Here is a 259,849-nt window from a genome sequence, read left to right on the forward strand (position 1 = left end):
ACCAAGTGTGCTCCATTAATAACCACCATTTGTTTCCTATCCCTGAGCCAGCTCTTAACCCACTTACACATATTTTCCACTATCCCCATTGTTCTCATTTTATGTATCAACCTTTTGTGTTGTACCGTATCAAAAGTTTTTGAAAAGTCCATATACACCATGTCCACTGCATTTCCTTGTTCCAGTCCAGAACTTACTTCTTCATAGAAGCTTATCAGATTAGTCTGACAGGAACAGTTCCTCATAAACCCATGTTGATATAGGGTCATAAGGTTATTCTTCTTCAGATACTCCAGTATAGCTTCTCTTAGAAAACCCTTCAGGATTTTACCCACGGTAGAGGTTAAGCTTACTGGCCTATAATTTCCAAGTTCAGTTTTTGTCCTCTTTTTAAATATTGGCATCACATTTGCTATACACCAGTCCTGTGGTACAGACTCTGTTATTATGGAATCTTTAAAGATTAAAAATAATGGTCTATCTTTAACTGTACTTAATCCCTGCAGTACTCGGGGGTGTATCCCATATGGGCCCGGGGATTTGTCAATTTAAGTGATTTTTAGACACCGCTGTACCTCCTGCTAGGTTAAGTAGGTGACATTTAATGGAGAAATTTTTTTATCACTTATCATGTTGTCTGCCATGGGAATTTCTTGTGTAAATACTGTTGAAAAAAAGTAATTTAGCATATTGGCTTTTTCCTCATCCTCATCCACCATTTCACCCAGACTATTTTTAAGGGGACCAACACTATCATTTTTTAGTCTCTGACTATTTTATTTAGTTAAAGAATATTTTGGGATTATTTTTACTTTCTCTGGCAATGAGTCTTTCTGTCTCAATCTTTGCTGCCTTGATTTGCATTTTACAGAATTTATTTAATTTTCTGTATTTATTTAATGCCTCATCACTACCTACTTGCTTTAATTCTTTAAATACTTTCTTTTTGTCACTTATTGCTCCTCTTAGCTCTATTTAGCCATAGTGGTTCCTCCTATTTCTAGCATATTTATTCCCATACGGCATATACTGTGCACAGGTCCTATTCAGGATGCTAATAAACGTCTCCCATTTTCTTTGTGTATTTTATGTCTCAGGATATTGTCCCAGTTTATTGCACCAAGATCATCTCTCATCTGTTGGAAATTTGCCTTCCTGAAGTTTAGTGTCCTTGTAGCCCCTCTACTGCACATTCTATTAAAGGATTATTTCTGGTTAGCCAATAAAGGTATCACTCTGAGAATACTTTTGTCATCATTGGGCGGAAAATTAACCACATCGATTTTTCTGGCTAACACGGTACCACAATATAATTTATTATTGTACATCATAAAGGATACATGAAAACTTATTATTTTGTGATCACTATTACCCAAGTGACCCCCAACCCTTACATTTGATATGCGGTCTGGCCTGTTGGTTAATATTAGGTCTAGCAGTGCCCCCCCTCTTGTTGGGTCCTGAACCAGTTGTGAAAGGTAATTGTCTCTCTTAGTTGTCAAAAACCTATTACCTTTGTTTGCTGGAACTGCAGGTTTCTGTTCCCCAATGTATTTCAGGGTAGTTGAGGTCCCCCATAATAATGACTTCTCCTTGAGTCGCTACTTCATCTATTTGCTTTACGAGTATATTCTCTGTTTTTTCCATTATTTTTGGAGACATACAACAAACCCCTATCAGTAATTTATTATTTTTTCCCCCTCCCCTTATCTCCACCCACAGGGACTCTACATTTTCATTAGATTCACATATATTATCACGCAGGATGGGTTTTAAGTCTGATTTTACATATAGACACCCCCCCCCGCTTATTTGTACGGTCATTTCTGAACAAATTATATCCCTAAATCAACAGCCCAGTCATGGCTCTCATCCAGCCATGTCTCAGCTATCCCCACCATGTCATATTTATGTTCCAACAAGGTTAATTCTAATTCCTCCATTTTGTTGGTGGGGCTTCTGGCATTAGTATACATGCACTTTATGTAACTCTCTATACCTCTATTCTTTCTTAAATTATTAACTGTTCTAACCCCATCCCCATGCCACCCCGAATCTCATAATTTGTGCACAGGTCTCTATCTGCACTGTCTTTCCCTCCTATAAAATGAATACCCTCCCACCCAATCCCTAGTTTAAACACTCCTCCAACTTTCTAGCCATTTTCTCCCCCAGCACAGCTGCACCTTCCCCATTGAGGTGCAGCCTGTCCCTAGCGTAGAACCTGTAGCAAACTGAGAAGTTGGCCCAGTTCTCCAGGAACCCAAATCCCTCCTTCCTACACCAATTCTTGAGTCACTTATTAACTTCCCTAATCTCCCGTTGCCTCTCTGGCGTGGCACGTGTTACAGACAGTATTTCAGAAAATACCACCTTGGAAGTCCTTGCTTTAAGCTTGCAGCCTAATTCCCTGAAATCATCTTTAAGGACCTTCCACCTACTTCTAACTTTGTCATTTATGCCAATGTGCAATATGACCACTGGGTCCTCACCAGCCCCTCGCAGTAATCTGTCAACCCATAAAGCGATGTTTCGGACTCAAGTGCCAGGTAGGCAGCACACCATTCAACGATCTCTGTCTTTGTGAAAGATTGCCTAATTGAGTCCCCCACTAGCAGCACCTGTCTGGCCTGCCCTACACTCCTATTTCCCCCCTTACTGGAGCAGACACTCCTCCAGCTTTCAAAGGACATGCCTTGCTAGAGCAGTGCTACCCCTGTACTGACACTCCTCTCAGCTGCCAACTTAGCAAACTTATTGGGGTGTTCCAGACCAGGACTAGCCTCCCTAGCACCCTTCCCTCTACCCCGCTTTCTGTCACCCAGCTAGCTGCCTTACTGTCCTGCAGCTCCATACTTCCATCCTCCCCCTCATCTATCCCATTGAGCGTCTGCTCAGTGAGCTGAAGACTCCTTTCCCTATTGTCTATGCATCTCTGTTGCCAGCTGCACACATAGATCCAGTATCTGGGCTTATAAATGCACAAAGTGCTCACATCTCGCACAGCAGTGTGCACCTTCGTCCGGCTGTTCAAGGATTGCATATATGTGGCTAGATGTACACTGGATGGCATTGTCAATAGTGGAGAACATTTCCTAATGGGGATTGCACCAGACAGAAAAGTTAAATAAAAATAATGCAAAGTATTAATAAAATATAAACAGCAATTCAGTAATTCCTCCCTTGGAAATTAGCTGAATCCAAAGTCACTGAATCACAAGTCACACACTTACCACCATTCGCACTTACGCTGGAGCAATAATTAGAAAATGGAAGACCACTGATAATCTCCCTCGATCTGGGGCTCCACACAAGATCTCACCCCATGGGGTCAAAATGATCACAAGAACAAGAATGAGCAAAAATCCCAAAACCACACGAGCGGACCTAGTGAATGACCGGCATAGAGCTGGGACCACAGTAACAAAACTATCAGTAACACTACTCCGCCAGGGACTCAGATCATGCGGTGCCAGACATGTCCCCTGCTTAAGCCAGTACATGTCTGGGCCTGTTTGAAGTTTGCTAGAGAGCATTTGGATTATCCATAAGAGTATTGGGAGATTGTCATATGGGCTGATGAAACCAAAGTAGAACTGTTTGGTAGAAACAAAACTTGTCATGTTTGGAGGAGACAGAATGCTGAGTTGCAGCCAAAGAACACCATACCTACTGTGAAGCATGGGGGTGGAAACATGCTTTGAGGCTGTTTCTCTGCAAAGGGACCAGGATGACCGATCCGTGTACATGAAAGAATGAATGGGGCCATGTGAGATTTTGAGTGCAAACCTCCTTCCATCAGCATGGGTTTTGAAGATGAAACATGGATGGGTTTTTCAGCATGATAATGATCCCAAGCACACTGCCAGGGCAATGGAGTGGCTTCGTGAGAAGCATATGAAGGTCCTGGAGTGGCATAGCCAGTCTCCAGATCTCAACCCCATAGAAAACCTTTGGAGGGATTTGAAAGTCTGTGCTGCCCAGCGACAGGCCCAAAACATCACTGCTCTAGAGGATATCTGCATGGAGGAATGGGTCAACATATCACCAACAGTATGTGCCAACCTTGTGAGGACTTACAGAAAACGTTTGACCACTGTCATTGCCAACAAAGGATATATAACAAAATATTGAGATGAACTTTTGTTAATGACCGAATACTTATTTTCCACCAAAATTTGCAAAATAAATCTTGCAAAATCAGACAAGCTGATTTTCTGGATTTGTTTTCTAATTTTGACTCTCATAGTTGTGGTCTGCCTATGATGTCAATTACAGGCCTCTCTCATCTTTTTAAGTGGGAGAACTTGCATAATTGGTGCCTGACTAAATACTTTTTTTTTCCCCACTGTATGACAAAAATATACCCTAGACCACAGAACAGTGTATAGGTAAGAAATGTAACAATCCACATTTTTAAAGATTTTTTGTAATGTTATATGCCACCAAAATGTGTCAGCTAGCACATAATAATCTATAAATGAGTAATCTAATCCAGAAACATTTTACAAAGCTTTTTGTGAGTTTTACACACCAGCATTATGCATCAATTATCATGTTAAAGTGTATGGGTGACTCATTGAATCCATATAAAGATTTAGAACGTAAACATTATGAAAGTGTAGTCGATGTTCTTATACAGTCCTAAACGCTTTTCAGAAAGTGCAAAGCTAGGCAAAAATTATAGTGTCATCCATAGACCCCTGAAAGGCAACAACTGTCAGGCCTCATTCAAATATTGAATATTAAAAACAGTGTGCTGCTGTCATCTGGTGGTGTTGGAAAAGTGTGGGCTAATCCAGGTTTTGTTCATTTTTATGAGAGTGAGCCTGTCAGCATTTCCAGTTGACATGGGAAAACGCCTATATATTATGACCCCCGACGGCACTAAAAACCCGCTCAGACAAGACACTAGTGGCAGAGCAGCACAACACCTGCGAGGCATAGAGGGACAGTTCATACCAGGTGTCCAGCTTTTAGATCCAATAGTTGAAAGTCGCAGAGCAAGTAAGGAGAACACTGGTTTGGTTGGCCAGCTACTGCTTGACCATCTTGAAAACTTTTCCCTCCTTGTCAAAAGTACCTGGTCATCAGGCCCTAGACGCTGGTCTGGTGTCATGAAACTGTTCCATGCCTTTGACAGTGCACCCCTGCCTCTGTGTGTCTCCCTGGCCTCTCCTCCTTGGTTGGGCAAGGAAGCTTGCCCCCTTGCGTTGTCTGATGTGAATTTTTTCAACATATTTTCCACTACGGCCTTCTGGTATAGCATCATTTTAGAAGACCTCTCCACCTCAGGAAGAAGAGATGCAAAGTTCTCCTTGCAGCATGGGTCTAGCAAGGTGAACGAGTACTCTTTTTTTGGCTAAGATGAATGTAACATGAGGGTCACAGGAAGGCAGAGGTACATAAAGTCGGCCATATGTGCCAAGCTCCATACAGCCAATACTATCCTGTCTCCACCATGATGACTCTCCATCTCCTCGTCATTCCCATCCTTAGCCCATCCACATAGGAGAGACGGGACCAAGTTTGTGTGGCTCCTAGCCTCTGTTGCGCTAGCCATCAGCTCCTGTTCTTCCTCCTCAGCGTCCACCTCCTCATTGTTACTCAATCCACACTGAGCAGATGAGATGAGGCTGTGCTGGCTAGAATCGCTCAGTGTTATGTCTACCTCCATTCCCACCTGGTTGGCTTGCAAAGCTTCATGTTTAATTGTGAGCCACTCACCATCTTTGTGAAGTCCTCAAAGTCTTGGAGAACCACACAGGGAAATGTAGCGTCCCTGGCTACAAGCGCTTGTCCACGTGTCGGTGATTATTTGGAGAATACCAGTAAGTGCATTGGCAGGGCATGGATGATATTACTGAACACGTGGTGATACAAGGCGGGGACGCCACACTGGGAGAAAATGTTGACGCTGCAGACCGAGTACTGAGGGACACCTGCCGCCATGAATCGGCAAAAATCCACCGTGTCAACAAGCCGAAACAGCAACATTTCCACGGCAAGTAGTCTGGAATGTGTCAGTTTAGCCTTTGGACCTGTGGGTGGTTGGCTGCATACTTTCTCTTTCGTTCCAAGGCTTGGGGTAAGGACAGCCGAACACTGTGCTAGGTCAAGGATTTGGAATTGTTTGATGAAGCTAAGTCAGAATGTGCAAGGATAGATGCAGGCCCAGTGTTTTGGCCAGGGGATTGGGAATCACCTAGCACAGAAGAGGCAGTGTTGTCACCCGTGGGCACCAATCGAAGACCCAGGCGTTCGGCCTGAGTTGGGTGCTTAGATGACATGTGCCTGATCATGCTGGTGGTGGTTACATTCCTAGTAGACAAACCCTTACTGATCTTGGCATGACACAGATTGCAAATGGCCATTTTCTTTGTCTCAGAACTCTCTCTAAAAAATGTCCTATACTGGGAACACCTCACTCTTTGACGGAGATATTAAGAAGTATGTGGAAGACTGGATAATACTCCCAAGTCTGCTGAAAGCTTTATCTGCTATCCAACCGACCGACATGTCTCGGCTTTGAAGTGGGCTCACCGCCGGAGCCCACCTCAAAGCAGAGGATCCTTACCGATGACGTACTATTCCATCATCGGTAAGGAAGGGGTTAAAGGAATGATGAATGGACAAATCATTCTTTATAAAGATCTGCTGCCATCTGCCAGGATGATGAAGTTGAAACGAGGGTGGACATTTCAAGACAATAATCCCAACCACAACATACAGACAAGTAAACTCTCAATTGGTTTCAGAGAGAGAAAATAAAGCTGCTAGAATGGCCCCACCAATGTACTGACCTTAACCCAATAGAAAATGTATGGAAGGAACTAAAGATCAGAGTTCAAAGAACACGCCCACTGAACCTTCAAGATTTGAAGAGTGTTTATGTGGAAGAATAAGCCAAAATCACACCTGAGCAATACATGAGACTAGTTTCTCTATACAGGAGGTCTCTTGAAGTTGTCATCACCAACTTTTGTACGAAGAGTTAATTAAATTTCAGCATGCGTATACTTTTTCCCTGTGTCATTTTTCATTATTACACATATTTTAATTAATTTATGGACATCTATGGTTTGATTTCTTTGCCTGTGTGGATTGAATGGTTTGTTACAAACATCTGGTGAGAATTTTTCTACACAGCCTTGTTGAAGGACAGAAAAGTGTTAAAGGGAACCTGTGACCAGGTTTTTTTCCCATGTAAAGTAGGACCAGCACCTGTAAGCAATCTGTTACAGTTTACTGGAATGCTTTAGATCTGTCCCCCTAACACTCTGAATAACACAAAAGATAGCTTTTATTATACTCGCCTACGGCACAGTCCGGTCTAATGGTCTTGATCCGGCACCTCTTCTCTTCAATCATCGTCCTCCTTCTTGCTTTGTGTGAGTGACACATGCTACGTAATCCAGTTTTCTCTATCACGCTCTGCAAAGGCGTACTTCTCTTCCCGTCGAAGGCAGAGCAAATTACTGTAATGTACATGCGGGGGGAAAGGCCAAAAAACGCCTTCGCATGTACACTACAATACTTTGCTGTGCCCTCGGCAGGTGAGAGGGAAGTACGCCTGTACTGGAGTGCAGAGAGAAGCGCTGGATCAAGACCAGCTAAGCAAATAGGACTAGACCCCGCCGTAGGTTGACTTAACCACTTAATGAACGCCAATACGTCTTTTTACTGACCTGAGATTTAACAGAATAGCATCCCCACACAGGTGATAATCCAGCAGCTGTTGGCTGTACACTATAGCTGACAACTTGCTGCATCAGCACTATCAGTGTTGTCACCATCCATATCTGTTTAACCCCTTAGATGCTGCTGTCAATAGTGACTACGTCATATAAATGGTTAACAGAGTGTGGGGCTCCCTCTTTAACCCCATCGGCACACTGAGATCTTTATTGTGTGGTCCTGATGTTTGCCATGGCAATTCACAGCCAAATAGTGGCCTTAGTGCATGCCGGCTACAATGGCCTGTTCAGAAGTCAGCAACATTTAAGTAGTAAAAATACATTTTTTCATTCCTGCTATACCACTTTGCATTCATTCCTTAACATTACCTGAAGGGTTAATAAAATACCTGACATCAGTTTTCAATATGTCAGGGGGTGCTGTTTTTAAAATGGTATCACTTTTGGAGGTTTTCCAATATCTAGGACCCCAAAAGTCACTTCAAACCTGAATAGGTCCTTCATTAAAATAAGTTTTGGAAATTTCCTTAAAAAAATGAAAAATTACTGTTACATTTTTAAACCTCCTAAAAGGCTAACAAAATAAAATAACATTTTACAAATGGACTTGATGTAAAGCCGACATGTGGGAAATGTTATTTATTAATGCTTTTGTGTGGTATGGCCATCTGGATTAAAGTGATAATCATTCAAAGTTTGAACATTGCAAATTTTGTTTACATTTGTCAAATTTCTGATATTTTTTATAAACACAAAACATATAGGCATACATTTACCACTAACAAAGTATAATGTGTCACGAAAAAAAACAATCTAAAAATCATTAGGATCTATTGAAGCATTCCAGAGTTATACTACATATAGGGATTTCAGATGTCAGATTTCAAAAATTTGGCCCCGTCACTAAGGGGTTAATAAGAACTATTTTTTGTGTCATGCAGAGCATTCCAGTATGCTGTAAAATTTTCCAAATTTCTTCCAAATTTCCGATATTTTCACAAATACAAGCAAGTCATATATAACAAAAGTTATCACTATCATAAAGTTCAATATGTCAAGAGAAAAAAAAATCTCAGAATCAGTGGGATCCGTTGAAGCGTTCCAGAGTTATTACCACATAAATTGACACTGGTCACAATTGTAAAACTTGGCCTGGTCAGGGAGGTGATAACAGGCTTCGGGGGTGAAGGGGTTAAACAGCTGGTTTCACACAAAGCATCCTGGCTGTTGCAGAGTGAACCCAGCTGTATGTCACAGTCCGCTGTGGATGGCACCGGCACAGCTCCTGCGCCTGTTCCAGTCTCGTGATGTACAGTGAGCTGTGGTAACACTTCACCACGATATTCATGTACAGCAGATTGCATAAAGGGGTTATTGGAAAAGTTAAACTATTTTTACTTTATGACCCAATGGCCTGAAATAAAGATTTCACGTGTATATAGGAATATTCTATAAAGGTTGTTAGTCGTATTGAGACAGCTTTTTTTTATGAAGAAACATAATTATGATTGTAAATAAATACACCAGATACATACAATGAACAATTTTTTTTTTTATTTTCATGCATATTCCAGTATTTATCTAATCAAACGTGAGATGAAATGTGAGTGTAATTGGTGAGAACGACGGACAAACACTCGCTCCTGAGCATGCAGGATGCACAGCAGTACAATACAGTGACAACCACAAACACAAGGTCACAAGTTAGATTCTGCTGTTAGTTTTACCATTTATTTTTCTAATTATTCTCATCAATGTTTTGATATTGGTCCCAAGATATCAAATCTAAAGGCAAAGAACAGAGACCTCTATATAAGAGTGGATAAGATGACAATTTAGCCTAAAAAATGCTGGTGTGCTGTTCTAATCCTAATCTAATGGAATCCAAACGCAAGCTAATATCAAACAGATGAACATCAGACATGGCCCACCTCTTCTCGGTCATTTTTGCATTAATGTATGCTTCTCTTCCAAGTCCAGTGTCACTGAATAGGCGGCGGACTACCAAAACGTAAGAAAATAAAGTTGCACAGAGCACTATGTCCCATCTGCCACATACACAAAATTCTCTTACTTCACTATTAATGCAACTCTCAGCATGCACTCTCACCTGTAAGAAAAATATACCTTTAGTATAAAGTGGCCGTATTGCCATTGAAATCGTGGACACACAGTGTATAAAATGTCTATGGCGATTCATTGTGACTTTGTGGTATGTAGCATACATTTTGAATGCCTTAGTTTCCTTCTTCCTAAGATTTCTCCCCATGATCTAGGTATCTCGGCTGCTCCACACTTCAGAGTACAGCATTGACCTCACGCCTTTTTTCCCTTAGGAAACTTATTTTCTCTTACCCTTTCTCACTGCCATGGGTTTTATTGTTGTGTCAGGAGATACAGAAGCTGAGTAACATTTACAGCACAATGATCTGCACATTATCACAGTATCATCCTTGTCCTAGCATCTCATGTAACCCAACAACCTAAGCAGCTTCACATTTTACTAATAATGATCTGGCTTTTTCTTTTTTTGGTGTTTTTATTTAAGGCTTTTTTTCTTGTTGACATTTATCGATCTTATAATGAACCCCATGCACTCCGTCATCTCTTTCATATGGTGAACCCAATGCACTCTGTCCCTTCCCCCTTCAGTCTCCTCCGTCCTATTAGGGCTTCTTCTTCTCATCTCCGATGCTTCCAGTGTCTTTGGGATTCCGGTTCAGTCCTTCTCCCATACACAGCATTTCTTCGGGGATGGTCTCCAGCTCTTCACTTTGCAGAGCCTGTGTGATTAGCATCAACTCTTCACTTAGCGTCTCATATCGATACCCAACCCGTATGTCAGGCACATTTGTTCTGCGAATATCATTTGCATCTGGACCTTCTTGCACATAATTAGGCCCCAGCCAATAACTTTTCACCTGTCATCACATAATGTAACATTAGAAAGCAAGTAATTCATGTTGTAGGCATAACTGTAACAACTATTTCTATTTCGTGGTGAAATCGACAGACAAAGGCCTTGCTTCAGTAAAGAAATCTACATCGCACGCATTGGGAAATCTACATTGGGCATTGCATCTGCAGAATTTCTGCTACAGATAGGACATGTGAATGAGTTGAAAAGTTTGGAAGGGCTTCAGAAAAAAAAAAGAAAAACTTACGAAGGCCTAACAGTTTAATAGGAGTAAGGGTAAAATTGTGTGCATGAATGTGCCTATGGGCATATTCACACGGGGCGTATACACAGAATTTCCATCTACATTTTCAAGATGGATAAAATCTCCATCACATGCTGCATAGAAAAATCACATACTAAACTGACCATTAATGAGAAGCTGATATGCAAGCATGTCAATTTATGCTGTGGACATTGCCAGCGAGTATACCCTTTGAAATACAAAGGGTGAAATGTATGGAAATTTCACCGCAGACACATCCTATAGGAACACACAATAATAATAGAAAATCCTCCACACAAATTCCAAGTCACACAGATAAAAAAATCCATGTCCATACAGTTCTGAAGGTTTGGTTGGAGGATGAAATAGGCCTTGGTTTGAGGGGGGCTTAAAGGGGTTGTCTCACAAAGACCATTGTAGACATCACAGAGGGTGCTACTATGCACAGAATTCCCTTCTGTGACCCAAAATTGACAGCTACATTCCCCAAGACGTTCCCATTCTATTGGATGTGAGAATGCCATCCAGTTAATACCACATATGAGCTGGCAGGCATAATGACCTTGCCAGAATTAGTCACCTTCCCCATCTGGCTTTAGACAATAAAGTCCCTACTTCTTTTCCTTGCAGAAGGCATCTAGCTCTACACTGCAATGCTAAGACGATGCCTCGCCTGACGAGATAAGCAGCTATTTCTACTTTCCCTTATCATCAAAGCTGCGTTCACACGTTCCAGCCATGGTGAGTTTCCCTGCTGGAATTGTGGCAATGCCGCACCTTTTTCTCACGGCTTTCAAAGATCGTGTAAAAAACAATGCGGTTTTATAGCAATTCTGGCAAAAAAACACACTGGATGTGCAGCCGCCATCAGCGGATCTAGATGATTTTTGTGCTCAAGTGCATTCAGCGTGGCAGACAATTCCTCACACTACTATTAATAACCTCACTGATAGCAGCCAAGGATTGGAAGTGTGTGTATGTGGCTCTCTTACTCCATACTCAATAAATTGAAGTTTTGAAAATATTGTTTCCATTTCTTCATCATTTGCATATCAGTAATAGGTTTATCCATCCTGTGACTTCTATAATTCCACTTTTCGTTCTTGGTGTTGCAATTTCAATGTGTATGAGTGTACCTCATTATATAAATTGTTTTCTATATATTTACAGTTGTTAATCTTGCCTTCTATCATTTGTTTTATGTAGATTTCTTTGATTATATACAGGTGCTTCTCACAATATTAGAATATCATCAAAAAGTTAATTTATTTCATTTCTTCAATACAAACAGTGAAACTCATATTATGTAGAGTCATTACAAAGTGATCTATTTCACGTGTTTATTTCTGTTAATGTTGATGATTGTGGCTTACAGCCAATGAAAACCCAAAAGTCATTATCTCAGTAATTTAGAATACTTTATAACACCAGCTTGAAAAATGATTTTAAAATTTGAAATGTTGGCCTACTGAAATGTATGTTCAGTAAATGCACTCAATACTTGGCCGGGGCTCCTTTTGCATTAATTACTGCATCAATGTGGCGTGGCATGTAGGCGATCAGCCTGTGGCACTGCTGAGGTGTTATGGAGGCCCAGGTTGCTTTGCTAGCAGCCTTCAGCTCGTCTGCATTGTTGGGTATGGTGTCTCTCGTTTTCCTCTTGACAATACCCCATAGATTATGAAGTTAAGGTCAGGTGAGTTTGCTGGCCAATCAAACACAGTTATACTGTTGTTTTTAAACAGTGGCGTAGCGTGGGGGGGTGCGGTCCGCCCCAGGCGGCACGTGTGTGGGGGCGGCGCGGCAGCAATTCCTCTCCTCTGGGGGGGAAGCGTGGAGGAACAGTGCAGACCACACCACTCACTAACTGGAAAGTAACCACCATTATCGGTCCTAACGTACCTCGGGCTACAGGGCCGTCGTTGGCTGCAAACTGCTCCGGTAATTCGGAGGCAGAAATCCTCACCCTCTCTAACGTCCCAGCCATCTTCCCAGCGACCGCCAGGAATCAAAACAAGACCCGAAGAGTACAACAACGGCGAGCGAGCAGGGCCAAGCCCGGGCACGGCAGACCAGGTCCCCCGGGTGAAGTACAGCGGCATGTTCTGGAATGTGGAGGGCGCCTATGAGAGTAAGACTATAGACTTTGACTCTCTCACTGTCGGAGAAAGAGCAACTCTGCCCCCCCAAGGGGCAAACAGCCCGACTCCGGAGAAGACCCCCGGCAACAAGGAGGTGGAGAACCAGGGAGTGCAGATCACGACTTGTGCAGGGAAGGAGCTGCTGCAGAACCTCCCCGAGAACAAGGTAGGTGCAGACTCGCTGTGTCCGGCAGTGTCAGCGGGTGATCTGCCGGGAGATCCGCTATCCCGTGTACAGGGTCCGTGCCAGCCTGGTGTGCAAGAGCCGCCAGCAAGGGCTGATGGGCCGGGGATGGAGAGAAACTTTCTAGGGCTGAGTATTCCTCTGTGCTGCAGCTAAGGTGTCTGCTGCTCTGCATGCCATGCCATAGTCCGCTATTACTGTACCTACTGTACCCACTGGTCTAGCTGGAAACCCCACTCATGCCCAGATAATGCCATAGTCCACTATTACTGTGCCCACTGGCTGGGGACCCCATTCATGCCCAGATCATGCCATAGTCCGCTATTACTGTGCCCACTGGGCTAGCTGGAGACCCCACTCATGCCCAGATCATGTCATAGTCCGCTATTAGTGTGCCCACTGGCTGGAGACCCCACTCATGTCCAGATCATGCCATAGTCTGCTATTACTGTGCCCACTTGCTGGAGACCCCACTCATGCCCAGATCATGCCATAGTCCGCTATTACTGTGCCCACTGGCTGGAGACCCCACTCATGCCCAGATCATGCCATAGTCCGCTATTACTGTGCCCACTGGCTGGAGACCCCACTCATGTCCAGATCATGCCATAGTCCGCTATTACTATGCCCACTGGCTGGGGACCCCACTCATGTCCAGATCATGCCATAGTCCGCCATTACTGTGCCCACTGGCTGGGGAACCCACTCATGTCCAGATCATGCCATAGTCTGCTATTACTGTGCCCACTGGCTGGAGGCCCCACTCATGTCCAGATCATACCATAGTTCGCTATTACTGTGCTCCCTGGCTGGGGACCCCATGCCCAAATCATGCCACATACCACTATTACTGTGCCCACTGGGCTAGCTGGAGATCCCATTCATGCCTAGATTAGATTATGCCACATACAGTGGCGTAGCGTGGGGGGGGGCGAGCGAGCAGGGCCAAGCCAGAGCTGGCTTCCGCTGTACGGTACGATCGGCAGACGTCACTGTACGGACTGTCATACAGGCATCAACGAGTCGGCCATCATGCTGTACGGAAAGCGTCAAAGGTCGCTAGAAAATGGCATGCACAGTTGTTGCTGCTCGCTGCATTTGCATTAGTTCTACTGGAGTTGTGAGGTGAGACTGTAGAGTTGTGCACACGTTATATTGTACTGTCCCAGTTATCACTGGTTTTTAGGCAATATAGAGTTTCTTCTGACTAGTTTACTTTCTATACATAAGTATATGTGCAGCAGGGTGACAACCAATATGGCTGCATCTCAGCTCTACACTGGTTGTCACATAATGTTGCCAGATTTTGTAATAGTAAATGCACTTAGTTGTGCAGCCGTACACCGCTGGCTAACCGGACATTGCAGCACTGGGTGGGTTTGCACCGGGGCAGAGAGCTGGAAGGGGTTGCTTCGGGGCAGAGCACTGGAGGGGGTTGCGCCATTGCAGAGCGCTGGAGGGGGTTGCACCGTTGCAGAGCGCTGGAGGGGGTTTGCGCCGGGGCAGAGCGCTGGAAGAAGGTTTGCGCTGGGGCAGAGCACTGGAGGGGGTTTGCGCCAGGGCAGAGAGCTGGAGGGGTTGCGCCGGGGCAGAGCGCTGGAGGGGGTTGCTTCGGGCAGAGCTCTGGAGGGGTTTGATCTTTGAGTGTAGTGTGGGCTCTTGGGATGCTTCCGGATTATCAACGACCAAAGGGGCGGCAAATTTTTCAACCGCCCCGGGCGCCACAAACAGTTGCTACGCCACTGTTTTTAAACCAGGTATTGGTACTTTTGGCAGTGTGGACAGGTACCAAGTCCTGCTGGAGAATGAAATTTCCATTTCCAAAAAGCTTGTCGGCAGAGGGAAGCATGAAGTGCTCTAAAATTTCCTGGTAGATGACTGCGCTGACTTTGGCCTTGATAAAACACAGTGGTCCTACAACAGCAGATGACATGACTCCCCAAAACCACACTGATTGTAATGGTAGGCAGCCTTTGCAGGTGTTTTTTGTTAATTATACTAAGGCCACGTTCACACGCTGCGGATTCCGCTGCGGATTAATCCGCACGGATTTTGCAAAAACCGCAGATAATCCGCAGGTCCAAAGACCTGCGGATTATCTGCGGTTTTGCCTGCGGTTTGGTCCTGCGGATTCACTATCTCCACAATGGTGGAGATAGGAACCCGCAGCGGTTTCCGCAGAAAGAATTGACATGCAATTCTTTCTGCGGATTCAAAACCGCAGCAAATCCGCGCGTTTTTTTCCGCAGCGTCGGCACAGCGTTTTTTGTTTTTCCATTCAAATGAATGGTACTGTACACCGCAGCTAAAACTGCTGCGTGTCCGCAGCGGCCAAAACCGCTGCGGAAACGCAGCGGAATCCGCAGCGTGTGCACACAGCCTAACTTACTGAGATAATGACTTTTGGGTTTTCATTGGCTGTAAGCCATAATCATCAACATTAACAGATATAAACACTTGAAATAGATCACTCTGTAATGACTCTATATAATATATGAGTTTCACTTTTTGTAGTGAAGAACTGAAATAAATTAACTTTTTGATAATATTCTAATTTTGTGAGAAGCCCCTGTACAGTGTCGAACTGGGGTACCAGTAACATTGACTTTGGTTGCCCACTTTTCACCTGCATACAAATATTACACTACCCACATTCACAAATGTACCTATATCTCTATATAATAATAAACTGGGTAGTTTGATTAAAGAATGTTGAGATGCTGCTTTTTTCTGTACAGCATCAATTGAATTATGCCAAGTACTGCCCATACAGTGGGGTTGGTGGCTGCACCGGGGGATTCCCCTGTTCCCCTATGGGCCAGTCGGAGCCTGCCCCTGTATATTTTGGGACCATCAATGATATACGGTATACTTTTCCATGTCTTTTTGAATATTTAGTAGACCCTGCCATCTTGTGGTCATTTTCAGAACATTACACTATGCTTCTGTATTAGGGCTCTTTATTATCATCTTTTCCCATATAGATCTTACTTATATATTTCCAGCTGTACTTTTGTTGGATAGTTTCTGGTTATTTAAGTGATCAGTCTTTCATACCGCTAAGTCTGCCATTGCTTTTGCGACTAAGGCCTTTTTTGCTGCCCTTTATCTTACGATGATCTATATAAATGCAGCTATTTTGAATTAATTCATGCGGGAGGTCTTGTTTTCAAAGGCATAAGGGACAATTTCCCAGATGACTTTCCTGCACCTACCTCACAATAAAAAATGCGCTAAGGCCTGTTTCACACTTCCGTTTTTGTGTCCGCCAAACGGATCCGTTTCCGTTTTTTTGACGGAAACTGATGCAAACGGATCCGTTTTTAAAAAAACGGATCCGTTTTTTGACGGATCCGCGGTAACCACTAATGGAAGTCTATGGGACAAAAAAAACGGATCCTGCAAAAAAATGGCGGATCCGTTTTTTTACGGAAACCAACGGATTTTGACGGATTTGAAAAAACGGAAGTGTGAAACAGGCCTAATGCAAGTCAATGGGGAAAAACTGGATCCGGCATTGCATTTCGCCGGATCCGGTTTTACAGAAAAAAGCCGGATCGCGCCTGACGGCAAAAAACTGATGTGTGAAAGAGGCCTTAGGCCTCAGTCAGACGTCCGGGTGGTCTGAATATGGACTGCAATGCACGGACTAGTCGCAGGGCTGCTGACTCAAACGTGACAGGCCCATATGTGCTGAATTTGGCCTTGCTGATCAAGGGAACCTGGAGCCTATATTCAACTGACCACATTTCTCAAGAACATTTTCCAATACAGTACTATTATGTGCTATATTGTGATATAAAGGACTGAACTGTTCACCTGAGGAAAAATAGATTGGCACAAATCTTCTACTTAAGACGTTTACTGCTATCTGTCAATCAAGGCCTATGGATTCAGGAATTATGACACAGGTGCGGAGCCACGCTTTAAGGGTATGGGCACATGACATCTTTTTCAGGCTGGTCTTCCTGAAGAAGCGCTCAATAAATTATGAAAAGAATGATACAAAACTGGTTGGAAACCATGTGCCAGAAAATCAATAAAGTTTTATTATAAACAAATTAAAATGCATTACAGTACAATGTGATACATATGGGAGCAATAAATGCAAAAGAAAAAAGGCCCATAAACCAGGTACAATAGGGTCCAGAAAAAAGCATATATCTATGATTCTTGTAGTCAATTTATCAAGTATATAATATATGATAATGGTAAACCAGAGTAATTAGTGAAGCTCAATGCATAAAAGCTTCCAGGAAAAAAATACCTGAATAGAATATATATCTCTAGGATAAATGACAAAAATTCTATTCAAGACCCCATCACATAAAAAGCCAGCAAAGGCCTTAATCTCTAAGTGGCAACAGTATGTATATACCAATTAGATGCATATTGCAAAGGGCAAAATTGCCATGCTAAAGAATGCTTAGTGCAAAAATATAAAAGCATAATAACTACCTACAAAGGATACGGCATACAGTAACTAAATCCTAATCTCTGAATGGCAGAAGTATGTCTATACCAACTAGATGCATAGTGCAGTAAACAGACATGCTAGAAAGTATTGCATAGTGCAGTGTATAAAAGCATGCAAGCCGCTCACAAAGCATATGGCATGAAGTAAGCCAGAGAGGGAGAGGAAAGGGTTACTGCTGCTAGGCAGATACTGCACCTGGAAGGTCGAGGCACCCCTGAGGCGCGTTTCCCGATTAGGCTTTTTCTCAGGGGAATGTGTGTCAGGGGTGCCTCGGCCTTCCAGGTACAGTATCTGCCTAGCAGCAGTAACCCTTTCCTCTCCCTCTCTGGCTTACTTACATACTACTGACACTTAGAGATTAAGGCCTTTGCCTTAATGTGATGGGGTCTTGAATAGAATTTTTGTCATTTATCCTAGAGATATATATCTATTCAGGTCATTTTTTTCTGGAAGCTTTTATGCATTGAGCTCCACTAATTACTCTGGTTTACCATTATCATATACTTGATAAATTGACTACAAAAATCATAGATCTATGCTTTTTTCTGGACCCTATTGTACCTGGTTTATCGGCCTTTTTTCTTTTGCATTTACTGCTCCCATATGTATCACATTGTACTGCAATGCATTTTAATTTGTTTTTAATAAAACTTTATTGATTTTATGGCACATGGTTTCCAACCCCCTTTTTGTATGATTTATGTATAATTGGAAATACCACTTTACTAGGCAAAATATAATATTGTGATGCTATGAAAAGAATGAACCTATGCATATAGCAATGTAAAATGACTTGCTTTACATATTTTCAGGCTTTTAAGCTTCATATTTGTAAAGATGCAAAGAGGTTAAAAGAAGTGATCTGATCGTTCTTCAAGCAGCTTCTGCTCACTAAATTGTACACAGAAATAAGAATAAAAAACATCAACAGTGAAGCCGCAAAAAACAGAGGAGAATGCACCAGAAAAAGAAATTTGCCAGTTTTTCTGGAGTGCTCCCCGGCATCTATAAGACATCGTGTGCACATACCCTTATGGAAAATGCTGACATTGATTAGTACTTGTAGTTCGGTATGTCATTATTAAGTGCAGATACTTAGTGATGTTACCTTGTGGGGAAAGCCGCTCATCAGGACGCTGTTTCTAGCGAGCTCACACATGTCACAAGAGCTCAGCTTCCACACTTGAGTTGCAATGCTGTATTCTTCCATTAAAGGCTCCTACAAAACAAGCTACAAATTAGCAAGTATTTACACAAAAAGAATAAAAATAAAACTTTTAGCTTTCTTGCAGCTATTTCTCTTAAATTACATGTTTAATAGCCATTTTTTGCTGGCGTTTTTCTTCAGCAATAAACCCCAATTCATCACGACAGGAGTTTTGCACACCAGTCGTGGTAAACAGTGCGCTTGCCTACATGTATCCCAGTCAGCCTTTTGTGGCAGATTCTTTGCTGCTTTTGATGGTCTGCAGGGTGCTTTGGCCACACCTCCCCAGCTAAGCCCCACCTACTTTCCAGAGCGTTGGCAGAGTTGGCCTGGGCTGGCATAACTATGCCAAAAGTTGCACAATTTCTGCACAACTGGCAAAACAATCTTTAATGAATCAGGACTATAGGCCTTCATGAAATTTTCTCATCCTATACAGAAGCATATAGGAACACATCTGAAAAAAAACCATTCTATTTTAAAAAAATGACTATGAGGGAAAAAATAACCAAAAGGTTAAGTTCACACGAGTGCATAAAAAAATAGTTTGATTTTCTTAAAAAAAACACCATAGACTTTTTGTCATCTGAATGTCAGTTTTTATATATCAGCAGTTAATAGAATTACAAGACCCAAAGCAGATTCCTATATTAATAATTGCAATGCACTTGTAAAAACTGGATGTTATACAGTTGATCCCTATGGGATCCAATCCTTTTCTGCACACCCATAGACTTGAGTCTCAACCAAAATCTGGCTGATTAGTGAATGCTGTGATTTTTATATGCCCATGTAACAAACACTGAATTGGATAACATTGGCCCTTGTGCTGTCCATGTGATGGCAGCTTTCCCAGAAAGCACTTGGACAGAAAATACTATTGTGTTCATGTTGGCAGGCTGTGAAACATTAGAGTACACTGCGCAGTACTTTCAGTGCTTCACTACTAACTTACAGCTGACATCTGCATGCAGAACACACAAGGAAAAATAGCAGAAATAACATGGTAGGAAACCATCGGACGTCCTCCTAGGATACCTTTGTGAAGTGAAACTGCAGAGGATCATCTGTGGACAATGATACCATAAGGCCCCGAGACAGAAAATCTGGGAGTGGGTTCCGGTGATAGCTTAGGAAGAGACTATTATTGCTCAGTGGGGACATGGCGATGCCAATTTGTGCCAGGTAGTAGAGATACTGCAACACTGGAGCCTGCAATAGCATGAAAGGGGGCAACAATTATTGAAGAAAGACATAGAAAAAAAAATAATATTAGTCAACAATTATTAGTTTGTAAGCCCGTGCACCCACGATGAGTTTTTGACACATGCGCATCTTCTGTGTGTCAACCATGCAGCAATACGGTCCCAGCAAAGTAGATGGGATTTATAGAAATCTCCTGCCCCCTGGTTCTTTCTGCTCAGTGTAAACTGACCTGCGGCGCATGTTTCACGTTCACAACATGTCAATTTCTTTTGAGTTTTATGTGCAGATTTTTCGCATGGACTTGCATTAGGTGCAAAAAAATCAGGAGATAAAGAAGTACATACGTTTTAAGTACATATCCATGGTGCAAACGCATAAAAAAAGCATGTAATCCGCACATGACTTTATAAATAAAATGTTATCAAAACCAAATACCAGGAAGTATCAAAAATAAGGAAGCTTTAACGTATCACATGATATACCAACAAGAGACAAAACCTAATTAAAACACACAATACTGCGTGTAAACTAATTTTCATAGAAGATGCCGACATGGAGCAGAAAATCTGCAATATCAAAAACTCGCCCAAAGATCGTGGGCACGTAGTCTAAGGGCGCAGTCAGACAGCTGTATAACACGGACAACAGTCGCATCAGACTGGCCATCAGCTCTCCTGACCCGAGAATGACAGTAGTGTAGAAATTCAGGCTGTCACGTTCCTCTGACTGCTCCCTAACATTTACACTAAAAGGGGTTTCTGATTTTGGATTGTAAAATTTTATAAAATTCAAAAAAAATTACAGTTCTTACAAAAAAACAAAGGCAACTTGCCAAAAAGACAAAAAAACTGTAGTGCTAAAAACACATGGAAAAGACGCACTCAAAAAACGTAATGAAATAATGCAAGTAACCTAATTGACATAATAGTTGCCAAAATTCTGCAACATCAAAACCTCATCCAAAAGCTCTTCAGGGGAACGAAGCCTAAGGTTTTTTGCATTTGTTAACAACTCCAATATTTATGAATTACACTCATGTGTAGCCATCATGTGACCTACAGGGATTAAAGGGTCTTCAAGTGAAAGCTCCATTCTTAAATACCGTAGTTAGCTACCTCGACCTTTTAGTTTCATAGAATTTTATGAAAGATTTTGTGCGCACACCATAACAGAAAACTAAAGTTGATTTTCAACTTTAAAAATAAAAACTATGTATAGCATTGTGTTACAGTAGCCACAAAATCCTCTAAAACATGATATTAAATTGTTCCTTTTGAAATGGTGTTCAGTGATACAAAAGGAAAAAATATGACTCTCAGTCCCGATGGGGTTTATATTAGAGTGTCAGTGACTCAATCCTGGTCTATCCTCATTCATTTGTAACTGACTCTAAGGGAACTGAAGAACTTTTACTGCTCTTGGCAATGACTCTTTTGTCCACTATTAAAATACTGTCTATCACTTTTTTGGATTTCATAGAGATGTCTGGAATAGGTGCAGTTAGTAAAACCTGTTATAGGATAGGATAGTTCATCTCGTCCCATTGGGCATTTACTACCAGGGGATAAGCTACTTTTCAGAATTCAGTTTCTATCAACTATATAGAGCACTTTGTAACATCACCTTGCGCAGCAGAAGTCCATGTGAGATGTTCTGTGACAGCATGAATGCAGAAACGAGATGGTGAATAGGTCCGGCTTCTCCACAATGAGGGCGCAAAACAAAAGTATGAAATCCACGCTGCCTGAGAGCAGAAGGAATAAGAGACATAGGAAAGCACACTATTAATGTCCCTCACCTCTCATACTCGGATTAGCTCTGTAATGTTTGGTGTCAGACGGCCTCACTTTCAACAAGAACCATGGAAAAATCTCAAATTAGCTTTCAACGATGATTCCATGTATTCAACCACATCTCTATATATTAACAGAGTGCAAGTAGCAACCAATGAAAACAACTACTTTCATATATAAAGTATCGTTGGCAGACAGGATTTTTGGCTAACCATTATGTCATGTATGGCTAGTTCTTGATGTCAACTGGCAGAACGCTAATTACAACAACTAATGTCAACCTACTACTAGGACATCAAAGGAAACAGCACAGGGCACATATATAAGAGCACTAATAAATTTGCCATTTGCAACTAATACCAGTTTTGCAATCTACTACCTCTAAAATAACATTAATTTTACAGTAATTGCCATCACAAAAGAAAATACATGAAAGAAAAAAAACATGTTATTACCCTTGCACCCCCGTGTCATAGCGAAATATGTTGTGGGGATGGGGAATTTGTTTCATGTTTTAATACAAAAGTTATGCAAATATTTGTATATATATAAAAAAACAAAAGCATTATACAAGCTGGGCTGGGGAACCTTTTTTCTGCTAAGGGTCATTTGGATATTTAATACCATCACTCGGGGCCATACAAAATTATTAACTGCTATATTTGGTCAAACTTATACATGGTTATTAGATCGCCCCTCAGTCGTCTTTTTTCTAGACTAAATAATCCTAATTTTGCTAATTTCTCTGCGTATTGTAGTTCCTCCATCCCCTTTATTAATTTTGTGGCCCTCTTTTGTACTCGCTCTAGTTCCATTATATCCTTCCTGGGCACCGGTGCCCAAAACTGTACACAGTACTCCATGTGCGGTCTAACCAGGAATTTGTACAGAGGCAGTATAATGCTCTCATCATGTGTATCCAGACCTCTTTTAATGCACCCCATGATGCTGTTTGCCTTGGCAGCCGCTGCCTGGCACTGGCTGCTCCAGGTAAGTTTATCATTAACTGGAATCCCCAAGTCCTTCTCCATGTCAGCATTACCCAGTGGTTTCCCATTCAGTGTGTAATGGTGATATTGATTCCTTCTTCCCATGTGTATAACCTTACATTTATCATTGTTAAACCGCATCTGCCACCTTTTGGCCCAATTCATCACTGTTCATGTAACATTTATAGAACTAAAGCAGTAGGAGGTCTCCAGCATATGCATCACATAGGAGACATCAAGACTGCTGTATACATCACATAGGAGACACAAAGAATGCTCTATATACATCACATAGGAGACACTGGGGCTGGAGAATATAAATTACACAGGAGACGATGGGACTGAAGCACATACATTACACAGAAGACTCTGGGACTGGAGCATATATATCACATAAGATATACCAAAACTGCTCTATATACACCACACAGACGTCTGTAAACAACACATAGGAGATAGCGAGACTGCTATATTATATATATCATAGGATACACTGAGGCATATACAGTGCCTTGCGAAACTATTCGGCCCCTTGGAACTTTTCAACCTTTTCCCACATATTATGCTTCAAACATAAAGATACCAAATGTAAATTTTTGGTGAAGAATCGACAACAACTGGAACACAACTGTGAAGTTGAACGAAATTTATTGATTATTTTAAATTTTGTGGAAATTAAAATACTGAAAAGTGGGATGTGCAATATTATTCGGCCCCTTTACTTTCAGTGCACCAAACTCACTCCAGGAGTTCATTATGGATATCTGAATGATCCAATATTGTCCTAAATGACTAATGATGATAAATATAATCCACCTGTGTGTAATCAAGTCTCCGTATAAATGCACCTGCTCTGTGATAGTCTCAGGTTTCTGTTTTAAGCACGGAGAGCATCATGAAGACTAAGGAACACAACAGGCAGGTCTGTAATACTGTTGTGGAGAAGTTTAAAGACGAATTTGGATACAAAATAATTTCCAAAACATCCCAAGGAGCACTGTGCAAGCGATCATTTTGAAATGGAAGGAGTATCATACCACTGCAAATCTACCAAGACCCAGCCGTCCCTGTAAACTTTCATCTCAAACAAGGAGAAGACTGATCAGAGAGGCAGCCAAGAGGCCCATGATCACTCTGGATGAACTGCAGAGATCTACAGCTGAGGTGGGACAGTCTGTCCATAGGACAACAATCAGTCGTATACTGCACAAATCTGGCTTTTATGGAAGAGTGGCAAGAAGAAAGCCATTTCTCAAAGATATCCATAAAAAGTGTTGTTCAAAGTTTGCAACAAGCCACCTGGGAGACACACCAAACATGTGGAAGAAGGTGCTCTGGCCAGATGAAACCAAAATCGAACTTTTTGGCAACAATGCCAAACGATATGTTTGGCGTAAAGGCAACACAACTCATCACCTTGAACACACCATCCCCACTTTCAAACATGGTGGTGCCAGCATCATAGTTTGGGCCTGCTTTTCTTTAGCAGGAACAGGGAAGATGGTTAAAATTGATGGGAAGATGGATGGAGCCAAATACAGGACCATTCTTGAAGAAAAGCTGTTGAAGTCTGCAAAAGCCCCGAGACTGGGACGAAGATTTATCTTCCAACAAGACAATGATCCCAAACATAAAGCAAATTCTACAATGGAATGGTTCACAAATAAATGTATCCAGGTGTTAGAAGGCCAAGTCAAAGTCCAGACATGAATCCAATCAAGAATCTGTGGAAAGAGCTGAAAACTGCTGTTCACAAATGATCTCCATCAAACCTCACTGAGCTCAAGCTGTTTGCCAAGGAAGAATGGGCAAGAATTTCAGTCTCTCGATGTACAAAACTGATAGAGACATACCCCAAGTGACTTGCAGCTGTAATCGCAGCAAAAGGTGGCGCAGCAAAGCATTAAGTTAAAGGGGCCGAATAATATTGCATGCCCCACTTTTCAGTTTTTGTATTTCCACAAAAATTTAAAATAACCAATAAATTTCGTTCAACTTCACAATTATGTCCCACTTGTTGTTGATTCTTCACCAAAAATTTACATTTGGTATCTTTATGTTTGAAGCATGATATGTGGGAAAAGGCTGAAAAGTTCCAGGGGGCCGAATACTTTCGCAAGGCACTGTACATCACAGGATACACTGAGGCATATACATCACAGGAGACGCTGACGGATATACATCACAGGAGGGGCTGGGGCACATAGATCACAGGAGGGGCTGGGGCACATTCATCACAGGAGGAGCTGAGGGCATATACATTACAGGAGGGGCTGAGGGCATATACATCACAAGAGTGGCTGGGGGCACATACATCACAGGAAGGGCTGTGGGTATATAGATCATAGCAGGGGCTGTAGGCATATACATCACAGGAGACGATAGGGTATATCACAGCAAAGGCTGGGGCATGTACATCACAGGAGATGCCGGGGCATACACATCATAGGAGACGCTGAGGCATATACATCACAGGAGGGGCTGTGGACATACAGGGGTTGGACAAAATAATGGTAACACCTAACGTTTTGGCATCATAATCTTCGAACATGTTATAAACATGCAAACCGTGACATATGGTAATGTTTTGTAGTTGATTATTTGTGTTATGTGATATGTGTATGTAAATTAACTGTTTGTTTTGCAGAATTGTAAGAACATTGATGAGAACCTGATACCAATGGCAGACCTCTCGGATTTTCAAAGAGGCCAAATTGTTGGTGCTGGTATGGCAGGCGCTAGTGTAACAGAAAGTGCCCGAATGCTTGGCGTGTCAAGAGGTACTGTCTCCAAAGTAATGACAGGTTCGGACGAAAGTCGAAGTTGACTGAGAGACACTGTTGGACTCTAAAGCGAATTGTGAGAGAGGATCGCAAGACCACGGCTCCGAAAATCACTGCTGAGCTCAATGAACACCTACAGAACCCAGTTTCCACGAAAACTATTCGTCGGGAGCTGCACAAATCTGGATTCCACGGAAGAGCTGCAATTAGAAAACCGCTGCTCTCAATGACAAATGTTGGTCCCTCGAGCAGTGGAAACATGTGATATTCTAAGACGAATCATTGTTTACCCTATTTTCGACCTCCGGCCGAGTGTACGTTTGGAGACAGCCGAAAGAAGCATTCCATCCAGACTGCCTTCTGCCAACCGTAAAACATGGCGGAGGTTCTGTGATGATCTGGGGTGCTATTTCGTGGAGATCCGCCGGGCCAATGATAACCCTTCATGGAAGAATTAACAGCCGCGATTATTTAGGCATTTTGGGCGACCAAGTGCATCCTATGGTTCAAGCACTGTCCCCGGAGGGGAACGCCATCTTTCAGGATGATAATGCACCAATTCATACAGCTAGAATCGTTAAAGCATGGCACGAGGAACAGTCTAGTGAAGTTGAGCATCTCATCTGGCCCCACAATCCCCAGACCTCAACATTATTGAGCATTTATGGTCGATTTTAGAGATTCAAGTTGGACGTCGATTTCCACCGCCATCGTCGCTCAAAGAACTGGAGGGTGTTTTAACTGAAGAATGGGCTACAATTCCTTTGGAAATAATTCACACCTTGCATGAATCCATACCTCGGAGAATTGAGGCTGTAATCGCCGCAAAAGGTGGACCTACACCATATTAAACTAACTTTTGTTGATGTTTCCAGATGTTTCCATTATTTTGTCCAACCCCTGTATAAACAATGCAGGAGGAGCTCAGGCTGGCGCTGCTGTTGTTATTGGTGGGACTGAAGTGCATAAACTCCGCCCACAAAGTACATCCTGACGCTGGCAAACGTCACAACGTAATCCTTCACTCCACACGCCACAGCATTCAGTAATGAACGCTGCACGCATGCACGATTAAAGGGTCGTAAAAAAGACGTTGCGGTTCCCCACCTCTGTAATAATATAATACCGAAATCTACCCTAGTAGCTAGACTACACAGGCGGCAGCCTCGTTATCAAAAATTGATCCATAAGGATATCCATCAGGATAATTATAGGGGTTTTGCCACGAAAGGTATGTTAAAGGTATGATCTTGGAATAACTAGCTCCACAATTGGATGCATTAAAAAAATGTTCCCGTGCTGAGATAATCTTATACATGTGCCCTGCTGTGTTCTGTGTAACGGCTGTGTCTGACAGTATACAGATAGAATCCTTTGCATTCACATGTTGCGCTTTCATTGAGGTAAAACATTGCTTTAAAACAAACAGGGAAATTTACACCACAAAATAATCAGCTGTGTTTCCATACTGTCCTGTAGACTCTATTTTGCTTCCTCACCTGCCCAGGAGCTGTGGTAAGATCAGACCATGTCCCTGTACAGTCAGCCACAGCCATTACACAGTACACAGCAGGGGCACATTTATTAGATTATCTGAGCGCAGGAACATTTTTTTAGCATTCAATTGTGGAAGTTATTAATATTCCAAGATCTACTGATTAAAATGTACTTTGAGGGTGGGAAAACCTCAAGAAAGTAAGATGTATACTCAGCTTCAATATTCCAGCAGTGTAATTTGTCCCATCCCAGCTTAGTTACATCAAAATATTCCTCCCCTCCTTCATTATGATCAGCTATATCATGTGTTCTCCAGTCTAGCTACATGCTCTCCTACATAGAAAGGAGGTCAATTTCTGACTTCCTAGAACTACAGAAGGACAAAATTACTTATCAGACACCTGACAGTTTTCAAACACATCCGCTTCACTCTCTAATTTTTCTGTATATAACACTAAGGCTGGGGTCAGACTTGCGAGAAACTCAGACGAGTCTCGCACGTCAATACCTAGCACTGCCACCAGCACTCGGGAGCGGAGAGTGCAGCTACATGTATTTCTATGCAGCTGAGCTCTCCGCTCCCAAGTGCCGGCGGCAGTGCCGGGTGTTAAGATGCGAGGCTCGTCGGAGTTTCTCGCATGTGTGATCCCAGCCTTATATATAGTCTATGCCTATGTGATCTGTGTGTGCGCAGGTTCTCAAGTGCATTTCTAAGATACAGCGTCAAATTGCTCTCTCCTGACTCTTGCTTGTAAGAGATGACAGGGGGACCTTATAGACAGGAGGAACATGAAACAGGCTGAAGATGAGACTGATGAGCTTTGGGAAGAGTCGAAAATGATGGGACTCTGGTCCCTCTGCAAAACCAGAAGCCTCATGGGAAATTTAGGAGGTTTCAGAGATTGGACAATATATACATTGAGGAGCAGGCTGTCACAGTAATTACAGCTCTTGCTGTCTGTCCTTGATAGTCTACTCTCTGCAGCCAGCTTATGTGCTGAGCGGTATTTTATCTATTACTGGACTATTACTTATGGGAGAGTGGCGAGTGCTGTGCAATACTATTTCCATACAATTATTATTTTTAAAATGAGAAGGTATACGTTTATTATTTAACTATAAGAAGGTGTAAAAGATATGGAGGTAGAAGGGGGTCCACAATTTGGTTTGCACAGGGGGCTTTAGTTGACTACTCTTCATTATTCTTTAATTATAGCCTATGATGAACTATGTAGGCAAATAAAATTTCTGGAGTGCATCTTTAACACTGGCACTATGCACAGAATCCTGTGCACATTCATGGTAGGGAGCATACGCAGCATATTAATAGGAAGAGATGTTATTGAAGAATGGAAAAAAGGTATTAATTACAAACATGGAAAATTGACATTACCGTACCTTATTATCTATTGGGGTCCATAATTAAAAATAATTGTTGCTAAAATAAATAAAAAGTTAACATTCAGTGAGTGCCAAGAGGAAAAAGCATCTCATCAATACAGAAAATACTTTCCCATACCATCCAATCACATTGATATATATTGTAAGACAGCGCTTACTGCATGTGTTGGGGGAGACTCGCTTGGCAACGGGATGAAGGCACACAGGCGCATTTTTCTCACAAAACAGTCTATTTGGTTTATTTAGGCATCTGTGAGGCAGTGACCAGTGTCATATGTGAGTTTTGCTATGTGTCCCCCAGGATATGCTCTGAAATATATTATATCCGCTGGAGTGCCTTGTGATCACAGCAATGGACCTGTGACTCACAAGGCAGAACAAAAGTAAGTTTGAACCTGGTCAAGCTATTTGGACCAAGGAGTTTGTTTAGGAAAACCCGGTATGGGCTTTTAATTTTGAAACGGACCGCAGGAAGGTAGTGGGGTCCGGTCCGTTTCCTCCAGCCCAGGTCTTATGAGTGGGCGGCAAATTGGTAATCATGGACCATTATGTCTACCTGGGAATGTGTAAATCACTATTATTAGAACCAGGGACATATGAGAAATTAAAAGGAGACTGTTATGAATGGGAAACCGAGGAAAGAAAAAGACAACAAGCTAAGTCTCAGAAAACCAGAGAAGTTGGTAACTATGCAGATTGCAGATCCCTGATCTTACCCGCACAACTAGTAGCAGTCGTGGAGCGTTCCTACGTTGGTCCTAGATGCCTCGTCACAACCGGAGAACTACATAAGCCTAAAGCAGGAAAAGAGGAAAACTAACTGCCCCGAGCAGACCCCAAAGGAAACACAGCCCCCCACATGTATTGACGGTGAAACAAGATGAAAGCACAAACACAGGCAGGAAAATAGGCTGAGCAAACGATGGGGCCCGGCTAACTAAGAAGGACAGAAAAGGAAAGACACTGTCTGCAATCTGCCAAAAAAACCTACAAAAATATTGTCCAACACTTCTGATAGCAAAATTGACCCTGAAGTCACTAGACTTCTAAACCTATATCAGCACTCTGAAATATTCTGATGCAGAGCAAAAAAAGAGGCCAATCTAATAAGGGACAAAAAGCAGATTGGCAAATACTGATTATTAGGAGTGGAATTTCAGCATAGCCCCAGCAGGGGCAGGCTGATTACACAAAAAACTGAATTGACCAACAAGCGCAAGTGTGAAAATTAGCAAAAAACAAACTTAACTTGAGAAGACTGGAAGAGAGCTGAAGTCCAGGACCTGAGAAGCAGACTGAATCACCAGCACCCGGATAGGGCGTCAGCTGTCTTATATGCAATCTGATACTCCAGAGATCCAATCGTTATCTTCCTCATCAGGTGGCAGATCACTACCACTTAAACCAACCGCACTACCTCCTGTCACCACCAGAGGGAGAACGGAAGGGGAACTCTCAACTGGTGGAGCAGAAAATGAGTTCATGACAGGAGACCCAACCTTAATATATCAAGAGGACCTTGTGAACATTTTTACAAAAGCTAGGGAGGAGGGTTTGTTGTCTAAAAATGAATGGAAATTTTTGGTACCAAATAAATCCATTATACCAACCTTTTATGCACTCCCTAAAGTTCACAAGGGTTTGGTGCCACTAAAGGGACGCCCGATTGTAGCCGGGATTGGTTCATTGACACAAAATAGTGGCATATACCTGGATAAAGTACTTAGGTCGTTTGTGACATCACTTCCCTCATATGTTCGTGATACTCTACACCTCCTGAGTCTGTTAGAGGGAATTACTGTGAGTGCCGACACATGGGTGGCTTCCATCGTTGTGGAAGCGCTGTACAGTAGTATACCCCATACATATGGGATGAGAGCCATTAATCATTTTTTACAAACCAAAGCAATTGACTGCCGGAGACATAATTCTTTTATTGAAGAACTTCTGTTTTTTTGTCTTACACATAACTACTTTCTTTTTGATGGGGAGTACTTCCACCAGCTCAGGGGTACTGCGATGGGGAGCCCCTGTGCCCCCACGTATGCTAACATCTTCCTGGGCTGGTGGGAGGAAACCCACATTTTTGGAGAGAGAGATGAGTGGTGGAACCAGTATATCAGCCTCTGGGCCAGATACATCGACGATACATTGGTCTTTTGGTCTGGCCCAGAGGTTGAGTTCCGTCACTTTGTGGAGACTATTAATATTAACCAGATTGGACTTAGATTTACCTCTGAGCATCATGACAGAAGTATAAATTTGCTTGACTTTACAATCTCTAAAGAACCTGATGGGAGCATCAGGACCTGTACATATCGTAAGCCCACGTCTACTAATAATCTTTTGAGATGGACGAGCCATCATCCAGTTCCCCTTAAAAAGGGTATACCAAAGGGGCAGTTCATGCGTATTAGAAGGAACTGCAGTGACTCTGGTACCTTTAGAAGGCAGGCGGACGATCTGTATGACAGATTTAGAGCTCGAGACTACCACTGTGAGGTTTTGGATGGTCCTTATAATGAGGCCCTCTTTGCCGACAGGCAATCTCTTTTGAGAAAAAGAGACAATAGGGACTGTGGATTCAATGTAGTTAGGTTGATTGGAACATATGATGGTCAATCTGAGAGAGTTTATCAAACCCTTAAGAAACACTGGGGTGTTTTGTTGGCGGATCCGAATCTTAAAAAATGTGTGCCCCTAAACCCAGTGTGACGTATAGAAGGGGGAGGTCAATAGGAGACCAGCTGGTCCACAGTTTATACCAAAGACCAAAAAAAACAGGGACCTGGTTAGATAGGAAACCCTTGGGTTTTTTTTAAGTGTGGGAATTGTTCAAGATGTGACAGGATGTGTCAAGGAAAAACCTTTAGTAGTGCGGCGAGTGGCAGGGTTTTTACTGTCAGGGACTTTGGCAATTGTAGATCTTCGGGCCTCGTTTATAAAGCTACCTGTACCTGCCCCATGGATTATGCTGGTAAAACCATAAAAGAGCTGAGCGTCAGGGTGGGTGAGCATATATGTGATATAAAAAATAAACGAGATACACCGGTGGCCCGTCAAATGAATGAAGTACATGATGGACGCTTGAGTGAGATCATATTTAGTATGATAGAACTGGTCAAACCCAAAATAAGAGGAGGGGATTTGGATAAGACCATACAGAGACGAGAGGCTGAATGGATATTCAGGCTACAGTCCCTTACCCCGAAGGGTTTGAATGAGTGTCTATCATATACTTGCTTTATTTAAACATTGGACTGTACTGTTGTTTTGGACCCCTGGTTTGGGTGCTACCTGCACTTGTTGATGGATTTGTGTTGAGAAGCTACATATTCTGCATGTATTTGGATTTCTCTAACATGTGTTCGATTGTGGGATTTTGTATTTTATTAATAATTTTTGGTTCTCTAAATTTTATCTGTTTGGAAGAAAATTAGGCATGCTCTACTCCCTGAAGATGAATTATGTCGGCTAAACAAATGATATACAGTCATGGCCAAAAGTATTGACACCCCTGAAATTCTGTCAGATAATATTCAGTTTCTTCCTGAAAATGATTGCAAACACAAATTCTTTGGTATTATTATCTTCATTTAATTTGTCTTAAATGAAAAAACACAAAAGAGAATGAAGCAAAAAGCAAAACATTGATCATTTCACACAAAACTCCAAAAATGGGCCGGACAAAAGTATTGGCACCCTCAGCCTAATACTTGGTTGCACAACCTTTAGCCAAAATAACTGCGACCAACCGCTTCCGGTAACCATCAATGAGTTTCTTACAATGCTCTGCTGGAATTTTAGACCATTCTTCTTTGGCAAACTACTCCAGGTCCCTGATATTCTCCAAAGTGCCATTTTTAGATCTCTCCACAGGTGTTCTATGGGATTCAGGTCTGGACTCATTGCTGGCCACCTTAGAAGTCTCCAGTGCTTTCTCTCAAACCATTTTCTAGTGCTTTTTGAAGTGTGTTTTGGGTTATTGTCCTGCTGGAAGACCCATGACCTCTGAGGTAGACCCAGCTTTCTCACACTGGGCCCTAAATTATGCTGCAAAATTTGTTGATAGTCTTCTGACTTCATAATGCCATGCACACGGTCAAGCAGTCCAGTGCCAGAGGCAGCAAAGCAACCCCAAAACATCAGGGAACCTCCGCCATGTTTGACTGTAGGGACCGTGTACTTTTCTTTGAATGCCTCTTTTTTCTCCTGTAAACTCTATGTTGATGCTTTTGCCCTAAAAGCTTTACTTTTGTCTCATCTGACCAAAGAACATTCTTCCAAAATGTTTTAGGCATTTTCAGGTAAGTTTTGGCAAACTCCAGCCTGGCTTTTTTATGTCTCAGGGTAAGAAGTGGAGTCTTCCTGGGTCTCCTACCATACAGTCCATTTTCATTCAGATGCCGACGGATAGTACGGGTTGACACCGTTGTACCCTCGGACTGCAGGGCAGCTTGAACTTGTTTGGATGTTAGTGGAGGTTCTTTATCCAACATCCGCACAATCTTGCGTTGAAATCTCTTGTCAATTTTCCTTTTCCGTCCACATCTAGGGAGGTTAGCCACAGTGCCATGGGCTTTAAACTTCTTGATGACACTGCGCACGGTAGACACAGGAACATTCAGGTCTTTGGAGATGGACTTGTAGCCTTGAGATTGCTCATGCTTCCTCACAATTTGGTTTCTCAAGTCCTCAGACAGTTCTTTGGTCTTCTTTCTTTTCTCCATGCTCAATGTGGTACACACAAGGACACAGGACAGAGGTTGAGTCAACTTTAATCCATGTCAACTGGCTGCAAGTGTGATTTAGTTATTGCCAACACCTGTTAGGTGCCACAGGTAAGTTACAGGTGCTGTTAATTACACAAATTAGAGAAGCATCACATGATTTTTCGCACAGTGCCAATACTTTTGTCCACCATCTTTTTTATGTTTGGTGTGGAATTATATCCAATTTGGCTTTAGGACAATTCTTTTTGTGTTTTTTCATTTAAGACAAATTAAATGAAGATAATAATACCAAAGAATTTGTGTTTGCAATCATTTTCAGGAAGAAACTGAGTATTATCTGACAGAATTGCAGGGGTGTCAATACTTTTGGCCATGACTGTATATATATATATATATATATATATATATATATATATTTATTATGGTTACCTAACCTTCTCTTTTTAGCTATAACTAAAGTGAATAGTAACCCTTAAAGGAGATGTTTATCTAAATATGGTTAATATCTGTCATGATCCAAGGTGGATCTGACAAGTAAATGGACAAAGTGAACTTTTTCTTCCTTTGGCTTAGTGCCAAAGTGGGTTCATTGCCCCCGGTGGCCATTAGAATTATTACACGTGGTGTCGTTTGTTCTAAGTTGCCCCGGTGGTGGTGAGTGGTATTGCACTTTAGTTTTAATGTGCACGTATTACAAATCAGGTGTGAGGCTCTATAAAAGAGTTTCAGGTGTGTTTGATGATCGTTGGTGATATTGATAGTTCGTCATTTGGGAAGCAAGCCTGGGTGATGAAGGAGCTGAATGAGAGTCCTGGGCAGCCCAGCCAGAGGGGTTGAGTCAGCTATGGAGTCTGCAGGGAGTGCTGGCATGGATTAGTGGAGTCCAACGATGTGGTCTGCAAGAAGGGCTGGCATGGCGTGGTGGACTCGCAGTTTATGGTGTCAGCAGGAAGTGCTTGCATGGCTTGGTGGAGTGGTGACTATGGTGAGAGTTGCACTCAGCATGCTGGACTTGGTTGCTGAAAACTGGACTCAAGCATGCTGGACTTATTGGCAGAAAAGTTGGACTCAAGCAGGCTGGACTTTTTGGCAGAAGCTGGACTCATCTTTGGGACTCTGTTTACTGGGCAGCTGCAACTGGTGGTGGACTCTGCTCCAAGGCTGTACTATGGTTATGGATCCGGTTATGGTGACGGATCCGGTTGAAGGAGAAGATGCACGCAGGTGGTGGGCTCTGTTGCGGGGAGCATAAGCAACAGGGCAAAGCTAAGTGGTGTTCCCCCTGCGTTCTGTGACTCTTTGGAGTGTTTGGGGCTGAGGTGTGGAACGCAGGCCAGCATGGACCGCAGGTGGAGGGGAAGTGGAGCATGTGATAACAGCATGACCCAAATGTGATACCGCCGATTATAGGTAGGCGGAGCCTGATAACGGAGTTGATTGAACGGGGGTTATTTAAATCCCCTGTGTATGAGTGCCGGCTATGCCTTACATCATCATGGCATCCGGCATCGATACTATCCATTCCTCCTGATGAACCGTGCAAACGGGGAAACGCGTCGGGGTGGCCTGAACATATGCTAAGTTCCAATCATTTACATCATTGTATTTTGTCCTATTTCTAAGGCTTTGGTGTCCCTATGATTGAGGGGCTATTTCATTGGCATTATCAAATATAAGCAAGTCTTTGATCAATGGGGAGATTGTTGCCCATAGGATATGAATATGCTGCTGTGTTTTTAATATCTTTTTTGGATTTGTGTCATTGTGGCAAATAGTGGCCTTAATTGATGTTTGGGCTTTTTGTTTTGTTGCCTGTTAATCCTGAGTGATGAACCTACCAAATGAAATGTTTTATATTGCTAAGGATCTATTCCTTTCATTTCTTTTCTTTGCTATATTGTTTTCCCCCCTATATTGATAGGGTGAGATTTGGGGAAAGAGGGACAGTCTACGTTGAGTGGGGGCGCCAAAAAATCGTCTCTTAGGGTGCCAACCTCCACGGCAAGGAAGGAGTGAGGTGTATTGCAGGGTTATTGGCAATTTTGTGTATTATTGTGGACTATATAGGGTTTTTGTATTACCCTATACACTGGGTTAGGTGCTTTTTTAACAAAATGAGGAATTAAAATATTGCTTTTTAAGGGAAATATATGTTCACTACAGGATCCCCAGCCACCACATACCGATCGGAAGCCTGGTACAAGGTCCGTTCAGCGCTGAGGAAAATGGCACCTGAGGACGACATGGATGCTTTTCTTACCATTTTTGAACGCACTGCAGAGCGGGAGAACTTGCGGGTGGCTCAGTGGGCTGAGGTGGTCTCCAACTTCTTGACGGGAGATGCACAAAAGGCCTACCTAGACCTCAGTCGGGACGATGCCCTGGACTATGGGAAGCTGAAAGTTGAGATCCTTGCTCGACTGGGGGTTAATACATATGTGCGGGCCCAACGGGTGTTCCAGTGGTCCTTTTCTGAGACTCGCCCGGCTCGGTCTCAAGCTTAAGACTTACTGCAAGTGGTAAAAAAATGGCTACAGCCTGAGACTTTAACCCCGATCCAGATGGTAGAGGGTGGTGGTCGATCGGCTGGTGAGGGCCCTGCTAGCCGCCATACAGCGTTGGGTGGGGCAAAGGGACCCGGGCACTCTGGACCAGGTGGTAGGACTGGTTGAGCGGTATACAGCCACTCAAGACTTTATACGAGACACTGCCCCACTTCGGCTGTCACGTAAGGCCCCATCAGCTCAGGAGCCTGGGAAAAGTCTACAACCCTCCACCAAGGCCAATACGGATCGTGCCCATACTGAGGGGATATCTCTGAAGGAGTGTCAACCGCCCCGTGTCCCCTAGCGTAGCCCCAAGGTTCCCTTGGGCCCCAGTCCTTAAGTGTTGGCAGTGCCAAGAGCCTGGACATGTGATTGCTAACTGCCCCCTAACAACCGAACCCATGGACAGCGGGTATACCCGCCGGGTATCTATGTATGCCCAGCCAGTCTGCACTGCCACTACAGACTCTGCCGGTACCGAACCTCAGCGGTGCGAGATACTCATCAATTGCTACCAGACGGACGCTCTCTTCGACTCAGGGAGTTTGGTGACCCTGATACACGGGTCCCTGGTTGCCCGGGATAGACCTAATGGACAGAAGGTGGGGGTAGTGTGCATACATGGGGACCTCCGTGAGTACCCGACTGAGGTACCGTGAGTACCCGACTGGGGAGATAAAACATGTGGAGGGAGTGGTAAAGACTCTTCCGTATGCGACTGTATTAGAAAGAGACTTTCCCCTGTTCTGGTCCCTATAGGAGACCACGGTTAACCATCTCCGGGTAAAAAGTATTCCGGGCGCTGATCCTGAAGATCCTGAAACCCTTCCTGCCGTAGGGGTCACCAATATAGGGACAGAGTGTAACCCCGATAGGTTTCCCCTAGAGGTGTTGGCAGGAGAAGTTGAGGAGAACTCACCGATTCCTGAACTAGAGTTGTCCTCTGGTAAGTTCGGGACAGCTCAGCTCCAGGATCCCACTTTGGCACGGGCACGGGAAAGAGTAATTGAGATAAATGGGGTGGCTCAGCAACCGGGTGCGGAGATGGAGTTCCCATGGATGGTAATCAACCAGGAGCTACTGTACAGGGTGGATAAAATCAGGGGTGAGGTGGTAGAACAGCTGGTAGTGCTCCAGCCCTACCGCCGGGTGGTGCTCGACATGGCTCACACTCACATGCTGGGAGGGCATTTGGGAGCCAAAAAGACTCAGGAGCGCATACTGCAGCGGTTCTTCTGGTCAGGCGTCTACGCTGAGGTCCAAAGGTATTGTGAGACGTGTCCAGAGTGCCAACTGACCTCACCCACCACGAACTACCAGAGCCCATTGGTGCCTCTGCCCATCATAGAGGTACCGTTTGAGAGGATTGCGATGGATCTCGTAGGGCCGGTAGTAAAATCTGCCCAGGGTCACCAACACATATTGGTAGTCGTAGACTACGCTACCCGGTATCCAGAGGCGATACCACTCCGCCACACCTCGGCTAAATTAATAGCCAGGGAACTGTTTGCCATGTTTTGTCGCCTTGGGCTACCCAAGAAGATCTTGACAGATCAGGGAACCCCTTTTATGTCTAAGGTGAACAAGGAGCTGTGCAAGCTGCTCCAAATTAAACAGCTACGTACATCGGTGTATCATCCACAAAACAACGGGTTGGTGGAGAGGTTTAATTAGACCCTCAAAGCCATGCTAAAAAAGGTGGTCGCCAAAGATGGAAGGGATTGGGACATTTTACTGCCATATCTCATTTTCGCCATCTGCGAGGTACCGCAGGCGTCCATGGGGTTCTCCGCATTTGAGCTACTGTATGGCAGGCACCCGAGGGGACTGCTGGATGTAGCCAAAGAGATGGGGGAACAGGAGCCCACTCCCCATAAGAGTGTCATCAAATATGTGGCAAAAATGCAGGATCGGATTGCGGTCATGCGGCCCATAGTAAAGGAGTATCTGTTGGATGCGCAGGCCGCTCAGAGCCGTACGTATAATAAAAGGGCAACAGTCAGGATCTTTAAAGAAGGGGATGGGTGTTGGTACTAGTACCCAACCCAGAGAGTAAACTCATGGCCAAGTGGCAAGGGCCTTATGAGATACAGGGGAAAGTGGGGGAAGTGAACTATAAAGTTTACCAACCCGGAAAAAGGAAACCCGAGCAGCTGTACCATGTAAACTTGCTAAAGGCATGGAAGGACCGGGAATGTCTTGTCATGGAGGCAACTCCGGTCGTACCAACAGAGGGCCCTCTGGCACTGGCCAAGGACACAGCCGGGGGACATGTTAAAATAAATGACTCTCTCACCAAACAGCAGCGGCGGGAGGCTCGGGCCCTCGTGCAGAGGAATACGGATGTATTCTCAGAGCTGCCTCGGTGATACAACATGACATTATCACTGAGCCCCAGGTAAGGGTGCGGATGAAACCATACCGAGTGCCAAAAGCCAGGAGGCAAGCGAAACAGGCTGAAGTGAAGCAAATGCTTCAATTGGGAGTCATTGAAGAGTCCCGAAGTAAGTGGGCGAGCCCCATTGTGCTAATACCGAAACCGGACGGGTCGTTACGCTTCTGTAATGACTTCAGGAAGTTAAATGAGGTGTCAAAATTTGACCTCTACCCAAAGCCTCCGGTGGACGAGCTAATTGAAAGACTGGGAAAGGCCCAGTACTTCACCACACTCGACCTCACTAAAGGGTACTGGCAGGTTCCCCTGACAGAATCGGCTAAAGAGAAGACCGCATTTATCACGCCAGAGGGTCTGTTTCACTATGTTGTCTTACCCTTTGGGTTACATGAGGCTCCGGCCACATTCCAGAGGCTGATGGACATAGTATTAGAACCACATCGGAAGTACGCAACGGCCTATTTAGATGACATAATCATCTTTAGTACCAACTGGGAGACCCACCTGTCCCAGGTACAAGCCGTGTTAGACTCGCTCCGAGTCGCGGGGTTAACAGCATCCCAAAGAAATGTGCGATAGGGCTCACGGAAGCTCAGTACTTGGGTTACGTGATTGGTCGCTGGGTGATCAAACCCCAAGTAAACAAGATTGAGGCCATCCAAAACTGGCCCAAGCCCTTAAGTACTAAGCAGGTGAGGGCATTCCTTGGCATCATTGGTTACTACCGCCAGTTTATACAAAATTTTGCGGGGGAATCAGCACCCCTAACGGACCGCTTAAAAGGTAAAAGGACAGTGATGGTTCGATGGAAACCTCAGGCAGAAAAAGCATTCGAGTCCCTGAAGTTGGCGTTGTGTGGACAGCCGGTCCTCATCAGCCCCAACTTCAAAAAGACCTTTATTGTACAAACCGATGCCTCGGAGGTAGGTCTAGGAGTGGTGCTGTCGCAAGAGGTGAACGGGGATGCGCATCCAGTCACCTACTTGAGCAGGAAACTGACCCCAGCAGAGAAAAATTATACCGTAGTGGAGTGCTTGGCGATTAAATAGGCCTTGGAGTCCCTACGCTATTATTTGCTCGGGCGTCAGTTTCGTTTGGTAACAGACCATTCCCCCCTCGTCTGGATGAGAAACGCAAAAGAGAGGAATGCCCGAGTCACCAGATGGTTCCTGTCCCTACAAAACTTCAGTTTCTCAGTGGAACATAGGGCGGGGAAGGCACAGGGAAATGTGGATGCCCTGTCACGGGCCCCCTGTATGGTGACAAATGTTCAACCCCACAAGCTTGAACGGGGGGTATGTGGGCAGTGACCGGTGTCATATGTGAGGGTCGCTATGTGTCCCCCAGGATGTGCTCTGAAATGTATTAGATCCGCTGGAGTGCCTTGTGATCACAGCAATGGACCTGTGACTCACAGGGAAGAATAAAAGTGAGTTTGAACATGGTCAAGCTATTTGGACCAAGGAGTTTGTTTAGGAAAACCCGGTATGGGCTTTTATTTTTGAAACGGACTGCAGGAAGGTAGTGGGGTCTGGTCCGTTTCCTCCAGCCCAGGTCTTATGAGTGGCCTATGGCCACAGGTTGGAAAAGGAAAAAAAAAACCTGCTGGGAGTGTTGATTTGTTCAGTGTTGCTCTGGTGAGGAAACAGAGCAGGTGATCTGCAGGTAACGCCCTGTGTGAGTTAACACAGGGCCAGCGGAGCCAAAGGGACTGGCAACCCTCACTGCATGCCCGGCAGTACGTCGCTCACGGCAACTGCACTGGACTAGCGTTTTGTTTACCCGGCTGCGATCCGGAAGATACAGCGTGCGGTGCACTGAGTGAGTTTTTGTTGGACATTAAAAACCTTTTTGTTTTGAACTTGCTTGGGTCACTGCCTCATAACTGCACAGCGTGGACACCGCTGCTTTACACTTCACAAACCACACTGTAGGCCATGTTACACTTCACAGACGTAACACATAGTCCATAGCACTTCACAGTTCACGGCTTTAACTCGCAGTCACTAAACATGCTGGACTTCGAACTTCATCCAGTTACCGTGGGTGACCGCATGCCGAACAGTTCGTTAACAGCCATCAACGGAACATAATAAACACCAACAGTCTGTTCCAATGGTAGATACTTCTCTGCCATTATTATAACCCCCTTTCTGGAGTTACCTACCTGGAGTTCCTTCTCCACACGCTGACTCCTGTCAGTTCTCTCTCCTGGGGAAGCTGACTTACTGGGATCACCGTGCTTGTGACCAGGGGACTCCCGACAGTCCACTCTCAGAAGGACGGTAGCTTCTCCCATGCAGTGCCATCACAGACTCTGCACATACACGGCCTCTCCATGTGCTCTTCAGGAAGTCCAATCCTTGGAGCTTCCAACACAGAGGCCTGTCCTGTCTTCCAGGACCTTACATCACAGACCTTGTGACCCAAACCCTGGTCACATTATGTAGCTGTAACCACCCCCATAGGTGGGCGGTGTATGTGTGGTTAGTCAGTCCCGCCCAGCTCTCCGACTAACCCTGTAAGCCCCCCATATATAAGTAAACAAACACTTGTGGAACTACAAGTCCCAGTGCAACAACATTTTGGGCTTACAGCGCAGAGGACCTCCTCTGCGACACATATCTACCACTTACAATAATGCCGGTCACTGTCTCACCATCACAGTTATGCCTCCATGGGTATACTGAGGAGCACATACAGCATCCCCTAGCTGTAACAGGGGTCACTCACTGCCTCAAAATATATACTTTTTTTTTCAGTGACATTATATTTTTCATTTAATTAACAGCAATGTAATATTTGCACTAATAATTATAATACTTTAATATACCTGCGCAGGTGATTGAGGACGGTCATATTGGCAAACATATAGTATAAATAGTAGGAATATGGGGGATTTTCATCCTCCCTCCAGTTCTCTGGCAGTGGACTCTCCATATTAAAAATATGATGTTCTGGCTTAGACTCATCATCCACACTGTCAAATCCATCCACCTAAAAAGCAAATGAAGTGAAAACAACAGTTAAATACAATGAACATTTTTTTTTACCATCTCTTACCCTTTAAGGCTATGTATGAGCTTTTGATGTTGCAGATTTTCTTCACCTATTAAGTAAATTAGGTTATTTGTGTGTTTTTATTGCTGTTTTTCAGTGTGTTTTTACATGCGTTTTTATTGCATTTTTTACTTTGCTTTCTTTGTCTCTTGTTGCTATGTCATATTTTAAAAGGAATTTGTCACCAGGTTTTTGCTACCTAACCTGAGAGAAAATAATGTAGGGACAGAGACCCTGATTCCAGCGATGTATCACTTAGTTTCAGCAGTAGTAATAAAAATAGGCTATGTTCCCACAATGAGCTTTTGGTCAGTTTTTGATGTTGCAAATTCTCTGTACCACTTCTGCACTCATCAAGTAAATATTTTTGGTACTCACCGAAAAATCTTTCTCAATAGTCTTCTTTGGCAGACAGCGAAAACCATGCGATAGACTGCCGCCATGGGAGGCTGACACTATTACATTCTAAATGAAAATTGTCTCCTCCCCAGTGGGTGCTATGTCCCCCAATGAAGACTATCGCAAAACATTTTACGGAAAATACCAAAAAATCTTTATTTATCGATTGCTTCAATGGGGGACCCAGAGTACCATGGGATGTCCTAAAGCTGTCCCTGGGGTGGGAAAATAATATACTGTTACCACCAAACTCTCCACTCTTGATAAAGCCGAAGACTGAGCAACTGCCAGATCCAAAATCTTCCTGCCAAGACTTGCATCCATAGATGCAAAGGTATGAATCCTGTAAAATTTGGAGAAGGTATATATTGAAGACCAAGTGTCTGCTTTACAGAGTTGCAAAACCAATGTCTTGTGACGAGCAGCCCAGGAAGTCACCACCGCCCGCACACAGCGCATCATAATCCTAAAATGCCTCCGCCTTATAGGCCTAAATGATGGCTGATCTAATCCAACAAACAATAGTTGCCTTAGAAGTGGCAAAGCCCCTGCAAGGGCCATTTGGTATGACAAACAAGGAGTCAGACCGTCTGAATGGGTCAACAGCTGATAAATAGCACCCTACAGCCCTGACAACATCTAATTTGTGCAGAGCTTTCTTGGTAGCACGAGAAGGCGCAGGGCACATGGAAGTCAAGACAATGGTTTAGTTAAGGCGTAAAGACGAAACCACCTAAGGGAGGAAGGATGGGGAAAAGTCTCAACAGTACCATTTCCTTTTGCAGGATGAGGTAAGGAACACGGCAAAAGAGGGCCGCAAGCTCTAATACCCTCCTGGACAGATGTGATGGCAATAAGGAAAGTTAACTTATAAGCAAGATGAAGCGCAAAAACCTCTCTAAGGGGATCAAAAGGAAGAGACTAAATAGCCTCCAATAATAGATTAAAGTTCCATAGATCAATGGGAGGTCGATAGCACACGCTAGACCAAAACTATCCTCTGGTGATAAGACTTGACAATTCTAGTCAAATCCCTCTAGAATAAAATAGTCAATGCGGACACCTGTCCTTGAGAGAATTCAGCGCCAACCTTGACTGCAAGACGGAGAGAAGCACAGGCAGAGAAAAGGACATTTGAGAAATTCCAGAAGACTCACATCAATGAAAGTGCCCCAATCATGGTTTGGATGACTGGTTCTGACAACCCCGCTGCACTCAGAAACACAGCTTTAACAGCCAAGCTGTTAAACTGAGCGACTGTAAATCCTGATGGAAGAATGGACCCTGAAACAGAAGATCTGGACGGAGAGGAAGAGTCCAAGGGATATCTGTCAAAAAGTTGATCACTTTCACGTACCAGGCCCTAACGAGGCCAGTCTGTTATAATAAGAATAACTGGAATCCCCTCTGCCTTGACCTTCTTGAGGAGTCTGGGCAGCAGAGGTCCAGGTGGAGATAGGTAAGGTGGAGAGAATTGAGACCAGGGAATTGCCAATGCATTGGCTGTAACTGCCTGAAGATCCCAAGTTCTTGCAACAAATCTTGATACCTTGTAGTTTTAGGCTGCATGCTAAGAAATCAACATCTGGTGTGCCCATTTATGGCAAATCTGATCGAACACCTCTGGGTGAAGAGCACATTCTCCTGCTGCTACTTGCTGGCGGCTCTAAAAGTCTGTGGCCCAGTTATCCACTCCGTGTATACGAGGCACCAAGATCAGAGGAACTTTGTGCTCTGCCTATTTCAGCATCTCCACTACCTCTATTACAGTTGTGGCCAAAAGTATTGACACCCCTGCAATTCTGTCAGATAATACTCAGTTTCTTCCTGAAAATGATTGCAAACACAAATTCTTTGGTATTATTATCTTCATTTAATTTGTCTTAAATGAAAAAACACAAACGAGAATGACGCAAAAAGCAAAACATTGATTATTTCACACAAAACTCCAAAAATGGGCCAGACAAAAGTATTGGCACCCTCAGCCTAATACTTGGTTGCACAACCTTTAGCCAAAATAACTGCGACCAACCGCTATCGGTAACCATCAATGAGTTTCTTACAATGCTCTGCTGGAATTTTAGACCATTCTTCTTTGGCAAATTGCTCCAGGTCCCTGATATTTGAAGGGTGCCTTCTCCAAACTGCCATTTTTAGATCTCTCCACAGGTGTTCTATGGGATTCAGGTCTGGACTCATTGCTGGCCACCATAGAAGTCTCCAGTGCTTTCTCTCAAACTATTTTCTAGTGCTTTTTGAAGTGTGTTTTGGGTCATTGTCCTGCTGGAAGATCCATGACCTCTGAGGGAGACCCAGCTTTCCCACACTGGGCCCTACATTATGCTGCAAAATATGTAGGTAGTCTTCTGACTTCATAAGCCATGCACATGGTCAAGCAGTCCAGTGCCAGAGGCAGCAAAGCAACCCCAAAACATCAGGGAACCTCCGCCATGTTTGACTGTAGGGACCGTGTTCTTTTCTTTGAATGCCTTTTTTTCTCCTGTAAACTCTATGTTGATGCCTTTGCCCAAAAAGCTCTACTTTTGTCTCATCTGACCAGAGAACATTCTTCCAAAACGTTTTAGGCTTTTTCAGGTAAGTTTTGGCAAACTCCAGCCTGGCTTTTTTATCATAGAATCATAGAATCGTAGAGTTGGAAGGGACCTCCTGGGCCATCTGGTCCAACCCCCTGCTCAAAGCAGGATTCGCTAAATCATCCCAGTCAGATGTCTGTCCAGCCTCTGTTTGAAGACTTCCATTGAAGGAGAACTCACCACTTCTCGTGGCAGCCTGTTCCACTCATTGATCACTCTAACTGTCAAAAAGTTTTTTCTAATATCTAATCTGTGTCTCCTCCCATTCAGTTTCATCCCATTGCTTCTAGTCTTTCCTTGTGCAAATGAGAATAAAGTTGATCCTTCTACAATGTGACAGCCCTTTAGATATTTGTAGACAGCTATTAAGTCTCCTCTCAGTCTTCTCTTTTGCAAACTAAACATTCCCAAATCCTGCAACCTTTCCTCATAAGACAGGGTTTGCAGACCGGTCACCATTCTGGTCGCTCTTTTCTGAACTTGCTCCAGTTTGTTGATGTCTTTTTTAAAATGTGGTGCCCAAAACTGGACACAATATTCCAGATGAGGTCTGACCAAAGAGGAGTAGAGGGAAATAATGACTTCACGTGATCTAGACTGTATGCTTCTGTTAATACATCCTAGAATTGCATTTGCCTTTTTTGCTGCTGCATCACACTGTTGACTCATATTCAGTCTGTGATCTATTAGTATACCCAAGTCTTTTTCACATGTGCTGTCACTTAGCCCTATTCCTCCCATTCTATATATGCTTTTTCCATTTTTATTGCCCAGATGTAGTACTTTGCATTTTTCCCTGTTAAAAACCATTCTGTTAGTTGCTGCCCACTTCTCCAGTTTATTTAAATCTTTTTGAATCCTCTCTCTCTCTTCTCTAGTATTAGCTATCCCTCCTAGCTTTGTGTCATCAGCAAATTTAATCAGTTTACCCTCAATTCCTTCATCTAAATCGTTGATAAAGATGTTGAACAATACAGGGCCCAGGACAGAGCCCTGTGGTACCCCACTTGAGACATTCTTCCAACTGGATGTGCAGCCATTTACGACCACTCTTTGGGTCCGATCACTAAGCCAGTTATGAATCCACCTAACAGTTGCCTTGTCCATTCCATACTTAATCATTTTTTCAATAAGGATTGTATGAGAGACTTTGTCAAATGCTTTGCTGAAGTCAAGATATACTATATCTACAGCATTTCCTTGATCCACCCAATCAGTGATACCGTCATAGAAGGAAATTAAGTTAGTCTGACATGACTTATTAGTTACAAACCCATGCTGACTCTGTTTAATCACTTCATTCTTATCCAGGTATTGACATACATGTTGTTTAATAATTTGTTCAAAGATCTTTCCTGGTATAGAAGTCAGACTCACTGGCCTATAGTTACCTGGGTCCACCTTCTTCCCCTTTTTGAAGATAGGAACAACATTTGCTCTTCTCCAGTCTTCTGGCACTTCTCCTGTTCTCCAAGAATTTTCAAAGATTATAGAGAGGGGTTCAAAAATTTCTTCTGCTATCTCCTTCAGCACTCTGGGGTGTAATTCCTCTGGACCTGGAGACTTGAATTCATTTAGGCTAGCTAAGTGTTTCCTCACTATCTTTCTGTTTATAGATATCCTGGATTCTTCTATTCCCCTAATAGGACAGTGAATAACAGTTGATGTTACATTTCCTTTCTGAGAGAAAACAGATGCAAAATAGGAATTTAAAAGTTCAGCCTTCTCAACATCCTGTCTTACCATTTCATCATTTTCATCCTGTAAAAATCCTATAGCATCTTTGACTTTTCTTTTACTTTTGACATATCCCCAAAATCCTTTATTATTGCTTTTGACATCTCTTGCAAGCCTCAATTCATTTTCAGCTTTAGATAATCTGATTTGTGCCCTGCAGGTTCTGCAGACAGCATTATATTCTTCTTTAGATATGCCTCCCTCTTTCCATTTTATAAACATTTTTTTTCTTCCTTTTTAGCATGTGCTTAAGTTCTGTGTTCATCCATCCTGGTTTCCTTAACTGCTTCCTATTCTTCCCTCTTTTCGGAATTGTTAACAACTGTGCTTTGAGAATTTCATTTTTCAAGATTTCCCATCCTTCCTGGACATTTTTGTCTTTAAGGATATCCAGCCATTGGATCCCTCCAATTCTCTTTCTGAATCCCTTAAAATCTGCCTTTCTGAAATCTAACCTTGATGTCTGAGTCTTCACAGGTCTTCCGCCTCTAGTTATCCAAAATTCTAAAATAGCATGGTCGCTACCTCCTAGGGTCCCAGCCACTTTTACCTCCTCAACCATTTCCTCCCTGTTTATAAGGATTAGATCCAAGGTAGCAGTTCCCCTTGTTTTCTCCCTTACCTTTTGGAAGATAAAGTTGTCAGCAAGAGAGGATAAGAATTTCCTTGACCTGTTAGTTTTGCCTGAGAGAGATTCCCAACAAATGTCTGGATAGTTGAAATCTCCCATGACAACTATGTCATATTTTTTGGAGAACTTGGCCATTTGATGCATAAAGAGTTCATCCATAGCTTCAGCTTGCACAGGCGGCCTGTAGTAAATGCCTACAATGGTGTCCTTTCCATTGTTCTGTCCTTGTATTCTTACCCAAACAGTTTCCACAGAACTCCCAGTCTCTGAAGCTTCAATCTCTGTGCAGATATACGCGTTTCTAACATACAATGCGACACCCCCTCCTCGTTTATCAAGTCTGTTTCTTGCAAATAAGTTGTATCCTTCTAGTCTTGTATTCCAATCATGTGTATTGTCCCACCAAGTTTCAGTGATTCCAATGACATCATATTTCTTTTCCTGTGTTAGTAGTTCCAATTCTCCTTGTTTGTTGCCCATGCTTTGTGCATTAGTATAGAAACATTTTAGTTTGTGATTGGTTTCTCTTTCTCCAATATTTTTATTAATTAGATTCTTTCGTCTTTGTTCTTCCTTTCCACTTCTAATAGCAGAGTTCTCAATAGCATTTGTCAGGTGTATGGCTTTTTCTGGTCTTTTGCTTCCCTTCCCATGTTGTTCTAGTTTAAAGCTCTCCTTACAAGTGTAGCAAGGCGACTTCCAAATACATGCTTACCAGTCTTCGTAAGGTGCACCCCATCTCTAGCAAGTAGTCCATCGTATAAGTAGTTCACTCCGTGATCCAGGAATCCAAATCGTTGCTGACGGCACCATCGACGTAGCCAGTTGTTCACCTGCAGAATCTTATTCCACCTCCTTGTTCCATGGCCATCCACTGGGAGGATGGAAGAGAAGACCACCTGCGCTCCCAGTTCTTTCACTTTCTTGCCTAAGTCTTCAAAGTCTCTGCAGATGGTTTCCAGGTCGTTTCTTGCAGTGTCATTTGTCCCCACATGTAGTAGCAGGAATGGGTAGTCATCTGTAGGTCTGAAGAGTCCTGATATCCTGTCAGACACATCTTTAATTTTTGCACCTGGAAGACAACACATTTCTCTTGAAGTTATATCCGGTCTGCAGATAGCGGCCTCAGTTCCTCTCAACAGGGAATCCCCCATGAGCACCACTCTCCGTTTCTTCTTCACAACATTTTTCTTTCTCCATCCAGGAGGACTCTGAAGGCGTACAAGGTTGCTGCTTGTTGGCAAAGTCTTATCCTGATGTATTTCTTCATTGTTTTCCTGCGTGAGAGCCTGGTACTGGTTTCTGAGCAGTATGGGTGCTGACTGCCTCCTGATCCTCCTGCTTCTCTGGGTCACATGTCTCCATTCCTCTGTTTCTTCAGGTGCACTTCGAATTTCTTCTCTTTCTGTAACATGAAGAGATAATTCTGCTCTGTCCAAGAACTCTTCACCTTCCTTAATGATCTTCAACGTAGCTAACCTCTCTTCGAGATTTTGCAACTTTTCCTCCAACAGGGACACAAGCTTGCATTTGTGGCATGTGAAGTTTGGCTTTTCCACTGGTAAGTCTGTGAACATGTAGCAAGAAATGCAGCTCACCAAATGGCTCCTGGCCTCTTCCATCTTGAGATTTCTTAAAAACGATGAAAGATGAGCCCACAGAGACTCTTCACTTATCCCAGAAGGCACTGGGAATATGCAAATGATCTCCTCAAGACTCTTCCCCTGGTTATGTCTCGGGGTAAGAAGTGGGGTCTTTCTGGGTCTCCTACCATACAGTCCCTTTTCATTCAGACGCTGACAGATAGTACAGGTTGACACTGTTGTAGCCTCGGAATGCAGGGCAGCTTGAACTTGTTTGGATGTTAGTCGAGGTTCTTTATCCAACATCCGCACAATCTTGCGTTGAAATCTCTTGTCAATTTTTCTTTTCCGTCCACATCTAGGGAGGTTAGCCACAGTGCCATGGGCTTTAAACTTCTTGATGACACTGCGCACGGTAGACAAAGGAACATTCAGGTCTTTGGAGATGGACTTGTAGCCTTGAGATTGCTCATGCTTCCTCACAATTTGGTTTCTCAAGTCCTCAGACAGTTCTTTGGTCTTCTTTCTTTTCTCCATGCTCAATGTGGTACACACAAGGACACAGGACAGAGGTTGAGTCAACTTTAATCCATGTCAACTGGCTGCAAGTGTGATTTAGTTATTGCCAACACCTGTTAGGTGCCACAGGTAAGTTACAGGTGCTGTTAATTACACAAATTAGAGAAGCATCACATGATTTTTCGAACAGTGCCAATACTTTTTTCCACCCTCTTTTTTATGTTTGGTGTGGAATTATATCCAATTTGGCTTTAGGACAATTCTTTTTGTGTTTTTTCATTTAAGACAAATTAAATGAAGATAATAATACCAAAGAATTTGCATTTGCAATCATTTTCAGGAATAAACTGAGTATTATCTGACAGAATTGCAGGGGTGTCAATACTTTTGGCCACAACTGTATGGCGGACACACTCCGCGTTCCTCCTCGATGGTTGATATAGGTCACGGTTGCAGAGTTACATGATCCCTGAACTGACAAGTGGCAGAACATTGCCCCCTATCCATGGTCAGAAACTGGCAATGGACAGAACACATTAACAGTGGCGATGTCAACCACCAACTGAGGGACTAGCGACAGTGAAGTGGAAGGACTGGACGGTCTAGAAACTGTATTGATTTGTCCCAAAACGCCAAAAGTGTGTTCTGAAGAGGTCTGTGACTGGCTTAATCATTGCTACCAAACTAACCACTTCTCCTCTTGAAGGAAGATTGATGCCTGAACAGTGTTGAATATCATCCCTAAAAACAGATGCCACTGTATTGGAATTAACTCGGACTTTGCCCTGCTGACAATCAGTACGAATTGTGCCAGGGAATCTAGAACAATCTGCAAACTCTACAGATTCTGATAAAAGGAAGGTGCCTTGACTAGAATATTGTCCAGATAGAGAATTACCACACCACCACCCCCCTTGGTCCGGAGCAAAACCATAACAGGGACCAGAACCTTTGTTAAATCTCTGGGTACGGTTGCCAAATCAAAGGGAAGGGCCGGGAACTGAAAGTGATTCTGGATGTCTGCAAAGTGAAGAAATCAGTGATGGAACGGAAAGATAGGCAGAATAAGATAGGCGTTCTGAATGTCTATTGAGGACAGAAATTCCCCGACCTCCAAGGATGCCAAGATTGACCGGAGGGGACTCCAGCCTGAAGTGACGCAGCTGCACCCATTTGTTCAGTCACCATAGATCCAGAATAGGTCGTACTGAGCCATCCTTCTTGGGGAAGACAAATAGGTTTGAGTTGAACTCTCGGAAGTGTTTTGAAGGAGGAACCCTAATGATCACTCCTGCTTGAAGTAGGCAAGCTATTGCTTGATCTAAACTGGCCTTATACTGGGGGAACTGGGGGGACAGTGTTGTGAACTACCTTGCTCGGAATTCTGAGCCGAAGCTCCCTCTGCTCCCTGTGGTGGTTACTGAGAGTAGTGGAGCTGGCCAGGTGGATGGAGGTTCTCCACCTGACAATGATAATTGTGAATCCGGGATTGCTGGCTGGGAGCATATAATGGAGCTGGCTGCTCTTGAAGGTTGCTGGTGAGTTTTTCCTCTGTCCCTGACCAGTGGAGGAAAAGAGTAATGTCTGAAATTCATTGCTCCGTATTGGCTGGTCATCCAGGTATCTTTGGTACCAGAGATTTGGTGAGTGGGTCTTTTTGGTAGCCTGCCTTATCTCGTGATGTCAGGAATTTTGTGCAGTCCTGTGGGACTTGTTCTCGGTCTAAGCCCTGTTCTCGTGCTAGTGGTTTGTTGATGCCCCTGCCGGTGCCTAGGTGGCCTTGGACCCATATCTCAATGGATTTTATCTCTGATCTCCCTGTCTCTCAGAAAATGACTTATTTGGGTGATCTGTGATAGATTTTCTAAGATGGTCCATCTTGTACCACTCCCAAAGTTGCCATTTTCTTTTGAGTCGGTGCCCTTGTTTTTTACAACAAGTACTTCGTTTGCACGGGATTCCTGAGAACATTGTGTCGGACAGAGGCGTCCAGTTTGTTTCCAAATTTTGGAGGCATTTTTGTTCCAAACTGGGAATTCAGTTGTCTTTCTCCTCTGCATTTCATCCTCAGAACAATGGGCAGACTGATAGAACAAACCAGACGTTGGAGTCCTATTTGGGATGTTTCATATCTGCTGATCAGGATGATTGGGTCTCATTTTTGCCCTTGGCCGAATTCGCGCTAAACAATAGGGCTAGCTCTGCCACTTTGATGTCTCCTCTCTTTTGTAACTTTGGGTTTCATCCTCGATTTTCTTCGGGGCAGGTAGAAGCTTCTGCCTGCCCAGATGTGGATTCTGTGGTAGAGAGAATGCAGCAGATTTGGGACCAAGTAGTGGATAAGTTGTCCCACTCTCAGGAAAAGGCCCAACGGTTTTCCAACCGGCATAGGACCATTGGTCCCCGGTTTAAAGTGGGTGATATGGTTTGGTTGTCCTCAAAAAATATTCCCATGAAGGTTGCATCTCCAAAATTCAAGCCAAGGTTTATTGGACCTTATAAGATTTTGAAAATCCTTAACCCCGTTTCTTTTCGTTTGGCTCTTCCAGTTACGTTTAAGATTCATAACGTCTTTCATAAATCTTTATTGGAAAGGTTTGTGGAGCCAGTCGTTCCCATGGCAGCGCCCCCTGACCCCGTACTGGTTAAGAGTAATTTGGAGTATGAGGTAGAGAAGATATTGGATTCTCATCTGGCTAGACGGAGGCTTTAGTACTTGGTCAAGTGGAAGGGTTATGGCCAGGAGGATAATTCTTGGGTCTCTCCTTCTGACATCCATGCCAAGAGCTTGATTCGTGCCTTTCACCGAGCCCATCCTGATCAGCCTGGTGGCGTGGATGAGGGTTCAGTGACCCCTCCTCAAGGGGGGTAATGTTGTGAACTCCCTTGCTTGGATTTCTGAGTCGAAGGTCCCTCTGCTCCCTCTGGTGGTTACTGAGAGTAGTGGAGCTGGCCAGGTGGATGGAGGTTCTCCACCTGACGATAATAATTGGGAATCTGGGATTGCTGGCTGGGAGCATATAATGGAGCTGGCTGCTCTTGAAGGTTGCTGGTGATTTTTTCCTCTGTGTGCATTTGGAGCTCTTTTGTCCCCTGCCTGATCTGCATGTTCAACTAAGTGATTCTTTTGCTAATCCTTTGCATTTAATCTGGTTGTGTATTTTTTTTGCTTTGCTGCTAGGGTTCAGTGTGCTCCCTGCTGGGGGCAGCGCTGAGCCTTGCTTCATATGTTGCAGGTTGTTCAGTCCCCTGTTATGTTGGTGTCTTTTTGCTTGCTGAAAGTTTATACCAGAGTGCTGATCTAGCGGGGGTGAGATCGTGTGAGCTCAGGTTTTTTGTATATCAGGACTTTTTCAGGGTTTGTGCGTGATTGCAGACAGTATCTTTTTCTGTCCTGTCTAGACAGATTGGGCCCCACCGTTTGCTCAGTTTGTTCTCTGCTTGTGTTTGTGTCTCATCTTGTCTCACCGACAATATATGTTTGGGGGCTGTCTATTTCTTTGGGGATCTGCTCCGGGGCAGTTTAGATTTCATCTTTTTGTCTTTAGGCTGTTAGTCCTCCGGCTGTGACGAAGCTTCTAGGGCATCGTTGGAACGCTCCACGGCTACTGCTAGTTGTGCGGATAGGATCAGGGGTCTGCAATCCGCTTAGTTACCAACCTCTCTGGTCTTCTGGTGGCTTAGCCTGTTCCTGCCAGCCTCCTTGGTGAACCAATCATAACAGGACAGGTTGCGAAAAAACGATTTTGCGGGAAAGCAACAAAAGTCTATTCTGTAGCCTGAAGAGATGACCTCTCTGATCCACAGATCGCTGACTGCCCCCATCCATGCCTCCTTGAAGAGAAGGTGGCCACCCACCCATGAAGATTCAATGAGTGGGAGCCGCCCGTCAGATGTTAACTCCTCTACTGGCCACCTGATAGGAGAAAACGCCTGGCAGATGTGGGTTTAATGGGTTATCTCCTTGACCTCTAGGATACTCTAGGTCAGACCTGATGGCAATAATCCTTCGGTGCTGGAAACTGATGAAAAGAGTGGAACTGCAAAAGCCTCACCCCCCTTCCTGAAATGGACAACAGGTCCTGGCCTGGGGAACCATGATGTTTCTGCCGCCCATGGCGTCAGCAATGATCTTGCCCAATTTCAACCCGTATGAGACTTCATCTAAGCCAAAATCTGCTCTCCATAGTTTGAGCCATAGAATACAACAAATGGCCACACAATTGCTTACCACCTGGGCAGAGCATTCAGGTGCATCTAATGATGCCTAACATAAATATCTGCCTGCGCGATGTTATCTGAGAGGGGGAAAAAGATCTTGAACATCTAACACGGGAGGGAGATCTGGAAGATGAGGGAAAAGCGAGCTGCTTGGATCTTGGCCGAGACCAGCCATACTAGTGAAGCAGGGCAAGAGGACCGCCGCACCAGGACAGAGTCAGTGCCACCAAGCAACGGCTGTCACACGGCCATCCCTACCGGACCCAGGAAATCGAGCAACCCCAACACAGTGACAACAGGGGGGGCAATTCCCGAAGACAAGCAGGGCGGTCCGAAACGTAAAGCAGCAAAAGCCCAAGCAGCCAGCAGGACCTGGCAGCAGGACACCAAAGGCCTGAGCTTCTCCTCCATGCCACCAGGCCCCAGTAATAGACATCCCCTCCCTCCCCTACAGGGAGCGGGGAGGTGTGGAAAACAAAGAAGGATGTGGGGGGAAAAGTAGTGGAGGGAGGTCACACAGAGGGGGAAAAACCAGGGGAAGAGTCTTGAGGAGATCATTTGCATATTCCCAGTGCCTTCTGGGATAAGTGAAGAGTCTCCGCGAGCTCAACGATCATTGGGTTTTGGCGGTTGCAGCTGAAAAGAGGAAATCGGAAAACCAGGGGAAGAGTCTTGAGGAGATCATTTGCATATTCCCAGTGCCTTCTGGGATAAGTGAAGAGTCTCCGCGAGCTCAACGATCACTGGGTTTTGGCGGTTGCAGCTGAAAAGAGGAAATCGGAAAACCAGGGGAAGAGTCTTGAGGAGATCATTTGCATATTCCCAGTGCCTTCTGGGATAAGTGAAGAGTCTCCGCGAGCTCAACGATCACTGGGTTTTGGCGGTTGCAGCTGAAAAGAGGAAATCGGAAAACCAGGGGAAGAGTCTTGAGGAGATCATTTGCATATTCCCAGTGCCTTCTGGGATAAGTGAAGAGTCTCCGCGAGCTCAACGATCACTGGGTTTTGGCGGTTGCAGCTGAAAAGAGGAAATCGGAAAACCAGGGGAAGAGTCTTGAGGAGATCATTTGCATATTCCCAGTGCCTTCTGGGATAAGTGAAGAGTCTCCGCGAGCTCAACGATCACTGGGTTTTGGCGGTTGCAGCTGAAAAGAGGAAATCGGAAAACCAGGGGAAGAGTCTTGAGGAGATCATTTGCATATTCCCAGTGCCTTCTGGGATAAGTGAAGAGTCTCCGCGAGCTCAACGATCACTGGGTTTTGGCGGTTGCAGCTGAAAAGAGGAAATCGGAAAACCAGGGGAAGAGCCACTTTGATGTCTCCTCTCTTTTGTAACTTTGGGTTTCATCCTCGATTTTCTTCGGGGCAGGTAGAAGCTTCTGCCTGCCCAGATGTGGATTCTGTGGTAGAGAGAATGCAGCAGATTTGGGACCAAGTAGTGGATAAGTTGTCCCACTCTCAGGAAAAGGCCCAACGGTTTTCCAACCGGCATAGGACCATTGGTCCCCGGTTTAAAGTGGGTGATATGGTTTGGTTGTCCTCAAAAAATATTCCCATGAAGGTTGCATCTCCAAAATTCAAGCCAAGGTTTATTGGACCTTATAAGATTTTGAAAATCCTTAACCCCGTTTCTTTTCGTTTGGCTCTTCCAGTTACGTTTAAGATTCATAACGTCTTTCATAAATCTTTATTGGAAAGGTTTGTGGAGCCAGTCGTTCCCATGGCAGCGCCCCCTGACCCCGTACTGGTTAAGAGTAATTTGGAGTATGAGGTAGAGAAGATATTGGATTCTCATCTGGCTAGACGGAGGCTTTAGTACTTGGTCAAGTGGAAGGGTTATGGCCAGGAGGATAATTCTTGGGTCTCTCCTTCTGACATCCATGCCAAGAGCTTGATTCGTGCCTTTCACCGAGCCCATCCTGATCAGCCTGGTGGCGTGGATGAGGGTTCAGTGACCCCTCCTCAAGGGGGGTAATGTTGTGAACTCCCTTGCTTGGATTTCTGAGTCGAAGGTCCCTCTGCTCCCTCTGGTGGTTACTGAGAGTAGTGGAGCTGGCCAGGTGGATGGAGGTTCTCCACCTGACGATAATAATTGGGAATCTGGGATTGCTGGCTGGGAGCATATAATGGAGCTGGCTGCTCTTGAAGGTTGCTGGTGATTTTTTCCTCTGTGTGCATTTGGAGCTCTTTTGTCCCCTGCCTGATCTGCATGTTCAACTAAGTGATTCTTTTGCTAATCCTTTGCATTTAATCTGGTTGTGTATTTTTTTTGCTTTGCTGCTAGGGTTCAGTGTGCTCCCTGCTGGGGGCAGCGCTGAGCCTTGCTTCATATGTTGCAGGTTGTTCAGTCCCCTGTTATGTTGGTGTCTTTTTGCTTGCTGAAAGTTTATACCAGAGTGCTGATCTAGCGGGGGTGAGATCGTGTGAGCTCAGGTTTTTTGTATATCAGGACTTTTTCAGGGTTTGTGCGTGATTGCAGACAGTATCTTTTTCTGTCCTGTCTAGACAGATTGGGCCCCACCGTTTGCTCAGTTTGTTCTCTGCTTGTGTTTGTGTCTCATCTTGTCTCACCGACAATATATGTTTGGGGGCTGTCTATTTCTTTGGGGATCTGCTCCGGGGCAGTTTAGATTTCATCTTTTTGTCTTTAGGCTTAGTTAGTCCTCCGGCTGTGACGAAGCTTCTAGGGCATCGTAGGAACGCTCCACGGCTACTGCTAGTTGTGCGGATAGGATCAGGGGTCTGCAATCCGCTTAGTTACCAACCTCTCTGGTCTTCTGGTGGCTTAGCCTGTTCCTGCCAGCCTCCTTGGTGAACCAATCATAACAGGACAGGTTGCGAAAAAACGATTTTGCGGGAAAGCAACAAAAGTCTATTCTGTAGCCTGAAGAGATGACCTCTCTGATCCACAGATCGCTGACTGCCCCCATCCATGCCTCCTTGAAGAGAAGGTGGCCACCCACCCATGAAGATTCAATGAGTGGGAGCCGCCCGTCAGATGTTAACTCCTCTACTGGCCACCTGATAGGAGAAAACGCCTGGCAGATGTGGGTTTAATGGGTTATCTCCTTGACCTCTAGGATACTCTAGGTCAGACCTGATGGCAATAATCCTTCGGTGCTGGAAACTGATGAAAAGAGTGGAACTGCAAAAGCCTCACCCCCCTTCCTGAAATGGACAACAGGTCCTGGCCTGGGGAACCATGATGTTTCTGCCGCCCATGGCGTCAGCAATGATCTTGCCCAATTTCAACCCGTATGAGACTTCATCTAAGCCAAAATCTGCTCTCCATAGTTTGAGCCATAGAATACAACAAATGGCCACACAATTGCTTACCACCTGGGCAGAGCATTCAGGTGCATCTAATGATGCCTAACATAAATATCTGCCTGCGCGATGTTATCTGAGAGGGGGAAAAAGATCTTGAACATCTAACACGGGAGGGAGATCTGGAAGATGAGGGAAAAGCGAGCTGCTTGGATCTTGGCCGAGACCAGCCATACTAGTGAAGCAGGGCAAGAGGACCGCCGCACCAGGACAGAGTCAGTGCCACCAAGCAACGGCTGTCACACGGCCATCCCTACCGGACCCAGGAAATCGAGCAACCCCAACACAGTGACAACAGGGGGGGCAATTCCCGAAGACAAGCAGGGCGGTCCGAAACGTAAAGCAGCAAAAGCCCAAGCAGCCAGCAGGACCTGGCAGCAGGACACCAAAGGCCTGAGCTTCTCCTCCATGCCACCAGGCCCCAGTAATAGACATCCCCTCCCTCCCCTACAGGGAGCGGGGAGGTGTGGAAAACAAAGAAGGATGTGGGGGGAAAAGTAGTGGAGGGAGGTCACACAGAGGGGGAAAAACCAGGGGAAGAGTCTTGAGGAGATCATTTGCATATTCCCAGTGCCTTCTGGGATAAGTGAAGAGTCTCCGCGAGCTCAACGATCACTGGGTTTTGGCGGTTGCAGCTGAAAAGAGGAAATCGGAAAACCAGGGGAAGAGTCTTGAGGAGATCATTTGCATATTCCCAGTGCCTTCTGGGATAAGTGAAGAGTCTCCGCGAGCTCAACGATCACTGGGTTTTGGCGGTTGCAGCTGAAAAGAGGAAATCGGAAAACCAGGGGAAGAGTCTTGAGGAGATCATTTGCATATTCCCAGTGCCTTCTGGGATAAGTGAAGAGTCTCCGCGAGCTCAACGATCACTGGGTTTTGGCGGTTGCAGCTGAAAAGAGGAAATCGGAAAACCAGGGGAAGAGTCTTGAGGAGATCATTTGCATATTCCCAGTGCCTTCTGGGATAAGTGAAGAGTCTCCGCGAGCTCAACGATCACTGGGTTTTGGCGGTTGCAGCTGAAAAGAGGAAATCGGAAAACCAGGGGAAGAGTCTTGAGGAGATCATTTGCATATTCCCAGTGCCTTCTGGGATAAGTGAAGAGTCTCCGCGAGCTCAACGATCACTGGGTTTTGGCGGTTGCAGCTGAAAAGAGGAAATCGGAAAACCAGGGGAAGAGTCTTGAGGAGATCATTTGCATATTCCCAGTGCCTTCTGGGATAAGTGAAGAGTCTCCGCGAGCTCAACGATCACTGGGTTTTGGCGGTTGCAGCTGAAAAGAGGAAATCGGAAAACCAGGGGAAGAGTCTTGAGGAGATCATTTGCATATTCCCAGTGCCTTCTGGGATAAGTGAAGAGTCTCCGCGAGCTCAACGATCACTGGGTTTTGGCGGTTGCAGCTGAAAAGAGGAAATCGGAAAACCAGGGGAAGAGTCTTGAGGAGATCATTTGCATATTCCCAGTGCCTTCTGGGATAAGTGAAGAGTCTCCGCGAGCTCAACGATCACTGGGTTTTGGCGGTTGCAGCTGAAAAGAGGAAATCGGAAAACCAGGGGAAGAGTCTTGAGGAGATCATTTGCATATTCCCAGTGCCTTCTGGGATAAGTGAAGAGTCTCCGCGAGCTCAACGATCACTGGGTTTTGGCGGTTGCAGCTGAAAAGAGGAAATCGGAAAACCAGGGGAAGAGTCTTGAGGAGATCATTTGCATATTCCCAGTGCCTTCTGGGATAAGTGAAGAGTCTCCGCGAGCTCAACGATCACTGGGTTTTGGCGGTTGCAGCTGAAAAGAGGAAATCGGAAAACCAGGGGAAGAGTCTTGAGGAGATCATTTGCATATTCCCAGTGCCTTCTGGGATAAGTGAAGAGTCTCCGCGAGCTCAACGATCACTGGGTTTTGGCGGTTGCAGCTGAAAAGAGGAAATCGGAAAACCAGGGGAAGAGTCTTGAGGAGATCATTTGCATATTCCCAGTGCCTTCTGGGATAAGTGAAGAGTCTCCGCGAGCTCAACGATCACTGGGTTTTGGCGGTTGCAGCTGAAAAGAGGAAATCGGAAAACCAGGGGAAGAGTCTTGAGGAGATCATTTGCATATTCCCAGTGCCTTCTGGGATAAGTGAAGAGTCTCCGCGAGCTCAACGATCACTGGGTTTTGGCGGTTGCAGCTGAAAAGAGGAAATCGGAAAACCAGGGGAAGAGTCTTGAGGAGATCATTTGCATATTCCCAGTGCCTTCTGGGATAAGTGAAGAGTCTCCGCGAGCTCAACGATCACTGGGTTTTGGCGGTTGCAGCTGAAAAGAGGAAATCGGAAAACCAGGGGAAGAGTCTTGAGGAGATCATTTGCATATTCCCAGTGCCTTCTGGGATAAGTGAAGAGTCTCCGCGAGCTCAACGATCACTGGGTTTTGGCGGTTGCAGCTGAAAAGAGGAAATCGGAAAACCAGGGGAAGAGTCTTGAGGAGATCATTTGCATATTCCCAGTGCCTTCTGGGATAAGTGAAGAGTCTCCGCGAGCTCAACGATCACTGGGTTTTGGCGGTTGCAGCTGAAAAGAGGAAATCGGAAAACCAGGGGAAGAGTCTTGAGGAGATCATTTGCATATTCCCAGTGCCTTCTGGGATAAGTGAAGAGTCTCCGCGAGCTCAACGATCACTGGGTTTTGGCGGTTGCAGCTGAAAAGAGGAAATCGGAAAAACCGCGCGCCTATCGGCGCGCGAAATTTGGCTCATCTTTAATCGTTTTTAAGAAATCTCAAAATGGAAGAGGCCAGGAGCCATTTGGTGAGCTGCATTTCTTGCTACATGTTCACAGATTTACCAGTGGAAAAGCCAAACTTCACATGCCACAAATGCAAGCTTGTGTCCCTGTTGGAGGAAAAGTTGCAAAATCTCGAAGAGAGGTTAGCTACGTTGAAGATCATTAAGGAAGGTGAAGAGTTCTTGGACAGAGCAGAATTATCTCTTCATGTTACAGAAAGAGAAGAAATTCGAAGTGCACCTGAAGAAACAGAGGAATGGAGACATGTGACCCAGAGAAGCAGGAGGATCAGGAGGCAGTCAGCACCCATACTGCTCAGAAACCAGTACCAGGCTCTCACGCAGGAAAACGAAGAAATACATCAGGATAAGACTTTGCCAACAAACAGCAACCTTGTACGCCCTCAGAGTCCTCCTGGATGGAGAAAGAAAAATGTTGTGAAGAAGAAACGGAGAGTGGTGGTCATGGGGGATTCCCTGCTGAGAGGAACAGAGGCCGCTATCTGCAGACCGGATATAACTACAAGAGAAATGTGCTGTCTTCCAGGTGCAAAAATTAAAGATGTGTCTGACAGGATATCAGGACTCTTCAGACCTACAGATGACTACCCATTCCTGCTACTACATGTGGGGACAAATGACACCGCAAGAAACGACCTGGAAACCATCTGCAGAGACTTTGAAGACTTAGGCAAGAAAGTGAAAGAACTGGGAGCGCAGGTGGTCTTCTCTTCCATCCTCCCAGTGGATGGCCATGGAACAAGGAGGTGGAATAAGATTCTGCAGGTGAACAACTGGCTACGTCGATGGTGCCGTCAGCAACGATTTGGATTTCTGGATCACGGAGTGAACTACTTATACGATGGACTACTTGCTAGAGATGGGGTGCACCTTACGAAGACTGGAAAGCATGTATTTGGAAGTCGCCTTGCTACACTTGTAAGGAGAGCTTTAAACTAGAACAACATGGGAAGGGAAGCAAAAGACCAGAAAAAGCCATACACCTGACAAATGCTATTGAGAACTCTGCTATTAGAAGTGGAAAGGAAGAACAAAGACGAAAGAATCTAATTAATAAAAATATTGGAGAAAGAGAAACCAATCACAAACTAAAATGTTTCTATACTAATGCACAAAGCATGGGCAACAAACAAGGAGAATTGGAACTACTAACACAGGAAAATAAATATGATGTAATTGGAATCACTGAAACTTGGTGGGACAATACACATGATTGGAATACAAGACTAGAAGGATACAACTTATTTGCAAGAAACAGACTTGATAAACGAGGAGGGGGTGTCGCATTGTATGTTCGAAACGCGTATATCTGCACAGAGATTGAAGCTTCAGAGTCTGGGAGTTCTGTGGAAACTGTTTGGGTAAGAATACAAGGACAGAACAATGGAAAGGACACCATTGTAGGCATTTACTACAGGCCGCCTGTGCAAGCCGAAGATATAGATGAACTCTTTATGCATCAGATGGCCAAGTTCTCCAAAAAATATGACATAGTTGTCATGGGAGATTTCAACTATCCAGACATTTGTTGGGAATCTCTCTCAGGCAAAACTAACAGGTCAAGGAAATTCTTATCCTCTCTTGCTGACAACTTTATCTTCCAAAAGGTAGGGGAGAAAACAAGGGGAACTGCTACCTTGGATCTAATCCTTATAAACAGGGAGGAAATGGTTGAGGAGGTAAAAGTGGCTGGGACCCTAGGAGGTAGCGACCATGCTATTTTAGAATTTTGGATAACTAGAGGTGGAAGACCTGTGAAGACTCAGACGTCAAGGTTAGATTTCAGAAAGGCAGATTTTAAGGGATTCAGAAAGAGAATTGGAGGGATCCAATGGCTGGATATCCTTAAAGACAAAAATGTCCAGGAAGGATGGGAAATCTTGAAAAATGAAATTCTCAAAGCACAGTTGTTAACAATTCCGAAAAGAGGGAAGAATAGGAAGCATTTAAGGAAACCAGGATGGATGAACACAGAACTTAAGCACATGCTAAAAAGGAAGAAAAAAATGTTTATAAAATGGAAAGAGGGAGGCATATCTAAAGAAGAATATAATGCTGTCTGCAGAACCTGCAGGGCACAAATCAGATTAGCTAAAGCTGAAAATGAACTGAGGCTTGCAAGAGATGTCAAAAGCAATAATAAAGGATTTTGGGGATATGTCAAAAGTAAAAGAAAAGTCAAAGATGCTATAGGATTTTTACAGGATGAAAATGATGAAATGGTAAGACAGGATGTTGAGAAGGCTGAACTTTTAAATTCCTATTTTGCATCTGTTTTCTCTCAGAAAGGAAATGCAACATCAACTGTTATTCACTGTCCTATTAAGGGAATAGAAGAATCCAGGATATCTATAAACAGAAAGATAGTGAGGAAACACTTAGCTAACCTAAATGAATTCAAGTCTCCAGGTCCAGATGAATTACACCCCAGAGTACTGAAGGAGATAGCAGAAGAAATTTTTGAACCCCTCTCCATAATCTTTGAAAATTCTTGGAGAACAGGAGAAGTGCCAGAAGACTGGAGAAGAGCAAATGTTGTTCCTATCTTCAAAAAGGGGAAGAAGGTGGACCCAGGCAACTATAGGCCGGTGAGTCTGACTTCTATACCAGGAAAGATCTTTGAACAAATTATTAAACAACATGTATGTCAATACCTGGATAAGAATGAAGTGATTAAACAGAGTCAGCATGGGTTTCTAACTAATAAGTCATGTCAGACTAACTTAATTTCCTTCTATGACGGTATCACTGATTGGGTGGATCAAGGAAATGCTGTAGATATAGTATATCTTGACTTCAGCAAAGCATTTGACAAAGTCTCTCATACAATCCTTATTGAAAAAATGACTAAGTATGGAATGGACAAGGCAACTGTTAGGTGGATTCATAACTGGCTTAGTGATCGGACCCAAAGAGTGGTCGTAAATGGCTGCACATCCAGTTGGAAGAATGTCTCAAGTGGGGTACCACAGGGCTCTGTCCTGGGCCCTGTATTGTTCAACATCTTTATCAACGATTTAGATGAAGGAATTGAGGGTAAACTGATTAAATTTGCTGATGACACAAAGCTAGGAGGGATAGCTAATACTAGAGAAGAGAGAGAGAGGATTCAAAAAGATTTAAATAAACTGGAGAAGTGGGCAGCAACTAACAGAATGGTTTTTAACAGGGAGAAATGCAAAGTACTACATCTGGGCAATAAAAATGAAAAAAGCATATATAGAATGGGAGGAATAGGGCTAAGTGACAGCACATGTGAAAAAGACTTGGGTATACTAATAGATCACAGACTGAATATGAGTCAACAGTGTGATGCAGCAGCAAAAAAGGCAAATGCAATTCTAGGATGTATTAACAGAAGCATACAGTCTAGATCACGTGAAGTCATTATTTCCCTCTACTCCTCTTTGGTCAGACCTCATCTGGAATATTGTGTCCAGTTTTGGGCACCACATTTTAAAAAAGACATCAACAAACTGGAGCAAGTTCAGAAAAGAGCGACCAGAATGGTGACCGGTCTGCAAACCCTGTCTTATGAGGAAAGGTTGCAGGATTTGGGAATGTTTAGTTTGCAAAAGAGAAGACTGAGAGGAGACTTAATAGCTGTCTACAAATATCTAAAGGGCTGTCACATTGTAGAAGGATCAACTTTATTCTCATTTGCACAAGGAAAGACTAGAAGCAATGGGATGAAACTGAATGGGAAGAGACACAGATTAGATATTAGAAAAAACTTTTTGACAGTTAGAGTGATCAATGAGTGGAACAGGCTGCCACGAGAAGTGGTGAGTTCTCCTTCAATGGAAGTCTTCAAACAGAGGCTGGACAGACATCTGACTGGGATGATTTAGCGAATCCTGCTTTGAGCAGGGGGTTGGACCAGATGGCCCAGGAGGTCCCTTCCAACTCTACGATTCTATGATTCTATTCTATGATTCTAGAGTCATCAAAACAGGGTAATACTCACCTGTCCTGAAGACCCCAAATCCTATCTTCTGCTTCATGCAACATGTGCGCTATGTGGGGTGGGCGGGCAGGAGTTGGCTGACGTATGGACTGCTGATCCAGTACCTAACTACTGACTGTGTCAAGATGCTCTAGTCCGACCATACTGATGCGAGAGGATATGGACTGCACAATTACAGCCTGTACTCTCCATCACTGCGTGGGTGAGATCAATTGTGCAAAATTAAACCCTGCTACCCTGAACACAATCCAGCTGAAAAACAATATGGTTAATGGCTAACATGACGACTAAGACAGGTCTGAGACAGATCACGTCTCCAACTTACACTACAAAAAACTGAGGGAGCCTTAGGGTCCCGTTTCACATAGCGACGCACCAGCGATCCCGACAACGATACGACCTGGTAAGGATCGCTGGTGCATCGCTACATGATCGCTAGTAAGCTGCCAAACATGCAGATCTCTTCAACGACGCAGAAATCCGATGGCGATCCGTATAACGACCTCGGCAGTCGTTAGTACCTTGTCACACAGCAGCTTTTATGACGACTCACGTCTGCGTCCCTGAGTTCTGCGTCGCCAACGAGGTCGCTCGTCAGCGTTAAACACAGCGATGCGCGCTGGCCAGCGGGACACCAACGATGAAAAAATGGCCCAGGACATTCAAGCACGTTCAGCGATATCTAGCGGGGGGGCCGGTTGCTGCTATGTGTCACATGTAGCGAGATCGCTGGCGAGATCGTTGTTGCATCACAAAATCAGTGACGCTTCAGCGATCTCGCTAGCGAACTCGCTATGTGAGACTGGGCCTTTAGGCTAGCAGGTGAGGTATAGTCTGCTGAGGAGGAGCCAATTTTGATTTAAAATGTAATAATAGTGTCATCCTACAGGTAGCAGCAGACTATCCCATGGTTCTCTGTGTCCCCCAATAAAGTGACCAAGAAAATTGGTTTACTTGCATTATTTAGAAAATACAGTGTCAAAAACTTACCAAAAACTCATTATGAACACACAGCCTTAAAGTTTTAGATGTTGCATGTAGCAGAGTTAATAAAGCTCTAACCGTACCCACATTGTTGATTAGCAGCTTTCTATGTACATTGTACACTGACAGTAAGCTGCTAATCAATGCTGGGAGCATGGTTAGACGAAGAGGCAAGCGGGCAGCTAGTCTTGCCATGATTATCTGCTAATAAAACACTCATTGTATTCAAATAACAGTACACAGCTTAGTAAGTAACATATCCCTGAAATCAATGTCTCGGCTCCTTCCTCATGCTGCCCTCTGATTTCATAGAAAAACCTGCTGTCAGATTCCCTTTAAACAAAGCTGCTTTGTTTTCGATACTTCGTGGCATTTGACTAAAAAAAAACAACTTTATTTATACAGTCTACATGCTTTTTTATGCGCTTCTGCTGCAGAAATGCACTTAAACGCAATTGCATTTTTTACCTGTGGATTTTTCGTAATTAAAGCAATTATATCAAAAAAATCTGCACATAGAACTCGGCGTACCCGCAAGAGAAACGACCATGTTGCGGATCTGAAACACGCACCACAGGTCAGTTTATGCTGAGAAAAAATAAAGCACATTGGGAGTGAGATTTCTAGAAATGCCATCCACTTTGATGGAATTGTAAGGCACTGTGTTTTTGCTGCAGAAAAAATATGTAGCGTCGAAAACTCCCCAAATTGTAGGAACACAGCCAAAAAGATACGTCATTTTTATGGAAGAAGGCAGATAAACAAGCCTAAATGATTATAATTTACTTTTTTCTGTGTACCTCTCGTTAAGGGCTCATATCCATATGCGAGAAAAAAAAGATCCGATTTACGGACCGAAAAAACATGAAAATGCCATGTGAGTGTCATGCGATTTCTGTGCAATTTTTAACAGCTTCGTGACCGCCGACGGTAGATAAACATCGGCGCTTGCTGGGCTTTGTGCAGACCCAACGTTTCTCTACGGTTAGCGGTTTTGTGGCCACCAGGACCCCCACGTACAATATAACGAGGGGATCCCAGCACACAATGCTTTCTGTGACCCCAGTCCTCATCGAGACCTGATTGGTTCAGGTCCTGATGACATCAGCGTCACACCAGCCAATGAGAGAGATCACTGGGAAAGTTTGTTGTAGCAACGAATTCTCCCAGCGATCTGCCTCATAGTAACGCTGTTTCTCCTCTGATCTCCTGTCAGTGAGAGATTGAAGGAGAAACATTGCGACAAGTGCTGCTGGCAACCGCTGTGCCAGTCGGCAATCTTGTCAGAAAGCAAGAAAAAGCAGATACAGCAGGTTAGGGCTAGTGATATAGTTAGGGTTACTGCTAGGGTTATGGTTAGGATGAGTGCTATAGTTAGGGTTAGTACTATAGTTAGGGCTAGTGCTATAGTTAGGGTTACTGTTAGGGTTAGTGCTATAGTTATGGTTAGCGCTATAGCTAGAGTTAGTGCTATAGCTAGGGTTAGTGCTATAGCTAGGGGTAGTGCTATTTTAGGATTAGGGTTAGGGTTACTGTTCGGGTTTGTGCTATAGTTAGGGTTAGTGTTAGGCTAAAGTTAGGGTTAGTGCTATAGTTAAGGTTCGTGCTAGGCTAAAGTTAGGGTTACTGTTAGGCTAAAGTTAGGGTTACTGTTAGTTTGGGTTAGTTTTACTGTTAGGCTAAAGTTAGGGTTAACTGTTAGGGTTATTGTTAGGCTAAAGTTAGGGTTATTGTTAGGCTAAAGTTAGGGCAAGTGTTAGGCTAAAGTTAGGGTTGGGGGGCTAAAGATAGGGTTAGGGTTGGAGCTGAAACTTGGGTTAGGATTGAGGCTAAAATTAGGGTTAGGCTTGGGATTAGGGTTAGGGGTGTGTTGGGGTTAGGGTAGTGGTTAGGGTTATAGTTGGGATTAGGGTTAAGGGTGTGTTGGTGTTAGGGTTGTGGTTAGGGTTATGGTTAAGATTAGGGTTAGAGGTGTGTTGGAATTAGAATTGGGGGGTTTCCACTGTTTAGGCACATCAGCGGCTCTGCAAACGCAACATGACGCCCGCAGACCATTCAATCAAAGTCTACATTCCAAAAAGTCACTACTTCCCTTCCAAGCCCCACCGTGTGCCCAAACAGTGGTTCCTCCCCCACATATGGGGTATCAGCATACTCAGGACAAATTGGACAACAACCTTTGGGGTCCAATTTCTCCTGTTACCGTTGTAAAAAAAAATTGGGGGCTAAAAGATCATTTTTGTGGAAAAAAATGATTTTTTATTTTCATGACTCTACATTATAAACTTTAGTGAAACAATTGGGGGTTCAAAGTGCTCACCAAACATCTAGATAAGTTCCTTAGGGGTCTAGTTTCCAAAATGGGGTCACTTGTGGGAGGTTTCTACTGTTTAGGCACATCAGGGGCTCTCCAAACATGACATGGAGTTTTATCTCAATTCCAGCCAATTCTGCTTTGAAAAAGGCAAATGGCGCTCCTTCCCTTCCGACCTCTGATGTGTGTCCAAACAGTGGTTTACCCCAACATATGGGGTATTGGTATATTCAGGAGAAATTGCACAAAAAATTTTGAGGTTCATTTTCTGTTTTTACACTTGTGTACTTAAAAAAATTTGGTTCTGAAGTAAAATATTTGTGAAAAAAAGTTAAATGTTTATTTTATCCTTCCACATTCTTTTCATTCATGTCAAGCACCTGAAGGGTTAATAAACTTCTTGAATGTGGTTTAGATAAGGCTGCACCCAGTTGTCTAATGGACAACTCTCTACTGTCATGTTATCAGATATCAATTTCTCCTGATGAACCCGACCATGGGGGAAACGCGTCTAGAGTCTGCTGATTTCACCTGAGAATTTAATATCAACTTTGTTTACAGTCACCTATGTGGAATACCACATGTGGACAGATAAGTACAACTAGATCTTCAGGATGCTTTTGTCCTTATGATTTATCCATTATGATTTATATCTGTCTGTATTAATGTGGTACCCAGGTGTGCATATCCTCAGATTGAATAACAATTTTTTGTGGAAGTTTGCTGTTCCCCATTAGCACCATATATGGTCCCTATGTGATAAATCCCGTTTATCATTGTTGTTTGGGGGTGTTGATATGATTATACGGTGTTTTGCTGTGATCTGGATACCAACAGTTTGCATCCCTTACTATTACTGGTGGCCACTGCATGTATATTGATTTATTTTGGATATTTATGCTGTGAGTAGTTATGTGTGCAGTTGTTTGGACTATATATAAACTGCTCATGCATGCTACCCATGTGAAAATAATTTGCTCTCACCCATGACTATTGAACACTTATTTTACCGTGTATACAGGCCATCTGGCTTTCTGTTTCTAACTATCATCTTATAGCGTGAGATAGGAGAGGAAGGACAGCCGTCGGACGAGCAAGGGCGCCATTCTCGTCATCTTAGGGTGCCAACCTCCGCATCTAGGTAGGCGATAAGGTAGTTGTGCATCTAGGGTCAGAACACTTATCTATGCACGATGGCTAACTGAGACTGATGTATTTGTTGAGCACCTTTATATCACTGGTTTAGGGATTAGAGTTGCTAAGGTTTTTTTTTATATTTTTTGAGGTATTGAATCTTAAGGGCTAATCTCTGCGTTTGTATAATCTTTTAAGCAGAGGTGGTAATCTAGCCAGATGGCTTTTCACTGGCAACTGTATTAGGCTAGTGGGTGTAATATCTTTTACCCCTAGTAATAATTTCTATAGCCCTCTGGTATACATATCTTTCATGTATTTAGGCATTTCTAGTCATGGGCCATCTATTATTTAGTTTTATTAAACTTAATAAAAGTTATATTTTAATAGGGTTTTTTGGTGTAAACCTTGATTTTTCACCCTTTATATTCGATACTGTGTAAGAAGTTCTATAGACAGATAGATAGATAGAAGAAAAACCAGTAATACATCTGCCGGCTTCTATAAAATCACTGCAGGAGCTGACAGAATAGGAGAGATGGATTACATATAATAAATCCATATAGAATAGGTAGATATATAGATTTCAGTGACAAATACAATTAGTAAAGTGTGTGCAAAATACTGGACATGTATTTAATTAATAAAAGATTATTTTCTGAAAAAAAATGGCATGGAGTCCCCCTATAATTAATAGCCAGCAATGGCTATACAGACAGCTGAGGGCTGATATTAATAGCCTTGGAAGGGGCCATGGATACTGCCCCCCCTCCCCCCGGCTAAAAACATTAACTCTCAGTCACTCCAGAAAAGGCGCATCTCTAAGATGAGCCAATTCTGGCACATAGCCTTGCTCTTCCCACTGCCCAGTAGCGATGGCATACAGGGTAATAGTTGGGAGGGTTGATGTCACCTTTGGGACATCAAGCCCTGAGGTTAGTAATGGAAAGGCGTCAATAAGACACCCCTATTACTAATCCCATAGTCAAATTGAAAATAAAACACAAACACCCTGAAAAAGTCCTTTAATTGAAATAAAGACACAGAAGACTCATTTATTATTCTTAATTAAACCATACTTACAACCACACCTAATCCATGCAAAACCCTCGATCTCCTTTAATAAAGATAAAATAAAAAGCAGCAATATACCATACCTGTCTGTCGTTGTGTTCCACACCGTAATCCATATCTGGGGGATATACATTTTTCAACCTAGACAGTGCTAAGAGGCGACCGTCCCGGCTGAAAAACACTGGTGAATGAGGAGATGATGCCAGCGCAGCCTCAGTGACATGCGCTGACTTCACCGACGCTCCCTCACAGCCTGAACTGGGGTGACCTATATAAGGTATAAGAGACCACTTCCAAATGTTCAGTTTGTCGGATTTTTCTCTTTATAGGTATATTTTTGAGTAAAATGTAAATTGTTCTTTCAGTCTACAAACTTCTGACAACATGTCTCCAGATTTACGAGCAATAAATTTTGTTTTTTTTCTGAAAAGGAGAAATGGTCAAAATTAAACAAAAAAAAAACAACAACAACTCAGTGCTTTCAGACCTCAAATAATGCAAAGAAAACAAGTTCATAATCATTTAGAAACAACGATACTAATGTTGTAACTCGGGAGGAGTTCAGAAATCAATATTTTGTGGAATAACCATAATATTTAATCATAGCTTTCATGTGTCTTGACTTGCTTTCCACCAGTCTTTCACACTGCTTCTGGCGCAATAATTTAAGCAGTTCTTTTTTGTTTGATGGCTTGTGACTATCCATCATCCTCTTGATTAAATTCCAGAGGTTTTCAATGGGGTTCAGGACTGGAGAATGGGCTGCCCATGACAGGGTTTTGATGTGGTGGTCTCTTAATTTTTGAAAGAGCTGTATATACTGCGTGTGTGTGTATATATATATATATATATATATATATATATATATTCATTCCAAATAAAGGCAGTACTCCATAGTAACTCTTTTCAGGTGGTAGTGAGTTTTATTCAGCCCACATATCATGGCAACGTTTCGGCTCAACTGAGCTTTTCTCAAGCAGTGGGTGTTACAAAAACGTGTCTTTTTATAGACCATATAACAATTAATAGTGTCAATCATTTTACATTACAAAAATACATTTAAGTGCACACAATTTCTTTCATTATAGTCAATAGGATCCATATGTGCAAATAGTGCAAAAAGTGCTATGCGCTTGTCACAATCTTTATGCTTTATATTAAGCTCCATCTCAATAGTGTTTACACCAAGTTAATTTAAGAAAGAAGGGTGATTTTCTTCCTCCTAGTAATTCGGCTGTTATAGAAGCTTTTGAGAAAGCAGTCAGGGATGATGTTGAAAAATTGAGAAATTCAATGACTGAGAGTTTTAGACATCCGAATGTTACAAAGGATGAATATAAGGCATTACAGGAACTTGTCCATGACGACGACATAGTCATCAAGCCCGCCGATAAGGGGGTGCGGTCGTCGTCATGGACAAGGATAATTATTTAAATGAAATAAGGAGACAACTTTTGGATGATGAAGTGTATTTAAAAATGGATAGTGATCCAAAATTTAAAATAATGAAAGAAATAAGGGAGTGTTTAAAAGAAGCTTTGGATTTCCATATTACTGATCTGGATTTATTTGATTTTTTGTTAGTTAAAAACCCTCGTACTCCTGTACTATATACAATTCCAAAAATCCACAAAACGTTAAAAAATCCCCCGGGTCGACCGATAGTATCAGGGGTCGACTCATTGTTTAGCAAAATGGGGATATTTTTGGATAAAATATTAAATCCAATTGCAAGGAGTTGTAAATTGTATATATTAGATATGATGGATTTTTTAAAAAAACTGGAAACAATTAAATTACAAGGGGAAGTGATATTGGCGTCTTTTGATGTTGTGTCACTTTATACTTCAATAGACCACAAGCATGGTCTTAGTTCAGTTGATGAGATGTTGAAACAGGCCGGATACATGGAAGAGGGGAAGAATTTTTTATTAAAAATGTTGGAAATGACTTTGACCCGAAATTATTTTTTATTTGGTGATGTTTTTTATACTCAAAGACGTGGCACAGCAATGGGGGCCAATATAGCCCCTGCTTATGCAAATATTGCTATGGGGGTCCTTGAGGAGAACATCGTCTATGTGTCTCCCCACTTTCAACATAAGTTGGTGTGGTGGAGATACATCGACGATGTTTTTCTCCTCTGGACTGGCACAGAGGATGCTTTGGATGAGTTTCATCGGTTCTTAAACACAATTGATGAAACAATCAAATTCATTTTGGTTTCTTCAAGAACAGTTACAGTTTTTGGATGTTTTAATAAAACAAATGGGAGGTGAACTTGTCACCACATTGTTTGTCAAGGAAACGGACAAAAATAGTTTATTGGTATATGACAGCCAACACCCACGCAGTATGATAAGATCAATACCACTAAGTCAACTGTTGAGAGTGAGGAGGATTGTTAAAATAGATAATGAGGTTGATACGGTTATGGATACTATGATCAAAAAGTTTATGAATAGGGGTTATCCTCAATGTATGTTGGAGAATGTAAAAAGGAAAATTTTGAAAAAAGATAGGAAAGAAATAATTGGTGGTAAGTTGGATATCAGGAAGAGAAAAGGTTTAAAAAGAATCCCAATTATAACTACATATAATGAGGAAAGTAAAGATATATCTATTATAATAAAAAAACATTGGGGTATATTGGGTAAGTGTTTACCACATGTTTAGGAACTAACTGTACCACCAATTTGCATATAAAAGGAATAAGAATATTGGAGATTTTCTAGTTAAATCTGATATTGGATCTTTGAAAAGAAACCTACAAGTTACACTGACGGGTAATAAAAGAACAGGTTGCTACCCATGTTTGTCATGTGTAAATTGTCCACTAATGTTAAAGGGTTCTACCTTTCAACATCATGAAACCTCTAAAATCTATCAAATAAATCAATTTCTAACATGTAACTCTGATTACGTGATATATCTCTTGGAATGCCCCTGTAAATTGTGGTATATTGGGGAAACCACATGGGACTTTAAAACCAGAATAAACCAACATCGGTATACTATTAGAACGAAGAAACTTGATTTGCCGGTCCCGAAACACTTTGTTGAGTGTAATCATACTGAGAGGGACTTGAGATTTAGAATAATTGATGTGGTCCCTATACAGAGAAAGGGTGGGGATCTCTATACTCATACTTAAGAAAAAGGAACTGAAGTGGATCTATGAGCTGAATACACTAAAACCGAAAGGATTAAATGCTGAATTTAAAATACATACTGTTATGTGAAAGAGTTCCTCTGTATGTGCTATATTGTAGACCTATGGAAGCATAGGGAATAATTTTTTGTGATTATCCCTGATTTTAATTCTTTTTCATTCTTTTTTAGATATATGACTATTTGTAACAGTGTTGAGATTACCCTGGTGAAGATATTAAGAACATGGAGGACGAATGGACATTTGTTAAAAAAATGTTTTATATATAAAGAAAACTTTTCTTGTGAAGTGACTTTTTGACTAAAAGGTTTTTTCTAGGAATAAGGTTTTTTATAATAGTTCTGTCATGAGGCAGGCCAATTATTTATTAATTTGATGACTAGTGATTATAGCTGCGGGGATAACTGATATATTTCCCTTTAGTTACTGGGGTGAATCAGGTGGCCTGATGAAGGTCATGTGGCGCACGTGAGCGGCTATTTGGATAAAACGGAGGCAACCCGGTAAGGGTGTTGTCCGGGGTTCCAGGGCAAACTAATAATATTAAAATCCCTTTATAAAACCAGCTATATAGATTCACTTATATGTATAAAAAATATTCTAAGAAATACCAGCGGTTAAAAATGTTTGCAGCGATATTGTGACAAAAGGTGCTATAAGAATAGTATGTTAATGGTGCTGCATGGTTTAAGCAAAACGCTGGATTTAATATATAATATTAATAATTATGAAGGACTAGTAGCGTTATTTGACCTTCTGCCACACCTAATATGGCGTTTTTGAAGTGATGAATACACCAAAGCGCCTGTGCAGAGAAGGAAAATGCCACACACGCTCTCCTATTGGCTGGCTGAACATGACAGAGCTGATGACTCATAGCACATGCGCAGTAGAGTTATGGGAACGCCAGAACCATCGTTTTCAGTGTTCATGGCGTCCTCCATGTGGTGGTATGTAAACTAAAGGGATTATATGAGACACTGTAGTACTGTATAATGAATATGAGTGATGAGCAATCACATAAACACTATTGAGATGGAGCTTAATATAAAGCATAAAGATTGTGACAAGCGCATAGCACTTTTTGCACTATTTGCGCATATGGATCCTATTGACTATAATGAAAGAAATTGTATGCACTTAAATGTATTTTTGTACTGTAAAATGATTGACACTATTAAAAGATTGATATATGGTCTATAAAAAGACACGTTTTTGTAACACCCACTGCTTGAGAAAGGCTCAGTTGAGCTGAAACGTTGCCTTGATATGAGGGCTGAATAAAACTCATTACCACTTGAAAAGAGTTACTATGGAGTGCTGCCTTTATTTGGAATGTTTGGAATGAATATTGGATATTGTGGCTGAAAACGGGACTTTCTGCCAGGGGCCGGGCACCCGAAGCTAAGTACTGTGCTGTTTCCCCCTTTTTTTCAATATATATATATATATAGATATATATATAGTGACAGAGTCACTGTTGACGTGATGGAGGAGGGATACGTGTCACTGCACGTGATCGCGTCAGTGATGTAAAACTAGAATAGTTTCCTCCAGCACACTGTGTGTTGGCGCGGTTTATATAAAATTATATGATGGGCTGGTTTTAGTGGACATTCATAGAGCGGGAGGGAGAATGTCCACGTATCTCCCCCTGCAGAGCTGCCAGGACCTGTGTGATGTCAGAATCATGTGATCAGTAATATGATGGAGGGAGTCACAAGGTCTGGGCTTAAATGGCTGACTGCCAGAGCTTTCACTGTTCAGGAGAAGTCTGGAGAGAAAGCACTCCAGGAAAGTCTGTGCTAATCTGAACCACGGACATTGCTGCCTGTGAGCGGGCTGATCCTTGCTAGGAAGAGGACTGTGTTTCTTTGTTTTGCCTGGAGGGCTGTGTTTACTCTCCAAAAGCTTGGTTTATGCTGTCTTCAATAAACCAAGCATCTTCTTAAAGAGACAGTGTTCCGGTTATACCTCTGTGACCTGCCGAGTGAGCCGCTCTACCACAATATAATAGATCTCACACATACATCTCCTTAGATGCCATGATAAACAGCAACTTGAGAATGAACTGGTCATCTGCTCGTCATACAAAGGAAAAGTGGTCTCCTCTGTAACCTCACAGGGTGTCATTGAGGTTATTATGGCAGCCAGGAGACAACTGGAAACATAATTATCCGCCACTTCACTACTCCTATCATATGAGATTACAAAAATGACAATACACTACAATACAGATAAATTGCAAGGTTCATTGCACCAATATCATGTGATCACAGGTAAAAATAAACAGCCATTCATGATCAAATATGGAACATTGTGTAAGAAATTGTGGGGTTCTTTTTCTCCTGTAGCTTTTATTAAAATGAAATTATTTATGCTAAAATGACATTACTGTAAAACAAGCTAAATTAACTTATTTACTGCGTCAGCTTGCCAGTGTAAAATGAAGAATCTGAGCTGTAGTCACTACCAGCTATTCCCCCTTACTGCCTCCTGTATTTGGTGACAGGCTTCAGAGATGACATCACACCTACATAACATGATCATTCCAGCCAATTACTGGGCTCGGTTGAGGCTGATGCACATGACATGAGACCATTGAGCCCAGTGATTGGCTACATCGGTTATATGCTGTACATGTGCGGTCACTGCTGCCGCCTGCTGGAGAGACAGTGCAGCAGTGGCTGAGTAATGTTCATTTTCTACACTAGGCAATCCTTATAGGCTAAAATAGTAAACCCTGAAAAATGCATTTATTATTCATTTTCCTGGCCCAATTTTAATACATTTTATGACACATGAGGGGGTGAAAATGCTCAATGAACCTCTAGATAATTCCTTAAGGGTGTAGTTTCCAAAGGAGGGTCTTTTGGGGTGCCTTTGGTACCTCAAGGCTCCTGTGAACCTATAGTAAAATGAAGCGTGGAAAATATTCTAATTAAATAGTCACCCTCAAGTCCACAAGGTGCTGCTTCATTTCTGAAACCTGGATTTGAGTAAAGTAGGACACTAGGACCACTTAATCTGACATCACCTTTTACAGGAGATCTATTGACTTCTCTCCCAATGCTTAGCACTCTGATTATAAGGCTACTTACATGCTCCAAGAACAGGTGCAGCTCTGGGTGACTGGCCGGGTTCACAGTGACCTCAAACAGAGGCAAGAAAATGTTCTCAAGGATTTCCTGAAAATTATTAACCTGCTTCTTGCTACGGAACACATCACTGAAAAGTAGAAAGAATTAGAGGAACAGTCAGCATAGAGATGAAAAAGAGAAAAGGAACGAGGTACAGGACAAAGTGACATATACTGTGAATCGTGAAATACACTCATTATGGAATCTGAACCTTCATATTACAGACCGTGTGGGCACCAAATAACAATGGCAAGTAACATTTTCATACCAAATTTTTACAACTTTTTCAATTATGTGCCAGTCTTGGTGGTGCCCAAAGATGTGCAAATCATAATAAATATATATATACACTCACTGGCCACTTTATTAGGTACACCTGTCCAACTGTGTGTTAAGACTTAATTTCTAATCAGCCAATCACATGGCGGCAACTCAGTGCATTTAGGCATGTAGACATGGTCAAGACAATCTCCTGCAGTTCAAACCGAGCATCAGTATGGGGAAGAAAGGTGATTTGAGTGCCTTTGAACGTGGCATGATTGTTGGTGCCAGAAGGGCTGGTCTGAGTATTTCAGAAACTGCTGATCTACTGGGATTTTCACGCACAACCATCTCTAGGGTTTACAGAGAATGGTCCGAAAAAGAAAAAAAATCCAGTGAGCGGCAGTTCTGTGGCCGGAAATGCCTTGTTGATGCCAGAGGTCAGAGGAGAATGGGCAGACTGGTTCGAGCTGATAGAAAGGCAACAGTGACTCAAATTGCCACCCGTTACAACCAAGGTAGGCAGAAGAGCATCTCTGAACGCACAGTGCGTCGAACTTTGAGGCAGATGGGCTACAGCAGCAGAAGACCACACCGGGTACCACTCCTCTCAGCTAAGAACAGGAAACTGAGGCTACAATTTGCACAAGCTCATCGAAATTGGACAGTAGAAGATTGGAAAAACGTTGCCTGGTCTGATGAGTCTCGATTTCTGCTGCGACATTCGGATGGTAGGGTCAGAATTTGGCGTAAACAACATGAAAGCATGGATCCATCCAGCCTTGTATCAACGGTTCAGGCTGGTGGTGGTGGTGTCATGGTGTGGGGAATTTTTTCTTGGCACTCTTTGGGCCCCTTGGTACCAATTGAGCATCGTTGCAACGCCACAGCCTACCTGAGTATTGTTGCTGACCATGTCCATCCCTTTATGACCACAATGTACCCAACATCTGATGGCTACTTTCAGCAGGATAATGCGCCATGTCATAAAGCTCGAATCATCTCGGATTGGTTTCTTGAACATGACAATGAGTTCACTGTACTCAAATGGCCTCCTCAGTCACCAGATCTCAATCCAATAGAGCATCTTTGGGATGTGGTGGAACGGGAGATTCGCATCAGGGATGTGCAGCCGACAAATCTGCGCCAACTGTGTGATGCCATCATGTCAATATGGTCCAAAATCTCTGAGGAATGCTTCCAGCACCTTGTTGAATCTCTGCCACGAAGAATTGAGGCAGTTCTGAAGGCAAAAGGGGGTCCAACCCGTTACTAGCATGGTGTACCTAATAAAGTGGCCAGTGAGTGTATATATATATATATATATATATACAGTCATATGTAAAAGTTTGGGCACCCCTATTAATGTTAACCTTTTTTCTTTATAACAATTTTGGTTTTTGCAACAGGTATTTCAGTTTCATATATCTAATAACTGATGGACTCAGTTATATTTCTGGATTCAAATGAGGTTTATTGTACTAACAGAAAATGTGCAATCTGCATTTAAACAAAATTTGACCGGTGCAAAAGTATGGGCACCCTTATCATTTTCTTGATTTGAACACTCCTAACTACTTTTTACTGACTTCCTGAAGCACTAAATTGGTTTTGTAACCTCATTGAGCTTTGAACTTCATAGCCAGGTGTATCAAATCATGAGAAAAGGTATTTAAAGTGGCCACTTGCAAGTAGTTCTCCTATTTGATTCTCCTATGAAGAGTGGCATCATGGGCTCCTCAAAACAACTCTCAAATGATCTGAAAACAAAGATTATTCAACATAGCTTTTCAGGGGAAGGATACAAAAAGTTATCTCAGAGATTTAACCTGTCAGTTTCCACTGTGAGGAACATAGTAAGGAAATGGAAGAACACAGGTACAGTTCTTGTTAAGCCCAGAAGTGGCAGGCCAAGAAAAATATCAGAAAGGCAGAGAAGAAGAATGGTGAGAACAGTCAAGGACAATCCACAGACCACCTCCAAAGACCTGCAGCATCATCTTGCTGCAGATGGTGTCACTGTGCATCGGTCAACAATACAGCGCATGCATAACGCCTTTTTGTATGACCAAACAACTCAATCTTTGTTTCATCAGTTCACAGGACCTTCTTCCAAAATGTAACTGGCTTTTCCAAATGTGCTTTTGCATACCTCAGGCGACTCTGTTTGTGGCGTGCTTGCAGAAACGGCTTCTTTCGCATCACTCTCCCATACAGCTTCTCCTTGTGCAAAGTGGGCTGTATTGTTCACCGATGCACAGTGACACCATCTGCAGCAAGATGATGCTGCAGGTCTTTGGAGGTGGTCTGTGGATTGTCCTTGACTGTTCTCACCATTCTTCTTCTCTGCCTTTCTGATATTTTTCTTGGCCTGCCACTTCTGGGCTTAACAAGAACTGTACCTGTGTTCTTCCATTTCCTTACTATGTTCCTCACAGTGGAAACTGACAGGTTAAATCTCTGAGACAACTTTTTGTATCCTTCCCCTGAAAAGCTATGTTGAATAATCTTTGTTTTCAGATCATTTGAGAGTTGTTTTGAGGAGCCCAAGATGCCACTCTTCATAGGAGAATCAAATAGGAGAACTACTTGCAAGTGGCCACTTTAAATACCTTTTCTCATGATTTGATACACCTGGCTATGAAGTTCAAAGCTCAATGAGGTTACAAAACCAATTTAGTGCTTCAGGAAGTCAGTAAAAAGTAGCTAGGAGTGTTCAAATCAAGAAAATGATAAGGGTGCCCATACTTTTGCACCGGTCAAATTTTGTTTAAATGCAGATTGCACATTTTCTGTTAGTACAATAAACCTCATTTGAATCCAGAAATATAACTGAGTCCATCAGTTATTAGATATATGAAACTGAAATACCTGTTGCAAAAACCAAAATTGTTATAAAGAAAAAAGGTTAACATTAATAGGGGTGCCCAAACTTTTACATATGACTGTATATATATATATATAGTTAACCTAGAATGAACTTGCGCTAATTAAATGCGCCCTGGTTAGAAAAACAAAAATGAAAAGAGATATCATATTAAAAGAGATCTATTACCTTCAACGGTGCTGAAAACTGACAGGAACGGAGAAGAGTCTTCAGAAGAGAAATAAATGCCCAGGTCCTTCCCAGATATTCCCCGGCATAAAAATATATGAGGTCACTGAAGCTAAAGGGTGCTACCTCCTAGCATGCCGCCGTCCCGACCGGTGACTGGCGTGCAGCTGGAGGTATAACACGGCAGGCTGTGGAGGTAACAGTCACCGCGTGACTTTTAAAAGTCTGTTCACATTAGTGAACTATCGGGCGTTTCCCACTGCACTCCTATTCAGAGGTAATAGTCACAGTGGGGTTTGATCCATCAATATACTCAGTATCCTCTAACATCTAATGCTTATGAGTTTATTGCCTTGATCCTACAGGTAAATATATATATATATATATATATATATATATATATATATATATTTATTCTCCATTGATTCATAGCGCGAGTATCATTTTGTTTAAATTGTTTATTTTCACCCCTGGTGGTGTGGGGGTTCCTTACTCGCTGCTGAATCAACCCTGCACACTAGCGCCGTTGGTATATTGTATATATATTTTATCCAATCATAATAAATGTCATGCATCTTACTTTAATGAGCATTTCTCATTAAGCCAAAGTGTGACCTGGGATATTTCCTATGTAAAGCTTTATGCAGACATCAGTGTTTGTCAGCCATGTGCTGTCCGTTTTGTTCCAGATTACACTGGTCAACAGCATTTTTGGTGCCAAAGATATTTCATCGAATTTAGGGTATTTTTGGGGTGCTGATTCTGAATATGTCATCAGTTTTGCCAGATTGGCTCAAGTTTTTGAGATTTTTGGTATCTTATTTATAGCACTTGTTGGTAAATGCGACGCATCATCTCATTAATTTCTTTGGATTAGTACTTGAACTGAGCAGTTCTCAATATAGTTTTGTGTTAATTAGTGTTCTAAAAGTTTGTTCATAGCTTGATTTTTGCACTAACTTTATGTTGTTGTCTGTTTTCCAGTGAAAAGCATGAACTCATCAAGAAGAAGTTGTCTTAACGATCCAGACTCATTCTGTTACATTTGTGGTGAATACACACTGCCAAAACATAGAAGAAACATAACAGACTTCGTAAAAAAAGTGTATTTTGCCTATTTTGGGGTTATGCTTGGGGACCAAGACAAGTTTTGGGCACCACACATAGTGTGCAAAGCATGTATCGAATTATTACGAAAATGGAGCAAAGGACAAAGAAAAAGCTTCAAATTTGGTGTTCCAATGGTGTGGAGAGAGCCAAAAAATCATCATGATGACTGTTATTTATGGTAAACACAGGTACAGGCACATCTTCACAATGAGGGACAGGCCTTCTTGCAGATTCCATGTTACTCCCATTTTCGTTTCTTATGCTTATTGAATCCTTGCACTTGCACTGCACAGAAATAACAGTCATCATGATGATTTTTTGGCTCTCTCCACACCATTGGAACACCAAATTTGAAGCTTTTTCTTTGTCCTTTGCTCCATTTTCGTAATAATTCGATACATGCTTTGCACACTATGTGTGGTGCCCAAAACTTGTCTTGGTCCCCAAGCATAACCCCAAAATAGGCAAAATACACTTTTTTTACGAAGTCTGTTATGTTTCTTCTATGTTTTGGCAGTGTATATTCACCACAAATGTAACAGAATGAGTCTGGATCGTTAAGACAACTTCTTCATGATGAGTTCATGCTTTTCACTGGAAAACAGACAACAACATAAAGTTAGTGCAAAAATCAAGCTATGAACAAACTTTTAGAACACTAATTAACACAAAACTATATTGAGAACTGCTCAGTTCAAGTACTAATCCAAAGAAATTAATGAGATGATGCGTCGCATTTACCAACAAGTGCTATAAATAAGATACCAAAAATCTCAAAAACTTGAGCCAATCTGGCAAAACTGATGACATATTCAGAATCAGCACCCCAAAAATACCCCAAATTCATTAAAATATTTTGGACACCAGAAAAAAAAATTTTTTTCGTTGACCTGTGTTATAGGTTATGGAGCTATTCACACATCCAATACTCTGTGCATACCGATAGTAAGCATGAATCGGCATAGACTTGGCCTACTTTGGTCCGATTTCAGGCTAAACTTTCCAATTCAAGCACTTAGTTCTGCAGGAACTACGGACAGCACACAGATGCCATACAAGTGTTCATTTTCCACTGATTACTAGAAGACTTCTATTTTCTCAACAAACCTGAAAAATGGAGTACGTGCAAATGGTAACAAATGGACAGACGGAAATCGATGAAGAACCATTCATCACACAGATGAATGCAGTCTGCCTTCTAAGGGCGTAGAATTATTTTGGAATTGATTTTGATCATTGACACAGATGTTCGAGAAGCTCCAAATAAACAAACAGATAAGTCATTATGTAATAAATAAAAAATATTCACTAGAGTCGTGGGATTTGGATCAGCCAGCGGACATTGTTGGAATGCACTTTATGACTGACAGCCCAATGCGCCAATCTGTCCCATTCCTTTCGAGATCGGCCATATATTGACAGACGTAGCTCAGCATTCTGATATTTACTCTCCTCCAAATCTGACATCACTTCCTGCAATGGAGTAAACGGATATGTTCACAATCATTTTTTATTTATTTTACTCATTGATATAGCGCCATTAATTCCACAGCGCTTTACAGACATTATCATCACTCTTCCAGATGGGGCTCACAATCTAAATTCCCTATCTGTATGTCTTTGGAATGTGGGTAGGAAACCGGAGAACCCGGAATAAATTCATGCAAACACGGGGAGAACATACAAACTGTTTGCAGATGTTGTCCTTGGTGGGATTTGAATCCAGGACCCCGGCTCTGCAAGGCTGCAGTGCTATCCACTGAGCCATCGTGCCGCCCATCAATCATAGAACTATATGTGGAATTAAATGAACATGTAACACTTTAGTACAATGCCCCACTTCACGGCACCTTGTTGAGAAAGGCCGAAGCGGAGCGGTCTCATATCCCACTTCATGCTTTGAAAGTTTTTATAATGCAACGCCGTCAGAGCCCTCTCACCCAGCCAAATCAGACCTCCTGAATTACATTGTCTGCAAACGGAGTTAATGGTTTCTTATCCTGAGTCATGTGGTAAGGTTTGTTAAAGGGTCGATGTTGGTTTTAAGATTGTTACACCCAATAGATCACACTAGAGTTTCATTCGTCTTCCTTTCTGAAGTGGCCATTGGCAAATTATAATTCCGAAAGGAGCATTGTATGGCCTATAAAAGTCTACTCATGCCAACTTGGCACTCTTAACAAGAAGAAAGGTTACCACTCAGACCGTTGGTCAGAGGCCTCGCACTCAGTAAAATCAGACCACCCGCTTTGCACTAATGAAGGGCAAACATCCCAAAACACAAGTCTACAAATGGAGTTTTTCTAGTTTGACTTATTATTTCCCAACTCATGTGGCAATTCTCATTAAAGGGTTGATATTGACTTTTCGGATTGCTAAATCCAATATGCGGTACTAGAATTTAAGTCGTCTTCCTCTCTGAAGAGGATTTTTGCATAAATCCTTCTAGAGAACTGATGTCCATGTAATGCACTATCCAGAGTTATAATACAGGAGCACATTCACACTGTGTACACATGTAACATCACATTCTCAATGTTATAAGGCAGCAGCACATAACAGATTAAAAGCAGATAATAATGTGTGAATTTATTAAACTATCATTTTTAGACAGCGTAAATGTTTAAACAGTGTAAGGGTGTGTGCACACACTGCGGATTGTACTGCAGAATTTTCCACGCGGATTTGTCCAAAACCACAGGTAAATCCGCAGGTCAAAAGACCTGCGGTTTATCTGCAGTTTTTCTGCGGTTTAGCCTGCGGTTTTCCCAAAATGGCGACGGAGGCTTTCGGGGGCCTGCAGGGAGCCGGCTTCCTCAGTGCCTGCAAAGCGCAGGCATGAGGAAGTCTTCAGCAGTGCCTGTGACAGATCGTTGATCTGTCACAGCGATCTGTGATGTGACAGATCAGCGATCTGTCACAGGACAGTGATGTCCCACCTGGGACAATGTAATAAAGTTAGAAAAAAAAAAAAGTGTTAAAATAATTTTAAAAAAATTGCCAAATAAATTAGAAAAAAAAATATTCCCCCAATAAATTCATTTTTTGGAAGTAAAAAAAAAAAATAAAAGTACACATATTTGGTATTACTGCGTTCGTAACGACCTGCCCTATAAAACTGTCCCATTAGTTAACCCCTTTAGCGAACCCCTTAAAAAATAAAAATAAAAAACGAAGCAAAAAATAATGATTTATTATCACACCACCGAACAAAAAGTGCAATGACGCGCGATCAAAAAGACGCATATAAATATCCATGGTACCGCTGAAAACGTCATCTTGTCCCGCAAAAAACGAGCCGCCATACAGCATCATCAGCAAAAAAATAAAAAAGTTATAGCTCGCAGAATAAAGCGATGCAAAAATAATTATTTTTTATATAAAATAGTTTTCATTGCATAAAACCGACAAAACATACAAAAACGACATAAATGAGGTATCGCTGTAACCGTACTGACCCGAAGAATAAAGCCGCTTTATCAATTTTATCGCACTCGGAACGGTGTAAACGCACCCCCCTAAAAGAAATTCATGAAACGCTGGTTTTTGTTCATTCTGCGTCCCAAAAATCAGAATAAAAAGCGATCGAAACAGGTCACGTGCCCGAACATGATACCAATAAAAGCGTCAACTCGTCTCGCAAAAAATAAGACCTCACATGACTCGGTGGGTCAAAATACGGAAAAATTATAGCTCTCAATATGTGGTGATGCAAAAACTATTTTTACAATTAAAAGCGTCTTTTAGCGTGCGACAGCTGCCAAACATAAAAACCGCCATAAATAGTAAATCAAACCCCCCGTTATCACCTCCTTAGTTAGGGAAAAATAATAAAATTAAAAGAAAATGTATTTATTTCCATTTTCCCATTAGGGTTAGGGTCAGGGCTAGGGTTAGGGTTAGGGCTAAGATTAGGGTTAGGTGTGTGTTGGGGTTAGAGTTGGAGTTAGAATTGGGGGTTTCCACTGTTTGGGCACATCAGGTGCTCTCCAAATGCAACATGGCGTCTGATCTCAATTCCAGCCAATTCTGAGTTGAAAAAGTCAAATGGTGCTCCTTCCCTTCCAAGCTCTGCCATGCGCCCAAACGGTGTTTTACCCCCACATATGGGGTATCAGCCTACTCAGGACAAATTGCAAAACAACTTTTGGGGTCCAATTTCTCCTGTTACCCTTAGGAAAATAAAAAATTGGGGGCAAAAATATCATTTTTGTGGAAAAAAAATGATCTTTTTATTTTCACGCCCGGGCGTTATAAACTTCTGTGAAGCACTTGGGGGTTCAAAGTGCTCACCACACATCTAGATAAGTTCCGTGGGGGGTCTAGTTTCCAAAATGGGGTCACTTGTGGGGAGTTTCAATAGTTTAGGTACATCAGGGGCTCTCCAAACGCACATGACACCCGCAGACCATTCCATCAAAGTCTGCATTCCAAAACGTCACTACTTCCCTTCCGAGACCCGACGTGTGCCCATACAGTAGTTTTCTCCCACATATGGGGTATCAGCGTACTCAGGACAAATTGGACAACAACTTTTGGGGTCCAATTTGTCCTGTTACCCTTGGGAAAATAAAAAAAATTGGTGACTAGAAGATCATGTTTGTGGAAAACATACGATTTTTTTATTTTCATGCCCGGGCATTATAAACTTCTGTGAAGCCCTTGGGGGTTCAAAGTGCTCACCACACATCTAGATAAGTTCCTTAGGGGGTCTAGTTTCCAAAATGGGGTCATTTGTGGGGGGTTTCCACTGTTTAGGTACATTAGGGGCTCTCCAAAGACAACATGACACCCGCAGACCATTCCATCAAAGTCTGCATTCCAAGACGTCACTACTTCCCTTTCAAGCCCCGACATGTGCCCATACAGTAGTTTTCTCCCACCATTGGGGTGTCAGCGTACTCAGGACAAATTGGACAACAACTTTTGGGGTCCGATTTCTCCTGTTACCCTTGGGAAAATAAAAAAATTGGTGACTAGAAGATCATGTTTGTGGAAAAAATACGATTTTTTTATTTTCACGCCCGGGCGTTATAAACTTCTGTGAAGCACTGGAGGGGTCAAAGTGCTCACCACACATCTAGATAAGTTCCTTGGGGGGTCTAGTTTCCAAAATGGTGTCATTTGTGGGGGGTTTCCACTGTTTTGCTACATCAGGGGTTTTCCAATCGCGACAGTGTCCGATCTCAATTCCAGCCAAAAAAGTCAAATGGCGCTGCTTCCCTTCCGAGCTCTGCCATGCGCCCAAATAGTGGTTTACCCCCACATGTGGGGTATCAGCGTACTCAGGACAAATTGCACAATAACTTTTATGGTCCTGTTACCATTGGGAAAATAAAAATTGGGGGTGAAAAGATCATTTTTGTGGAAAAAATATGATTTTTTAATTGTACCGCTGTACGTTATAAACTTCTATGAAGCCCTTGTGGGTTCAAAGTTCTCACCACATATCTAGATAAGTTCCTTGGGGGGTCTAGTTTCCAAAATGGGGTCACTTGTGGGGGGTTTCCACTGTTTAGGTACATCAGGGGCTCTCCAAACATGACATGGCGTCCGATCAGAATTCCATCCAATTTTGCATTGAAAAAGTCAAACGGCGCTCCTTCCTTTCTGAGCTCAGCCATGCGCCGAAGCAGTGGTTCCCCCCCACATATCAGGTATCAGCGTACTCAGGACAAATTGCACAATAAATTTTGCAGTCCAATATCTCCTGCTACCCTTGGTACAATAAAAAAAATTGAACCTGAAGTATTTTTTTTGTGAAAAAAAGTTACATGTTCATTTTTTTTTAAATATTCAAAAAATTCCTGTGACGCACCTAAAGGGTTAATAAACTTTTTAAATGTGGTTTTGAGCACCTTAAGGGGTGCAGTTTTTAGAATGGTGTCACTTTTGGGTATTTTCTATCATATAGACCCCTCAAAGTGGCTTCAAATGTGATGTGGTCCGTAAAAATAAAATGGTGTTGCAAAAATGAGAAATCGCTGGTCAAATTTTAACCCTTATAACTTCCTAACAAAAAAAAATTTTGGTTCCAAAATAGTGCTGATGTAAAGTAAACATGTGGGAAATGTTACTTATCAAGTTTTTTGTGTGCCGTATCTCTGTGATTTAAGGGCATAAAAATTCAAAGTTGGAAAATCGCGAAATTTTCAAAATTTTCGCCAAATTTCCATTTTTTTCACAAATAAACGCAAGTTATTTGAATGAAATTTTACCACTAACATGAAGTACAATATGTCACAAGAAAACAATGTCAGAATCACCGGGATCCATGGAAGCGTTTCAGAGTTATTACCTCATAAAGGGACAGTGGTCAGAATTGTAAAAAATGGACCGTCATGAACATGCAAACCACCCTTGGGGCTAAAGGGGTTAAATTCTCAGAGCCCCATTACAAGGGGCAGCTATTGTACTGTTAACACTAACCTGAAGTGATCTATTGTTTTCTGACCTGCCTGTATTCTCGGTTAACCCCTAAATGCTCTTTTGATCCACACATAATCTCTTCTCTCTTTGCTGGTTATTATTAACTGACTGCCTTATTTGTGAAAAACTTTAAGGGGTTATCTGGGACAATTTTTTTTACAATGTGCCTAAGAACTGACAGACAGGTAGTTGCTAACTACCTTCCTGTTGTGCCTGGTGCCATTGTCTGCCAGCATAGACAGTTGCTACAGTCACATTGGCAGAGCAAGTGCTTCTCTTCACTCTGCTCTGTTAATCGAGCGTGACTGCTGATGTAAAGCTGACTGACAACAGACTCAACGCTGCCTAACTATGGGAAGCCTGCTGTTGATCAGCCCAACGTCGGAAGTCGCTCCCCGTCGACAGATCAGCCTGGAAGAAGACAAGCTGCTCTGTTGAAGGTAAATACCGATATGTCCTCTATGTAGTCATTATCATAAGGATATATTCAGTGGCTTGTTAAATTACAAGCACATTTCGAGGATCGGCATGTACGATTTGTTTTGACTATATAGATTATATCCCTTATTGTAAGCTACCAGCTCATTGTCTATCAGGTCATGTGTAATAGAACCTTAGGGTACTGTTACACATAACGATGTCCCAGCGATCCCACCCACGATCCGACGTGGATGGGATCGCTGGGACATTGTTAGCTGATTGCTGGTGAGCTGTCACATAGACAGCCCCTTCAGCGATCAGGACCAGCGAGCACGCTGGCTACCAACGTAAACATCAGGTTTCTTAGGGTATGTGCACACACTGCGGATTCCGCTGCGTTTCCGCAGCGTTTTTGGCCGCTGCGCACCCGCAGCAGTTTTAGCTGCGGTGTACAGTACCATTCAAATGAATGGTAAAAAAAAAATGCTGTGTAGACGTTGCGGAAAAATCCGCGCGGATTTGCTGCGGTTTTGAAACCACAGAAAGAAGTGACATGTCAATTCTTTCTGCGGAATCCGCAGCGGGTTCCTATCTCCACCATTGTGGAGATGGTGAATCCGCAGGACCAAACCGCAGTCAAAACCGCAGATAATCCGCAGGTCTTTTGACCTGCGGTTTATCTGCGGTTTTTGCAAAATCCGTGCGGATTAATCCGCAGCGGATTCCGCAGCGTCTGCACACACCCTTAGGGCTGCGGGGCTCTTAGAAACCCGATGTTTACCCTAGATACCAGCGTGCACTGCAGGCAGGATGGAAGGTGAAGGCAGAGTGGCGCACAGACAGACCGGCGTAGCTCTGCTATCTGCTACTCCGGTCTGACAGACTGGAGTAGCAGATAGCAGAGCTACGCCGCTCTGTCCGTGCGCCGCTCTGCCTCCACCTCCCGCCCTGCCTGCAGTGCACGCTGGTATCTAGGGTAAACATCGGGTTTCTAAGGGCCCCGCAGCCTTTAGAAACCCGATGTTTACATTGGTAACCAGCATGCGTCGCTCATCGCTGGCTCCCGCTGCCGCACGCAGCAATGCGCGCAGGCCAGTGGGAGACCAGCAATGAAAAAATGGCCCAGGACGATCCATCACGATCAGCGATACCCGGCAGGGGGGCCGATCTCTGCTGGATGTCACACACAGCGATCTCGCTGGAGAGATCGCTGATGTGTCACAAAATCAGCGATCTCGCCAGCGAGATCGCTGTGTGTAACGGGCCCTTTAGACACTGTCAGTATTTCATAATATCATTCCATTCCCATCATGTCTTGTTTGTTGGTTTAGAGTCCCGTTCCTTGTTTGTACATTTCAATGTATTTTTAATAATACCTAATAAAGGTTAAGTTTTAATATATCCACTTTATACCCATATTATATATCTGTTGATGAGGAGCAGCTGAATCACTGGCAGGAGAGAGGTCGCTGACCGCTCTGAGTTTGTGCCGGGTGACAACTATCTACGTATTAGTTTTGAGGTCCATAATTTAAAAAAAAGGATTGGACAACTTCTTTAACTGCTCTTCTGAAGGCTATTGATCTCTCCGTGCTAGCTATTCGCAGAAGGTCTTATATACAATTTAAAGCTTTACTTTGCGATATTGGTAAAGCTGGTGTTATGGCACTGATTGACTAGCAGTATACCACAGGGATAATACAATCTTGTAGTAAAGTTAATTATTTGGTGTATTCAGTGCGCTCCAAGAGGCTAATCAAACTGTGACCATCTACAACTGAAGCTGGGTAGAGGTCTTGGACTGGTAAAATAATCTCCTGGAATCGGTTGTAAGGAGTAAATGGGTTCCCCAAGAATGTGACAAAATGGCCCCAGCCACGTAATTCAAACTGAAAAAAAAACTTCTTAAGATCTGTGTCTGAACTGACAGAAGAGCGCAGTATATACACAAGTGTTTCTCACTAAATAAGAATATCAGGACTTGGCACCTGTCCACACTGTCAAAAGTACCAATACCTGGTTTAAAAACAACAGCATCGCTGTGCTTGATTGGCCAGCAAACTCATCTGACCGTAACCCCATAAAGAATCTATGGAGTACTGTCAAGAGGAAGATGAGACACTGGACCCAACAATGCAGACGAGCTGAAGGCTGCTATCAAAGCAACCTGGGCTTCCATAACACCTCAGCAGCGCCACAGGCTGATCGCCTACATGCCACGCTGCATTGATACAGTAACTGAAGCAAAAGGAGCCCCAATCAAGTATTGAGTGCATTTACTGAACATACATTTTTCAGTAGGCCAACATTTCGGATTTTGACTTTTGGGTTTTCATTGGCTGTAAGCCATAATCATCAACATTAACAGAAATAAACACTTGAAATAGATCACTCTATTTGTAATGACTCTATATAATATATGAGTTTCACTTTTTGTATTGAAGAACTGAAATAAATTAACGTTTTGATGATATTCTAATTTAGTGAGAAGCACTTGCTGTCGGAGCTGGGCTGTGACATAAGAACAGAATCTTTTCACTAACTGACTGCACATGGAGGACCACAACTGGAGCTTTGTGCTCAGTCAGTGAGCAAATGTATTTACTGTCATGTCACGTTCCTGCTCCGGCAGCTCACAGAGGTATGTATGCTTATGATACAGTTCTTCTATCTGGTGAGATACAGGTCCGAGCAGTGTTTCATCAGACTGCTACCAGTCCTGGCACATGATTCGGAAGTCTTCCGTTTGAATTTTGTGACAGGGTCCATTTTACTTTCTTGGAGAACCCCTTTAGGTAGCTGGCCTGCCAAGTATTTCAGATAAAATTTAGATAAGGCTGCCATTCCAACATTCATTTTCAATTTGTTACGTGTGAACTGTGAAGATTTCAAGCTCTAGATAAATGTAGTGAAAAGCGAGTTAAGATAATGAAAAAACCGGCGGCGGTCGTTACTTACCTGTCACACGCAGATCTGATGACTTCTTCCGCCCGCGTCCATGCGTCGCTCGTCGGCGCCAGCAGGAAGACGGCGATGCGAAATGGACAAGGACGATCTCGCGCGATCAGCGATATCCAGCGGGGGGGGCAGTCGGAGGTAAGTGTCACATGTAGCGAGATCGCTAGCGATATCACTGTTGCGTCACAAAATCGGTGACGCTTTAGCGATATCGCTATGTGTAAAAGGCCCTTTAGGCTGTACCACCATCTTGATTACATTCACACTCCCTACCACTGATCCCTAACCATGGTAATACCCAGTTACCTAAACTTCATGACATCGGACAAGCCACAATGAGATAGTAAGGAGTCAGGGGCTGGATTATCTTCAGTGTACATAATAACAAACTTTTGCCAATTAAAACAAGTACCCAAGAAAATGTACTAAATTTTCTAGTTGGTGAAGGTATAGGAGCATATCGTCAATATTATCAGAAGAGAAATGTCTTAGCCGATTAGCCATTGCCTCTGCAGCTAGAGCAAGAAGAACTAGGAAAAGGGGGTCGCTCTTCGTGACATCCTCGGACAGAATATAACATTTATATAAATTTTAGCCATTGATAATTTATAAATAAGGCCATTAGAAAAAGAGTGAGTCAGTCAAATGTTTTTATACATTTAAGAAGGCCAGAGCCCAAGGCATATTTCAGGACCTCCCTGATTGGAAAGCTGACTGTACTCTTATAAAATGTTTAGCTGTCGACTTTCCAGGTGTCACGACTCCTCCGCTCAGTGGATGATTGCTATGCTGTTCTATGGAGACTGTCTTGCTGAGCTGTCTGTGTCTTGATTGATAGTTTGGCTGTCCAATGCTGAGAGGGGCTTGCTGGGCTTTTGGTGCTTTGATTGACAGCTCTGCTGTACAATCTGTGACTGGGGCATGCAGGACATTCTGCAGGTGTTCATTTTTCTGGTAATCACATACCTATTTAACTGTCAGACGTAGTTTGTGCTTACTGGTGAGTGTTAGCCTGATTCTGTTACTCTGAGTTCTGATCTTCTGCTGCCTGACCCTTTGGACCGGGTTCTGACTACCCCTTTGTCTTGTCCTTCGGCTTTTGCTCTGCTATCTCTTATTGATCCTGGACTGTTACCTAACTTACGCCTTTGTCTTTTCCCTTATTTATCAACGTACTCTCTCGGTATTGACCCCGGAACTGCTGACTCTTCTGCATCACGGTCTGTCTGTGAGTAATGACTAGCATCACACCAGGTAAAAAGCTTGATATTTGGGGTAATAATAAAGGGAATGGCTCAAATGAGTTAGCATTTTAATAATACTATGGCACTGTAAAAAGAAGAGGGAGGGGCTGACTCTGCAGCCTTCTGAGGAGGCATGAAATAGTGGAATTACTTGGTCTGCATACCTTCTTTAAATTTCTAAAGGAAGGTAATCTATCCCAGATTTATAAGCTAAAAAGCCTCCTAAACCCCGACTAGAGTAATAGGTGCTTCCAAAAACCAAACCTTTTTGTCAGCTGGGACTGGAGTCAACCATTGCAAATTACATCTAATACACATTATGGGGACAAGACCCAGGCTGCATAGTACAATACCTTGATGATGTGGGCAAAGTATTTTCCTGACACCTTGTTATCTGTCTTGATGAAGATCTCCCTTAGAACAGATTCACCAATTGGATTGTATTTGGCATTGAATTTATCAAAGCGATGGAAAGTATTTCTGTCCTAAGGGAATGAGAAGAAACAAACTTCAGTAGAGTAAATCTCAATTTTCAGTCGCAATCAGAGGTATCAACCACTGAGGACTCTCAATTCTAAATATTCTTCAGTCGCATTCAATAACTTATACAAATGTAAAGGGGTTTTCCAGTACTTAGATATTGATGAGCTATACTTAGGTCATCACCATGTATATGTATACATTAATTGGTCATCAATATCATTTGGTGGAAGTTGTAGAACAGGCACCTCCATTTATCAGTTATCTGCAGAGCCAGCAGTGGCGAGAAGAAACAAGAGCTGAAGCAGCATAGCACCCATTCACTAGAGACCGGCCACTACAGAGTCATGCTGTTTTGACTCTGTATACTGCACAATTGGCAGACAACTGTGCTGATCAGTGGGAGTTCCGCGTGTTGGACCCTCATTATTCTGATATTGATGATCTATCCAGTGAATAGGGCATCAATATCTAAGAAGCAGACAACCCCTTTATTTCATATATCACTATATTTGTGCTTTATAGACACTGCACTGCCACCTGATGACCACACATACTTATGTATTTACATTTTATTATACGACATAAGTAGACTCAATTTACATATTGGACTTTCTATAAAGAGTTGAATATTTAACTATAATTTTTATTAATATTCCAAATTATGCAAAATAGTCACTAATGAAGTTAAGCAACATTGTTGGCTAGCACTTTTTCATTCAAGATAACAAGATAAAACAATAGAAAGATTTATTTTAGCAGCTCGGTAGATCTTGGTGACTTAGTTTACAAAAAAAGCAGATTAAAAAGGCACTGCATGTGGCTTATTTATAGGAATATACACAGTTTTGGTCTGTGTTTCAAAATAACAGCTAGTTGAAAGTGTGGGGTAATAATGACATAATAGGTGGAATTATTGTAGCAGCGTTGTTTTTTTACAATAGATCTTGGTGATTCATACAGTAAAAGAACAGTGCTTACAAGGCTTGTTATGTGGCTGATTTAAGTTTTTAGGTAATTAAAACCACAATGACTGATAAGTGTGTGCAAAATAAGAATTTCCACATTATTTGATTTATATTTAAAGGGTAACATTGATATAAAGTGACTATTCAGAATAAGGTGTCAAGTGTATGTATATAATGGATAACACTAGATCGGGCCATTATATCATTTCTATCCTGTATTCTCACTGGTTTTCCCCTCTGCATGCTCCATTACTTGCAATCCACTAATAGCTGAGGGGAGTAGCTGAGCTGCAGGGGTTTCTCCCACAAGACAGCACAGCCCAGAGATGGGGGTTCCTGCTTTTCATTCTCAACAAGAGACAACCTGCAGCAAGATGGAGGACATTATCCAAACCAATCTCTGATTTGAGGCAAAACACTTGTCACAAGTCAGCAAGATGGTTTTCTGTCTGGCTCCTCGCCTCTCTAGAGGACAATGGACTGTGTCAAACGACACCTGCAGACCATCTCCTGAGACTCCTCTGGACTTTTTCGCAGTAGATGGTAAGTTCAGGAGGAAGATGAAGTGGCAGGAGAAGTGTCTGATAAGTGGGGAAAAAGCTGATTTCCCTGATAAGATACATTACAAAGTTTCTAATATTTGCCTGAACTATAGATCTTTACAAGGTTTGTTGAAAGCACAGTTACGTTTGAAAAAATGACAGCATATGGAAAGTGTGGCGTATGAATGCCATTTTCCCTATTACCGTCAATATAAAAAAAACAAAAACTTTCCCTTATAAAAAAGTTCCATTCACTTAACCATGTTTGCTATGGATTCAGTACTAGAAAGGTTTTCGAGAACTGTCCACCTTAAAATCACTGTCACTATCAAGTACTTCGGATTTTCACGTGACCAGAACAAGTTAAGAACAGTGGACTTCTTCCAAACAGCCACACAGGAGTCCTATTCGTAATCTGAACCGTGAATAAAGGCGTTTTCTTGCCCAGACTTATTGTCCCCAGGACTTTTCATGTGTAAATGTGATTCTCACCGCATGCACATCCAGAGTGTCCACGCTCAGATCATACGCTGTTAGGTTCATGTTCTCGAAGACCTGACGCAGAGTCTGTTCCTTCCCTCCCTCTTCATGAACTATCTCTTCCCAATTCTTTTTCATGGCCCGTTTGATAAATCGGAGTAGATGCTTCTGATTCATACAAGACGCTGCATGAATATGTGTGTCCACCTTTAAAAGTAAAGCTTAAAGTCAGTGTTATCCATATAGTCAGTTTCATTGGCTAAAGATCAAATTGGAAAAGAACGCACCTTACGTATGTTGTAAAAGTCTCTGTGTGGCACCTTTTTTTGAGCTGCTAACTCTTTCATCTCATTCAATAAAACGTGCATCTGGAATCGAGAGCTGAGGTACTGCAGCCGCCGGTAACAGAATGACTTACTGCCGAGAAATGAAAAACATGGGACTCCATAAACGATAAGCTCATAAGGACTGATACATTCACAACTTCAGGTCATCACACTTTTGATTTCGACAATCCAAAAACTGTTAGCTCGTCAGTGCTGTTTTCTATCATTGGAGGAGGAGAGCTGCTGAGCTCAGTAATAGGGAGAGCAACAGCAGGAGAGTGGAGAAGAAGCTGTTAGTACAGTGGGAAGCTCAGGAATGCAGTAGAGGAGAACTAGCAGCAGATGAGATGTGCTGGAGCTGCTATACTGTCCACGTCACACAAACACTGCCTCCATGAAAACCCTAACATCCAGATCACTGCTCAGAAAGCTGCTTAATTGCAGAGAGAGTAGCAAATAAGTAGTTGCCACAGTCCCCCTGCAACTTCCCTTATCAAGGAGATAAAACAGAAGAATATAGCGCTCAGGGAAAGTATTCCTAACAAATACTGGGCTAGTTAGGCACTCTGCTTCTGCACTACATGAAGCCCTCCAACACAAAATCTTCTCTGGCCCCAGTCTCCTATGCTCCTCAGTGCTACAGTGTGATGTCAGTAACTCTGGTTCATCTATCCATGCACCCCCTATAATAATAATACAATGTTGTGTGATCTGTTTCTTTACAGGATTCAGCATGTAAAAGGGTTAACCCCCTACTTCCCTTTCTGCATCCAGCTTGCATATTTTCTGTGATGTCTGTGCTGTCCAGAAGGGGAGGTAACGGTTAACCCCCTCACCTGTGCTCCCTTCTGTATTGGATTCTGTGTGGCTTCTCACCTCTGCTCTCCATAAACTGCCATAAAGATGGTCTCTGATCACTCGCCTGTCACCTCCATCCCCTCTTTCCCAGTATGACCAGTGGTAACAACCCTCAAAAGAAAAATAAAGTTGAATGGCATCAACTATAAGGTGAAGCAGATTTCTGACATCATTTACTTCACTTTCTGGCATGAATGATAGAGAATTTGTTGGCAGTCCGTTGACCACTCCCTCCCACAAAACCCCACCCACGGAAAAGAGTAAATCGAGACTAAAGTCAAAAATTATCCTTAAGCTTGGAAAAAAAAGAAAAATCAAGATTTTAGGGCTGATTCCTGAAAGTTTGTACAGCAGAAAACTGTAAAAGATTCAAAAGTTGCAACATTTTTGTGCAAAGGGAAGATGCGCTAAATTTTGGCAACTTTTTGCATTTTTTCGCTAGTTTGACTGAGCTATGCCAAAATGGACAGAACCGGCATGGGCTACAGGTCATCAAATATAGTAGCATTTCTGGCCCAGCGCACAGAGATGCATGTCACTATGAAAAGGCGCCAAATCCATTAAGTGGCATGCGTCTCTTAATAAATTTGGCATATCTTCTATTTCAACAAGACAAAACTGGTATAGCGTGATTGTGAACTCAGCCAGTCTTGATGAATAGGCCCATAATTAGTTTTACAAAATTACCCAAACTCATAAGGAAAAGACTAAAAAAGACTTAATGGAAAGACAACATGGCAAATAAGAGCACAGTAATATATGTACAAGGACATTTATAGTTGTGCTCAAAAGTTTACATACCCCGGCAGAATTTTTGCTTTGGGTTGTCATTATGATTTCAAAAAAGAAAACACAGCAGTTTGACAATAAATGGCTTCACCCAACCACTAACAATGGGTGGAGAAAAGGTTTTGGTGTTATCATTCATATTCTCTGAAAAAAGGCCAAGAAAGCAAACATTCTGCTGGTGTACGTAAACTTTTGTGCACAACTGTACTTACACTGGCATTTTATACACAAGTTTACACTATGGGCAGAAGTATTAGGTAAATTCTATGAAATCTGATCCTACCCCATTTGTTGCCACTGAAGGATAAAATGTCACAAGTGTTTGCACAAAATGATGTGTCCCAAAATATATTCTTTTTTTATGACATAGAAGTGACATAAAGCCCTTGATTGGATTTGTACTCTGAGAACATAATACCACGCTGGATAACCACACATTTCTTAATAATTACATTTCCTAATAACATAGGACCAAGTCCCCATACAAAAGAACATTGTATAAAAACTGAGCCATATGCCATCTCCTGCATTTTACTACTCACATGGGGCCATTGATAATAAGGGCCATCAATACATTCATGTCAGCCACAAATTCTGAAAGATCCAGATATGGGAGGTCCAACTCTGTATTTCTGAAAGAAAAAGCATTATCAATAATGCGGCATTCACACTGCCGGTATAACAGATCAAAATAACCTTTACAGGGAATCTGTCAGAAATATCAACCATCCTAAGGCGTCTATATGGTCATGTACATCACAAGAAGATGAATAAATTATACATTGATTGATGTCTGAGATACAATATAGTAACTAGAGAAATCCACGTTTTTATTAATATGTAAATGAGCTGTTAAAATCTATGGGCTTAGGCACTTATATGTATGAGAATCTCCCTCTAGAGCTTATTTTAAATGAACAGGAGCATTGCCAGTGCAAGACATGAGAGTCTGGTCTCCTGATCTCATTGCAGAGCTGTGCGTGATTAGAACAAACACTTTTTCATCTTCCATCTCATAGGCAGTCATTGTGGAGGAAGTGGAATACAGCTGAGCTGTCAGCACTATGAGAAGAGAGTTGCAGATTTGTTTGTAATTATACAAAGCTCAGCTCTGCTGTACTGTGTCATTAATAATCATACACAGCCCACAGTCAGGTCTGGACAGCACATGTCTCACTCTGGTAACACTACCTTCCATTTGAAATAAGCTCTGGAGGTAGATTGTCAGGGAGATTCTCAAGACGTAAGGTTTTCTTTATAGTTAGAATACAGTTCACAAATTTCAACAGCAAGTTGAACTTCCATTTGGGGATGCAATACTGATTCTCTTTTTAGAAAAGTCCTATCAATTTTTTTTACTTCATAATCCATCTTATTTACCTATGGAATGACCCCTGTGTGAGCCACTTAGCCTGTTTGCAGATCACGAGGTTAAGAAGACAGTGGCAGCGCTGGATAGCAAAGAAGATGGTGATCAGTACGTAATTTAATACAATTACACATCGTAACACAGGTAATTAGCACGGATTATGACATAAGAATTTTGATAGGACTTCTTTAAATAAAATCTATTCAACATTTGAAAAAAAAATGTGCAGTATTAATGTTTTAATTCTTTTAAATATGTACATTTTTAAATGGCACAAAATCTGAAAAATTATTTTAAAAGTTTTGATGTATTGAATATTTATACCCTAGGGTAAGCAGCTGCTGAAAATAACTAGTTTAGTGCTAGCTCATAAATTGCAAAGTGATATTGAAGCACCATTTTCTGAGACCCTATATGTTTTTATGGAAATGTTAGGGCTTGTTGTTTTGCTTGATGAGCTGACATTTTTGTCAGCATAAAAGTATCAAGGCTCAAATTGTGAAGAAAACTAACATGTCAGTGATGATGTTATATGTATACAGAAATGCTTACGTGTCCAAGACATCACGCTTTGTGAAGACATGTATCACACCATCTACCATTTTTAGCCCAAATCCTAAGTCAGGAGGCATAGTGCTGGTGTCACACACTTCATATGGATGCTGGTCGGAAAAGGGAGGATGCACAGGAGCATCTGTGGGGAAAAAAGTGACGTCTATGAAATGTAATTCCAAAAATTCTCGACATGAATGATAAAAATTACAGCAAACAAAACAATAGCAGTTGCTCATAGCAGTAGGTAAAGTCTTTGATTTTCTTATCCGCACCAAGATGTTAGGACATGACCAGGTAATGTAGGTAATACTTGATGCAGGTTTTTTGTGGTCCTGAAAGCTGCACCATATAACTTTTTTAGAAAGGCTGTGGCAGCTTCAATTATCTTGCTTCCCTTCGTGGTAACGTCCCTCCATAAAGCCCTCTATGAACATTACCTGCAGCGACAGGGGTATCAGCACTTTCCTCCTGCAGTGGACTGTCTAAAGCTTCATCACTGAGCTTCTTCAGGTGCTGAGCAGTAGTTCGACAAAAGCTTTGCATGGACATATTCATATACTTTTGCCTTATAAATAAGGCCCGTACCACGCTCTTGGCTGCGTCTAAAAGGTCAGTGAAAGGTACCTGAAAGCAAAAACAGGACTGAGAAGCAAGAAAGAAAAACTGCTAAACTAATAAAACAGCACACTTGAAATACATGATGGAAATGTTGCACAGAAATTAGTACTAAAATAACCAAAAATAAAACAGATTATTGTTCCATAATAGCCCTATAGCTCTTTGATAGTTAAGAAGTATGAAAGGTGGGATTCTAACCTTAAGAATGAAGTAACAGAGAACAGGGACTAAAAGCCCATCATTCTCTGCAATGCTATAGACGAGCGTCTGACATACCCACCAAACTGTCTATTATACACTCCTCAAAAAATAAAATTGCAACAGCAAGAAGGAATAGTAATGGAATTAAGGAAATCAAAGGACCATTGCATGGTAATGATAAACAAATATGGAAACATTTTCAAAACATCTTGAATTATTCAGCATTGCGTATGAGCGTCATGCAGAAATAAATGCACTTACATGCCTTGGCATGTTATCAAGAGTTGTCTGAGAAAAGCTCTGTGACACTGAATGTACTCGGGACACGAACATCATCAAGATCAACTACTGGCAGCTGCATTAAGGCTGGTTTTACACTTACCGTATTTTTGCGGCCCCAATAGATTCCTATGGGGCCGCAAAACTCGGCACGCAAAAATTTCACGGTGCGCAGTGTGCCGTGAGGGCTGTATTTGCAGCCGTAATAAAAGATCAAGCTTGCTCAATCTTTTATACGACCTACAGACATGGCCCCATTGAAAAACAATGGGGCCGCAAAAACGGAAGTTTGTTTTTTGCCGCAGCGTGACTTCTGGTTTTGCGGTCCGTTATTGCGGAAGACCACCTTTTTTGCGGCGATACGGCCGGCAAAAACGGGCCGCAATAACGGACTGCAAAAACAGCGGCAAGTGTAAAAGTAGCATATAACTGCAGACCAATGATGTCCCAGATGTGCTCCATGGGAGACAAGTCTGGAGATGCTGCAGGCCATGGTAGCATGTTTAGGTAAAACTTGCTGCTCACAGCAGCGCGAGCAACATGTGACCTGGTGTTGTAATGTTGAAAAATTGCTTCTGGGACACGTTGGCACCTCAACAAAATAATGTAACGATGAGTTGTTAGTGTACATGGAATTAAGACTAGAAGGATCCAGCTTCTTTATATTATGCCACCCACGGAGGACTAGTGGGACGTTTACTTGTGAAGGAATCTATATGGTGTTGACATGTGCTCGCCAGACAGAGACGGGAGTTGGAATGGAGCAATGGAGGCAGGAATGCAGGTCTATCCTCTTCAGCAAAGAGGTCTGCCGTTGTGTTATATGCATTGGAGATTGGACTAGAGAACATTACTCAGACAACCATTAATAACCTCATTGATAGAATGCCAGGGCGTTTAAGTGTGTTTTTTTTTTTAACTCTTTTATTAAAGGATTCCACAACATAGTATATCAAACATAGAACATTACAATATAGAGTTATTCATAATGACATAACCATGATATCATACTCTAGTAATAAGAAACAAACAAAACAGTTACAACGCAATATTCTTACTCAGTACAGTATACCATTCGTTGCATCTTTTAGCTTACAAGGTCTATTTAGGATCCTTCAGCTCGTATCAGGTCGGATTACAGAAGATACACATTCTAAAATTCACATAAATCAAAGCTTGCATGGTCTAGAAGGGACACACATCATGGACCATATCTCGAAATCGAAGAGACCATATCATTAGGAGCCAAGTGTGTCAAAGGGGAGTCACACCACCTTTCCCAAATCCTATGGAACTTCTGGGGACATTTTCTGTTTTTATATAATATGTTCTCGTAAGGAATTATGTCATTTACCAATTTCGTCCATTGATTAATCGAAGGGGATCTCCCTCCCATCCATCTCAACACCACTGCCTTCCTAGCCATAAATGAAACCTCTCGAAGAAATATTCTATCATAATAAACCCACATCTCTTCATCCACAACACCCAGGAGACATAATTCAGGAGTGCATTCAATCGGTATTCTCAATATTCGTTCCAACGTACACATGACATCACTCCAATACCCCCGTATACTGCCACAGCTCCAGATAAAAATGCCAAAAATCCGCCCCTGATTCCCCACATCTATGGCATTCATCCATTGCTCTTCTACCGAATTTATGAAGTCTACTTGGGGTCAAGTACGACTGGTGAAGGATATACAATTGGATGAATTTATTTTTTGCAGCTGGTGACACCATCGTATGTGCCTCCAGGGCGTCATTCCACTGTTCTTCAGTGATAGAAGGTATCAAGCGGTGCCACGATATCAACGTGTCAGGATCGCTGGTGAGTCGCTACATGATCGCTGGTGAGCTGTCAAACAGACAGCTTCACCAGCGATCAGCACCAGCGACGCCGAGCGCGTGGCGTCGCTGTGCACTTTAGTTACCAGCGCGCTGATGCAGGGAGCTGGTAACTAAGGTACACATCGGGTTTCTAAGGGGCGTGCGTGACTTAGAAACCCGATGTGTACCTTGGTTACCAGCTCCCTGCATCAGCGCGCTGTAACTAAGGTACACCTCGGGTTTCTAAGCACCGCCCCATGCTTAGAAACCCTGCGTATACCTTAGTTACCAGCACGCTGATCGCTGGTCTCCCGCCTGTCACATGCAGCGATGCGTGCTGGCCAGTGGGAGACCAGCGACCAAAAAAATGTCCAGGGCTTTCCATCAACGATCAGCGATACCGGCAAGGGGGCCGGTCGCTGATAGGTGTCACACACAGCAATCTCGCTGGTGAGATCGCTGTGTGTGACGGGGCCTTTAGAGTTCAATAAAAAGGTGTAGAGAGAGGAAATCATCCCCGTAGGTCCCTGAGTTGAAAATATTCCTATCAATGGGTATTTAGATATTCTCATTCTAGGATACAGGAATTGATACATTATGGCGTGCCTCAGCTGCAGATATCTATAAAATTCTCTATAGGAAACTCCAAATCTCACATGCATTTGTTCAAACGATAATAAGTGTTGTTATTCCATTCTGTTTCCAAAATTTTGGATCTTGTAAGTTCTGAAGGTGTGGGTATTCGGGACTATCCCATATCTGAACATCCCCAATCTGATCAGTGAATTTCACAATACACTTAAGGCCCCTTTACATTTAGCGATGCACCAGCGATCCTGACAACGATACGACCTGGTCAGGATCGCTGGTGCATCGCTAAATGGTCGCTAGTGAGCTGCCACACAGGCAGATCTCACAGCGATGCAGCAGCGATCTAGTGGTCGTTACTTACCTTTCAGACGCGGCGATCCTGACGTCCTCCCGCCCGTGTCCACGCATCGCTCGCTGGCGCCAGCAGGAAGCCCAGCAGGAAGCGCCCGACGAGAAAAGGAGCTGCGCAATCTCGCGCGATCAGCGATGGTCAGCGGGGGAGCCGGTCGGAGGTAAGTAACACACATAGCGATATCGCTAGCGGTATCGCTGCTGCGTCACCAAATCGATGATGCTTTAGTGATATTGTTAGCGATATCGCTATGTGTAAAACCCCCTTTACTTTCTTGCCAAATTTGTATTGCTAATTTATGTGCAAATACAATCCCTGGGGGGTCTATATGAGCCTTCCAATATTGCCCACGGTGTATGTCCATTCAGAAAGTGCACGAGATGTGCCTCTGCATTACTGAATCCTGCTCCAAATAACCAGTGTTTTAGATGACGTAATTGACCAGCTAAATAGTATAAGTACAGGTCTAGGAGAGCATAACCACCCTGATTTTTGGGCCTCTGCAGGGATCCAATACTCAATCTAGATCACCATACAAACGTTGCCATCATACTATTTATTTGTTTAAAGAAACCCTAAGGGTGTGTGCACATGCTGCGGATTCTGCAGTTTTTGCTGCGGTGTACAGTACCATTATTCCCTATGGGAATAAAAAACCGCAGTGCAGACGGTGCGGATTTTTCAGTGCGGTTTTCCTGCGGTTTTGAAACCGCAGAAAGAATTGACATGTCAATTCTTTCTGCGGATTCCGCTGCGGTTTGCCATCTCCTCCATTGTGGAGATGAAGAACCGCAGGGCAAAACCGCAGAGCAATCCGCAGGTAAAACCGCAGGTCTTTTGACCTGCAGATTTACCTGCGGATTTTACAAAATCCAAGCGGCCAAATCCGCACCCCATTCCGCAGCGTGTGCACGTAGCCTTAGGGACCCTTATTGATATGTGTTCCAGCATATATAAACATTTGGGAAGGATTATCATTTTGATTAATCAAATTCTACCCGCAACAGATAGGGGAAGTCGGGACCATGTCTCAAATTTTTTCTTGATCATATCTCCCAGGGGGTAGATATTATCTTTAAGGTTGTTGATTGGGTTCTGATTTATTATGATACCTAAGTATTTCAATTTTTGTACTACCTGTAGGCCGCATAGCATAGACACAGGTATGTTATCCACCAGCAGCATAATCACCGACTTGCCCCAGTTGATTTTAAGAACGGATAGTTTCCCAAATCGATTAATGAGGTCAGTTACCCTTGGCAAGGATTGGTCTATTTTATCCAGAAAAAGTACTAGATCATCAGCATATAATCCTACCTTATCCATCCTGGAGTTTATATTAATTCCTTCCACCCCAGTATCCTGTCTGATCCTCAATGCAATTGGCTCAATTACAAGAGCAAAGAGCATTGGGGACAGTGGGCAGCCCTGTCTAGTTCCCCTGCCCAACTCAAAATAATCCGATAATAGGCCATTAACAAGGATATTGGCTCTAGGTCTATGGTAGAGTAATTTAATCCACCACGAAACTTATCCGAGAAGCCAAATTTCCAAAGCACTCTCTGTAGGAAATCCCACTCCATTGAATCAAAAGCCTTTGCAGTGTCCAAGGAGGCTATCGTTCAAGGTTTCTCATATTTATTTCCTTTTTGTGTTAATACTTGCACCCTTCTAATAGAGGAGGTGGATCTTCCTGGCATAAAGCCGGACTGATCTTCATGTATTATGTTAAGAATTACTGCTTTAAGCCTATTGGCGATAAGCTTGGTGAGTATTTTATAGTCAGTATTGAGTAGAGATATAGGACGCTATGAGCCACACTCCTCAGTAGGCTTATCTGGTTTTGGAATTACCACTATAGTGGCATCATAACAAAATTGGGGGCGCGAGTGTCCAGCCAATGCTTCGGAAAGGGTCTGCAATAAAACCGGACCTATCTGATCAATATATCTTTTATAGAGTTCTATGGGCATTCTATCAAGGCCTGGGGTTTTCCCATTAGAGAGGGACATAGTGGCTTCCCGGATCTCCTCGGGCGTGACATCTTATCTAAAAACATCCGATCCTCATCCGACAGTGTGGGGAACATTATATGGTCTAAATACTCATCGATTTCTTCTATAGTATGATTCAATTGTGAATCATACAGATCTTTAAAATATTCTTCAAATCTATTTGCAATTTGGTCAGATTTAAGTAGCGGGGTTCCTTCCTTAGTATTAATGGCTAGTACAGGTGGGGACAATTTATATTGCTGGACTATATATGCTAAGAATTTACTCAACTGGTTACCCAATTCGAAGTAAATCTGTAAAAGGAAAAAAAGTTTTCTCTGAGCTTTTTCCTGCAGATGCAACAGATATTCCCTCCCTTTCCCAAGCCATCTATGTAAAGAATCGTCAGAGGGGTCACTAATATATTCACCCTCCAAAAGTTTACACTCCCCAGCTAGTCTCTGCTCCCTGATACAGGATTCTCTTTTCATATATGAGATCGTGGATCTAACACAAACCCTTAGATATGCCTTGAGTGTATCCCATACCACCAATCAGGGAAGTCACCGTGGTCCATTATAAACACCTCCAGCTGGTCCGTTATTCTGTCCTGTTCTCCTATGAGGGAAAGCCAAAATGGGTGTATGCGGAATCTCTTGGGTGTATCAGGGCCACCCAAACAGAAGCAGATCACTAGTGGAGCATGGTCAGATATCATCCTGGGGAGGTACTCTATTTCACTTAAATCAGATAATATAGCATTATTTCCAAATGCATGATCAACTCTGGACAAACAACGGGCAGCCGGCGTGAAGCAGGAAAATTCTTTCTTAAAGGGATGTCGTTGCCTCCACAAATCCACCCATCTCATTTCTGTTATAAAAGCCTCCAGTATAGTAGTGTTTTGGTGACCAGACCTAGACCCTGTAGGACCTAGTCTATCTAAATGGGCTTTAAGAATCATATTAAAATCTCCTATGCATACCATTTTAGCCTCAGGGTATTGTTCAACAAAGATCGTAGCCTGTTGGAGCATATCCATCTTAGCTGGTGGCGGATTATAAATATTAAGCAGTACATAAGGCACCATATCCTATGGCTGCATAAATGAAGATAAATCTATCTTCCGGATCTCTTTTCACTACTTGTGCCGACCACCCACCGCAATGAATCATGATGACTACACCCCTAGAATAGGACGTATGTGTGGCGTGTCTCTGCCATTGTATCTAAGGTTTATTCATTCTAGAAATAGTGTCTGGTGTCAGGCGAGTCACCTGGAGGCAGATTATCTGCGCCTGTGTCTTACGTATCTGAGAAAACACCATATTCCGCTTCCTAGCAGTCCCTAGCGTGCAAGTGTGTTTATTCCTGCATGTGGCTCTCACACTCCATACTGAATAATTTGAGAGGTTTTGAAAATATTGTTTAAATTTTACCATTTACATATCATTAATATGTCTATCCAGAACTTGATACCCTTAAGGATAGTGGGGTGAAAAAAGTAGAGAAAGGAGCGGGGAAGGGAGAAAAGGAGGGACAAAGGAAAGAGGTAAACAAAATCTTAAAGAAAAAAAAAAAGATACAGGTGTTATGAAATAACTTACAACAATATCGGAACTACGAAAATTACAGAACACAGAAAAAAGCTAGACTAGTTGTTAGCCCAAGAATTTCTATAAAAAGGTAAGCCATGGTGGTTTCCATTTAAATAAATATTTTTCCCCAAGTGTTATTAACAATTGCTAATCTATGCTCCTAAGAATTGTGTAATGACAGTTTCTCTATTATTCTACATACCCCTTTCCTGGGTATATTGGGAATTTACTTTGCAATCCCAATGACGACACTTTGTGGAAAACCAAAAAGGCCTATAGAATATTCAAGCAGGATTATGGTCTCCAAAAATGTTCACAGATAAGCAAATGGGAAAGAGATCTAAAGAAATCATTTCCTATTGAAAGCTGAAAAAAGTCATTTGCTTGTCATACTCCTCTAATCTCTGTGCCTCTCTTTGTGAAACATTTTTTAAGATGTTTTGAAGGTGGTATTTAACCTCCAGTAGATTGGCTACAGCCTTTATAAATCGTACACCTTTTTGCTGGAGGGGTTGCGGAAATAAAGGAGACTAAAATCCAGAGTTTTTGGAGTGACATTTCCACTTTAATAAAAGTTACTGGTAGCAACATTATAATTACTCTGTAATTAGCTCTTGTTTCTCTAGAAATAGAGAATATCAACTCAGAATATAGATTCAGGCTATGTGCACACGTTTCCGTAATTGCCGCAGAAATTTTCGCGGGAATTCCATTCCGCGGGAAATATGCAAGAAAACCACATTTTAATTCCCGCCTATTTCCCACAGAAAAACTAGCGATTTGCAAGCGTAATTAGCTTGCAGAATACTAGCGTTTTCCAAGCGATCTGTAGCATCGCCTGGAAAACTGATTGACAGGTTGGTCACACTCGTCAAACAAAGTGTTTGACGAGTGTGACCAACTTTTTACTATTGAGGCTGCCTATGCGTCATCAAAGGTCATTGTCGCAATGCATCAGTGGGAACGGGACCTGCCGGGAGCATCAGTGAGGCCTGCTGACGCTGCGAGGGACATCGGAAGGTGAGAATATGACGATTTTTTTATTTTAATTCTATTTTTTACAGGGACATGGCACCCAGAGCCTGGAGGACAGTCTCCTCTCCCCCAGACCCTGGGTACCATCTGCAAATGTTCTGCTTACTTTTCGCAAGGTGGGCACAGCCACATGCGGAAAGTAAGCGGAACAATGCATTCCTATGTGTGCGGATTTTCCCGCGTTTCCGCACAAAGAATGAGCATGCTGCATATTTTTCCGCGATGCAATTCCGCTGCGGAAAAATCCGCAGCATTAGCACAGCATGTGCGGAATGCCATAGGATTGCATGGGATGCTGTTTTTTTGCATCTTCGCAGCAAAATCGCGCGTTTAAAATTGCCGCGAAAATGCAAAAAAAATGCTACATGTGAACACAGCCTTAGACCGGGCTCACACTTGCAATTGCAATGCAAGAAACTCGCGCGAGTCTCTCGCCTCAATACCCAGCACTCGGAACCGGAGCACTCAGCTGCATAGAAATACATGCACTGCACACTCCAGTCCTGAGTGCTGGCGGCAGTGCCGAGTATTGAGGCGAGAGACTCGTGTGAGTTTCTTGTATTGCAGTTGCAAGTGTGACCCCGGCCTTATTCTAATACATATTTTCTCAGTGGCTAAAAATGCTATAGCTTTAAATTGGAAAAGAGCTACCATTCCTACACATAAAGATAGAATTCCATTAATTATAAGAAGATAAAGGATCTGTGAACAAACTATAGGAATATAGATACCTTTAGGGTCAATTTTTTTTCCCATTACTTACTTACAGTATATGCAAGTCTTTTAGGGCTAAAAATAATTGTTTGCAATCGAGTTTCTTTTAAAAATTTGCACCATTTGGCTTTTACAGGCTCTTTGTTTCTCCACACCTTGCTGGCTGCAGAATGAGTTAAATGGGAATCCATCAGCGAGATCTTCTGATGGAAAACTAGTTACTTTTTTAATTTGTCATTTTCAGAACTCCCCTGAGTTGATTTCTGACCACAGACCAGCTGACTATGTGGTCATAAATCAGCAGAGAGAGGCTCAGAAAAACACAGATAAGAGTTACAAACTCTCCTCTGATAACAAACACACTAATGTATTCTTAGGTAACTCATTCTGCAGCAGCAATGTGCAGAAAACCAGAGTTTGTTAAAGCCATTTTTGGGACTCTCACACATCCATGTCTCCAGGATGTGTGGTTACAGTTTTCACACGTACCGGAGACACTGACACACCTAGACCCATTCAAGTGAATGGGTCTGTGCACATGTCAGTGTGTTTCCACGGACAGTGTGTCCGTGGGCAAAACATGCTGACATGTCTGTTTTGTACTGTCAGCATGGGCCACAAAATGTCCCACACACGTGCATATGGAGAATACACATGGATGTCATACGTGTGACACGCACTGGCGCCAGGGAAGAAGCGCTATAGTAAGCGCTGTTCCCCGTCGCCGGGTGCTGAACACGTCTCTCATTACTCTCTCATGCTCTGCCGGCGATCAGCGCGAGCAGGGGAAAATGATGAGAGAAAATATATACACACCTATATTTTTTGTACTGTATATACTCGCGTATAAGCCGAGATTTTCAGCCCATTTTTTGGGGCTGAAAGTCACACCCCCCCCCCCCCTCTTGGCTTATACACGAGTCATATACGCCAGGGGGTCGGAGGGGGAGCAGAGGTGTCAGATCATACTGACCCCCCCGACACGTCTCTGCAGCCCCCCTGCTTGTCTCCGGCGCCTGCCTTCAGCGGTCACGTGGTAACGCTCATTAAAATCATGAAAGTCATGAATATGCGCATATTTATTACTTTAATGAGCGGTATCACGTGACCGTTAAAGGCAGGCACCGGAGACCATGGGAGAACAGGGCTGCAGAGACGTGCCGGGGGGGGTAAGTATATGCGATATTCACCTGTCCCCGTTCCAACGCTGCTCGCCGCTGTCTGCCGCGTTCTCTGTCAGTGACGTTCAGGCAGCAGAGGGCGCGATGACGTAGTTAGTGCGCGCCCTCTGCTTGAACAGTCACTTACACAGGGACCCGGCAGGCTGACAGCGGCGAGCAGCGTTGGAATGGGGACAGGTGAATATCTCAGGTGCTGGGTCCTGAGCCAGCGGCAACACCGGCACCTGTGCCCCATAGCGCGCCGGTGTCTCCGCCTGCTCAGCACACCGGCACCTGGCCCCCAGCGACGAGAGGCCTCCGCAACATGCAGGCGCAATAGCCTGATGTCGGTTCTCGGCCCGAGAACTCTTGTCACAGCCCAGGCGCCTGCATTCAAAACAGCAGGAGGCAGCGACGCACGGGGCAACAAGATAGTGGGCGCCGCCGAGACACCAGACAGGCATGATGGACGCATGGTAGGCGGCTGATACAGGGGGGCACACCATACCTAAGGGACACATTACAGGTATGAGGAGCTATTTATAAAAGTCGATATTTCAGCGTTACTAGGGGTCCGAAAAAGAAGAGCCACCTTCACAGAATGCAGCCTTAGTGCTGATGAAGGTGGCTCTTTAACTGAAAAACGCCCTGGGGGGGTGACAGGTTATCTTTCAACTAACCCTAGAAACGGAGTACACAATACCAGTGTGGGATATGTGTCCACCAATGTAATCAATAAAACAGAATTGCACGGCAAGTACAAAAATCTAATTTTCTTGTTAAAACATAGTGAAGTGCAGTACAGCAGGGTGCTTTAGAGTAGCTCCAAAGGGTGGGAACTATAATAACGGACTGCAGTCTGCAGCATATTACACCACAAAGATGGCATCAGCCACAGCATGAATCTTATAGAACTTGGAGAAGTTCTACAAGAAGAACAGAGGCCCAGGTGGTAACCTTAAAGACCTGGGAAATGAACGTCTTATGCCTTACCACCTAAGAGACCTCAACCACGCTTGTGGAATGAGCCTTTGTCTTGGAATAACAAGGAGAATCAGAATGGTGGAAGGCCTCTGCTATGGAAAGTTAGCCCTTAAGGGGTTTGATTAAGTCCAGTGTTCGTCTGGTTGAAAGAATGCTTCCAGAAGTGGGCAGGAGCAGGAAAGGATCAAAGGAAAACAAAACAATTTTTTTGGTGCCACAAGTACCTTTAGGAGAAAAGATGTAAGACCACCTTGTAATTATAGAGAACAAGGAAGGGATCATTAAGGATGCAGCAAGCTTATACACCATTTGAATAAAGATAATCACTAGTGATGAGTGAGTATACTCGTTGCTTGGGTTTTTCCGAGCATGCTCGTATGTCCTCCGAGTATTTTGGCGCGCTCGGAGATTTAGTTTTCGTCGTCTTATCTGCATGATTTGTGACTGCTAGACAGCTTGAATGCATGTGTGGAATGCCTGTTTGTTAGGGAATTCCCACATGTATTCAGCCTGTCTACAAGTCGCAAATCGTGCAGCTGAGACTACGAAATCTAAATCTCCGAGCACGCCAAAATACTTGAAGGACACCCGAGCAACGAGTATACTCGCTCATCACTAATAATCACCAAAAAAGCCAATTTCAAAGAGCTACATTTTGCAGAAATGTTGTGATGAGGCTCAGAGGGAGACTCGTAGCGTCTTGAAGCACATATAGGAAGTTGAGGTCCAAAGGTTCCACTGTATGCTTGTAAAGAGGGATGCAGCAGGCCACTCCATAAATGAAGATCCTAAACCATTTGCAGAAAGCCAGAAAATACTGAAAAAGAATGAAAAGTGCTAAAACCTGCTCCTTCAGGGGCAAGGCAGAGACCAAGCCTTTTGTGGTTTAGGTAGGATGCAAAGAGGTCCACAGTGGGAGTGCCCCAGCGAGGACAGAGCTGGCTGAAGACTTCTATAAGAGCAAACTCTGGCAGCTTCTCTCATGACTGAGGTGCTCCTAATACGCACTTGGTTCATGTAGGCCACCGCTGTCAAGTTCTCTGTCTGCACTCAAACATAACAGTCCCAAATAAGGTGGGAGAGACCAGTGACAGATAGAAAAAGCGCTCTCAGTTCCAGGTTAATCTGAAGCCGATAAAATGTACCAGCGTAGATAATGCTTTGTGACTAATCTCATCAATAGCATAAATCTTCTGTCCTGTACTCCAGGTAATGTGTTTAATAATATTAGACCGAACCAAATATTTACCGACATATAAAAGGGAACGAGAGTAATATATGATAGTGTAAATATGACCAATGTGCTTCTATAATATTTACCAACATATAAAAGGGAACGAGAGTAATATATGATAGTGTAAATATGTACATGCATCATGCAAGGAATATATTGAACGTAAAGGTAGGCGCACCATTCTTTCGCTACTCCTCATTAAAAGGTCCACTTTTTGGCTATAGTTCTATTGGCCGCCATGTCCAGACTTTCCATCTGATATATTTTTAGCCAATTTTAATTGAAGGAGGAATTTTTTTTCTGATGCTGTACTAAGACCACTTCATCACATCTGTTCACCATCTCATAACATTTTAGCATCAGGAAAATGTATGGTATTCATGAGCTCCATTTTTCCTGGGTGCACCAGGTCAGCACATCAGCAGTCCTTTTTTTGCGGCATGGAATAGCCAAGTGACGTACACGGTTTCATACAATATGTGAGAGGGTCACTGGCGCCGTATGACAGGAGAGATATGTGTTGCAAAGGTTATTATCCTGTGTGATGTGAAAGCCAGGAGTTTTCCCCCACCACGATAGGTGCTGAGAGTAAGTCAGTCATTCCTAGGGCCTGGCTTTCATGTGAGTAGGTAAGAGATGGGCGGGACACCTACTCACCAAATCTCCACCTCCAGGGTGGGCTGGGAGGTTAACCCCTTAATGTCCAATGACGGACACAGTCCGTCATCAGACATTTCCCCTGCTTTGATGAGGGCTCCGGCGCTGAGCCCGCATCAAAGCCGGGACATGTCAGCTGTTATGAACAGCTGACATGTGCCCGCAATAGGCGTGAGCGGAATCGCCGTCCTCCCGCGCCTATTAACTAGTTAAATCATAGAATCATAGAATCGTAGAGTTGGAAGGGACCTCCTGGGCCATCTGGTCCAACCCCCTGCTCAAAGCAGGATTCGCTAAATCATCCCAGTCAGATGTCTGTCCAGCCTCTGTTTGAAGACTTCCATTGAAGGAGAACTCACCACTTCTCGTGGCAGCCTGTTCCACTCATTGATCACTCTAACTGTCAAAAAGTTTTTTCTAATATCTAATCTATGTCTCCTCCCATTCAGTTTCATCCCATTGCTTCTAGTCTTTCCTTGTGCAAATGAGAATAAAGTTGATCCTTCTACAATGTGACAGCCCTTTAGATATTTGTAGACAGCTATTAAGTCTCCTCTCAGTCTTCTCTTTTGCAAACTAAACATTCCCAAATCCTGCAACCTTTCCTCATAAGACAGGGATTGCAGACCGGTCACCATTCTGGTCGCTCTTTTCTGAACTTGCTCCAGTTTGTTGATGTCTTTTTTAAAATGTGGTGCCCAAAACTGGACACAATATTCCAGATGAGGTCTGACCAAAGAGGAGTAGAGGGAAATAATGACTTCACGTGATCTAGACTGTATGCTTCTGTTAATACATCCTAGAATTGCATTTGCCTTTTTTGCTGCTGCATCACACTGTTGACTCATATTCAGTCTGTGATCCATTAGTATACCCAAGTCTTTTTCACATGTGCTGTCACTTAGCCCTATTCCTCCCATTCTATATATGCTTTTTTCATTTTTATTGCCCAGATGTAGTACTTTGCATTTCTCCCTGTTAAAAACCATTGTGTTAGTTGCTGCCCACTTCTCCAGTTTATTTAAATCTTTTTGAATCCTCTCTCTCTCTTCTCTAGTATTAGCTATCCCTCCTAGCTTTGTGTCATCAGCAAATTTAATCAGTTTACCCTCAATTCCTTCATCTAAATCGTTGATAAAGATGTTGAACAATACAGGGCCCAGGACAGAGCCCTGTGGTACCCCACTTGAGACATTCTTCCAACTGGATGTGCAGCCATTTACGACCACTCTTTGGGTCCGATCACTAAGCCAGTTATGAATCCACCTAACAGTTGCCTTGTCCATTCCATACTTAGTCATTTTTTCAATAAGGATTGTATGAGAGACTTTGTCAAATGCTTTGCTGAAGTCAAGATATACTATATCTACAGCATTTCCTTGATCCACCCAATCAGTGATACGTCATAGAAGGAAATTAAGTTAGTCTGACATGACTTATTAGTTACAAACCCATGCTGACTCTGTTTAATCACTTCATTCTTATCCAGGTATTGACATACATGTTGTTTAATAATTTGTTCAAAGATCTTTCCTGGTATAGAAGTCAGACTCACCGGCCTATAGTTGCCTGGGTCCACCTTCTTCCCCTTTTTGAAGATAGGAACAACATTTGCTCTTCTCCAGTCTTCTGGCACTTCTCCTGTTCTCCAAGAATTTTCAAAGATTATGGAGAGGGGTTCAAAAATTTCTTCTGCTATCTCCTTCAGTACTCTGGGGTGTAATTCATCTGGACCTGGAGACTTGAATTCATTTAGGTTAGCTAAGTGTTTCCTCACTATCTTTCTGTTTATAGATATCCTGGATTCTTCTATTCCCTTAATAGGACAGTGAATAACAGTTGATGTTACATTTCCTTTCTGAGAGAAAACAGATGCAAAATAGGAATTTAAAAGTTCAGCCTTCTCAACATCCTGTCTTACCATTTCATCATTTTCATCCTGTAAAAATCCTATAGCATCTTTGACTTTTCTTTTACTTTTGACATATCCCCAAAATCCTTTATTATTGCTTTTGACATCTCTTGCAAGCCTCAATTCATTTTCAGCTTTAGATAATCTGATTTGTGCCCTGCAGGTTCTGCAGACAGCATTATATTCTTCTTTAGATATGCCTCACTCTTTCCATTTTATAAACATTTTTTTCTTCCTTTTTAGCATGTGCTTAAGTTCTGTGTTCATCCATCCTGGTTTCCTTAAATGCTTCCTATTCTTCCCTCTTTTCGGAATTGTTAACAACTGTGCTTTGAGAATTTCATTTTTCAAGATTTCCCATCCTTCCTGGACATTTTTGTCTTTAAGGATATCCAGCCATTGGATCCCTCCAATTCTCTTTCTGAATCCCTTAAAATCTGCCTTTCTGAAATCTAACCTTGACGTCTGAGTCTTCACAGGTCTTCCGCCTCTAGTTATCCAAAATTCTAAAATAGCATGGTCGCTACCTCCTAGGGTCCCAGCCACTTTTACCTCCTCAACCATTTCCTCCCTGTTTATAAGGATTAGATCCAAGGTAGCAGTTCCCCTTGTTTTCTCCCTTACCTTTTGGAAGATAAAGTTGTCAGCAAGAGAGGATAAGAATTTCCTTGACCTGTTAGTTTTGCCTGAGAGAGATTCCCAACAAATGTCTGGATAGTTGAAATCTCCCATGACAACTGTCATATTTTTTGGAGAACTTGGCCGCTGTCAAAGCTGACAGCGGGCATTTAAATAGCATTTCCGGCCGCCGGGCCGGAAATGACGTCATCGCCGACCCCCGTCACGTGATCGGGGGTCGGCGTCATGTTGCCTGGACAACCAGAGGTCTCTATGAGACCTCTATGGTTGTTCCAGCCATATGGCTTTCAGCGCCACCCGGTGGTCGGCGCTGAAAGCACAGCAGTAAATCTGCTACATATGGGCGATCTGCTCATCGCCCATATGTAGCAGAGCCGATCGGGTTGCGCAAGCTTCTAGCCTCCTATGGAGGCTATTGAAGCATGCCAAAAGTTAAAAAAAAAAAATGTTTAAAAATAAAAAAAAAATTAAAAAAACCTAAAAGTTCAAATCACCCCCCTTTCGCCCCAATCAAAATAAAAAAATAAAACAGTAAAAAAAAAATCCCACATACACATATTAGGTATCGCCGCGTTCAGAATTGCCCGATCTATCAATAAAAAAAAAGCATTAACCCGATCGCTAAACGGCGTAGCGAGAAAAAAATTCAAAACGCCAGAATTACGTTTTTTTGGTCACCAAGACATTGCATTAAAATGCAATAACGGGCGATCAAAAGAACGTATCTGCACAAACGTGGTAACATTAAAAACGTCAGTCCGGCACGGAAAAAATAAGCCCTCACCCGACCCCAGATCATGAAAAATGGAGACGCTACGGGTCTCGGAAAATTGCGCAATTTTTTTTTTTTTTTTTTTTTTTTTAGCAAACTTTGGAATTTTTTTTCACCACTTAGATAAAAGAGGACATAGACACGTTTGGTGTCTATGAACTCGTAATGACCTGGAGAATCATAATGTCAGGTCAGATTTAGCATCTAGTGAACCTAACAAAAAAGCCAAGCAAAAAACAAGTGTGGGATTGCACTTTTTTTGCAATTTCACCGCACTTGGAATTTTTTTCCCGTTTTCGAGTACACGATATGGTAAAACCAATTATGTCATTTAAAAGTACAACTCGTCCCGCAAAAAATAAGCCCTCACACGGCCATATAAACGGAAAAATAAAAAAATTATGGCTCTGGAAAGAAGGGGAGGGAAAAATGAAAATGTAAAACCAAAAATACCCCTGGTCGTTAAGGGGTTAAATGTCCAGTCAGTGTTTTTTTTATTTGTCTGTGTTGTGTAGACGAGAGGAAGCCTTCCAACTGAGCTCCTGCGAGAGCTGCCATATACAGTACAGACCAAAAGTTTGGACACACCTTCTCATTCAAAGAGTTTTCTTTATTTTCATGACTATGAAAATTGTAGATTCACTCTGAAGGCATCAAAACTATGAATTAACACATGTGGAATTATAAAATCAACAAAAAAGTGTGAAACAACTGAAAATATGTCTTATATTCTAGGTTCTTCAAAGTAGCCACCTTTTGCTTTGATTTCTGCTTTGCACACTTTTGGCATTCTCTTGATGAGCTTCAAGAGGTAGTCACCGGAAATGGTTTTCACTTCACAGGTGGGCCCTGTCAAGTGGGATTTCTTGCCTTATAAATGGGGTTGGGACCATCAGTTGTGCTGTGCAGAAGTCTGGTGGATACACAGCTGATAGTCCTACTGAATAGACTGTTAGAATTTGTATTATGGCAAGAAAAAAGCAGCTAAGTAAAGAAAAACGAGTGGCCATCATTACTTTAAGAAATGAAGGTCAGTCAGTCTGAAAAATTGGGAAAACTTTGAAAGTGTCCCCAACTGTATATTGTTCCTAGAGGTACTGGGCAGGACTTTATATGAACTTTTTATTTTTATTTGAGCCAGAAAGGCTGTTTTTCTGTTACCAGTTTGGGTTTTTGATTGATTGTGCAATAAACCACCCACAGAATTTAACCCCACGTGTGCCCGTGACTACCTCGAGGAGCAGCTAAGTGAACCGACCTTCCACAAAAGGTATATTTAGAACGCTCATAAATTATAACGAGAGCCTATTAGCACCATATTGCACTGCAGGCATATACTGTATAATGTGATACGCTGCAGACAGTATATGGGGAGATATACATCTGTGTATGTAATAAGTGAAACACCTACCCCACACTTTTCATCACCTGCGATGGACACTCGGAGATACTCTCTTTCAAGAAAAGCCTCTTTGGAGAAATGATCCACTAAATCTTCATGTTCTTCTTTGTAAACCCTGGGAAACAAAAAAGGGACAGGAAAATAGAGCACAAGAGAATGTCATGAAACAAGAGAAGAGGCGGATGTGAAAAGACGAATACAAGAGGAGGTAAATGATACATGCAAGCAGACGGTACAATGCCAGAGAGATAAAAGGAGTGACTCACTGTAAGTCTGAGCTGCTGTCAATTTTCATAAAATCCTGTTTAGCTCTAAGTAAAATGTCGGGCTCCAGTCTAGGGAGAATTAACAGTAGATTGGAAATACGGATAAAAAAAGAATAGAAAAGCAATGTGAGAAATAACATAAGTGAGGAAAAGTGAAATAAATACACTATTACATTAAGTAATAATACTAGTAGACAACTCTTATTATTTAAAGGGATGCTCCGAAACTAACAATTATTTTAATGCTAAATGTCTATTTAATATGATATTCTAATCTCTTTTCTAATATGCTTTAATTAAAAATCCCCTATCGTTCCCTCACTACACTAACTGCTTTTTTTACTTACTTCCTCTTTGATGGCGCTACATTTTGAGAAACCTCAGTGCATGCTGGCATACTCAAATGAGCCGTCACCCTGAGTATTAATGATTTTCATTACTATAGCACCAACATATTCCAAAGCACTTTTCATTTCAGAGGGGACTTGTACAGACAATAAAGACATAACAGAGTAACACATAATTCAACAGATACCAAGAAGAGTGAGGGCCCTGCTCGTAAGCTTTAATCTGAGACAAAGAGTTGGGGCTAGTCCTGGGCTAGTCCCTGCTGTACTGAGCATGTGTCAGTTGTCAATTCCGATGTATGACTAGTAGGATCTTGTCACTGTGCAATATTCTTTTTAATGCACAGTGACAGTGCGCTCCCTCACTGGATGTTTTATATGTTATTTTTTACAGAGTTCACAATGCAGTTTAATGGACATGTTAACTTTAATTTACAAGTCAATAGAATTCTGGTAATACCAAATTTATACCTTTTTATGTTTTATTACTTTTTCACAATGAAAATCACTTTTTAAAAAAAGAATAACTTTTTTTAGACATCTTATTTTAAGAGCCCTAACTTTAATTCCCTGCTTACAGAACTCTAAGATAGCTTGTTTTTTTCATAGCGTCTTTTTGATCACTTTAGTTTATTTTATTTTTTTTTTACCAAGATTAATTAAACATCAAGTATGGCATAGTTTATCATATTTTTTAACAGTGTTCACTCTACAATCAATTATGGTTGGGGAGCCATGTCATCTGCTGGTATAGGTCCACTGTGTTTTATCAAGACCAAAGTCAGCGCAGCCGTCTACCAGGAAATTTTAGAGCACTTCATGCTTCCCTCTGCTGACAAGCTTTTTGGAAATGGAAATTTCAATTTCCAGCAGGACTTGGCACCTGCCCACACTGCCAAAAGTACCAATACCTGGTTTAAAAACAACAGTATCACTGTGCTTGATAGGCCAGAAAACTCGCCTGACCTTAACCCCATAAAGAATATATGGGGTATTGTCAAGAGGAAGATGAGAGACACCAGACCCAACAATGCAGACGAGCTGAAAGCTGCTATCAAAGCAACCTGGGCTTCCATAACACCTCAGCAGTGCCACAGACTGATCGCCTCCATGCCACGCCACATTGATGCAGTAAGTGATACAAAAGGAGCCCCGACCAAGTATTAAGTGCATTTAATGAACATACATTTCAGTAGGCCAACATTTCAGATTTTAAAATAATTTTTTCAAGCTGGTGTTATAAAGTATTCTAATTTACTGAGATAATGACTTTTGGGTTCTCATTGGCTGTAAGCCATAATCATCAACATTACCATAAATAAACACTTGAAATAGATCATTCTGTTTGTAATGGCTCTATATAATATACGAGTTTCACTTTTTGTATTAAAGAACTGAGATAAATTAACTTTTTGATGACATTCTAATTTTGTGAAATGCACCTGTATTTGGAGTTTTGACCGCTTATTAAAACTACGTTTTTTTATTTTGACAGTTTTAGTATAACACCTAAAACATTTTTTTTTCTTTTTACAGTATGTTCTAGTCCTACAAAGGGACAGGAACATGCAATCTTTTGATCGTATTGATAATACCGTGTACGATCTTTGCTGTACAGTGCATTATCTAACCAGTCAGTGAATGCCAGTTATCCTATCAGGCCCTGGGATCTAACTGGGTTAAGGGTATGGCAAACACAAAAGACAATATCAAGCTTCCTGTTTCAATAGCAAAACTGTCAGAACCCCACGATCGTGCTGCGGGGTGACAATAGGCTGGCAAAAGGAGCAATATTCCCTGATCCAACTCCCACATGCTGTTGTCCCCATCAACAGCTGCACCTGAGGGGCTAAAGTGCTGTGATAAGCACCATGTCTGGCAGCAGGCGCCCAGCAGTCTATAACTCATGTGCCCATGCCATACATCAGACATAAATGTTCGCCCGATTGAAGGAAATTACCTGAAATCTGGACACACACAGTTAAGTCCATTTGTAGGAAGAGGTTAATGGGTATCTACAAAGATTACAACTCATCACTTATCCGCAGGATAGATGATAGACTACTGATCGCTGGATGTCCCTCCACTGGAAACCGATCAAGAGAACTTGGCGATACATGCTTGGCTGAATCTATGGAGTATGCACACTTCCACTCCATTTAAAGTGTACAGAACTGATGGAGATAGATGAGCACTCAACGGCCATTTCAAATGGGGAACTGAGCATATCCACTCATGACCAATGGGGGTGACAGAAGTGGGACCCCAAACGATCACCAACTACTTATCTTGTAGACTGATAATAAGATGCAATCTTAGTACTTCCCATTTTTATGTTTTTCACTCTTTGTTGCCTTAGGCCTCTTTCACACTTCCGTTTTTGACAATCAGTCATGATCCGCCAATTTTGAAAAAAAACGGATCCGCCATTTTTCTTTGCGGATCCGTTTTTTTCCCCATTGACTTTCATTATTGGCGGATCCTGACTGATTGTCGTCCATTGTATCCGGTTTTTTTGAGGATCCGCCACAATGTTAGTGTCCGTCAACATCCTCAAAGATTTCCAAACGGAGCTTGCAACGTTTTTTTGGCCGGTGGATCCTCCACACACTGAATTAACCACAAAATCTGTCTGTGTGCCGGACAAAAAAAACAAAATCTCTCTCTCTCTCTCATTTCCTCATTTACATCAGTTGAGAACGGATCCTGTCAGCTTTTTTGGCGGATTTTAACTGATGCAAATAACTGAACTGTGAAAGAGGCCTTACTTGATATCTTGACTTATTTGTCGCTCTAGACGCTGTCTCCTCTCCTCAAGCTTCTCAATGGGACTTTCTTCTGGAAATTCATATGGAGCAGAACGCATATCGCTGTCAGCAAGGGAACGACTGAACAGTTCCTGAGGGAGAGACGACAGACATTATTTGACAAGTTCAGTCTACATTATTAGTGGAGTCACCCACTTGGTGCTCTGTGAGAGCCGTCCTTGCAACACATGGACTATATGTATGGACTACATTATCCTGTCCGGCTACAGTTCTTTTGAGCAAACAAGACTTTTCTGGGGGTGCCAGGTGCAGGCCCAGTGGAGATCGGTTTAGTGCCCTGGTGGAGGGGTCGAGGGATTTGTCTTTTAAAAAAGATTTTTTTTCTGAGAATGGGCATTTTTATTACCTCTGCTATTTCTTTATATTTTCCCTCCATGGATGTTCTTAACTCTCGACTCAGCTGCTTTAGACTATGAGGAGTACCAGAAAAGGATTTGGCTGACTGCAGTAGGTGGAGTGGAGACCCCCGAAAATCTGAAAGAGAAGTGTTATTATTTTAATAAAAATGTCATACAATATCTTTGTGTGATTGCTATAATATATGCAGGGTTAATAATGACTACAACTTAAAAGGCCCTGAGATAAGTTGTTAACATTCAATGCGAAAATACTCATTTTAAGGCCATGTTCACATGTTCAGTATTTTACATCAGTATTTGTGATCCCAAACAAGGAGTGGGACAATCAGAGGAAGAGTATAATGGAAACACGTCACCACTTCTGTATTTATCACCCACTCCTGGTTTTGGCTTCCAAATACTGATGTGAAATACTGACCAGATACTGAACATGTGAACGTGGCCTAAGGCCAAGCTCCCACAAAGCACAAATGCTCCATTTTTTCCACTGCATTTTTAAAAGCAGAAAATCGGATGAGTTTAACAGATCATGCAAAATGGATGTGATTTCATGAAAACTTATAATAATCAGGCAGCAACACATAGTTGAAAGAAGAATATACACTCCTCATCTCACAGGTCTCTGCAGAAACGTACGGTATATATCTTTAAACACTTCTAGATCTCATATCACGGCAGTCAGTGTGGGGCGACAGCCAGAGCTGATAGCACTGTGAGATGAGATCTGGAAGTGTTTGTAATGATACATAACTCAGCTCTTCTGTATCTCTACACAGTAGCTGCAGAGATCAGTGAGGAGAAGAGAGCGTGATTGTTTTTCCACCTGTTTGTTGATACTTAACCTCGTGCAGAGAAAAAAAGTACACGCCCCAAGACACAAATCTCTGTTAACATCCAGTTGAACTTTACGTATATTATAACCTAATCTGTACAAGCTAATGTCTCCACAGTGGACATAAATTAGAAACTACATTTTACTCTGCTCTACAGCCACTAATCCATGATATGGCCACTGTAACCTGCTGGTGAAAAGTATTATTTGAGGGAACATTATATAATCCTGTTTCCCTTATTTTTGGTGCTGCAGCATTATAGGTTGACTTAAATGGGAAAAAAACATGCATAAGCAGTAATTTGCCTTTTTTACTTGTAGTAATGCCATTAAGATATTCATAGGTGCGGTTCTGCAAGCCGTTCCTCAAACTTTTTTTTTTTTTTTTTTTTACAAATCTCATCGATTTTTTAAAATATCAGCAATTTTTAACTAATTATTTTGTGCAAAGAGTAGCAAACAACTAAACAAATCTTAACAATGTGATTGGCTGCAGCAATGATGAGCGCTGTACTTGTAACATCAGTACAGCAGCCAGTAAGCAAGGTCTGCAGCATCGGAGGAGAGCAGTCACTGGACCTGGGGAGTACAGAGCTCTGCAGCAATATCCAGATTGGGGGAAGGGTGCACGCTCGGCCTCCGCTCTGTTGTCTGTGATGGTGTGAATGGAGTGGAAGCCTGGGATGCGCACCTCCGTTCCATTCAGGACATACCTTCACAGCCTCATTCTTTGTTGGACCCCAGCAATCAGAAAGTTATTCTTTATCTAATAGTTAGGGGATATTTAGATTTTCTGGTAATAACCCTTTAATGACAAGTTCATTTTATTCTGCAGGTCATAATGATTACAATGACAGCAAAGTTGTATTTTTGCTATGTTTGAATGCCAAATTAAATTGCCCTTTTTCTGTTTTAAATTGTTTTTAGGTCACCATATTCTAAGACTTATACCGTATATACTCGTGTATAAGCCGACCCGAGTATAAGTCGAGGCACCTAATTTTGTCACAAAAAACTGGGAAAACGTATTGACTCGAGTATAAGCTGGGTATGCATTGTCCCCTCATCCCCATCCTTGTCTGCATGGCTCCTCATCCCCATATCCTTGTCTGCATGACTCCTCATCCCCATCCTTGTCTGCATGACTCCTCATCCCCATCCTTGTCTGCATAGCTCCTCATCCCCATCCTTGTCTGCATGGCTCTTCATCCCCATCCTTGTCTGCATGGCTCCTCATCCCAATCCTTGTCTGCATGACTCCTCATCCCCATCCTTGTCTGCATAGCTCCTCATCGCCATCCTTGTCTGCATGGCTCCTCATCCCCATCCTTGTCTGCATGGCTCCTCATCCCCATCCTTGTCTGCATGGCTCCTCATCCCCATCCTTGTCTGCATGGCTCCTCATCCCCATCCTTGTCTGCATGGCTCCTCATCCCCATCCTTGTCTGCATGGCTCCTCATCCCCATCCTTGTCTGCATGGTTATTCATCCCCATCCTTATATGTATGGCCCCCATGAGAAAAGCATTAAAAAAAAAACAACAACATCCTACTTACCTTCTCTGCGCACCTTCGCAGCATCTTGTTAAGATGCCAGCAGCTGGGCGATCACGTGTCCCCGCTCATTAAGGGAATTAATATTCACCTCTTTCTACGCCTATGGAAGTGGAGAGAGGTGAATATTCATTACCCTGTTTTGTTATCTTTTTACTAGCACTACATTGGTTAGGACTGCTCTGAAGGGTATACCTTGGCGTTTGGTGGAGCGGCTTAGGCCTGTTTCACACATACGTTATTGCAGTGCTCCACGTGCGTCGAACGTCTGTGGAGAAAATCCAATCTACACGAAGATTTCATCCATTATAAGTTTATGCTTCGAACATACAACACTGCTCTTCACCTCTCCTAACAAGCCTATTTCAACACCCTCATCACCTCACTGTCCAATAACCCGAAACGTCTCTTTGACACATTTCATTCTCTACTCAACCCAAGAGTACAGGCCCCAACCACGGAGCTCCGAGCTGACGATCTGGCCAATTACTTCAAAGAAAAAATTGATCATATCCGACAGGAAATTATCTCCCAATCATCTCATACCATGCACTGTCCTCCCTCCCCCACTGCATCTAGCTCACTCTCTGATTTTGAACCAGTCACAGAAGAAGAAGTAAGCAGACTCCTTTCATCTTCTCGCCCAACCACTTGCATCAGTGACCCATTTCCGTCACATCTCCTCCAGTCCCTTTCCCCTGCTGTCACCACTCACCTAACTAAAATATTTAACCTCTCTCTCTCTTCTGGTATCTTTCCCTCCTCATTTAAGCATGCTATCATACATCCACTACTTAAAAAACCATCCCTCGACCAAAACTGTGCCGCTAACTTTAGACCTGTCTCTAATCTTCCCTTCATCTCTAAACTCCTGGAACGCCTGGTCCACTCCCGTCTTATCCTCTATCTCTCTGATAACTCTCTTCTCGACCCTCTCCAATCCGGCTTCCGCTCCTTACACTCTACTGAAACTGCCCTCACTAAAGTCTCTAATGATCTACTAACAGCTAAATCTAATGGTCATTACTCCATGCTAATTCTCTTGGATCTCTCTGCAGCATTCGACACTGTGGATCATCAGCTCCTCCTCACTATGCTCCGTTCCATTGGCCTCAAGGACACCGTTCTCTCCTGGTTCTCCTCCTATCTCTCTGACCACTACTTTACTGTATATTTTGCCGGTTCCTCCTCCTCTCACCTTCCCCTTACTGTTGGGGTTCCTCAAGGATCAGTCCTAGGCCCCCTCCTCTTCTCCTTGTACACTGCCCCTATTGGTCAAACAATCAGTAGATTTGGTTTCCAGTACCATCTCTATGCTGATGACACCCAATTATACGCTTCTTCTCCTGACATCACGGCAGCCTTTCTAGAAAACACCGGCGATTGTCTAAACGTGTGTCTAACATCATGTCCTCACTATATCTGAAACTGAACCTGTCAAAGACTGAACTCCTTGTGTTTCCTCCCGCTACTAATGTACCTATACCCAACATTGCCATTTCTGTGTGTGGCTCCACTATTACTCCCCAGCAACATGCCCGCTGTCTTGGGGTCATACTTGATTCTGAGCTTTCCTTTGCCCCCCACATTCGATCACTGGCTCGCTCTTGTCATCTGCACCTCAAAAACATTTCTAGAATTCGACCTTTTCTTACTTTTGAGTCTGCAAAAACTCTTACTGTTTCTCTTATTCATTCTCGTCTCGACTATTGTAGCTCTCTTTTAATCGGCCTCCCTCTTACCAAACTCTCCCCTCTCCAATCTGTCTTGAATGCTGCAGCCAGGATCATATTCCTCACCAATCGTTACACCGATGCCTCTACCTTGTGCCAGTCATTACACTGGCTACCCATCCACTCCAGAATTCAGTATAAACTTATTACCCTCACCCACAAAGCCATCCATAGCCCTCATCCACTGGCTACCCATCCACTCCAGAATTCAGTATAAACTTATTACCCTCACCCACAAAGCCATCCATCCACAAAGCCATCCACCACCCTACATGTCCTCCCTTGTTTCAGTATACCACCCTACCCGTGCCCTCCGTTCTGCTGATGACCTGAGGTTAGCATCCTCAATAATCAGAACCTCCCACTCCCGTCTCCAAGACTTTACATGAGCTGCGCCAATTCTTTGGAATGCACTTCCCAGGTCAATACGATTAGTCCCCAATCCCCACAATTTTAAGCGTGCCCTTAAAACGCATTTATTCAGACTGGCCTATCGCCTCAACATATTAACCTAATCTATCCCTGTGTGGCACAGTCAAAAGTTTTACCATAACCAGGTTCCCCGCATCATGTTCCCACATGCTTTATGCATCCATTAGCCCTCTGTGTCTGTACTGTTACACACTTAACATTATGGCTGGTCCATACAATCAGGGCAACTGTTAACACCCACCTTTCGTGTCTCCCTTTTTTTTCCTCATAGATTGTAAGCTTGCGAGCAGGGCCCTCATTCCTCTTGGTATCTGTTATAATCTATGTGATTATTGTTATGCTGTAATGTCTATTGTCTGTACAAATCCTCTCTGAAATGTAAAGTGCGGCGGAATATGTCGGCGCTATAGAAATAAAATTTATTATTATTAGTTGGCAGCCGCCAAAAAGGCGGAGAACGGATCCGTGTTCGTAGAGACACCAACGGAGGCACCGGACCCCAGGTGTGACGGGATCCGCCGATACAGAAAATTTAAAGGAACCGCAGTCCTCAAAACAACAGGACCACCGGCGATGCAGTGGATAATCCCGGGAGCTGCGAGAAGAAGATGATCCCGGGAGCCGCGAGAAGATGATCCCGGGAGCCGCGAGAAGAAGATGATCCCGGGAGCCGAGAGAGATTTTGTTTTGCTGCGGCCAGTACGGTATTTAGGGTTAAATCTCCAGGAGTAACATAAATGCGGATGCAACGTTGAAAAAAACGTTGCATTGTCCGTCCAGTGATGTGAGCGGACGCCAAAATTTTGGCAGATCCGCAAAATATCGGATCCAACGGATGAACATCCGTCAAGTTCCGCCGATAATGCAAGTCTATGGAGGAAAAAATGAATCCGCCAAGAAAAATGGCGGATCCGTTTTTTTCCCCAAATCGGCGGATCTTGACTGATGCTGACAAACGGATGTGTGAAACAGGCCTTGATATGTTTTTTGCAAAAAATGTATACTAACTAAATACCCTGTTTTGTTATCATCTTTTTAGTAGCACTTGCTGTTTATTGTTAGATATTTTTTTACAGCAGAGTATTTTTTCACATTTGTTGTACTGTGTTTCTTTGTGTTTTAGTCTCTTGGTGGTGTGAATACTGTCCTACCGAGTTATTCACAATGTGCATGGCCCATGCGTTTGTCTTGTACCTTAATGAGCGGGCAGCCACGAGAGCCCGGCAGCTGCTGGAAGCCCGGCGGCTGCAGCTGTAACTGCGTGCGCTCTAAGAGAAATTAATAGTCATTGCCAGCACAGTGAATATTCATTTCTCTTTAGCAGTGGGCACAGGCCTCCTGCCTCCTGTGACCCGCTGCTGCCCCTCCCCTGCCATCTTCTATCACAATGACTAATGGACTAATTTTGGTGACACAGTTCTAGTTTTTACTGGTACCATTTTAGCACACATAGAACTTTTTGATTGATATTTCTTTTTTTTTGGAATGGGAACTGAACAAAAAAATGTAAATCCATTGTTTTTTTCTTTTTTAATGGTGCTCACAATGACGGAAAAATAAAGTGTTGCTTTTTTGGTTTAAATATTTTTGAGCCACTTATTTACATGTAACTAATTGACTGAGAGACAGTCAACTGGAAATCAGGAAGGCAAACCCAAGTGCCTGCTTCAGGTCCCCATCAACCAGTGTAACACATCAGCACTGCACAGATGCTGTGTGGGAGTTGCCAATAGGATAACAAAGCCTCTGTCTAAGGCCCCTTCCCTTGTCCATGTTTGCAGTACGTGTAGCATGTTTTTCATGGATACCACACACACCCATTATAACCTGTGCTGCTGTAACCACATGTAAACCACATGGAGACGGCCATTTTTTACCGGTAGCACAGATGACAGGGGCCAATGCAAGTCTATGGGTCCGTCTAAATACGCACAGTACACAGATGCCATCCGTATGCTGTACATGTTTAACGCTGCAAAATATAGGAGAAGCTTTGTCATTTCTTTTGCCATACCGGAAAAACGGTGATTGCCCACTGATGATACACTGATGACACCAGTACTGTTACCATTTTTACCCATACAAGCTTCCAGTACTAGAGGCATCCGTTTTTTCATGGATACCACACGTTCCCATTATAACCTATGTGTGAAGCTAGTAACTACTCACGGATAAGCCGTGAGGCTGGGTAGTCAAAAGGTCCGATGTCAAAAGCCAAGAGAGTATGTCACAGACAGAGGGGTGAGACGCAGGCATAGTCAGGAAACAGCCCGACGTCAGAAGTACATGATGGTAGCGGATCACTACAAAAGGAGTAGGCATTGGATGGTCAAGACAAATCCTAGGTCACCACACTGACAGGCCAGCGGACACCATTCCTAGATTGGATGGCAGAACTCTCATTCACTGTGTCTAGACACTCAGACAAGAGGAATCGTGACACTATGGTGATCTTCACATGATTTTCACAAGGACTGTGTTTTCGTGTGAACCACATGGAGACACGTGTTTTTTTCTGGTAGCACGACAAGGGCCAATACAAGTCTATGGGTATGTGAAAACAATGTACAATATACGGGTGGCATCAGTGTGCCGTCCATGTGCTGCATGTGTTTAACATTGCAGAGTATAGGAGAAGCTCTGAAATGTCATTGTTCATCCGTACTGGAAAAACATAGATGGCATACTGATGGCATACTGACAGCACACTGATGGCACCGGTACTGTTTTTTTCTGGTAGTAGCATTGCATTATTTCTTTATCCATACCAGAAAAACACAGATGGCACACTGATGACACCAAAACTGTTTTTACAAATACCGGTTTTATACGGAGGCGATAAGGGGGCCTAACCAACTAGATACTGGAGACACTAAAGACCACGGCATCTGCAGAGTTTAATAACAGGTACTGGGGTTATCTCTGATCTTGGAAGTTGAAGCAGCGTCAGCTATAACCAGAGTGATGCTCCAATTCTGCAGTGCCAGGCAGCACTCACTGAAGGGATAAATTATTGTCAGATGTCTGAGATGTATGTGCTACCAAGTGGCATCTGCCACCCATAGGCTTCTATGTTGAGAAACATACCCTGCTCAGCAGAAGATGAAGCAACACAGTGGATCAGTGATTAGCTCTGTTGCTTTGCAGCGCTGAGGTTATGGGTTCAGTATCCCAGCTAGGACAACATTTGCAAGGAGTTTGTATGTTCTCCCCATGTTTGCGTGGGTTTCCTCCTGGTTCTCTGGTTTCCTCCCACACTCCAAAGACATACTGATTGGGAATTTAGATTGTGAGCCCTTATGGGGACAGTGATGATGTCTGTAAAGCGCTGTGGATTATGATGGCGCTATATAGGCAAAGCACCGTAAAAAGTATACCAGCCATATGAAAGTCAAAGTGACAAACTTTTGGTCTCAGTCTAGTGAAAGGAGAGTATGGATCCTGGAATACATATGCTACAAGGGGTGTTAGAAGCCCAAGATCAATCAAAACATTACTGCCAGGATGATTTTTAGAAAGAATGGTCCTGTTCATAGACACTGCTGTTATTTCCAAGTTATGGTGTCCCCTGGTGTTCTTTAATCCCCCTAGGGCAGGGGTGGGGAATCGTTTTTCTGCCAAGGGCCATTTGAATATTTATACCATCCTTCGGGGGCCATACAAACTCCGCCCACAAATTACATCCTGACTCTGGCACTGGTGTCAGGACGTAATCTTTCATTGCATGCCCTTCAGTGTTCAGTAGTGAACACTGCATTTGTGTGCTCACTGAGGAAGAAGAAATTAATGAACTGTTGGCAATCAAAATATAACTACCTGCCAAAGTACTGTGGTCCCAGCGAATCTGCCCGGGGGCCGATTTAAAGGTCATCGAGGGCCGTAAATGGCCCTGGGGCCTGAGGTTCCCCACCCCTGCCCTAGGGTATGTGCACACGTATTTTTTGGTGCTGCGGATTTGTCCCCGTGGATTTTGTAGAAATCTGCAGATAAACTTCAGGTCAAAAGACCTGCGGTTTGCCTGCGGTTTATCACCTCTACAATGGACGAGATGGTAAACCACAGCGGAATCCGCAGAAAAGTATTTAAAACCACAGCAAAACCGCAAGGAAAGTTCCGCAACATGTGCACAGCGGTTTCCATTTTACATAGAGTAAAATGGTACTGTACAACGCAGCAGATTCTGCTGCGGACCCGCAGGGCCAGAAACGCTGCGGATCTGCAGCAAAATCCGCAACATGTGCACATAGCCTTATATTGACAAATCACAGTCTCAAAGCCTGGCCACCCAGGTGAACTTGTATACAGGAGGCAGAACAGATTACAGTCAGTGAGAATTCTCCCCAGCACTGAACTCAGAAGAGAAAGTTCTTAGATGGAATGAAATGAACACCAGGGGGCGCCATACAAGCCTGTCACACAATATCCTGATAGTAGACACAGAAGCATTTAATTACATTAACTCTAATTGAAAATCATCTGATCTTACAGGGCTTTTACAGACTCCAAAAACCACTCTTGGAACAGCCATGAAACAAAGTGTGCACCCCTGTAGTATTCAGGGCAAAGAGAGATCGTGTCTCCCACTGCATAAAGCACCAGATTTATAAAGGGGCCATAAAGTAAAGGTTTGTAATCACTGAAAACCCGCTATATTTCCCATATTTGTCAGTAACGGTTCTACAACGTTCAACTAACTTCGATTACACTCATGATGACTTTGTATAACTTCGATTGCACACATCTGTCATCTATAAATTACATGTTATTTCTGGTAATTTCAGGACTGATTGGGGAGCAGATTATTGGCACAGTCCCAGCCATACATCACCTATGTCCCACAAATCGCCCATGGGCCACACACCACCCATGCGGCACACATCACCTATGGGGCACACACCACCCATGGGCAACACACCACCTATGGGGCACACACCACCCATGGGACATACATCACCTATGGACCACACATCGCCTAAGTGCCACACATTACATATGGGGCACACATCACCTATGGAGCACACGTCTCCTATGGGCCACACGTCGCCTATGGGGCACACATCTCCTATGGGGCACACATCGCCTATGGGGCACACATCGCCTACGGGGCCACACATCGCCTATGGGCCACACGTCAGCTATGGGCCACACCTCACCTATGCGCCACACCTCACCTATGGGGCACACGTTGCTTATGGGGGACACATCTCCTATGGGCCACACGTCTCCTATGGGCCACACATCACCTATGGGCCACACGTCTCCTATGGGGCACACGTCACCTACGGGGCACACATCTCCTATGGGCCACATGTCTCCTATGGGGCACACATCGCATATGGGCCACACATCGCCTATGGGCCACACGTCAGCTATGGGCCACACCTCACCTATGGGGCACACGTTGCTTATGGGGGACACATCTCCTATGGGCCACACGTCGCCTATGGGGCCACACATCACCTATGGGGCCACACATCACCTATGGGGCCACACATCACCTATGGGGCACACATCGCATATGGGCCACACATCGCCTATGGGGCACACATCGGATATGGGGCACACATCGGATATGGGGTACACATCGCATATGGGGCACACATCGCATATGGGGCACACATCGCATATGGGGCACACATCGCCTATGGGGCACACATCTCCTATGGGCCACACGTCGCCTATGGGGCCACACATCTCCTATGGGCCACACGTCGCCTATGGGGCCACACATCGCCTATGGGCCACACATAGCCTATGGGGCACACATCGGATATGGGGTACACATCGGATATGGGGCACACATCGCCTATGGGGCACACATCGCATATGGGGCACACATCGCATATGGGGCACACATCACCTATGGGCCACACATCGCCTATGGGGCCACACATCGCCTATGGGGCACACATCGCCTATGGGGCACACATCGGATATGGGGCACACATCGCCTATGGGGCACACATCGGATATGGGGCACACATCGGATATGGGGCACACATCGCCTATGGGGCACACATCGGATATGGGGCACACATCGGATATGGGGCACACGTCGCCTATGGGGCACACATCGGATATGGGGCACACATCGCCTATGGGGCACACATCGGATATGGGGCACACATCGGATATGGGGCACACATCGCCTATGGGGCACACATCGGATATGGGGCACACATCGGATATGGGGCACACGTCGCCTATGGGGCCACACGTCGCCTATGGCAGAGAGCTAGATAGCTGCTGAGATGGCAGGAGGCAGAGATAACTGATTGCCGTACACCGGATAATGGACGGTAAGGACAGAGCTAGGACAGCAGCTTGCGTCCTGCCATCATCACCCTGATGTGCGGGCCCCTGCTCTGCCTCGGGCTCCCCAGGACATGGAGAGCTGGTACAGTCCCGTCACTCTCCGTCCCCATCACGGTCCTCTAGTGTCACTACCGATCGTGTGTACCCCGTCCTCTGCCTCCTCCGCACCGCTTTCTAGGCGACCTGTCATCTTCCCTTTGCCCTGTAAACCCCGAGGTTCCCCAGTACTTAAGAACTAACCGTACAGCTGTTCCAGAACTGCTGCATAGAGCCGGCTGTCTCCCCTCTTCTCTAGAGGAGTATGGAACTGTCCGAGCCGCAGTCCCGAAGAAGTAAGAGGAAGAAGAGGCTAGGACTGAACCAAGTGGTGAAACTGAGGAGGAAACCTTGCATACCCGATGATCAGCTGCAGAGCTGCTGTGTGCGGGAGGAAGGGGGAGTTGTCACACAGAAGCGGACACAGATGAGGACGGGCATGTGAGCGCTGCCAGGGAAGCTTACCGGCTACGTGGGGAGCGCCGTGTCAGTCACTAGGCTGGTGTGCAGGGATGACGCTGCAGCCAGGGGAGCCCCATCTGCTGGTCGCGCTTACACTGAGGCTAATGAGGATGTTATATAAGACACAAGGTCAGGCTGCCCGTGAATAATGGAGGATGGGACGTGCCAGCTGTGGGGTGAGGGCAGCTACCCAGGTGTATGTGTCAGGCCGCGGTGTCCATCCCGTGACACATACACATCACTCAGCAGGGGCTGGCTGACACATTTTGGCCTGGGGGGCAATCACACAGTAGTGGCCCATGAGTTGTGGCAGCCCACCTTTAGCCTGCTTATCTCTGGCCGCTACATTAAGGGTACGTGCACACGTTGCAGATTGGGGTGCGGATTTGGCCACGCGGATTTTGTAAAATCCGCAGGTAAATCTGCAGGTCAAAAGACCTGCGGTTTACCTGCGGATTGCTCTGCGGTTTTGCCTTGCGGTTTTTCATCTCCTCAATGAAGATGGCAAACCGCAGCGGAATCCGCAGAAAGAATTGACATGTGAATTCTTTCTGCAGTTTCAAAACCGCACGGAAAAATCAGCACCGTCTGCACTGCGGTTTTGTATTCCCATAGGGAATAATGGTACTGCAGCGGCCGGAACCACAGCAGAATCCGCAGCGTGTGCACACTCCCAGCACACTACTAGGTCAACGAACTAAATGCTTGGCTCGATAAAATAAAGCCTTAACTCCCCTTCCGTACTGGCGCCGTTCCCACATTGTCGGCACTCGCGCGATGTTGTGACACGTGACCCCGTTGACCAATCAGCGCTGATGTCACATGAAGTTTAAGCCAGGGATCAGCTGCAGCAAGAACTTCCTCTTTATGTTGATTCCATACATAGGCAGGGACATTGACGCCAGCGCTGATTGGGCATCGTGTCACAACACCGCAGGAGAGCCCCGGGGAGAGCAAGTGCCGATGCCCTGGGAACGGCGCCGGCACAAGTGGTGAGTATAGTCTTTTTTCATTTTATCAGGGCCAAACATTTAATTCAAGAAGTGAATTTTTTAAAACAGCAGAGGTAAAAGGCGGTCAAAATAATGGTGGCTGGTACATAGATATGGGAACAGAACGGAGCTTACTACATAGATTCAGGAACAGAATGGAGCTTACTGCATAGATACAGGAACAGTACCAAGCTTACTACATAGCTACAAGATCAGGACCCAACTTACTGCATAGCTACAGGAACAGAACAGAGCTTGCTACATAGATACAAGATCAGAACCCAACTTACTGCATAGATACAGGAACAGAAAAGCTTACTACATAGAAACAGGATCAACACCCAGCGTAGGCCTGTTTCACACATTAGTTTTTGTGTTCAGTGAAAATTCGCTAAAATGGCGGATCCTTTCCTGAACTGACCACAACGTTTGTCACCGGACCGTTATCTAAACGGATCCGTGAAAGGAAGAATTTTAAAGGAGTCGCTGCATGGGGAAGGAGAGAGTGAGTTTAGGGTTAAATTTCCAGCTGAGTGAAGTCTTTCAGTCATGCGCAGTGAGAAGTGCGGATCCTGCCGCCCGAAAAACGTTACATGCTCCGTTCGGGCATGTCGGCGGACGTCAAAATTTTGGCGGATCCGCAAAAAAAGTTCCAACGGATGGCCATCCGTCAAGATCCGCCGGTAATGCAACTCAATTGGAAAAAAAAACGGATCCGCCAAAAAAAATGGCGGATCCGTTTTTTGCAAAACGGCGGATTTTGACTGATGGACAAAAACTGATGTGTGAAACAGGCCTTACTGCATAGATACAGGAACAGAACCAAGCTTACTACATAGATACAAGATCAGAACCCAGCTTACTGCATAGATACAGGAACAGAACAGAGCTTACTAAATACGGTAAATACAAGTGCAGAACCAAGCTTACTGCATAGATATAGGAACAGAACCAAGCTTACTACCTAGGCACAAGATCAGAACCTAGCTTACTGCATAGATACAGGAAAGGAACCAAGCTTACTACATAGATACAAGATCAGAACCCAGCTTACTACATAGATACAGGAACAGAACCGAGCTTACTACATAGATACAGGAACAGAACCGAGCTTACTGAACACGGTAAATACAAGTGCAGAACTAAGCTTACTGCATAGACACAAAAACAGAACCAAGCCTACTACATAAATACAGAACCAGAACTGAGCTTGCTACATACGTACAGAAGCAAAAACAAAGCTTACTAGAGAGATGTGGGAACAACATGATGTCAGAATAAAAAGTTTGTGGACTGGAAACTGCAAATTATTCTCACACTTGCCTAATTCATCAAACAGTAAGTTGTGTTGACAAAAACTTAATACTACACTAAAGTTATATAGCGAGGTCCTTTTGCACACCACCTTAAAAAAAAAAACTTTTGGAAACCTCTTCACCTTTAGAAAATATATTATCATTATCACACACTCTGCACTAGTCACATCGACGCTCTTTATGCAGTTTGCTTACCATACTTAAGGGGGTTTTACACATAGCGATATCGCTAGCAATATCGCTAAAGCGTCAACGATTTTGTGACGCAGCAGCGATATTGCTAGCGATATCGCTAGGTGTGATACCTCCGACCGGCTCCCCCGCTGTCTGTCGCTGATCGCGCAGCTCCATTTCTCGTCGGGCGCTTCCTGCTGGCGCCGATGAGCGACGCGTGGACGTGGACGGGAGGACGTCAGGATCGCCGCATCTGAAAGGTAAGTAACGACCGCTGTATCGCTGCTGCATCGCTGTGACATCTGCCTGTGTGGCAGCTCACTAGCAACCATTTAGCGATGCACCAGCGATCATGACCGTGTCGTATCATGGTCGGGATCGCTGGTGCATCGCTAAATGTAAAGGGGCCTTTACGATTACGTGCCAATACTTTTCTCAATTGAAACAATGAGCGAAGCAGATAAGAAAGCGAAAGGCAAGTGATTGTTTCTATGCACATTGCATATGGAACCATAATGTGACGAGCGCAGAGAGTGTGAAAACAGTTGAATTCTAATAGTACATTACACAATCTAATAGTACATTACACAATGTTAGGAGTCAGAGTGAAATCCTACATGTATATTGGATACCTCTTTATAAGGAACTTGTCATCTTAAGAAATGCTACTTATCTGCAGATATAGGGTTAACCAACCCAATAAACAAATCCTATCACTTTTACTGCACAGTGTCTGGAACAAAAAGAAAAGAAAAACAGTAACTGAATTGCTGGGTTTTGTTCATTTTGTGTCTGAATAATTTGAATAAAAAGCACTCAAAAAATGTTATGTACCCAAAACTGGTACCAAAAAAATCTGCAACTTGTCCCGCAAAAAAGTAAGCTCTCATAAAGCTCTGTTCACCAAAAAATAAAAAAAGTTACAGCTCTCAGAATATGGCGACAAAAAACCCCACTTTTTATTAAAAAAAAAAACCATCTTTATTGTTTGATAGCAGCAAAACCTGCTGTCTATTTATTCATTCTACCCCAAAAAAATCGGAATAAGGCTTGGCTCACATTTATCCTGCGCTCTCCGCTGATCGCTTGCGTCAGGGTTTCTGTGTAAATTCCCCAAAACCGCGATTCAGACAAAACCCCGACGGAGCCACTAACTGATGGAGTCACTTTGGACTGGTCTATGGTCCAGCGGTTTCCCATCATTGTAGGAGTCTTTTTAGCAAACAAGTATGGGCGACCACATATCTCTGCACACCTAAAAAGTTGAAGACTGCTAAAGCAGACGCCAAACGGAGTACGAAGTGTCTCCATCTGCCTCATGGTGGATGAGTCCCTTGGGGGTTTCATCTAAATCACATTTTTGTCGGTTTTACACCGAAATCCCACGTAAATGCTCAGCATAGGGCACAAGAATGTGATGCCAGCCTTATTCTGGAAGCGATCAAATAATATTATGTACCCCAAAATGTTACCAATAAAAACCCTAATTTATCCCACACAAAACCAGCCCCCACTCAGGTCCGTCATCTGTCACTGGAACTATAGTGGGTTCCAACGTTACTGGTAGAACAAAGACTGGAAAAGTGACATGGCTCCTGCCACCTCAAATATACAGTAACTCAGTGAATTCTGCGCTCCCAAATTCAAATGACCCCTCCTCCTGAGCCCCAATGTGCTTAAACCCCAGTAAGCGACCACGTTTGGCATTATTTTAATGGAGAGAAGGCACTTAATTTACGGGTGCGTATCGCCAGAAGCACAAGCTGGCCATAATGTATGGGTACTAGACTGTCAGATAGCTGGGCATAATGTATGGGTACTAGACTGTCAGATTTGCAATTCTCCAGAATATAGCTTGGCATGGACATTACAAAACTGTCATTGTAGCCGTAGATGAATTCATTGAGAGGTGCAGTTTCTACAATGGGGTCACGTTTGGGGTTTTTCTGCTGTTCTGGCACCTTCGGGGCTCCGCAAATGTCCGCAAACTATCCTAGCAAAATATGTGCTCCAAAGGCCAAATAGTGCTCTTTACTTAGGGTGTGTGCACACGCTGTGGATTCTGCTGCGGAATTTTCCACGTGGATTTTGCAAAATCCGCAGGTCAAAAGACCTGCGGTTTATCTGCGGATTAGCCTGCGGTTCTCCCCTGCGGTTTGACACCTGGACAATGGAGTAGGTGTAAAACCGCTGCGGATTCCGCACAAAGAAGTGACATGCTGCGGTTTTGAAACCGCAGCAAATCTGCACGGAAAATTCTGCACTGTGTACACTGCGATTTTTGTTTTCCATTGATTATAATGGTACTGTACACTCTGCTGCGGATCCGCAGCAGAATCCGCAGCGTGTGCACACACCCTAAGTGTGGCCTAACAGTAATTTCTGACAACATATGGGGCAACACCATGTTCGGGAGAAATTGCACAAGAAATTGTGGTGTCTAGTTTCACCTGTGTCTCAGACAAATTTGCAGCAAATACAAAAATTATATTTTTACCACTAAAATCTAATATTTTCACGTCTCAATGTCATAAAATTCTATGAGGCACCTATGGGTTCAAAATTCTCACTAAACCCCTGGATGAATTCTTTGCTGTTTTCACGTCAGGGGCTCTTTAAATGTGACACAGCATGTGACACAGCATTCACAGTCTACCCAGGCAAATGGCTCTCTTTCCTTTCCTAGCCCTGACATGTGCCCAAACAGAAGTTTTTGACCACATACGGGGTGCTCCATAAAAAAAAGGGTACAGCATCCAGTCCAGGTGAAAACAATAAAACTCGATCTTCGACCATTAGGGTCTTTTTCAAGCAAAAGACCTTAAGGATCGAAATGTTGCAATATGGCAAAATAAAGATCAACTTTTATTGTTTTCACCTGGACTGGATGCTGTTCCCTTTTATTTTTGGTATGTATTTTCCAATTGGGTTCACTGGACTCTGAACGTGCATCCCTCTCTTTGAAGTGCTGTCAGCTGCTGCTTTGTATTTTTTGTACATATGGGGTATAGTCGCGTTCGGGACAAATTGCGCAGTAAACTGTGGGGTCCATTTTCTCCATTATTCATTGTGAAAATAACAAATTTTGGGCTAAAACAACATTTTCGTGAAAAAAATGAAAATTTTCAATATGACTACCTAATGTTATCAATTTTAGTGTAGTACCCTGTGGGTTCACAATGCTCACTGTACCCCTGGATAAAATCCTTGAGTGGTCGTTTCCAAAATGGGGTCACTTGTAGTTTTTTTCACTGTTTAGGCACATCCGGGGCTCTCCAAACGCGACACGACACCCGCAGACCATTCCATCAAAGTCTGTGTTCCAAAACGTAACACCTTTCCGAGCCTATCAGTATACTCAGGACAAATTACACAACAATTTTTTTGTCCATTTTCTCCTGTTACCCTTGTGAAAATAAATTTGGGGCTAAAAGTACATTTTCTGGGTAAAATGTGATTTTTTTTATTTTTACAGCTCTACATTTTAAACTTTTGTGAAGCATCTGGGGGTTCAAGGTGCTCATGACACATCTATATAAGTTCTCGAAGGGGCCTAGTTTCCAAAATGGGATTATTTGTGGGGGTTTTCCACTGTTTAGGCACATAAGGGGCTCTCCAAACACAACATGGCATCCGCTCTCGTCAGTTTTTGTGTTCAACAAGTTAACGGCGCTCCTGCCCTGCCGTGCGCCCAAACAGTGGATTTCTCACACATATGGGGTATCAGCATACTTGGAGGAAATTGCACAACAAATTTTGGGGTCCAATTTTTTTCGTGTTACCAATGTGAAAATAACTAATTTGGAGCTCAAATAAATTTTTTTGTGAAGTTTGTTCATTTTTTCTTTCCACATTGCTTTATAGCTCCTGTGAAGCACCTGAAGGGTTAATAAACTTTGTGAAAGTGGTTTTGAGTACCTTGAGGGGTGCAGTTTTTATAATTGTGTCACTTTTGGGTATTTTCTGTCACATAGGACCCCAAAGTCACTTTAAATGTGAGGCGGTTCCTAAAAAAAATGGTTTCTTAAATTTTGTTGTAAAAATGAGTTATCGCTGGTCGAATTTTAACCCTTATATTTCAAAAATTGTGCTAATGTGAAGTAGACATGTGGAAAATATTATTTAATAACTATTTTGTGTGACATAACTCTGATTTCAGGACATAAGAATTAAAAGTTTGAAAATGGCAATATTTTCTAATTTTTTTCCCAAATTTCCGATATTTTCACAAATAAACGCAAGTCATATCATAATTTTTAACACTGTCATGAAGTACAATATATCATGAAAAAACATTCTCAGAATCAGTGGGATCTGTTGAAGCGTTTCAGAGTTATAATCACATAAAGTGACACTGGTCAGAATTCAAAAATTTGGCATGGTCATTAAAGTCACAATTGGCTCGATTACTAAGGGGTTAATGCAGACAGGTTTTTTAATAGCGTGTTTTGAAATAGGTGAAACAGAGGGAAGATTAAACATATAGTATCTATCTACAAGCACCATTGTGGCCATTAAACTCCACTCAGTTGGGGGTGAATTCCCAATGCGCATTTCACTTGTTGATACCTCGCTTTCTCAAGGAAAAATAAGAAAAATGTTCACTGCAGGACATTTTGAACATGCAACCACATATCACATGACTCCCAGCCCTCCAATGGGATTGGAGTATTGGCACATGTACAGATCTATGCACATGCACCGCATCCACCCTCAGCCAGATCAGCAGCACGCATGCCAGGGCAGAAAATGCCGAGGCCCCTAGGCATGGGTGAACCGATGGGTAGATGCTGTGGATGAACAGGCACGCAGACCGGCGCATGCGCACGCCAATCCCTGGGATGAATCACAACTATTAAAAAAAGATCATATGCCATCATACAGAAAACCTTATATCATGTGATGAAAAACAAAAGGAGAACGTAAGGGAACAAACCAGAGAAGTATAAGCATATATAACATTTAGGTATGATATACAAAAAGCGACGAATTCCTCTAGATAAGTAATCATGAGCCACGGTTGTCATAAGATATCACAGGTATCCACTCCCAGACTTTGTTGATTGTGAATTATAGTCACTCTCAATATGAAAGAATACAGATTTATCATGTCCAAAAAATGGAACTGCAGATGAACAAAAAATTTTACAAAATAAATACATAAATATAAAACTTAAAAACGAAATAAACATGCATGTGGAAGTGGTGACAATTGTCTGTTATCGAAAGGATAAAAAACGAAGTGTTTCATTAAGGCCAGAGGGGGTCAATGTGCCCAAGGAAACAATACATCTCGCCTCACATTTTCCTAAGAGCTTCCCTACGTCTCCTCCCCTTATACTAGTGCGAACGACATCTATCCCTAGTATGACGGGGGATTGGTTTCAACTTTGTGATATCAGCCACTGTCCTAGCCACAGAAATGTCCCTCACATGTTCCCATGTGGTAAGTCCTACATAAATTTTAGGCCAACGACACGTGGCATAATACACTGCATTGTTGCTATTACGCGTTATGTGATGTTTAATTAAGAAATTTTGGAGTCCATCAGCAGAATGGAATGTAGAGCTGCAAAGAACATTGCTGCAGGAAAGACAAGGGCCGCACAAGAAAAGACCAAATTCGAACCTCTTCTCCCAGACAAACTTGCCACTGCAGGTGTATGGTGGTTTTTGACCAACATGTCTTTTACAGTGGGTATGGAAAGTATTCAGACCCCTTTAATTTTTTTCACTCTTTGTTTCAATGCAGCCATTTGGTAAATTCAAAAAAGTTCTTTCTTTTCTCATTAATGTACACTCTGCACCCCATCTCGACTGAAAAAAGCTGTGTGCTTAGGTTCATTGTATTTTTGAAAGGTGAATCTTCGGCCAAATCTGAGGTCCAGAGCACTCTGGAAGAGGTTTTCATGCAGGATATCTCTGTACTCGGCCGCATTCAAATTTGGTATCTTTGGCTCTATTTATATTTTATATGGTATGTGAGTGGTGTGCATTAACCTAGACTGTCTGGACTTTCCACTTTTTCTTACATCTATATTTGATCGTATAAATCCATCTTATTACACTCATGAAGATAGTCTAAGCAAGTGGATACAGGCCAACTGGCCCTCTGTTTCAAACCTTACATCCTATAGGATGATATAGGAGATCAGGGACAGCTGTCGCACGAGCGGGGGCGCCATTCTCGTATTTCTTAGGGTGCCAACCTCCGCATCTAGGTAGGTGTTCAGACAGTCAATTTTCTATAGGGCCAGGTCACTCTTTTCTACACACCGGCTGAGTGAAATTGTTATCAGGTGGTAGCACTAAGCATCAATTTTTAATATATTCCCTTTTTTTGCCCCTTCCTCTTTTCATTTTTGTTGAGGTTTCTCTGGGCTAATAATTTTCTTGCAGTATTTTTTAACTGCTTGGATTTAGATTTTTCTGACCAGATGACTGTACTGGCAGATTTGGCTGGTTAGATTTGTTTCATTTGCAATATATCTTCTCTTCCCAGCAAGGTTAATAGCCCAGTTTTTGCTAGGCTTAATAATAGGGGGTATCTGTACAATTTTTTATTGTTGTTCAATGTACTTAATAAAAGTTATATTTTAATAGGGTTTTTTCAGTAAGTCAGTTATAGGTAACCCTTGAATATATACAAGTTTGTAAGTTCAAACCGCCAACTCCTCAAATTTCCTGACTCCAACTCCCTCATACATGGCTCATGTTTAAGTGATACATTTAGAGCGCCCTGCGGGTACTCGGTATCGGGCCCGTCGACTTCCATGGGGGACGGTGTCACGACGGCGGCAACCCGGTCCGTGGCCCAGAGGCATCCAGTAATAAAATAGGGGAAAGTTGTGTGGTATTTATGTGGTAAAAATGAAAATAAAGTTATTAGATGGTGAAATACGTGACGCCACCTGTGGTATTCTAGTCAGAGTTGACCAGCGCTGCGGTGTTGCTTCTCTGGGATGGATGTTGGGCGCAGCTATGATGTTGTTGCCCTCCACAGGTAGGGCTGTAGTCCCAGGCCAAAGATGTTAAATAAATAGTAAAAATGGCTGTGAACGTTGGGGTCAGAGGCGTATCCAGGGGGGGCAGCCGGGGCAGTTGTCCCGGGCGCAGGCAGCAGGGGGGCGCAGTCGGGCCGCCCGGCCGCCTAATGCAGCGGTCTGCAGTGTCTCCCCCCCGGCGGGTGCGTTCTGCCGCTACCAGTCCTGGGAGTCGGCGGTTCTCTGTGTCAGCTGTCAAGCTGACAGCCAGCGCAGAGAAGGAGGCCGCGCCGGCTCCCAGGCAGCAATTGTACTTGGGGTTTATACTACAGACACCAGTACAATTGAAGCTCTGACCGCCGGGTCAGAGCGACGTCAGCAGCGTGATCAGGTCATGTGATCACGCTGCTGACGTCACTGCCGGCGCCCAGAGCGAACGCTGGTGGTAAGTGTGCTCCACTGTGGAGCTGAAGAACCACCGAAGATGGGAGATGGGGGGGTGTTCATGGGTGGAGATGGGGGTTAATGTGTGGGGGTTAATGTGGGGATGGGGGTTAATGAGTGGAGATGGGGGTTAATGTGTGGGGGTTAATGAGTGGAGATGGGGGTTAATGTGTGGGGGTTAATGTGTGGGGATGGGGGTTAATGTATGGGGATGGGGGTTAATGTATGGGGATTAATGAGTGGAGATGGGGGTTAATGAGTGGAGATGGGGGTTAATAGTGGAGATGAGGGTTAATGAGTGGAGATGGGATTAATGTGGGGATGGGGGTTAATGAGTGGGGGGTTAATGAGTGGAGATGGGATTAATGTGGGGATGGGGGTTAATGTGTGGAGATGGGATTAATGTGGGGATGGGGGTTAATGAGTGGGGGGTTAATGAGTGGAGATGGGGGTTAATGTGTGGAGATGGGATTAATGTGGGGATGGGGGTTAATGAGTGGGGGGTTAATGAGTGGAGATGGGGTTAATGAGTGTGGGGGTTAATGAGTGGAGATGGGGGTTAATGAGTGGAGATGGGGGATTAATGAGTGGAGATGGGGGTTAATGTGTGGAGGGGTTAATGAGTGGGGATGGGGGTTAATGTGCGGGGGGATTTGGAGTGGGGGTACATAATGTGTGGGGAGATTTGGAGTGGGGGTACATAATGTATGGGGGGATTTGGGAGTAGGGACGAGGGGTTATTGAGTGGGGATGGGGGATGGGGGGATTTGGAGTGGGGATGTTATTTAATGTGTGTGGGGAGATTTGAGGACACAAAATGAAGAGTATGTATGAGGAACCAGTATGGGGGATGGGTGCAGACAATAAGGGGTGCGAACGGGTGAATGTATGTGGACACAGTATGGGGAGTCGGGGATATGTGTGAGCAGACAGTATAGAGAGTGAGGGGGTAAATATATGATGAGACAGTATGGTGAACAGAGGGATGTTAGAGGTGGGAGGGGAATAGTGTGAGCAGACAATATAGAGAGTGAGGGGGTAAATATATGAGGAGACAGTATGAGGAGGGAGGGGAATAGTGTGAGGCGACAGTATATTGCAGATATTTGTATTTAGGAGCATTATAATAACACTTCTATCTTTAAGGGCATCATATGGAGATTTGCTGCAGAGACCGGAGAAGATGGAAGTCTGCAGAGATGGCTGTGGATGAGAAAACTCATCATGGGGTCTGGACAAGAAGAAGAAAAGGAGAACGACTCCAGAGACGACGTCATCTATAAGGTACCTGGATGTAAATATTATTTGTGATACTGACTTATTCTCATGCTTTTATTTATGTTAGGAACATTAAAGGGGTTGTCCAGATCGGTGATGAGTCTGCAGTCATTCTATGTGACTGCAGACTTCTGAATTCTCACAGTGCTCACTGAACGCTGTTAAGATTCTCTCGTGCTGGTAATTTACATACATGCGGTCACATGCTGACTAGACATGTGTGGCCTCACTCAATGAAAATGAACGGAGCGAGGCCGGGCACGTCTAGTCGGAATGTGGCCAGAAGTATATAAATCACATACTTGTGCTGACATGACTGTATATCGGCAAGGGAGAATCCTAAAAGTGTGCAGTGCATTAGTTGTGAGAATTCAGAAGCTGCAAAGTCAGGATTCAGCGCTGCAGGTTCCAGTAGTCATCACATGGACACTTCACTCATATGCGATTTTCATAGTTATGGTCCTGTGACAACGAGCTTCTCTTCCTGCTTTCAGTTTTTTACTGAACATTGAGAGCATTAGGGAGAGCAGCTCGTGGGTACATGACTAACTGTGCAAGTCGCATATGTACTTGGGGGGGGGGGGCGCCGAACCAAATTCTTGCCCCGGGTGCCAGGAAGCCTAGATACACCTCTGGTTGGGGTGCAGATAAATGAGAGAAAGACACAGAGAGGTGCAGTTTCTTTACCTTTTACTGGTAATTGGTTGTAGTCCAGAGTACCACATACGGGTGATGGAATGAGTACGGCTCACCTGGAGGCATTCAGGGGAGCCACCTTGCCAGGTGGGGATTTAGGACCTTCCTTTCTGCGCTATGTTTGTGGGTCTCCGCTGTATATAACTATGCTGCGACCCTCTATTCGTGATGGTTTTACTAACCTGTACAGCTGTCAGCGTGAGCCTATTCCACGGGTACCATCCTTTTCACCGTCAGCCCCGGGCTCATTATCTGCTGCCGTGCCCTCAGGTGTTCAATGTGCACAGGAATTTACAATCCCCTGTACTTTCAGATTCGGCTATCAGGGCGTACAGTTCCTGTTAGCCTAGGACCCTGATGTCCCTTTTCTCTTTATTAGCGCTTCACTCAGGGGTCTGCTATATGCAGTATTTTAGCTTCCCTAGAGTCTCTCAGTCTCTGCTCTTGTCCTTTCCCTCTTCACAGATCAGCTCTGCCTATCGAGCTCCTCTCAGCTCGGCTCCCTGTCTTCATCTCACAGGATCTTCCAGAAAGATCTCTTTACCTCACGTCCTCACGTTTAACTGTCATTATCATTTCTCCTCACAGCTGCTTCGTTTCCATGACAACTCCCTCCGCTGATTTCTAACTGACTCACCAACCCCCCTCTGCTGGCCAGAATTTATAAGGCATCACCCTTTTCTGACCTGCAGCAGGAAATTGTGATTAATGTATTACCAAGCATGACTTTACCCATTAGAGGGAGTTAATGTCTCTGTGCAACGGGACTCTGGGGTGTCACACATTTACTGTAGTAAAATGGTAACATCAGACTTTTAATGACCATTATGATGCAATAATCTATTTACTTGCCTTAATCTTGTTTGGCTGTTCATTCTAGCAGTACTTAGGGGCCCGTCACACATCGCGAGATCGCTAGCGAGATCGCCGATCTTGTGACGCGCTAGCGATCTCGCTGTGTGTGACAACTATTAGCGACCGCCCCCCCCAGGTATCGCTGATTGTGCAGGAATGTCCTGGGCCATTTTTTGATCGTTGGTCTACCGCTGGCCAGCGCCCATCGCTGCGTGTGGCAGCGGGAGACTAACGATCAGCAAGCTCCCAGCGCTGTAAGCAGACACTGGGAGCTGGTATCCAAGGTAAATATCGGGTAACTAAGCGACGCGCGCGCTGAGTTACCCGATATTTACCTTGGATACCAGCGTCCTCGCTAGTCCTGATCGCTGGTGAGATCTGCCTGTTTGACAGCTCACCAGCGATCATGTAGCGAGGCACCAGTGATCCTGACAAGGTCCTATCATTGTCGGGATCGCTGGTGCATCGTTTGGTGTGATGGGACCTTTAGATGAGTGCAGGCATTCCTTATTAGTGCCTTTTTTCTCTGATCTGTAGAGGAAGAGTGGCACTACTGGGCATGTACCTAAAGTGCAGCACATATTCATCTCAACTAAAAGCCGAGATCCTTAGATCAGGAACAGAATTTATATGACATTTCATAACTTTCCCAAATTCTTATGACAAAATATTCAGCACATATTGCATTGAACTACTGTACCCAATTTATTTACATTTTAGGTGCCACATTCAGTTCACTTTATGTGGTTTTATCACACAGCACAATGCCACAGATGTCGCAAGTTTTGAGGGCGCATGCAACTGGCATGCAGACTGCAGGAATGTCCACCAGAGCTGTGAATTGACTATTCATTTCTCTACCATAAGCCATCTCCGAAGGGATATCAGAAAATTTGGCTGTACATCCAACCAGCCTCACAACTGTAGATCACATTTAACCACACCAGCCCAGGACCTTAACATCCAGCAACCTCATCCCCAAGATGGTCTAAGACCAGCCACGCAGAGAGCTGCTGCAACAATCTGTTAGAATAACTAAACAATATCTGCACAAACTCAGAGAAGCTCATCTGCATGCTTGTCATCCTCCTGACTGCAGTTCGTTGTAGTAACCGACTTGAATGGCCAAATGCTCACATTAGATGATGTCTGTCACACTGCAGATGTGTTCTCTTCACAGATGAATCCAGGTTTTAACAGTACAGGACACATGGCAGTCGTGTGGGTGAGCAGTTTGCTAATAATGTTGTGAATCGAGTGGCACATGGTGACGGTGGGCTTATGTTATGGACAACGAACACAGGTGCATTTTATTGATGCTATTTTAAATGCACAGAGGTACTGTGACAAGATCCTGGGGCCCATTGTTGTGCCATTCATTCAAGACCATTACGTCATGTTGCAGAATGATATGCACAGCCCCATGTTGCAAAGATCTGGAAGCTGAAATCATCCCAGTTCTTGCATGACCTGTCAGGATTCGTACCGGGGTCTAGTCTGGGTTCCACAGCAAGTTTCGCTGCCTTACTGGCTGTGCCACACAGCCAGTCGGAATATTCAGTTTCTGATCAACTAGTTCTTTTTCGTTCATCATTCTTCCCCGTTCTGGTGATTGGCTGCTTCACTGTTTCCTGTTTGTATGTCCCGCCTTCTTCCTATTTAGCACTCCTCAGGGCTTTCACTCCTTGCCGGAGATTCTTTTGTGGTACGGATTCCTGCCTTCTCCACTGCGCTGCCCGGTACAACCTCTGACAGCCTCCCGGTCTCTCTTTCGTCTGAGTACCTCTGGACTCTAGCTTTCCGCTTGTCTTTGCTGAAAGTTAGTACTGTTTGGTGTGTTAGTTTTGGGTTTCGTGGATTAACCCTTCAGGTTCGTTCTCTCTTTAGTATCACTCTTGTAGTCCTCCTTTCTGCTGCTTGTCTCCCTTAGGTTGTCCAGCATTAATTCCACCCTCGGTTTACCCTCACTGTAGCTCCCTGCACTTACGCCGAGGAAGGGACCGCCGCCCAGTTGTCGCCCACCGGCTAGGGTGGGACCGGCAAGTAGGTAGGGTCAGCGGGGGGGTGGAGCTCAGTGGCACCTTCCTTCCCCGCCGTGTGGTGGAATCATAACATAATCACCGGCCACCCAAATGGACGCTATGACCTCCTTAGTCAATCAGATGCAGGGTCTTACTCAGCTGGTGTAAGATCTTGCTGCGCAGGTCCAGCGTCAGGAGCAAATTCAAGCAGCTGCCGTGGCAGGGACAACTAATTCTGAGCCTAGAGTTAACTTACCCGAGCCATTTTTCGGAGATAGAAGCCAATTTGTTTCTTTTAGAGAAAATTGTAAATTATATTTTCAATTACGACCTCTTTCTTCTGGACCTCCAGCTCAAAGAGTCCGTATCATAATCTCTCGCTTACGGGAGGGGCCCCAAGAGTGGGCCTTCTCTCTGCCGCCAGATTCAAATCTCCGTGTTTCAGTAGACGACTTCTTTCAAGCCTTAGGGAATATTTATGATGAGCCTGACCAAGTAGCTCTGGCCAAGGCAAATCTCACCTCCCTGTTCCAGGGTGATCAGGAGGTAGAGATTTATTGCACCCAGTTTCGTAGATGGAGCTTAGCTACCCGTTGGAATGATCCCGCCCTACGGAATCAATTTCAGCGGGGCCTTTCTCCAGCCCTAAAGGATGAACTGGTACATTACACCCTACCCCAGTCTCTAGAGGAGCTGATGGCCTTAATGGTCAGAATTGATCGCAGGTTAAGGGCGAGGAGATCGGAGCAGGCAGCAGCGCAGGTTTCCGTTTTCTCTAGGGTCACTCCGGCTGTTCCGAGTCTGCCAGCTGCCGAACCCATGGAAGTGGGAGCCATGCAAACTACCACAGAACCTAGCCCTTGCCGTCCACGCCACGCACTTGGAACCTGTTTTTACTGCGGGGATCCTCGGCACTGGATAAAGGATTGCCCGCGGCGCCCTTGCACTCCACAAGAATCTTCTCGGAATACACCACCTAGGCCTGTGGGTGGACAGGTAATTCCTTTAAGTTCTAAGAGACTCTTAGTGCCAATTTCTATCGCTTTCTCCTCCTCTAAGGGAGAAGGAGTGGCCATGATTGATTCAGGGGCTACTGCTAATTTTATGTGTTATGAGTTTGCTGTCTCTTTGGGTATTTCTTTAATTCCACTCGCTCACCCCACTAAATTAGTTGGTATTGATAACACCCCACTAGCTAATGGGGAGATTAGTCTCTGTACTCCATTACTATCATTTCAGGTTGGTGTACTGCATGTGGAACAACTGTCATTTTTGGTTATGCATGACCTCCCAACTAGTGTCATACTGGGGCTCCCATGGCTCCAGCTCCATAATCCCAACATTAACTGGGTTTCTGGTGAATTAGAGAAGTGGGGTGCAGATTGTTCACAGAAATGCCTGTTAACACACGTTTGTGGTATCGTCTCCGTACAAGCTTCTCTTCAGAGTCTTTTGGGCCAATTCGCAGATGTCTTTTCTATGAAGGAGTCTGAGCGGTTGCCACCTCATCGCTCTTATGACTGTACTATCAATTTGGTTCCCAATTGTAAATTCCCTAAGGGACGCTTATACAATTTATCTCCTCCTGAAAGAGAAGCTTTACGTGAGTATGTACAAGAGGCTCTAAGAAAGGGGCATATTCGTCCGTCCACCTCACCCCTGGCCGCAGGTTTCTTTTTTGTCAGTAAAAAGGATGGAGGACTCAGGCCGTGTGTAGATTACCGAGGTCTTAATGAGATAACTGTCCGTAACCAATATCCACTACCGTTGATTCCGGACCTGTTTAACCAGGTTCAGGGGGCTCGATGGTTCTCGAAGTTGGACCTGAGAGGGGCGTATAATCTCATTCGTGTAAAGGCTGGCGACGAGTGGAAGACCGCCTTCAATACCCCCGAGGGCCACTTCGAGTGTCTGGTTATGCCCTTTGGGCTGTGCAATGCTCCGGCGATTTTTCAAAATTTCACCAATGATATTTTCCAACATGCTATTGGCCGCTATGTAATTGTCTATCTGGATGATATTTTGGTGTTCTCTCCTGACTGGGACTCACATTTGAATCATGTAAGGGATGTACTCCAGGTACTCCGCAATAACCAACTTTTCGCCAAGCAAGAAAAGTGTATTTTCGGGGTCCAAAGTCTATCTTTTTTGGGTCATATTTTGACACCCCAGGCCATCACAATGGAGCCGGAGAAGGTAAAAGCGGTTCTTAATTGGGCTCGTCCTGCATCTTTGAAAGCTCTTCAAAGATTTCTGGGGTTTGCCAACTTTTACCGCAAGTTTATAAAAAACTTCTCTATTGTGGTGAAACCTCTCACAGATCTTACTGTGAAAGGTTCCGACTTGGTAAACTGGAGTAAGGATGCAGTGGACGCCTTCACGTTTCTTAAAGAGAGCTTTGCGACTGCTCCTGTTCTTACCCAGCCCGATCAGGAGAGACCCTTTGTTGTTGAGGTTGACGCCTCGGAAGCGGGGGTGGGGGCAGTACTTTCACAGGGGACTTCGTCTTTGACTCATTTGAAACCCTGTGCATTCTTCTCAAAGAAGTTTTCCCCAGCGGAAAAAAACTATGATATTGGGAACAGGGAACTGCTCGCTATAAAGTTGGCCTTTGAGGAATGGCGACATTTCCTGGAGGGGGCCAAACATCCTGTTACTGTCCTCACCGACCATAAGAATCTTGAATATCTCAAAACGGCCAAACGGCTAAATCCAAGACAGGCAAGGTGGGCGTTGTTCTTTTCACGTTTTAATTTTGTGATTTCTTTCAGACCCGGCTGCAAAAACGCCAGAGCAGACGCGCTATCTAGAAGCTTCTTGCCTGAACAACCGTCAAACATCCCACCTGTTCCCATTTTACCTGAGAAAGTGTTTTTGGCTGCTAATACCTCTGATTTGTTTGCTGAAGTTAAACAATTTCAACATTTGTCTCCGTCCGGCTCTCCTGATAATAAATGGTTCGTTCCCTGTCATTTGCGTTTGAGACTGCTGAATGAATACCACAACTCTCCTCTTTCAGGTCACCCTGGTATTTCGGGTACTATGGAGTCAATCTCCAGAAATTTTTGGTGGCCGACTTTACGCCGGGATGCCACTGCCTATGTCAAGGCGTGTGACATTTGTGCCCGGTCTAAGGTTAACCGCTCACGGCCTTTGGGAGAACTATGTCCTCTACCTGTTCCCTCCAAGCCATGGACCCATCTTTCCATGGACTTTGTTACTGATTTACCTTCCTCCCTGGGAATGACTACCTTGTGGGTTGTGGTGGATCGCTTTAGTAAGATGGCGCACTTTATTCCTTTACCCAAATTACCATCCGCCAAGCAATTGGTCCCCTTGTTTCTAAATCATGTGGTGCGGCTGCATGGAATTCCTTCTAATATTGTCTCAGATAGGGGTACCCAATTTGTCTCCAAATTCTGGAGAGCTTTCTGTAGTAAAATTGGCGTTTCCCTTGCTTTCTCATCGGCCTTTCACCCGGAGACCAATGGGCAGACAGAACGGGCCAATCAAGCCCTTGAACAATTCTTACGTTGCTATGTGGCTGATAAGCAAGAGACCTGGGCATCTTTTATTGCCTTGGCAGAGTTTGCCATAAATAATAGGGTGAACTCTTCCACAGGGATGTCTCCCTTCTTCTGCAACATGGGATTTCACCCTAAATCCAGCTCTTTCTCTGAGGACCCCTCGGACAGTCCTGAGGTAGAGATTGTTTCCTCTGATCTGCGGTCGGTTTGGGAGCAGGTCCAAAGCAACATCAAAAAGGCTCATGAGTCACAGTGCCGCTTTGCTCATAGGAAGCGGAGGAGAAGTCCTTCCTTTGAAGTTGGGCAGAAAGTGTGGCTTTCTACTAAAAATCTGAAACTGAGAGTCCCCTCTGGTAAACTGGCTCCCCGGTACATTGGGCCCTTTAAAATATCTCAGTGAATCAACTCTGTTTCTGTCAAATTGGACCTCCCCCAGGCGATGAGAGTGCATAGGGTATTCCATGTTTCTCTCCTAAAACCTTATGTACCTCCAGTTTGTCCTGCTGACACACCTCCTGCTCCTATTGTTGTACTTGGTCACCCCGAGTTTGAGGTAAGAAAGATCTTGGACTCCAGGAAAGTTCGTGGGGTCCTGCAGTACCTGGTGGACTGGAAGGGGTATGGCCCTGAGGAGAGGTCGTGGGTGTCTCATTCCGAGGTTCATGCCCCCAGGTTGTGTAGGAGGTTCCATGTCGATTTTCCTAAGAAGCCTTCCCCGGGTGAGGGTCCGGAGGCCCCTCATAAAGGAGGGGGTAATGTCAGGATTCGTACCGGGGTCTAGTCTGGGTTCCACAGCAAGTTTCGCTGCCTTACTGGCTGTGCCACACAGCCAGTCGGAATATTCAGTTTCTGATCAACTAGTTCTTTTTCGTTCATCATTCTTCCCCGTTCTGGTGATTGGCTGCTTCACTGTTTCCTGTTTGTATGTCCCGCCTTCTTCCTATTTAGCACTCCTCAGGGCTTTCACTCCTTGCCGGAGATTCTTTTGTGGTACGGATTCCTGCCTTCTCCACTGCGCTGCCCGGTACAACCTCTGACAGCCTCCCGGTCTCTCTTTCGTCTGAGTACCTCTGGACTCTAGCTTTCCGCTTGTCTTTGCTGAAAGTTAGTACTGTTTGGTGTGTTAGTTTTGGGTTTCGTGGATTAACCCTTCAGGTTCGTTCTCTCTTTAGTATCACTCTTGTAGTCCTCCTTGCTGCTGCTTGTCTCCCTTAGGTTGTCCAGCATTAATTCCACCCTCGGTTTACCCTCACTGTAGCTCCCTGCACTTACGCCGAGGAAGGGACCGCCGCCCAGTTGTCGCCCACCGGCTAGGGTGGGACCGGCAAGTAGGTAGGGTCAGCGGGGGGGTGGAGCTCAGTGGCACCTTCCTTCCCCGCCGTGTGGTGGAATCATAACATGACCAATATACTTATTGGACATGTCACCCAGAGTCGGACTGGGGTACAGGGCCCACCAGTAACATTGACTTTGGGGACCCACTTTTCACCTGCATAAAAATATTACACTACCCTAGTTCACAAATTTGCCTATATCTCTATATAATAATAAACTGGGTAGTGGTTAATCAATGAAGAGATGCTGCTTTTTTTCTGTACAGAGTGAATCATCATGAAGTATGCCAAGTACTGCCCATACAGTGGGGTTGGGTTTCAAGATCTGGAGAGGGGCCCACCGGGGAATTCCCCTGTTACCCTATGGGCCAGTCTGAGCCTGATGTCACCCATTGAGCATGTTTGGGATGCTCTGGATCAGCGTTACAACAGTGTGTTCAAGTTCCTGCAACTTCACCCAGCCATTGAAGAAGAGTTGACCAACATTCCACAATCTGCAACTAGATCAACTCTATGCGAAGGTGATGTGTTGTGCTGCATGAGTCAAATGGTGGTCACTCCAGATACTGACCAGTTTTTTGCACCCTCCCCCCCAGACTGCACATTTTAGAGTGGCCTTTTATTGTGGCCAGCCTGAGGCACACCTGTGCAATAATCATGCTGTCTAATCACCATCTCGGCAAAGGAGAAGTGCTAACACAGATTTAGGGGTACTTCACACTAAGCGAGATCGCTAGCGAGATCGCTGAAGCGTCACCGATTTTGTGACGCAACAGCGACCTCACCAGCGATCTCGTTACGTGTGACACTTAGCAGCGACCAGGCCCCGCTGCGATGTCGCTGATCGTGCTCGAATGCCCTGGGCAATTTTTTGATCGCTGGTGTCCCGCTGGTCAGCATGCATCGCTGTGTTTGACACCGACACGCGACCTCGTTAGCGACTCAGAAATCATGGACGCAGGCGGGAGTCGTCAGAATCGCTGCTGTGTGACAAGGTCCCAAAGACCGCCAAGATCGTTGCTGTATCATTGGGTAAATCTGACTGTTTGACAGCTTACTAGAGATCATTTAGCAACGCACCAGTGATCCTTACTAGGTCGTATCGTTGTCAGGATCGCTGGTGCGTCGCTTAGAGTAACGGTACCCTTAGGCCTGTTTCACACATCAGTTTTTTCTGTCTGTCCAAATCCGCCAAAATTGCGGAAAACGGATCCGCAGGCGGACTGACAGAAACGTGTGGCAGCGGATCGGCGGATAGATGGAACCGCCGCTGGTAAAAATTTAAAGGAACCGCGGCTGGGACAAAAGGAAAAAAAATACCGGCCATGTAGTGATCTCCGGGAGCGGCATGTTGAGGTGGCATCGGGATGGCGTGGGCACGGGGTCATGATGCGGGAGCTGTTCATAATTCTCGGGCGGTATCTCGCGGGAGCTGCGATGTCGGTGAGATCTCGCGGGAGCAGCGATGTCGGCGGGATCTCGCGGGAGCTGCGATGTCGGCGGGATCTCGCGAGAGCTGCGATGTCGGCGAGATCTCGCGGGAGCTGCGATGTCGGCGGGATCTCGCGGGAGCTGCGATGTCGGCGGGATCTCGCGGGAGCTGCGATGTCGGCGAGATCTCGCGGGAGCTGCGATGTCGGCGAGATCTCGCGGGAGCTGCGATGTCGGCGAGATCTCGCGGGAGCTGCGATGTCGGCGAGATCTCGCGGGAGCTGCGATGTCGGCGAGATCTCGCGGGAGCTGCGATGTCGGCGAGATCTCGCGGGAGCTGCGATGTCGGCGGGAGCTGCGATGTCGGCGAGATCTCGCGGGAGCTGCGATGTCGGCGAGATCTCGCGGGAGCTGCGATGTCGGCGAGATCTCGCGGGAGGAGAGAGAGATTTTCATCCAGCAGCCAGACAGAATTAGGGGTTAAATATGTTTACAAATACTAAATGGCGGATCCGGGCAGCGAAAAAACATTGCAGGGTCTGTCCGGACATGTCAGCGGACGCCAAAATCTTGGCGGATCCGCTGACAAACGGATGCAACGGATCATAATCAGTCAAAATCCGCCGATAATGCAAGTCAAAGGGGAAAAAAACGGATCCGCCAAGAAAAATGGCGGATCCGTTTTTTAGGCAACACGGCGGATTTTGACTGATGGTGACAAACGGATGTGTGAAACAGGCCTTAGACAAATTTGTGAACAATATATGAGAGAAAAAGGCCTTTTGTGTAAATAGAAAAAGTCTTAAATCTTTTAGTTCAGCTCATGAAAAATGGAGCAAAAACAAAATGGCACGACTCAGCTGTCGGATGACATGAGACCAGGGGTTCCCTGTCCCTACCAGTAGGGGGCGCTCTAGCTCACCCAATTCCCCGAAATACGACTAAAGGTGAAGATTCCGGGACCGCCACCCTTGCCTTGTGAATCAGCCCTCTGTCTGTTCTCTTCTACCACCCAGGGTAGAGGGGCGGTACTGTGCAACGCAGTACACCAAACCGACAAACAAGGCAACACAAACAAGGATAAACTGAAATACCAAGCATACAAATATTCACTCACATAGGACAGAGGAATATACCGGGGAGAGGAGGATGGGGGGATATCCAAAGTAAGAGGAATGAAGGGAATTATCACACTTACAAACCACGTAACAGTCACAGGTAACTCCTCCAAAACTCCTCATATAAACACCTCTCCACCAAGTCATGCAGCAAAAGCTAGCGCTGACATGGGTTTGAATCAGGACCCAGATTATAAAGGGGATAGAAGTGGCTAACAAAGCTTAGCTGAGAGCTCATACTCCCAGAGCCTCCAATATGGCAAAATAACCCCTGTTTTGCCAAAAGAAATAAAGGCCATTTAAAACTAAGGAGAAGTGCTTCTTTTCGGTGCTGGAGTAGAAGCAATCAGCTGATGCGGTATTCTGGCTCTTTTCTGTTGCGGTAACCCCACGACACAAAAAGTGCTGTGTTAATATTTTTGTTCAGTGTATACAGTGGGGAAAATAAGTATTTGATACAATGTCAATTTTGCAAGTTGTCCCTCCTACATAGAAAGGAGAGGTCTGTAATATTTATCGTAGATACACTTCAACTGTGAGAGACAGAATCAAAAAATAAAAAAAACTGAAAATCATATTGTATAATTTTTAAATAATTAAATTGCATTTTAATGCATGACATAAGTCTTTTATCACCTAACAAACCAGCAAGAATTCTGTCTCTCACGGACCTGTTAGTTTTTCTTTAACAAACCCTCTTACTCTGCACTCATTACCTGTATTAATTTTACCTGTTTGAACTTGTTACCTGTATAAAAGATAGCTTTCCACACAATCAATCACGCTCCAATCTCTAGACCAAAGAGCTGTCTAAGGACACCAGGGACAAAATTGTAGACCTGCAAAAGGCTGGGATGGGCTACAGGACAATAGGCAAGCGGCTTGGTGAGAAGGCAACAACTGTTAGCTCAATTATTAGAAAATGGAAGAATCACAAGATGTCTGCCAATCTTCCTCGGTCTGGAAATCCATGCAAGATCTCACCTCGTGGGGTAAGGATGATTCTGAGAAAGGTCAGGAATCACCCCAAAACTATGCGGGAGGACCTGATCAATGACCTGAAGAGAGCTGTGACCACAGTCTCAAACATTAACATTAGTAACACACTATACAGTCGTGAATTAAAATCCTGCAGGGCACGTAAAGTCCCCCTGATCATGCCAGCACATGTCCAGGCCTGTTTAAAGTTTGCCAATGACCATTTGGATGATCCATAGGAGGCATGGGAGAAGGTCAAGTGGTCACATGAGACCAAAATACAACTTTTTGGCATCAATTCCACTCGCCATGTTTGAAGGAAGAATTAGGATGGGTACAACCCCAATAACACCATCCCAACCATGAAGCATAGTGGGGGAAACATCATACTTTAGGGATGCAAAGGGGACAGGACGACTGCACCGTACTGAAGGGAGGATAGATGGGGTCATGTATCATGAGATATTGGCCAACAACCTCCTTTCCTCAGTAGGAGCATTGAAAGACCCAAAACACACAGCCATGGCAACTAAAGAGTGGCTCCATAAGAAGCATTTCAAGGTCCTTGAGTGGCCTAGCCAGTCTCCTGACCTGAATCCAATAGAAAATCTTTGGAGGGAGCTGAAACTTAATGTTACCCAGCAACAGCCCTGAAACCTCAACGATCTGGAGAAGATCTGTATGAAGGAGTGGTCCAAAATTCCTGCTGCAGTGTGCAAACTTGGTTAAGAACTATAGGAAACATCTGACCTCTGTAATTGCAAACAAAGGTTTCTGTAGAAAATGTTAAGTTCTGTTTTTCTATTGTATCAAGTGCTTATTTCATGCAATAAAATGCTAATTAATTATGTAAAATGTGATTTTCTCGATTATTTTTTAGGATTCTGTCTCTCACAGTTGAAGTTTACCTACAATAAAAATTACAAACCTTCTTTGTAGGTGGGAAAACTTTAAAAATCATCAGTGTATCAAATACTTATTTTCCCCACTGTATATACAAATTTGAATCAGTTCACTTATCTCCCACTAAAAATAAAAAAATAATAAACATATCTGCTATCATTGCATTCAGAAAAGTCTGATCTATCAAAATATAAAATCAATCAAGCCGATTGGTAAACGACATAATGGAAAAAAAAAATAAAAACGCCAGAACTGCATGTTTTCGTTCACCATAGCACCTTAAAAATAAAACAATAAAAAGCATTCAAAACTTAACATGGACACCTAAAATGTTATCAATGAAAGGTTCAGCTCACCACAAAAAAAACAAGTCCTCGCACAGCTCCACGGATGGAAAAACTCCTGGTCTCAAAAGATGAAAATAATATTTTTTTCGTTTTTTTTTTTATAAACTTCTGAATTTTTGTCACCACGAAAAATAAAAAAAATAAATAAATCAAGTTTGTTATAGCTGTAATCCTACTGACTGGAAGAATAAAGCTAAAAAGTTATTTTTACCTTATAATAAACATCTGTCACGACCCAACAGGGGTCGGTCCAACGGATGGCACAACATAACGGGAAGGAAAAGGGGGAGTGTTAGGCGCCGAGGTTCTCCCACTGCACAGGGGGAATCTCAAGCCATGTCCTCTGCGGTATCCCATTCTTCTACGGCCGCAGAGGTTCCTGCTCAGCAGAGACGTTGGTCCCAGCGTCTTGCCCAGGCTAATGTTAGTCTTCTGGTTGCTACTCCAGGCTCAGCTATTGTACCATGCATGAGTCAGCGGCGAGCAGACGCTCCTGGGACTAAGTCCTGCTTTTCTCCTACTGAGTATGCCCGTGGGACGACCTCTCATTAGAGGTCGGAGGTCACATGCGCAGGTCCTATTGCAGCTCGGATTGGGCCGTCAGGAAGGTCCCGGAAGGCTGCGTCTATAAAAGGATCGCACAACCGTATGGCCGTGCACTAATATAGACAAAGATTAGACCATGTGGAGTGAGTGTTGTATGCATGTATGAATGTCCCTGGTGAATTACTCATTAAGAAACCCCTACCCTTGGTACGCATGTGTTGTGCAGCCTAGCCTGTCAAGCGCCCAGTTCTAAGTGTAGGTAGAGGCAGAGTCAGAGACTGGAATCAGTGTCCACCGGTGGCTCTACATGCCACGGTGCACATGCTCGACACTATACCATAGTCAGCGTCTATAGTGGTGTCCCGCAGGTGTGACGCCACGTGCTCAGAAGGTCTAGAGGGACTCTGACCCCGTGTCCTTGGGGCAGAGTTCTGTGACTACATTCTGTGCGCCCCCTTGCCGAGCTCTGTGAGTTCTAACAGACTCCGGCATTTAAGTTCCACGGTACTGCGGCTCTGTGACATAACCGAGTCGGCTCCTGTTGACGTTAACCCGCGTGTGACCTTTTGCATACAGCTATATATATCCGCCATTACTAAGCAGCGGTTTACCACCTCTGCACGGTAGACCCCGGGCTGCGAACGCACTTTACTATCATGTTATTATTTGGTGCGTTCTGCCAGCCCTAACAGGGAGGAAGGACCTAAAAATAGGGAATGAGGGATGGGGCACCTCTTAAACAACAACTTGTGCCTATCCCTAAACTCCCCTAACGCCCTATGCAGGTCCATCCCCCCACAGTCGTCACGAACCTAGTCCCTAGCTGTCACCTCACTATACCTTGGCTAGTACACTGGCCGGCAAGGATGCTAGCATCATCACTGCAGATGGTATAAATACAGAGGGTAGTGACAAGCACAAGACAGACAAGGAAAGGTACAACTAATAACTTAGCTCAAGCTTCTGCTGCAAGCTCCACACAGCAGAGGATACGGAACCAGGTCCTCAAGCAGCTAATACACAGATGGCACCAGAGAGCTCCCAACTCCTTGGCTGGTCTCCATAAAAAAACTCTATCACCAACAGTCAGCTGATGCATCAGGTGACTATTTAAAGGATGGTGGGAGTGGTCACCACCCACATCAGCTGACCAGCAACACAGCAGCTGCCAGCAAGGAAATTGACATTAACCCTTGTTGGCCAAAAGTAAAAACCACGTTTAAATTAAAGCAGAACCAGAGCTGTCATAACTCCAAAAATGAGTTGTGACAACAGCATAAAATTAAAACCCAAACAACGGCTGAATTATTCATCATTTCTCCTCACTTGAAATTTTTGTTCCCGTTATTCAGTTCAATGTACGATAAAGTGAAAGGTGTCATTCAAAACTACTAATTGATTTGCAAAAAAACAAGCCCTCATACATCTAAGTGGACAGAAAATTAAAAAGTAATACCTTTAGGAACAAGTGGTGGGTTAATATTAGTATTACTGAATACAGTCATTCTGACTTGTATTTTTAAAGTAAGTTTACTTAATACTTAACAATGTAAGCAGTCTATATTGTAAGATCTGGTGAAAAATCCACTTTAACGCTAGAAGCTCAGTAATTCTTTGCCACTTTTCTGCTTAGTACAAAAAAGTCTTGGAAACATTTTGCAAGCCAGTCATGCACATAAACTTTAAAGACAAATACATAATTACCATAATTGGTAGGTGTTACCTGTGATGTTTTTCCAGATATTTGAGTGCTAAAAATATTGAAAACCCCTGGCATAACGTATTAGATTACGTTCCCACTATGGGCTTTTCGTGAGTTTTTGATGTTGAAGATTTTCTGCAGCATATCTGCACTTATTGTGTAAATTAGGTTACCTGTTTTATCATTCGGTTTTGGAGTACTTTTTTTAATCACGTTTTTGATGCTGCTGTTTTTATTCTTTTTGGTATATCATGTTTTAACCCCATCATCCCGGTCGATTTTCTGTTTTACTCAAATAAACGCTACTGTGCAAGCGCCGCCGTCATTTTGCTGCAGCCCAATTTTTTTTTCTGAAACAAAAAGATACCGGAGGTGGCGCATGCATAGTGGCACGCTTGGCCCTGGTAAAATAAAAAAACTATACACACCTACCATGTGCCTGCATCAGTCCCGCGGTGTTGGCACTCGTGCTGTGTTGTGACACATGATGCTGACGCCCAATCAGAGCTGATGTCAATGTCCCTGTCTTAGGGACAAATCGAACATGAAGTGGAACTCAGATCAGCTGCAGCCCAGACTTCCTCTTCATGGTCTATTTGTCAGAAGGCGGGGGCAGTGACACCAGCGCTGATTGGGCTTTGAAGGTTACGTGTCACAACACCACACAACAGCCCTGGGGAGAGCGAGTGCCAACACCGCAGGAATGGCACCGGCACGGGAGTATAGGTTTTTTTATTTTATCGGGGTATAAGAAGGGATTGTCGTAGTAGATGACAACCCTTTTAACAAGGTGGAAGCAGTCTCAAAATCAAAAATCACCTAAAGTATTTTCAAATGGAGACAGCCAATAATAAACACATGTTAAAACAGCAATTTTATGAGGGAGAGACCACTGGTCAGCTACTTGCAAAGTTGGAGCATGCCCCAAAAGAGAAAACTTTTATATATCAACTTAAAGATGTAGAAGGCAATGTATTTTCTAAGACCTCTGAAATACTAGAAGTCCTGCGTAGCTTTTATTCTAATTTGTACTCATCTAGGGTTAATTACACTAAAGAGGACTCAATGGGCTATTTGTCTGAAAAAACCCTCTGTTCCTTATTAGAGGATAAAGACTGGGATAGTATCCAGCATCCACCTTGGCTAAAAATTCTTCCAGTCCACTGTTTACCAGGCCTCCTGATGAACCTGTATCGTATGGGGGGGAGGGGAACGCATTGAGGCCATGCCTTAGGACCACTTCTTAAAAGAAAGCATAGCTTTTTCTCCTTCTTCAGTAGCCCCTTTTTTGGCAATTTATGCTTTTTATCAAACTATGTGAATTAGTGATGTTTTCTCTAAGTAAATACGTGTGTCGGGTATGTCCATTGTGACTAATTCTGCATATACTGTATACACATTGATTTGTATGCTGTGAGTAGGGCTCTTCCTGCTTTATCACCACTGGGTTTAGTTATGTGAACCATTTTTTTTGTCACCTCATTATTCTTTATGCTATATTGGCTGTTGATGAGTGAATTTTGTCTAGGGTTTTAGGGACAGCGAGGGAAAAGTCTACGTTGAGCGGTGGTGGGCAACAACTTGCGTTGCTCCTAGGGTGCCAACATGCGTGGCAAGACAGTACCAGACAATAGGGTTCCAAAGTGACAAATTATTTTGTCCCATCAGAGACCTATATTCCTCAGTAAGTTGTTTATATCTGGGTTTATATCTCATTTTTTAAAATACACCACGGTCTTGTGTGTATATGTTGTTCTTTTTCCTTTTCAATGCATATCAACTAAAATTAATGCTTTATCCTTAATGAAGGGAATTTTTTATGCTAGAAAGCACCGTAGAATTTTTTTTCCCCATATATACTTTTCTTACGTTAAACTAAGACCACTGAAATACTAGAAGTACTGTGTAGCTTTTATTCTATTTGTACTCATCTAGGGTCAATAACACTCAATAGGACTTGAAGGGCCATTTGTCTGGGATAACTCTCTGCTCCTAAGAGGATAAAGGCAGGAATTTTGTAGATCAGCCAATTTCCTTGGAAGATGTTCAACCAGCTGTAGGGAAAGTGTCTAATGATAAGGTTCCTGGAGTAGATGGCCTTCCAATAGAAATTTTGAGGGAGAATTATTACCACAATATTTGGAAATTATTAATAATGTTTTTTCAGCTGGGATGCTCCCAAAGTCACTTTATGAGGTGGTGATTGTTGTTTTTCCTAGAGAAGGGAAAAATAAAGAGTTACCTGATTCATACAGGCCGCTATCATTATTGCCATCAGATGTTAAAATCCTGGCCAAAATCCTTGCTTTCCGTCTGAGCAGAGTTGTTGAATCAGTAATTTATCCTGACCTCTAAGTAAACTGCTATAAAACTGCGTAGGCTATTTTTCAATCTACAACCGGCAAAGGTGGATCCTAAGCTAAAAGCTATTCTATTCTTAGATGACGCTAAAGCTTTTGGTGTTGGGTTACATTTGGAGAGTGCTAAAGAAAATGGGGTTTGGCCCTAACTACATAAAATGGGTTATCCCACTATACAGAGCTCCAACTGCTAAAATAGGATATCTCTGAGAATCTGGAGTTATACAGGGTAACGATGCAGGGCTACCCACTGTCTCCTCTACATTTTGCCCTAGCAATTGAGCTTCTAGCCTGTATTAGACAACACACAGGACTGAGGGGTTTTAAATATGGAAATAAAGAAGATGGATCTCAGGACGAGATCTCGTGTCCCGAGATGTTAATCTGTGCATGCGACACCTTCGGTGGCCGTTTTTCCGAAGCCCACTGCAGGGAAATTATTGGGAAGGGGGACTCTGCTCGAAGGCACCAACATCTTATGAGAGCTCTTGGCCCACAGCATCAGCCCACTCCTGCTGTCTCTGCCGGCCTCCTGTAGCAGAGACCCTGCCTCCTGTGATCACTCCACCGCAGCCACACACCCCCCCCCCCCGTGAAATATCTTTGATTATAAGATTATAAGATGAATCCCAATTTTTGTTCCAAATTTGGAGGAAAAAAGTACGCACTATAATCTACAAAATACGGTGTAAAAATTGAGAGACCACTGCAAAATTTTCAGTTTGTCTGGTTTTTCTCTTCATAGGTATATTTGAGTAAAATGTACTGAAAATTGCGCTTTTATTCTATAAATTACTGATAACATGTCTCCGAATTTCCAAGCACTAAATTTTGTACTTATCTTCAGAAAATGAGAAATGGTCAAAATAACAAAAATGCAGTGCTTGCAGATCTCAAAAATGCTAAGAAAACAAGTTCATAATAATTTAGAAACAACAATACTAATGTTTTAGCTAAGTAGAGTTCAGAAATCAATATTTTGTGGAATAACCATGATTTCTAATCACTGCTTTCATGCGTCTTGGCATGCTTTCCACCAGTCTTTTACACTGCTTTTGGGTGACCTTATGCCACGCCTGGTACAAAAATGTAAGCAGTTCTTTTTTGATGGCCATGACAGAGATTTGATGTGGTGGTCCTTCAACACACTGACTGACCTAGCTGTGTGGCATGGGCACATTGTCCTGCTGGAATAACCAGTCCTCAGAGTTGGGGAACTTTGCCTGAGCAGAATTAATCAACTGTTTTTCCAGGATAACCTTGTATGCGGCTTGATTCATACGTCGTTCGCAAAGATTAACCTGCCGAATTCCAGCCTGAAGAAACCCCAGATCATCACCGATCCTCCACCAAATTTCACAGAGGGTGCAAGACACTGTGCTTTATAAGTCTCTCCAGGTTGCCGTCTAACTATTAGACGACCAGGTGTTGGGCAAAGCTGAAAATTAGACTCATCAGAGAAGATTAACTTACTCCAGTCCTCTATGGTCCATTCCTTTTGTAGGTCTCTAGATGTCAACCTGCAGTTGCTGAGTGACATTCAAATAAGTTGACGGTCATCCTGGTCAGTGGAGAGTCGTTTTCACCCTCTGCAGCTTTATTGTCCCCAATGTCTGTTGCTTGACCTTTTTGTAATGGACTGCCGTCGTAGAAATTTTAAGGATGGAGGAAACATGACGCTCACTGTGTCCCTCTGCTAGTAAAGCCAGAATTGAGCCCTTCTTTTCAACTCATTTGGCATGGTTTAAAGTGATTTTTTAACTAGAGGTGTGCCCGATGCTATCGCATCAGGAGGGAAGTGTGTGTACATGCCGCAGCTGCCTGCCCACCCACCTCTGTGCAGTCACAGCTGGCAGGAAAGAGGGTGGTTTGCGGCCTGTGCTGGAGATGTGAGTACATGTACGTGTGTTAGACGTCAAGTTTCCCCCACTGCACAGGGGGAATCTCAAGCCATGTCCTCTGCGGTCTCCCATTCCTCTACGGCCGCAGAGATTCCTGCTCAGCAAAGACATCAGTCCAGGCGTCTTGCCCAGGCTAATGCTAGGCATCTGGTTGTTCCTTCAGGCTCTGCTGTAACACCATGCTTGAGTCAGCAGCAAACAGACGCTCCAGGGACTAAGTCCTGTATTTTGCCTACTGAGCATGCCCGTGGGACGATCTCTCATTGGAGGTCGGGGGTCACATGCGCAGGTCCCGTTCCTGCTCTGATTGGTCCACTACTGGGAAGGTCCGGAAGGACGCTGCTATAAAAGAGCCGCATGGCCGCACGGCCGTGCGCTAGTATAGACTCTTATGTGTTGTGAGTTCTCTTTCTGGGTGCCCTCTGGTGGTTACTGAAGGTAGTGGAGCTGGTAAGATTGACAGAGGTGTTGCGAGTTCTCTTTATGGGCTCCTTCTGATGGTTACTGGAGGTAGTGGAGCTGGTCAGATTGACAGAGGCTTGTCAACTGATAATGATGATGACAATTGGAGATCTGGGGTTTCTGACTGGTGTATTTAAGGCAGCTGACTTCCTTCAATCCCTGCTGGTGATTTTCTTCCTGTGCCTTCTGAGGTCTGATTTCTCCTGCTCTGTTCCTGCATAGTTCAGCTAAGTGGTTCATTTGCTAATCTTTTTGCATGTGATCTGGTTTTGTCTGTCTCTGCTTTGTGCAGGTCAGCTTGCTCCTGCTGGAGCTGTGCTGGATCACCGCCCATATGTTACTGCTTGTGTCAGTTTGTTCTGTCCCCTGTTATATTGGTTTCTTTTTGCTTTGCTTTCAGTATATACCAGAGTGCTGATATTATTCGAATCAAGCATGGGGATGAATGGAAGACGGCGTTTAATACCCCGGAGGGACATTTTGAGTACCTGGTGATGCCTTTTGGGCTCACTAATGCCCCTTCTGTCTTCCAATCTTTTATGAATGATATTTTCCGGGACTTTGTGGATAAGTTTTTGATCATTTATCTGGATGATATTTTGATCTTTTCCAGTGATTGGGATTCTCACGTGGAACATGTCTGGACTGTTATCCGGATTTTGAGGGAAAATTCTCTGTATGTTAAGGGATCGAAGTTTCTCTTTGGTGTACAGAGGATTTCATTTTTGGGATTCATTTTGTCCCCATCTACTATTGAAATGGACCCGGCCAAGATACAGGCCATTTATGATTGGGTTCTGCCCACTTCTTTGAAGGCTCTCCAGAAGTTTTTTGGGTTTTGCTCATTTCTACTGTAAATTTATAAGTAATTTTTCTGTTATTGTTAAACCACTGACTGATTTGACCAAAAAGGGTGCTGATGTGGTGAATTGGTATCCAGAGGCAGCCTCGGCATTTCAGGAGCTTAAGCGGAGATTCACTTCTGCTCCAGTTCTATGGCAACTTGATGTCTCACTCCCATTTCAGGTGGAGGTAGATGCTTCTGAGCTTGGTGCAGGAGCCGTTTTGTCCCAAAGAGATCCAGTGACTTCTAAGATGAATCCCTGTGCCTTCTTTTCTTGAAATTTTTCCCCATCTGAACGTAACTATGACGTGGGGAATCAGGAATTGTTGGCCATGAAATGGGCATTTGAAGAGTGGAGACATTGGTTGGAGGGAGCTAGACATTAAGTTGTGGTCCTCACCGACCACAAGAATTTGATTTATCTTGAATCAGCTAAACGCTTGAATCCTAGACAGGCTAGGTGGGCCTTGTTTTTAACGGGTTTTAATTTAGTGGTCTCCTTTCTTCCGGGCACTAAGAATGTTAAGGCGGACGCCTTTTCTAGGAGTTTCTTTGCGGATTCTCTTGATGTGACCGAGCCTGATACCATTCTAAATGAGGGTGTTGTTCTTTCCGCCATCTCACCCGATTTGAGATGTGCCCTGGAGGAATTTCAGGAGGACAAACCTGAACATTGCCCTATGGGAAAATTGTATATCCCTGACCAGTGGAGGAAAAGAATAATGCCAGAAATTCATTGCTCCACGTTGGCTGGTCATCCAGATATTTCTGGTACCAGAGATTTGGTGAGTCGGCCTGCCTTATCTCGTGATGTCAGGAATTTTGCGCAGTCCTGTGGGACTTGTTCTCGGTCCAAGCCCTGTTCTCGTTCTAGTGGTTTGTTGATGCCCCTGCTGGTACCCAGGAGGCCATGGACCCATATCTCAATGGATTTTATTTCTAATCTTCCTGTCTCTCATAGAATGACTGTTATCTGGGTGATCTCTGATAGATTTTCTAAGATGGTCCATCTTGTACCACTCCCAAAGTTGCCATCTTCTTCTGAGTTGGTGCCCTTGTTTTTACAATAGGTGGTTCGTTTGCACGGGATTCCTGAGAACATTGTGTCGGACAGAGGAGTCCAGTTTGTTTCCAGATTTTGGAGAGCTGTTTGTTCCAAACTGGGAATTCAGTTATCTTTTTCCTCTGCATTTCATCCTCAGACCAATGGGCAGACTAAGAGAACAAACCAGACTTTGGAATCCTATTTGAGATGTTTCATATCTGCTGATCAGGATGACTGGGTCTCATTATTGCCCTTGGTCGAATTCACGCTAAACAATAGGGCTAGTCCTGCCACTTTGACGTTACCTTTTTTCTGTAACTTTGGGTTTCATCCTCGATTTTCTTCAGGGCAGGAGGAATCTTCGGCCTGCCCAAGTGTGGATTCTGTGGTAGAGAGAATGCAGCAGATTTGGGACCAAGTCGTGGATAAGTTGTCCCACTCTCAGGAAAAGGCCCAACGGTTTTCCAACCGGCATAGGACCACTGGTCCCCGGTTTAAAGTGGGTGATATGATTTGGTTGTCTTCAAAAAATATTCCTATGAAGGTTGCGTCTCCAAAATTCAAGCCAAGATTCATTGGACCTTATAAGATTTTGGAAACCCTTAACCCCGTTTCTTTCCGTTTGGCTCTTCCAGTTACGTTTAAGATTCATAACGTTTTTCATAAATCTTTGTTGAAGAGGTTTGTTGAGCCAGTAGTTCCCATGGCAGCGCCTCCTGACCCTATATTGGTTAAAGATAATTTGGAGTATGAGGTACAGAAGATATTGGATTCTCGTTTGGCTAGACGGAGACTCCAGTACTTGGTCAAGTGGAAGGGTGATGGCCAGGACGATAATTCTTGGGTCTCTGCTTCTGACATTCAAGGCAAAAGATTGGTTCGTGCTTTTCATCAGGCTCATCCTGACCGGCCTGGTGGCGTGGATGAGGGTTCAGTGACCCCTCTTCAAGGGGGGGGTACTGTTGTGAATTCTCTTTCTGGGCTCCCTTTGGTGGTTACTGAAGGTAGTGGAGCTGGTCAGATTGACAGAGGCTTGCCACCTGATAATGATGATGACGATTGGAGATCTAGGGTTTCTGACTGGTGTATTTAAGACAGCTGACTTCCTTCAGTCCCTGCTGGTGATTTTCTTCCTGTGCCTTCTGGAGGTCTGATGTCTGATGATCCCTGCATGGTTCAGCTAAGTGGTTCATTTGCTAATCTTTTTGCATTTGATCTGGTTTTGTCTGTCTCTGCTTTGTGCGGGTCAGCTTGCTCTTGCTGGGGCTGTGCTGGATCACCGCCCATATGTTACTGCTTGTGTCAGTTTGTTCTGTCCCCTGTTATATTGGTCTCTTTTTGCTTTGCTTTCAGTATATACCAGAGTGCTGACATAGTGGGGGCGAAGTCATATGACTTCAGTGTTTTTTGTGCATCAGACGTGTTGGATTTTTCAGGGTTTTTGCGTGATTGCAGACAGTGTCTTTCCTTTCCTGTCCTATCTAGTCAGTTTGGGCCCCATCATTTGCTCAGTCTATTTTTCTGCCTGCGTTTGTGTTTTCATCTTGTCTCAACGACAATATATGTTTGGGGGCTGTCTATTCCTTTGGGGTCTGCTCGGGGCAGTTTAGATTTCACCTTTCTTGCTTTAGGCTTTTGGGGTCTTCAATCCGCTTAGTTACCAACCTCTCTGGTAACTTAGCCTGGTCCTGCTATCCTCCTTGGTGACCCATTCATAACAAGTATGGTATTGTGAGTGATGATGGATGCATGTATCTGTCGACTGACTCATTAAGACTCCCCTCCCTTGAATACGTGTGGTTTAGGGTTTTAGGCCGGAGTCACACTGGCGAGGGATACGGGAGAGTGAGAGGCGCTAAAAGCACGCAATAGACACGGACAAATGATTCTCTATGGGGTCACTCGCACCAGGCGTATATTTCTCCTCCGTATCCTACGCTCCGTGCCACTCGCAGCATGCTGCGATTGTCAGCGTACTACGCCCGTAGTACGCCAATGCAAGTCTATGGGTGCGCAAAAAATACGGATTACACACGGAACACACGTGTGACCTGCGAGCAATACGCAGGTCTTTTGGCTGGTGAACAGGAAATGGGCCAATCCATCATCAGGAAGCCTAGACATGCAAATGAGCTCAAAAACCGCTCCAGACATCCAGGAAGTCAGCCTCCACGGAGTACAGCAGCAGCATGGCGTCCACATATGTTAATGTAGAGATGCTCATTGTGCTGGTGCAGGAGCGTCCAGAAATATGGGACCCACGCGACGCAAACTATGCGAACTGCACAAGAAAGGAGGCGTCATGGAGGCGCATCTGTCGCCAGATGTACCATGGCTTTGGTGACAGACCACGTGATGAGCAGCATAAAATTCGTAAGTGCAACCATAACAATATAATTAACCTTAGCGCGCGCTATAAAATGAATCTACAATCAGCACCCCCCCTTCCTGTGCATGTACTTTTATTAGCCTCATGAGGCCGTTACATTAGGATGTGACACGTGGCTTCACACAGCCATAATTAGGGGTTAGGCCACAAGCTCCTCATCCTCCTAGCCAATAAAATTAGTTTCCGTGGAGCTAATGAGACCCTGGGTATCGGCCCAATTACATATGCCACCATGGGTAGAACGCACACCCCAGAAGGCCCCATGCCTAGACTACTGTTTGAAAATGTGATCTCTCAAATATGTGATTTTGACAATCTTTCCTGTCACATTGCAGTGGAAGATGTGATGAAACGGTGGAGAAGCATCCGGGACCAGTACCGCCGGGAACGCCAGTAGCGGTCCAGGAGTGGGGATGCTGGCCATGTAAAGCGCAAATATATATACTATGACCGGCTGAACTTCCTCGCCCCAATTCTTGCTCTGAGACCGTAAGTACATACCTCACACCACATGACACAAAAACATTACACAAATACTTTACAGGGACAAAAATATTGATGTATTTTTGCCTCTGTTCTATTTCATAACAGAACTCAATCCAACCTTACGGATCGAGGAACGGCCTCAGAGGCAGAGCCCATTATAGATCCTGTAGGGGATGAGGTGGCTGGCCCATCTTCTCCCCCTACAAGAAGGATGGCTGAAGAGGAGGCATCACCAGAACACACAATGGCTGCCCTACACAACACACCACCAGGACGGTCTGCTGCTGCAACCTCACCCATCCTGGAAGAGCCGGCAACTTGAGCAGCAGCCCAACTGCCCAGATCAGGCCCTCCCCACAGGCTGCTCTAGCATCACGGTGAATAAGAAGAAGGCGCCAGGTCACCATTCAAGAGAGCAGGACCAATGTGGACACAGGGGTGCTGAATTACTTGTCCAGAGTCACTACAGATGATGGTGAGGAGGTCTATGCACGTAGCCTCACCCTTTATCTCCGTTCCCTTACCCGTGAGGTCAGGCTCCGTATTAGGGGATGTATTCAGATCCTGCTTGATGCAAGCACCCCCCCCAATACCCCATATGAGGTGTTTGAATTTCTGGAGAGGTGGCAGCTCTCACCAAGAAATTTAATGCGCATGAGACCATCCACACAGATGCTTGCTCAAGCAGGGTCTGAACAGCCCCTAATATGTGGGCCAACACCTCAACCCCTTCCTCCCCCTACCCATCCTTCTATTCCGCAGTCCCAAATGTCTTCCTCAAGCCAACCCCACCAATATGGCCACTTGTACCCACCCAGTGTTGGAGGCTGGTCCCAACCTGGTTGGGGACGAGCTGGCTATCTTGGTGGGTATGAGCCACGGGCCTACCAGAGCCAACAAGAAGCCCCTCACCATCATCATTACTCTGGCCAGTATCACCAACAGGCCCAGGAGGCTGGACAACTACAGCATCATGGGCAACAGTATGGCCCCACACAGGGCGATGTTGCCCACAATGTCCAGCAGCACCCACAGGCTGTTCCTCCACGTTCCCCTTCCCCTACATATGAGGATTTATGATTCAAAAGTTTGGAGATGTCCAGTGACATGTAACTGGTGCTTCTAATCTAGACAAAAAAACAGGTGTTCTCCTTCACCAACATTTAGAACATAATTTAACACTCACATTTTTAAACAATGTTTTCCAAACATATGAAACAATCCATCATGACAGGCAGCGCTACCTCACGCCTTTCACACAGATATTACATGTGTGTATAAAAGAGAATATTTAAATGCGCTATACTGTTACATGAAAGGATGAAAATACACTAGTCACTTGCTAACGCATAGGAAAGGCGTGCTTGCCATAAGTTAAGTAGTCAACTTTGTTGTTAGCAATCTCTAGTAAAACAATTTGAGGTGACCAGCATTCAGAATATCACGCTCTCTCTATGTCTTAACAAGTGAGTTTTGTATTTTCATCCTTTCCAGTATAGCATGCTTAAATATTGTCTGTTCTACAGACAGGTAATATCTGTGTGAAAGATGTGAGGTAGCCTTGCCTGTCATGGTGGAATCTTTCTATGATTGGATAACATTATGAGGAAATGTGAGTGTTATCTTATTGACTTTATTTAGGTGATGGAGCTCACCCTTTGTTGCCTAATCAAGGTTAATGTAGGCATGCAGCAATGTTGTTATTGCATAATGTTTGTTGCAGTTTTTTTCTGTAATGTTAATGTTACACCAAGTTAAAGAAGGCACAAAGGGTCATTTTGGCCATTGCCAAATTTGTGTTATGGCAAAATTATGTTTGCCTTTAAGCAAAACAAAAAAAAAAAAGGCAAAACTAAAAATGTGTCTACTCTAGTTAATGTCTCTGTGTGATTTTTCACAATCCCTCACAACATACTAACAGACACCAACCAATGCAATGAAACAGTCATAGAATCATAAAGGCTTGAGTAATATATATTTAGACACCCTTTTAAAGAAACAAATTATAACATAGACACAGCATTCTCTTGCCAAGAAGTTGCCCCCTCAGGTGAGATAAAGTAATTTGTGAATATATCACGCACTTTGAGGCCAGAGAGCGGTCTACGTTGAGGGATGATAGGTGGTCTCACCCTGCGCACATTGTCCGGCCTACGCACAACACCATCAGAGGAGGAACAATCATGTATCCTGGTGAAGTTATGCAGAACAACACAGGCTTTCACAACTTCATTCACATTTTGCTCACTCAACTGAATGGCAGACTGGAGTACCCGCCATTTGGCACAAAGAATCCCAAAGGAACACTCCACCAGTCGCCTAGCACGTGATAGGCGCAAGTTAAAAATTCTGCGCCTGTGGTCAAGGTTGCGCCGGGGATATGGCCTCATGACATTGCGTGATAACTGAAAGGCCTCTTCTGCCACAAGGACATAAGTGACTGATTGTTCGGGGGAGCCTGGTAGCTGGCGTGGTGGTGGTAGATCCACCTGGTTGGTGCGTAGCCGCCGACCCATTATGGAAGTATTGAAGACTCTAGAGTCTCCCGTCCTTCCATAGGCCCCAATGTCAACAATTATAAACTTGTATTGAGGGTCTACCAGAGCCAACAATACAACAGAAAAGTATTGTTTATAATTGAAGAATTGGGAGCCTGAGTTCGGCGGCTTACGCACTATGATATGTTTGCCATCCAGGGCCCCAATACAATTTGGAAACTGGCAGTCCTCCTCAAAGTCCCTTGAAATCCTTAACCAGTCTTCCATCCTGGGCTCGGGTAGGACCACCTGATGGAGTCTTGTCCAGATTTGTGCACATGTAGACCTCACTATGCCTGAAATGGTTGACTTTCCAATGAGAAACTCATGGTGGAGGGCGGCATAAGACAGGCCAGTGGACAGGAAGCTGTAGAACAACAGAAATAGTACAGTTTAGAATGGCTAAAGTAAAAAAAAATCAGTTACATGCCGACCAAACTTGTTAGGAAATGAGAGAGAACAACACACACATATTTGGTGGCACAATGACTAAGTGATATGCAGGACATATTAGATGTAACATTCTGCTGTGTCAGGTGAAACATATTTTGAGTAAGATGAGGGTATTAAACTTTGTCCAAGAAGGCCAAAAAACATAAATTAACACACACATTATGAACATAGAGAATGTGGTTGTGTAGTACATACCGTATTGTGAGTAGAAGTCGCTCCTCTGCAGATATGGCTTTGCGCATCCTAGTGTCCTGAAAGGTGATCCCAGGGCGCACTGTCTCCAAGAGGCGATCAAATGTGGAAATGCTCATTCGACAGTACTGGTAAAATTTCTCCGGATGCTCCCGCAGAGACGAATAGAGGCGGTGAAAATGACCTCTTGTGAGTCGTTGCCTCAAAAGTGGATGTACCCACATGCGTCTCCTCCTCCGCGGATCCACTATCACAGGATATGGTTGGCCAAAGCGCCGTGACAAAAGCCAGGTAAAGAGAACCTGCTCAGTTGTATTGAATGTCAGACCCTCTGCCATGCTGCACAAAGAACACCCACACACCTCGTGAAAGCAAGGTGACAAATGTACAGAATGTAGGCAGCCACCTGTTTCTGAGTGTCTAAATAGGGTGCAGGCTAATGATTTAAATTGTTTGCAGGCCTCAAAACCGTTAAATGTCCATTTTGCAAGGCTGCGAGAAAATCTCGCCATACGGATTGCATACGGATTACATACGGATACACACATGTGCAAAATACGCGACCTCACCTTGCTTACGGATGACCTACGGACCACTATTTAGTGGTGATTCATCCATATTACGCATGTAAAATACGGAGCGTATTTTGCGCAGGTTAGTGTGACTCCAGCCTTAGAGTCAGAGTCAGCGCCTTGTAGTGGCTGAGTCTAGTGCCACAGTGCTCCCAGTTCACAGCACTTCTCTGAGCGCCATACTGTGCCATCCAGCTAGGCACATAAGTACCACATCTACTGCTGTGCCGAGTGCTGGTTAGTCTAGAGGGACTCCGACCCTGTGTCTTGGGGCAGAGTCCTGTGGCTTTACACCAGCGTTCACTTGGCCGAGCTCTGTGAGCGTAACAGGCTTCAGCATTTATATTTAGCGGTAGTGTGGCTCTGTGAGGCAACAGAGTCCACCTCGTACACCCCGGGTGACGTTAACCCGCGTGTGTTCACTTATTATATCGCCATATAGTGTCTACCATTACTTAGCAGCAGTATTCCATCTCTGCACGGTGGACCCCAGGCTGCGAACACACCTCATTATTATTTTATTATTTGGTGTGTTCCGCCAGCCTAACAACGTGTGTGTATTTATATGTGAGTACGTGTGTGTCTGTGAGTACGCGTGTGTGTATATGTGAGTGTGTGTGTATGTGTATGTGAGTACGTGTGTATGTGAGTACGTGTGTGTATGTGTGTGTATGAATACGTACGTGTGTACATGTGTGTGTATGTACGTGTGTGTATGTACATGGTGGGCAGGCAGCGGCGGGTCCAGTGGGGGGGTCCGGCAGCATGGCCAGCAGCAGCGGGTCCAGCGGCGGGGGGGTCCTGGCGGCGGCCAAATTTTACACATACTATAAAAAAGGACACATATGCATGGTTTTCTGACTATCTGGCATGAAATCAGAATAAACATTTCCCGTTTTTGGTCAATTAGGATTACCATAATTATTAATATTTGCCAAATATCAGAATAATGAGGGACAGAGAATGTTTTAAGGCATTTTGATTACTCACTACAAAGTCAAAAGTTTCCATGCAGTAAGATTACTGCATCACATCTCTTCTGTTAAAACATAAAACAAGCCGCCCACTCTCCTCCCACCTGCTCTCCCTCTCTCTGCTTCTCCTCACTGCAGGCGACATATCTCCCAATCCTGGACCCCCACAGCTTATACCTCCCATTATTATCCTCTATCGCTCCCAACCCAATATAAACACCTGAAATCTCGACCACTTCAAATACGTGCCCTTGATGCCCACCACCCTACTCCTTCTCTCTGGATGACTCTGGAATGGCCGCTCCGTCTGCAATAATCTCCATGTGATTCACAACATCTTTACCTCTCGTAACTTTTCCTTCCTTGGGCCTCACCGAAACATGGCTGACACCCTCCGGCACAGCCTCTCCCTGCTGCGCTATGTTACGGCGGCCTCCACTTCACCCACAATGTTACAGCGGCCTCCACTTCACCCACACTCCTCACCCTGGCAACAGACATGGTGGAGGAGTGGGCCTTCTCTTTTCTTCCAACTGTACCTTTAACCCAATCCCACTTCTTCACTCCCTTATTCTCCCCTCTTTTGAAGCCCACTCTGTCTGCACACTCTCCTCCCTGCACCTCCAAATGGCTGTCATATACCGACCTCCAGGCCCAACCACTACCTTTATTGACCAGTTCTCCACCTGGCTTCTTCACTTTCTCTCTGCTCACATTCCCACCATCATCATGGGTGATTTCAACATCCCCATTGACACCCACGAGTCGGCAGCCTCCAAACTCCTGTCGCCCACTTCATCTTTTGGACTTACTCAGTGGTCCTCCTCAGCCACCCACACATTAGTCTTCATCCGTCTATGCTCCCTATTTAACTTCACAACCTCCCCTCTCCCTCAATCTGACCACCATCTACTCACTTTCTCATCCCTTTCCTCCTCACCTGTCACCCATGACCACCAACTTGCGCATCCCCGCAGAAACCTCGCACATCTTGACACTCACACATTCTATGACTCTATTCTACCACTGTCCTCCATATCTTCACTCCACGACAGAGACACTACCACTAGTTTCTACAATGCCACTCTTGCATCAGCCATCGACTCGGTCTCCCCTGTCATGCATAGCAGAGTGCGACGAATCAATAGACAACCCTGGCACAATAACATCACTAAAAAGCTTCAGCAAGTATCCAGAATTGCAGAGCAGCGATGGCAGAAAACGCATTCGCAAGATGATCTCACCACATTCAAACAAGCAACACTCAGATTCAAATCAGCTCTCACTTCTGCTAAACAGGCCTACTTTACATCACTTGTATCTTCTTTATCCCACAACCCAGACAGTTGTTCAACACTTTTAACCCCTTCCCGACCTTTGACGCCACGTAGGCATCATGAAAGTCGGTGCCAATCCGACCCATGACGCCTATGTGGCATCATGAATTGATTGCCCCCCTGCGGGTCAGGTGACCGGGGTCACTGAAAGGTCACCCAACCCGCGCACTCACAGGACCCTTTGTGCTTCACCCCGGGGGGTGGCTTCGCCCCCCCGTGGCTACGATCGCTGTGATTGGCTGTTTCACTTTTAACAGCCAATCATAGCGATTGTAATATTTCACCAATGAAATTTGGTGAAATATTACAATCCAGCCATGGCTGATGCTGAAATAGCATCAGGCATGGCAGGAGACATCGATCCAATCCCCCCCGATACAGACTGATGGCGGCAATATGCCGCCGCCGTTAACATTTGCTTCCCTCCGCTCCCCCCGCCTTCTGATCCTCCCGATTCCCCCCCCCCCGGTATCTCCTATGTCCCTCTGGCCGTCCCGTTGTCCCGGCGTCCTGGATCATGAGCGCCGCCATCTAGGAAAATGGCGGGCGCATGCGCAGTGCGCCCGCCGGAATCTGCCGCCTGCAGATTCATTCATTTTGATCACTGTGATAAACTCACACCCCCATAGGTAGGGACAAATAATAAAATAAAGAAAATATTTTTATTTTTCCATTAGGGTTAGAATTAGGGTTAGGGTTGGAATTAGTGTTAGGGTTGGAATTAGGGTTAGAAATAGGGTTAGGGTTGGAATTAGGGTTAGGGTTGAAATTAGGGTTAGAATTAGGGTTAAAGTTGGAATTAGGGTTAGGGTTGGAATTAGGGTTGGGATTAGGGTTAGGGTTGTAATTAGGGTTAGGGTTGGAATTAAGGTTAAGATTAGGGTTAGGGGTGGGTTGGGGTTGGGATTAGGGATAGGCTTGTGATTAGGGTTAGAGTTGGGATTAGGGGTGTGTTGAGGTTAGGGTTGTGGTTAGGGTTATGATTAGGGTTGGGATTAGGGTTAGGGTTGGAGTTAGAATTGAGGGGTTTCCACTGTTTAGGCACATCACGGGGTCTCCAAACGCAACATGGCGCCACCATTTATTCCAGCCAGTTTTGCGTTCAAAAAGTTAAACAGTTCTCCCTCCATTCCGAGCACCGACGTGGGCCCAAACAGTGGTTTACCCCCACATATGGGGTATCAGCGTACTCTGGAAAAATTGCACAACAACTTTGGGGTCTAATTTCTCCTGTTACCCTTGGGAAAATAAAAAATTGGGGGCTAAAAAAATTATTTTTATGGAAAAAAAATGATTTTTTATTTTCACGGCTCTGCGTTATAAACTTCTGTGAAGCCCTTGGGGGTTCAAAGTGCTCACTATGCATCTAGATAAGTTCCTTAGGCCTCTTTCACACATCAGGTTTTCGCCGTCAGGCGCGATCCGGCGCTTTTGACAGAAACCGGATCCGGCGAAATGCAATGCCGGATCCGTTTTCCCCCCCATTGACTTGCATTTGCGACGGATCGCGACGGATGGCCATGCGTTTCATCCGGTTTTCGCCGGATCCGGCAATGTGTCGCGATCCGGCGTCTGGAAAAAACGGTGACTGTAACGTTTTTTGTCTCCGGCGAAAAAGCCGGACACGCCGGATCCGGCGCGTCCGGCTTTTTCACACAATGAAAGCCTATGAGCGCCGCAATGCGCCGGATCCGGCGAAAGCCGGATCCGTCGGCCGGATCCGGTTTTTTGGTCTGAGCATGCTCAGTAGCTCTGCCCACAAGACATATATAAAAGCAAGACAGTGGGACCCACAGCCACACCCAACATGCCACCCAAGACAGCAACCAGGCGCAGGAGAAGGCAGGAGACCACTGCAGCACCATCCGCACCACCACCACCCCAAATGGAGCAGCAAATAGAACATGCTGAGGAGGGGAGGCCAGCAGCAGATGAGAGACGGTAATTATCAAATCCCCCATTCCTCCAAACTAGGGCTATTGAATATCAAGATATTCATTGGCCCTTTGTTTCTCTTTATTCAACAGCCGCCCAAGAGATGCAGCAGCAGCACTGGCTTCACTGGCAGCAGCTGTAACACCACCCACAGCCATGGAGTCTGGCCAGCAAGAGGACAGCACATCTTCTGGGAGCCCTCCCTCGCATCGTCAGCGTTTGACGGTAAGTTTTTATTTCCAAAATCCATCTTCTCTGTAATATATGTCTATTCATTGCCTTTTATTTCAAAACAGGAATCACAAGATGAAGAGGAGCTCCCAGAAGAAGGAAGGGGTGGACAGACACTTGGAGTGGGCTCACAATTCGTAAGTTTTTTGCATCAAACGCAGAAACACAACATCACACTACACACAACACATAGAAAACAATGTTCTGCAGACCACACACAGCAAACAAATGCCTACATCCAAAGACATAACTTTTTTTGTTTTCTTCTCTAGTCTTCCCAATCTGGTGCTTGGCCAAGAGGTCCTCGCAGTGCCTCCCAGGGTCGTCGGCGACAGCAACGCGGCGGTCACCAGCGTGTAAGTATAAATATTTTTGCTTTGTTTTTTTGCACTTTTTATTTCATTTCTTTTGTGGAGGCTAATTATGTTATTTTTGTCTTTTTCTTTAACAGCCTTCACAGCGTGCTCCCGACTCTGACGGTGAGGATGGAGGGATTGATGTGGACCGCCTCATCGATCTCGTCAGAGAAAGGGAGCCGCTCTGGAATATGGCTGACCACCGCCACGCTGACCTGATTGTTACCCGACGACTCTGGGAGGAAATCTGTTCTCTCCTTGTGGGCCGCTGGGAGGACCTCGAAGCTCGGGCCCAGATTAAAGAGCGTAAGTATATACAGTACCGGTTGCTTGATGTAAACCAGTGTTTCCCGAACTCCAGTCCTCTTGGTCCCCACGGATCATGTGTTCAGGATTTCTATTTACTATAGAAATCATGAAAACATGACCCCTGGGGACCATGAGGACTGGAGTTTGGGAAACACTGATGTTGTATACTAACCACTCCTTTCTTGTTTCAGGGAACAGAATTGTGAATCGGTGGCGGTCTGTGAGGGATCGTTTCAAGAAGGAGTTCAATAAAGAGATGCGGGCCCCGAGTGGATCTGGAGGACGCAGGAGCAAGTACAAGTACGCAGAAGCCCTGTCGTTCCTCCGGGAAACAATGTTCACCAGAAGGTAAATATTACACACCACATGTGAAAAAAAATGTTATATGTAAAAAATTTTTTCAGCCAGGGCCATACCATGTCAGTATTTTAATTGTTTTTTTTTCTCTTTATTCCACAGCACGGTGAGCAGCACTCGGGAGCCGGCACGATTGGACCCTTCTGAGGCGATCCCTGAGGAGACCGGCACCGAGGGACACTTCGACCGCCCCGGTACATCTGCACCTTCCCAGCCTTCCCACACATTCGACCCATCTGTCCCATCCACCAGCACAGGAGCATCGTGGCCGCCTACATTACATGAAGCTGCTGGTGAGGAGATCGCTTTCCCTTTACCCCACCCTTCTGCCCCTGCCACCTCTAGTACACCTGCGGGTACTGGGCGGCAGCGGCAGAGGGGTCAGGAAAAGACTTATGCGCCAGAGTTCTTGCATCTGAATGCATCTTTCCAGAACTGTCTCAAAGTCTTGTCAGAGCAAATATCCGCAGGCTATCAGCAGATCAACTCCAGCATTCTGGAGGTGAAGACACTTCTGCAAACCATGCATTCAGAAGCAAGATCTTCGCCAAACCACACCTTTTTCAGGTCTGTTGTGGAGCGCATGGAAACGCTCTCTCCTGCCCAGCAGATGCATGTAATGCATTCATGCCACGCTGCTCTCCAGCAAGTTACCTCCCAACCTCCTCCTCCTCCCACCACAGTAGTTCCTCCACCTGCACCCCCTCCAGCCACTTTCCATCCTCCCCCTCCTATTACATCTACACCCCCTCCAGCCACTTTCCATCCTCCCCCTCCTATTACATCTACACCCCCTCCAGCCACTTTCCATCCTCCCCCTCCTATTACATACCATCCACCTCCAGCCACTTTCCATCCTCCCCCTCCTATTACATACCATCCACCTCCCCAGCACCATCCACCTCCCCAGCACCATCCACCTCCCCAGCACCATCCACCTCCCCAGCACCATCCACCTCCCCAGCACCAGCAACCTCCCCAGCACCAGCAACCTCCCCAGCACCAGCAACCTCCCCAGCACCAGCAACCTCACCAGTACCAGCAACCTCCACAGTACCTGCAAACTCCCCAGTACCAGCAACCTCCCCAGTACCAGACATCTCCCCACTTCCAGCAACCTGCCCCGTACCAGACATCTCCCCACTTCCAGCAACCTGCCCCGTACCAGACATCTCCCCACTTCCAGCAACCTGCCCCGTACCAGACATCTCCCCACTTCCAGCAACCTGCCCCGTACCAAACTCCTTCCCCATACAACTTGCCATCAACATCATCTGCTCCTACAGTCCCTGCCCAACCCTCCACTCCACCACCCACCACCTCTTCTGCTTCCCACATGTCCACCCATTCTGTAGTTTTTTCCACACCTTCACCTCTAACTTTTCCTTCCCCACCACGATCCCAGTCCTCTCTCCACACTCCCAGTGTCGAAGTGTCCCGCAGCCCCTACAGCAGTATTTCCACCACACACTACACAGAATTATAATGTGTGTATTTAAATAAAAATGACCAGTTTTATGGTTTCAGTTTTATAGTTTCAAAGTTTTATTAAACAAGTTTATTAAAATTTTAAAAAAGTTTACTAAAAAAAACATTTTTCAATAAAAGTTAAATTATTTTACACTGGTTGTCTGTCATTTCTTTCTGCGGCGAAAAAGGTTAAATACAGGGTATTTAAAAGGTGAAATGGTATTCAAAACTAGGTATATAACTGTGGGTAAATTTTAGCTTTTTGCCACAGTTGTGTTCCTGGTTGTGTTTGAAGCAAAGTATTTCACCTAAAAAGTTGTGTTTATTGTTGGTGATTTCCTAACAATGTACACAACTTTTGTTAAAAGGTGAAATACTTTGCATAAAACACAACCAGGTACACACCTGTGGCCTAAAGCTAAAAATAGAGACCATGACAAGATAGCCAACTTTGGTTGGCAAAGGTATATACTGTTGGTCCAGAAGGTACACAAGTTTGGTTAGGGCACAAATCTTTCACACTCTGTCATCCTGCCAGTGTACTCTGCCTTGAGGTGACATAAAGTATAGTGCAAAATTGTCCCTCATTACTGAAACTGTCACAGAACTTCTAGTGGTAATGTCATGGTAATCTTGCAAGGTGGTTTCTTCAGAGGTGTCCTCAATGGAAATGGGTTCCTTGCAGATAACAAAATTGTGGAGTACCACGCACGCTTTGATCACCTCGTCCACAGTTTCTGTCTTGAGGTTGATCGCAGTCAATAGGACCCGCCATTTGGCTGTCAGAATACCAAAGGTACATTCAACCATTCTTCTTGCTCTTGTGAGGCGGTAATTAAAAATGCGTTTTGGTCTTGTCAATCCTCTGCTAGAGTACGGTTTCAAAAGGTGTTCTGACAGCTGGAAGGCTTCATCCCCTACACAGACAAATGGCATAGGTGGACCAGATGTTTGCGGCAGCGGTCTAGGTGGTGGGAACTGGAAGGTGTTTCCATACAGTTTACGCCCCATGGCAGACAGTTTGAAAACTTGAGAGTCATTGGAGCGGCCATAAGCCCCAATATCAACCGCAATAAATTTGTATTCCGCGTCAGCGATGGCCATGAGGACAATTGAAAAATATTTCTTGTAATTGAAATATTCAGATCCCGATCCAGCTGGCTTTACAATGCGGATATGTTTCCCGTCCACAGCGCCCAAGCAGTTTGGAAACTGACATATCTGTTGAAACTTGTCAGCAATTTCAATCCACCTCTCTGTTGTGGGCTCTGGTAAAAACTCTTCAGCTAAGGAGTCCCACAGTGCACGGCATGTGTACTTCACAATTCCAGATATGGTGGAAATCCCGAGTCTGTACTGGAAATGCAGTGACGAAAGGGATTCTCCAGTTGCAAGAAATCTGTGGGGAATTAAAAAACAATAAATTAGTTTTAAATCACAGCATTACATACCAAAACTGACCTATAACACTTGGAGATACAAATTACCACCAACAAGATTGCAGTGAAAGTGTGCTCTGATGCGATCACATCCAATAAATGTGGCTTACCTTAAAGTCACCATCAGACGCTCTGCGGGTGAAACAGAGAAGCGGCAATAGGTGTCCGCTTTTCTTATGAGGTGTGCAATGCGCTCCACCAAGTAATCAAAATTCTCCATTTTCATCCTAACATATCCAAAAAATTTATCCGGGTTTCGTCGAAGGTCCATGCATAGTGTAGAATAGACCCCACGCGTCATTCTCTTGGCTGTGATGGGGTGGATCCACAAACGTCGTCTACGATGCCTGATGCGCTGCTGTCTCGCTCTCTCCTTCTCCAGAACAATCACCCTCAAACGATTCGCCTCCGCTGTAAAATCCGCCAAATTCTTCAAAATATTTCCAATCACAACATCCATCTTCGCCAGTAACTTGCTCTTCTCTCCAACCTGCACTTTCTCCTCTACAACCTGTCAAAGAAGGGCTGTAGGAACACGCTATATATAGTTTTCCAGTAGCCAATCCCGTTCGGAAGGCCACAAGGGTCAATTTTAAAAACCGGATCCGGCGTAATCCGTCGAAAAAACGGATAGAAAAACGGATGAACCGGATGAGACGGATCCGGTTTTGTCTGTCCAGAAAAAGACGGATCTGGCAGAAAACCGGATCGTCACATCCGGTTTTCAGAAACATATGCCGGATCCGGCGTTCCGGCACGACGCCGGATCGCGCCTGACGCCGAAAACCTGAAGTGTGAAAGTAGCCTTAGGGGGTCTAGTTTCCAAAATGGGGTCATTTGTGGGGGAGCTCCAAAGTTTAGGCACACAGGGGCTCTCGAAACTTGATATGGTGTCCGCCAACGATTGGAGCTAATTTTCCATCCATTCAAAAAGTCAAATGGTGCTCCTTCCCTTCTGAGCCCTGCAGTGCGCCCAAACAGTGGTTCCACCACACATATGGGGTACCAGCGTACTCAGGACAAACTGGACAACAACTTTTGGGGTCCAATTTTTCCTGTTACCCTTGGGAAATAAAAAATAGCAGGCTAAAAAATCATTTTTGAGGAAAAAAAAAGTTTTATTTTCATGGCTCTTCGTTTGTGAAGCACTTGGGGGTTCAAAGTGCTCACTACACATCTAGATAAGCTCCTTGGGGGGTCTAGTTTCCAAAATGGGGTCACTTGTGGGGGTTTCTACTGTTTAGGCACATCAGGGGCTCTGCAAACGCAACATGACGCCCGTGAACATTCCATCAAAGTCTGCATTCCAAAATGACGCTCCTTCCCTTCTGAGCTCTCCCATGCGCCAAAACAGTCGTTCCCCCACATATGGGGTATCTGTGTACTCAGGACAAATTTCACAACAACTTTTGTGGTCCAATTTCTCCTGATAGCCTTGTGAAGCTAAAAAATAGCGGGCTAAAAAATCATTTTTGAGGAAAAAAAATTATTATTTTTACTGCTCTGCTTTATAAACTTCTGTGAAGCACTTGGGGGTGCTCAGCACACATCTAGATAAGTTCCTTGGAGGTCTAGTTTCCAAAATGGGGTCACTTGTGGGGGAGCTCCAATGTTTAGGCACACAGGGACTCTCCAAACGCGACATGGCAACCGCTAAATATTCCAGCATATTTTCCATTCAAAAATTCAAATGGCGCTCCTTCCCTTCTGAGCCCTGCCGTGCGCCCAAACAGTGGTTTATGACCACATATGAGGTATTGGTGTACTCAGGAGAAATTGCCCAACAAATTTTAGGATCCATTTTATCCTGTTACCCAGGTGAAAATAAAAAAAATTGATGCCAAAAGAAAATTTTTGTTGGAAAAATTAAAATGGCCATTTTTTTCCTTCCACGTTGCTTTAGTTCCTGTGAAGGTTTAATAATCTTCTTGAATGTAGTTTTTAGTAGCTTGAGGGGTGAAGTTTTTAAGAATGGTGTCACTTTTGGGTATTTTCTGCCATATAGACCCCTCAAACTGACTTCAAATGTGAGGTGGTCTCTAAAAAAAAATGGTTTTTAAATTTTGTTGTAAAAATGAGAAATCGCTGATGTGAGGTGGTCTCTAAAAAAAAAAATGGTTTTGTAAATTTTGTTGTAAAAATGAGAAATCGCTGGTGAACTTTTAAGCCTTATAACTTCCTAACAAAAAAAATTTTGTCACCAAAATTGTGTTGATGTAAAGTAGACATGTGGGAAATGTTATTTCTTAACTATTTTGTATCACATAACCCTCTGGTTTAACAGAATAAAAATTCAAAATGTGAAAATTGTGAAATTTTCAAAATTTTCGCCAAATTTCCATTTTTTTTTTACAAATAAACGCAAAAATTATCAACCTAAATTTACCACTAACATGAAGCCCAATATGTCACGAAAAAACAATCTCAGAATCGCTAGAATGCGTTGAAGCATTCCTGAGTTATTACCTCATAAAGGGACACTGGTCAGAATTGCAAAAAATGGCCAGGTCATTACGGTCAAAATAGGCTGGGTCATGAAGGGGTTAACTCCCTCTTCTGCCCACTACTGCCCCCTCCGACTTCCCTAATCTCTGCCGAAGACTTTGTCACACACTTCTACAATAAGATAGACCAAACAAGGCAAGACTTTGTTGTCTGACCACCACATCAACTTTGTATATCAGACTAATGCCCTAACCCCACAACTTCCAGCTCAAAATCACTGAAGGAGAGCTTGCTCATCTCCTCTCCAAATCACACCTCACCACTTGTGCACTTAACCCCATCCCACCTCACCCCCTCCCCAACCTCATCACCACACTTATCCCATCCCTAACCCATCTCTTCAACCTATCACTAAATTCTGGTACCTTCCCATCTGCTTTTAAACATGCCCCAATCACACCTATCCTCAAAAAGTCATCCATCCCTTCACCCAAGCGCTATGTCCAGCTATCGGCCCATATCATTGCTCCCATTTGCTTCCAAACTGCTTGAGCATCACGTCCACGCTGAACTTTCCTCTCACTTTACATCTAACTCGCTCTTCGACAACCTAAATCTGGCTTCAGGTCTTACCCATAGACTTGCATTACTTACAGCCAAAGCTAACAGACATGTCTCTATACTCCTACTTCTAGACCTGTCTTCTGCCTTCGACACGGTTGACCACTGCCTCCTACTACAGATCCTCTCTTCCTTTGATGTCAGAGACTTTGCCCTATCCTGGATCTTCTCATACCTTACCAACCACACAATTAGTGTTTCCTACTCCAACACTACCTCCTCATCTCGTGCCTCTTCTCTGTTGGTGTCCCTTAAAACTTTATCCTTCTCTTCTCAATCTATACCCTTGGCCTGGGACAACTCATAAAGTCCTATGGCTTCCAGTACCATCTATATGCTGATAACACTCAGATCTACCTCTCTGGCCCAGATGTCACCTCTCTGCTGTCCAGAATCCCAGAGTGTCTATCAACCATATCCTCCTTCTTCTCCTCTCACTTCCTCAAGATCAATCTGAACTAATTATCTTTCCTCCATCTCAAATATCTTCCCTACCTGATCAATCACAATAAATTAAATAACACTTTCCCCTGTCCCGGAAATCCGCTGCCTTGAAGTAACCCTTAACTCTGCCCTGTCTGTTGTGAATTCTCTTTCTGGCTTCCCTCTGGTGATTACTGAAGATAGTGGAGCTGATATGAATGACAGAGGCTTGCCACCTGATGAGGAAGATGATTGGAGATCTGGGGTTTCTGATTGGGATTTAAGACAGCTGACTCCCTCTATCTCTGCTGGTGATTTTCTCCCTGTGCCTCCTGAGGTCTGATGTCTCCTGCTCTTTCCCTGCATGTTCAGCTAAGTGGTTCATTTGCTACTCTGTTTGCATTTGATCTGGTTTTGTTTATCTCTGCTTTGTGCGGGTGAGCTAGCTACGGGTGGGGCTGTGCCGAATCACCGCCCATATTTTACTGCATGTGCCAGTTTGTTTTGTCCCCTTTTATATTGGTCTCTTTTTGCTTTGCTTTCAGAATATACTAGAGTACTGATATAGTGGGGGGCAAAGTCGTGCGACTTCAGTGTTTTTGTGCATCAGACGTGTTGGACTTCTTGCACGGTTTTTTGCGTGATTGCAGACAGTGTCTTTCCTTTCCTGTCTAGTCAGTGTGGGCCCCATCGTTTGCTCAGTCTATTTTTCTGCCTGAGCTTGTGTTTTCATCTTGTCTCACCGACAATATATGTTTGGGGGCTATCTATTCCTTTGGGGTCTGCTCCGGGGCAGTTTAGATTTCCCCTTTCTTGCTTTAGGCTTAGTTAGCTCTCCGGCTGTGCCGAGGCGTCTAGTATCATTGTAGGTACGCTCCACGACTACTGCTAGTTGTGTGGACAGGATCAGGGGTCTGCATCCGCTTAGTTACCAACCTCTCTGGTTTTCTGTGGCTTAACCTGGGCCTGCTATCCTCCTCGGTGACCCATTCATAACACCTGTCCTTCAAACCGCACATCCAAGCTCTCGCCACCTCTTGTTGCCTCTAGCTCAAAAATATTTCCAGAATCTGCCCTTTCCTCAACCCTCACTCTACCAAAATGCTTGTGCATGCCCTAATCATCTCCCGCCTCAACTACTGCAATATCCTCCTCTGTGGCCTACCTTCTAACACTCTCGCACACCTCCAGTCCATCCTAAACTCTGCTGCCCGACTAATTAATCTCTCTCTTCGCTACACTCTCTCCTCTTTGCAAATCCCTTCACTGGCACCCAATTTCCCAGCGTATTCAGTTTAAATTACTAACACCTATAAAGCCATCATAACCTTTCTCCTCCGTACATTTCTGAACTAATCTCCCAATATCATCTCTCACATGATCTCCGGTCCGCCCAAGACCTTCTCTCCTCCACGTTTATTCGCTCCTCACTCCATCACTTCCAAGATTTCTCCCGAATATCCCCCATCCTCTGGAATTCTGTAACGGTTATCCACCATATTTGGATCCTTCAGATGAAACCTGAAAACCTACCTCTTCAAAAAGCTTACAACCTGTAATGACCACACTGCCACCTCAACACCATTGGAGCTACTGAAACCCCTGACCTACTGTCTCCCTCATAATCCTGTAGAATGTAAGCCCGCAATGGCAAGTTCCTCCTCCCTCTGTACCAGTCTGTCATTGTTAGTTTGAAGTGATATTTGTATTTTGATGTAACCCCTTCTCATGTACAGCACCATGGAATCAATGATGCTATATAAGTAAATAATAATAACTTATTTTCCCAGGAGAGCATTGCATGACTGTGAGTCCTCACGGGCAGGGTTCTCTCTCCTCCTGTACCAGTCGTGACTTGTACTGTTTAAGATTACTGTACTTGTTTTTATTATGTATACCCCTCCTCACATGTAAAGAGCCATGGAATAAATGGCGCTATAATTATAATAATAAGCCAACTAGGCGCTCTCCAAAAAGAGAAACTTTACCGATCATTGCCACAAGTCAGTTTGTGATATTTTTGCTCTACCAGATCTGCCCCAATCAATTATAAATGTGATTATTGTGAAGTGAAACCATCGAGGGTAACATGGAGTGTAAAAATAAATCACCTATGCATCAGTCATTACAGAACATCAAACTGCTTCTGGAAGTGACAGCATCAGAAGAACTGTGTGTCGTGAGCCTCATTAAATACTTTTCCGTGGATGAGCAGCTGCACACAAACCTCAGAGCACCAGCGCAATGCCAAGCGTCAGATGAATGTGCTCTCTGGATTGATGAATCACTTCTCATTGTCTGGCAGTCTGATGTACAAACCTTGGTTTGGCAGACGCCAGGAAAATACTTCTCATGGGAATGCTTGGTACCTACTGTAAAATATGGTGTGGGGATAATGGTATGGGGCTGTGGGATAGGCCCTTTATTACCAGGGTAGAATATTGTTAAGTCAACAACATTCTAAGACATGTTAGACAATTGTATTGACACTTTAAGGAAGACCTTTCCCGTTCCAGCATGACTGCGCTCCAGGGCAATGTGCATACAGACACAGCCTAGTATGGAGGAACATGAGCTTGTACACATCTCCTCCAACATCATTGCCTTTTCTAGCTGAATAGGCAAAATTCCCAAATCCACAAGATTGAAGACAGTTTTTGCAGCAAAAGTTGGACCAACTCTGTTTTTTTTCATGGATAGCACTCGTACGTACGGGACTGTGCACACGGCAGATTTTTTCCTCGGATCGAGTAGACTGCAAAATCGCAGAGACATGTCCAATACTGATCCTAGTGTCCTATCAAAGTCAGAAAGGCAAGTCTATGGGTAAGGCCGGGGTCACACTTGCAACTGCAATGCGAGAAACTCGCATCAATACCCAGCACTGCCGTTGGCACTTGGGACCGGAGTGTGCGGCTGCTTGTATTTCTATGCAGCTGAATCCTCTGGTCCCGAGTGACGGCAGCAGTGGAGCAGTTTGCTCTCGAGGAGTGGGCCAAAATGCCTGTCAAGAAGTGTAGAAGTCTCATTGACCGTTACAGGAATCGTTTGATTGCAGTGATTGCCTCAAAATGTTGTGCAACAAAATATTAAGTTAAGGGTACCATCATTTCTGTCCAGGCCTATTTAATAAGTTATTTTTTATTTTTTTTTTAAATTCTGTGGAAGTATGATTGAAAAGCAATGTCTGATTTTCATTTGGTCATTTTCATAGATTTTTGCTTTATTATTACTTTTGTTAGTTTCAAGTTATTTCTGTCAGCATTGTGTTTTTTTCTGTCATTAAACGAGGGGTACCAACAATTTTGACCACATGTGTAGATAGCGCCATTCCACAGCGCTTTCAAATATCAGCTTCGTCTCTGGTTAGTAATGACTTTGGGATCATTCAGATGTATTTTTTCTTATACGGGAAAACTGATTTTCATCAGTGTTTTTGATCCAATTTTCTGTGTATCAGGTTTTGCCATCAGTGTTTTATCACATGCAAAATAAAAAAAACCTGATATATGTTTCTCAAGATTCTCCTAACAAAGGCCGGGCTCATGTGAGCTTATCTGACGGTCTGTATATGGATCGTAATGCCCGCACTGACGGCAGGTCCCTGGACCCGAACATACAGCCTCATAGACACGTGAAGCTGTAAGATCCTGTCAGGAGACTGTCAGACCTGGAATAGCAGATTATACACGGACCATCAAATACGCTTGTGCAAACAAGGACATTCAGTAAAAAAACAGACAGCACATGGCTGCCGCACAAATGGCATCCAAGGGCGGTCTGGGTTTTGTCATGGACCCACAGTCTGACATTGGCGTGTTTGATCTGTGACTAGAATGAAAATTGCACAACTCCTTGATTCGGTGAGGTCCATGAATATACAGTGGGGCAAAAAAGTATTTAGTCAGTCAGCAATAGTGCAAGTTCCACCACTTAAAAAGATGAGAGGCGTCTGTAATTTACATCATAGGTAGACCTCAACTATGGGAGACAAACTGAGAAAAAAAAATCCAGAAAATCACATTGTCTGTTTTTTTTTCATTTTATTTGCATATTATGGTGGAAAATAAGTATTTGGTCAGAAACAAGCAATCAAGATTTCTGGCTCTCACAGACCTGTAACTTCTTCTTTAAGAGTCTCCTCTTTCCTCCACTCATTACCTGTAGTAATGGCACCTGTTTAAACTTGTTATCAGTATAAAAAGACACCTGTGCACACCCTCAAACAGTCTGACTCCAAACTCCACTATGGTGAAGACCAAAGAGCTGTCAAAGGACACCAGAAACAAAATTGTAGCCCTGCACCAGGCTGGGAAGACTGAATCTGCAATAGCCAACCAGCTTGGAGTGAAGAAATCAACTGTGGGAGCAATAATTAGAAAATGGAAGACATACAAGACCACTGATAATCTCCCTCGATCTGGTGCTCCACGCAAAATCCCACCCCGTGGGGTCAGAATGATCACAAGAACGGTGAGCAAAAATCCCAGAACCACGCGGGGGGACCTAGTGAATGAACTGCAGAGAGCTGGGACCAATGTAACAAGGCCTACCATAAGTAACACACTACGCCACCATGGACTCAGATCCTGCAGTACCAGACGTGTCCCACTGCTTAAGCCTGTACATGTCCGGGCCCGTCTGTAGTTTGCTAGAGAGCATTTGGATGATCCAGAGGAGTTTTGGGAGAATGTCCTATGGTCTGATGAAACCAAACTGGAACTGTTTGGTAGAAACACAACTTGTCGTGTTTGGAGGAAAAAGAATACTGAGTTGCATCCATCAAACACCATACCTACTGTAAAGCATGGTGGTGGAAACACCATGCTTTGGGGCTGTTTCTCTGCAAAGGGGCCAGGACGACTGATCCGGGTACATGAAAGAATGAATGGGGCCATGTATCGTGAGATTTTGAGTGCAAACCTCCTTCCATCAGCAAGGGCATTGAAGATGAAACGTGGCTGGGTCTTTCAACATGACAATGATCCAAAGCACACCGCCAGGGCAACGAAGGAGTGGCTTCGTGAGAAGCATTTCAAGGTCCTGGAGTGGCCTAGCCAGTCTCCAGATCTCAACCCTATAGAAAACCTTTGGAGGGAGTTGAAAGTCCGTGTTGCCAAGCGAAAAGCCAAAAACATCACTGCTCTAGAGGAGATCTGCATGGAGGAATGGGCCAACATACCAACAACAGTGTGTGGCAACCTTGTGAAGACTTACAGAAAACGTTTGACCTCTGTCATTGCCAACAAAGGATATATCACAAAGTATTGAGATGAAATTTTGTTTCTGACCAAATACTCATTTTCCACCATAATATGCAAATAAACTGAAAAAAAAAACAGACAATGTGATTTTCTGGATTTTTTTTTCTCAGTTTGTCTCCCATAGTTGAGGTCTACCTATGATGTAAATTACAGACGCCTCTCATCTTTTTAAGTGGTGGAACTTGCACTATTGCTGACTGACTAAATACTTTTTTGCCCCACTGTATATGGACCATTGAACCAGGGCTGTGGAGTCGGAGTCGGAGTCGTGGAGTCGGAGTTAGTTTTGGTTGGAGTCGGAGTCGGTAGAAATGTACCGACTCCGACTCCAGCTTTAAAAAAAATGTATTAATATTTCATAATTGAACTTTCATATGAATTTTATAAATGTTACTCAAATATATATGTTCTATCAAACTATGAACAACAGTGATAAGCAGTTCTGCTGGAGATAGAGACATTTCTTACTTCTTGTGTGTCACTGTTCTCCACTGCCCTTATCTAATCTTATACTTGGTTAACCTCATGCTGCCCCAACCCCCCTACTTACAATGTATGAAACTGAAAGTGAAAATGTGTTGCAAATTCTTAGTAGTAAAGCTCCTCCTCTAGACTAGATCATACTAAGTGTGCGTCTTCCAAGCATCTCACAGCTGCCTGCTACTCAGAAGAGGAAGACTGTAAGAAGTATTATCCTTTCAACAAGCTTTGCATCAGTTAACTGTGAGTACATGAGGAATAATAACAGTATTACTGACCACTATATCAGTTGTACGACCTGGCAATAATTTTGTACAATTGTTTTTAGGAAAAACAATTGTCATTTGGATTGTGAATGCAGAATTAAAAACCTGAGAATGTCAAAGAAGCATCACATTAAATCAGCTGTATTTGAACATTTCACCATCACTCAAGATAGAAAACATTATGTCTGTCAGTGTATGACAAATGATCCAGACGAAAACAAATGCTGTGAAGCCAAGATGAGTGCATATTCAGGCAAAGATAAAAATGCTCCTACCAGAGCTTCTAATCTAAAGAGACATTTACAGCGCTTTCATCCAGAAGTACTGAAAGCAGTGGATGAGAAAGACTGCATCCAAACCAATGAACCAGTGCCCAGCTCTTCCAGCCAAACAAAGGAGCAGAGAACTTTGCAGCCATCAGTTGCAAGATATTTTGTCAGTGACAAAGTTACTGTGACAATGACAGTAGATACATTTAAAAAACATCATAGAGCTTGTTGTAAAGGATAGTGTGCCTATTTCATCATTTTCACGACCAGCTTTTATGTGTCTGAATGGGGAAATGGCCCGCAAGCTTGGTGTTTCTCTGGAGAGAGAGAGTATTAGAAAATTAGTAATCGAAGAAGCTTTTAAACAAAAGGAAGAACTTAAAAAACTCTCAAGGGACGCTTTCTGTTTCTTAAAATGGATGCCTGCACACGTCACAGAGTGAACTATTTTGCCATCAATGTCCGATTTGTTTGTGACAAAAATGAAATAGTTACCAAGACATTGGCAGTAAAAGACACCAAAGCTCATCACACCAGTGAGTTTCTCCAGGTCTTGGTGGAAAAGGTTCTACAAGACTATGAACTTAAAAAAGAGCAAGTTCTTTCTGTCGTAACTGACAATGCTTCAAATATGATAAGTACTATTAAGCTAATGAATGAGAGTAATGATGGTGACCAACAGCTAGAAGAACATTCTGGGTCCACAGACACAGAAATGTTTGAAATAGAGGAAGACAGTATTGTAACTGAGGAGCAAACTGAAGTTGCTTCAGATGAACAGCAACATGATAGTTTAGATGATCTTGTTGAAACTGTGTCAATATGTTCTTTCATTCATCACATGCGCTGTGTTGTGCATACGCTACAGCTGGCTATAAGAGACAGTCTGCAAGAAGGACATGCTGCTGCACTGATTGGCAAGGTGAGAAAATTGGCTACTGTTGCCAGAACCCCTAAAGTTGACTCAATTTTGAAGAGACGTGCTGGAAAAGGGGCAATTATTGATCAAGCCACACGATGGGGCAGTACTTACTTAATGATTCAGCGCTTGGTTGAACTGAAAACCTTTCTTGTAGACATGGCTAACCCTCAACTGACGCTAAATGAAAGTCAGTGGAATCAGGTGACTGAGCTGGAAAAATTGCTAGAGCACCCATTTACAGTGACTAAAAAATTACAAGCAGAGGACTTAACTCCAGGTATTTTCTTAAAGGAGTGGAAGAACCTGATGTTTCGCCTGTCCCAAAGAGGAGGGTTAATTGCAAGTGGCATTGCTACATCAATGAAACGGAGAGAGGAGCTACTATTACAAAATAACATTCTTTTGGCAGCTGTTTATGTAGACCCAATGCATCGGATTCTTCTAGATGATCAACAGCTAAGTAAAGCTGTTTGAAATAGCAGTAAGGATGAAAGGGTTGCAGAACAGTCAGGAGGAACAAGAAGAATTTGGTCGTCCTGCCACATCTTCACCCTCATCATCAACTGATGAAGAATTTAATTTCGAAAAATATTTGGATCACAAAGACCATGCAAAGCGTTCCCGCATAGAAGAAGAGTCATCCCCATCAAGGAACACAGCCAGTACATTTCAGCAGAATTTTTCATGTGCACTAAAAGAAATTGAGAAATTTGACCGTTCATCAAAAATAACAGTGCAACAAGCGATTCCTCTGTATCCTGACATTGTCAGAGATGTTGCCCGAGTGGTTACTGCTTTGCCACCAACACAAGTTAGTGAAGAGAGGTTGTTCTCTGCTCTCAAAATAATTAGATCAGATTTGAGGGCATCCATGAAGGAGGATCTGACAGAGGCAATACTTTTTCTGAGGACAAATTTATAGATTTCTTCTTATTAACTGCATTAAAAGTGTTTATTGCATATTTACTTACAGTTTAGAAAAGTTTGTAAATGTTATTTGCTATATTCTAATTGTATTCTAATAAATGTAGTTTTTGCTCTAAGTGGTCTGATTACTTATATGATGATGAGAAACTGAATAAGCACGATGTTTAATATTTTACAACAGTAAATTTGTTGTTATGAATTGGCCATTTATGAAGGAGTCGGAGTCGGAGCCGGAGTCGGAGCCTGATAAAATCCAGGAGTCGGAGTCGGAGTCGCAACTGTGGCTTACCGACTCCACAGCCCTGCATTGAGCAGCCCTATAGATGATGATGGGAGAGAACTGACCGACTGAATGAGCCCTAAGGGTGTGTGCACACGTTGTGGATTCTGCTGCGGAATTTTCCACACGGATTTGTCTAAGGGTATGTGCACACGCTGCGGATTCTGCTGTGGATCCACAGCAGTTCCGCAGGCAGTGTACAGTATAATGTTATCCTATGGGTTTTCAAATCTGCAGTGCACATGTCAATTCTTTCTGCGAATTCCGCTGCGGTTTGACACCTATTCCATTGTTCAGGTGTCAAACCGCAGGGGAAAACCGCTGGCCAGTCCGCAGGTCACTTTACCTGCGGTTTTACCTGTGGATCCACACGGAAAAATCTGCAGCGTGTGCACTTTTCTGCTGATTAGCCTGCGGTTTTCCCCTGCGGTTTGACACCTGTAATGAAGCAGGTGCTAAACTGCTGCGGAATCCGCACAAATAATTGACATGCTGCGATGTTGAAACCGCAGAAAAATCCGCAACGTGTGCACTGCGGTTTTCATTTTACATAGATTAAAATGGTACTGTACAACGCAGCAGAAACTGCTGAGGATCCGCAGGGCCAAATCCGCTGTGGATCCGCAGCAGAATCTGCAACGTGTGCACACACCCTTAGGCTACTTTCACACTTGCGCCGGTGCGGGCCCGTCGCAATGCGTCGGGCTGACGTACCGACACACGTTGTGAAAGATTTGCATAACGGGGGCAGCGGATGCAGTTTTTCAACGCATCCGCTGCCCCATTGTAATGTCCAGGGAGGAGGGGGTGGAGTTTCGGCAGCACATGCGCGGTCGAAAATGGCGGGCACGACGCTCAAAAAAACGTTACATGTAACGTTTTTTTGTGCGTCGAGGCCGCCAAAACACGACGCATCCGTCGCACGATGGATGCGACGTGTGTCCATACGTCGCAATGCGTCGCTAATGCAAGTCTATGGAGAAAAACCGCATCCTGCGGGCAACTTTGCAGGATGCGTTTTTTCTCCACAACGGCGCATTGCTACGTCCGTCGGTCGACGCTAGTGTGAAAGTAGCCTTACACATAACCATGCCATCCTGGCTCACACAGGAGTGACTATTGCCATACGCGGTAGCTAGACCATAAGGATACGACAGCAGCTCCAGCATGGCTGCTCCAGAACCAGTGAGGGAACATGTCCCATCCCTGCTGCACAGCTAGGAAATGTCTCCTGGGACCTGTCAGCCATTTGTCACCTATGTCTATCCCTATTCTATGCCCTGAGGGGTGACCCTGGCACACTAACCGCGCCATTTTCTGTTCCTTCTATTCTCCTGAGGGCTCCCAGGTGCTGCGCACACACCGGCCGCCGTACGTGCCTGTGGGGACCACATACACATCCTCACTCGCCCATTGTCAGCCACCACCATACTTGCCTGCTGCGCTCGGGGCTTGTAAGCTGGCTCGCTTTTTGAAAGGTGATTTGCTTGCGGCCATGGTGGCTGGCAGTCCGTATCCCACAGTGCAGGGGCCGTGTGTGGGTCTGTGTGTGGGCGATCTCTGTGTGCCCGAGCAGTGCACGCTTCAAGTATGGGTACAGTTGGTACCGCAGGCTCCTCCTTCCCTGCAAGCAACAGTGTGCTGACTGAGGGGATCCACGCAGAATGGAGTCATCATGCTCGACATGTCGTGGACTCGTGGGGAATGTGTGTGGCCAACGGTTCTCTGATATCTGATATCATATCATTGCAAAATGGCTGTTTTATTGTGAATTTCTTCTCTTGCTTTTATACTGCGAGACCCAATCAAATAAAAATGGCTGTTTCCTCCTTCTAGGATATGTCCTCGAGTCAAAATGTCCAAAGAAGTGCTGCTCTCCATGTTCACCAATGTCTTACTCTGACCACAAATCCTGCATGATTATGGGGGATGTTCCATAGGAACAGTCGTTCCACGATAATTGCGCAGTGTAAACAGGTTCCTGGTCACGCGGTCAGAATGCTGGTTCATGAGGTGAATTGGGCTTATGGCTGCCATAAAAATCGCTATTCCTAGATTATCCGCCTGTGTAAGTCCAGTGCCGCCGAGAACAGTGACAACTATGTGCACAGAACGATCTATCACTGATCGTTCTGTGCATTGGGACCGCGGCCGGCTATTGAAGGACCGTCAACCAGCGGTCATTTTTGGCCACAGAACGTATAGTCTAAACTGGCCCTATATGATTTGCATCGGAAAACCAGCCCTATACTACCCGTGGCAAAACGTTTGGTCGTCAGGTGATCAGCAGTTTGTTTACCACACAGAATTTTCAGGAAATGAGTGTTCCTTAGAACTCCTTGTTCCCTTGAATTGTGCAGGGTAAATGCACCCTTAGGGTACGTGCACACGCTGCGGAATCCGCTGCGGATTAATCCACACGGATTTAGCAAAAATCGCAGATAATCCGCAGGTCCAAAGACCTGCGGATTATCTGCGGTTTTGCCTGCGGTTTGGTCCTGCGGATTCACCATCTCCACAATGGTGGAGATAGGAACCCGCAGCGGTTTCCGCAGAAAGAATTGACATGCAATTCTTTCTGCGGATTCAAAACCGCAGCAAATCCGCGCGGTTTTTTCCGCAGTGTCAGCACAGCGGTTTTTGATTCCCATAGGGAATCATGGCACTGTACACTGCAGCAGAAACTGCTGCGGGTCCGCAGCGGCCAAAACCGCTGCGGAACCGCAGCAAAATCCGCAGCGTGTGCACACAGCCTAAGCCTTCCAAAGCATCATTTCACCTAACAAACAAGCATGTTGCATGCTTGGTGCGTGACTAAAATCCCGGCTTTGATGCAGATGCAGGCTCACCACCGGAGCCCACATCACAGCGTGGGATCTGACCTTGGACGTACTACTGCGTCCAAGGTCAGAAAGGGGTTAAACAGACCACTCAGTCCAAGGAAATAATGGGACAAATGAACAGCCTCACAGACTATTATAGGTACAAGTGCTAAACTCGTATAGCACTCATACAAGAAAGACCGTAGTGTGAATGAGCACCTAGGCTACATTCACTCAGCCATGTGGTACCATCTGATAGAAATGGACAGATTTCTTTCTCAAGTATCCTGTCTTTTTTCATCACTGAAGCATGTTTTTTTTTTTATCAATTCACGCGTAGCAATTGATCAATAAAAACAGATGACACCATGGTGGAACTATGAAGTACACAGTCTGTCTTCTGTGTGGATCCATATAGACTCTAATGGCCGAGTCTGTTCTGCAAAGAATAGGACATGCTCGGAGTCTCACGGACTGGATCAATATAGTGCGACTGGGCCGTGTACTGACCGAGAAAAAAAGCGTACAGCACTACCGTGTCACATCAGTGTGTGAACGCAGCCTTGGGTGAAGTTCACACGAGCATATAAGAAAATCGTCCAGTAGAAAACGGACGATTTGCCATCTATATTGTCATTCGTATGGCATCTGTTTCTATACATCAGCAGTTAATACGATTTATAAGACCAAATACAGTTTGCTATATTAAGAATTGCAACACATCCTTAAAATAGGATGCAATACAGACAATCCATATGGGATCATTTTGTTGTTTTTTCCCACAAGACCATGATGCAATCAGTCCGTGTGAAAAAAAACGGTCATCAGAACAGTCCAATTGAATAACATTGGTAATATTAGTTTCCACGCACAAGTTTTTTCACTGACAGCACTCAGACCGAAAATACGATTATGTGAATATACCCTTATACTGATGGAAAAAATGTAGAGTTGGATGCATTAGAGAGTCCTTCAGCATCGCTAATAAGTAGAGTTGAGCAAAACAGGTCGGCCAGATTCATAAGTCGCCGACTTATGGCAAAGTCGGGTTTCGCCGACCGAAACCCAAACACAGCGTGAAGTCGGCCATGCGGTCGGCAAAACGAGCGCCAAAGTCGGATTTCCCAGAATGCTTGCACGTGACTTTTTTCAGCCACTGAGCAAGGACGTACACTGTGGGCAAAGAGATGACATGTGCAGTGTCGAGAGAGAGAGAGTCTTCACACACTTTAAAAAAGCGGTCCGGCATGTAGGTGTGTTTACTGTCCTCCACTCCCTGCCGACTTTTCTTCCCCATTGACTTGGGTTTCGTGTTTCTGTCGGACCTTCGACTTTTCACGATAGTCGGCCGATTTCGATGGACTCAACTTTTGAGAAAGTTGGGTTTCATGAAATCCGACTCGACCCTAAAAAAAGGCAAAGTTGTTCATCTCTACTAATGATTAGTGTAGTAAGTACTACAGAGCTCAATAGGTGGTAGCCATCATGGCCATGTTTATGTTGGTGGCAGAGGCGTAGCTAGGGTTTTGGTTCAGGGGGGCGAAACTCCTGAGTGGGCCCCTAAACAGAGAACCTCAGCAGATGACCGCGCTGTTGCCAAAAATAATAATAATCTTTATATAGCGCTAACATATTCCGCAGCGCTTTACAGTTTGCACACATTATCATCACTGTCCCCAATGGGGCTCACAATCTAAATTCCCTATCAGTAGGTCTTTGGAATGAATCCAAAGTAGCCAGAGGAAACCCACACAAACACGGGGAGACCATACAAACTCCTTGCAGATGTTGTCCTTGGTGGGATTCGAACCCAGGACTCCAGCACTGCAAGGCTGCAATGCCATCCACTGAGCCACCGTGATTTTATTATATATATATATATATATATATATATATATATATATATATACACACACACACACACACACACACACACACACACACACACACACACACACACACACACACACACACACACACACACACACTATATTCCATTATTGCAGCGTCAGTGCGGACCCCCAGTGCGCGCTGCAATAATGGAAGAGAGAGCGTCACATGATGCTCCCTCTCCCATCATTACTCTCTTCCTCTGACACACAGCGGGTGCGCGATGACATCACTTCATCGCTTCCCTGCTGTGTGCCGGTCTGACTGCAACACAGCTCCTAACATCAGAGCAGAGCCGCCGCCGAAATCAGCGTGGGAGCGAGGAGAAGAGTCAAGTATAGTTGTTTTTTTTTTAATTTATATAGTGAGTAGTGTTGAGCATTCCGATACCGCAAGTATCGGGTATCGGCCGATATTAGCGGTATCGGAATTCCGATACTTAATTCCGATACTTTTTTCATATCGGATTCCGGGATCGGAATCGGAATAGGAAGTTCCCATCATGCTATGAGCCTGCTTGCTTTGATTAAGCCAATGGGAATCCTCCGAAGTGTGGGCACATCCTGTTAGGCATGTAGGCATGTTAACTATTGGCATGGCTGTGATTGGCTGCCGAAATGATGTCATGATGCACTATAAAAGCCACCGCAGCCGCCATTTCTGGTCACTCTGCTGTGAATTCAGTTAGGGACAGGCTGCTGTAGAAGACTGTGAGGGACAGTTAGAAATAGCGATTCCACCAAACATCTAGTGCTTTACCCAGGCTACATAAACCACCACTGTAGCGTTCTTTGCCCTAGCAGCAGTGTTCACAGCTGTCTGCAAGGGCTGTGTGAGTGCAGCTCACGCTGTGGAGTGGGTCCTGCAGCCACGTCAGGCTGTAGGCCACCCAGTGTGATCACTGCTGCCTCATACATCTTTTATTTTTTGAGCTGCATTTTTTAAATAATTTCAATCTAGTGTGCTTCCATCCGTATCCATATACGTTGGTTGCAAACACTAGTAGTAGACAGCGGAGCCTTTCTGCAGCCTTTCAGTGCTAGTGTCCACTTTGCTGCACTGTTCACGGCTGTCTGAGAGGTCTCTGACTGTGTGTGAGTGCAGCTCACGCTGAGTAGTGTGTCCTGCAGCTACGTCTGGCTGTAGGACGCTCAGCGTGCGTCACTGCCTCACACATATTTTTATTTGAGTGCAGCTCATTTTTTCTTCTATTAGTGTGCATCCATCCGTCTCCATCTACGGTGGTTGCAAACACTATATAGGAGTACACAGCGGAGCCTTTCTGCAGCCTGTCAGTGCCAGTGCCCACTTAGCTGCACTGTTGACGGCTGTCTGAGAGGTCTCTGACTGTGTGTGAGTGCAGCTCACGCTGAGTAGAGTGTCCTGCAGCTACGTCTGGTTGTAGGACGCTCAACGTGCGTCACTGCCTCACACATATTTGTCTTTGAGTGCAGCTCATTTTTTCTTCTCCTATTAGTGTGCATCCATCCGTATCCATCAACATTGGTTGGTTGCAAACACTATATAGGAGTAGATAGAGGAGCCTTTTTTTCTGGCTTGTGCCCTGCCGGCGCAGCCAGATTAGTATTACCCAATTTTTTGGGAGCCTCATCTTTTGCATTGTAGGTTACCTGCCTGCATTGTAATAGCTCCAAAAAGTTGGTGATACTATCAGTTTCAATTCTTTGTTCTCATACTTTGAGTTTGTTTCAAACAAAGAAACCACATAAAAAGTTCACCAAACACTACATTTTGAACTTGTGTAGGCCACATCAGCTCCTATTAAAGTCTAGTCCACACACACACACTTCATAAAATTAGTGTTTCTTGTACCTGTAACCAGCTGTTCAGGAATAAGCACACTAAGGCCCCCCTTTGTACTTTTTTGCCTATCTTAAGCAGTCTTGCAAGATGAAGAAGGCAGGGAGTAAGGCGCGGGGGCGTGGGCGTGGGCGTGGAGTTTCAGCAGGGAGAGGACGTGGGGATTCTGCAGGGAGAGGACGTGGGGATTCTACAGGTAGAGGACGTGGGGATTCTGGGCCTGCTGCGGGCACCAGTGGATCAGCATCCCCCAGTTTTAGCAGGCAACAGTCCTTTATGCGCAGCTTTGTAGGACCTCAACGTACCCCACTGCTGCGGGAGGAACAAATTGAAGCCGTTGTCGGATGGATGGCAGCTAACGCATCGACTTCAATTACTTCCGCATCCTCTCAGGGTCAGAGCACCGAAGAGCAACCATCTGTCTCTTCACCACCTGCCAAAGTGCCCAGGCAGTCAGAGAGACATGGACAGGAGCCATCACAGTCTCTACTTCTGTTCTCGGAATCTGTTGGCTTGGAAAGAGGGGGCCAGCCAAGCAGCATTCCTGAATGTGAAGAAGAGGGAGTATGCAGTGATGCGCAACTTCTTTGTCCCTCTGAATCTGAAGAGGCGAGTGGGCCAGTGCCTATGGTCAGCACACCTCACTACGCATCAGATGATGACGAGACTCAGTTGCCACTTTCTGGTGCGTACGGTGCTGGCGAGACAACCCCGGAGAAGCAGCTGTTTGAAGAGGGGAGGGAAGATGATGAGGTCCTTGACCCATCATGGCGTGAGCAACAGGAAGGTGGTGGTAGCAGCTCTGAGGAAGAGATTCCCCTACCGGCCAAAACAGGAGGCAGAGGGAGGGGGAAGACTTGGTTGCCTGTACCCTCCACTTCGGCACCCGTTAGGAGCATTCCTCCTTCCAAAGGCAAACCGGGCGCTCACAAGAGTTGCAGTGCGTGGTCCTTTTTTGACACAGTTGCAGATGACATTTGCTTTGTCAAATGCAAGCTGTGTCATCAGAGAGTCAAAAGAGGGAGAAATGTCAGCAACCTCAATACCACAAATATGTGGAAACATGTGCGCACCAAGCACGAGTTGGAGTTGCAGAGACACCCTGAAGACGTAGGCCAACGTACAGCACCACCTACCACCTCTTCAGTTCGTGTTGGGCCCTCTTCCTCCAGCTCACACACTGCTGGTTCGGCTTCCTCACAGGATCGCCAAGGAAGAACCTCTGCCACTGTTGTCCGGAGACCCTGTCAGATTCCACCCATAACAGCACGTTCCCATCCATCACAGCCATCGGTAGCACAGGCATGGGATAAAAGGCGCCCTTACTCGGCAAACCATCCCCGAGCACAGTCTCTGAATGCTGGCATTGCCAAACTTCTGGCAGTTGAAATGCTGTCATTCAGGCTGGTGGACACTGACACCTTCCGGGACTTAATGGCATTGGCAGTCCCCCAATACAACGTGCCCAGCCGCTTTTATTTCAGCAGGCGAGCCGTCCCTGCCCTGCAGAAACATGTTGAGGGCAAAATAAAACATGCGCTACTAAACGCCGTTAGTAGCAAGGTCCACCTGACCACCGATGCGTGGACCAGTAACCATGGACAGGGACGATACCTTTCCCTCACTGCCCACTGGGTCAATGTTGTGGAGCCGGGTACGGATCTGGAGAGTGGCGCTGTACGTGTACTTCCAACGCCACGGATTGCAGGACTCCAGTCTGTACACATAGACTCCTCCTCCTACTCAAGTTCCTCAGAAACAGCAGAGCAGGAGCCTGTTACGACCGATATGAGCACAGCCGTGGCCAAACGTCAACAGGCTGTACTCAAATTAATTTCTTTGGGGAATCGAAGCCACACAGCGCAGGAGCTCTGGAATGCTATCAAGCTGGAGAGCGATGTGTGGTTTGGGCCAGCGAATCTCCAGCCGGGCTTGGTAGTGTGTGACAATGGCCGAAATCTGGTGGCAGCTCTTGGCCTAGGCAACCTCACACACATCCCATGTCTGGCACATGTTCTTAACTTGGTCGTGCAGAGCTTTCTGAGGGACTATCCGGATCTTGATGCACTGTTACACAAGGTCCGCATAGAGTGCGCTCACTTGCGACGTTCCAGCACGGCAAGATCGCGCCTCGCTGCTCTGCAGCGACGATTTGGCCTTCCGGAACATCGCATCATATGTGACCTACCCACCCGGTGGAATTCAACGTTACATATGTTGGAGCGGTTGTGTGAGCAGCAGGCAGCAGTCATGGAGTACCAGCTGCATCAGGCGCAAACAAGTCGCACTGTGCGCCGTTCACACTTCAGCACCATTGAGTGGGCCTCTATGAAGGACATCTGCCTCGTTTTGCGTGCCTTCGATGAATCCACGCGGATGGCGAGTGCAGATGATGCACTAGTCAGCATGACTGTCCCCCTTATCTGCCTGCTTCAACAAACACTGCAAGCACTAAGGGATGAGGTTTCAGAAGAGGTGGAGGATGAGGAGTCCCAAATGCCATCTGCTTCTGGACAGTCTGCGCTACGTGTTTCCTCACAAAGGCCTAGGCAGGGGACACTTTGTGAGGAGGATGAGGAGGAGTCGATGGAGGAGGAAGACATCTCTCCAGAGGAGGGAGGTACACAAACCTCTACTCAGTATGTACAGCGAGGGTGGGGTGATGCAGAGCAGGTCGAGGTCACGCCTCAAACAGGGGACAGCGGTTCTTTGGCAGTTGGGAGTCTGCAGCACATGGTTGATTTCATGCTGCAGTGCCTGAGAAATGACCGCCGCATCGCCCACATTCTCGTCTCGGCTGATTATTGGGTGTACACCCTCCTAGATCCTCGCTACCGGGACAGCGTACAAAGGCTCATACCAACGTTGAACCGGGAGCGTAAAATGCGGGAGTACGAAGAGTCACTGGTGCAGTCCATAATGTTTTCCATTCCACCCGACAGCATTGTTGCTAGTGCTTTACAAAGCAGCTCTGTGCGTCGAGGCAGTGGAGGAAACTCTGCACAAAGAGGGAGCAGAGGCAGTGCCGCAGCACAAGGCAAGACCACTATGGCCCAAATGTGGCAAAGTTTTGTGTGTCCACCACAATTGTCTACACCATCAGCGACGCCTCGAGTCAGCAGGAGGCAACGCTTCCGTCAGATGGTGTCAGACTACATGTCTTGCCCTGTCGCTGTACTCCCAGATGGCTCTTCCCCCTTCAAGTTTTGGGTCTCTAAGCTGGATACATGGCCAGAGCTTAGCCAGTATGCATTGGAGGTGCTGGCTTGCCCTGCTGCCAGTGTATTATCGGAACGTGTCTTTAGTGCCGCAGGTGGTGTACTAACAGACCGTCGCACGCGACTATCTTCCGATAATGTTGACCGGCTGACTTTTCTGAAAATGAACAAGGCCTGGATCTCCAAAGACTTTGCCATTCCTCTTACAGACTAAATTAGTGGTTGGCAACTGTATCCAGGTCTGCTGGTGTGTTCATTTTTCTACCACCTGAACTATAATCCCTGTGCTTCAACACAGCCAGTTGTCGCTCAGATGTGTCGTCTGCACAGAGAAACACACTAGCTCCTGTGTTACTGGGGTTCAGTAATGCCAGCTGATCCCCTGCTGTGTGGACGGCAGAGTCTCCAGCTCCATCAACATTCAAACCACTACTGATTTTTAACCGTGCCCAACTTAGGTCTCTGGCTCCACTGTCTCTACTATTTCCCCTGACCTCCAACCCCGCCATCTACATCTCTGAAGTGGCGTCAGCACAATCTACACTTGTTCCTGTGTTCCTGTGGCTCAGTCCCATCAGTTTATCCCCTGATGTGTGTCCGGCAAGGTCTCCTGCTCTGTCCACATTCCCATAACCAGTAGTGGGAATGAGGACAGAGCTGGCGAACTTGCCGGACAAACATCAGGGGATCAACTGATGGGACTGAGCACCAGTAACACAGGAACAAGTGTAGATTGTGCTGACGCCACTTCAGAGATGTAGCTGGCGGGGTTGGAGGCCAGGGTAAATAGTAGAGACAGTGGAGCCAGAGGCCTAAGTGGAGCATGGTTAGAATCAGTAGTAGTCCACAACCTCCATAAAAACCGATGCCCATTGGCCTCTGCATGCGGCATGCGTAATCCTGGGCTCCAACAGCGTCAGTTGGTGTTCAGAAGTGTCGTCTCCACAGAGCCAAACACATTCGTTCAAGTGTTAGTGGGGTTCAGCACTGCCAGCTGTTCCCCTGCTGTGGAGATGGCAAGTCTCCTGCTGCCTTCACCTGCCAAAATCCAGTAGGCCCCAGCCTGCTCCTCGCCTAATCCTGGGCTCCAACAGCGTCAGTTGGTGTTCAGAAGTGTCGTCTCCACAGAGCCAAACACATTCGTTCAAGTGTTAGTGGGGTTCAGCACTGTCAGCTGATCCCCTGCTGTGGAGATGGCAAGTCTCCTGCTGCCTTCACCTGCCAAAATCCAGTAGGCCCCAGCCTGCTCCTCGCCTAATCCTGGGCTCCAACAGCGTCAGTTGGTGTTCAGAAGTGTCGTCTCCACAGAGCCAAACACATTCGTTCAAGTGTTAGTGGGGTTCAGCACTGTCAGCTGTTCCCCTGCTGTGGAGATGGCAAGTCTCCTGCTGCATTCACCTGCCAAAATCCAGTAGGCCCCAGCCTGCTCCTCGCCTAATCCTGGTCTCCAACAGCGTCAGTTGGTGTTCAGAAGTGTCGTCTCCACAGAGCCAAACACATTCGTTCAAGTGTTAGTGGGGTTCAGCACTGTCAGCTGATCCCCTGCTGTGGAGATGGCAAGTCTCCTGCTGCATTCACCTGCCAAAATCCAGTAGGCCCCAGCCTGCTCCTCGCCTAATCCTGGGCTCCAACAGCGTCAGTTGGTGTTCAGAAGTGTCGTCTCCACAGAGCCAAACACATTCGTTCAAGTGTTAGTGGGGTTCAGCACTGTCAGCTGTTCCCCTGCTGTGGAGATGGCAAGTCTCCTGCTGCATTCACCTGCCAAAATCCAGTAGGCCCCAGCCTGCTCCTCGCCTAATCCTGGGCTCCAACAGCGTCAGTTGGTGTTCAGAAGTGTCGTCTCCACAGAGCCAAACACATTCGTTCAAGTGTTAGTGGGGTTCAGCACTGTCAGCTGTTCCCCTGCTGTGGAGATGGCAAGTCTCCTGCTGCATTCACCTGCCAAAATCCAGTAGGCCCCAGCCTGCTCCTCGCCTAATCCTGGGCTCCAACAGCGTCAGTTGGTGTTCAGAAGTGTCGTCTCCACAGAGCCAAACACATTCGTTCAAGTGTTAGTGGGGTTCAGCACTGTCAGCTGATCCCCTGCTGTGGAGATGGCAAGTCTCCTGCTGCATTCACCTGCCAAAATCCAGTAGGCCCCAGCCTGCTCCTCGCCTAATCCTGGGCTCCAACAGCGTCAGTTGGTGTTCAGAAGTGTCATCTCCACAGAGCCAAACACATTCGTTCAAGTGTTAGTGGGGTTCAGCACTGTCAGCTGTTCCCCTGCTGTGGAGATGGCAAGTCTCCTGCTGCCTTCACCTGCCAAAATCCAGTAGGCCCCAGCCTGCTCCTCGCCTAATCCTGGGCTCCAACAGCGTCAGTTGGTGTTCAGAAGTGTCGTCTCCACAGAGCCAAACACATTCGTTCAAGTGTTAGTGGGGTTCAGCACTGTCAGCTGTTCCCCTGCTGTGGAGATGGCAAGTCTCCTGCTGCCTTCACCTGCCAAAATCCAGTAGGCCCCAGCCTGCTCCTCGCCTAATCCTGGGCTCCAACAGCGTCAGTTGGTGTTCAGAAGTGTCGTCTCCACAGAGCCAAACACATTCGTTCAAGTGTTAGTGGGGTTCAGCACTGTCAGCTGTTCCCCTGCTGTGGAGATGGCAAGTCTCCTGCTGCATTCACCTGCCAAAATCCAGTAGGCCCCAGCCTGCTCCTCGCCTAATCCTGGGCTCCAACAGCGTCAGTTGGTGTTCAGAAGTGTCGTCTCCACAGAGCCAAACACATTCGTTCAAGTGTTAGTGGGGTTCAGCACTGCCAGCTGTTCCCCTGCTGTGGAGATGGCAGTCTCTCCTGCTGTCTCCGCATTACAAAGACAGTAGGCCTCTGCCTACACCCTCCTATTTCCTGGGCTTCAACACAGCCAGTTGTAGCTCGGAAGTGCCGTCCACACGGAAAGAGACACTTGCTCCCGTGTCTCAGTGGGGTTCAGTAACGTCAGCTGATCCCCTGCTGTGTGGATGGCAGTCTCTCCTGCTGTCACCTCATTCAAAATACAGTAGGCCTCTGCCTACACCCTCCTATTTCCTGGGCTTCAACACAGCCAGTTGTAGCTCGGAAGTGCCGTCCACACGGAAAGAGACACTTGCTCCCGTGTCTCAGTGGGGTTCAGTAACGTCAGCTGATCCCCTGCTGTGTGGATGGCAGTCTCTCCTGCTGTCACCTCATTCAAAATACAGTAGGCCTCTGCCTACACCCTCCTATTTCCTGGGCTTCAACACAGCCAGTTGTAGTTCGGAAGTGCCGTCCACACGGAAAGAGACACTTGCTCCCGTGTCTCAGTGGGGTTCAGTAACGTCAGCTGATCCCCTGCTGTGTGGATGGCAGTCTCTCCTGCTGTCACCTCTTTCAAAATACAGTAGGCCTCTGCCTACACCCTCCTATTTCCTGGGCTTCAACACAGCCAGTTGTAGTTCGGAAGTGCCGTCCACACGGAAAGAGACACTTGCTCCCGTGTCTCAGTGGGGTTCAGTAACGTCAGCTGATCCCCTGCTGTGTGGATGGCAGTCTCTCCTGCTGTCACCTCATTCAAAATACAGTAGGCCTCTGCCTACACCCTCCTATTTCCTGGGCTTCAACACAGCCAGTTGTAGTTCGGAAGTGCCGTCCACACGGAAAGAGACACTTGCTCCCGTGTCTCAGTGGGGTTCAGTAACGTCAGCTGATCCCCTGCTGTGTGGATGGCAGTCTCTCCTGCTGTCACCTCATTCAAAATACAGTAGGCCTCTGCCTACACCCTCCTATTTCCTGGGCTTCAACACAGCCAGTTGTAGTTCGGAAGTGCCGTCCACACGGAAAGAGACACTTGCTCCCGTGTCTCAGTGGGGTTCAGTAACGTCAGCTGATCCCCTGCTGTGTGGATGGCAGTCTCTCCTGCTGTCACCTCATTCAAAATACAGTAGGCCTCTGCCTACACCCTCCTATTTCCTGGGCTTCAACACAGCCAGTTGTAGTTCGGAAGTGCCGTCCACACGGAAAGAGACACTTGCTCCCGTGTCTCAGTGGGGTTCAGTAACGTCAGCTGATCCCCTGCTGTGTGGATGGCAGTCTCTCCTGCTGTCACCTCATTCAAAATACAGTAGGCCTCTGCCTACACCATCCTATTTCCTGGGCTTCAACACAGCCAGTTGTAGTTCGGAAGTGCCGTCCACACGGAAAGAGACACTTGCTCCCGTGTCTCAGTGGGGTTCAGTAACGTCAGCTGATCCCCTGCTGTGTGGATGGCAGTCTCTCCTGCTGTCACCTCATTCAAAATACAGTAGGCCTCTGCCTACACCATCCTATTTCCTGGGCTTCAACACAGCCAGTTGTAGTTCGGAAGTGCCGTCCACACGGAAAGAGACACTTGCTCCCGTGTCTCAGTGGGGTTCAGTAACGTCAGCTGATCCCCTGCTGTGTGGATGGCAGTCTCTCCTGCTGTCACCTCTTTCAAAATACAGTAGGCCTCTGCCTACACCCTCCTATTTCCTGGGCTTCAACACAGCCAGTTGTAGTTCGGAAGTGCCGTCCACACGGAAAGAGACACTTGCTCCCGTGTCTCAGTGGGGTTCAGTAACGTCAGCTGATCCCCTGCTGTGTGGATGGCAGTCTCTCCTGCTGTCACCTCATTCAAAATACAGTAGGCCTCTGCCTACACCCTCCTATTTCCTGGGCTTCAACACAGCCAGTTGTAGTTCGGAAGTGCCGTCCACACGGAAAGAGACACTTGCTCCCGTGTCTCAGTGGGGTTCAGTAACGTCAGCTGATCCCCTGCTGTGTGGATGGCAGTCTCTCCTGCTGTCACCTCATTCAAAATACAGTAGGCCTCTGCCTACACCCTCCTATTTCCTGGGCTTCAACACAGCCAGTTGTAGTTCGGAAGTGCCGTCCACACGGAAAGAGACACTTGCTCCCGTGTCTCAGTGGGGTTCAGTAACGTCAGCTGATCCCCTGCTTTGTGGATGGCAGTCTCTCCTGCTGTCACCTCATTCAAAATACAGTAGGCCTCTGCCTACACCCTCCTATTTCCTGGGCTTCAACACAGCCAGTTGTAGTTCGGAAGTGCCGTCCACACGGAAAGAGACACTTGCTCCCGTGTCTCAGTGGGGTTCAGTAACTTCAGCTGATCCCCTGCTTTGTGGATGGCAGTCTCTCCTGCTGTCACCTCATTCAAAATACAGTAGGCCTCTGCCTACACCCTCCTATTTCCTGGGCTTCAACACAGCCAGTTGTAGTTCGGAAGTGCCGTCCACACGGAAAGAGACACTTGCTCCCGTGTCTCAGTGGGGTTCAGTAACGTCAGCTGATCCCCTGCTGTGTAGATGGCAAAGTCTCCTGCTGCCTACACAGTCATACCACTACTGATTTTTAACCGTGCTCCAATTAGGCCTGTGGCTCCACTGTCTCTCGTATTTCCCCTGTCCTCCAACCCCGCCAGTTACAGCTCCGAAGTGGCGTCTGCACAATCCACACTTGTTCCTGTGTTACAGGTGTTCAGTCCGGTCAGTTAATCCCCTGATGTGTGTCCGGCAATGTCGCCTGCTCTGTCCACATTCCCATTATGGGAATGTGGACAGAGCAGGCGACATTGCCGGACACACATCAGGGGATTAACTGACCGGACTGAACACCTGTAACACAGGAACAAGTGTGGATTGTGCAGACGCCACTTCGGAGCTGTAACTGGCGGGGTTGGAGGACAGGGGAAATACGAAAATCAGTGAAGCCACAGGCCTAAGTGGAGCTTGGTTCAAATTAGTAGTCTACAACCGATCTTAAAATTTCTTCAATGCAGCCTCAGCCTGCTCCGTGCTTGTCCCTGGGCTTCAACACAGCCAGTTGTTGCTCGGAAGTGCCGTCTTCACAGAGTAAAACACTAGCTCCTGTGTTTGTGGGGTTCAGTAACGTCAGCTGTTCCCCTGCTGTTTTGATGGCAATCTGTCCTGCTGCCTCCCAATTGACAGCACATCAGGCCTCAGCCTGCTAAGTGCTTGTCCTGGGCTCCAACATCGCCAGTTGCTGCTCATAACTGACTTTGGCACGAGTACTCCCTCCTGCCCAGCTTGGTTCCAGCCCTGCCTGCTGTTTCCGGGAAGTGTCAATGTCAGTTTGCCACCCCAAGTTGCCATGTCGTGTTGCGGTTGGGTTAGCCGAGGCTAGGGTGCCAGCAGTTTAGGTGCTTCCTATGTGGACTGCGGGTTCTGGTAAGAAAGGCTTGTTCCATAGTGCCAGTAGGACAAGCACCCCCTGTAGGACTGTGTGATTCGGTAACTGCGGCCAGCTTGCGGCATGCCAACTTTGCTTTTCAGGGGTAACTTCTGATACCCCTCCGTGTTCCAGCACCGTCAGCTGGTTCTCGTCAGAGCCTTTGGCCTAGGTGCCTCCATCTCGGTATCCGAGTTCCGGCAACGTCTGCTGGTCCTTGGTAGTGCTTTGTAGCACAGGTACCTCCTGCTTAGTAACCGGGTTCCAGCACCGTCAGCTGGTCCTCGGTTGTGCCATTGGCTCTTATTCCTTCTGCTGCCCCTCCGGGTGCCAGCACTGTCAGCTGGTCCTCGCTATTTCCATTTGCTCTTGCAGCTTATGCTACCCCTCCGGGTTCCTGCACCGTCAGCTGGTTCTCGGCAGAGCCTTTGGCCTAGGTGCCTCCATCTCGGTATCCGAGTTCCGGCAACGTCTGCTGGTCCTTGGTAGTGCTTTGTAGCACAGGTACCTCCTGCTTAGTAACCGGGTTCCAGCACCGTCAGCTGGTCCTTGGTTGTGCCATTGGCTCTTATTCCTTCTGCTGCCCCTCCGGGTGCCAGCACTGTCAGCTGGTCCTCGCTATTTCCATTTGCTCTTGCAGCTTATGCTACCCCTCCGGGTTCCAGCACCGTCAGCTGGTTCTCGTCAGAGCCTTTGGCCTAGGTGCCTCCATCTCGGTATCCGAGTTCCGGCAACGTCTGCTGGTCCTTGGTAGTGCTTTGTAGCACAGGTACCTCCTGCTTAGTAACCGGGTTCCAGCACCGTCAGCTGGTCCTCGGTAGTGCCATTGGCTCTTGTTCCTTCTGCTGCCCCTCCCGGTGCCAGTACCGTCAGCTGGTTCAAGAGGACAAAGAACAGGAAGACAACCACCAAGATGCAGAACAACAAGAGAGAGAAGACCAAGAAGCATAAAAAAAACAAAGCAGAAGACTAATACTCTGAGCAAATGATATTATCTTATTTATAAGCAGAAGAAGACTAAGCAGTGTATGGGGGTGAGTCCGTTCCTCCTCGTGGTGCCCCTGGAAAAGGCCTGCTGCTGCAGGCCAAACTGAACGCGGACAAATCCTGTTGTAAATCTTTTGTGACAGGCAGAACGGAAGGTGTAAACTTCTAACTTTTCCAGATAACAACTACAGGAATGCCTGACACAAACAAGAATATGATGAAGAAGAATAGGAAGAAGATGAAGAAGTTGAATATGTAGAATAATAATTGTTGAATAAGAAGAATATGAAGAATGTAAGAAAAGGAAGAAGAAGAAGAAGAATGTAAAAAAAGGAAGTAGAAGAATTTAAAAAAGGAAGAAGAAGAAGAATGTAAAAAAAGGAATAAGAAGAAGAATGTAAAAAAAGGAAGAAGAAGAATGTAAAAAAAGGAAGTAGAAGAATGTAAAAAAAGGAGGAAGAAGAAGAAGAAGAATGTAAAAAAAGGAATAATAAGAAGAAGAAGGTAAAAAAAAGGAAGAAGAATAAGAAAGAAGAAGAAAGAAGAAGAAGACATACATGTCTGGCAAAATATAAATGAGGCTAACATAGTCAATATCTTTGTAACTCCTAAAATCTTTAAAAAAAAAGTTTAATTCCTGCTATTCCATTTGATTGGGCTAAACCTCTATGGCTTTAATGTCTCCTCCACCTCCCACAATACATTCTACATTATTCTTAGTTGTTTTTCTTCATGTAGAATTAACCTACAAGGAAAGAAAGGTTTTTTTTTTAATTCCGATATTTTGGCCCCATTGACTTGCATTGGTTCCCGGTATCGGAATCGGCGATACCGATACTTTTTTTTAAGATCGGCCGATCCATTCCGATCCGATATTTTCAAGTATCGGCTGGTATCGCTCAACTCTAATAGTGAGTCCTTTTTGCATGGTTATGATACTCCGTATGGGAGGGGTGGCAGCATGATACCCGTATGAGGTGGCAGCATGATATGCCCCGCATGAGGAGGGGGCAGCATGATACCTTGTATGATGGGGGGCAGCATGATACCCCGTATGAGGGGGGTAGTATGATACCCTATATGAGAGGGGCAGCATGATACTCCATGAGGGGGGCAGCATTATATTCTGAAGGGGCTACATTATATTCTTTGCGGGGGCTGTATTATACCATATAAAGGGGGCTACATTATAGAGAAAGAAAGAACAGAGAAAGAGAAAAAAACAGAGAGAGAGAAAAAGAGGAAAAAAAGAATAAAGAGAAAGAAAGAAAGAACAGAGAGAGAGAAAGAAATAAAGATAGAGAGAAAAAAGATTAGAGAGAGAGAGAGAAAGAAATAGGGGAAATAAAGAAAGAACAGAGCGAAAGAAAGAACAGAGAGAGAGAAAGGAAGAGGGAACAGAGAGAAAGAAAGAATAGAGAGAAAGAAAAAAAGATTAGAGAGAGGAAGAAAGAACAGCGAGAAAGAAAGAAAGAACAGAGAAAGAAAGAACAGAGAGAGAGAAAGAAAGATTCTATTAAGATACTATAGCAGCCCGGCTCCCATTGTAGTGCCCACTTCAGCCTCCCGATGCAGGACATATCATGATCCGCTCACATGGCTGACATCCCCGAGTCCAAGGAGATCCCGCTGTCCGCGCTGTCGGAGGAGACGGTGATGGATCTGAAGCATTCCTTGAAGTGCCTCCATGGTTCTGTCACAATCTCCTCCCGAAATTACCTAATTTCCGGTCAGCTTCCAGCACGTCACTTCCGGTGGAACGTCACGTGCGAATTTTAAAGTGCTCCTTGGGGCTCTGCCATATACTCCTGTGTCCATGGAAAAAGTAAGCTTCTGACCAGGGCACACTCTCTCTCAAAATCGAGACGGTTGGGAGGCATGAATGCTCCCCACCATACACTTTGTTCACGTATAGCTCCGCACACGTCATACACACACGGTACCGCTTTCTATGCCTCGTACACACACGGCTCCGCTCCGTACACCTCACACACACACGGCTCCACTCAGTACACACATGGCTTCACTCCGTAGACATCGTACACACGCGGCTCTGCTCCGTACACCTCGTACACACGCAGCCCCGCTCGGTACACCTCGCACACATTCGGCTCCGATCCGTACACCTCGTCCACACACGGCTCCGCTCCGTCCACCTCGTACACACACGGCTCTGCTCCATCCACACTTTAAACCCCTCCTTACTCCACACATAAACTTCTCATTCAGCGCACCATGACAACCAGCACACTAGCACAGCAGAGCCCTGCATAGTGCATACAGTCAGTGAGACCCCTGATCATGTGACCTCGACTCCTCCCCTCCTGTGACCTCATCACAGGTCCTATGGCCGTCGGCCAAGAAGAGAACATAGCGGCAGAGAGCAGGGAGATGATCTATTCTCCCTGCTCTGCCGCAGATACAGTTTACAGTAGCGTAAATCTGGGTGGGCCCCCTCAGAGCGCGGGGCCCGGGGCCACCGCCCCCCTGCCCCCCCGGTAGCTAAGCTACTGGCTGGTGGGCATTGTGTTCATTGAATCTGTGACATATGGTTTTTGTGTGAAAATTGCTGATGTACACGGTGTACGTACATGAGATGCCATAAAAGAGGGAAATGTGCAGCAATTTGCGCTTTATGTTTATAATGCCACACTATGAATCCATCAACTCAACTTGTGACATTTTAACATAGTAAAATTCATAGATCTTGAAAAATCATTGCTAAATGTGCCAAGGGATGTGTTGCTGGCATCTTACATTTCAGGCTATTTTCTATTGATGACAATGAAAGTTGTTATTGCCTATCCAATAAAAAGTTAGGAATGACCATAATTTTGGGAAAAGGCCATATCATGTTCAATATAGCTCCCACCCATACCCCCAAACTAATATCAGCAAAACCCACAGATATTGAAGGGTTAGGCCGACACTATAATGTGTATTGGGTGCCAGCCAACTGATTGGTGGCGAGATCATGACAGGGCATGTCAGATTTGACTGCCGATAGCATTGTTCTCCCTGAGATATGTCGCTGGTCAACATGTCAGCTTGCGGCTTTCTCATAGAGAACGCAGGAGATCTTGGTCGAGCCAGCATCTCTGTGTATGGAAGAGCTGGCTGAGATGGCAGTCAGATGAGCGATTAGTCAAAGTTCAGCCAATAGCCATTTAATGTGTATGGTCAGCATTAGGCTCTCTTCATAACATGCCAGAGCCTTTCATTAGATATATATACTGTATGTCAAGAGTATTCCCCAGTGCTGATCTCCTGCAGAAGGCCTCAACATAGTCCCTTGATGGAAAAAAAAATATTGGACAGTATGCAGTTTTTGTTGATGTCCTCTGATGTCTTTAACCCCTTTACTCCCAAGAGTGGTTTGCACGTTAATGCCCTGGCCAATTTTTACAATTCTGACCACTGTCCCGTTATGAAGTAATAACTCCGGAACACTTCCATGGATCCCGGTGATTCTGACATTGTTTTCTCATGACATATTGTACTTCATGTTAGTGGTAAAATTTCATTCATACAACTTGCGTTTATTTGTGAAAAAAACAGAAATGTGGCGAATATTTTGAAAATTTCGCAATTTTCCAACTTTGAATTTTTATGCCCTAAAATCACAGAGATATGGCACACAAAAAACTTAATAAGTAACATTTCCCACATGTTTACTTTACATCAGCACAATTTGGGAACAAAAATTTTTTTTTGTTAGGCCTCTTTCACACTTCAGTTTTTTGTGTCAGTTACAATCCGCCAAAAAGGTGAAGAAGCGGATCCGTTCTTAACTGATGTGAACGGATGCAACAGGATCCGTTTTTTGACGGATCCGCAAAATGAGGAAATTTAAAGGAACCGCTGGCGGGGAAGGGGATGAGAGAGAGAGAATGAATTTTTTTTTTTGTCCGGCACCCATACAGAATTTCGGGTTAAATCAGTGTCTGGAGGATCCGCCGGCCAAAAAAACGCTGCAGGCTCCGTTTGGAAATCTTTGAGGATGTTAACGGACAGCAACATTATGGCGGATCCTCACAAAAACGGATGCAACGGACAGCAATCCGTCAAAATCCGCCGATAATGGAAGTCAATGGGGAAAAAAACGGATGCTCAAAAAAAAATTGCGGATCCGTTTTTTTCAAAACCTGGCAGATTTTGACTGATTGTAAAAAACGGAAGTGTGAAAGAGGCCTTAGCCTCGCTCTTCCCACTTGCCCTGTAGCGGTGGCGAGTGGGGTTCATATTTGTGGGGTTGATGTCCCCTTTGTATTGTCAGGTGACATAAAGCCCACAGGTTATTAATGGAGAGGCGTCTATAAGACACCTATCCATTACTAATCCTATAGTTACATGGTAAATAAATACACAGCCAGAATAAAGTCCTTTATAACACAGACTCCTTTAATAATCTTAATTTACCATACTTACTGAACGCCTAATCCCCGCCGCCCTCACCTCCTGCAAACAATCAAAAAATAATAAACCAACAAATAATACTATCCTGTCCAACGTAGACTGTTTAATACCGAGTGTCCCACAGCGATCTCACATGTAGAACAGTCACTTTGGGAGAGGTCACCAAACACAGTCCTTTTGTAACAAAACCACCTCAATTCAAGTGCGCAACCAGAATTTATTGTGGACAGTATATAGGTATATTTTATACATAATCACCATTCTTTTTAGTGCTTTATATCCCCATTGGTGATGTAGTTATGTTCGTTGCCTGTGAAAAGCCGCAGGGCATGATCTCGGTATTCTGGCTGCACATGCGTGATCTGGAATAATCCCCTGACTTATGGCAGTGCCTAGACGGGTCTGTAGTGCGTTCTACGCCTGCGGCCCAGGTGTACTGAGCCAGAAGTTACTTTTTCATCAGCGGGGAAATTCATAATACTGGGCATGCGCTACGGCAGAATAGACCGACACCTAATTCAGCTGTGGCAACTGCTTTTAAAAGGCACTTTTGCATGCACTTACATATGCCCCTGTTTGAGGAAGCCGGTCAGGCGAAACAGTGCTGTTGGGGTACGCCCGGGTGGTCTGGTTAACCAGGAACTTTTCACTGTGAGTAATACAGTCGGATCAGTTTGTGATATATAGTGATTGCTGGATTAAACATTTTTGGCTGGTAGCTTTTTGGAGCAGTGCACGAAGCACTTTATTTTTATCATGCCATTTTTGTTTTATGCAGTATGATACATTTTGGTCAGGAAATTACAAAGAATGGTGTATTATACACTGCATTTCAAACTGGCCCTCATATAGCGCAGTTGCATGGTGCACTTTATATTGTTTATTCTGATTGCAAAAAAAAAAAATTCAAACTTTTTTTTTTGTACTGATTATTATGTGGCACAATTGCATGGTGCACTTTTCATTGTTTTGTTAGTTATATAATAAATGTTCATATATATTTCTTTTTGCAATGTGTGTAACTATATATCTCATGACATTATAGTTTTCCTGGTTTTTCTATACCTCCAGTTTTTTACCTATGAGGATTCCTTGTTTAGGTGTCATTATTTCAACATGTTTGAATAAAATTATTTTAATTAATACTGTGTCAATGCCTCTATATCCCCGTTCATGTTTGGGGATGTTGTTTAAATTACTTTGGGAGATGTGACTGCTCTACCTGGCCTCCGGTGATACACTGACAGGAGGTAATCTCTCCCACAGTGTATCACTGCGCTGCCGTGAGAGTACAGTGGGGACATCTGATTTCGTTAGTGTAGTGGTCCTACAACTGTGACTTATTGCAGTTACACAGATAAGGAACCAGGCACAAATAGCCTCTACGCCACTTTCCTAACTAATCGCAACATTCAAAAACCCCAGCTCTTTCTGGACTTTTCTGTATTTTTAGTCCATAGGAATGTATGACGCACCAAGGGCTATAAAAGTTAGGGTTAGACAATGGACAGTTGAGCCTAAATCAGACTACAGCATGCAGTAGAAAGGCTATTCTTGTCAATTAGGCATGCTGTATAGCTGGTACTACCCTGGTACAAAACCTGACCATAACACATTTCTTGTTATTGTCTTGTATGTAGGTGTTGAAAGTAGGTTTTGATTTGCTGTATATCTTTTGATTACAGTATGTTTTTGTATGAATTTATTATTATTAATTATTGAAGGAAACTTTATTTCATTTAGCCAATGTGTGTGAATGCATTTTTTCTTGCATCTTTGAATCCGTCATATAACAATGTGAGAAGCACTGTCCTCGGAATGCATACTGCTCTTATACCCATCACTACTTAAAGTTTACTAAAGAAGAAAAAGGCAATGTAGATTGAGATAATTTGCTAAAACAATAAAGATGAATGACTTAACTGTTGAATAGCCTGCCATTCTAGAGCTGTCGCTTCCGTGTTCTCTGGGGTTCTTTGTGTACCTGGCTACATCAATGACATACTGTATAACACGCAAGACCACTGCAGTGATGTGTAGTGAGCAGCACATCATCACTGAAGCCGAACACATGAAGATCAGCTAAGGAATAAACAGGACAGTCATGCTTCTTTTACCTTTTTTTTACCACTCTTTAAAGCTTTCCTTGTATCAATAAAATTGAGATTAAAGAATCAAGGTGATAATAGGTGGATTTTTTATCCCTGCAAATGGCACGTCCATGTGTTCACTTGAATGACTTCTTAAATAGAATCTGCAACCAGGCTTATGCTTCCCAATCTGAGAGCAGCATAAACTAAGGGCGGAGACTTCTTGTAGTTTTGACATCACTTTATCTGCTGCAGCTCTCCTAGTTCTCAGTGATGAGCTCAGCCTAACCCAGCCTGCACCGTTGACTGACAGCTTTCTGTGTACACTGGCTTAGGCTATATAACGCTTCAAATAAATGTTGGGGTGTGACTAGCTGGAGCTCATAAATATTGAGGACTACAGAGCAGGATCTCATAATTGAGAGGACTAGCAGATCTGCTGCAGCTAAAACACTGTTTTTTCTCTAAACTAGAAGAAAGAAGATGCCCAGTAACACACCGCTGGAATTTGGGTCTCTGTCCCTACTTTATGCCACTCTCAAACAGGACATCATGTACCATAAACAGATTCTGTTTAAACAACTGATAAATGATTGGTGGTTTCATTTGAGATAATGTAATGGGCATTTCCACTAACCATGGCTCGTGATGATTTCTAAGCTTATATGGAAATTATTGATTCACCATGGTAATCGGCCAGTGTATACAGGCTTTAAGTCCTATTACTTGCTATCTTTGAAGCTCAATATCATAGGCTTATTTTCTATTGTGCAGCCAGAGAGCACACTTCAATACATTTATCAAAAGAGGCATGGAACAGTTAAGGTACTGTCACACTTAGCGATGTACCAGCGATATGACACGGTCAGGACCGCTGGTGCATCGCTAAGTGGTCGCTAGTAAGCTGCCACACAGGCAGATCTCACCAGCGACATCGCAGGGGTCGGGGGTCGCTACTTACTTATCAGACGAGGCTATCCTGACGTCCTCCCGCCCGCGTCCACGCGTCGCTCGTCGTCACAGCAGGAAGCCCAGCAGGAAGCTGACGACGAGAAACGGTCCAGGATGTTCTCGCGCGATCAGCGATAACCAGCGGGGGAGCAGTCGGAGGTAAGCATCAGACATAGCGATATCGCTAGCAATATTGCTATAACGTCACAAAAACCAGTGACGTTATAGCGATATTGCTAGCGATATCACTTAGTGTGACAGGCCCTTAGGCACATAATATCGTCCAATTGGGAAAGTTTCAGGTTAAACATCTCTATAGGACTCAATTAAGGGGAGTCTCTTTACCCCCAAAATAAATATGAAACTAGCTATACAGTGATTTAGGGGTCTTAGCCCTTATACAAATTGTATTAGCACTATTAAGTTAGTGAGAAACTTATTCTGAATTCAAATACAAATTAAGGGGGCTGGTGCACCAGTGGCATGGTCAAGGGTTCAGTGCATTGTTACACCCCCTCAATTTGCATTCTGTGAAGTTCCCCCTCTTAGGATACAACATCGCTCACTTGCCTAGAGCAAGTGCTGCCCAAACTCTGCACTCGTGTTTGCACTGACACTGCCAAAGCCTGGCAGTGCACACAGTGTTGGCGGGCGTGTTCTCTTCCCCGGCTCCTCTTTGAGGCCGCCGCTCACTACAGTGATACACTGAGAAGTGTAGTCGGTGACCAACGTCAGAGAAGAGGCAAGAGTATAGAAGAAATCTTATCTGTACAGCTCCTGTCTTCATTTCATCACCAAATAAGTGATTATCACAATTGCCACCAAAGATAACAACTGTAAGAAACCCCATACAAAATGACATGTAGTCATAGAAAGGAGCCAAGGAGGAGAAGGCACGAGCCCACACTGCATGCGATTGGCTGGGCTCAGTCAGTGTCAATGCACACATGCCGATACGCGGGTTGAGTTCAGGCAATGCTTTCTCTGTGCTAGCAAGCGCTGTCAATAAAAACAGGAGGAAGTCCCAAAAATCAGATTAAGGGTTACATACTCCCTTTAACGCAACAGAGGCTATGTGCCCGGTATATGAGTAATGCAGTATCTAACAAGTAGACTATATTGTTCTATAGAAATAAAATTCAATGAAAAACAAGTACATGGTGGTATTTGTGTTTTTGAAAAGGATCCTGCATATGTCTATACGGTGGGATATGTTACAGGTTATCGGGAGCTGTTCCTGGCGCAAACATGTAACAGAGACCAGTAATGTGATGTGAACAGGGTCTTAAAAACTTGTGATGTTTACTTGTATGAAACACAAAGGCATTTACACAAAGCATGGACATACAGAAGCTGTTCTTTTGGTCAATACATTTTATTGTTAGAATAAACGACACAAAAATTAGGTAATTTCCCTGAAGTGGAGATTCCCTCACCGTGAAGTCCCTGACTAGTTTTCTCAGACGTCATGCTCCTGATCTGTAACCCTTATTCCTTTTCATGGTGCCTGTTACAAGCATACATATGAGCTTTTTAACCTTGGAATCTTAAGAGGACTTTTAGATTTTATTGTTCTCCACAACAGTAAGTCATAAAAGTCATTAAATATTGGACAAGTGCTACAAGTATGCTGTTCATGGAGGGTGGTCTTCTTCTACGCAAGGAGAAAGCTAATAAACCTGGAAGAAACAGCTAGAGATGACTTAGTTCCTCACCTCTATTACTGTCATACTGTACTATATATTTATGCTTCATCCTCAAGTTGTGCAGAGATAAATATTGTGGCCGTCAAGATGAAAAGCAACTAAAGAGTTCCAGCATTTACAGTAGTAGCCAGTTAAATACAATGCTAGGATATTCTTCCAATGCAGATGATAAACCTAATCCCTAGTTCACATTTATTCTTTAGCATTTACCTCAGGGTTTCTGTCTAAAACCCCGAAAAAAAATGATTCAGAGGGATCATCAGTGGAGCTACTTTTGAACTTTGGACCCTATTTGGCCTCCACTCCTGCAGTGACCCTTTTTCAGGCACCACAGTAGCATGGCCAACTACACTTTTATGTCCACCTAAACATATGGACACTGCCAGAATGTAAATCCAAAAGGACTTGTTTCTCCAATATACTGAATTGCTCTGTCTCAATCTTAACTTTAGGGGATTTACACTTTAGCCTTGACACGATGCTCAGCTTGGAGCACTGTATAAAATTTTACCTAGCCTAAACAGGCTTTATAATTTAGGTCACAAAATGTGGAACTACACGGAACTCATGAATATTAAGGACTAGGTGGCAGGAGCTCCTCATTCAGAGGACTAGCTGCAACAGTGATTTATTAAAACTATAGCAAGAAGCCCAGTAAGGGACTCCCTGCAGCCTCAGTGACGTCAGCGGAATTCCCCGCAATTTTTTACAACGAATTAACCCCTTAAATTAACACCTACAACTCCAAAATTTTACACAAAAACCCTCATCTAATTACTAGTGATAGACATAAAAAAAAAACATGAAATGAAATTGTTAACTATATGTAAACCATGTGTCATTTCATGTCGGGTAGGGGAATGAATTTACAGAAGCCGGCAAATGTTACCGTGGCTATTCTGCCATGAAGAACTGCATGAATTATCTATCTATCTATCTATCTATATATTATATATATATAAATATATATATTGTATTCTATGTGTCAATATCTATTCTTTCCTTTGTGTTTGAAAACTTGTCATAGGGCACCATTAGATGTCCATTTTGCAAGTCTGCGAGAAAATCTCGCCAGACGGATGTCAAACGGATGGTTACATGCGATTAAAATCGGATGAATGAAGAAAAATCGCATCAAAAACGGATCACTGGTCAAGAAACATTTGTGCGATTTCGGACCGTTAAAATCGGACCGATTTTTTATTCGTTGTGTGTGACTCCAGCCTAATAGAACTGACTGGAGCCATCTCTGATCACAGCTATTAGATGCACATGCTGCCTGTATCAGCGATTGCTCACACAATTTGCCTAATTTCTTCAACTCGTTTTTCTGCAGAACAAATAGTGTTTTACAGGACCATCAAAGTGAATGAGGTTTCTTGAAATCTCATGTACATGCTGCTTATTTTTTTACTAGATGTGGGCCCGATGCTATCGCATCGGGAGGGCAGTGACGATGGAGGCAGCTGTGTGGCGCTGGGGGTGGCGGCCCACCCACCTCCGTGCATTCACAGCCGGCAGGAAAGATGGTGCTTTGCGGCCTGTGCTGGAGATGGGGTGCGACGCCACCAAAGTGTGGCTGCACCCCATCTCCAGCACAGGCCTCAAGCCGCAGTCTTTCCTGCCGGCTGTGACTACATGGAGGTGGGTGGGCAGGCAGCGGCGGGATCCGGTGCGTGTAGTCAGTCAGAGGGTCCTGGCGGCATCCCTCTCATTATACCCCCCTCATTACACCCCATCATTACACCCTCTCATTATACCCCCTCATTACACCCCTCTCGTTATACCCCCCTCTCGTTATACCCCCCTCATTACACCCCTCTCATTATACCCCTCTCATTACACCACTCATTATATCCTCCTCATTACACCCCTCTCATTAAAAAAGATTTTGTTTTGCGGCCTGTGCTGGAGATGGGGTGCGGCGCCACCAGAGGGCGCCGCACCCCATCTCCAGCACAGGCCGCAAGCCGCGGTCTTTCCTGCTGGCTGTGACTGCACGGAGGTGGGTGGGCAGGCAGCGGCGGGGCCCGGCGGCGGGGGGGGTCCGGCAGCGGGGCCAGCAGTGGCGGGTAAGAGGTTGGTTTGCGGCCTGTGCTGGAGGTGGGTGGCACAGCGGCGGGGGGTACAGCAGCGGGAAGCCAGCAAGAAAGACGTTGGTTTGCGGCCTGTGCACGGAGGTGGGTGGCAGGCAGCGGCGGTCCGGTGGCGGCGGGTCCGCTGCTGGAGTGGCGGGTCCAGCGGGAGGGTCCGGCGGCGGTGGGGGTCCAGCGGCGGGTCCAGTAGAGGCGGCGGCGGGTTCATTGGTGGCGGGGGGGTCCGGCTGTGTCCCGTTGGTGGTACTATGGAAGGGCCTGGTACCACCAGCGGGTGCCATATTGGAATACCCATCACTTGGGTATTCCAATATGGTAGCCGGACTGCGCCTGTCGCTGATTGGTTGCGGCCGGCCGGGCGCGACCAATCAGCAACGCGGGATTTCTGTTACATACAGACAGACAGACTTAGACGATTATATAGTAGATTTGCAGATTTTAACATTCAAAGCATTTTTTTCAAATTTGCAGCACACATTAATTATTTCAGCATTTTTGTAGTGTTTCTCACCCATTGAAATGAATGGGATAGGAAATGCAAGTAAAAACGAATGCAAAGAAAGCACAAATTTTATGTAATGTTTTTCTTGCCATCGCTCTGTTTTTTGTATCAGAAAAATCTGCTGCAAATATGAAATGTGTGCACATACCCTAATTCTGTGCATTACCTGTGACCTGTGTCCTATACAAGCCTCTTCTGTGCAAACATATGCGGTACTAAGCAATCGCCCCCTCCATGAACTAGTAGGTTGTGAGTGGTTGTCTTAGCAGTATTTTGTACCTGTGTTGCCACCATGTTTACTACATGGCTTTGCAGCATCCTGAGAGTGCATTCGTTCAGAGTCCTGGCAGGTAAGCATTGCTGCCCCTTTTCTGCTGTATTAACACATACCCTAATACAGTAGGCATCTGCTTTGTGTGAAGCGGACAAAGCTACTGAGCCCACTCCTTACAACCGGTCCTGCTCTATGACGTAATACTACGTCATGGGGTGGGAAGGGGTTAAATAAGCTGTTGCTTTTAGAAGTATGTCATACTTTATTATCTCTGATCTCTCTTTTCTTTTTGGTCCATGGATGGAGCAGTGTGAGGGGCTTGTTCTTTGCATGTAAGGCCTCTTTCACAAATCCATCTTTCACCATCAGTCAAAATCCGTCGTTTTGCAAAAAAAAAAAACGGATCCGCCACTTTTGTTGGCGGATCCGTTTTTTTCCCCATTGACTTGCATTAACGGCGGATCTTGACGGATGGTCATCCGTTAGATCCGTTTTTGTACGGATCCGCCAAAATTTTAGCGTCCGCTGACATGGCAGGACGGACACTGCAATGTTTTTTTCGTTGCCGGATCCGCATTTGTACAGTGCGCATGCCCGGAATTGCCTTTGCCGGAAAGTTAACCCTAAATGCTCATCGGGTGACTCTCTCCTCACCCTGCAATCCGATCTCGTCCCGACCCCGGTCTCTTCTCGCGCTCGTCCCGCGATCTTGTCCCGACCCCGGTCTCTTCTTGCGGCTCGTCCCGCAATCTCGTCCCGACCCCGGTCTCTTCTCGTGGCTCGTCCCGGTCCCGCGATCTCTTCCCAGTCCCGCGGCCCACAGCGGTACTTTTTGGTTGCGGTTCCTTTAACATTACTACATCGGCAGACCCCGTCAATGCAACGGTCCGGTGGCACCCGTTGGTGTCTCGACGGACACGGATCCGTTCTCCGCCTTTTTGGCGGATGGCAACTAACGGGAACAACGTAACTATGAAACAGGCCTAAGCTCTAACTTTTTGGCCCCAATTCATCAAAACTTTTAAACCATAAAAACTTTGCGCAATTTTTTTTTTTTTAGACTTTTTAATGTGGCGTTTTCAAACCTGTTTGAATCAGCTGTGCTCATATTGGTGGAGCTTGGAGGAGCCAGGGCGGACAGGACATGGCTCAGCCATGTCTACATGGCTACAGCCAAACTGTAGGTGTTTCTTATGCCGATGGGGCTCACAATCTAAATTCCCTATCAGTATGTCTTTGGAATGTGGGAGGAAACTGGAGTGCCCAGAGGAAACCCACGCAAACACGGGGAGAACATACAAACTCCTTGCAGATGTTGTCTTTGGCGGGATTCGAACCCAGGACTCCAGCGCTGCAAGGCTATCCACTGAGCCACCATGCTGCCCGATTTTACAATCGTACCTGTAAAGGGGTGGGATATAGTGGGCAGCAAGAGAACATTTAGCTTTTAATGTTGACATGCAAAGCAGTACGAATAGGCGTAAGGTCTCATTCATCACATTCTCCGTCATAGTAACAGTATTTCCTAAAGGCAGTGGCATCTTTCAGCATGATAATTCGCCTGACAAACTAAATGTTTTTCAGGAATGGTGCGAGGAACATGACAAACAATTCAAGCTGTTAACTTGGCCTCCAAATTCCCCAGATCTCAATGAAATGGAAAAACAATTTAGATCCTTGGAGGTCTTATCTCACAACTTATAGGACCCAAAGAATCTGCTTCCAATGTCAGGGTGCTATATACAAATATACCACATTGCATAAACACTTTATTTTCCCATATAAAGCTTTTATACGGAGATCCCTAAAAACCTCCAAACTGTAGCAATGAATACAAAAGTTATTTCTTCAACTGTAAATAACTGTTTGTGTAATCTGACAGTTGTGACTAAAAAAAATCTGCAAATGCATACATTAATTTTTTGTGTTAGTTTTAGCTGATTCTTCATGCGTTTCAGACATAAATCAGACTGTTTAACCTCTTAGATGCTAAGGTCAATAGTAGCAGCATCTAAATGGTACCCACTATCTCCCATCAGGTGCCAGCCAAGACAACGGGATGCCACTAAGTAGCCCTGACAGCCAGTGGTATACCAATGGCTTCCAAGCCTGCCATGACTGTATGCCTAACAAATTGCTTGTTTACCCCCCGAGAGGCAATAATGCGTTGGTATGCCAAGCATATCAAAGCATTATATCGGCAATTCGAAGATCACATTGTGATGTACAATAATCAATATAGTAAAAAAAAATATATAGCATAAACGTTAATAAAGTTTGTAAAAAAAAAAAATATGAAAACTACAAAAAAAATTTATTCAATAAAAATTGATCAATTTTATACAAAAAATAAAGTCAACACGTTACTTCAGTCATACTGTAAATTACTGGCAAGTGAAAAAAAACCCACATTGGCATGTTTTTCACAATTTCACACCTAAAAAAATAAGTAAAAAAAATTCCAAAATATAATCCAAAAATGATTTAAATGAAAAAAGAAAAATGACTTAAATAAAAAAAAAAAAAAAAGTATAACTCTTGGAATGCAATGACATAAAAAATGACCATCAAAACTGTTATTAAAAGGGATGAAGCAGCATAGCCAGAGTCTACTGTAAATGTTGCTACAAGGCTTCACCCCTCCAGCCATTGATGCCTGTATAGCCATTTAAAGATAAGCAAGTTAATCTCTTTATGACCCAAAAGCCATGTTCCAGTAGTGAAAAATCGCATTTAGAAGTTCTGTATAAATGTGTCGGGAAGTGCATTGGGCCTTGATGAAGCACTTACAGCTCCTCAGCCTCACACTGTATAGCTCTCTTTTGGTTGATTGACAGGTCATAGACTCCGATACACAGCAATGAATGCAGCATGAGACCGAGGAGCTATAAGTGCATCGTCATGTCCCAATGCACTTCCAGACGCATTTATACAGAAATTTAAAATGAGATTTCTGGCTGCTACAGCATCAATTTCTGGTCATAAAAAGATCAACTTGCTTGTTTTTTAAAGGGCTAAACAATCATATAAATGGTTTTGGTGTAGACGTTTCCAACAAGTCCCTTATAAGAACATAAAGCAATGTTCAGCTCGAATGCATGTCATCTTTTTCTAAAGAAATGTAAGAAAACTGTTACAATTAAATCAGTAAACATAACTCATATTGTACATTTTGCATAAACTTTGCGGTAATTCTGGGTCATGTGTAGAATTACTAGAGCACAGTACAAGAGTCACTACATACCTCTTGGAAGAATTTTGGGTGTATCCATCATGCCATGAACAGGATGCCCAAAAGCAAAATTCCTCACACAGAATAAATATCCATGCACGGAAGTGAGTGCAGTGTTGTCACATAAGGCCCTTGTTCCTAGAAATATTAACACAGCAGATACAGACACACCTGGCCAAAGAGCAAATCTGTCCAGTTAATAATCTTCTAATAGGAAGTGCTACACGACAGATAAGAGACAGGAACAGCTTGCTTTCATGCAAATGCTCTGTTCCTGCAGTCATATTTCCATTTATCTGATACCGCAATGTAATTTATTTAAAAAAAGTCTGATTTTTAAGTGTTAACGATGTGTAATGATAATAAATAGATAGATAAGATATAAATACATAGAGCTCTTAGAGCTTTCTATTAAGCCATAGTAAATAAATAAATGAAAAAAATTACTGGGGTCCCCATTATTTTTGATAACCAGCCAAGGTAAAGCAGACAGCTGAGAGCTGATATTATCAGGCTGGGAAGGTCCATGGCTATTGGGCCCTTAATAGAAAGCTCTACACGCTATATCATTATCTATTATTTTGCGCATCTATAAACCCTTAACCCCCTTCATGACCCAGCCTATTTTGACCTTAATGACCTGGCCATTTTTTGCAATTCTGACCAGTGTCCCTTTATGAGGTAATAAATCAGGAACGCTTCAACGTATCCTAGCGATTCCGAGATTGTTTTTTCGTGACATATTGGGCTTCAAGTTAGTGGTAAATTTAGGTTGATAATTTTTGCGTTTATTTGTGAAAAAAATGGAAATTTGGCGAAAATTTCGCAATTTTCAAATTTTTAATTTTTATTCTGTTAAACCAGAGAGTTATCTGACACAAAATAGTTAATAAATAACATTTCCCACATGTCTACTTTACATCAGCACAATTTTTGAAACAACATTTTTTTGATAAGGAAGTTGTAAAGGTTAAAAGTTGACCAGCGATTTCTCAGTTTTACAACAAAATTTACAAAACCATTTTTTAGGGACCACCTCACATTTGAAGTCACTTTGAGGGGTCTATATGGCAGAAAATACCCAAAAGTGACACCATTCTAAAAACTGCACCCCTCAAGCTACTCAAAACTACATTCAAGAAGATTATTAACCCTTCAGGTGCTTCACAGGAACTAAAGCAACGTGGAGGGAAAAAATGGACATTTTAATTTTCCCTACAGAAATTTTCTTTTAGCATCATTTTTTTAATTTTCACATGGGTAACAGGATAAAATGTACACCGATATCTCATATGTGGTCATAAACCACTGTTTGGGCGCACGGCAGGGCCCAGAAAGGAAGGAGCGCCATTTGACTTTTTGATTGGAAAATTAGCTCCAATCGTTAGCGGACACCATGTCGCGTTTGGAGAGCCCTGTGTGCCTAAACATTGGAACTCCCCCACAAGTGACCCCATTTTGGAAACTAGACCCCTGGAGGAACTTATCTAAATGTGTGGTGAGCACTTTGAACTCCCAAGTGTTTCACAGAAGTTTATAACGCAGAGCAGTGAAAATAAAAAATCTTTTTTATTTTTTTGCTCAAAAATGATTTTTTTAGCCCGATAATTTCTATTTTCACAATGGTAACAGGATAAATTGGACCCAAAAAGTTGTTTTCCAGTTTGTCCTGAGTATGCTGGTACCCCATATGTGGGGGGAACCACTGTTTGGGCGCACGGCAGGGCTCAGAAGGGAAGAAGCGTCATTTGACTTTTTGAATGGAAAATTAGCTCCAATCGTTAGCGGACACCATGTTGTGTTTGGAGAGCCCCTGTGTGCCTAAACTTTGGAGCTCCCCCACAAATTACCCCATTTTGGAAACTAGACCCCTAAGGAACTTATCTAGAGATGCACAGTGAGCACTTTGAACCCACAGGTGCTTCACAGAAGTTTATAAGGCAGAGTCGGGAAAAAAAATTTTTTTTTCTCAAAAAATGATTTTTAGCCCACTATTTTTTATTTTCACAAGGGTAACAGGATAAATTTGGACCCTAAAAGGTGTTGTCCAGTTTGTCCTGAGTACACTGGTACCCCATATGTGGGGGGGACCACTGTTTGGGCACACGTTGGGGCTCGAAAAGGGAAGTAGTGACGTTTTGAAATGCCGACTTGATGGAATGGTCTGCGGGTGTCATGTTACGTTTGTAGAGCCCCTGATGTACCTAAACAGTGGAAACCCCCCACAAGTGACCCCATTTTGGAAACTAGACCACCCAAGAAACTTATCTAGATGTGTGGTGAGCACTTTGAACCCCCAGTGCTTCACAGAAGATTATAACGCAGAGCCCTGAAAATAAAAAATAGATTTTTTTCCACAAAAATAATTATTTAGCCCCCAATTTTTTATTTTCCCAAGGGTACCAGGAGAAATTAGACCCCCAAAGTTGTTGTGCAATTTTTCCTGAGTACGCGGATAGCCCATATGTGGGGGTAAACCACTGTTTGGGCGTGTGTCGGGGCTCGAATTGAAGGGAGCACTGTTTATCTTTTTGAACGCAAAATTGGCTGGAATAAATAGTGGCGCCATGTCGCGTTTTGAGACCCCATGATGTGCCTAAACAGTAGAAACCCCTCAATTGTATCTCCAACCCTAACCCCAACACACCCCTAACCCTAATCCCAAACCTAATCATAACCCTAACCACAACCCTAACCTCAACACACCCCTAACCCTAATCCCAACTCTAACCCTAACCACAAGCCTGACCATAATCCCAACCCCAACCCACCTCTAACCCTAATCCCAACCCTAATTCCAGCCCTAACCCTAATTCCGGCCCTAACCGTAATTCCAACCCTAACCCTAATTCTATCCCTAATTCTACCCTTAACCCTATTTCTAACCCTAATTCCAACCCTAACCCTAATTCAAACCCTAATTCTAACCCTAACCCTAGCCCTAACCCTAATGGAAAAATAAAAATATTTTCTTTATTTTATTATATGTCCCTACCTATGGGGGTGATAAGGGGGGCTGTGATTTACTTTTTTTTATTTTGATCACTGCGAAAGTGATCAAAATAAATGAATGAATGTGCAGCGTCGCAGATTCCTGGCGGACGCACTGCGCATGCGCCCACCATTTTCCAAGATGGCGGCGCTCATGATCCGGGACGGCGGCAAACCAGGACAGCCAGAGGGACTCCGGAGCCATCGTGCAGGGTGCGAGGGGGTGATCGGAGGGCGGGGGGACCGGAGGGAAGGCGGGAGGAGCAGATTTTGACAGCGGCTGCCGATCGGCGCCGTCAGATGGTGGCGACGGCCGATCGGCGCTGTCAGTCAGTTGGGGGGGTTGGTTCAGTGTCTCCAGCCATGCCCGATGCTATTTCAGCATCGGCCATGGCTGGATTTGTAATATTTCATCAAATTTCATTGATGAAATATTACTATCGCTCTGATTGGCAGTTTCACTTTTAACAGCCAATCAGAGCGATCGTAGGCACGTGGGGGCTAAGCCACTCCCACTGTGGTTAACTCTAAGGTGTCCTCTGTGTGCGGTTCAGGTGACCTTTCAGTGACCCCAGTCACCCGACCCGCAGGGGGGCAATCAATTCATGACGCCACTTAGGTGTCATGGGTCACTTTGGCACGACTTTTCATGACGCCTATGTGGGGTCAAAGGTCGGGTGGATGGGGGTGGAGAGTGGGGAGGGGGACAAAAGGTGATCCAAGGGGTAGTGGTCTAAAGGTAGTGAGTAAATGACTTAGTTATAGGTGGGGTTTCAGGGAAAAAAAACAAATAGGACTGACCGAGTTTGAGTGGCCCTCTTTGACCTCAGACCACTGGACAGCAAAGTATTAACAGTATTGGAGGACAACCTCTTCCCTTGGTTTCACGGTGCTCCTGAGCAGGTGAACACAGCTAGGATTAAGTCTGGTAGGTGAGGGGCAATGTCATGGAAAAATCACCAGATTTTTTGTAGCTTTGAGGACCTCACCAATTGTTTTAAATATCAATAAACTGACTGCTGTGGCCAATTTTATCCAAAGAAAAATGGATTGCTGTCTGAGCTTTTATTTATGGGAGAGGGTTGGGGGGGGAACTTCCGGGGAGAGGTAGGATTGGTGTTAGTGGTCAGGTCACAAAATCGACCTTACGAGAGTCAAGTCTCAGCTGGACCCTCTGCAGGGATAGGGGGAAGCTGACATGACGCTGGAAGGGAGGGAGTGACTATATGGGAGAGGATGGGGGTGGGGAGGGGACAACAGGTGATCCAAGGGGTAGTGGTCTAAAGGTAGGGAGGAAATGACATAGGTTATAGGTGGGGTTTCAGAGAAAAGAGGCATAAATATGACTGACCGAGATTGAGTGGCCCTCTTTGACCTCAGACCACTGGACAGCAAAGTCCCATCCACCCTCCCTAAGAAAAAGAAGAAATTCCGGGTCACTGTGGCAATCATCGGTGGCGTTACCATGTTCAAATTATACCATTGCTATGAAGAGTTATTTTTATCATTTACCTTCTAAGCCCAAGGGAAGGGTAATCCTTCAGCCATGGTTCCGTAGAGGTTTCCTCCACAGGGGTTTTTTCCTCTCCTGAGCGCTGTTGGATGACTCTTTGTGAGTCGGAGGTTTGCTACATTGAGTTCCCTTATTGTTTTGGAGGCGTTGGTGGGTCCTCGAAGTTGGTTACAAATTCGGGATTGGGGATTCATTAAATACGTGGATCCCCTTTATTGGTTAGTTATTTGATGGTGGTCTGGTGAGATTTGGGTGATACCCAGCGATGGAACCTCAAGTTCATATTAACAGTATAGGAGGACAACCTCTTCCCTTGGTTTCACGGTGCTCCTGAGCAGGTGAACACAGCAAGGAGTAAGTCTGCCGCTGTCCGGCCCGCTGGGGGGGGGGCTTATTCAACTGCTCCTCCCTCCCTGTCTTGCTCTACGCATTTCTTCTTGGATAGAGCAAGACAGGGAGGGGGGAGCAGTTGAATAAGCCCCGCCCAGCAGACCGGACAGCGGCAGTTTACATACATCTGAACCGATATAAAAAAGGTATTTTTGCATGAAAGGTGCTGGGTCAGGGGGAAGCAAAAGTACTAGGAGAATCCTTATGTGACACCCAATTGAATTATATAATTATATGATTTCTCAAAAAAGCGGTGACAGATTCCCTTTAAGAGGAGACTTTGTGCAGCAGGCCTTCATGGTAAAATAGCTGCTAGGAAACCACTGCTAAGGACAGGCAACAAGCAGAAGAGACTTGTTTGGGCTAAAGAACACAAGGAATGGGCATTAGACCAGTGGAAATCTGTGCTTTGGTCTGATGAGACCAAATTTGAGATCTTTAGTTCCAACCACCGTGTCTTTGTGCGACGCAGAAAAGGTGAACGGATGGACTCTACATGCTTGGTTCCCACCGTGAAGCATGGAGAAGGAGGTGTGATGGTGTGGGGGTGCTTTGCTGGTGACACTGTTGGGGATTTTTTCAAAACTGAAGGCATACTGAACCAGTATAGCTACCACAGCATCTTGCAGCGGCATGCTATTCCATCCGATTTACGTTTAGTTGGACTATCATTTATTTTTCAACAGGACAATGCCCCAAACACACCTCCAGGCTGTGTAAGGGCTATTTGACCAAGAAGGAGAGTGATGGGGTGCTACGCCAGATGACCTGGCCTCCACAGTCTCCAGACCTGAACCCAATCGAGATGGTTTGGGGTGAGCTGGACCGCAGGGTGAAGGCAAAAGGTCCAACAAGACTGTTGTAAGACCATTTCTGGCGATTACCTCTTGAAGCTCATCAAGAGAATGCCAAGAGTGTGCAAAACAGTAATCAAAGCAAAAGGTGGCCACTTTGAAGAACCTAGAATATAAGACATATTTTCAGTTGTTTCACACTTTTTTGTTAATTATATAATTCCACGTGTTAATTCATAGTTTTGATGCCTTCAGAGTGAATCTACAATTTTCATAGTCAAGAAAATAAAGAAAACTCTGTGAATGAGAAGGTGTGTCCAAACTTTTGGTCCGTACTGTATATATAAACAGTACGGACCAAAACTCATTTGTGTAGTTGTGTTCACATAAAAGATTCTTTCCTCCTACACATGGCAAAGTTATCAACTTGAATTTCACCATCTGCAATCTACTACTACTAATAACGATTATTTATATATCGCAAACACATTCCGCATAGCTTTAAGAGTCTGCAGTTCATATAAAACAGTTAAAAGTTACCAAGTTTAAGATAATCAAACAATTAAAGCAAAAATAATGACGACCCTGCTCTTCAGAGCTTACAATCTACAATGAGGTGGGGGTGACACCAATTACAGGTGCTTATTTACAATGATGGTTGACTCATCTAAGGGAAATGGGGGGGGTAGATAAAGGCTGCATGAGCCTTTTGGGTATGGTTGAGTTTGATGGCGAATTATGTTCAGAGAAGTAGAGTGTCACGGTTCCACCCCTCAGGGTGTCTGGGATGCAATTACTGACAGCTCGGCCGTCTGGTACAGGGGCATACTGAAGCTGTCAGTACTTTGATTGACAGCATGGCCATCCAGTCTGGTGCAGGAGAGTGCTGAGCTGTCAGTGTGTTTATTGACAGCTTGACTAGCCAATCTGTGACTGGGAGGCATCGGCAGTCTCCAGGTGTTCACTATCCCGGGTAAATGCCATGCTTACTTAACTGAGCAGCTTCTCCCAGACCACTGCCAGACGTACATTCATCTTTTGAGGTTAGTGCTTTGTGCTCCCTGTGCCTTGAGTTCTATATGCATGATCTTTTGCCTGACCTTTGACTTTGTTCTGATTATCCACCTTTTTAACCCCTTCAGCTCTGATCAGTTATCCTCCCAAAACGCTGACCTCGGAACGTTACCCGACTACGCTTTTGTCTCTTCCTTCTGTTTATGACGTACCCTCCTGGCTTCTGACCTTGGACTCTTTGACCACTCTGATTCATGGCTTGGCCGTGAGAAGTGACTAGCGTCGCATTACGTTTGGCTGCTACGTTTTTGTTTTTCGCCAGTATGGATCTTGTTAACACGCTTTATGACCAGGTGGCGAATTTGATGCAGATGACTCAGGATCTGGCAAGGGATTCCCAGAGTCTGGAGTCATCGCAAAATATCAGTTGCAGGGTAAGATAAATAACTTGATGAAGATCTCCCATAGCGCTTCATTGCCGGCAGTGGCTGTCATGTCAGTACCCTCTGATGTACAGTTGGTCTCTCCTGAACCTGTCATATCCCTCCCTGATAAATTTTCAGGAGAGAAAGACCAGTTTAGGGTATTCAGGGAGAGTTGTGCGTTATTTTTTACCCTGCGCCCCGGTCGTCATGGGAGGATTTCCAGCGGGTGGGAATAATCATGTCCCTACTGCGAGGGGGTCCTCCTACCTGGGCATTTTCTTTGTCCCCACAAGCCCCAGAACGGTTTTCCGCTGATGCCTATTTTGACAGTTTAGGTCTGATATATGATGAACCCGACAGAATCCAGGTCGTGGAGGCTAAGATCATGAACCTGGCACAGGTGGGTCACACAGCTGAGGACTACTGTACAGAGTTCCGGCAGTGGTCCACCGAAGTTCTATTGAATGATGCTGCTCTCAGGTGCCAGTTCCAAAGAGGTCTATCCAAGACAATCAAGAATGCTCTGGTCCTCCATGATGCACCTTGTTCTCTGATGGAGGCCATACGAATGGACAGCAGAATCCGTGAGAGACATGCTGAACAGCAGGCTGCATTTTATATTTCACCGGAGTAGGTCCATTTTTCCTGAGGTTAGAGTTGCCAGTCTTCGTGTTGCGGAGAGAAGACGGAGACAAGATCTCGGGCTCGGTCTATATTGTGGTCTCTCTGGACATTTTCTTAAGAATTGCCCAACTCATCTTCAAGCCACCAAACCATTGTGAGAATGTCTAAGTCTGGGTGATGAACGAGTTGGTCACCCAGACTCTCAGGTACCTTTTTCTTCCTCTGATAAAGTACTGATAAACACGATTATTTCCTTTGAGAACCAGGTGTAATCAACATTGTCATTCATTGACTGTGGGTCTGCTGCTGCCAACTTTATTGATCCGGGACTGGTTCTGAAGTTAGGGTTAAGGATAGCTAGTTTAGAACAACCCATTCAAATCATCGCCCTTGAAAAGACACCAATGGCTCACAATTTGGTCAAGTGGGAGCACTCCACTCTGAATCCATCTCCTGTTTTGTGTTGGATAATTTACCTTCTGGATTGGTATTGGGGTTTCCATGGTTGCAGACTCAAAATCCAGTTATTGATTGGTATCAGAAGGAGATTGTGAAATGGAGCTCCAACTGTTCCAAGAAATGCCTAAAAAAGGTACAAATATGCTCCGCTAGTCTGGAGGGTCTTCCGGGGTACCTGAATGACTTCGGAGATGTGTTCTCGGAAAAAGAGGCAGAGATACTACCTCCCCATCATCCCTATGATTGTGCTATTGACCTTATTCCTAGCGTCAAATTGCCAAAAAGCTCGCCTTTACAATTTGTCAGGGCCTGAGCGGGCTGCCAGGAAAGAATATGTTATTGAAAGTTTACGGAAGGGTCATATCCATCCTTCCTCCTCCCCTGTAGCTGCTGGATTTTTCTTTGTTAAAAAGAAAGATTGGGGTCTCCGTCCTTGCCTTGATTTCTGATAAACAAGGTCTCGGTTAAAAATACATACCCACTTCCACTCATTCCCGACCTATATAATCGGCTTCTGGGGGGCCAGGGTGTTTTCTAAACTTTCTAATCTTAGAGGGGCTTACAATTTGATACGCATCCGGAAGGGTTATAAGTGGAAAATGGCGTTTTTAACATCTAGGAGTCTTTTTGAAAACCTTGTCATGCCTTTAGTACTGTCTAATGCACCTGCTTTGTTTCAAAATTTTAAGAATGATGCTTTTTCTGATTGCATTGGAGGATTTACTGTAATATACCTCGATAACATTCTAATTCTCTCGCCAGACTTGGACACTCACCAAGAACATGTCCGTGTACAGAGACTGAGGGAGAACTCTGTTTGCTAAATTAGAGAAATGTGTTTTTTTGTTTGGGAAATCTATTTCTTAGGGTTTATCTTGTCAGCAGAAGGGTTTAAGATGGACTCTGGGAAGGTGCAGGCCATAATTGATTTGGTTCAACCTTGTGATCTTAACGCTTTGCAGCGTTTTCTGGGATTCGCTAACTATTATAGAAAATGTATCAAGGGGTTTTCACAATTTTCTAAACCACTTACTGACCTTACACGTAAGGGGGCAAATCTCAAGGTTTGGTCACCAGGAACTATCAGGGCTTTTGAAAGATTAAAAGAGTGTTTTATGTCCGCACCCATTCTGATCCAGTCTGATATCCAAGAACCGTTCATTGTGGAGGTGGATGCTTTGGAGATCGAAGTGGGGGGCAGTCTCATCACAGGGGCACAAAACTCTGACTAACCTGCATCCATGCGCTTTTCTGAGAGAAATTATGATGTTGGGAAATGGGAGTTACTTGCTATCAAATTGAACTTTGAGGAATGGAGGCATTTTTTGGAGGGGGCGGTTCATCCAGTTACAGTGATCATGGATCACAAGAATTTAGCTTACCTTGAATCGGCTAAAAGGTTAACCCCTAGACAGTCCAGATGTTCCTTGTTTTTCTCGATTTAATTTTTATATTACATTCAGGCCAGGGTCTAAGAATGTGAAAGCTGATGCTTTATCTCGTAGTCTAGATTCCATTTCTCCTCCAGAACCTCCATCCTCCATTATTCCTCAGGGTATTGTGGTGTCTATGGTAACCTCGGAGGTGGAAGAGGAGATTCGTAAAGCCCAGTCGATGGCTCCTTCTACTTCCCCAGGGTCCAAATTATTTGTGCCTGTGTACCTAAGATTACAAGTATTAGGGCAGGGTCAGACGGACGTATAACTCGTTCAAGAATCGCATCGCACTGCATGGACTGACCCGACACCTCTCCTGACCTGAACAAGACAGCATGATGGATTACTATGCAGCTGTCACACTCAGGTCAGGAGAGCTGACAGCCAGGACAAGGTTTACCATGCGATTCTCGCACGAGAAATACGGCAGTTTGACCCTGCCCTTACAGGAATTTCATAATTCCACTTTAATTAGCCATCCTGGGGCTACTGCCACAAGGAAAGCCATCACTAGACTTTTTTGGTGGCCATCCATGCATAAAGATATTAAGGATTTTGTATCTGCTTGTATCTGTGCATGCGCCAAAGTCAGTCATAGCTGGCCAGCTGGTGAATTGGCTCAATTGACTATTCCAGAAAGATCATGGACTCATTTTTCCATGGATTTCATTACCGATTTGCCTGTCTGTTTGATGGGAAGACTGCTATTTGGGTGGTAGCTGATCGTTTCATCAAACAAGCTCATTTTGTTCCTTTGTCAGGACTACCTAATGCAGAGACACTCTCCAGACTCTTCATCTCTCATATTCTAAGATTACATGAGATCCCTCTGAACACTGTGTCTGATAGGGGAGTAAAATTTGTGTCTAAATTTTGGAGAGCTTTTTGCAATAAACTAGGGATTGACTTGTCATGTTCATCTACTTATTACCCTGAAACCAATGGTTAGACTGAGAGGACAAATCAATCTTTGGAACAGATTTTAAGGTGCTTTGTGGCAGTGCGACAGGAGGACTGGTCTTCATTTTTGCCTCTCGCCGAGTTTGCTTTCAGCAGTCGAGTAAATCAATCTAGCGGAACGTCACCATTCTGTAGTTATGGTTTTCATCCCCACTTTGGCAAATTTTCTAAGATTAGTTCTGAATGTCCTGTGGTGGAGGTCACCGTGCAGTGACTTGGGCAGTGAGAATTGACTAGCTTCACATTAAGAATAAGCTATATATATGTAAAAAGGACTTTGATTACGGAACGTGATTTGCTGCCCTAAACAGATGCGTTTTTAGGGAGTATCTAAAAATGTCTAAGTTGTGGTTATACTCCTAATATCATAGAGGGAAAAAGGGTAATAGGTGAATCTTCTAGGTAGGAGATTGAACTGAACCGGACAAAGTCCAGATCAGGGGTGTTACTGTCTTTATGTGTTTCAGAGTTTGAAAGTTGTGAAAGCCATGCGAATTGGCTAGAGATAGAAGCTGGGATGCAGTTGGGGAGGAGGAGCTGTTGAAGCCTCCCAGGATAAGGGTTGTCAATTTTGAGGACATGAAGTATGGCCGCAATGTAAAAAAGTGGTCAAGGAAGGGGGGGGTGTGATTTTGGAGACTGGTATATGACTGCTACTCTGAGGGAGAGGGGATGGAACACCCTGATGGTATGAATCTCAAAAGAAGAAAGGTGTATAATCGGTCTGCATTTATTTATTGGGTTAAAACAGGATTGTTGTTAGCGGTGAGGAGTCTAGGGTTATAGTGGAGTTAGCAGTGATCTACAGCGGTATATACGCATATTCCATGTGTTGTAATCTGAACGTGGATAAGCCGTACACTCACTATTACTTTTCTGAGAACTAATTATTGTGAACAGCCTGCGGCCTCCTCGGATGATTAGACGCCAAATCGTGTCATTGTCTGGACGATAGGGGCCAGCTGAGTTATTCGCTACAAAGATCACAGCGCTTTTTTCTGTATGACTCATGGCCTGTGATCTCTGTGATTATTGCATGGCCACTGCAATTTGTTGGCCATGAAAATGCAGTCTTTCCGCCTAATGGATTCAGACTGTTTCCGAAAGGTGATGGCCGCAGTCCTCTCAGTACCAGTGGCCCAGTCACCATTACTTCTCTAAGGCTAGGTTCACATTTGCGGCTGGGCGAGCTGCGGACGTTCTCTGTGAAGCCCCGCCCATGGCCGCACCTCCTCCGGTCAGCTCCACCTACAGCCGCATACTTCTGCATGCGGTCTGCGTACCCAGTGTCAGACTGGGGCACCAAGGGCCCACCAGTAACATTGACTTTGAGGGGCCCACTTTTCACCTGCATACAAACATTATACTCCCCTCATTCACAAATGTACCTATATCTCTAAATAATAAGCTAGGTAGTTTGGTTAATGAATGAAGAGATGCTGTTTTTTTCTGTACAGAGTAAATCAAGTGAATTATGCCAAGTACTATCTGCACAGGGGCCCACCAAGGGATTTCCCTGTTACCCTGTGTGCCAGTCCGAGCCTGGCATACCCCATCTTTAGCATTGGGTACCCAGGTTGTGCCGCAGTATGCGTCGTTTTGACGATGCGGCGATCCGCGTCAAACGCACCATGTTGGAATTTGTTTTTTTTCATCGCATCGTCAAAACAATGCATAAGATGGATAACTAAAGTACTAGACAAGAGGGGTGGAGAACAAAACTACTAAACAACTAGGGGGGTTGCATAACTAAACCACTACACACCATACGATGGATAAATAAACTAATAGACAACAGGGGTTGGAGAACTAAACTACTAAACAGCTATGATTGCAGAACTAAACAAATTAACACCAGAACATGGGGAACTAAACTAATAGACAACAGGGATTGGAGAACTAAACAGTTTGGGTTGGAGAACTAAACTAGTTCACACCAGGTGATTGAGAGCTAAAGCAGTAGACACCAAGGTGTCAGTAGACACCAAGTATTGGAATCACAAGGGCTTGCGGAAGAAACCTCTGTATGTAACAGTTCCTGCAGTGCTTCTGCTTCGTCCACCTCTTCTAGGGCCTCCACCTGCACATTCAAACAGTGTCTTAATTAGACACACGTTCCAACACTGCAGAGAGAATCCCTCACCCACCGCCGTACTGCGTAGCCATGGCTCACCGTAATCAGGAAGTGTTTACAATAATATGCCTTGGAGATTGCAATCATACAGATCAATAGCTGTGGACAGCTAGCTATGATGAGCAATAGCTGTCTACACTCAATCTGAAGCCAGGGAAGGCAGTGTGCGATAATAGTGCAAACCTGGTGGTGGCCCTACACCGCCCGGAGCCAGAACAGATGCGAGGGAGTGGTGGAAGTCCCGCAAGTTTGGTGTCTACATGCCCTATGGTCTGGGCTCAATTTGAAGCCTATTTTTGGCAGAATTTTCCAGAAGCCTTACGACCAGGGCCGCACCTATAATGAAGCCATTTGAGTGAGCTGCTCAAGCGGCAGGCAGCATGGGGCAGCATTATGCGCTCTGCTACCAGCAGCACCTACAATTTAGCCTGCACGCTGGTGCTGCTGGTAGCGTGCAAAGGCTTGTAAGTGGTGAGATCACAGGAGGGAAGGAGTCAGGGACCCTGATCATGTGACCCCTGACTCCTCCCCTCATGTTACCTCATCACAGGTCCTGTGCGCATCAGCCCTTGGTCTATCAATCATCTCCGTCTCTGCTCTCCTCTGCCGCTATGTTCTATTCTCGGCCAAGGACCTGTGATGAGGTCACAGGAGGGGAGGAGTCGAGGTCACATGATCAGGGGCCTCAGTGTGTGCATCGTCTCTAGCAAGACTCTACTGTGCTGGTTTGTCATCGTGCTGAATGAGGCAAGTTTCTGTGTGGGGTCAGGAGGGGTTTACAGGGTGGATGTAGCAGAGCCAAGTGTGTGCAAAGTGTACGGAGCGGAGCCATGTGTGTGCGAGGTGTACGGAGCGGAGCCATGTGTGTGCGAGGTGTACAGAGCGGAGCCGCGCGTGAACGGGTTGTACGGAGTGGAGCCATGTGTGTATGGGGCGTTCAAAACCGAGCCACGTGTGTATGGAGCAGAGTCGCGTGTGTGCGAGGTGTACGGAGTGGAGCCATGCGTGTACTGAGTGGAGCCGTGTGTGTGTGAGGTGTACTGAGTGGAGCCGCGTCTGTACGGAGCGGAGCAGCCTGTGTACGGGGTGTACGTAGTGGAGCCGCGTGTGTATGGAGCAGAGCAGCATGTGTGCGAAGTGTTTGGAGCAAAGCTGCATGTGTACAAGGTTTACGGAGTGGAGCCGTGTGTAAAAGGTGTACAGAGCAGAGCCGTATCTGTACGAGGGTTATGGAGTGGAGCCATGTGTGTACTGAGTGGAGCCGTGTTGGTGCGAGGTGTTCAGAGTGGAGCCGCGTGTGTACGAGGTGTACAGAGTGGAGCCGCGTGTGTACGAGGTGTACAGAGCGGAGCCACGTGTGTAAGGGTTGTATGGAGTGGAGCTGTGTGTGTATGGGGCGTAAAAAGGGAGCCCTGTGTGTACGAAGTGTACGTAACTGAGCCGTGTGTGTGTGGAGCAGAGCCGTGTGTGTATGGAGCGGAGCAGAGCAATGTGTGTACGGAGTGGAGCCATGAGTGTATGGAGTGGAACCGCGTGTTTACGAGGTGTATGGAGCAAAGCCGCATGTGTACAAGGTTTACGGAGTGGAGCCGTGTGTGTACAAGGTGTACAGAGCGTGGCCACATGTGTAAAAGGTGTACGGAGCAGAGCCACATGTGTACAAGGTTTAGGTGGAGCCATGTGTACTGAGTGGAGCCGTGTGTGGGAAGCATAAAAAGTGGAACTGTGTGTGTATGAGGTGTGCGGAGCCATTCGTGTACAAAGTGTATGGTGGGGAGCATCCATACCTCCCAGCGGGACAGTCCCGATTTTGGGAGAGAGTCTGCCCCAGCCGGGAGCTTACTTTTCCCACGGACACAGGGGTACATGGCGGAACCCCGAGGACCACTTTAAAATTCGCACATGACGTTCCACCGGAAGTGACATGCTAGAAGCTGACAGGAAATAAGGGGATTTCGGGAGGAGATTGTGACTGAACCATGGAGGCACTTCAGGGAATGCTTCAGATCCATCACCGTGTCCTCCGACAGTGCAGACAGCGGGATTGCCTTGGACTCGGGGATGCCGGCCATGTGAGCGGATCATGATATGTCCTGCATCGGGAGGCTCAGGTGGGCACTACAATGGGAGCCGGGCTGCTATAGTATCTTTATAGAATTCTCTCTGTTCTTTCTTTCTCTAATCTTTATTTTTCCTCTCTCTCTCTCTGTTCTTCCTTTCTTTCCCCTCTTTCTCTCTCTGTGTTCTTTCTTTATTTCTCTTTCTTTCTCTGTTCTTTCTTTTCTCTCTTTCTTTCTCCCTGTCTGTTCTTTCTTTCCTCTTTCTTTTTTTTCTCTCTGTTCTTTTTATCTGTCCCCTCTTTCTTTCTCTCTGTTCTTTCTTTCTTTCCCCTTTGTTTCTCTCTGTTGTTACTTTCTTTCCCCTCCTTTCTTTCTCTCTCTGTTCTTTCTTTCCCCTCTTTCTTTCTCTCTCTCCCTCCCTCTGTTCTCTTTTCCCTCTTTCTTTTTTATCTCTCGCTGTTTTTTTCTGTCCTCTTTCTTTATCTCTGTTCTCTCTGTTCTTTCTTTCCCCTCTTTCTTTCTCTCTCTTCTTTCTTTTGCTCTGTTTTCTTTTTTCTCTCTCTCTCTGTTCTCTTTTCCTCAGTACCAGTCAGTGTGCTCACAGTACCGGTAGAATAAGAGGGGTAGGAAACTAGGTGGCACTGGTCACATTGAGCCTTTCATACTTTTTACTGGTGTATAATCATATGCCCTGAGCACCCCCATAAAGTGGGCCAGCCCCAGACAACAGGGTACAAACAAATCACTATTACCATCAGTCCAAGTGGACAATTATATACATAAAGATAATGATGTCTCTGTGCCAAGCACTGCTGAGGATCAGAATACACTGAGGAGACCAGAGCAGCGGGGTATGGTGAGAAGAATGATATGGGGCCCCTTATGCTGAATAAAGTTAAATATGGGTCCCATAATACTGTATGGAGCTTTGAGTGGGGATAAGGGGATGACTGTTTGTTGTGGATCTGACTGCTGGGACCTCCATGATCCTGGGAAACATAGCTCTGAAGAGCACCATGTAAATGGAGCTGTGGTCAATCATACGCACTGTGGTGCCATTCACATGTAGCTCTTCAAATAACCAAGAGAGTGATGAGGGGACAGCAAAGTATAGCAAAAATTCACTGATTGGGGCTGATGAGTGCTATAGTTTGTGGGCTGGTGGGATTTGTGTTGCAGGGCTGCATTTTTGTCCCAGTCCGGCCCTGTGCCAGGCCTACCATTGCCATTAATTACACTTGTTCAGATATAGTGGAGCTGACCGGCGGACACCGTGTATATGAGATGAAGCTGGCTCTGGCGAGGACAGTCAGGTTCCGGGTAGATGAAAGGAAGCTGGCTCCAGCAACTTTAGCGTTGTCCACGGGTTCGGATATCGAGTGGCGGAGCGGTATGGCACTTGAGTGTATAGGGACAGATGTTGTCTAGAATAGCCGAACAACAGGTCACTGATATTCTGCGGAAACAAACAGTATAAGCAGAGTGCCAAACTGAATGCTATAACAGTGCAGGCAGACAGAGACAGAATCGGATTTAGCAAGAGTAGATACACGTTGCTCCGGCACTCCCCCTATGGCGGATTGGCCAGAAATAGTAATCAGTGCGCTGCCATTGGTTAATAGATATTTTCAAAAAAATGCACGCCAGGAAGTGGGGGAGAGAGAAACAACAGCATGACGCCGAGGGACAGAGAGAACGAGGATCATGACAGGGACCTCGTTGAGGTACAGGAGTAGCGTAGAGAACAGAAGCAGGTGAGGGACCAGAACTGGGGGCAGCGCCAGAACCGGGAACAGGGCAAGAACCGGGACCGGGTGTAACAGGTGCTAACACAGGGAAAAGTGAGCAGCGGAAAAGCCATTACCCTAGAAATGAATGTTCTAAAAGAATTTGGAAGTCTCTTCATTCACGAGCCCGCCAATGAAGCTCTGAAGCAGTAGAGCCCTCACACCCCTCAGAGGAAAGTTTTCCAGCAGCTAATATAGGTGGCTCATGAGTCATGTCAGGATGGAGGAGTGTTGGGAAAAGTGATCGTGCCCACTTCGACTAAACTCGTCCTGCCCCCTGGGCAAACTGTACTCACTCTGCCCGTCCGAGCTTGCGTCCCTTTGGAAGGAGTGGAAATGCAAGTTGAACCTTCCTTTTCGGAACAACTGCCCTCTGGGTTTTTGGTAGCCTAAACGTTAGCCACCATGCAAGATAGAGCTGTGCTCATATGATGCGTGAACTTGGAAGATCAAGACATTACCATCTGCCCCAGAAGTGAAGTAGCTTGGATTGTGGGCCTGCCTGAAGAAATTATGCTGCCTCAGGCGGTACAACTCAAAGTTCATCAGGGGGACCCTGGACTGTGACAGTGAATTCTCCGTTGAAGACAGAGCATCAGCATGTCCAAGATGGATTAATCATACTAGAACGAATGCGAGCTGAGTTGATTGAACTCACCACGGAGCAGGTCCAACAGGTGGAAGGTCTCTTAGGGAAATATAAGGACGTATTTGCTCAACATGATGATTTTGTCTGTACTACAGCCATTACGCACGGATTACCCACGGAAAACACCGCACCCATAAGAGTGTTATCGTCAAATTCCCCTGCAATTGTACCAAGAGGTGAAGAGTATGTTGTTACAAATGCTGCAGAAAGGGGTAATCCCTGAAAGCCAATGTCCCTGGGCAGCCCCGATAGTGTTGCTGCGGATGAAAGATGGCATTTTGCGTTTTTGTGTGGACGATCGGAAACTGAATGCCTGTACCGTGAAAAACTCTTGTCCTCTCCCCAGGATTGAAGAATCTTAGTCAGCACTAGCAAAGGCCAAATTCTTTTCCACCTTGGATCTCACCAGTGGCTATTGGCAAGTACCGATGTTAGAACAAGATCGAGCCAAAAATGCCTTCATCTTGCCTATGGGCTTGTATTCGAGTTCAACCGTATGCCGATCGGTTTGGCCAATGCCCCTGGAACTTTTCAGCTGCTCATGGAACGATGTCTGGGTGATCTGAACTTCAAAGCCACACTCATTTATCTAGATGACATCATAGTTTACGCTGCGTCATTCGAGAAACATCTACTTGCTCTGCTGAGGCAGTGTGTGACTTCAGAGAGACTCCCCAGCCTTGCTGAAAGGAATGAGCTTACTCCAGACACCTTGCGGATTCTTCGTTAATGGAAACATCTTCAGATGAAGAATGGCGAAGGCTAGTTTCACACTAGCGTATGGCAGAGCTGCGGAAGGATGCGGACTTCCTCCATAAAGCTCCACCCACTGCCACGCCTCCTCCATTCAGCTCCGCCTACGTCAACTGCAACAAAATCCAACACGTTTCGTTCAGCGCAGGTCGCCGCACCGTCAAAACGACGCATGCGGAGGCATCCACATACATCGGCATGGCCTGTGTACCCAATGCTAAAGATAAGGTACGTAGGCTGAATGCCAACGTAGGCAGAGCTAAATGGAGGAGGTGCGGCAGTGGGCGGAGCTTCACGGAGGAAGTCCGCATCCCTCCGCAGCTCTGCCATACGCTAGTGTGAAACTCGCCTTACTCTACCGGAAGATACAACTAGAGTCAGAGCCGGGAAAAGTAATGGAAGAGTTGCATCAAATATACCAAATAGACAAGTCACGGACTACTCCATACCATCCTCAGGGAAATGGCACATGTGAACGGTTCAACCGTACCTTGATTCAAATGCTAAGAACTTTAGAAGATTGAAAGGCCAGATGGCCCAAATACGTATCAGAATTGGTCTGGGTGTACAATAATCTGGTACACCGAACCACGGGGCACAAGCATTATTCCCTCCTGTTTGGTCGAGCAGGAAAAAGTATCACTGAGTTGGAATTGGATCCAGAGGAAGAATGCTCGCAAGCTGGGGTGTCCTTGTGGATACAGGAACATTGTCATCATCTGCAGACCTTGCATAGACTAGTACAGATTCATCTTCGAGAGTTGGAACATGCTGAGACAACTCCGCCGCGGGCAACGAATCTTCAGGTGGGGAACAGTGTCTTGGTCAGGGAAAAACATCCTCGAGATAAATTGGAGCATCGTTGGGAGAAAGAAACATATCGGGTCAAACGACGAGTCAATTCTGAAGGGCCTGTGTATGAGATTCAACTAGAAGGGAGAGAAAACTCTCCCACTAGGGTGGTATGCTGCGGCCCTGTGTATCGAGAAACCCAGTACAAGTTGAAAAGGAACCAGAGCCCCCAGTACCAGTTCATGTGGTGATAGAAGATGATGATGAAGATGACGTTGATCAGGGAGCCCGAGCTCCCCAAGAACGTGATTTGGAGGGTACGGATCTTTCCGGGCTTTCTTCAGTGCAACCAGATTCCACCATTCCATCCAATTTACGATGCTCCAAAAGAACAACTGCTGGTAAACCCCCCAACCATTACGAACAAGATCAATTTATTTGGCAACAAAAGTTGCAAAAGAAATGAGAAAGTCCACGTAGCCCTCAAGAATCCTCGCCCGTGGAATGGCGAACGAAAATCGTGGAGGAATGTAGGAAGATGGATCAAGCTAGGGCTGCTCCTTGCGTCTCCGGGCCAGAACTGTCGGGCCTGTCACCAGCGTGGCCGGGGGAAGGACTTTCTGTCCAGAACAAACCTGAGCACCTGACTGAAGGGGGTGGGTCAGAGATAAATAGAGGCAAGCGCGCGAGGTCATGGCTCTTGGGGGGGGGGGGAAGACAGCTTACCCAGAGGGAGAAGGTTGACTCACCTCTGCTGACCCTGAACAAAGATTCAGCCCGCTCCGCAGCCTATCCTCCTCTGCACGCTGACTGCACGGCTCTAGACGCTAGGACCCTTCTGACTTGTAACTGTGAGGGTCCAGACAGACCGGTGCCCCCGACTATATCGGCCGCGGGACACAGTGCTAGGCCCCCTCACCACGCGGCTTCAGAAGGTGCAGCCGCAGCTGTTGCTCCAGGACACCGTACTCTGCTCTGTGTCACAGAGCTCCTCCTGTTCCACCCCATTTACCAGGACCGAGAGATCTCACCGGGAAAACTATTAACCGTCGCTTCAGTTCAGAGACTATGTTACAACTTTTTCGGGGACAGCTTCAACTGTGTCTCGCGTCACCTTCGGCGCCAGGTAAGCTCGTGAGGTCGGGACTCTTGGCGGGAAGACAGCTTACCCAGAGGGAGAAGGTTGACTCCATCTCCGCTGACTCTGACCAAAGATTCAGCCTGCTTCATAACCTATCCTCCTCTGAGCGCGCTGACTGTACAGCTCCAGACGCTAGGACCCTTCCGACGTGTAACTGTGAGGGTCCAGACAGACCGATGCCCCCGACTATACATGGCATGGGATGCAGTGCTAGTTCCTCTCACCACGCAGCTTCAGAAGTTGCAGTCACGGCTCTCCAGGACTCAGTACTCCGCTCTGTGTCACAGAGCTCCTCCTGTTCCACGCCATTTACCAGGACCGAGAGATTTCACCGTGGAAAACTAGTAACCGTCGCTTCAGTTCAGAGACTATGTTACAACTTTTTCCGGGACCGCTTCAACTGTGTCTCGCGTCACCTTTGGCGCCATCGTGGGATCTTCCAACCTCCTCCTTCCAGGAACCCCGGACTGACAAGTTAACTTGTTTAATACTGTTCATAATCTGCACCGCATTTTGTTTACAATTTGTGTACCTCTTAACCGGTCAAACTCTTGTGCTTCCTGCGCGGAGCATTTACTGTTGATTTCCTTTTTGTGCATAAAAACCCATTAACTTTTGCTCTGCTTCCTGCTCGTCACTGCATCCCGTGTTCCTGCTAAACCTTTAGACAGGCCACACACATAAAGGAGACCCAAAGTGGAATCTACACATTTACGAACATTTATTTGCACACACTAGCAAAGTGACATCAATTTCACCACAGTAGTCTAATGGGGACCGACAGGTCTTCCACTACTTCCAACCCAGCAGATGGACACCCAACCAAGATTGTTCACATTTCCAAAAATTAGTGTCAGACACTAACAAAGTGACATCAATTTTACCACAGTAGAAATAGTATGATAGGGACAGACAGGTCTTCCACTACACCCAATCCAACAGATGGACACCCAAGCAGGACTGTTTACATTTCCATAAATTAGTGTTAACAGCTTCAACAGCAGCAACAGCAGGCACATAAGCCCCACTAAAGCTATCAGAGACTGCAATTATGCTATAACAATGCAGCACACTAAAAACTACAACATCCAGAAGTTGTCAGTTGTCTTTGGATAGGATGTCACGTTAGTGGTTCACTAGTGCTTTCAGAAATAACACCTACCCCACATACACCTCAAACACCAAGCCTAATCCTCCTTCCTCCACTACCTTGCTTTTTCTCAGTCCTGTTGCTCAGATAGTGTGCTAGGAGCACACTATTAATGACTAAAAATAGATTTTTTACTCTGCCCACAACTGAATTTCAGAGGCATAAAATTAGAAGGTGAAATATGGCGTGATTAATCACGTTACTCACAGCAGAAACAATTGTTTCAGAGTCGATGAGACCTGTGTGATAAAGAAGATCTGCTCCAAAAAATTTCAAAGTGAGATGTTCCCTACTGTATGATATTAGGACAGATCTTTTTTAATTTTTTTTGGTGTGGATGAGGCCTGTAGAACATCTAAGTGAGATGTCCCCTACTGTTTTACCTTAGTAACAGAAGAATCTTTTTCGGCCTGTCGTTGACGCCTGCATAACATTGACTAGATGCGCCAATTTCAAAAGTGAGATGTCCCATACTATATGACGTTTGTGACAAGTTTTTTTTGGGCCTGTCGATGAGACCTGTATAACATTGACTAGATGCTTAAAACAATTTCAAACTAAAATCTCCCCTTCTGTATTCAGTTAGTAACATAAAATATTTTTTTTTTATTGTGGATGAGGTCTGTATAATCAAAAAAATTGTCTGTGGCATTTGAACACCCTCTTTCCTACAGTTTCTGCTGGTAAGGTGCAGATTTGCTGGAGAAATATGGCCGATGTGTCGTTACATGAACTCATCAGGAAAAGGGCCATGAAGACGGTGGGAATGGGAACGTACAACAGGATCAATAGCAGGGCGGCTATGGGAAGTACGAGATCCAGGATCCAGCCTACAATGATTACTCATTTACCCAACACCAATTACCAGAGAGGGTTTGATGCTCGTCAGAAGATAGGTATAACAGATGTGCGTTTCAAGCTAGGTATAAAAGATGCCAATGAGAAATTGGATGCCAAAGATACACATAATCTAGAAGATAGGCTCAAAACAATTTCAAACTCGGCTGCTGTATCACATTTGTAAAAAAAAAAAAAAATAAAATAAATTAATTTTAATGTTCAACAAAGCCCTGTTAGCTTTGTTTGTGGATCTCAGTAATGGCCAAAAAAAAGTGCTGGAAGGTAAATTTAACCCCTTTCTGGCATTGGGCGTAATAGTACGCCCATGTCTGACTCCCTCCCTTTGGTGTGGGCTCCGGCGGCGAGCCCACATCTTTCCCAGGGCATGTCAGTTGTTTTGAACAGCTGACATGTACCCGCAATAGCCATGGGTGGAATCTCGATCCTAGTTAAATGCAGCTGTCAGACGATGACAGCAGCATTTAAATGGTGCTTCCAGCAATCGCGCCGGAAATACGCACACCGGTGACCAGTGTCACGTGATCACAGGTTACCAATTTGTCGGCATGACAACCCAAGGTCTCCTGGAGACCTCTATGGTTGTCAGTGCCAGATTGTTGTGAGCGCCACCCAGTGGTCAGCATTCATAGCAAGTCAGCAATTCTACTACATAGAGGCGATCTGACCATCGCCTCTATGTAGCAGAGCCTATTGAGTTGTGGCAGCTTCTAATCTCCTATGGAGACTATTGAAGCATGCCAAAAGTAAAAGTGTTTAGCCCCTTTCCTACATTGGACATACTATTCTGTCCATGTGACCTGGGACCTAAGTCCCAAGGACGAAATAGTACGTCTAATGCGATCAGTGGCGCTCACGGGGGAAGCGCTGCTGATCGCGGCTGGGTGTCAGCTGATTATCACAGCTGACACCCGGCACAATGTGTCAGGGGCGGTCCGTGACACGTTAACCCCTGGCACACCGCGATCAAACATGATCGTGGTGTACCGGGGATTAAGGGAAGCATCGGCAGGGAGGGAGCTCTCTCCGTGCTTCCCTGCGACCCCCACAGCAGCACGGTGTGCGGCGCCGCTGCGGGGGTCGCCTTCCCTGCAGGTTCCCGGATCCAATATGGTGACGGGGACCTACGGGGGCCTGCAGGGAGCTGGCTTCCTCACTGCCCGCAGAGCGCAGGCATGAGGAAGCCTGCAGCAGTGCCTGTGACAGATCGCTGATCTGTCACAGTGATCTGTGATGTGACAGATCAACGATCTATCACAGGACAGTGATGTCCCACCTGGGACAATGTAATAAAGTTAAAAAAAAAAAGTGTAAAAATAATTAAAAAATATTCCCTAATAAATTCATTTTTTGAAAATAAAAAAACAAAAAAAACAAAACAAATAAAAGTACACATATTTGGTATTGCCACGTCCATAATGACCCACCCTATAAAACTGTCCCATTAGTTAACCCCTTTAGCGAACCCCTTAAAAAATAAAAAACGAAGCAAAAAATAATTTATTATCATGCCACCGAACAAAAAGTGCAATATCGCGAGATCAAAAAGATGCATATAAATATCCATGGTACCGCTGAAAACGTCATCTTGTCCCGCAAAAAACGAGCCACAACACAGCGTCATCAGCAAAAAAATAAAAAAGTTATAGCTCGCAGAATAAAGCAATGCAAAAATAATTATTTTTTATATAGAAATTGTTTTCATTGCATAAACCCGCCACAACATAAAAAAATGACAAATGAGGTATCGCTGTAACCGTACTGACCCGAAGAATAAAACCGCTTTATCAATTTTACCGCACGCGGAACGGTGTAAACGCACCCCCCAAAAGAAATTCATGAAACGCTGGTTTTTTTTCATTCTGCGTCCCAAAAATCAGAATAAAAAGCGATCAAAAAATGTCACGTGCCCGAAAATGGTACCAATAAAAACGTCAACTCGTCCCGCACAAAATAAGACCTCACATGACTCGGTGGGTCAAAATATGGATAAATTATAGCTCTCATAATGTGGTAATGGATAAACTATTTTTACAATAAAAAGAGTCTTTTAGCGTATGATAGCTGCCAAAAATAAAAACCGCCATATATAGTAAATCAAACCCCCCATTATCACCCCCTTAGTTAGGGAAAAATAATAAAATAATTTTTTTTTTATTTATTTCCATTTTCCCATTAGGGCTAGGGTTAGGGCTAGGGTTTGGAGTTAGAATTGGGAGATTTCCACTGTTTTGGCACATCAGGGGCTTTCCAAACGCGACATGGCGTCCTATCTCAATTCCAGCCGAAAAAGTTAAATGGCGCTGCTTCCCTTCCGAGCTCTGCCATGTGCACAAATAGTGGTTTACCCCCATATATGGGGTATCAGCGTACTCAGGACAAATTGTACAATAACTTTTGGGGACCTGTTACTCTTGGGAAATTAACAATTGGGGGTGAAAAGATCATTTTTGTGGAAAAAATATGATTTTTTTTAATTGTACGGCTGTATGTTATAAACTTCTGTGAAGCCCTTGGGGGTTCAAAGTGCCCACCACATATCTAGATAAGTTCCTTGGGGGTCTAGTTTCCAAAATGGGGTCACTTGTAGGGGGTTTCCACTGTTAGGCACATCAGGGGCTCTCCAAACGTGGCATGGCGTCCAATCTGAATTCCAGCCAATTTTGCAGTGAAAAAGTCAAACGGCGCTCCTTCCCTTCCGAGTTCTGCCATGCGCCCAAACAGTGGTTCCCCCCCAAATATCAGGTATCAGCGTACTCAGGACAAATTGCACAATAACTTTTGCAGTCCAATTTCTCCTGTTACCCTTGGTAAAATAAAAAAATTGAACCTGAAGTAATTTTTTTTGTGAAAAAAAGTTAAATGTTCGGTTTTTTTTTAAACATTCAAAAAATTCCTGTGAAGCACCTGAAGGGTTAATAAACTTCTTGAATGTGGTTTTGAGCACCTTGAGGGGTGCAGTTTTTAGAATGGTGTCACCTTTGGGTATTTTCTATCATATAGACCCCTCAAAGTGGCTTCAAATGTGATGTGGTCCCTAAAAATAAAATGGTGTTGTAAAAATGAGAAATCGCTGGTCAACTTTTAACCCTTATAACTTCCTAACAAAAAAAAATTTTGGTTCCCAAATTGTGCTGATGTAAAGTAAACATGTGGGAAATGTTCTCTATTAAGTTTTTTGAGTGCCATATATCTGTGATTTAACAGCATAAAAATTCAAAGTTGGAAAATTGCAAAATTTTCAAAATTTTCGCCAAATTTCCATTTTTTTCACAAATAAACGCAAGTTATATGAATGAAATTTTACCACTAACATGAAGTACAATATGTCACGAGAAAACATTGTCAGAATCACCAGGATCCATGGAAGCGTTCCAGAGTTATTACCTCATAAAGGGACAGTGGTCAGAATGGTAAAAATTGGCCCGGGAGTTAACGTGCAAACCACCCTTGGTAGTGAAGGGGTTAAAAATATTAAAAAAAATTAAAAAAAGTTCAAATCACCCCCCTTTCGCCCCATTCAAAATAAAACAAAAATAAAATCAAACATACACATATTTGGTATCACCGCGTTCAGAATTGCCAGATCTATCAATAAAAAAAAAAAAAAAAGAATAATCTGATCGCTGAACGACATTGTGAAAAAAAAGTCAAAAAGCCAGAATTACCGTATATACTCGTGAATAAGCAGACCCCCCCTAATTTTGCCACAAAAAACTGGGAAAACTTGCCTAGGGTGGAAAATGCAGCAGCTCATACAAAATACACCCCATATAATGCTGCATAAAGGTTAATAATGGCCCCATAAGATGCTCCATAGAATAAGATGCCCCATATGCTGCCCCGTAGAATATGCCCCCATATGCTGCCCCATAGAATATGCCCCCATATGCTGCCCCATAGAATATGCCCCCCATATGCTGCCCCATAGAATATGCCCCCCATATGCTGCCCCATAGAATATGCCCCCATATGCTGCCCCATAGAATATGCCCCATATGCTGCCCCATAGAATATGCCGCCATATGCTGCCCCATAGAAAATGCCCCCATATGCTGCCCCATAGATTATGCCCTCATATGCTGCCCCATAGAATATGCCCCCATATGCTGCTCCATAGAATATGCCCCCATATATTATGCCTCCATATGCTGCAAAAAAAAAAAAAAAATCCATACTCACCTCTCCTGCTCAGGACCCGGCAACTGAGATATTCACCTGTCCCCCGGTCCATCGGTGCTCACCACCGTCTGCGCATCCTCTGTCAGTGACTGTTCATCCAGCAGAGGGCACGGCGTGCACTTACAATGTCACTGCGCCCCCTGCTGGCTAAACGTCACGGACACAGGAAGCAGCAGACAGCGTGAGCAGCGATGGACCAGGGGACAGGTGAATATCGCTATACTCACCCATCCTGGCGCGGTCTCTGCAGACTCGCTTCTCCACTGTCTCCCTTCCTGCCTTCAGTGGTCACGTGATACCGCTCATTACACATGAATATGCGCATATTCAAGAGTTTGAGTGGTACCACGTGACCGCTGAAGGCAGGAAGGGAGACCTGGAGAAGCTGGGGGGCTGCAGAGACCGCGCTGGTATGATCATTCACATCACCGCTCCCCCTCCCCTGCCGACCCCAGGTATATGACTCGTGTATAAGACGAGAGGGGGACTTTCAGCCCAAAAAATATGGGCTGAAAATCTCGTCTTATACACTAGTATATACGGTATGGTTTTTTTTTTGGTCACCGCAACATAGCATTAAAATGCAATAACGCAGCCTGGCACGCAAAAAATAAGCCCTCACCCAACTCGAGAGCACGAAAAATGGAGACGTGTTTTGGAAAATGGCTTAAATTTTTTTTTAAAGCAAAGTTTGGAATTTTTTATTACACCACTTACATAAAAAAAAAAAGAACCTAGACATGCTTGGGGTCTAAACTCATAATGACCTAGAGAATCATAATGGCAGGTCAGTTTCAGCATTTAATGAACCTAGTAAAAAAAAGCCAAACCATAAAAAGTGTGAATTTCACTTTTTTGCAATTTCACCGCACTTGAATTTTTATTCCCGTTTTCTAGTACACGACATGGTAAAATGGTGTCGTTCAAAATTACAACTCGTCCTTCAAAAAATAAGCCCTCACATGGCCATATTGACGGAAAAATAAAAACGTTATGGCTCTGGGAAGGAGGGAAGCGAAAAATGAAAATGCAAAACCTAAAAAAGCTCTGGGGTTTAAAGGGTTAACAGCCACAATCAGCGTCGGACTGGAACACCTTGGGCCCACCAGAGAAAATCATTCTTGGGGCCCACTATGTAGCTGCATAGAATTAAATACCAGACCACCAATTGTGCGGTAAAACACGCTAATATCCGGGTATAATATAAGGTTGTACATGTCTTAATTATGTAGCAGGAGTTGGGGTAGCCCCCTCATAGAATATAAAGCAGCCCCCTCATAGAATATAATGTAGACCCCTAATAGAATATAATGCAGCCATCTCATAGAATATAATACTGCCCCCCTCATAGGGTATAATGCACCCCCTCAGAGTATAATACTGCCCCCCTCATAGGGTATAATACTGCCCCCCTCATAGGGTATAATACTGCCCCCCTCATAGGGTATAATCCACCCCCTCATAGGGTATAATGCTGCCCCCTCATAGGGTATAATACTGCCCCCCTCATAGGGTATAATACTGCCCCCCTCATAGGGTATAATACTGCCCCCCTCATAGGGTATAATACTGCCCCCCTCATAGGGAATAATGCTGCCCTCCTCATAGGGTATAATGCTGCCCCCTCATAGGGTATAATGCTGCCTCCTCATAGGGTATAATACTGCCCCCCTCATAGGGAATAATGCACCCCCTCATAGGGAATAATGCTATATAGATATATAGATATAGAGTTAGATAGATATAGATAGAAAGATAGAAGTAGAAATAGATAGATATAGAGATAGATAGTAGATAATGGATAGAAAGTAGATAATGGATAGATATAGATAGAAAGATTCATAGAGATAGATAGAGATAGATAGAGATAGATATAAAGATAGATATAGAAAGAAATATAGATAGATAGATCGATAGGTAGATAGATATAGAGATAGATAGAAAATAGATAATGGATAGATAGATAGATAGATAGATATAGAGATACATAGCTATAGATAGAAAGATATAGAGAGATAGATATATAGATAGAGATAGATAATAGATAGAGATAGATAATAGATAGAGATATACATATATAATAATAATAATAATAATAATAATAATAATAATAATAATAATAATAATAATATAGACATATATAGATAGATATAGAGATAAATATATATAGATAGATGGCTATATATAAAAATAGATATAGAGATATATATATATATATATATAGAGATAGATAGATATAGAGATAATAGATAGAGATAGATAGATATAGAGACAGATAGATATAGAAAGATAGAGATAATAGCTAGATATAGAGATATGTATAGAGATAGACAGATATAGAGTTAGAAAGATAGATAGATATAGAGATATAGAGATAGATAGAGATAGCTAGATAGATAGATGGATAGATAGATATAGATAATAGAGATAATAGATAGATGTAATAGATAGATATAGAGATAGATATAGAGATAGATGGATAGATCAATAGATAGATAGATAAAGAGAGAGAGATAGAGATAGATAGATAATGAGATATAGAGATAGATATAGAGATATAGTGTTAGAAAGATAGATATAGAGATAGATAGATATAGAGATAGATATGGATATAGAGATAACAGATAGATATAGAGATAGATAGATAGATAGATATAGAGATAGATAGATAGATAGATAGATATAGAGATAATATAAAGATAGATAGATATAGAGATAATATATAGATAGCTATAGAGAGAGAGATAGAGATATAGAGAGAAACAGATATAGATATAGAGATAGATATAGAGATAGATAGATATAGAGATAATAGATAGATATAGAGATAGATATAGATATAAAGATAGATAGAGATAGAGAGAGCGGTAGATAGAGAGAGATAGATATAGAGAGAGATAGATACAGAGATCGATAAATAGATAGAGAGATAGATATAGATAATAGATAGAGATAGATAGATAAAGATAGATAATAAATATAGAGATAACAGATAGATAGAAAGATAGAGTAAGATAGAAAGATATAGAGATAGGTAGATATAGATAATAGAGATAGCTAGATAGAAAATAATAGATAGATATAGATATAGATAGATATAGAGATAGATAGAAAGATAGATATAGAGATAGATGTAGAGATAGAAAGATAGATATAGAGATAGAGCGATAGATAGATAGAGATAAATAGATAGATAGAGAAAGATAGATAGATATAGAGATAGAAAGATAGATAGATATACAAAGAGATAGATATAGAGATAGAGATAGATAGATAGAGAGATATAGAGAGAAATAGATATAGATATAGAGATACTAGATATATATAGAGATAGATATACAGAGAGATAGATACAGAGAAAAGATATAGAGATAAATAGATAGAGAAAGATAGATAGATATATAGATATAGAGATAGAAAGATAGATATAGAGATAGAGCGATAGATAGATATACAGAGAGATAGATATAGAGATAGATAGAAATATATAGATAGATAGCTATAGAGAGAGATATAGAGAAATAGATATAGATATAGAGATAGATATATAGATATAGATATAAAGATAGATATAGAGATAGATATAGAGATAGAGCGATAGATAGCGAGAGATATAGATATAGATAGATACAGAGAAAAGATATAGAGATAGATAACGGATAGATAAATAGATAGATAGGTATAGAGATAGATAGATATAGATATTAGATAGAGATATATATATAGATAAAGATAGATATAGATGGTAGCTAGATAGATAATAAATATAGAGATAATAGATATAGAGATAGAGTAAGATAGATAGATATAGAGATAGAGTAAGATAGATAGATATAGAGATAGATAGACATAATAGATAGATATAGAGATATATATGTAGAAAGATATAGAGATAGATGTAGAGATAGAAAGATAGATATAAAGATAGAGCGATAGATAGAGATAGATTTAGAAATAGATAGATATAGATAATAGATATAGATAGATAGATAGATAGATAGATAATAGATAGAGATAGAAAGATAGATAGATATAAGAGATATATAGAGATAGATAGATAGAGAGAGACAGATAGAGAGAGCGAGAGAGATATAAAAAAAAAACAAAACACCACAATACTCACCTCTCCTCCTCGCTCCCACGCTGATCCCGGCTTCAGTGTCAGGAGCTGCCCCCTCTGACAGACACACAGCGGGTGCGCGATGTAGTGACGTCATCGCGCACTGGCTGTGAGCCAGGAGCAGAGAGGACTGAGGGCGGTGCCGGCCCTGATTTACAGCTGCAGTCTTCAGAGCGGCTTACTGGGCTGGGGGCGGGGCCTCTGGAGGTGTGGAGACCTGAAATGAGATTCACTGCTTCGCAGTGAATATTCATTTCTCTTTAGCAGCGGGGACAGGGGCTCCTGCCTCCTGACACCCGCTGCTGCTCCGCTGGCAGGGGCCCCCATAGCAGCTGCATGGTGTGCGACACACCACTGGCTGGGAGCCCCTGGAGCAGCGGGGGCCCTAGGCAACTGCTGGCCCTGTATGCCTGCAGGTGCCAGGGCCCACCAGATGCCAGGGCCCACCGGAGAATCCACCGGTTCTCCGGTGGGCCAGTCCGACGCTGGCCACAATGAACACTAGCTAGCTACACTATCTGACTGATATAGAACCATCTAACTAACTAGCTAAAATCTGGGATACAGCAGGCTTTTTCACAATTAGCTAGTGAAAAAATATTATTTAGAATGCTATACTCGTGCATGAAGCACAATAGAAGCAGTGTACAACACACTTGTAGGACATGTGCCCTGCTGGATTTGTTTGTGGACCTCAGAAATGGCCTCTCCCCCCCCAACAAAAAAAAAAAGTGCTGGAAGGTAAATTAACAGCCACACTGGACACTAGCTAGCTACACTATCTGACTGATATACAAAAGCCTAACTAGCTAAAAGCTTGCTGCTGCCATTGCCAGCGTCAGGAGCAGTCTCTCTGTGCTGTTATGGTGTCAATATGTCACTAAAACAAGATGCCGGCTATTTATATGGAAAGGGACATGAGATTTCAGCAGCCAATGACACAAGCCTTTGTGTCAGGACATTGTGGGTGTTTCTGCACCCTGATTGGCTAGCCGCAATGTGCACACATAAGGTTAGGAGGAAAAAAAAAAAAAAAAAAAGACTGTTTACAAGAACGCCATGCCTCTGAGCTCTGCAAACCCTGGCAACAGAAATATTTTCCCGCACTTTTACCAAAAGTTACCGATTGTTTCCGATTTTATAAAATTTTGCTTGTGATTTCAATCACGATTCCGAATGTGCCATAATCCGAATTTATGTTTGGTGATCGTTTTCCAAACAAATTCGCTCATCACTACTCAAAAGTACATTCCCACAAAGTTACCCATAGACTTTAACCCCTTCCCAACGTGGTCAATTTCATTTTCTTCATTTTTGTTTTTTCCTCCTCTTTTTCCAAGAGCCATAGCTTTTTTATTTTTCTGTCCACGGACATATGAATGCTTGTATTTTTATAGAGCCAGTTGTACTATTTAGTTAAACCATTCATTTTACAATATCGTGAAAAGGAAAAGGGGAAAAAAAAATTCCAAGTTTGGTAAAGTTTTAGGTTTCTTATCTTTGCAACAGCATGGAGGATATCATACAGCAGTACTGAGCAGTGCTCTGAAGATCTGCAGGTTAATGGCGCAATCGGACCTTACAGGTTCCCTTTAAACAGCTTTTATCTTATATGAATAAAACTTACCTGTAATTAATTTCAGGTTAATTTTCAGAAAATACTTGTGTATTAGGAAGTTTATATTGTTTGATCCTGGTCTCCCCAAAGCTCTCTCTAATTTTTGACTTTGAGCTTAGTTCAACTAGTGATGAAAATGGATTTATTTTAAACCAACTTTTTATTGATTTTCATACATAAAATATACAAATTATAGAACAAAAAGGATACGTATTAGCATACAAAAATATATCAGACGTCGTAATAATTATCAAGGAATCTCAATACATTCACATAATCCTTCCAATTTGCCTTTTTCACCTCCTCCTCATATATTCCTCCTTCCTGTTTTCCTCCTCCCATCCTTCAACAGTTTATGTCTTAAATCCAAACTTACTTAACAACCCTATCCCTTCCCTCCCACTCCCCATGCGACTCGGCCTCGGAACCTCCCCCTATAATTTCAGCTTACCTAGGGATCCTAACAGATCTTCCTTCATATACCATTCAGTAGATACAAATTTTAACATTATTTGCCTTATTTCTTCTCCTGAGCATATACCACTTATGAACTTTCTCCATTTACTGAAAAAAATTGCTGTCGATCTTTCCTTGCTCCTCTTCACCACCACTTTCTCCAGCATGAGTGTTTTTTTCAGCTGGCTTATCAACCTCTTCTCTCGAGGGAATTTCTCTCACCAACCATTTCTGGAGAAATGCCCTTTTACTTATCATGACTATATCATGGAAGAGAGATTGTATTGTACCCTCTCCTTTGTCCCCTCCCTCCTGATAATGATAATGGAATAGCCAAGCCACCGCCATGTTTCTATTCCAGATTGTTCAAACCAACCCCTGAACTTGCTTCCAAAATCTCTCAATTTTTCCATACTGCCAAATCCCATGGTATAAGTCCGTTCTTTCTGTATCACATTTCGGACATTTCACCAGTTTGTCTTATATTCAAAAAATTGAAACCATATATGGCCCTATGTATAAGTCTGTATTGAGTGTCTCTCCAGATTTTGTTTACTATCTTATTCCTTATCTCCATCCACCCTTTCAAGATTTTCTTCTTCCCCTTCTTGGTCTCCCAACTGCTTTGCCCATCCCTCTAAAATTTTCCCTGGTATGTTGGGAACTAATGCTTCTCTCAAGTCCCTATAGAGACCCGAAATGGTAATCTCATTAATGTCCTTTAATAAAATCGTGTCCAAGTGGTTTACCTCATATTCATTGTTTACGTTGAGTAATATCCTCATTATCCCTTGCTTTAATTGTTCATACTGGAGTGTCTGGAATGGGCGCAAGTCATATTTCTCTCTTATTTCCCCACATGTCATCCATCTCCGCTCTGTATCATGCATCAAGTCCCTTAAAGTCCTTATCCCCTTCTCCCTCCACTCTCTAAACAGGTCATTTTCCCTTCCCTGTGGGAAATCTGGGCTTGCCCAGATGTTAATGAATTTTGAAATATTCCATGCTAGCCCAAACTTTTTTCTAACCGCCTTCCAGGTCATTACTGTGTCCCTACATATCAATGAGTGTTTAATATTGGGTGGTAAATTTGGCATGGATGTATGTAATATTGATCTCAGGTCCCATGGCCTACAGAATTTGGCTTCTAAAGTCCAGTCAGAGTGTCTACTTGTTTGTCTAATCCATTCAACTGCATGTCTCAAAATGCAAGCCAGGTTATAGCCTCTAATATTTGGTAGTTTGATCCCCCCCTCCGTTGGTAGCATTAACTTATTAGCGCTAATCCTCGGTCTCTTTCCCTTTCACAAAAAGTGAGAGAATGCCTTTGTCAATCTTTTTATGTCTGTATGTTTGAGAAGTAATGGGATTGTCTGCATGGGGTAAAGGATCCTAGAGAAGCTCATCATTTTTATCAGATGATTTCTTCCCAAAAGGGTCAGCGGAAGATTAGCCCATCCCTGCAGTTCTTTCTCTATACGTTCGATTAGTGGGGAATAATTTAAGGAATATAAAACTTTTGGATCCCTCCCCACCAGCACTCCCAAGTATTTAATTGTGTTTCTGGCAATAGGAATGTCACATATTGAGCCTCTCTCTCCTCTCTTTTTCTCCCAAAAAGAGCATTTCACATTTATTTTTGTTAAGTCTGAATCCTGCCAGTTTCCCGAACCCCTGAATTTGTGCTATGACTTCACTCAGTTGTGTATTGGGCCTACTTATAAACAGGACAATATCATCAGCAAACAATGCCGAACAAAGTGCTCTGCCCCCCACTTTGATCCCTTCAAACCATCGTCCACTGTTCAAACGTCTAGCCAATGGTTCGATAGCTAAATTGAATAACAAAGGTGACATCGGGCAACCCGCCTGGTTCCCTTTAACAAAGGAAATGTTCTTGATAAGAATCCCAGGGTGTTCACCCTAGCTTGAGGATTCGCGTACAGCGCCTGCACAAAATTTGCAAACCCAGATGATCTAACACCTGTTCCAGCCATGACCACCTCACATTGTCAAATGCTTTTTCCGCATCCAAGGTGATCAAGGCTGGAATTTCTCCCCCTCTCCACTTAGCTATGTCAACTGCCATTACTTTCCTGATGTTCGTCACTGCTGAGCGCCCCTTGACAAATCCCGCCTGGGGGAGATCTATAATCTCTGGCAATATCGATGCCAATCTATTAGCCATCAACTTTGCCAAAGCTTTCAGATTCTCGTTGATTAACGAGATAGGCCTAGAACTAGTTGGGTCCTCTAAGCCCTTTCCTGCTTTAGGGATGAGCTTTATGTATGCTGTGTTAAAGGTAGCCGATGCTCGCTCTCCCCCTAATATCTTATTAAATAACTCCTTCAATACAGGTGAAATTTGTTCCTTTAAAATCTTGAAGAAACTGCCATTGAACCCGTCTGGTCCCGGGGCTTTCGCTGAATGCATCTTTCCTATGACTTCCCCTATTTCTGCCTTTGTCACCTCCCTATTCAATATCTGTAGATGCTCCACCGTAGACCTAGTAATTTGCGTTCCCCTTAACCATTCCTCTCCTCCCCCCCCCCTCACTAACCCCTCCTCTTTGTATAGATCTGCATAGATGTCTCCCAGGATATCACTTATTTCCTTCGGATCTGTTTTGTTTCCCAAAGCATTCCTCAGTGTCGTTATGAGTCATTGGTTGCCTTCCCCTTGCCATTTTTGCCATTAATTTCCCTGCCTTATTCCCGTAGCGCGTCAACTCAGCCTCCTGTCGCGTTCTGTACATATTCTCTTTCCTTTCCACCCAGTTTTCAAAGTCTCCCTTCGCCTCCACCCACTTTGCTTTTGTCACCCTTGATGGTTTTTCCAGAAAGACCGTATATGCTTCCCTATCTAACCGACTGGCTTCTTGAAACTTTACTTGCACCTGTCGTTTTGCCTTCGTCGTGTATCCCATCACCTCCCCCCTCAGTACTGCCTTGGCCGTCTCCCAAAACAATATCAGTTTTAAGCTTCTTAAGATGACGTAAAATCATATTTCTTTTGTGTGGAGATTTGAGTCCCTTAACATTCCACGTTACTATCCTAACCATAATCCCATAAAATGATTGCTCTTTTTCCCGGCCGTGTCGCATGAACTAGAAAAACTACTTTCCAAATCCCCCCTCAACTGATTGCTTGAAACCACCCTCGTTTTCAACTGTACATAAACATTTTTCCACTTCCATTTTTTCTGAGATGTTTAATTTACCTCCCAAGCCTCTGCCATAAGTCGAACCGTCTTGATTGACACCCCTTTTCTGATGTCTCCCTCCTCCCCTCTCAACCTCCCACCAATTCCGTCCCCTTCCATCATTTTTTGCAGATTTACCAAGATATGACAATTCTATTTAGAAGACAGAGAGAAGCACAAGACATAACGATACGCTTATCACCATATTCCTCCTCCCAACGTTCCATAAATTACAATCTCTGCTTCCTCATCTCAAATTACCAGAGACTGCTTCTTCCTCCTTTCTTCCCAGTTGATGTGGCCATGTGTCGTTTTTCTTTTGGACTTTCCGCTCTGGTGCCCGCTTGACTCCACTCTGATTCTGGATCCAGTCTGTCTGAAGATGGTCTGTTAGAAACAGAGCCTCTCCATCCGATTCCGTGACAGTCCCCTCTTTTGGATTCTTGTCCTGTCGCCGTGAACTCCCCTCCTGGGTTAGCATCCGCTCCGCTTCCAACGGGTCCCGAAAAGTCTTAGTCGCTCCATCTGGCCCTCTTACCCTCAATATTGCAGGGTAGAGGAGCTGGAATTTGATGTGTTTGTGGTAAAGAGTTGTGCACACCTGACTAAAAGCTTTTCTTTTCCGGGTGACTTCCACAGAGTAGTCCCCAAATATTAAGATCTTATGTCCTTGGATACACAGAGGTTGATTTCTGTTCCTGACGGCCCTCAGGATTTCTTCCTTGTCTTTGTATTCTAGATATTTGACTATGACTTGACGTGCTCTGGGCCTTTCATCTTGCCTGAATGTATCGTCTGTAGTGGTCCTTCTCTCCTCCTGCCTCGTCATCGGTCCCACTCTGTGGGCTCTTTCCACGCGACAGCTGTGTGTTAGGCACAGGGCCTGTGGAAGTTCACAGATTGCATCAAGCTGGCTTGGCATCACTGACTCTGGCAGTCCCACCACTCTCAGATTGCTCCTACTTGACCTGTTTCCAGGTCATCCATTTTTTCTTTCATCAACTGGGTGCTCGTGTCTAATTCTTTAAATCTGCTCTCCAGCCGTGCCAGTGTATCTGCAGCGTCGGACACCCTCTGTTCTGCCTCAGTCAGCCGGACATTCTGATGTTCTATGTCCTCCTGCAATCCTGCTAAAGCCTCCTTCACAGTGTCATTCAGAGCTTCTCTGACCTCTGCAGCCAGGTGATCTGCTACTTCTCTGGTCAGTCTGGAATAGTTGATCTCTCCCCCACTCAGCCTCTGTGATTCATTATCAGGTGCAGAGTTACTGCTCCTCTGTCTGTCAGCGTTCTCTCAATGGAGCTGCTGCTGCTTCTCCCCCTCAGCTGGCATTTTATCAGTGGATGGCATCAGGAGTCTGTTGTCTTTCTACGGATTGACCACTAGTGGCTGCTGTTATTCACTTTGACAGATTGTGATGCATTTTCACTCTTTACAATTGGAGGCTGTTATTATGTTTCTGCAATCACCCTTTAGTAAGGTGGCAGATGTTGAACCTGTGGAAGCCATCTTGTTTCCTGTTTGGGCCATTTTAAAGCCACATGAAACTCTCACTCATTGCTTGAGTATTGTGTCTAATCTTTAGTCTAATTCTGGTCTCCAGGTCCTGAGAATGGTCTTACCCAGACTGCTCCCACTTCTTTACGGCGTGTTCTCACTACTCCTAGTGCCGTTTCCAAGAAATTCTCCTACCATTTGCTGTGCCCTGCTCTTGCTCCACCGGCCATTGGATTCCAGCCATGTTCCACTATTATTGTAACAGATCGTGAGTTCAAGAGGAAGGAGAAGGAGAAGTGGGTGATAGGTGGAGAAAGAAGCAGAATTCTCTATTTAGATATATTACAAAGTTTATTATATTTGCTTGCTCTATTTTTTTCTGCACATTTTGTATATCTTCTCCATCCAAAAATATAGAAATTGTAATAAAAAACATATTTCAAATTGCTGTATTTCTAAAATCCTGATCTATCCAAAATAGGAAATAATTTAACCTAAAAGGTAAATGGGGTATAGAAAAAAAGGAAAGTCAGAATGGACATTTTTTATGTTGATGTCCCTCCACCAAAAACAAAAAGTGATCAAGACGTATT

The 259,849-nt window shown here is 44.3% G+C and overlaps 1 protein-coding gene across 5 annotated transcripts; it reads right to left on the reverse strand.

Annotated features, from left to right (window-relative positions):
• Positions 1-9,229: 9,229 nt before the first annotated feature.
• AMPD2 (adenosine monophosphate deaminase 2) lies at positions 9,230-222,403 on the reverse strand. Of its 5 annotated transcripts, none has more exons than XM_073542451.1 (18): positions 222,263-222,403; positions 118,463-118,590; positions 118,057-118,187; positions 114,942-115,010; positions 114,685-114,790; positions 97,139-97,325; positions 96,699-96,840; positions 95,320-95,409; positions 93,092-93,221; positions 92,817-93,011; positions 90,688-90,819; positions 80,593-80,756; positions 74,819-74,945; positions 41,065-41,228; positions 21,718-21,838; positions 19,927-20,100; positions 18,790-18,900; positions 9,230-10,618 (listed from the first exon to the last, which is right to left on the reverse strand). In XM_073542451.1, the coding sequence occupies exons 1-18, from the start codon at positions 222,291-222,293 to the stop codon at positions 10,364-10,366; spliced, it is 2,457 nt and encodes an 818-aa protein (XP_073398552.1). In that variant the 5' UTR covers positions 222,294-222,403; the 3' UTR covers positions 9,230-10,363. The 5 variants fall into 5 exon arrangements, with proteins under 5 accessions (XP_073398552.1, XP_073398551.1, XP_073398556.1 ...); XM_073542450.1 differs by lacking the exon at positions 222,263-222,403 and adding an exon at positions 191,466-191,694; XM_073542455.1 differs by lacking the exon at positions 222,263-222,403 and adding an exon at positions 129,842-129,971.
• Positions 222,404-259,849: the final 37,446 nt, after the last annotated feature.

This window comes from Dendrobates tinctorius, unplaced genomic scaffold (genome assembly GCF_039654945.1).
Source record: "Dendrobates tinctorius isolate UK_male_01 unplaced genomic scaffold, ASM3965494v1 ptg000127l, whole genome shotgun sequence".
Classification (NCBI taxonomy): domain Eukaryota; kingdom Metazoa; phylum Chordata; class Amphibia; order Anura; family Dendrobatidae; genus Dendrobates; species Dendrobates tinctorius.

Bases quoted from the DNA above. Each gene is read 5' to 3' on its own strand.
- AMPD2 (XM_073542450.1), bottom strand. From the start codon at position 191,526: ATGGCCGCAAGCAAATCACCTTTCAAAAAGCGAGCCAGCTTACAAGCC. The intron at 115,011-118,056 runs GTAAGGCCTCTT...AATTCTCCCTAG, and splicing joins CAAATAAGTCAAGATATCAA to ACTGGAGCCCGACATTTTAC. The intron at 97,326-114,684 runs GTAGGTGTTTCA...TTTTGCTTTCAG, and splicing joins CAGGTGATGAAAAGTGTGGG to GTACCTTTCACTGACCTTTT.